We start from the raw sequence: 288,358 nt of genomic DNA on the forward strand, positions 1-288,358 counted from the left end.
GAATTATATTTTCAGCAGCTTCTGGGTGGGTGCCTTGACTTGTTTATAAGTATCTTTATTGCTAGCCAAATAGTGTTGAGTGATTAGTGCTTTTTTAGGTCAATTCGGTTTCGGTTAGATTATAAAAAAATTACTGTTTTCGTTTTTTTTCAACATTAAATGCATTATGAAATAATGACATTACAATGATTTTTAATGGATATTCCGAAGCCAGAAATAGTGAACATTCAATTGCCAAAACATTGAAAATATTCCATTGTCTCTGTCAGGTCCACATTGGGTAGATATCAATAGAAAAATAGGAAATTACTATGAAATAATACAATATTTCAGTTGTTTTATTACTTCGTTGTTATTATATTATTTATTTATTCATTATTATGATTTATTTTCTTTTTATATTAAAACATACAATCTATTTGCAGTGAAGCCGCTCAACATCTATATCACATTCAGTCATCTAACAGACTCCCATCCAGAGCAACCCACAGAAGCAACCAGGGTTGAAATTGAAATTCATTCCAGGTGACTACCTCATGAAGCTGGTTGAGAGAATGCCAAAAGTGTGCAAAGCTGTCATCAAGGCAAAGGGTGGCTACTTTGAAGAATCTAAAATCAAAAATATATTTTGATTTGTTTAACACTTTTTTGGTTACTTCATGATTCCATATGTGTTATTTAATAGTTTTGATGTCTTCACTATTATTCTACAATGTAGAAAATAGTAAAAATAAAGAAAAACCCTTGAATGAGTAGGTGTGTCCAAACTTTTGACTGGTACTGTAGATGCCACCGTGATACAGTCTACTCAATGGGGAGAGCATGAACGGCAACAACACCGGGACACAGTGTATATGTATCTATGTATACTGAACAAAAATATAAAACGCAACATGCAACAATTTCAAAGATTTTACTGAGTTACAGTTCATATAATGAAATCAGTCAATTTAAATAAATTAATTAGGGCTTAATCTATGGATTCCACATGACTGGGAAGGGGTGGCCTTGGAAGGCATAAGCCCACCCACTGGGGAGCCAGGCCCAGCCAATCAGAATGAGTTTTTTCCCACAAAAGGGCTTTATTACAGACAGAAATACTCCTCAGCATCCCCGCCCTCCCCCCTCAGACAATCCCGCAGGTGAAGAAGCCGGATGTGGAGGTCTTGGGCTGGCATGATTACACGTGGTCTGCGGTTCTTAGGCCGGTTGGACGTACTGCCAAATTTTCTAAAACGACGTTGGAGGCAGTTTATGGTAGAGAAATGAACATTAGATTCTCTGGCAACAACTCTGGTGGACATTCCTGCAGTCAGCATGCCAATTGCACGCTCCCTCAAAACTTGAGAAATCTGTGGCAATGTGTTGTGTGACAAAACTGCTCATTTTAGAGTGGCTTGTTATTGTCCCCAGCATAAGGTGGAGCTGTGCAATGATCGTGCTGTTTAATCAGCTTCTTGATATGCCACACCTGTCAGGAGGATGGATTATCTTGGCAAAGCAGAAATGCTCACTAACAAGGATGTAAACAAATTTGTGCACACAATGAGAGAAATAAGCTTTTTGTCGTATGGAAAAGTTCTGGGATTTTTTATTTCAGCTCATGAAACATTTTACACTTTACATGTTGCGTTTATATTTTTGTTCAGTGTATTTTTCATTAACTGTCACAACCCTGACACAGGCTGTGATTCGGTTCACTTGGCTCTCAGCTGCGCGACATAAGTCCCTGAAGATGGGACAAAGCGCATGACAAGGTGGCCCTGAGGAAGCCAGCTGTTCTCAACCTCTTCATTGCTCCATTCTTCCAAGAGTTTGAATGAAGACCTCTAGTAAGGTAAGTACACATACACGACACCAGCTTGATATGTCCCTTGTCACCTATCTTATTACCCACAGAGTAACAGCCCTGGTGCTCTATTGTCTCTCATTCCATTCTTTCTTTTTCTATGCTTGTCCTTGGTGTAGGAAGAGCTGACAAATCAGAACTGAGGAGGATTGTTAATGAGCCCCATGAGGAACACCTGATGCTGCGCTGACTTCTATCTCCTGGATGCTCTCCTTCCCATACTGTCACGTTGTGTTTCAATACCTCTTAACCCCCTTCCCTGAATAGAGTTGTACCCAATCCCAATTCTAACTCAACCTCCCTCTCTTTCTTTGTCTCTCTCCCCCCCTATACCCCACACACACAGGTGCACAATATACTGTAGTTTTAAATTAGTGTTGTAATGATGCTCTCATTTGGTTAAATGTGTTAACTTTTGTTACTTTTATTGTCAATGTTAGTGTTAATGTTGTTACGAATTTGAATAAATGTATTGTATGTACAAATGTATTGTTTTTACATTTAGATTTCAGGGATAAACTGTACATTTACAGTGTTAGCAGCTTAATACTGTAATTTTGCTTTACACCAGAGATACTGTAATATATTTTACAGTACTATTTTTCTTACTGTAAAACATTACATCATCCCTGCTGTAAATGTACACACATGTATATTTAAGAGGTGGGTTTCAGGGTGTGTCTGTGTGTGTTAGGGTGTGTGAGATATGATAATAGAAGCGACGTAGCGGTGAGTGTCAGATCACAGTGTTGCGTTGTTGTCACTAGTTGGCCCTTGTCTCCTTTAAGCATGCATTTACCCAGAGCAACAATTTCAAGCAAATTTCAGCACAAAATAAATAATTTCAGTCAGCAGCTTGATTTTATCCTCCTGTTTCTGTAGCGGGAAAATGGCTACAATTGTGACACATTGCTGAGTTGTAATTTGAGACAAATGGTAGGCCTACAGGCTATTGTTCTGAGTAAGTCAGAGAGGTTTTCTTTAAAGGACGTTTTTTGAACAGCCTGGTCCACTGCTACATGTGTATCCCTGGAGAGAAGCCTGCTGTGCAGCCTGTCAGCTGTTCAATGAATTTAAAATGACATCTCACTCTATTCCTCTCTACCATTGAGACTGTGTGTGTGTGTGTGCGCGTGTGTATACATGTCTATATTAGTGCAGAAACGTGTGTGTCGGTAAGAACAGAGATGTGTGTGTCAGTAGAAAGATATTTAGTTCTCCCACTGAGTCATTCAGACTACAGAGGCAGACTGAGCGCTGGCAGCAGAATCGTCTACAGTATTTATTTTCCTCTCAGCCACTGTCAGCCACATCAAAGGTCTGTTGAGTGGTACAACTACTTCTCAGCCAACGGCAGACGTATGCCATCTATGGAAAAATACATTTCGAACAGTTACATTTGCATAGCAGATCATTTGTAGTGCTGTTAAAGTGAAAGCCATTAGCTGAAAAGATGATCACTCCCACTCCGGAAAGCTCTTCTCCTGTTTAAATCACTCTACATCTTTTTGATTAGAAAGAATGAGAAGTTAACATTCATAAATAGATTCATGGATGGAATTAAATAACTACTAGCGCATGGCTTGCAACAGTAAATTCACACAGTAAATTCATTTTCACTAAACCCCAAAATAATTAATTCATAAAAAATGCAAAAATTAGTTCCTCGAATGTAAAATAAGATTTTGCTTTAATTATAGCAAAAATGTGACTAAAATTTACAGCATCCATGTAAACAAGCCTTTAGCACATCTAACTAGCAGACATACATTTGTCATTTAGCAGACGATCTTATCCAGAGCGACTTACAGTACAGTGCATACATTTTCACTTTCATACTGGTCCCCCGTGGGAATGGAACCCACAATCCTGGCGTTGCAAGCCCCATGCTCTACCAACTGAGCCACACGGGACCTCACACACACACACAGAGTTATCAGTGACTCAGCCTGGTATAGAACATAGCCAGAGAGACAGGATCAATAGGGAGGCTTGTGTTCCAAATATAATCTGGAAGTGTTCCAAGTGGGAACCCTCAGAACAACATTAGGCAGTTCCATGCATGGCATGGCTGGTGATTGTCAAGACAGAAACAGTCAGCTCTGTAGACACACAATGGGAACAGAAATAGGTTTAGTGCGACAAGCAGACAGGCATTATGAACAAATTAGAGAGAGGACTGGGTAGATAGACACCAGACACAGATGGAGGCAGTGAAATACGTTAGATTGAACACAGAAAGGGGAGAATAAGCCTTTAAATATAACTGCATTATCCGTATTCTGTGTGTCATTGTGAGTGTGTCAGTTAGAGATGTGAATGTATGTGTGCATGCTATTCTATACCCCACCAACACACTCATGTCTGAGCAAGCCCTTTATCAGTCCAGATCTGCTTGACTGTGACACACACAGCAGCAGCGTAGCACTGGTCTGTCACTCCCAATCAGCTAATCAACGAGGACGCTCCCACTCAAGGCTATGTGACCCTCTGCCACACTGACAGGCTAACAGAGGCCCAATTCAGAGCAGTATGACTTTGTTAGTGGCTACAAGACACAGCCAATTATTTTCATTTCAGGCTGGTACCACTGGGCACAGACGTCATTTCAACATCTATTCCACGTTGGTTCAGCGTAATTTCATTGAAATAATGTGGAAACAACATTGATCCAACCCGTGTGTTACCAGTGGGGTCCTTGTTAATTTTCAGCAGCAATCAGGCCTCCAAATTGTTTAGTCTTTTTCTAGACTAGAGCTACACTAGTTACAGTACTGCAACATATTTTAGAATGTGTTCCCAGGGGTAGTTATGCAACAGAGTGCAGGTTTCATCTTGACTTGATGAAGTACTTCTCCTCGAAACCCCTTTCGACCTTAAAGTCAGGTCATGTTTTCCCCTAAGGCTCAAGTATTACATTTGACTTATTAATGTAATTGATTGCTTGTCAGGTTGTTTTTTTATGGCCATACTAAACACATTTAAAATAGGAAATTAGACATTAGTGCCAAGTAATTGTTCTTCTATTAAACATCTCACCGCATTCAGGTTTTATTGCTTTCCAGAGACAGCCATTCCAGGATTGTTCAAAGGCGTTCCTCCATCTAATGTTCCAATAGGACATGGAGAAGAATCTTAAAGGGAATCATGGATGCCATGTTGAAGCTGCTTCACAGGACCATTTTCTGGTAATGAAACTCATTAAAGTGAAACTGACAGCGTTTTAGCGACATTAAATCGTATAAAATCTGTTCATATATATTCCCCAGGAAGAATGTATTTCTTTTAGATTTTCTGACAAGCGAGCACTTAATACGGTCATTTTCAAATGTTCTTACTTTCATAGAATGTTTGGGAATTAGGTAGAGTAAGGCATGTGAAAATTCTATAGCAAGATATAGTGGGAATTGTTTGGACAATTAATAGACACTGCAGTAAATGAAATGTAATCTTATCCAGGACCAGACTCTACACAGACCGGTGCGCCACAGCCAATCAGAGCTACAGTAGGCCTATATGCAAATAAACATATTTTTGGCTGTAGCCTATGCCTACAGAAATGAAAAGTTAATCTCGCAAATTGGCCCTTTATAACAGTTTTTAGTCTTAACATCTGGCATATAATAACAGCACAATTGCCAGAAAATAGCCTAGCAATGTTTTCTTTATGTTCATCCAAGTGTTTCTTGCTCAGAGATTTGGAGATCTTCTGTCCAATTTTCATCACTCAAACTCTGTCGGATTTATCTATACAGTGGCTTGCGAAAGTATTCACCCCCCTTGGCATTTTTTCTATTTTGTTGCCTTACAACCTGGGGGTTTGTATCATTTGATTTACAGAACATGCCTACCACTTTGAAGACGCAAAATATTGTTTGTGAAACAAACAAGAAAAAAGACAAAAAAACAAGAAACTTGAGCGTGCATAACTATTCACCCCCCCAAAGTCAATACTTTGTAGAGCCACCTTTTGCAGCAATTACAGCTGCAAGTCTCTTGGGGTATGTCTCTATAAGCTTGGCACATGTAGCCACTGGGATTTTTGCCCATTCTTCAAGGCAAAACTGCTCCAGCTCCTTCAAGTTGGATGGGTTCCGCTGGTGTACAGCAATATTTAAGTCATACCACATATTCTCAGTTGGATTGAGGTCTGGGCTTTGACTAGGCCATTCCAAGACATTTAAATAATGTTTCACCTAAAACCACTCAAGTGTTGCTTTAGCAGTATGCTTCGGGTCATTGTCCTGCTGGAAGGTGAACCTCCGTCCCAGTCTCAAATCTCTGGAAGACTGAAACAGGTTTCCCTCAAGAATTTCCCTGTATTTAGCGCCATCCATCATTCCTTCAATTCTGACCAGTTTCCCAGTCCCTGCCGATGAAAAACATCCCCACAGCATGATGCTGCCACCACCATGCATGGATGGTGTTCTCGGGGTGATGAGAGGTGTTGGGTTTGCGCAAGACATAGCATTTTCCTTGATGGCCAAAAAGCTAAATTTTTGCCTCATCTGACCAGAGTACCTTCTTCCATATGTTTGGGGAGTCTCCCACATGCCTTTTGGCAAACACCAAACGTTATTTTTTTCTTTAAGCAATGGCTTTTTTCTGGCCACCCTTCCATAAAGCCCAGATCTGTGGAGTGTACGGTTTAAAGTGGTCCTATGGACAGATACTCCAATCTCCGCTGTGGAGCTTTGCAGCTCCTTCAGGGTTCTCTCTGATTAATACCCTCCTTGCCTGGTCTGTGAGTTTTGGTGGGCGGCCCTCTCTTGGCAGGTTTGTTGTGGTGCCATATTCGTTCCATTTTTTTATAATGGATTTAATGGTGCTCCGTGGGATGTTCAACGTTTCTGATATTTTTTTATAACCCAACCCTGATCTGTATGTACAGTGGGGAAAAAAAGTATTTAGTCAGCCACCAATTGTGCAAGTTCTCCCACTTAAAAAGATGAGAGAGGCCTGTAATTTTCATCATAGGTACACGTCAACTATGACAGACAAAATCCAGAAAATCACATTGTAGGATTTTTTATGAATTTATTTGCAAATTATGGTGGAAAATAAGTATTTGGTCAATAACAAAAGTTTCTCAATACTTTGTTATATACCCTTTGTTGGCAATGACACAGGTCAAACGTTTTCTGTAAGTCTTCACAAGGTTTTCACACACTGTTGCTGGTATTTTGGCCCATTCCTCCATGCAGATCTCCTTGAGAGCAGTGATGTTTTGGTGCTGTCGCTGGGCAACACAGACTTTCAACTCCCTCCAAATATTTTCTATGGGGTTGAGATCTGGAGACTGGCTAGGCCACTCCAGGACCTTGAAATGCTTCTTACGAAGCCACTCCTTCGTTGCCCTGGCGGTGTGTTTGGGATCATTGTCATGCTGAAAGACCCAGCCACGTTTCATCTTCAATGCCCTTGCTGATGGAAGGAGGTTTTCACTCAAAATCTCACAATACATGATCCCATTCATTCTTTCCTTTACACGGATCAGTCGTCCTGGTCCCTTTGCAGAAAAACAGCCCCAAAGCATGATGTTTCCACCCCCATGCTTCACAGTAGGTATGGTGTTCTTTGGATGCAACTCAGCATTCTTTGTCCTCCAAACACGACGAGTTGAGTTTTTACCAAAAAGTTATATTTTGGTTTCATCTGACCATATGACATTCTCCCAATCCTCTTCTGGATCATCCAAATGCACTCTAGCAAACTTCAGACGGGCCTGGACATGTACTGGCTTAAGCAGGGGGACACGGCTTGCACTGCAGGATTTGAGTCCCTGGCGGCGTAGTGTGTTACTGATGGTAGGCTTTGTTACTTTGGTCCTAGCTCTTTGCAGGTCATTCACTAGGTCCCCCCGTGTGGTTCTGGGATTTTTGCTCACCGTTCTTGTGATCATTTTGACCTAACGGGGTGAGATCTTGCGTGGAGCCCCAGATCGAGGGAGATTATCAGTGGTCTTGTATGTCTTCCATTTCCTAATAATTGCTCCCACAGTTGATTTCTTCAAACCAAGCTGCTTACCTATTGCAGATTCAGTCTTCCCAGCCTGGTGCAGGTCTACAATTTTGTTTCTGGTGTCCTTTGACAGCTCTTTGGTCTTGGCCATAGTGGAGTTTGGAGTGTGACTGTTTGAGGTTGTGGACAGGTGTCTTTTATACTGATAACAAGTTCAAACAGGTGCCATTAATACAGGTAACGAGTGGAGGACAGAGGAGCCTCTTATAGAAGAAGTTACAGGTCTGTGAGAGCCAGAAATCTTGCATGTTTGTAGGTGACCAAATACTTATTTTCCACCATAATTTACAAATAAATTCATAAAAAAATCCTACAATGTGGTTTTCTGGATTTTTTCCCCTCAATTTGTCTGTCATAGTTGACGTGTACCTATGATGAAAATTACAGGCCTCTCTCATCTTTTTAAGTGGGAGAACTTGCACAATTGGTGGCTGACTAAATACATATTTTCCCCACTGTATGTAGGTATGTATTAATGTATGTACAGTGGGGAGAACAAGTATTTGATACACAGCCGCTTTTGAAGGTTTTCCTACTTACAAAGCATGTAGAGGTCTGTAATTTTTATCATAGGTACACTTCAACTGTGAGATACAGAATCTAAAACAAACACACTACGCCGTCATGGATTAAAATCCTGCAGCGCACGCAAGGTCCCCTTGCTCAAGCTAGCGCATGTCCAGGCCCGTCACAAGTTTGCCAATGACCATATGGATGATCCATAGGAGGAATGGGAGAAGCTCATGTGGTCTGATGAGACAAAAATAGAGCTTTTTGGTCTAAACTCCACTCGCCGTGTTTGGAGGAAGAAGAAGGATGAGTACAACCCCAAGAACACCATCCCAACCATGAAGCATGGAGGTGGAAACATCATTCTTTGGGGATGCTTTTCTGCAAAGGGGACAGGACGACTGCACCGTATTGAGGGGAGGATGGATGGGGCCATGTATCGCAAGATCTTGGCCAACAACCTCCTTCCCTCAGTAAGAGTATTGAAGATGGGTCGTGGCTGGGTCTTCCAGCATGACAATGACCCGAAACACACAGCCAGGGCAACTAAGGAGTGGCACCGTAAGAAGCATCTCAAGGTCCTGGAGTGGCCTAGCCAGTCTCCAGACCTGAACCCAATAGAAAATCTTTTGAGGGAGCTGAATGTCCGTATTGCCCAGCGACAGCCCCGAAACCTGAAGGATCTGGAGAAGGTCTGTATGGAGGAGTGGGCCAAAATCCCTGCTGCAGTGTGTGCAAACCTGGTCAAGAGCTACAGGAAACGTATGATCTCTGTAATTGCAAACAAAGGTTTCTGTACCAAATATTAAGTTCTGCTTTTCTGATGTATCAAATACTTATGTCATGCAATAAAATGCAAATTCATTACTTAAAAATCATACAATGTGAAGTGTACCTATGATAAAAATTACAGACCTCTACATGCTTTGTAAGTAGGAAAACCTGCAAAATCGGCAGTGTATCAAATACTTGTTCTCCCCACTGTATGTATGTATGTATTGTGGCAGATCAGGGGGTTGGGTCAAGACATTTACACAGGTCAGACACGGACTGAGTATGAGTAGCTCGGTTTCAAGGGTGTTTATTAATAAATTAATCAAAAGAAAAGGATAGGTCTCCCCCATGAGACTCTCTCCAGCATACTGTCTCCAACTACACGGAAGTTACCTTCCTTCCCCCAGTCCTCTCCTGTGTGCTGCCCTCCTGGCAGCTTTATGGGCCTTGCACAGCTGGTGAGCAATCCGTCCTTAAATTACTCACCAGCTCCCAATCAGCCCCAATTAGTCCTATCCAGGGAGTCATCAGCGTACAATGACACCTTTGTTTTTAAGCCCTGGATTTCTAATCCCTTAATATTATTGTTGGATCTGATTTTAATAGCTAACATTACGATGGCCATTATAAATAGATATGCCGATAGTGGACAACCTTGTTTCACTCCTCTTGACAGTTTAAAACTTTCTGAGAAATTGTCACGGTTTCGGCCGAGGCTGCTCCTTCTCCTTGTTCGGGCAGGCTTCGGCGGTCGTGGTCTCCGGAGTACTAGCTGCCACCGTTCTATGTTTCTATGTTTGATTGGTTTTGTTTATTAGGTGTCCTATTTAGTTCTCTTGAGTTTGGTCAGGTGTTGTGTGTAATTGTTTCCGTGTCACGTTGTGTGCTAGTTCGACATTTTCTGTTCTCTCTGTATTTTGTGTTTTGAGAGAGAGTTCCGCACTTTGTGCGCCTTAGCATACTTTACTGTTGTGCGTAAAGTTCGCCTGTAGCCTGTTGCCGTGTTTGGCTCATTTTGGACTTTACTAAAGACGCTGTTCGTAACCTCTGTGTGTCCTGCGCCTGATTCTACACCACCTCTACACTCAACCCTGACAGAAATAGCCATTCTTTAGTATACATGATTTTAACCCATTTGATAAGAGATTCTCCAAAATTGAAATGCTCCAGGCATTTATATATAAACCCCAGTCATACTTTATCAAATGCCTTTTCTAAGTTTGCTATGAAAAGCAGGCCTGGTTTCCCAGATTTTTCATAGTGTTCTATTGTTTCCAGTACTTGCCTTATATTATCTCCAATGTATCGTCCATTAGAATGAATAATGTCCGACAATACCTTTTTAATTCTATGCGCTACACATTTTGCATCACAACACTGAAGAGTAAGGGGCCTCCAATTTTTTTTAATGGACTGGATCTTTATATTTTCCACTTGTATCCTGTTTCAGTAATAATGAAATCAGACCACCTTCTTGAGTGTCTGATAAAATACAGTTTACTTTACGAATGGTTAAAACATGCTAATAACGGTCATCTGAGTATATCAAAAAAGGTTTGGTATACCTCGACTGGTATGCCATCCAACCCTGGAGTTTTCACGGACTGAAAGTCTTTAATTGCATCCAGAAGTTCCTCCTCTGTATGGCTGTTAATTTTACATTATCAATAGAAAAAAATCTCTACAATTACCTTCAGTTAGAGGAGATGGAGGCGACTGAAACGAAAACATATGCTTAAAGTACTTTGTTTCCTCCTTTAAAATATAATTTGGTGAATCATGGGTGACTGTCATTTGTAACCAGTTTCAGTAAATTATTTTTGGTAAAATTTCTATGTTGAAGATTTAAAAAAGATTTTGGTAGCATACCCCCTTCTGCCTTATTGATTAATTATAGCAGTCAAACGAGTTAAAATGACATCCACTGATGGAAAATGATCTTTCGGGGCAAATTATATTTTCTCTTGCGACATATTCAAATACATTTATTACGTCATGTCATAGCTCGCAATAATTATTATTTTGAGGAAAACCTAATTTTGCTTCTAACGTCGTTACTACAATAATCCTTAATTGGCTCGATAACTTTATGGAAAAAGGGTTTATTGTATCAAATATGGCAACTCCTCTCTTGCTGTAAAAAAATTAATTTGATTAGTTTTCAGGCCTTTTGGGTGGGTTTTGAGTTGCCATTGGACTGGACATTTTAGCTACACCTGGCAACCCTGTTGGCAGTCAAAATTGCATTGAAACTATGGGGAATAGTAAATGGGAACTGCCTGCCCTTCCATTTGATCGATGCCAAATTTGATTGACAACTAAGAGATATGCATGCTAACTGTGGATAACAGTCGTTCAAGTTCAGCATAGCTAGCTAGCAAAGCGATTCACATTTCTTCCTAGCTAACCAAATGACACCTGCATCTCTAGCTGTAGCCACTGAAAAATGATATGAGGGGAAAAAGTCTGTCACCCACTCGTTCATTGACATGACATCCTCCCAGCAGCTAGCTAGCTGAGAAAGTCTTTAGGCTCTGTGTTTTTAGCTTGCTAAATAAATAGCTTCATAAATAGATACGCTAGCCTATTAGCCACATTATGACTGACTTGTGATCATTGCCCTTTGCAGTTTGATTTTATTGACATTCCCAGCCTTAGTTACATTTGTCCGTTTTTGTTCAAAATATTGAGTCATTGAAACTGAAACAGTGCATCCCGAATGGGTGGAGGCAGCAAGCAATGTACCAGGCCAGCTGTGATTTACAAACCGATAGCAATATTTTTTGGACAACCAAGAAATGTATTGGTGAAGTAGAGTTAGTCGGAAGTTTACATACACCTTAGCCAAATACATTTAAATTCAGTTTTTCACAATTCCTGACATTTAATCCAAGTGAAAATTCCCTGTTTTAGGTCAGTTAGGATAACCACTTTATTTAAGAATGTGAAATGTCAGAATAATAGTAGAGAGAAGGATTTATTTCAGCTTTTATTTCTTTCATCACATTCCCAGTGCGTCAGAAGTTTACATACACTCAATTAGTATTTGGTAGCATTGCCTTTAAATTGTTTAACTTGGGTCAAACGTTTAGGGTAGCCTTCCACAAGCTTCCCACAATAAGCTGGGTGAATTTTGGCCCATTCCTCCTGACAGAGCTGGTGTAACTGAGTCAGATTTGTAGGCCTCATTGCTCGCACACGCTTTTTCAGTTCTGCCCACAAATGTTCTATAGGATTGAGGTCAAGGCTTTGTGATGGACACTCAATACCTCGACTTTGTTGTCCTTAAGCCATTTTGCCACAACTTTGGAAGTATGCTTGGGGTCATTGTCCATTTGGAAGACCCATTTGCGACCAAGCTTTAACTTCCTGACTGATGTCTTGAGATGTTGCTTCAATATATCCACATAATTTTCCTTCCTCATGATGCCATCTATTTTGTGAAGTGCACCAGTCCCCCCTGCAGCAAAGCACCACCTCAGCATGATGCTGCCACCCCTGTGCTTCACGGTTGGGACGGTGTTCTTCGGCTTGCAAGCTACCCCCTTTTTCCTCCAAACATAACGATGGTCATTATGGCCAAACAATTCTATTTTTGTTTCATCAGACCAGAGGACATTTCTCCAAAAAGTACGATCTTTGTCCCCATGTGCTGTTGCAAACCGTAGTCTGGCTTTTTTATGACGGTTTTGGAGCTGTGGCTTCTTCCTTGCTGAGCGGCCTTTCAGGTAATGTCGATATAGGACTTGTTTTACTGTGGATATAGATACTTTTGTACCTGTTTCCTCCAGCACCTTCACAAGGTCCTTTGCTGTTGTTCTGGGATTGATTTGCACTTTTCGCACCAAACTAGGAGACAGAACACGTCTCCTTCCTGAGCGGTATGACGGCTGCATGGTCCCATGGTGTTTATACTTGCGTACTATTGTTTGTACAGATGAACGTGGTACCTTCAGGCATTTGGAAATTGCTCCCAAGGATGAACCAGACTGGAGGTCTACAATTTTTTTGCTGAGGTCTTCGCTGATTTCTTTTGATTTTCCCATGATGTCAAGCAAAGAGGCACTGAGTTTGAAGGTAGGCCTTGAAATACATCCACAGGTACACCTCCAATTGACTCAAATTATGTCAATTAGCCTATCATAAGCTTCTAAAGCCATTACATCATTTTCTGGAATTCTCCAAGCTGTTTAAAGGCACAGTCAACTTAGTGTATGTAAACTTCTGACCCACTGGAATTGTGATATAGTGAATTATAAGTGAAATAATCTGTCTGTAAACAATTGTTGGAAAAATTACTTGTGTCATGCACAAAGTAGATGTCCTAACTGACTTGCCAAAACTATAGTTTGTTAACAAGAAATTTGTGGAGTGGTTGAAAAACGAGTTTGAATGACTCCAACCTAAGTGTATGTAAACTTCCGACTTCAACTGTATATTAAATCATCCATTGAACTGCATCCATCTTTTCTGCCAACAATGCCTTACTCTATGTCATCGAATGTTGAGTCAAATATAATCTACTTTTAAAACTTTTTTAAAAAATGTTGGTTTTGTAGCATAAACTGGGAATTTGATATTTTTTACTGATATTATGATAGTCTGTTTGTTTAATATCTGCAACATAGTTAAAACGCTGTCAGTTCCACTTTAAATCCTTCCATTGTCTTTCAACACTATGGCCTGCTATCTATCTATCTATTTCCATCTTCCTCTCCTACGCTCGTCACGACCAACTGCTTCTGAGAAAGTCTTTAAAAACCATTTCATTGAAAGTGAGTGAGGAAGAAAACACTATTAGATTTCTGACCCAAATGGAATACCCAGCTGCAATCACAGAGCAAGGCATGCTCTCCCATATCCAAACCTGTCTCACAGGAGAGACATGGTCATGTTAGTGTGTGTAGGACATGGCTTTGATATTCCCACTCTCATCCCAAAGGCATGGGTGTATGTGATGGGGAGAGGGATAGGGTGTGTGCGCGCGCGCCTGTCCGCTTGTGCATGGCGAAATCTATTCCGAAATCAGTGTATCACATCACGCAAACTCACACACATGCCTCATTGCACAAACATCTAATTTACCGGAGTGGTCCCCAAAGGTGACAGTGGTTTTAAAACCATTCCAGGCAATTACACAGATTAAATCCTGCTCTACTTGTGACCCCGGTCACAAACCTGCTGCCTCTAAATCTTCCAGAGTATCCCCCATACTCCACTTATAACTGCAGCCATCCAACCTAACATCTAAAGAGCATTTAGAGAACGAGTTAACCTATATAACCTTTCTTTACAGCTCAAGAATGTTTACTTACCAGTCAGTGATTTCAAGCAGACATACAGTAACAGTGCATTGTTAGTTAGTTAGCTGATTTACATTTGTCATTTAGCAGATGCTCTTATCCAGAGTGACTTACAGTTAGTGAGTGCATACATTTATTTATTTTCATACTGGGCCCCCGTGGGAATCAAACCCACAACCCTGGCGTTGCAAACGCCATGCTCTACCAACTGAACTACATCCCTGCCGGCCATTCCCTCCCCTACCCTGGACGACGCTGGGCAAATTGTGCGCCGCCCCATGGGTCTCCCGGTCGCGGACAGCTACGACAGAGCTTGGATTTGAATCAGGATCTCTAGTGGCACAGCTAGCACTGCGATGCAGTGCCTTAGACCACTGCGCCACTCGGGAGATTTACCATAGACCATACACCTTTACCCTTTACTCATTGGTCAAAAGATGGAATCTTTCCACATGTACCTGGCAAGACCCAGCTACTGTTTAACTTACCCTCAAACTTTGGAATCAAAGAGGCCAGGTTCCACTCATTCAGCGTATCTTTACAAAGCTGTCCATTCACTGGCCTTGGCCTCTGCATTTAAGTACAAAAATAAAGAAATGTTACAAACATAGCTAGCTATCTAAACTAACTTGGCTACATCAAATTTAAGGTCAACTCTAACGTTAGCTAGCTAACAGACTTGCATCCATCCTCCTCAACTTCACAAGTCTGACTAAAGCTGCCACTGTCAGAAACCATTGAAAACCAGTACAGTAACGCTAGCTAACTCATTCAATCACCATGCAAGCATGAGATAAGCCTGCCAAATAGCTTGGTTAAATTAACCCAGATGGAGAATAAGTAAAATCGAGCTATGGTAACTTAGCTAGCCAGCTAACTTTGTTAGCGATACCTAACGAGTGAAACATTGAGTGTCTGAGACAGTCCAGAAGTGTCAGACTTAGCTAACTAAGGTAGCTAGCTAGCTAACTTTAGCTAGTTACCGTTACAGATACTGACATAGTTAGCTAGCCAAACGTTGACAAAAAACGTACATTTAGTTATATGCGACAACACTTCAGTAAGCTAGCGTCGCGAACATAGTCGCGAGGCTAACGTTAGCTAGCTAGCATTACCACAGTGTTGGGTTCTATTTTTCTCATAATTGGATCTGTATGTGATGAATAACTTAGAAGGAATGCATTAATGATAAGCATAGGTTTGTACTATACTGATATAAATTGTTTCACATAACAGGCTGTGATTCATGTAAGGAACATTAGGGGGTAGGACAGATAAGACTTGTATTTCTTACAGATACGAACACTCTCTTTGTTGTCTGTGAAACCGTCCTTGAACGTAGGTACATAGAGTACAGATTGGAAGGGTGTCTTTTGGGTGCTGACTCTACAGGTTATTATGATAGCAACTTATGCCTGGGAACGGTGGAGCGTCAAGGGGTGGAGCGCCAAGGGGTTGGGACTAACCCGTGCGCCAACGGATTGGCTGAGTAAAGTCTAAACCACACTCAGTCCTTTACTCTGATTGGACAACAGAAGAGGTGGGAACTCTCTGTCAGAGTATTTGAGAAAGAACCTGTAAACAATGGTTTAGTTCTCTGTCTGCCCTGCGTGGTTTTTCAGTGAGCCCGTATACGAACCAACATACTTATCATACATACATTTTGCATATAATAAATGTAGCTTGGATTGAATATCTCTTGATTATGTTTTCTCTTATTCCAATACCAGATTTGAATTACGCAATTTCTAACAACAGCTAGAGATATTAGCAGAGAAAATGGCTAGCTAACGGTTGTTAGCTAGCTAACACTCAAGCTAATGTTAGCTAGCTACCTAATTATGATAGGACAACCCAATTTAACCTGAATGACCATCAAATTCATAATTCGTAACGTTTGTTACTTACTGTTTTCACGGTTTTCAGTCAGCCAAAACATCCCTAGTCTGTCGAAGTAACGTCACTCAGTCACACTAGAACTAGAATACTTGCAAGTATTCTGGTGGACTTCACGCGCTGGTGGCAGGAGAAATAACCCACTGGCTGGGTCAAATACCCATAGCCCAACCTTAATAACCCAGCACCAACAACCCAACTCGTTGTATTTACAGAAAACAACCCAACATTTTTTAGAGTGTAAGTTACATCTCAAAGCCATGCATGCAAGAAGCCTAGACCTGTCTGGTGTACACATATTTCTCTGTCCTCAGTTTGATTGAAGGCCTCAATCTGTCTCTTTGCCTTGTAACTGATTGCTTCTAGAAAGAGAAAAGGAACAATACATGATCATGATGAGCTAGCTACAAGTTTAATGCAATGAAATATCTAATTGTTACAAATAATGAATGTATGGGCTACATTTATGAGAATAATACATGCATTTACTTACCTTATCAATCTTGAAGACCATATACTCATTTATCACTCAAAAAGTGTGATGAGTGCACCACAAAAATATTTCCAGGGTGTTGATGCATCCCCCTCCCAATACAGCCTCTTCCAACACCACGGGTAGGGGAAGGGTATCCATCTGCAAAAGAATACATTAATGATTAAACATAATAGGTTTGTGCTGTACTGATACAGATTGTTTAACATAACAAGTTGTGATTAATGTGAGGAACCATTAGGGGGTAGGCCGAGACAGACTTGTGATTCACATACACACACACTGCCTCTTTGTTAAACCGCTCAAGGACATGTGTACTGCAAAAGTGCTGACTCTCTGGACAAGTTGTAAAACAACTAACACCTGGCAACAGTGAAGCGCCAAGGGGCTGGGACCAGCCTGAGCGCCAACGATAGGCTGGGTAAGTTTAAACCACGCCCAGCCTCTACTCTGATAGGCCTGCTTGGAGCAGGAACTATCTCTGTCAGAGTATTTAAAGACGAACTTGTAACAATGTCTCAGTTCTCTGACTGCCCTGTGTGGTGTTTCAGTGGACCCGTATATACGAACATCATATTTACCATTGAAGTGTTTTGCATTAATTAAAATACTAGTCTATTTTAGAAGACGTGTATTGACCTCTTTTTGTTCCTATACCAGATTTGAATTGACACAACTTAACAATTGGTGACCGCTGACATGATCTGGTAGAGGGTCTTCGCTGGGTATTGTCCGGCCCATTGGACATCGCTGTCGTTGGACGGTGTGTTTCATAAAGAGTCCGGACAATTAAAAACAGGTAAGCAGACACCTATTGTTATATAACTAAAGTTCTGCACATTGGCTTTATCCAAATTAATTTTGTGAAACACCTGTCTGATGTAAATGAACTAAATTATGAATTATTATACGAATTATTATGAGTAGAAAAGCACCATATTGTGACATGCAAACCTGTGGTGAATGTGATGTTAAACCATGGTATTATAGAGTATTGTTCCACCGCCACGTACCAGAGGGCTAGGTACGGCTAGGATTGGGGAAAATTCTGAAATCCCCAGGCTAGGACCACCAGGGGTGGGAACTGTGGGATATAGGGAATCATTGGTCTAAAAGTGTTGCGCTATTGACACGTATCAGAAGGCTAGATACGGCTAGGATCATAGGGACACTTAAATTTTAGTCGACTCCAGGCTAGGATCACCAGTGGTGAGAACTGGAGGTGTAGGGAATTATTGGCTTAATAGTGTTACGCTATTGACACGTATCAGAAGGCTAGATACGGCTAGGATCATAAGGACACTTACATTTTAGTCGACTCCAGGCTAGGATCACCAGTGGTGAGAACTGGAGGCGTAGGGAATTATTGGTTAAAGGTGTTACGCTACTGACACGTATCAGAGGGCTAGATACGGCTAGGATCAGAGGGACACTTACAATTTTAGATAGTGTTGCACTACTGACACGTACCAGAGGGCTAGGTACGGCTAGGATCAGAGGGACACTTTAGAGTATAGGGTGTTGTATGAATGAGAGTGCGAATGATCCCAGTGTAATAAAAGAGTGAATGCGGGTTATTAAAATTAATAAACCTGTATACCTTGATAGAAAACTAATTAGGAGTTAAAGAAGTCTGTAGCTGCTTAAACCATATAACCCGTTAATAATAATTGGGAACATAAAGGTAAAATAATGAATAACTAGTATGACTAAACTGAAACGTTTGAACTGATATAATTGAACTGTAACGTTTGATGTTTGACATAGCATAATACTGGTTTTAAATTATGATGTTGAAGCAATTTGGTTTATTATTTGATTTAACGTTTGATGTTTGACATAGCATAATACTGGTTTTAAATAATTAAGTTGAAGCAATTTGGTTTATTATTTAATTTAACGTTTGATGTTTGACCCTGCAAAAATACTGGTTAAATAATTAGACTGAAATAATTTGGTTTATCGTTGAAATATAAATATGCACCGACTTTAACTAATTAGGTGGGAATAATTTGATTTAAATAATTAAATAACGGACAAATATTACAAATTAAAACGAAAAAAATGACTACCAGTGGAGAAGCGGAAAGAATATTGACGTATGAACTTGCTCACCCGAACGTAGACGTACATCATGAGTGAGAAAGTAGAGAATATTTAAATTTGCATTTTTAGTCATTTAGCAGACGCCCTTGTCCAGAGCGACTTGCAGGAGCAATTGAGGTTGGGTGCCTTGCTCGGGGGCACATCGGCAGATTTTTCGCCTGGTCGGCTCGGGGATTGGAACCGTCGACCTCTCGGTTGCTGGCACGGTGCTCTTGGTTACTGGGCTACCTGCCGCCCCATATGAGTTTAAGGTTGTGCCGTTGTTTGATCATGTGATGGGGTTTGATGGGTGATCGGACCATGACTGGTGTGGTTATGGAAGTAATGTATAAATAGTGGAGAGCCAATAGGGGGTTCCATTGAAATATTATGTTTTGTTGGGCATTTCGGTGGCATGGGGTGGGGTCTGTGTGTATGAGTGAATTCGGCGGCTGGTATGGGTGGTGACCGGATACTACTGAGTATTTGGTTTGTTGATGTTGAATGAAAGATTTGTAGCGTGGTTGGGGTTAAATAGAAAGACTCACTTATTGAATAGGGAATGGGTGAAGGGAGAGAGAGTTTTTGTGTTGCTGAATGAGGTGAGAGCTAGTGCGGTTTTCATTTGGTGACGTCACTTGCTCTATGAACTGGAAGTATTTACTTTGAAAGCATCACAGAATGTGTAGAGTGACTGGCGATGTATGTAGAGGGTCCCGGGTTCGAACCCAGGTAGGAACAGTGGGTAAAGCTTTCGCATTGGGGCTATAGACCTAGATTACTACGTGGATTAAGAAATGTGAAAGGTTGAATTAGATAGCTTAAGTAGAAGTATTCTAGAAAGGTCTATGAAAATATGTTACAAGGTCCCCGCGCCTCCCCCGTTGTGTAGGAAGGAGCAAGGGGAGGGGTGAGAGATAGTTCAAATAATAGGAATATCATTAAATGTATGCTTATCAACGACAGCAAGTATTTGTTTTATTAATTAGGGCCTAATCAGAGAGAACAGTTAAAGAAATTGAATAGCGAACTGAAATGGCGATAGAGCTGTGACAATTGAGTTGAGGACAAAGGAGAATAATCTATGGCTCTGGTTAGCGGGAAGAAAAAAAACAGAGACAGTCCAGCGAGTTAGATTGAGCTGTAAGATTTCAAGTAGAGGTCTAAATACTTGACTGGAAGGCAGTGCTTTAATAAATTCTAATTGTTATTACTTTATTCGATAGGTTGCTTAACACCAGTGGTGTATGCAAATAGTTGGTGAATTCTAGAACTATAATTTATTTTCGTTACGGGGACAAGGGAATGCAAGTAGCTTTAGCTATTATGCTGAGGGAATAGCACCAACCTATAGTGGGTTCTAGATTTGTTAAATAAACAAAAGTATATTTGAAACTAAAGTAATGCAATAGGCTACAATTATAACATTATCAGAAAAAGGCACAATGTAATGTGAAATAGTTATTACAATTATTAGTAATAGTTATTACAGTTATTATCATTGATCCAGTAATGATAGAAGGATAGTAGAGGAAAGGCAAGGGATTAAATCTCATTTAGGGAAAGAAGAAGAGTATGAAGATATATTAGGGAGAAAATACCATTAACTGAGGGATATAAAACGTTTAGCTGAAAAAGACAACAGGAATAATTTACCTTACACCCTAATATAGACATTAGACCACACCAGAAGTAGAGATGGCAGGATCACCAGTAGCAATCACGAAGAGAAGGTTCCCAGACAATAGTGAAGATATTGGTAATATCTCTAACAAATGAGAAAAAGGACCAGAAAGATAGTAACTAAATGGCCAAAGGAGGGAACATTTGATGTAACCGTGATTGTATTGGCTAAAAAATGAAATATGACATTTACAGGGGGGACAGGAACAATAGAAGGGGAGACAGATTTTCCTAGGGGGTTGAACAAATAATTGATAATGGATCATTTGAGATGAGATCACATGTAGCAGATTTAGGGTAATCAATTAAATAATAATTGTATACTCGAGGAATTTTGAGTGGTTTTATGGATTAGTTATGAGGAATTAGATTGATACAAACAATTATTGATGGGTTAGGACTGGGGATATCTGTATCATGTTTTGTGTGTACTACCATCTTTAGATTACTGATGGTAATTGAAGGTTAACAAAATGTATAACCAGGAGAAAGATATTAGCTTATCTCATTGGTATGTTGCCCAGGGCTAGGGGGAGCAGTAGTGAAGTTAGGCAGTATTTAGGTCATAAAAGTGAGCTACCAAATTAAGTGGGGCCTGGCTATTTGTGGTTGTTGTTTTTCAAATTGGGTTTTTCAAATAAAAAACAACACACCTAGTATGATGGTTATAAAGGGTTGTTATGTTAAAAATAGGGGGTAAAAATAAGGGATGGCAATTGGATGATAAATTACCAATATTACCTAAGTGATTGTTTAGGTAGGTGGTAATATTGACACATGAGCAAAACATGTGTCAAAAGGGGGATGGTAGGATTAAATAATAAATATATACGAAGGAGAGGACAAAATTACTGACCGTCAAGGACGAGTGGCCTACAAAATGTATTTCAGCTAGTTAGAATTAGTCACCAGGAACCAAGGATTAAACTGATGTAGGAGGAGTTTTAACAAGAAGGAGAATAGCCCTATTTAGATTGATGCAATTGGGATACCAAGGGGGGTATCGGATGGATACTGAGCTATGAAACAATTAGGGGAAGGGTTTACTACCACGTTCTTTTGGTGGGTGACAATAAACAAAATTGTGAATTGGATTAATTATATCTATTACGACCAACAACGATTTATTGGCTGGACTAGGGATGCAACAGAAGGGATCTTTTGAACAATTATCCGCCATCTCACTCTTGTGACTTAGTAAAAAGAGGTTGGCTCTAGATCAGGCAGAAAGGGGTGGTGTCTATAGAATGGTAAGCCATTGTTGTATGTTTATCCCTAACAATACCAGTCCTGACGGGAGTATCTCTAAAGCCCTAGTTGGTTTAGATAAACTATCAGCTGAAATGAAGAGCATGGCTGGAATGGAGGGAAACGGACAGTTCTCCTGGTTGGGGGAGTGGTTTGGTAAGTTCGCATCATTGGTGGTTACTGGATTTCTGACCCTAGTAGTTGTGTTTCTAATATTAATGTGCTGTGCTGCCTGTGTAATTCCTTGTCTGAGAAAGTCTGTTACAGATGTCGTGCATGCGGCTGGTATGATGCCCCTCCTAGGGGCTCAAGAAGGGGATGTAGACACTGAGTCTAGCTTTCGGAAGAAACTGGGGTTGACAAAAGATGACCCTTGGTTTGCTATTGGTGAGGTGGTGGAGTGACACCCTAGAGGGTGTCTAAAGGGGGCCAAAGTTTACTTCCCTGTTTATGTTTTATGCTTTATTAATCAAGTTAACCATTGTGAATGTTTGTCTTTCCTTATGTGAAGGTTTGAAGTTCCTGGGTGGCTGGTAGCCAACCTAGTACAAGCTGGGTGTAGATGGAAGGACTGAGGGTTTTTATTTTTTATTATCATTATTGCCTATTAATAAAAGTGTGATTATTTTTGTTTGTATTGTATTTTAATGAGTGACACCCTAGTGGGAGTCAAAAGGGGGAATCCTAAATTTCCCTGAAATTTCTTATTTTGGGTTCACACCCAGCGGGTTGTTTAACATAACAAGCTGTGATTAATGTGAGGAACCATTAGGGGGTAGGCCGAGACAGACTTGTGATTCACATACACACACACTGCCTCTTTGTTAAACCGCTCAAGGACATGTGTACTGCAAAAGTGCTGACTCTCTGGACAAGTTGTAAAACAACTAACACCTGGCAACAGTGAAGCGCCAAGGGGCTGGGACCAGCCTGAGCGCCAACGATAGGCTGGGTAAGTTTATACCATGCCCAGCCTCTACTCTGATAGGCCTGCTTGGAGCAGGAACTATCTCTGTCAGAGTATTTAAAGAAGAACTTATAACAATGGCTCAGTTCTCTGACTGCCCTGTGTGGTGTTTCAGTGGACCCGTATATACGAACATCATATTTAACATTGAAGTGTTTTGCATTAATTAAAATACTAGTCTATTTTAGAAGACGTGTATTGACCTCTTTTTGTTCCTATACCAGATTTGAATTGACACAACTTAACACTAGCTAAGCTCTAGCCAGTCAGTCAGTGGCGATGACAGAAACTGGTATGACCAAAATGTGTTTAACTCTATCCCATAAAACGTGACATTGCTAACTAGGCATCATTTAGCTAATGAAATGTTAAAGTTTATTAGGAAGTTTAATTAATAAGTTACTTACCGGACAACTTTGGTAGGTACTGTAGCTAGCTAGATTGTTTGGTTTCCATTTTTCAACAGATGTTTCTAATTCCCTTGATTGGTCATCAACGGTTACTGGTCTTGGAACGCATGTGTTCACCAGAAACGACTTCTGGGAAACTGTTTGCCACTAGTGGCAATAAATATTATTGTTGCCAAAGGTTTGCTGCAGATTCACCACTAGTGGCAAACGTTTGCAAACTTCTAGCAACATTTTGTGGCACACTATTTAGTTTGCAGCACATTTGCCACAAACCTGCAGGACTTTTGCAGCAACAAATTCATTTTTGTACTAGTTGAACTGATTTGAATTTCTTAAGTGAATGTGGTCATAAAATAACTGATAAACCATGAGATTTATCTTGGGAATTACATTTACAGTATATTTTAATTCAGGTCATTAATTTTCGGTGCTGTAAAGCGAGGCTGCAACTATGATTGTGTAATTGCTCCTGTTTTATCGGGCTGCAGTTGATGATGATAATTAATTTCAGCTGCTAGATAAGAGTCATATCATTGGAAAAACAAAGGAAATAGTAGTCACCAGCGGTCTTTAGGCAGATGTAAGTATTAGTTTATAGTGTCCTTTTCTCCTTATCTGGAGAGAGTTGTTAGGGGAAAGGGAGGGGAGAGGGAGCGAGAGATGGAGAGAGATTGATAGAGAGAGAGAGAGGGAGAGAGAGAGAGATTAAGATATATTTTGGAATCACTGTGCGTTATTTCTATTGGCTTACATGCATTATCTGCTAAACAAACATAAATCTGTGGCCAAAGACAGTCTCCAGTGGCAGAAGATTGTTGCGCCCTTATGTTCCACCCGGGATGAAGAGGACTAAGTAAGTAAGTAAACATAAGTCTTACTACAGTAGTGCACAAAAACAGGATGAGTCATTCTCTATTATTGTATTGCCTTACTGTACATCCACCATCCTGACCTACTGATGGAGGAAATTAGCTCTATACTGGACAATGAGAAGGATCGTCATGTGTTGTCTATCACTGATTCATAGGCCCATAACTCAACATCCAGAATTGTCTCACTATCTACTGTATATCATTGAGTCCCCGTTTGAGTGATTAACAGTTTTCACCCATTGTGATTGTAAGTTTCATTTCCCCCTTATCTCCAGTAGAGACAGACATTACCATACATTGCATCAGCTGATAGATAACCTCATTGGTTAATATGTCTCCTGGTCTTACTCTCCCTCTCCCAACCAATCACAGCATACTAATTGCAGCTCTCAAAATTACAATTACAGATTTTGTTTTGCCATCGCTGCATCCATGCATATTGAAACAGGAATCCTCTTTGAGATGTAAAAACAAGGTCATATGTCATACCCACATGCACTCCAAGCTGGCACGTTGAATATGAGCTCCAACTGCAACATGCATACTGAAAAATGCTCTTGTTGCTTGATTAAATTAGACATACAGTATAATCATCTCCTACATTTATAATTGGGTTTTGATTCACAGGTGGAGAAAAGGGCCTTCATCACATCAAGGACCTGTTGGGGCTTTAAATGCCAAACAGGCCTTTTGAGAGAGAGAGAGAGAGAGAGAGAGAGAGAGAGAGAGAGAGAGAGAGAGAGAGAGAGAGAGAGAGAGAGAGAGAGAGAGAGAGAGAGAGAGAGAGAGAGAGAGAGAGAGAGAGAGAGAGAGAGAGAGAGAGAGAGAGAGAGAGAGAGAGAGAGAGAGAGAGAGAGAGAGAGAGAGAGAGAGAGAGAGAGAGAGAGAGAGAGAGAGAGAGAGAGAGAGAGAGAGAGAGAGAGAGAGAAGAGAGAGAGAGAGAGAGAGAGAGAGAGCAAAAGGAAGGGTAGAATTCAGAGGGTGGAAAACAGTTTCTATGGCAGGCATTTGAGCCTCACAGGGCTATTAACCATTGATGATGTTTACCCATTTGTGCTAGCGTTCACTTCTCCATTCAATAGCCATGTTAATGGATTCAGGTTGACTGAATGGTGGGCTACGGGGAGAGGAGGACTTTCTTGGTGAGAAGGTGACAAGGGTATCAATCAACTCAGCAACTTACCTGATAACAGCAATAAATTCATAAGAACAAAACCACTCATACATACACACATTCACACTAACCAGGTTTCCATCCAAACTTTTTATGCGAGTAAAGTACATGTCGGATCAAAAATGTCATGACAGGCCTGATGGAAAGAGAAAATCTTTCGGTAAACTTTTCAAATGTCAACAAAACAAAATACGCTAGACAAGGTGAGATCTTTTTGTGTCTGTAAAATTAATAATGCTACAAATGTCAGTGGAAACACTTTTCTGTGCAAATATTGATATAATAACCATCATATTGAAGTAAACTTGGAGTCATGCGATGACATGTTGTGTGGTCCTCCCACTACGACTTGTCGGGAAAGCATAAAGTTTATTAAGCTACAGATGAAATAAGTTATGATGAACTTCACAGGGTGGTGAAAGTGCAAGGTGGTGAGCTTGATGCTCCTTTCCAATAAATATCTAGGGTCTTATTCTGGTGACATGGTAATCGATGCTTGGCTGCCGTTGAAAAATATAAATAATGTTTTGTCCATATAATCTCATCATGTAGGCTACAGTATGCGTGCGCTGTAGCCAACTGCGCACGGATAGCCAATACCAGAGTTGGCACACTTGCTATATAACGCAACATTTTTGTGAGAAAACCATCAGTAGTGTTGAAAATGCAATGGAAACCTTTTAAAACTTTTTATTCGGTACATGGGATTTTAACAGCAAAATGTATTTGTATGTGCACTACGTCATCACGCACAGCATTTTATCTGCAACAAGTTAATTTGATGAAAACAAATCTCTGGTGGGGAAAATGCACATATTGTTTTTATGCAGATTTTAGAATATTTGCATGAAAATCTGTCTCCAATTGGATGGAAACTTAGCTACTGACACACAAAGAATGTCTGTCGTCTTTCTAGTGTCCAAAAAAGTTGGGCTATATGGGCAAAATATCATATCACAATATTTTTCACATTTATGGCAGTATTTGACGGTATTTTATGTTTTTGAATAATAAAAGTTATAAATATGGCTTATGAGTATTTAATTAACCTAGAGTGGCAACACAAGGTATAAGTGATTTCAATGGAGCTTTTCCATTCTGATTGTTTTATACTGTTTAATCCAACAATTTTCAGCATTTTCATCCATTTCTGCATTTCCTCCACTTTTGTTATAATTTCCACACTGTGCCATGCAGGGCTGCATGTAATGGGCAAAACATCTAGGCCTAGTTAATTGGTGAACTGTTGCAATCATGGAAATAGAATGATGATTCTAATTCTATAGTTGGAATATAGTGGGCAGCACATTGAATACATTGTTGTTTGACATGACAAGAAATTAATAAGCCTGGGAGGAATTATTGCAAGGGTAGGAACCAAAGTGTTGGTCAGTGTTTCCAGGAGAACCTAATTAATGTTACATGTTTTCTTACCTTGTAGTTGGCTAACATATTCATGCTTCGCCCATTCCTCTCTGAATTAGAAGATATCACAAACAAACAACATGCTTATCTAGGCCTACCTACACCAGCACTTGTACCAGGCTGTATACAGTAGATGCGGTAAAGATACACTGTGACGTCGTCATTGGCACACATTCAACAAATCTGATCTAACAAAGTGGATATTCGTCATATCTGTCAGGATTTATTTTACAGGCCGACAATGTGGTTACTAAAGTCCGATTTTGATATATTTGGCTGTTTTCGCTGCATAACATTTAGAAGTTGTCCCCTTTCAGGCTTAGAAGAAGTGACTGCTAAATGCTAACTCCTGTTCGTATGAGCTGGTAGCATAGCTAGCATACAGAAATCGATGGTGGTAGTCAAAGTTGTTTTTAACTGTAATGCAGTTGATTGGTGACGATGAAATGAACATATCTTGGGGTTGACAACCATACAAGCATAATACTCTGATTTCTACCTCAACATTGTGTGAAACACACATATAAACAATAGGCTAAATGTAAGCCCATTTTGCTGGGGGGCAATGAGGAGATTCGGGATCTTTCCCCCACGACATCTTTCCCAAACGCATTTCCATTACATTTCCATTGTTTTGGTCGAGTTCCATTGACCTCTTAACCGCATATATTAGATAGCTATGTTTGCTCTAACTCTTAGTACATTTAGCAATCTAGCTAATCAAATCAAATTGTATTGGTCACATATAAATATTTAGCAGATGTTTTCGCTAAATATTTTGAAGGAGGAAACAAGGTACTTTAAGCATATGTTTTCATCTCATCATGTTTTAACCACTCCTATGTAAATGGTAGATTATCTGACACTCAAGAAGAAGGTCTGATCTCATTATTACTGAAACAGGATACAAGTGGAAAATATAAAGATCCAGTCCATTAAAAAAATTGGAGGCCCCTTACTCTTCAGTGTTGTGATGCAAAATGTGTAGCGCATAGAATTAAAAATGTTTTTTACATGGAAGATACATTGGAGATAATATAAGGCAAGTATTGGAAACAATTGAACATTATGGAAAATCTGAGAAACCAGGCCTGCTATTCATAGCAGACTTCGAAAAGGCATTTGATAAAGTACGACTGGGGTTTATATATAAATGCCTGGATCATTTCAATTTTGGTGAATCTCTTATAAAATGGGTCAAAATCATGTATAGTAACCCTAGGTGTAAAATAGTAAATAATGGCTATTTCTCAGAAAGTTTTAAACTGTCAAGAGGAGTGAAACAAGGTTGTTCACTATCGGCATATCTATTTATTGTGGCCATCGAGATGTTAGCTATTAAAATCAGATCCAACAATAATATCAGGGGATTAGAGATCCAGGGCTTAAAAACAAAGGTGTCATTGTACGCTGATGATTCATGTTTTCTTTTAAATCCACAACTAGAATCACTCCACAGCCTCATAGAGGATCTAGATACATTTTCTAAACTCTCTGGATTACAACCAAATTATGACAAATGTACTATATTACGTATTGGATCAATAAAAAATACAATTTTTACATTGCCATGTAGTTTACCAATAAAATGGTCTGATGGTGATGTGGATATACTCGGAATACATATCCCAAAGGAAATAAATGATCTCACTTCAATAAATTAAAATAGAAAGTTAGCAAAAATAGATAAGATCTTGCTACCATAGAAAGGTGGGTGCCTGTCAATTTGTGGAAAAAACACCCTGATTAACTCTTTAGTATTATCCCAGTTTACCTATTTGCTTATGGTCTTGCCTACGCCTAGCGAACAGTTTTTTAAATTATATGAGAAAAAAATATTCCATTTTATTTGGAACGGCAAGCCAGACAAAATTAAACGGGCTTATTTATATAATGAATATGAATTCGGAGGACAGAAATGATTAAATATTAAAGCATTAGACCTATCACTAAAAGCTTCAGTCATACAAAAGTTATACTTAAATCCGAACTGGTTCTCTAGCAAATTAGTAAGATTGTCTCACCCAATGTTCAAGAATGGCCTTTTTCCCTTTATTCAGATTACAACCACTCACATTCAGTTATTTGAAAAGGAAATAATCTCCCAGATATCACTATTTCTAAAACAAGCCATAGAAAGTTGGTGGCAATTTCAATTGAATCCTCCAGAAACGAGAAATCCTCCAGAAATAATGCAACAAATATTGTGGTTAAACTCAAATATACTAATTGACCAAAAAACTGTTTTTTTTGACAAAATGTTTAAAAAAAGGTATAATCTTTGTAAATGATATCATCGGTAGGACTGGTGGAGTTATGTCGCACATGCAGCTAACAAAAACATATGGATATGTCTGCTCTACCCAAAATTACAACCAAAAAATTGCAGCCTTACCGCAAAAATGGAAGAGGAAAGTGGAGGAAAGTGGAAGGAGGAGAAAGTAAGGAACTTTTCTGTCGGCCTTGCATTAAAGACCATAATTGGTTAAGGAAAACTGTGATAAATAAAAAAGTATATCAGTTTAATTTCAGGACCAAAGGATTGACAGCCGTCCCATATAGATTGCAAAATAGTTTGGAAGAGATTTTTGACGTACCGATCCCATGTCATAGTGTTTATGAACTGATATGCAAAACGCCACCGGATTCAATTCAATCTTTCAATTTAAATTATTATATACAATTCTTGGACAGGAATCTAAAACAAAAATCCAGAAAATCACATTGTATGATTTTTAAGTAATTAATTTGCATTTTATTGCATGACATAAGTATTTGATCACCTACCAACCAGTAAGAATTCCGGCTCTCATAGACCTGTTAGTTTTTCTTTAAGAAGCCCTCCTGTTCTCCACTCATTACCTGTATTAACTGCACCTGTTTGAACACGTTACCTGTATAAAAGACACCTGTCCACACACTCAATCAAACAGACTCCAACCTCTCCACAATGGCCAAGACCAGAGAGCTGTGTAAGGACATCCCTGCACAAGGCTGGGATGGGCTACAGGACAATAGGCAAGCAGCTTGGTGAGAAGGCAACAACTGTTGGCGCAATTATTAGAAAATGGAAGAAGTTCAAGATGACGGTCAATCGCCTCGGTCTGGGGCTCCATGCAAGATCTCACCTCGTGGGGCATCAATGATCATGAGGAAGGTGAGGGATCAGCCCCGAACTACACGGCAGGACCTGGTCAATGACCTGAAGAGAGCTGGGACCACAGTCTCAAAGAAAACCATTAGTAACACACTACGCCGTCATGGATTAAAATCCTGCAACGCACGCAAGGTCCCCCTGCTCAAGCCAGCGCATGTCCAGGCCCGTCTGAAGTTTGCCAATGACCATCTGGATGATCCAGAGGAGGAATGGGAGAAGGTCATGTGGTCTGATGAGACAAAAATAAGCTTTTTGGTCTAAACTCCACTCGCCGTGTTTGGAGGAAGAAGAAGGATGAGTACAACCCCAAGAACACCATCCCAACCGTGAAGCATGGAGGTGGAAACATCATTCTTTGGGGATGCTTTTGGGGAGGATGGATGGGGCCATGTATCGCGAGATCTTGGCCAACAACCTCCTTCCCTCAGTAAGAGCATTGAAGATGGGTCGTGGCTGGGTCTTCCAGCATGACAACGACCCGAAACACACAGCCAGGGCAACTAAGGAGTGGCTCAGTAAGAAGCATCTCAAGGTCCTGGAGTGGCCTAGCCAGTCTCCAGACCTGAACCCAATAGAAAATCTTTGGAGGGAGCTGAAAGTCCGTATTGCCCAGCGACAGCCCCGAAACCTGAAGGATCTGGAGAAGGTCTGTATGGAGGAGTGGGCCAAAATCCCTGCTGCAGTGTGTGCAAACCTTGTCAAGACCTACAGGAAACATATGATCTCTGTAATTGCAAACAAAGGTTTCTGTACCAAATATTAAGTTCTGCTTTTCTGATGTATCAAATACTTATGTCATGCAATAAAATGCAAATTAATTACTTAAAAATCATACAATTTGATTTTCTGGATTTTTGTTTTAGATTCCGTCTCTCACAGTTGAAGTGTACCTATGATAAAAATTACAGACCTCTACATGCTTTGTAAGTAGGAAAACCTGCAAAATCGGCAGTGTATCAAATACTTGTTCTCCCCACTGTAGATAGTGGGTATGGGCTGGAAGTAGAGGCCTAGGAGTTGTTGTTCACTAGTTTACTCCAAGTGGGGAAAAGGTGGCGGGGTTGGAAAGTAATAAAGGGGAATATATATATATTTTTAAAGGATATGTATGTGTATGTATGTATGTATATGTGTCTGTGTGTATGTGTGTATGTGTGTGTGCGTGCGTGTGTGTGTGTGTGTGTGTGTGTATGTATGTATGTATGTATATGTATATATATATATATATATATAAACATGGGGGATTGGAAGTGATGCAGACAATTACAGTGATGGAAGTTACAATCTATCTGCAATATTAAGCTGATCTACCCCCCCCAAAAATAAAAAAATAAAGAAAGAAAAAGTGGGCAAAAGCAAAACAAATATAGGAAATATTTAAATAAAAATAAAAACAATTACACAACATATACCCAATACACACAAAAAAGTAAGGAATGGGATTTAAGAATATATACATATATGGACAAGCAATGACAGAGCGGCATGGACTAAGATACAAAATAATATTATAGAATAGAATGCAGTATATACATATGAGATGAGTAGTGCAAGATATGTAAACATTATTAAAGTGACAAAAACATTATTAAAGTAGAAGTTTGTGAGGGTTTTAGGGGCTAAGATGAATTTCTTCAGCCTCCTGAGGAGGGAGTTCACATCATCACGCAACAGACGTCATCAGAGCGTGCAACAGAACAGGTTTGTGGTTTTTATTAAATCTTTTTCATTAAATCTTTTTTAATCATAGCTAAAGTTTGTATTGATACTGATTCCACGACATGGTCAGCCTTTATGGCTGGGACCGCAAGTTTGTGTCCCGGATTCCTGTTAAGTAGCAGTTAGCTGCTAGCCATCATGAAAATGGAGCAGGCTAACGCTAGCCGTGTTAGCCCACCAGTGTTTTTACCCAAGGCTGGTGTGAGATGATTTCCACACAATCACAAGATGAAGATAAGGTGGAAATGGAAAATGGACAGGGATTTGTCTGCGCTAAATGCACCACTGTCAAGCATCTTAGGGAAGAGATCCTCTGGCTGTTAGCTCGGCTGCAAGAAAAGGATAACCTGCTTTCTAAGTACACCGACCTTGCTGTAACCCAGGCAAACCGAATCTCAGTTTCAAATGCCTCCTATAGCAAAGCTGTTGATGAGACTGGGGCGTTGATCTGTCCCAATTCAACGGACAGATGTTAAGCTCAACTCCGCGGCCCATGGGAGACTGGACACTCGCAAGTCGTAGGAGATTGGGGAGGCAGTCTGGACACCCTTCATCTATCCGAGAAGATCCAATCCAGCCATAAAACAGCTTTGCCCCCGCTTGAGACGGACCTACCAGCCCCGGGAGTCAGCGCGGATCCTGGGTGCCTACCAACAGACGGCGGCTGCCCAGTGGCACCCTCCCCCACGGCCACCACAGTTCAGCAGGTTGCTTCCCCATCAGATTCCATCGCGACCACCATCATTGTGGGCAGTTCGATAGTGAGAGATTTTGGCCTGCCTACGGTCTGTGGACCGACCAAGGTCCACTGTCACCCAGGAGCCAGTGTCCATGACATCAATTCCCTCCTGCCCACGGTTCTGGCCAGCCACCATCGTCACTCACGTAGGCTTTAACTACCTTCGTTTTAGGCGATCTGAGTGTACCCCTCTCACCAAAGGCTCAGATAAATCAATACAATAAGTATGGTGAAAAGAACACTCAATATATAATAAACCTGGTATGACTTAACTCAATAGGGAAAAACCAGAGAGACCAGGGTTCTTACCTACAGATAGTGTTTATATAAAAAATTATGAATGATGAATGATACACTTGCATACAACCTGCAATACACGACACAATATAATTTTAAAACAGCTTAACCTAAACCCAGGTGCTAAACTGAAAATGTTCGTTGGCACCGTTGGAGCTCCAAAAAACATTAGGCTAACCCCACAGTTACTCATGGTTTTGTAGAAAACCCCCTTGAAACCAGCAGTTCCAAGGCCGTTGCCTATTTATAATCCAATTGGCAGAAAGTTCCCTGCATGCATCCAAAAAACTATGTCCAGCGTCAACGAAGCCATCAAATTCCCTCAGACCAAGCTGTCCTCTTCAGCTCCCGATCCGACAAACCCAAGCTAGCTCCCGAAGCGTCTGGAACCTTGTTAATCCAGCCAAGCAGCAAGCGAATTGAGACAACTCTTGCACTAAAATATTAAACTATAAATCTTATTTTGTTAAAGGTGAGTAAAATTAGAGTGCAGTTAAACCCAATTCGGGGAAAAAACTATTTTTAGTACACAAAATGTTTTCCCGCTTCACAAGAGCATCTCTCTCCCATCTTCCTTAACTTTCCTCAGCAACAATGGAAAAAACCTGCGAAGCCCTCCTCACACCACCCATAGTCCATCTTGATTGGCCCAAAATGATCACACACCCTTCACGTGAACAGAAACTGTCCCAACATATTTAAAGTAACAATACATAATAATTTAACCAACATAGGCCCAACGGCGAAGGCTGTAGTAAAACAGAGCTTATGAAAATAAACAAATCTGATTAAATGTATACAAAATATAAATCCACATATTATTATTACTTAAACCATAGTTCTAAATACGTTTTATTTTATGTAATTTTTTTAAATATCCAATTGGTAGTTACAGTCTTGTCCCATCGCTGCAGCTCCTGTACTGACTCGAGAGGCAAAGGTCGAAAGCCATGCGTCCTCCGAAACACGATCCCGCCAAGCCCCACTGCTTCTTGACACACTGCTTGCTTAACCTGGAAGCCAGCCGCACCAAGGAGGAAACCCTGTATAGCTGGCGACCGAAGTCAGCGTGCATGTGCCCGGCCGCCACAAGGAGTCGCTAGAGCGCGATGGGACAAGGACATCCCAGCCAGCCAAGCCCTCCCCTAACCCGGACGATGCTGGGCCATAGGTCTCCCGGTCGCGGCCGGCTGCGACACAGCCCGGGATCGAACCCGGATCTGTAGTGACGCCTCTAGCACTGCGATGCAGTGCCTTAGACCACTGCGCCACTCGGGAGGCCAACCCTGAGGGAGGACTACAAAAATGTTTTCAACACCCTCGCTAGCACAGGGAAGAGAATAATTATCTCTGGCCCCCTCCCGTGCTACCAAAGGGATTCGGAACGTTTTAGCCGACTCTTTGCCCTAAACGATTACCTGAAGAAACTTTGCAACGACAGGAATGTCTCTTTTTGTGACAACTTTTAAAATAGACATAATTCACCCTAACCGCAGGGGTTCCAGAATTATTTCCAGCAACATCACAAACTGTTTTAGAGACTGACAGACAGGGTCTGGTAGTGCTCCAGTTTTCCCTGTCAAAATAAGCAACAGAGGACTTGGAAACCATATCAACCTCTATTCAAATGGCACTATGGTTAATGTGAGTAAACTAATTTATGTTCCTTTAACTCAGCCTTCTAGTGAGGTTATACAAACTGTCATCTCCTACCATTCTGATAGATTGGAGATGGTCAGAAAACGTGGTTGCAACGTTAATAATTTGGTTGGTTACCTCAAGGCAGATGCCCCAGGGGCAGCGTGGCCCACACTCATTGAATATGGCACTTTTAAATGTTAGAGCAATCACTAGTAAAACCGTTTAATGAACGACCTCATTACTGAGTGCAAAGTTGATTGCATGTTTCTCAATGAAACATGGCTTTCTTCAGACTGTAGTGCCGCTCTTATTGAAGCCTCCCCCTGGACTACAGCTTTTCATACTCTATCAGAAAAGGGAAAAAGGGTGGGGGGACAGCCTCTATTTTTACTAATGCTCTCAGCTGTAAGGGCATTTCATTTGGCGACTTTGGGTCTTTTGAGCATCATGCTATACTGTTTAAATGTCAGCCACCAGTGCTGGCCATTACCCTGTATAGGCCACCAGAGCACTGCCCCACTTTCTTTACTGATTTCTCCGAACTATTGTCTATTGTCCTTAAGTACTATGATAAAATCATTGTGTTGGGCGATTTTAATATTCATGTTGACAAAGAGACTGACTCCAAGGCCATTGCATTTATGAATCTTTTGGAGTTCTATGGACTTTATCCAACATGTTACTGGGCCCACCCATAACCACGGCCATACTCTGGACCTGGTTATAACCAAGGGGCTTTCTATTGACATATCCTCTATTGTTGATGTTGCTTTATCTGATCACCACTGTGTATTTTTTACTATTTGTTGCCCATAGCACATGGTAATACAGTCCCCTGTAGCTCAGTTGGTAGAGCATGGCGCTAGCAATGCCAGGGTTGTGGGTTCGTTTCCCACGGGGGGCCAGTATGAAAAATGTATGCACTCACTAACTGTAAGTCGCTCTGGATAAGAGCGTCTGCTAAAATGACTGTCAAAATGTAATACTGAACGCATTATTAAGAAACACTACCCCTAAGTGTATGAACAATACTCCATCACCTATTCTTCCTTCCTCTTGTGATGATTTAGTTAACTTTAATAGCAAGTCAAGGGCAACCATTGATGCCATAGTTCCAGTAAAGTTGAAAAAGACCACATCCAAATGGAGAGCCCCTTGGATGAATGAGAAAATTAATCAATGAAAAAGAAATTGCAGAAAGGCAGAGCGGAAGTGGAAAAAGTCAAAATTGCAGGTCCATTATGATATTCTGAGAGAGCAACTTGGCATATACAGTTTAAGTCGGAAGTTTACATACACCTTAGCCAAAAACATTTAAACTCAGTTTTTCTAATCCTGACATTTAATCCTAGTACAAATTCCTTGTTTTAGGTCAGTTAGGATCACCACTTTATTTTAAGAATGTGAAATGTCAGAATAAGAGTAGAGAGAATGATTTATTTAAGCTTTTATTTATTTCATCACATTCCCAGTGGGTCAGAAGTTTCAACTCAATTAGTATTTGGTAACATTGACTTTAAACTGTTTAACTTGGGTCAAATGTTTCGGGTAGCCTTCCTGACAGAGCTGGTGTAACTGAGTCAGGTTTGTAGGCCTCCTTGCTCGCACACGCTTTTTCAGTTCTGCCCACACATTTTCTATATGATTCAGGTAAGGGCTTTGTGATGGCCACTCCAATCCCTTGACTTTGTTGTCCTTAAGCCATTTTGCCACAACTTTGGAAGTATGCTTGGGGTCATTGTTCATTTGGAAGACCCATTTGCGACCAAGCTTTAACTTCCTGACTGATGTCTTGAGATGTTGATTCAATATATCCACATAATTTTCCTTCCTCATGATGCCATCTATTTTGTGAAGTGCACCAGTCCCTCCTGCAGCAAAGCACCCCCACAGCATGATGCTGCCACCCCCGTGCTTCAGGGTTGGGATGGTGTTCTTCTGCTTGCAAGCCGCCCTCTTTTTCTTCCAAACATAACGATGGACATTATGGCCAAACCGTTCTATTTTTGTTTCATCAGACCAGAGGACATTTCTCCAAAAAGTACGATATTTGTCCCCATGTGCAGTTGCAAACCGTAGACTGGCTTTTTTATGGCGGTTTTGGAGCAGTGTCTTCTTCCTTGCTGAGCGGCCTTTCAGGTTATGTCGATATAGGACTCGTTTTACTGTGGATATAGATACTTTTGTACCTGTTTCCTCCAGCATCTTCACAAGGTCCTTTGCTGTTGTTCTGGGATTGATTTGCACTTTTCGCACCAAAGTACGTTAATCTCTAGGAGACAGAATGTGTCTCCTTCCTGAGCGGTATGACGGCTGCATGGTCCCATGGTGTTTATACTTGCATACTATTGTTTGTACAGATGAACGTGGTACCTTCAGGCATTTGGAAATTGCTCCCAATGATGAACCAGACTTGTGGAGGTCTACAATTGTTTTTCTGAGGTCTTGGCTGATTTCTTTTGATTTTCCCATGATGTCAAGCAAAGAGGCACTGAGTTTGAAGGTAGGCCTTGAAATACATCCACAGGTACACCTCCAATTGACTCAAATTATGTCAATTAGCCTATCAGAAGCTTCTAAAGCCATGACATCATTTTCTGGAATCTTCCAAGCTGTTTAAAGGCACAGTCAACTTAGTGTATGTAAACTTCTGACCCATTGGAATTGTGATACAGTGAATTATAAGTGAAATAACCTGTCTGTAAACCCATTGTTGAAAAAATTACTTCTGTCATGCACAATGTAGATGTCCTAACCGACTTGCCAAAACTATAGTTTGTTAACAAGAAATTTGTGGAGTGGTTGAAAAACAAGTTTTAATGACTCCAACCTAAGTGTATGTAAACTTCCGACTTCAACTGTAGTTCTACAAAGGGTTCTCCGATGGGGACAGCCGAAGAACCCTTTTAGATTCTACATAACACCTATTTTTCTAAGAGTGTAGATATTCCTCTTGTCCAGGGCAGTGTGCAGTGTGATGGCGATTGCACCATCTGTGGGTCTGTTGGGGCGATATGCAAATTGTGGTGGGTCTAGGTGGTTGGGTGGTAAAGTAGAGGTGATATGATCCTTAACTAGCCTCTCAAAGCACTTCATGATGACAGAAGTGAGTGCAATGGGGCGATAGTAATTTAGTTCAGTTACTTTCACTTTCTTGGGTACAGGAACAATGGTGGACATCTTGAAGCAGGTAGGGACACCAAACTGGGATAGGGAAAGATTGAATATGTCCGTAAACACTTCAGCCAGCTGGTCTGCAAATGCTCTGGGGATGCGGCTTGGGATGCTGTCTGGGCCGGCAGCCTTGCGAGGGTTAACACGCTTAAATGTGTTACTCACGTCGGCCACAGAGAATGAGAGCTCACAGTCCTCGTTAACGGTGGTGGCCTGCATCGGCGTCACTGTGTTTTCCTTGAAGTGGGCAAAGAAGGTGTTTACCTTGTCTGGGAGCAAGGCATTGGTGTCTGCGAAGTGGCTGGTTTTCCCTTTATAATCCCTGATTGTCTGGAGTCCCTACCACATACGTCTCATGTCTGAGCCGTTGAATTGCGACTCCACTTTATCTCTGTACTGACGTTTTGCCTTTTTGATTGCCTTACGGAGGGCATAGCTGGACTGTATATACTTGGCCATGTTCCCAGTCACCTTGCCGTGGTTAAATGCAGTGGTTCACGCTTTCAGTTTTGTGCGAATGCTGCCATCTATCCATGGTTTTTGGTTTGGATAAGTTGTAATCGCCAAAGTGGGAACAACTTCCTCTATGCACTTCCTGATGAACTCAGTCACCAAGTCAGTGTATATGTCAATGCTATTCTCAGAGGCAACCCGGAACATAGATTCCGATTGGTCAGACCAACATCGAACAGTCTTTTACACGGGTACTTCCTATTTAAGTTTCTGCCTATAGGAGGGGATGAGCAGAATAGAGGCGTGATCTGATTTGCTGAAGGGAGGGCGGGGAGGGTCTTGTAGCCGTCCCGGAATGAGGAGTCACAATGGTTAAGAGTTCTTGATGAGCGAATTGCGAAGGAGATGTGTTGATAAAACTTTGGTAGCGTTTTTCTCAGATTTGCTTTATTAAAGTCCCAAGCTACAATAAATGCGGCCTCAGGATATGCTGTTTCCAGTTTGCACAAAGCGATTAGTATTAGCGGCTAACAAGAGTTATTTTATTCACAACTTGCTAAGAAAAGACAAACTAGCAGACAGTAGTTTGCAGACAGTAAATGAATAGTGTAAATACAGAATGCTTGTGGAAATCAGCATGTGACCAATATCTTGTTGCATCTATCTGACCATGCAGACTGCAGAACAAGAAACTGCGTGTGACTCCGTGGTCGAGCAACACTGCTGTTTCCTTGAGTGACAGGGGGCTGGGCTTGGTGTGGGAAGCTGCATGCAGCAGGAGGAGTGGGAGAAAGACGAGTCAAGGAGCAAATGGAATAAATGATAAATACGGGCATTACACATGCTGGAGTTGCGTATCACAATTAACAAACCAAACATTGAAATATCGTTATAGAGGGTAAAGTAAAAACCCAAACCGGTCTGTGCATCAATGCCGGTATATAGTAAAATATGCCCTACTACCGTGTGGCTCTAAACACAACACAGCTTGGCTACAGTCACAGTGCTATCAGTAGGTCCCTAAATGGATAAATCTAAATGCAGGGATGTGTTCCCAATTATCCCAAGGCACTGACCCAGATCTTCACACCCATATGCATACGTTCCCCCATAAGAGGCAGGCTGGAGAAGAGCTGTGTGTGTGTGTTTATGCCAATCTAATTTACTTTAATTGGTGTGTTTGTGTCCATGTCTGTCCAAGATCAATTCATCTGTTTATGAGGGTGTCACTGAGTTTGTGTGTGTGTGCATGTCTGTGTGTTTGTGTGTTGTCATGGATACAGCTGTCTTGCACAGAGGGGGATATGAGGGGTATAAGTGGTAGTATACAAGTGTTGAATACAGAGAAGGAGACAGTTAAACCATTTTCATTTTAAATCTGTTCTTGGCTGTGAAAAGCATTTCCCTCTGGAGAACTATGAAGTCTTTCTCTGGCTGTATGTGTGTCTTTCAATCTATCTCTATCTCTCCCTCAAACAATCATCAGAATTCCCTCCCAAATGATCGCTCAGACTATAGTACAGCAGTCCATACATTAATTCCCAGAACCTTCCCATTGTTCTAGGAGGCTCCTCTCCCAGTCTCTGACACACACAGCTAGAAGACCAGACGATGACTGTACAGAAGGCTATGGACATGAGACGTGAGAAACCAACCACTCTAAACATCAGGGCTAATCCACAAAGGTTTAAGATCACAAAAGATGATGTCATGCAGCCATGAGTATCTACCCTGATACCGTACTTAAAACCTGGGGAAAATCTACAGTACAAAAACCCCATCTGTTCTAATCTAAGCACCGGTTTGGGCACTTACGGCATACAGTACCTTGTTAATTGGGTCAGGACTTTAGGTACTGAGAGTGAATGGGAGCTACAGTGAGGGAAAAAAGTATTTGATCCCCTGCTGATTTTGTACGTTTGCCCACTGACAAAGACATGATCAGTCTATAATATTAATGGTAGGTTTATTTGAACAGTGAGAGACAGAATAACAACAACAACATCCAGAAAAATGCATGTCAAAAATGTTATAAATTGATTTGCATTTTAATGAGGGAAATAAGTATTTGACCCCTCTGCAAAACATGACTTAGTACTTGGTGGCAAAACCCTTGTTGGCAATCACAGAGGTCGGACGTTTCTTGTAGTTGGCCACCAGGTTTGCACACATCTCAGGAGGGATTTTGTCCCACTCCTCTTTGCAGATCTTCTCCAAGTCATTAAGGTTTCGAGGCTGACGTTTGGCAACTCGAACCTTCAGCTCCCTCCATCGATTTTCTATGCGATTAAGGTCTGGAGACTGGCTAGGCCACTCCAGGACCTTAATGTGCTTCTTCTTGAGCCACTCCTTTGTTGCCTTGGCCCTGTGTTTTGGGTCATTGTCATGCTGGAATACCCATCCACGACCCATTTTCAATGCCCTGGCTGAGGGAAGGAGGTTCTCACCCAAAATTTGACGGTACATGGCCCCGTCCATCGTCCCTTAGATGTGGTGAAGTTGTCCTGTCCACTTATGTTGCACCCCCAAAGCATAATGTTTCCACCTCCATGTTTGACGGTGGGGATGGTGTTCTCAGGGTCATAGGCAGCATTCCTCCTCCTCCAAACACGGCGAGCTGAGTTGATGGCAAAGAGCTCGATTTTTGTCTCATCTGACCACAACACTTTCACCCAGTTCAGATGTTCATTGGCAAACTTCAGACAGGCCTGTATATGTGCTTTCTTGAGCAGGGGGACCTTGCTGCAGGATTTCAGTCCTTCACGGCGTAGTGTGTTACCAATTGTTTTCTTGGTGACTATGGTCCCAGCTGCCTTGAGATCATTGACAAGATCCTCCCATGTAGTTCTGGGCTGATTCCTCACCGTTCTCATGATCATTGCAACTCCACGAGGTGAGATCTTGCATGGAGCCCCAGGCCGAGGGAGATTGACAGTTCTTTTGTGTTTCTTCCATTTGCGAATAATCGCGCCAACTGTTGTCACCTTCTCACCAAGCTGCTTGGCGATGGTCTTGTAGCCCATTCCAGCCTTGTGTAGGTCTACAATCTTGTCCCTGACATCCTTGGAGAGCTCTTTGGTCATGGCATGGTGGAGAGTTTGGAATCTGATTGATTGATTGCTTCTGTGGACAGATGTCTTTTATACAGGTAACAAGCTGAGATTAGGAGCACTCCCTTTAAGAGTGTGCTCCTAATCTCAGCTCGTTACCTGTATAAAAGACACCTGGGAGCCAGAAATCTTTCTGATTGAGAGTGGGTCAAACACTTATTTCCCTCATTAAAATTCAAATCAATTTATAAAAAAATGTAAATGCGTTTTTCTGGATTTTTTTATTCAGTTTATACAGTTATTCTGTCTCTCACTGTTCAAATAAACCTACCATTAAAATTATAGACTGATCATGTCTTTGTCAGTGGGCAAACGTACAAAATCAGCAGGGGATCAAATACTTTTTTCCCTCACTGTAAGTGTCTCTATCTATAACCGGAACAGAGAGAGAAAAAGAGAGAATCTATGGTGCTGTTTGAAATGTAATGCCCCACTCCTTGAATAGCAGCACTTTGGATCTAAAGCCCAGTTTGTCCATCCTCTCCCTGCCGGTATGTTTTAGTGCTGAGGTAAGCATAATGGCTCTTTACAGTCCATCCCACTGGGAGGAAGGCATTAGTCCATGTGGGAAGAAAGATTTCACACTGGGACTCACACACAGTCATTCATAACACAGTCATTACTCCAGGGGTGCAGTTTAGCCTCGCAGAAAGCTATTCATTACCATAGGTGTTGGTTCATTTGGGATTTTAGTGTGCGTGTGTGTGTGCATGAGTAAGAGAGAGCGAGAGAGAGAGAGAGAGAGAGGAAGGAAGAGAGAGAGAGATATTCCATCATAAAACAGTAATGTGGTGTTGTGCCCATTTTGGAATATATATATATTTTTTGTCATATTAACTGATAGAATTTCCTGATATCACCTGGGCCTATAGAACAACTTTAACCCTTTGACGCGTGCGATCACATATTTGTGATCATTGTTGAGTGTTTCCTGCAGCGTACCATCGCAAATATGTGATTGGAATAGTAGCAACAAATGCGCCTAAATAGCATTGTCTGAAAAGCATCTAAACAATGTTTTGTACTGATGGGAAATAAAGGTCTTCACAACCTTATTCCTCAATTTCATCTTTTATTGTAAAAGATAAATGCGAACTTCATCATCCAAGCATCACAAGGAACACATCCACAGACAAACTCATTCCATAAACCAGTCTAAAAATCAGGTTGCGCTGACAAAAAACAAAACATAAGTTAGCGACCTAACAGCTAGACTTGTTTACAACGTACCACATCTCTGGTGAGCACTGTAATATTGGGAAAAATGTAATATTGTTTAGAAAAGAGATACAGTACGTGTCAGCTAAGCTAACAGCAGCTAAATTCTTTATGATGGCAGCCATGTTTGTTTGTTTGACAAGCGAAAACTTCCTAATCCCAGACTGCCATTCACTATAAGACGCAAACAAAGTCAAAGTCAAAGATAGCTGCGCCCATTGCCCAAAAAATATTAAGTTAGTTTGGCCACTTTTCAGCATATTACAAATCTTCTATGTACTTGTTACAGTGTATATAAGAACCGGAGCACATGACTTGACAAGTCGTTTACAGTTTTTGACAAATCACAAAGCAAATAAAATGTTATCACCTCAGAGATCATCACCCCAAATTCAAGCCTACTGCCTAGCCTAACCGTAGCGCAAAAGCTAAACAGGGTTGCCGGATTTAGGTGAAACCATTTTAGGGGGGTTTGTGGGGGGGGGTTCATTTAATTTGTGGGGGATTTCAAGTCGAGGGGGGTTGAAATGGGAGAAAGTATCGTGGGGGTATATGATGCAGGAAATATTACTATGATGGGGTATTTAGCAATAAATGGGTGGCAAACACAGGAGAAGTTTATAACCTAAATAAAAATAAACCCCCTGGAAAGTGGGGTTTGAGCTGGCAACCCTGAGTAACGATAGTTGCAATCTAAGTTAGTCAAGTGAACCATCCCTTCACCTCATTTTGTTATAACATCTTTGGTATGACAGACGTTTACGTGACAATCAGAATGCATTGTATGATGTCAACAAACATGACACCACACATAGCTGGCATTCAGCTTAGCATTAGCTCATCATAATCAGTACAACCTTCCAAAAAGTATTTAACACACATCATATGTGTCCATACAATAATAGGAATGTATGATTTGTCACCAGTACTTGAAAACGTGAAGAAAACAGTAAATTGATTATGCTCCATACATACATATGGTGTGCTACAGTAGAAACGACAACACAACATACAGAAACTATAATGATAACCTAATAAGGCACTTACTTTGATTGGAACACACACATGTCCAAAGTTATTATTAGTAAGGAAAACAACAATGAAGGCAATAAAGTTTGTCCCGCTCAGTAAAGCCTCAACATTAATTGTCCGCAAAAGTGAAATGGGCTACTTCTATGTGACTGAATGAAGAGGCGGAACACACCTCAATTTAAACTGTTGTTAGAAAATAAAACTTGTTAAAAAAGTTGTTGAAATTGACAAGTTGAAGCCTATAGATAATTAGCAGGCAGTGTGCCTTGGTTTGAGGGCAGCGCGGGTTAACTGTCCTGTTGCAAAGCAATCACATTTTGGAACAGTGTGTGCATTCTGACATTACGGACATAAAAAAACTCACGCTGGGGTGACTGTTAGAGATATGCCCTCGTCTATTTTCCACTCCAAAAATGACTCCTGCACTCAACGTGTCAACTACAAAGCAGGAACACTTTGAGCAAAACTCTCAGTAGTTCGGCTTGGCAAGCACACAAGCACAGGCAGTGAATGTTCAAATGGGACTCAGAGACATACAGTGTATGACTGCCCTCCATATTGTCTTTATTGGGTTACTGGTTACACCCTCACACTACTAAATTAAAAACACATTCACCCTACCTGAAACCTGCTGTACCTCATTATAGTTCTTTATCTACACATCGGAAATCAGAACCTACTTGATCTCCTTCCAATTGTATACCTGATTGTTCTTGACACAACACTCTCTGGTCTTTCTTTGTCCCTTTCCTCTCACCGTATCTGTGATTGTGAATGGTCGGAAACGGAGAGCACCAAAACACCACACAAGTGAAAGGAAAAGTGGCTCCATCAGCCTGCAGTCAAACAATGGGGGCAGCTCACTGTGTTTAACTTCCACTTCCTAACCACACAGACATGGGGCTTACAGAGGAGAGAGAGACTGTATTATGTTGGAGGACAGGGCAGCTATTTGATTGAATACAATTCAGGCAGTTACAAATGATAAGGAAATTTGACCAAAGTGTATAAAATATCATGGACTGGTAACTAGGGGGCAGAATGCGGGAAATTGGTAAATGGACACACATTGTGATAATTTGGTTGGCTGAGCACTTTTTAAAGATGGTCCTCTGTAGTTCAGTCAGAGCATGGCGCTTGCAATGCCAGGATAGTAGGTTCGTTTCCCGGGACCACCCGCACGTAAAATGTATATGCATGCGTCTGATAAAAGCGTCTGCTAAATGGCAAATATTATTATTATTAGTATTATATACTGTATTATCATATTTATTAACCTACGGTATTCTCCATAGTTATCTACTGTATCCTCCACACAGTTGCCAAAGAAACGGCAGCAGTTGCCAACAGTCGTTTAAAATTCCAAGATCTATGGAAATTCCAGAGGTGGAATATTTTTCAACAAGTGCCATGCTCCAAAAACATAAAACAGTTAACCTAGCCTATTTATTTTCCATAACACCTCAATTCTCAAAACCAGCCATTAACCAATTATCATACAGCTAGGCAACCTGACATGACATGCATTTTGTGAGGAGAGGAAAATGAAATGAGGAAGCAGAACTAAGCCTTAACACTTAGTGGTTATGTTTTTATACAGCAGTCTTCTGGTCTTGTTCATCATCTCCTATGTTTGTTCTCCTGTCTCCACAAGCACTTGGCGAGCGGCTGAGTTTGTTTATTCAGTGATTTTATTATCAGACCAAATTGGTGTTGCGGGAGACCAGAGCAATTTTCCTCCCAGACATGTTAATTAGGCACTATGTGCTGCTCAGCCAGAGAGAGGAAATATAAATACTTAATGTACAATACAAACCCTTTTACGACTCCTGTATATCATGGGTTATAGGGCAACAGATGGCTATTTGGTGATGATGGTGGGGATGGTTTGGGGCTGCTAGCAGCCCGAGCTTACCTTGGCTACCCATCCACATTGCTACGGCCAACTGAAATTTCATCTCCTCGATGAGTCTGGATTTGCCTCCCTCCCTGATGATTTCTAGAATGCGAACACATTGAACAAAGTCTGATTGGTCCCAGAAACCGATGGATTGGTCCAGAGCCGGCCTACATAATGACGTTATCAACATTGATACTCTGATTAGTTAGAGACGATCCAATTGCTGATTAATTTGTTTTGTACAACACCCCTTATTTTGAAGTCACGCAAACGACTTCTAGGATGACTGAATGTATGTGTTGTTTGACAGTTGCATAATTAAATTCAGTGTGAGTCGTCAGGCAAAGCCTGAGCTTGGTTAAATAGTTAACCAATAGCTACCCAGACTATCTGCATTGACCCTTTTTGCACTAACTCTTTTGACTCATCACATAAGCTGCTGTTACTGTTTATTATCTATCCTGTTGCCTAGTCACTGTATCCCTACCTACAGTTGAAGTTGGAAGTTTACATGCACCTTAGCCAAATACATTTAAACTCAGTTTTTCACAATTCCTGACATTTAATCCTAGTAAAAAGTCCCTGTCTTAGGTCAGTTAGGATCACCACTTTATTTTAAGAATGTGAAATGTCAGAATAATAGTAGAGGGAATGATTTATTTCAGATTTGATTTCTTTCATCACATTACCAGTGGGTCAGAAGTTTACATACACTCAATTAGTATTTGGGAAAATTGCCTTTAAATTGTTTAACTTGGGTCAAACGTTTCGGGTAGCCTTCTACAAGCTTCCCGCAATAAGTTGGGTGAATTTTGGCCCATTCCTCCAGGATTGTAGGCCTCCTTGCTCGCACACGCTTTTTCAGTTCTGCCCACAAATGTTCTATAGAATTGAGGTCAGGGCTTTGTGATGGCCACTCCAATACCTTGACTTTGTTGTCCTTAAGCCATTTTGCCACAACTTTGGAAGTATGCTTGGGGTCGTTGTCTATTTGGAAGACCCATTTGTGACCAAGCTTTAACTTCCTGACTGATGTCTTGAGATGTTGCTTCAATATATCCACATAATTTTCCTTCCTCATGATGCCATCTATGCACTTTGTGAAGCGCACCAGTCCCGCCTGCAGCAAAGCACCCCCACAGCATGATGCTGCCACCCCCGTGCTTCACGGTTGGGATGGTGTTCTTCGGCTTGCAAGCGACCCCTTTTTTCCTCCTTACTTAACGATGGTCATTATGGCCAAACCGTTCTATTTTTGTTTCATCAGACCAGAGGACATTTCTCCAAAAAGTACGATATTTGTCCCCATGTGCAGTTGCAAACCGTAGGCTGGCTTTTTTATGGCGGTTTTGGAGCAGTGGCTTCTTCCTTGCTGAGCGGCCTTTCAGGTTATGTCGATATAGGACTCGTTTTACTGTGGATATAGATACTTTTGTACCTGTTTCCTCCAGCATCTTCACAAGGTCCTTTGCTGTTGTTCTGGGATTGTTTTGCACTTTTTACGTTAATTCTCTAGGAGAATTGTGGTACCTTCAGGCGTTTGGAAAGGATGAACCAGACTTGTGGAGGTCTACCATTTTTCTTCTGAGGTCTTGGCTGATTTCTTTTGATTTTTCCATGATATCAAGCAAAGAGGCACTGAGTTTGAAGGTAGGCCTTGAAATACATCCACAGGTACACCTCCAATTGACTCAAATGATGTCAATTAGCCTATCAGAAGATTCTAAAGCCATGACATCATTTTCTGGAATTTTACAAGCTGTTTAAAGGCACAGTCAACTTAGTGTATGTAAACTTCTGATCCACGGTGATTGTAATACAGTGAGTTATAAGTGAAATAATCTGTCTGTAAACAATTATTGGAAAAATTACATGTGTCATGCAGAAAGTAGATGTCCTAACCTTGCCAAAACTGTAGTTTGTTAATAAGACATTTGTGGAGTGGTTGAAAAACAAGTTTTAATGACTCCAACCTAAGTGTATGTAAACTTCCGATTTCAACTGTATATGTGCATATCTACCTCTATTACCTTGTACCCCTGCACATTGACTCGGTACTGCTACCCTGTGTATATAGCCAAGTTTTCATCCCTCATTGTGTATTTATTCCTTGTGTTATTATTTGTCTATTTTTCTATTATTTCTCTTTTTCTCTCTGCATTGTTGGGAAGGGCCCTTAAGTACAGTGAGGGAAAATAGTATTTGATCCCCTGCTGATTTTGTACGTTTGCCCACTGACAAAGAAATGATCAGTCTATAATTTAAATGGTAGGTTTATTTGAACAGTGAGAGACAGAATAACAACAAAAATATCCAGAAAAACACATGTCAAAAATGTTATAAATTTATTTGCATTTTAATGAGGGAAATAAGTATTTGACCCATCTGCAAAACATGACTCAGTACTTGGTGGCAAAACCCTTGTTGGCAATCACAGAGGTCAGACGTTTCTTGTAGTTGGCCACCAGGTTTGCACACATCTCAGGAGGGATTTTGTCCCACTCCTTTGCAGATCTTCTCCAAGTCATTAAGGTTTCGAGGCTGACGTTTGGCAACTCGAACCTTCAGCTCCCTCCACCGATTTTCTATGGGATTAAGGTCTGGAGACTGGCTAGGCCTCTCCAGGACCTTAATGTGCTTTTTCTTGAATCATTCAGATGTTCTCCACAGATGTTCTCCATTCATTCAGTTCTCCACTGAATCATTCAGATGTTCATTCATTCAAACTTCAGACGGGCATGTATATGTGCTTTCTTGAGCGGGGGACCTTGCGGGCGCTGCAGGATTTCAGTGGTTCACGGCGTAGTGTGTTACCAATTGTTTTCTTGGTGACTATGGTCCCAGCTGCATTGAGATCATTGACAAGATCCTCCCATGTAGTTCTGGGCTGATTCCTCACCGTTCTCATGATCATTGCAACTCCACGAGGTGAGATCTTGCATGGAGCCCCAGGCCGAGGGAGATTGACAGTTATTTTGTGTTTCTTCCATTTGCGAATAATCGCACCAACTGTTGTCACCTTCTCACCAAGCTGCTTGGCGATGGTCTTGTAGCCCATTCCAGCCTTGTTTCGGTCTACAATCTTGTCCCTGACATCCTTGGAGAGCTCTTTGGTCTTGGCCATGGTGGAGTTTGGAATCTGATTGATTGATTGCTTCTGTGGACAGGTGTCTTTTTTACAGGTAACAAACTGAGATTAGGAGCACTCCCTTTAAGAGTGTGCTCCTAATCTCAGCTCGTTACCTGTATGAAAGACACATAGGAGCCAGAAATCTTTCTGATTGAGAGGGGGTCAAATACTTATTTCCCTCATTAAAATGCAAATCAATTTATAACATTTTTGACATGCGTTTTTCTGGATTTTTTTGTTGTTATTCTGTCTCTCACTGTTCAAATAAACCTACCATAAAAATTAAAGACTGATCATTTCTTTGTCAGTGGGCAAACGTACAAAATCAGCAGGGATCAAATACTTTTTTCCCTCACTGTAAGCATTTTACCATTAGTCTACACCTGTTGTTTACAAAGCATGTGACAAAAAACATTTTATTGATTGAGCGGGATGGACTGGGCTTTCACCATGGTTCAAAATAGATAGGTTCAGAAATTGGAGAAGGCGCAGCGCTTACTCATGGATTTGGACTTCATCTTTTCTTCAAGCAAAACGTTAATTGTTTATTTAAACAATTAACTTTTAATTTACGAGTGAGTGCATGTCAAGTCTTGCACTTCCTGGACTTCTGGGCTTTCGCCATGCCTACAATAGCATGTCCTGGAGAAACCCCAAACACAAGAGGACTCAAAAACTAAAAGAGGTGGATTATGTCCCACCCAGGTTCTTTTGGACAAATTAGTCCAGTGACATTTTAATGGGCGCAGAGTGAGGCCGAATCCAGAGGACTGGGGACAGGTAAACCTAACCTCTCCAAAAGTTGTGGTAATGGTAACCCAAGGACTCCACTGTAGCCCCATCTTCCATAACTCTACTGTAAAATCTCTGGCTTAAACCAAACCCCTTCACATAATCAATTTCAGGCAGTCCAGCACATTAATGTACTAAATTGAGCGTCCATGCTTTTAAATGTCTCCCCTCGCCCCCTGGCTCTACCCTACTGTAGCTCTAACAGGGATAAAATGTCATCCAGCCCTCCCTAAAGCGTAGTAAATGGCCCCAGATAACTCCCCTACATTTCATTTAATAAAAACAGAAGGTTGTGTGTAAATCACAGTTATTCTCCTCTTCTCTCTACACACACACACACACAACCACAACCACGCACACACACACACACACACACACACACACACACACAAACACACACACACACAACATTCTGCTGCCCCTGAATCTTTCATGGAGGCCATGTTACAGCACATCAGCCCTGGAAAGTATTGCCATCTTTTTAAAGGACATCGCTCAGACTCCCCAACTCAGGATGAAGACAGTGCATCCAATACAGACATGCAAACAATGTTACTACCACTAGAGATTTTGCTAAATGTATTATTTTAGGACACACAGATACATTTGAAATGTTCACTGATTTAAAGGCTTTATTTAAAGTAAATTGTTGTGCCAACAAAAACAAAACAGTTCAGTTCAAGAGAAAATTACTTCAAAGGACAAAAGCACACAGAAGTTGTTTGTGGATCTAAACAGATGGGAGGGTTTGCAATTTGAATGTGGAGAATGTAAGAGGAATGTACAAAGTCCATCACTGAGATCCCTCTGTATGCATACAGCTTGAATATGTAATAGACATTACCCCCTCCCTCCCTCCTCTCCTTGTGTCTCCTCAGCCTCCATGCTCTGAAATGGCAACAGTGTCACCACATCACAGCTGGTTAGAGGAGGACAGTTGCAATATGACATGTTGGAATCTAGATCACTTGTTCATTATATTGTGGTTGTGGATAAACATTATTTATGATACTATTGTAAAGTCAAACAAGGACGTCAATGGAGGGCTCAAATTGCTATTAGGTAGCTGTATACTGAGTGGACAAAACATTATGAACTGCTCTCTCCATGACATAAACTGACCAGGTGAATTCAGGTGAAATCTATGATCCCTTATTGATCAGAGGGTGAATGGGCAAGACAAAATATTGAAGTGCCTTTGAACGAGGTATGGTAGTAGGTGCCAGGTGCACCGGTTTGTAGCAAATAAAAAATGCCCAAGCTGAAGACTTTCTATATCGGTCCTCTAATACAGGACTAGTAAAGGCCCAGTGCACTACTTTTGTGAAAAAAATTTAAACTAAATGTATTGAAGTGTTTATCAGCATTTGTAACTTCTGATAGTCTGATAGTTATCGGTAGAAAACAGTTAATCTGATAATACTTGTGGAATATAAAAATACTTGTTTGATATATGTTTTCCAGTTTCTTGAAATACTTTGCAAACGCAACTTATTTCTATGCGAAAACTGAAATGTTCTATTAATTCCTTTTCAGTAGACACTCTTATTCAGAGCAACTTACAGTAGAGTGCATTCATTTTCATACTGGTCCCTCGTGGGAATCGAACCCACAACCCTAGTAGTGCAAGCATCATGTTCTACCAACTGAGCCACATTATCACATCACATCATCACCAACCACTTGATGTCTCAATGTACTCAATTACTGTATTGTGCATTGTTTTTCTTCATGGTGATGGAAAGTCTACAGGTACAAACCTAGATGACCAGCCTATATACAATACAGTAATTTGCATTAAGTGGTAAATTAATACTGCACAAAAAGTGGTTGTTTTCCATGTTATTTGATCAAGAAAAATATTTAATTTGATGTGGATGTTTTGTGTCTTTGCCCATAACTTTACACCTTTTGATGTAAATGTTTGAGGACAGGGTTTTGTTCTTTCTGGATTCCATTCTAATGACAATAGCAGAGAAAGGGGCAACAACTCTTACAATTCCAACTATTGAATCCTGCAAGATACTGTTCTTAAATATACAACTACCTTTTTTTGCCAAAGCTGAGATGCAGATTTCTTTTTTGCCTGCGCTACAGAGGTCTATATCGGTCTGCTAATAATAGTAAAGGCCCAGTGCACTACTTTTGTGAGAAACATTTTTTTATCCCAAAAACAAATATTTATATTTTCTATTCTCATTTTTCAGGGGGTGCTGCAGCACCCTCAGCATCCCTACTTCCCACGGCTATGGATGAGTCTGTTTACATCTAGAAGCAATGATAACTTGTCTCTTTCTCCCAGACAAGAGCTTCCTGTGGTCTAGCTAAGGATCATTGGTATTTATGTCTCTCAGTACATTCTTAGAAAAAAGGGTTCCAAAAGGGTTCTTCAGGTGTTCCAATAGAAGAAACCTTTTCGGTTCCAGGTAGAACCCTTTAAGGTTCTAGACAGCACCTTTTTGTAAAGTCCCTGTAGCCTCACAAGGATGTGGAATTTCAACGACACTTTAGAGGATATCTATGCCAAGAGTAAACAACATTAGCAATGCTCTTTGTGGGCTCAAATATCAGGGAGATAGGGTGTTATATGACTATTTCCTGTGCTATGGAAAATTATAATTATGGCAACAAAGGTAATAAAACTCAGCCTACACAGTAGCATTAGCCTATATAGCAAAGAAACAGCATGTCTTGTTTATCTTCTGTAAATATGTACTGTGCCTTCTAATTAATAAATGGGAACAAATGTTAGAAATGATCTGTTTGCATGATCAAATATACTGTACATCAAACGGACAGACTTGAATCACAGGGTAGTAGGATATACTCTTTCTGTTGGCGCCTGGGTGTAATACCTGCGTGCCTACCAAATCAAATCAAATCACATTTTATTTGTCCATATGCACCGAACACAACTAGACCTTACCGTGAAATGCTTACTTACAAGCCCTTACCCAAAAATGCAGTTAAGAAAATATTTAATAAATAAACCAAAGTTTAAAAAAGTAACACAATAAAATAACAATAACAAGGCTATATACAGGGGGTACCGGTACCGAGTCAATGTGCAGGGGTACAGGTTAGTCGAGGTAATTGAGGTAATATGTACATGTAGGTAGGGGTAAAGTGACTATGCATAGATAATAAACAACGAGTAGCAGCAGAGTTAAAAAAGGAGGGGGGTCAATGCAAATTGTCCCTGTTTATCTTTCCATATGGGAGCTCCACTACAGCCCCGTCGATGTGAATTGGGGCGTGCTCGGCCCTCCTTTTCCTGTAGTAACACAGTGGTTCATTAAGCACAGAAGTGTGTGTGTGTGTGTGTGTGTGTGTGTGTGTGTGTGTGTGTGTGTGTGTTCTTCAGTTATAAAAGACCATCCCTGTTTATCTTTCCATATGGAGGCAGACACAAAAAGAGACCAGGCAGGCACAACAGGATGCTAGTGCTCTGGTGGACCTACGTGCTCTTATAAACAGGAAATCAAGATTAATTAACATTAACACAATAAATAAATGCAGTGGTACATTCATAATACGCTGTACTGCAGCCAGAATGAGGGGAGCAAAATGTTCAAAGTTCCCTAAGTGGCATTATGGGCTAATATAACAGTGCAGTAGAACTGTTCCTTGCAGTGAAACTGGCTCATGTGCGACAGTACATTACATGGTGGCTTTAAAAAATGCCTATTAAAGTTGTATCTCTTTTATGCTAAAACAAGACATGCCATGCATAATCAAACGCAGACTATTCTGGAGAAGAAAGGGGCATCTTTTAAAAAGCATTTTGACAAGCAAGATGTTCAGGGGATTCACGTAAAGGAGAAAACAAATCATTCCACAAATGGGGAAAGTGGCTTTTCTCTCTGAGCCATAGTAGCAGACAGACAGACAGACAGACAAGGGAGCTTCCCAGGTCCACTAGGATGAATACATGAAACCTTCTCATCTGCCATTAATGCAGTGATGTAAAGTACTTGAAAGTACTCCTTCAGTAGTTTTTGGGGGTATCTGTACTTTACTTCACTATTTATATTTTTGACAACTTTATACTTTTACTTTACTACATTCCTAAAGAAAATGATGTACTTTTTACTCCATAAATTTTCCCTGACACCCAACAGTACTAGGTACATTTCGAATGCTTAGCAGGACAGGAACATGGTCTAATTCACACACTTATCAAAATAACTTCCCTGGTCATTCCTACTGCCTCTGATCTGGCGGACTCACTAAACACATGCTTCGTTTGTAAATTATGTCTGAGGGTTGGAGCGTGCCCCTGGCTATCCATAAATTAAAAAAGCAAGAAAATGTTGCCGTCTGATTCGCTTAATATAAGGAATTTGAAATTATTTGTACTTTTACTTTTTACTTTTGATACTTAAGAATATTTTAGCATTTACATTTACTTTTGATAGTTAAGTATGTTTAAAACCAAATCCTTTTAGACTTTTATTCAAGTAGGATTTTACTGGTTGACTTTGACTTTTACTTGAGTCATTTTCTATTAAGGTATCTTTACTTTTACTCAAATATAACAATTGGGTACTTTTTCCACCACCGCATTAATGATGCAGTATGCCCACGTCTGACTCAACTCCACTAAAGGTCAGGAAGGATGGTGATAAACAACAAGTGGACGTTATATGAAAACACGTACAGCTCTCTCCCATCCAGGGTTTTAACCAGCTCTGCTTAGCTTTGATATTTGTCACTGACTGCTACGAATGTGCTATAGTGAGAATGATTATAGAGACCTTTTAATGACTAAATATGTTCGCTGTCGGATCGAAGTCATTCCAAAGGGTAGGTTTTACAGAGCAAATTAAATGTAACCATACTTTATAAGTCATATATAATCAACGATACTTTGCAAAGTCATCAACAGCTTTTGTTTCAATTCAACCAAGGGTTCTACTAAAAATTAATTTAAAACATTTAGGCCTAGGGTTTCAAGCTTTGGTTGATTTCACATTTAATCTTCAAGTTAATCATTAATATGTTGGATTCACGTCTCCATCTCAACCAAAAATCTAAGTTAAATAATAGGACTAAATCAAATCAAACTTTATTTAAGTGCATTAAAGTTGGATTAAATTAGATTTAGTACTATTTTTTAACTTAGATTTTTGGTTGAGATGGAGACGTGAATCAAACATATCAATAATTAATTTGTAGCCAAACTGGATATTAAATTGTGTTTGGTTGTCAAAGTAACCAAATATAAACATTGGAAGGAGATGTATCTTCTACTTGGATAGTTCCATCTGTGCCACTGACTTAGTCTGGCTTTAATATGTTGGATTCACGTCTCCATATCCCCAAAAAGCTAAGTTAAACAATAGGACTAAATCAAATCAAACTTTAAATTAACTTTAAATAACATTTGATTTGATTTAGTCCTATTCTTTAACTTTTATTATTGGTTGAGATGGAGACGTGAATCCAAGATGTCAATGTTTTATTTGTAGTCAAGCTGGAATTGAATCCAGACATGTCAGTGGCACAAAATAAACATCTCCTTCAAATGTTGATATTTGGCTGCGTTGACAACCAAACACAATTCAATATCACTTTTGCAATACAGTAAATTGCCTATTAACTTGTCGACACATTAACAAAAGATATGTTGGATTCACCTCTCCAACTTTGAGGTTAGCCTACTGTAACTATACATTTCTCCTTATGTAATCATAAAAAGCGTGCACGTTCAAGATAGCGTGCAAAGGTCACAGGTCTGTGGAAATCTTCACACTTGCTATAAAAATCTGAGCAGATTCTCGAACCGCATAGATCACTTGTACTATGTCGGCTACTTTTAATGTAATCCCAACTGCAATCCAGGTAATTTGCTATTAGATGAAGAACAGTAAAACACATTAAGTTGTATAAATACAAAATATCTGACATTGTATTCCCATTCCCATTCCCTGCCCTCAGAACAGCCTCAATTTGTCAGGGCATGGACTCTACAAGGTGTCAAGTGTTCGACAGGGATGCTGGCCCATGTTGACTCCAATGCATCCCACAGTTGTGCCAAGTTGGCTGGATGGCTTGATGGATGTCAGTCTATATCATGGAAAGAGCAGGTCTTCTTAATGTTTTGTACACTCAGTGTATGTATTTTAATGAGCCTTGACCAAAACCTGCACTTCTGTCTTTTCACTAGCTCAGATCAGCATGTTTTCTAATTGGACTCCATCTCTAGAATCTAGACTGTACAAGGTGTACTGTGGAATAGTGGATATACTGTAGACCGGTGAATATTCACAGTATTAATGTTCTTGTTACGAAGGGAGAATCCTTTGTCTTTCAAGATGATTTCATCAACGCAAACATTCTAAACAATTATTTCACCATTGTGGCAGAGCCAGCAATCAAACATCATCCATATGCATCCTTATTCCTTATTCATCTCCTTCCAGGCCAGAGCAGAGAACGTCAGACTTTCCTCTTCTTATACAATCTGCCAAGAGACAACAACCAACATGACATCACCCTATGACCTCACTACATCAACAGTCGCACATCTTGTTAGCTGCTCATCATCTCTGTCAGCCCTTCCCATTGGTGGTTTACTACTAGAGCTGTGAACTCATCAAATCAAATCAAACTTTATTTGTCACATGCGCCGAATACAAGCCCTTAACCAACAATGCAGTTCAAGAAAGAGTTAAGAAAATATTTACCAAATAAACTAAAGTAAAAAATAATAAAAAGTAACACAATAAAATAACAATAACGAGGCTATATACAGGGGGCACCGGTACCGAGTCAATGTGCGGCGGCACAGGCCAGTCGAGGCAATTTGTACATGTAGGTAGGGGTAAAGTGACTATGCATAGATAATAGACAATGGGTAGCAGCAGTGTGGGATGGGGGGGGATCAATGTAAATAGTCTGGGTGGCCACCCGATTAATTGTTCAGCAGTCTTATGGCTTAGGGGTAGAAGCTGTTAAGGAGCCCTTCGGTCCTAGACTTGGCGCTCCGGTACCGCTTTCCGTGCGGAAGCAGAGAGAACAGTCTATGACTTGGGTGACTGGAGTCCCCGACAACTCCCTGGCCTTTCCTCTGACACCGCCTACCATATAGGCCCTGGACGGCAGGAAGCTTGGCCCCAGTGATGCACTGGGCCATACGCACTACCCTCTGTAGCGCCTTACAGTCAGATGCCGAGCAGTTGCCATACCAGGCGGTGATGCAACCGGTCAGGATGCTCTCGATGGTGCAGCTGTATAACTTTTTGAGGATCTGGGGACCCATGCCAAATCTTTTCAGTCTCCTGAGGGGGAAAAGGTGTTGTCGTGCCCTCTTCACGACTGTCTTGGTGTGTTTGGACCATTTGTATTTGTATTTATTAGGGATCACCATTGGGGGTCCAAACATATTAAAGCACTTACATTATATATAAAACAAAAGATAAAACAGTACATCATATAATACCATACAACAATATCACAATGTGTGCGTATGTATGTGTCTGTACCTTTGTGTGTGTCTCTTCACAGCTACATAAGGTCTATTTTTACGTGTTTAAAAAAAATCTGATTCTACTGCTTGCATCAGTTACCTAATGTGGAATAGAGTTCTATGTAGTCATGGCTCTATGTACAGTATCTCACAAAAGTGAGTACACCCCTCACATTTTTTGTAAATATTTGAGTATATCTTTTCATGTGACAACACTGAAGAAATGACACTTTGCTACAATGTAAAGTTGTGAGTGTACAGCATGTATAACAGTGTAAATTTGCTGTCCCTTCAAAATAACTCAACACACAGCCATTAATGTCTAAACCGCTGGCAACAAAAGTGAGTACACCCCTAAGTGAAAATGTCCAAATTGGGCCCAAAGTGTCAATGGGCATGGCAATATCATCCGCTATTATCTTCAGTAAATTTCCATCCAGATTGTCAGACCCCGGTGGCTTGTCATTGTTGATAGATAACAATACTTTTTTCACCTCTTCCAAACTGAATTTACGGAATTCAAAAGTAAAATCCTTGTGTTTCAGAATTTGGTCAGATATACTTGGATGTGTAGTGTCAGCGTTTGTTGCTGGCATGTCATACCTAAGTTTGCTTATCTTGCCAATGAAGAAGTCATTAAAGTAGTTGGCAATATCAGTGGATTTTGTGATGAATGAGCCATCTGATTCAATGAATGATGGAGCCGAGCTTGCCCTTTTCCACAAAATGTCATTTAAGTTGCTCCAAAGCTTTTTACTATCATTCTTTTTTTTCTTTTTTTTCTTTTTGGCAGTAGATCAGCTTAATATTGCAGATAGATTGCAACTTCCATCAGTGTAATTATCTGCATCACTTCCAATCCCCCATGTTTATATATAGGTATGTATATATATATATACACATATACATACACACATACATACATACATACACACATACATACACATATACAATTAAATACACACATACATACATACATACATACAAACCTACATATACATTTTAAGTCGGAAGTTTACATACATTTAGGTTGGTATCATTAAAACTTGTTTTCAACCACTCCACAAATGTATTGTTAACAAACTATAGTTTTGGCAAGTCGGTTAGGACATCTACTTTGTGCATGACACAAGTAATTTTTACAACAATTGTTTACAGACAGATTATTTCACTTATAATTCACTGTATCACAATTCCAGTGGGTCAGAAGTTTACATACACTAAGTTGACTGAGCCTTTAAACAGCTTGGAAAATTCCAGAAAATGATGTCATGGCTTTAGAAGCTTCTGATAAGCTAATTGACATAATTTGAGTCAATTGGAGGTGTACCTGTGGGTGTTTTTCAAGGCCTACCTTCAAACTCAGTGCCTCTTTGCTTGACATCATGGGAAAATCCAAATAAATCAGCGAAGACCTCAGAAAAACAATTGTAGACCTCCACAAGTCTGGTTCATCCTTGGGAGCAATTTCCAAACGCCTGAAGGTACCACATTAATCTGTACAAACAATAGTACGCAAGTATAAACACCATGGGACCACGCAGCCGTCATACTGCTCAGGAAGGAGACGCGTTCTGTCTCCTAGTGACGAACGTACTTTGGTGCGAAAAGTGCAAATCAATCCCAGAACAACAGCAAAGGACCTTGTGAAGATGCTGGAGAAAACAGGTCAAAAGTATCTATATCCACAGTAAAACCAGTCCTATATCGACATAACTTGAAAGGCCGCTCAGCAAGGAAGAAGCCACTGCTCCAAACCGCCATAAAAAAGCCAGCCTACGGTTTGCAACTGCACATGGGGACAAAGATGGTACTTTTTGGAGAAATGTCCTCTGGTCTGATGAAACAAAAATATAACTGTTTGGCCATAATCGTTATGTTTGGAGGAAAAAGGGGGTCGCTTGCAAGCCGAAGAACACCATCCCAACTGTGAAGCACGGGTTGTGGCAGCATCATGCTGTGGGGGTGCTTTGTTGCAGGAGGAACTGGTGCACTTCACAAAATAGATGGCATCATGAGGAAGGAAAATTATGTGGATATATTGAAGCAACATCTCAAGACATCAGTCAGGAAGTTAAAGCTTGGTCGCAAATGGGTCTTCCAAATGGACAATGACCCCAAGCATACTTCCAAAGTTGTGGCAAAATGGCTTAAGGACAACAAAGTCAAGGTATTGGAGTGGCCATCACAAAGCCCTGACCTCAATCCTACAGAAGATTTGTGGGCAGAACTGAAAAAGCGTGTGCGAGCAAGGAGGCCTACAAACCTGACTCAGTTACACCAGCTCTGTCAGGAGGAATGGGCCAAACTTCCGACTTCAAATGTACATACATACACATACATATCCTTTAAAAAATATATATTCCCCTTAATTACTTTCCAACCCCACCACCCTTTCCCTAATTGGAGTAAACTAGTGAACAACAATTCTTAGGCCTCTACTTCCAGCTTATACTTACTATATACATTTTATGGACACAGTCAATTTTACAATAATTATATTTTGTTAGTTTTTTCTCCTGAACTTCTTCTACTCTCAACCTCTCCGATCATTTTCATGATTTCCATCCGGTTTGCTTCTATATGCCATATCTTTCTAACTGTGCTCTTTCATAAAAGCTCCCAACCTACAACCTACAGTGGGAAAAAAAAGTATTTAGTCAGCCACCAATTGTGCAAGTTCTCCCATTTAAAAAGATGAGAGAGGCCTGTAATTTTCATCATAGGTACACGTCAACTATGACAGACAAATATAGATTTTTTTTCTCCAGAAAATCACATTGTAGGATTGTTAATGATTTTATTTGCAAATTATGGTGGAAAATAAGTATTTGGTCACCTACAAACAAGCAAGATTTCTGGCTCTCACAGACCTGTAACTTCTTCTTTAAGAGGCTCCTCTGTCCTCCACTCGTTACCTGTATTAATGGCACCTGTTTGAACTTGTTATCAGTATAAAAGTCCCCCTGCTTAAGCCAGTACATGTCCAGGCCCGTCTGAAGTTTGCTAGAGTGCATTTGGATGATCCAGAAGAGGATTGGGAGAATGTCATATGGTCAGATGAAACCAAAATAGAACTTTTTGGTAAAAACTCAACTCGTCGTGTTTGGAGGACAAAGAATGCTGAGTTGCATCCAAAGAACACCATACCTACTGTGAAGCATGGGGGTGGAAACATCATGCTTTGGGGCTGTTTTTCTGCAAAGGGACCAGGACGACTGATCCGTGTAAAGGAAAGAATGAATGGGGCCATGTATCGTGAGATTTTGAGTGAAAACCTCCTTCCATCAGCAAGGGCATTGAAGATGAAACATGGCTAGGTCTTTCAGCATGACAATGATCCCAAACACACCGCCCGGGCAACGAAGGAGTGGCTTCATAAGAAGCATTTCAAGGTCCTGGAGTGGCCTAGCCAGTCTCCAGATCTCAACCCCATAGAAAATCTTTGGAGGGAGTTGAAAGTCCGTGTTGCCCAGCGACAGCCCCAAAACATCACTGCTCTAGAGGAGATCTGCATGGAGGAATGGGCCAAAATACCAGCAACAGTGTGTGAAAACCTTGTGAAGACTTACAGAAAACATTTGACCTGTGTCATTGCCAACAAAGGGTATCTAACAAAGTATTGAGAAACTTTTGTTATTGACCAAATACTTATTTTCCACCATAATTTGCAAATAAATTCATTAAAAATCCTACAATGTGATTTTCTGGATTTTTTTCTCATTTTGTCTGTCATAGTTGACGTGTACCTATGATGAAAATTACAGGCCTCTCTCATCTTTTTAAGTGGGAGAACTTGCACAATTGGTGGCTGACTAAATACTTTTTTCCCCCACTGTATATACTTATTATGGACACAGTATGCTTACATTATTAGTTATCTTGTTATTAGTTGTTGTTAGTTGCTATCATTCTTTATATCATTTATTTTTGTTTCATAGTATAGTTCATTTTTATTTATATTCAGTATAGTCACATTATTTCTTAATTTGCAGTACCTTTGCCAATCAGTTGGGCTAACAGACTTATTTACCATACCTTTTGCCTCATCCCTCTCAACCATAAAATTGTTCAATTCCTCATCAATCCAAGGGGATTTAACAGTTTTTACAGTCATTTTCTTAATGAGTGCATGCTTATTAGTAACTGTAATAAGCAATTTCATAAATGTGTCAAGTGCAGCGTCTGGTTGCTTTTCATTACACACCACAGACTAGCAAATATGCTTTACATCATCAACATATGAATCACTACAAAACTGATTGTATGACCTCTTATACACTATATTAGGCCCAGACTTTGGAACCTAGATATGGCTACTATATTGTGATCACTACATCCTATAGATTTGGATAATGTTGATGATTTAATTCCTGTGCTGTTTGTAAATACCCTGGTGGTTGACAGACAACCTGAACCAGGTTGCAGGCACTGGTTACAGTTTGATGTTTTTTCTTGAGTGGGCAGCTTAATGAGAGCCAGTCAATATTTAAATCACCCAGAAAATATACTTCTCTGTTGATATCACATACATCATCAAGCATTTCACACATATTATCCAGATACTGACTGTTAGCACTTGGTGGTCTATAGCAGCTTCCCACTAGAATGGGCTTTAGGTGAGGCAGATGAACCTGTAGCCATATTACTTCAACAGTATTTAACATGAGATCGTCTCTAATCTTTTCGGTAGATGTTATAACCATCCATTGCTACCACTGTATCATGAAAGGTATTATCTAAGTGAGTTTCAGAGATAGTCAGAATATGAATGTCATCTGTTACAAGCAAGTTATTGACTTCATGGACCTTGTTTCTCAGGCTGCATATGTTAATATGGACTATTTTTAGCACTTTTCTGGGTTGCTTGATTGTTTTTAATGCTTTACTGGGAAGCTAATCAGAAGTAGACTTGCTCATGTTATTTATATTGGAGCTAATAGTGCAGGGTGAGCTGCACACAATGGTATTCCTACTAGGGCACACCGCCTCAGTGCTAACAGTGTAACTCTGGTTCATAGGCTCATGATTACTGCATACAATATCTGTAGGATCAACAGAGGTATTCAGGGAAATTAGGGGGACAAACATTAAGTTACTTACATTGTGTCTGCCAATGCCCCTAGGATAATGTACATTTGATGCTGCATTATGACGACTCATTGTCACAATGGTAGGGAGCTGGCCTTGGGTCATTGATAAGTCATTGTTTCAATGCAGCCTTGAAATGCGTGGACAGAGTCCAGGAGCCAAGATGATTTGGATGGATGCCGTCATTCCTGTAGAGTATCTTCTGTTTCCAGAAGGTGTCAAAGTTATCTATAAAAGTGATTCCAGCAGAGCTACAGTAATCTTTTAGGCAGATGTGTAATGCCAGTAGCCTGCTGAATCTTTCACACCGCGGCCCAATGATGGTCCTGGACCTGAAATGATTGGCTGTTTTCTGGAGTCTTTTAATGCTAAAATCAGTTCTTTAAAATCAATTTTCAGATGTTCCGAGCTAGCCCCCCTGATGTCATTTGACCCCACATGGACTATGACAGCGTCAGCTACCGGTATCTGTCGTAGAACAGTCGGAAGCAGCCTTGTAATGTCCTGTACTCGTGCTCCTGGGTAGCACAGGGTTTTTGCACTGGGAACCAAGATGTTTCTCACCATAGAGCTGCCGATGATGACAGCTGGTGATGTTGAATGGGCCGGTCTCTCAGGCAGCCTCACGGTCTGATGAGGGTGGGAGCTCTGAGGATCTGAATCAGAGGTAGAAGCCAACAGAGAGGGAGACAGAACAGAGGACGAAGGCGCTGGTACCTCCGGATCTGATCTTTAATGGAAAGCCCCTAAGGAAGAAGGCGCCGGAACGTCTGGATCCAGGGCGGCAAAGCTGTTTCTGGTCTTGTGTCAGGTCCGCGCTTAGTTTGTTGGTGATGTGGACACCAAGGACCTTGAAACTCTCAACCCACTACACTACAGCCCCGTCGATGTGAATGGGGGCCTGTTCGTCCCGCATTTTCCTGTAGTCCACGGTCAGCTCCTTTGTCTTGCTCACATTGAGGGAGAGGCTGTTGTCCTGGCACCACACTGCCAAGTCTCTCACCTCCTCCCTATAGGCTGTCTCATCGTTGTCGGTGATCAGGCCTACCACTGTTGTGTCGTCAGCAAACTTAATGATGGTGTTGGAGTCGTGTTTGGCCACGCAGTCGTGGGTGAACAGGGAGCACCCCTGAGGGGCCCCAGTGTTGAGGATCAGTGTAGCAGACGTGTTGTTGCCTACCCTTACCACCTGGGGATGGCCCGTCAGGAAGGCCAGGATCCAGTTGCAGAGGGAGGTGTTTAGTCCCAGGGTCCTTAGCTTAGAGATGAGCTTTGAGGGCACTATGGTGTTGAACGCTGCGCTGTAGTCAATAAACAGCATTCTCACATAGGTGTTCCTTTTGTCCAGGTGGGAAAGGGCAGTGTGGGGTGTGATTGAGATTGCGTCATCTGTGGATCTGTTTGGGCGATATGCAAATTGGAGTGGGTCTAGGGTATCTGGGATGATGCTGTTGCTGTGAGCCATAACCAGCCTTTCAAAGCACTTCATGGCTACTGATGTGAGTGCTACGGGGCGGTAATCATTTAGGCAGGTTACCTTCGCTGCCTTGGGCACAGGGACTATGGTGGTCTGCTTGAAACATGTAGGTATTACAGACTCGGTCAGGGAGAGGTTGAAAATGTCAGTGAAGACACTTGCCAGTTGGTCCGCGCATGCTTTGAGTACACGTCCTGGTAATCTGTTCGCGGCTTTGTGAATGTTGACATGTTTAAAGGTCTTGCTCACATCGGCTACTGAGAGCGTTATCACACAGTCGTCCGGAACAGCTGATGCTCTCATGCATGCTTCAGTGTCGCTTGCCTCGAAGCGAGCATAAAAGGCATTGAGCTCGTCTGGTAGGCTCGCGTCTCTGGGCAGCTCTTGGCTGGGTTTCCCTCTGTAGTCCGTAATAGTTTTCAAGCCCTGCCACATCCGACGAGCGTCAGAGCCTGTGTAGTAGGATTCAATATTAATCCTGTATTGACGCTTTGCCTGTTTGATTGTTTGTCTGAGGGCGTAGCGGGATTTCTTATAAGCATCCAGATTAGTGTCCCGCTCCCTGGAAGCGGCAGCTCTAGCCTTTAGCTCGATGCGGATGTTGCCTGTAATCCATGGCCTCTGGTTGGGATATGTACGTACGCTCACTGTGGGGACGATGTCGTCGATGCACTTATTGATGAAGCCGATGACTGAGGTGGTATCCCGGAACATCAAATCAAATCAAATCAAATCAAATTTTATTGGTCACATGCGCCGAATACAACAGGTGCAGACATTACAGTGAAATGCTTACTTACAGCCCTTAACCAACAGTGCATTTATTTTAAACAAAAAAGTAAGAATAAAACAACAACAAAAAAAAGTGTTGAGAAAAAAAGAGCAGAAGTAAAAATAAAGTGACAGTAGGGAGGCTATATATACAATAGAATAAAGTGACAGTAGGGAGGCTATATATACAGGGGGGTACCGTTGCATAGTCAATGTGCGGGGGCACCGGCTAGTTGAGGTAGTTGAGGTAATATGTACATGTGGGTAGAGTTAAAGTGACTATGCATAAATACTTAACAGAGTAGCAGCAGCGTAAAAAGTATGGGGTGGGGGGGCAGTGCAAATAGTCCGGGTAGCCATGATTAGCTGTTCAGGAGTCTTATGGCTTGGGGGTAGAAGCTGTTGAGAAGTCTTTTGGACCTAGACTTGGCACTCCGGTACCGCTTGCCGTGCGGTAGCAGAGAGAACAGTCTATGACTAGGGTGACTGGAGTCTGTGCTAGCAAAACAGTCCTGTAGCGTAGCATCCGCGTCATCTGAGTGAAGTCAACTGTCACCATTTCATCTAGATTTTATATTTCACATTTGATATATAGTCTACTGAGACCTGATTCAAGTCATATGGGTGAAAGGGCATTTTGCATAGCATTCTAATGAGGGAAACTGGACTGGCCGCTCACCTGTATCTAGGGAACAGTAGGCTACAGTGAGGATGCATCTGAAATGGCACCCTGCTATTCCCTACATAGTGCAATACTTTTGACCAGAGCCCTATGAGCCCTGATCCAGAATAATGCATATAGTTGGGGATTCTGACCCAAACTGCAATATGTAACTTTTTGGGTGACCTGACCAAATTCACATAGAAATATCAGTTACAGATCTGTCATTCTCATTGAAAGTAATTCTAAGAAGCGGTAGATATGTTCTTTGTGTGCTATTTCTATGCTTCACGTTCTTACGTTTCATTTTTGCGTCTTTTACTTTCAATGTTGTACACCAGCTTCAAACAGTTGAAAATACAATATTTCTGGTTATGGAAAATATATTTCACAGCAGTTTAGATTTTACAATGATTCTCTACACTATATGTGATTGTTTTGTCACATAAACTGAAATTAGGCAAACTATTAGCTTTTATTAACCAGGAAATGGCAGAGCAATTTCTGCATAGTGCAGCTTTAGTCACGCGTAAATGCAACAAATGAAAAGAGAGCTGAAGGTGAGGAGATAATGTTATCCACCCATCACTACACTCTTAATTGTGTTGTTTCAGGCTCCATAGGAAAGACTGTCACACATCTGCATTTCAGGATAAACAACATTTAACAGTGAGGTGCAATTCAGTATCTACAGATCAAAGAATAATCATTTAAACATCATGGGGAAACCTATTAACTTCACACAGTACAGGAAGAACCTGTTAACCTCACACAGTACAGGAAGCCAAAACACACCCTGTCTGGTCGAAAAACAAACAGATGTTTGTCTCCTGCCATTGAGTGATGCTTTAAATGCCACTAAATAATAACCTGTCATAGGCCTGGATAAGACTGATCTCTCTTTTCTTTTCCTTTTATATTTTTCCCTCGCTCCTCATGACACACGGATTCCCTGCTGTGCAGACATGGTGGGGTCATTCATGCTCCGGGTCGCCTTGGCAACCACTCACATTGACATGTCATCTACTGAGCCGGGCAGCTTTGACCGTGTCTGTGTGAGTGTGTGTGTGTGTGTGTGTGTGTGTGTGTGTGTGTGTGTACGCGTGCATGTCCTACCCTGTGAACAGGCCAATAGGTCAGGAGAGAATGCAACATCAACAGTTAGCTCTACTCAATGAACATGGCAACAGTCAGGCAAATTGAACAAAGCAACACCCCTCTCCTCCTCCTCTGCTCCTCCTCCCCTCTCACTCACCCCTCTACCTCACCCAACAACGTAATTCTGCACAACCACATATATCCTTATGCTTGATGAAAAACACTTGTATGCACCACCTAATCAAATTAAGACCTACATTTGGTGGATAATTTTGTTTTGGTAAATAAAGCATTAGCAGCACTAGACGCCCTGTAGTCTACCACACCTCACAGGCACACGTAATGTGTAGGGTACAGTACATAGACTCACATTGGGTACAGTACACAGACTCACATTGTACACATGCACATACAGACATGCACAAACACATAAGTATACACGCCAGCACACAGACAGAAACAGAGACAGACAGAGACAGAGAAAGGGGAGATGCTCCTCTCTCCACTCTAAACTGTCATTTTATTTGTGTTCCTGCCAAACGTGCACATCCCAAACCGTCCATGAAAAGGATTATGTTTTTCTTCACCAAAATAATTTGTGATTTATGAGTCTGTAAGGAAAGCTGTATTGGCTGTTAGTTAAATTGATCATAGAATAACTGCCTTGCCCTTTCCACAGGGAAAAAGAGGAATTGAATCACTAATAGAGAGTGGGGAAATCCCCCAATGAAAAATCACACTGCTTTTCCTTTAATTACTTAGACACAGTTAAATGGAATTTTGTGTTAGCAACCTTCAATGTAGGTTCAGGAAGTCTGCGCCCACCTACAAAATAATATAGGGGAAACACTGGAACCCCATAAACAGAGAGGCCTTGCTACACTCTAATGCTAGTTCTTAACCACCATCTAGCCCTGGGGCCTGGGAGTAGAGGACACTAGACAGGTGAGGTCAGTGTGAATGAACAATAATCAGGTTGTAAATCGCCACCCTCTACAGGAAATTAGAGACTGATTGAAGGCTCCTCCTCTTCCTGCACATCATCGATTCACAGCAGCCGTCACCACAGCAACACTAACTCAGACCTCCCCAGGGTGCAACCTGTTCTTAGGACAATATGTAGGATGTGTTATGTATATTTATTCCATCCATCCATCCATCCTTTACGTTAGGTTACATTATGAATGGAATAGCGGTTGTACAATATCATACGAGTTAGACGACTTAGAGTATCATAAGTCGTACCCGGTCGTACAATAGCATACAAATTGGGTGACGTAACTTATCATAACTCTTGGAGGGTGTATAGTATTATAAGTCTTTCTCTGAGACCAGATTGCTTGTTTCGTTACAACAACAGGAGAATTATAGGGAGAATTGACACTGTAAACCCCAAGGCATGTTTAACTCAAATACCTCTAGTTGAACTCAAAGTCAATGAAAAGTCATTATTACTTCAAATGTTTATGTGGTACTGACTCAAAACTAAATCAGAAGTCAAATCAACTCTATTTCTTAAAGTTATGATAACAAATTAACTTTTTCCCCAGCATGCTCTACTGCAGGTATATTTTACAGTTTTTTACGATTGTTTACACACTAAAATAAAAATTTCCACACAATTAGCAAAATTGGACTCCAATGAGCAAAACACCTCCACAGATTTGCACAACATTACACACAATGTCCGCCTCACCCTTTTTGCAAAACATTACACACAGTGATTTGTAAAACTCTACACACATTTTCACACCTTAGACACAGATAAGGATCGTGAGGTTACTTCCTTGTAATTACAAAGCACCGGATTGCCAATTACCACACTAATGAACGAATTGGATAAACACATCTACCAGGTGTGGAAGCACACATGTGCTGATTTGAAAACGCAGCACTCAGGTGTGCTATAAAAGGCAGCAGGTGAGTTCCCCTGTCTTCAACAAAAATGGAAGGAGTTAGAAGAAGAAGAAGAGTGAGAATGAGAGGGGGAGCTCAAAGAGGAGATGAAGGCGGTAGAGGAAGAGGAGAAGGAGGTAGAGGAAGAGGCATAGGTAGAGGAGAAGAAGGTAGAGGAAGAGAAGGAGGTAGAGGAAGACACCTAGGTAGAGGAAGAGGTAGAGAAGGACTTGAAGAGTTGATAGAACCTGAACAAAGAAGACGAGGACCAAATTTGACTCGAGAAATCCGTGCAACACTTATTGACCATGTTATCAACCATGGACTGACACTGATGGAAGCTGGACAAAGAGTTCAACCAAATCTCAGCAGAAATACTGTTGCGTCAGTAATTCGGACATTTCATCGAGAAAACAGGTAAGCTAACCACACAGTATACATTGAAACTGAAGCTTGTATAATCAATATTGTTTACTGTGAAATTTGACAGTAGGCTGCATATATATATATATATATATATATATATATATATATATATATATATATATATATATATATATATATTATTTATTTATTTTTATCTTATTTTGTTTTTACATAGGATTGAGGGTCGAGGACACCAATCTAGGAATTTTGCTAATTGATTGTGGTGTTTGGATAATTGTGATTATATTTTGACAAAAAGAACTCTGTTTTCAAAATCGCGTGTAAACAATTGAAAAAAACTGTAAAAAAATGTTTTTAATATCTGTGTTTTTGCATGTACATTGAGTGATTGATTGATTCATCTTATGCCATAAAGATAAATCACATACATTTGTCTAAACTAATCCAATCATTTAGTTAGATTTTCTGCACCATTACTGAAATGGTTGTTCTAGTTTAAATGCCTTAGGTAGTCTCCTCACACTGTTTCTAAACCGGGCAGTTATTATGAATGCAGTTGGCGGGTGAATAAAAACAAACTGTTGGATATCCTAACTCTGGCTGGATTCCAATAGGAATTACACATCGCTTTGCAAGCCTGCATAATGTGACATGCAGGTAGGGTTGCAAAATGTGGATAATTTTCCCACGTTTAACAGAAATCCTGGTTGGAAGATTGATGTAAATCCTTCAACCAGGATATATTTTTTTCATCTGGGAAATTTTGGGGGGCCTGAAAACCACAAGTTTCAGGCAACAGTGTTAGGGCAAAACAAGGCCTCAAACTAAGGCCTTATGAGATATATAGTCATAAAGAGTTGAGTTATAATGGCAACATTCGCTTAAGACCGTAAAGGCCACAGGACTGAAGTTGAAAGGATTCAACAACTATGTCTCTGTCACTAACAAATACAGTCATGGGTGGTAACACAACAATTCACTCTAAAAGGCAAGGCACACTGGGAAAGTATATCGGAGGCATGGCTTCGTGGGTGCATTACTCAACTTTTTCAAGCTGATATTACCCCATAAAGGGTCACAGTGACTCTATCGGTTTGAGCTATGACTACAAAATCACTTTAAGTAACTGTACTCAGATACAGTTGAAGTCGGAAGTTTACATACACCTTAGCCAAATACATTTAAACTCAGTTTTTCACAATTCCTGACATTTAATCCATGTATACATTCCATGTCTTAGGTCAGTTAGGATCACCACTTTATTTTAAGAATGTGAAATGTCAGAATAAGAGTAGAGAGAATTATTTCTTTCAGATTTTATTTCTTTCATCAAATTCCCAGTGGGTCAGAAGTTTACATACACTCAATTAGTATTTGGTAGCATTGCCTTTAAAATGTTTAACTTGGGTCAAACGTTTCGGGAAGCCTTCCACAAGCTTCCCATAATAAGTTATATATTATGAATTTTGGCCCAAGGTGAATTTTGGCCCATTCCTCCTGACAGAGCTGGTGTAACTGAGTCAGGTTTGTAGGCCTCCTTGCTCGCACACGTTTTTTCAGTTCTGCCCACACATTTTCTATAGGATTGAGGTCAGGGATTTGTGATGGCCACTCCAATAGCTTGACTTTGTTGTCCTTAAGCCATTTTGCCACAACTTTGGAAGTTTGCTTGGGGTCATTGTCCATTTGGAAGACCCATTTGCGACCAAGCTTTAACTTCCTGACTGATGTCTTGAGATGTTGCTTCAATATATCCACATAATTTTCCTTCCTCATGATGCAATCTATTTTGTGAAGTGCACCAGTCCCTCCTGCAGCAAAGCACCCCCACAGCATGATGCTGCCACCACCGTGCTTCACGGTTGGGATGGTGTTCTTCGGCTTGCAAGCGACCCCATTTTTCCTCCAAACATAACGATGGTCATTATGGCCAAACAGTTATATTTTTGTTTCATCAGACCAGAGGACATTTCTCCAAAAAGTACGATCTTTGTCCCCATGTGCAGTTGCAAACCGTAGTCTGGCTTTTTTATGGCGGTTTTGGAGCAGTGGCTTCTTCCTTGCTGAGCGGCCTTTCAGGTTATGTCGATATAGGAGTGGTTTTACTGTTGATATAGATACTTTTGTACCTGTTTCCTCCAGCATCTTCACAAGGTCCTTTGCTGTTGTTCTGGGATTGATTTGCACTTTTCGCACCAAAGTATGTTCATCTCTAGGAGACCGAACATGTCTCCTTCCTGAGCGGTATGATGGCTGCGTGGTCCAATGGTGTTTATACTTGCGTACTATTGTTTGTACAGATTAATGTGGTACCTTCAGGCGTTTGGAAATTGCTCCCAAGGATGAACCAGACTTGTGGAGGTCTACAATTTTTTCTCTGAGGTTTATTTTGATTTTCCCTTGATGTCAAGCAAGAGGCACTGAGTTTGAAGGTATGCCTTGAAATACATCCACAGGTACACCTCCAATTGACTCAAATGATGTCAATTAGCCTATCATAAGCTTCTAAAGCCATGACATCATTTTCTGGAATTTTCCAAGCTGTTTAAAGGCACAGTCAACTTAGTGTATGTAAACTTCTGACCCACTGGAATTGTGATACAGTGAATTATAAGTTAAATAATCTGTCTGTAAACAATTGTTGGAAAAATTACTTGTCAAAACTATAGTTTGTTAACAAGAAATTTGTGGAGTGGTTGAAAAACGAGTTTTAATGACCCCAACCTAAGTGTATGTAAACTTCTGACTTCAACTGTATATTAAGTGTAACGGGTTTCCTCAAACGTTTTGATTAATGACAGCACATTGGGCTTTCTCTTTACTGACTTTAACCCTAATCAAGCTCTTCAGCTTCAGTTTGGGGTAAATCACCAACTCCCTTCGGTTGCCAAACGTCAGGTTCCTTTGCGAGCCCAGATACGCGCCCCCGTTCCTCCCTACCCAGTCACTGTTCGGTTCGGTCCAAGACTTTGACCCTTGGAGTTTGGAATCGTAATGGTCCAACAGGTGGCTGTTGGGGGGTGTGGTGGGCATCAGCTGAAGTGTGAAGTAAATCCCGGCGGCTGCCTCATCCTCATCTTTCAGCCTTTGCACCGCATCGTGGATCCTTCGCCGGTGGTGCGGTATGTAGACACCGATAGCACCAGGTTGGGGTCCCCAATATGTTTGCAAACTTCCAGATCATCATAGCCGTTATCCACGAAGGACTCCACATACTGAGAGAGCTGGAGGGTTTTCAGCCACTCAAACACGATGCTAGGTCCACCGGTGGTCATTTTGGTGGGCAAGCAAGGAGAACAGATGCGAAGGAAAAAGGTTCACAGCAGTTCACTGTTTTCCCTCAACGTAATGATTCAGTCAATCAGAAAAACACTAGTCATTCTGCTTTATGCTATTGAAAATCCTGACTGATGTAGCATGCTCATCCTCTCCTCTTCTCCATGTATCCCATATACCGCCGTGCCCGCTATGCATAGAGACAGTGTTTGCCAGCTACAGGACAGTCCCCACTACGCAGTATCCCCACTACTATGGATAGTCCCCAGCACCAGTGGCGATATTAGCATGTAAATATTGATGGGGCAAAAAATAATAATTGTGGGATGCATGCCAGCAAAGCCACTACACAACACAACACTAAACAATACATTAACTGCACTATAACGGTGACAAACGGTGCCCACAAACTGTTAGGGCCCACATGAAGCTGTCCAAACAGCAGAGTCCCAACAGCAGTCCCAACACCTTACCACTGCTACACCTGGCTATCAGCGGAGCCTTGTCTCGCAGAGAAACAACAGTTAATTCAGCCTCATTTACTAACTTTTAAAAAACATAAAGTAGCTGATATGGCTGACTTGCTTAAACAAATCCGTAATTTCGATTAAGACATTAATGAGCGAGCCAGGACAGACATAGTCAATATAACTATTTGTTCAGCACTTTTGAAATGTACAATGACAGAATTCAGAACATGGGCCGTTCTTACAGTGTTCTCCCTGTACACAAAGTCAGAACTGTAGGATAAATAAAGGGGGCATAAAAGCAGACAATGAAATCTCTTACAATATTCGATGATTACATTTCTCAAAAACAGGTTATAGGCTACATGTGCACCACCGAGTCAGAACAGTAGACGAAATTAAGAGGTGAAAATAGACCAAATTATTAGGGTGAGGCTACTAACAGCTTACTACACAACATACACTTAGTATTACTTTCTTAGCTACAGTATACATATCTCCCTGGCATATTACATCATTTATGCAGCAGCATATGAGACATTTTTGGACTCACCTTGTTGTGATGTGCTCACATTTACAATGCCGAGTTGGATGACGTTCAAAACGTATTTTCCCAGTCTGAGCTTGTTTATTCCTGACTCCCCAGTTGCAATGCTTGCAGTTAGCCGTTGTCACCGATTCCTTCCAAACCACTCATTGTTGAATTTGCAATTTCCAACTTGTTGTGTAATGTTTATGTCCAATGGCCGATGAGCACCGATACATTTTATCTATAATTTCTCTTCATTATTTCTCTTCATATGACAAGGATTAAAAAAGGATTTGGCAGTAGATTGTCGACTTGATTCATGATGATAACTAATAGCTAAGATTTTGAAAGTAAGATGTTGACATGATCAGTCCAATCAAAGCTACTGTACATATAACGTCATTCTATCTGTGGCCAATGACCTTGAGCCTTCTTGGAAGGGCAATTCTAATGTAACTCTATGTCAGGACCCAAAGGGCTTGAATTTTCAATGTCTACCCTTACTAAGGACATGGACTTGGCAGTGACGTAGTGTCCCCATGAGTGACAGAACACTGAGCCAATCACGGCGCAGCGCTCCTATTTTCTGCTGGTTTGCCCCACCACCACAGAAAGAGCTAGGCTGAAGCACCTGCATTTTGGAGCTGCCTTACTCAAGAAAACAAAAAAGAGACCATGTTTGTACGCGGCTTTATTAACTCAATGATATATATATTTTTTACATTGTTAGCAACCTGATATGTGACACAGGTGGGGCAGAATGACGGGTCGCCATTGCCCAGGACCATCCCAATGCACTGGTGCCCTGCCTGGATTCAAATGACTAGAACTGATTCGTGAGTGTTTGCTGCCATCTAGTGGGAAGTTATTTATTTGTCCGTAAATGTGCCTCTGAGTGGACCAAAGAAGGACATGGATAGGCTCTGGGACTTGACCATGATGAGACTGTCCTGATTCTCAGCTTTTAGCCTCAAACTTCATGATACTGTTTGAGGCACCCACTTTTAGACATAGCTGCGGGAAGTCAAATAAACCCCCACCTCAATTCATTTAAAAAAAAATATATTTTGAATGATGAAATAGCCCAGTGTAGCTGCCTTAGCTTCACAAGTAATCAGGTGTGTAGTGCTGGGGAAGTGCGAGGGAGCAGCGCTCCCTAACTTTTTTCAATTTGAGAATACACTGAAAATGTATTCTGATTAATTCTAAAAAAACTATATTGAATTACCACAAAAATTCCATGAAAAACGATAGAATGACAAACCAAACAAATATGTAGGCTACAGCAGCCTAGAGGTAGGTAAATGGTGGTTTCTTCCCTGTCTTCTCTCTGGCGAATGATGAAGAACTGTAGGCTACATGTGTGCACTGCAGAGGCCCATTGGAGGCTTGACAACTTCAGAACGTTGGTCCACCAACCTGCTCTTGTGCAGTGGAACCCAGAACGATATGTGACCACTTGGTTACAGCGACACAGTTCTGCCGAGGACATCCAAACCAGAGTGGCCACCATAAAGCCCAAGAGCCTGACTATCTCTGGAAGTTGCTGTAACCCTGCTTGGGATCTTTAGCCTATATTGACTATTGGTTGAGACGCAGGACCCGTTAGAGTAGGCTATGTCATGGTGGGAAATTGGAAATGTGAATTGGGCCAAGTTAGAGGTAATATAATGCATTTAGGTTATAGTTTATTGAGATGCATGAATACACCACAGCAAAAGCTTTACTTTATGGCTGTTTTAAAATGAATTTCTTGCAATTATACGTAGTAATGATTTATGTTCACTACTTGGTCAATTGATTTGGTGATTCATAAAAAAAATATATATAATATTTTTATTCACAATGAATGAAAGATAACATTTCTACACTTTTCCCCTTTTTGTCCCCCTTCGACCTCCCTCATCGGGTCCCAGGTGGAAAATAATGAGTTGGTTGACCCTCGAATGGTATACTTACATTTTTTCAAATTTTAGGAACAGCATCAGATCTTTGAGCCAAAGAGAGGCTAAGGGAGGATTGATAGATTTCCAATCCAACAAAATCCTTCTGCGGGCTAACAGGGAGGCAAAGGCAATGACATCCAGCTGTCCATTGGTCAGAGAAGGATAGTTGTTTGGTACTCCAAAAATGGAAATTTCTGCACTAGGCAACAACTTTATTTCAAATGCTTCAGAAAGGGTTTTAAATATAGTGGACCAATAATCTGCCAGACAGGGACAGGACCAGAACATGTGGGTCAAGTCCGCCAAGGAGCCTTTACACCTGTCACATGTACCATCAATATTTGGGTAGAATTTGGACAATCTGGCCTTACTGAAATGGATACGGTGAAGTACCTTAAACTGTATAAGGATGAGCCGGGCACAAGAGGAGCTTCCATTTACCCTTAGTAAGGTAGCATTCCAGACTTCATCAGAGATCTCTCCACCAAGTTCCCTTTCCCACTCAGATCGGAATTATTGAGTGACGGGTTATCAAGGGACATCATTATCTAAAAAATACGGGATATGAGTCCCTTTAGTTGAAAAGGTGTTTTCAAAAGGGCATCCAAACCCGATCCGGGGGATATAATTGGAAAGGTTGGGCTTTGAGTGTGAATAAACTTGCGGATTTGGAAATACCTAAATAACCTTGAATGGGGTAGATTACATTTCATAGCGAGGTCTTCGAAATTGGCAAAGGTGCCATCAATACAAAGGTCATTAAACTTAGTAAGGCCATTCCTCTGCCACAGCCTGAAAGCTGATTCCAGTTTGCCTGGAAGGAAGAGGTGATTATTACATATACGACCTTGAATAGAGAAATCACCGAATTTAAAATGTTGACGGAATTGATTACACATTTTAAGAGTATTGACAACAATTGAATTGGATGTGTAGCGCGAAGCTGAAAGAGGGAGATTGGAGGTGACTAAAGCTGACAAAGAGGAGGAGAAACAGGAGTTGGCTTCTGTTTGACATTAGTCCGTTTCTGGGGTGTGAAGCCAGTAAACAATATTTTGTATATTTGTTGCCCAGTAATAATACATAAAGTTAGGAAGGGCTAGTCCTCCGTGTGTTCTATCTCTCTGGAGGAATACTTTACGTATTCTTGGATTTCCACCGCCCCATAAAAAAAAGATATAAGCTTATCCACTGAAGTGAAAAAATACTTTGGTAAAAAAAAAAAGAGGTAGACATTGGAACAAATACAGAAATCTGGGCAACACATTCATCTTGATACAATTCACTTTACCAGCTAAAGTAAAATGGAGAATACTCCATCTCTGAAAGTCCACATTAAGTTTGCTAATCAGGGGAGTAAAGTTCTCATCATGGAGGGAAGACAAGGTACGGGTGATATTGATCCATAAATATTTAAAGCCAGACTTGGACATATGAAATGGAATAGTATCCCGTGGAATTTGTAATGCTAATTAATTAATAGGAAAATATTCACTTTTTGAGAAATTCCATTTATAACCCGAAAACACACCAAACCTATGCAGTAAGTCCACTACCTCAGGGACACACGCTTCAGGGTCTGAGATATATAAAAGCAAATAATCTGCATAAAAGGAAACTTTGTGTTCCAGTCCCCATCTGTAGATACCATGTATTGAGGGTGTGGCCTTTAGCATAATAGAAAGGGGTTCTATCGCCAGGACAAATAACAGAGGGGACATTGGACATCCCTGGCATGTGGCCCTTGATAATGGGAAATACTGTGAATGAAGTCTGTTTGTAAGTTCTGAAGCCTTGGGTGATGAGTGCAACGGTCAGACCAAGGAAATGAAGTTTGCACCAAAGCCACATTTTCCCAGTACAGAGAATAAATATTCCCATTCTACACTGTCAAATGCCTTCTCCGCATCTAAAGAGATAACTACTTCAGGAACGTCCGAAGATGCAGGAGAGTGTATGACATTAAGCAGACGACGAATGTTAGAAAAGGAGTGGTGACCCTTAATAAACACTGTCTGTTCAGTCGATATGATGTCTGTCATAGTGGATTCTATTTGAGAGGCAAGCAATTTCGCTAATATTTTTACATCTGCATTTAAAAGTGAGATCGGTCTGTATGAGCCACACTCAGGTGCATCTTTGTTTTAACAAACGCCCTGGATACCCTGGTCCAGGGCATTTTCAAACATTTCAAGCAGGAGTGGGGCCAATTTGGCAGAAAACTTATTGTAGAATTTGATTGGGTAGCCATCTGGGCCAGGGGATTTCCCACTTTGCAATGCTGTAATTGAATTAATATTCTCCAGTAACTGCAAAGGTTGATGCATTTCCTCTCTCTTCTCTGTACTAATGATAGGAGTTTCCATGTTGTCAAGAAAATAATTCATAATTGAATTGTCTTCAGGTGATTCTGACGTGTAAATATCTGAATACAAAAATTTGAAAGTATTATTGATTTCAGTGGGACTAACTGTTAAGACACCTGAGGTGTTGTGAATTTGAGGGATCAGCTGTGAGACAGATTTGCACTTGAGTTGATGAGCTAGAAGTCGATCAGCCTTTTCTCCATGTTCGTAAACAAAACTGTGTGCGTGGCGTAGCTGCTGCAAAGCCTTATTTGTGGATAGTAAATTGTACTGAGTTTGAAGACTCAGCCTTTCTTTGTAAAGTTCTGGTGATGGAGAGGTGGAGTATTGTTGGTCTAATTTCAGAATTGCGTTGATCAACTGTTGTTGTTTAATTTTCCGTTGTTTATTGAGAAGAGAGGAATAGGAAATTATTTCGACCTCTAAGAACAACTTTAAGTGTTTCCCAAAGTGTAGATGGAGAGATCGATTCTGTTTTATTTGTCTCAATAAAGACATCAATTGCATTCGATAGAATGGTGCAGAATGAATTGTTTGAAAGTAAAGATGAGTTAAGTCTCCATGGGGGGCGATCTGTATAGTTCAATGAAAATGAGAGGTTGAGCGACAGAGGAGCATGGTTACTAAAAACAATGGCAGAGTATTCTACTTTCTTAACAGAGGGGAGAAGGGCTTTATCTACGAAAAAGTAGTCTATTCTAGAACAGGAGTGGTGCACATGTGAAAAGAAAGACAATTATTTGTTACTGGGAAAAAGGAATCTCCATGGATCTACACATCCTGCCTGGCTCATGAATGCAGACAAAGCCCTGGACATTTTTGAGGGAGATAATGATCTAGAGTATGAGCGGTCCAAGACTGGGTGGATCACACAATTGAAGTCGCCTCATAAAATTAAATAGTGTGAGTTGAGATTGGGCAGCAAAGAAATACATTTGTTAATAAACTCAAAATAATCCCAATTGGGAGAATACACATTTACAAGCAAAACAGAGGTGTGAAAGAGAGAACCAGATGCCACAATAAAACGCCCCTGTGGATCTGATATTTTTTTCACCTTTATATAACCAGGTAAGCCAGTTGAAAACAAGTTCTCATTTACAACTGCGACCTGGCCAAGATAAAGCAAAGCAGTGCGATAAAAACAACAACATGGAGTTACATATGGGGTAAACAAAACATAAAGTCAAAAATACTACGGAAAATATATATACAGTGTGTGCGAATGTAGTAAATTAAGGCAATAAATAGGCCATAGTGCAAAATAATTACAATTTCGTATTAACACTGGAATGATAGATGTGCAAAAGGTGATGTGCAAATAGAGATACTGGCGTGCAAATTAGCAAAATAAATAACAATATGGGGATGAGGTAGTTGGATGGGCTAATTACAGATGGGCTGTGTACAGGTGCAGTGATCGGTAAGCTGCTCTGACAACTGACGCCTAAAGTTAGAGAGGGAGATAAGAGTCTCCAGCTTCAGAGATTTTTGCAGTTCGTTCCAGTCATTGGCAGCAGAGATCTGGAAGGAATGGTGGCCAAAGGAGGTGTTGGCTTTGGGGATGACCAGTGAGATATACCTGCTGGAGCGCAGACAACAGGTGGGTGTTGCTATGGCAACCAGTGAGCTAAGATAAAACAGGGATTTGCCTAGCAGTGATTTATAGATGACCTGGAGCCAGTGGGTTTGGCGACGAATATGTAGTGAGGGCCAGCCAACAAGAGTGTGTAGGTCACAAAGGTGGGTAGTATATGGGGCTTTTGCTGAGTAGAGTGTTGGAGGCTATTTTGTAAATGACATCGCCGAAGTCAAGGATCGGTAGGATAGTCAGTTTTACGAGGGCATGTTTGGCAGCATGAGTGAAGGAGGCTTTGTTGCGAAATAGGAAGCCGATTCTAGATCTAACTTTTGATTGGAGATGCTTAATGTGAGTCTGGAAGGAGAGTTTACAGTCTAACCAGACACCTAGGTATTTGTAGTTGTCCACATACTTTAGGTCAGACCCGCCGAGAGTAGTGATTCTAGTCGGGTGGGCGGGTGCAAGCAGCATTTGCTTGAAGAGCATGCATTTAGTTTTACTAGTGTTTAAGAGCAGTTGGAGGCTACAGAAGGAGTGTTGTATGGCGTTGAAGTTCGTTTGGAAGTTTGTTAACACAGTGTCCAATGAAGGGCCAGATGTATACAAAATGGTGTTGTCCGCATAGAGGTGGATCCGAGCGTCACCAGCAGCAAGAGCTTATGAATAAGTATTGCTGTTCACCTTGCCTTAGCATTGAATTTTGAATGGAATATTTGTCCTACCCAAGCTTTACGGAGTCTACCATGATCTGCTGTACACAGATGTGTTTCTTGTAAGAATGCTATATCGGTTTTTAAATTCTTAAGATGAGCAAATACTCTAGCCCGTTTAACCGGACCATTCATGGCCTTGACGTTCCAGCTTGTAAACCTAATAGCTGACCCTCCACCTCCCACCCTAATATCTGAATTGTCAGTCATTAACGGTTGAGATTACTAAATTTTAACTGGAATAGAGATGAAAACCCAGTATAAGACCACCAATCATATCCCGTGTCAAAATAAAAAGCATGTACCGAAAAGTTAGGCAAAATACTGTTGAAGTAGAATGTGTAACAATCAAATGGTTAATGAAGGCAAACAACGTCCCCCCACCCCCCCCTAACATAAAACCCTAAAAATAACACAACAAAATAAACACAGTACATAATAACACTGTCCTATGCTCGCCTCTAGGGTGGACTGCAGGCTTCCCCAAATAGGGTCAAACTCCCGGTTAACCATCTACCACTTAACTTACCCTACACAAGAGGGCTTCCAATTATTAACATAATTATTTACAACGCCAGTTTTAAATTGTTTAAACTCAAATATTAACAGTGTCACTCAATAGTCGATCAGTTACATCCTCCATTGGCTTTAACAAACGCAAATAGCCAAATAAAATGCTTCTGTTAGTCAAGACTTCGCACATGGGTTGTGTTAGGGGCACGCTCCACGCCACGTTCCCACAGCCGCACCGCGCAACTGTGTCCACAACCACAAGGTGTAAAATATGATACTCAGGCGCAGCGCAACCACAAAGACCACAGCAGGGAACACACCCCACAAACACAAATGCCAAAATATTCCAACGTCAATTAACCTCCGTAGAGGCAAAAGCTAAATATATCCAAACACCCACTCAATCAAACAAAGGCATTACAGTCACATGAAAGCAAATGCAAACAAGAAAGTAACCCAAGTCAAACCCTAAGATTGTAGCATTAGTAAATAGTCTTTAGAGAGGTAACGTTAAATGACTAGCTAATGCTAACTTAGTAGTTCAAACAAAAACAAACTCACGTTGGATATTTAACATGTTACTAGTGCCAGCTAAGCTAGTCAGCCAGGCAATATTACTTACATGGATACAGGTCTTCGTTCAGTTGATTCTAGATGTAGCTAGCTAGGTAGTTGTCTATACGTCAAGCTATATCAAATCAAGTCAAATCAAATGTTATTTGTTACATACACGTGTTTAGCAGATGTTATTGCGGGTGTAGCGAAATGCTTGTGCTTCTAGCTCCGACAGTGCAGTAATATCTAACAAGTATTATCTAACAATGTCACAACATATACCCAATACACACAAATCTAAGGAATGGAATTTACATATATGGACAAGCAATGACAGAGCGGCATGGACTAAGATACAATATAATATTATAGAATACAGTATATACATATGAGATGAGTAGTGCAAGATATGTAAACATTATTAAAGTGACTAGTGTTCCATTTCTTAAAGTGGCCAGTGACTATCAATAGGCAGCAGCAGCCTATAATGTACTAGTGATGGCTATTTAACAGTCTGATGGCTTTGAGATAGAAGCTGTTTTTCAGTCTCTCGGTCCCAGCTTTGATGTACCTGTACTGACCTCGCCTTCTGGATGATAGCGGGTTCCGGGCGGTGCAGTTGCCGTACCAGGCGGTGACTCTTACATAGGTATTCCTCTTGTCCAGATGGGATAGGGCAGTGTGCAGTGTGATGGCGATTGGGTCTAGGATGACAGGTAAGGTAGAGGTGATATGATCCTTGACTAGTCTCTCAACGCACTTCATGATGACAGAGGTGAGTGCTACGGGGCGATAGTCATTTAGTTCAGTTACCTTTGCTTTCTTGGGTACAGGAACAATGGTGGCCATCTTGAAGCATGTGGGGACAGTAGACTGGGAAAGGGAGAGATTGAATATGTCCGTAAACACACCAGCCAGCTGGTCTGCGCATGCTCTGAGGACGCGGCTAGGGATGCCGTCTGGGCCGGCAGCCTTGCGGGGGTTAACATGCTTAAATGTCTTACTCATGTCGGCCACAGAGAAGGAGAGGCCACAGTTCTTGGTAGTGGGCCTCGTCAGTGGCACTGTGTTATCCTCAAAGCGGGTGAAGAAGGTGTTTAGCTTGTCTGGAAGCGAGACGTCGGTGCTGGCGACGTGGCTGATTTTCCTTTTGTAGTCCATGATCGTCTGTAGACCCTGCCACATACGTCTCGTGTCTGAATTGTGACTCCACTTTGTCTCTATACTGATGTTTTGCCAGTTTAATTGCCTTGCATAGTGAGTAGCTACACTGTTTGTATTCTGCCATATTCCCAGTCACCTTGCCATGGTTAAATGCGATGGTTCCCTATTTCAGTTTTGCGTGAATGCTGCCATCTATCCACGGTTTCTGGTTAGGGTAGGTTTTAATAGTCACAGTGGGCACAACATCACCTATACACTTCCTGATAAACTCAGACACTGTTTCAGTGTATTCGTCAAAATTATTTTTCGCAAGCTACCCGGAACATATCCCAGTCTGCGTGATTCTGATTGGTCAGACCAGCGTTGAATAGTCCTTAGCACGGGTACTTCCTTTGAGTTTCTGCCTATAGGAAGGGAGGAGCAAAATTGAATTGTGGTCAGATTTGCCGAAAGGAGGGCGGGGGAGGGCCTTATAACCATCCCGGAAGTTCGAATAGCAATGGTTGAGGATTTTAGCAGCCCGAGTACAACAGTCGATATGTTGATAGAACTTCGGCAGCCTAGTCCTCAAATTTGCTTTGTTAAAATCCCCGGCAACAATAAATGCAGCCTCAGGATATGTGGTTTCCAGTTTGCATGAAGTCCAGGGAAGTTCTTTGAGGGCCGTTGTGGTATCGGCTTGAGGGGGGATATACATGGCCGTGACTATAACCGAAGAAAATTATCTTGGGATATAATACGGTCGACATTTGATTGTGAGGTATTCTAGGTCGGATGAACAAAAGGACTTGAGTTCCTGTATGTTACTACAATTACACCATGCGTCGTTAATCATGAAACACACACCTCCGCCCTTCTGCTTCCCGGAGAGATATTTATTTCTGTCTGCGCGATGAACTGAGAACCCATCTGGCTGGACCGATTTCGACAGAATATCCCCAGAGAGCCATGTTTCCGTGAAACAAAGTATGTTACAGGCCTTGATGTCTCTCTGGAAAGAAATCCTTGCCCTGAGCTCGTCAATCTTGTTATCCAAAGACTGAACATTAGCGAGTAGTATACTTGGAAGCGGTGGGTGGTGTGCTTACTTCCTAAGTCGAACCAGCAGGCCGCTCCGAGTGCCTCTCCTCCACCGGCAATGTTTTGGGTCAGCCGCTGGAATCAGTTCAATTGCCCTAGGAAGAGCAAACAAAGGATCTGCTCTGGGAAAGTCATATTCCTGGTCGTAATGCTGGTGAGTTACCGCCGCTCTGATATCCAATAGTTTTTCCCGGCTGTATGTAATAATACAAAACACTTTCTGAGCTAATAATGTAAAAAATAATACATAAAAAAACAAAATACCGCAAAGTTTCCTAAGAGCTAGTCTCAGCTAGCTAGCAGCTAGAAATGGTGGAGAAGTGCTTAGCTAAATCCACCGCCACATTCAAATAGCCCAGTCAGTCCTTGAGCACTCCGGTTTTTGTTGTGCGTAGCTAGCCATACTAGCAAGTCAGCCCAATGTTCCTGTTTTCTGAAATCTTCTCAGCCAAGTATAGACGTAATAAAGATATCCCTGGGTGCTCCTGGAGTTAAGCATTCATCTTGTTGCCATGTAAAAATATATTAAAACATTTAAAATAATGTGGCGCTAGCTAGCTAGCCAGATAGCAAACAGTCAAGTGTGTCCAACCAGCTCCCGCTATCCAGCCAATTTGATTGTGATGTATTAGCTAACGTTGCCACTAATCTCAGTCAAATGAAACTAAATAAAATAAAGATGTAATCGGGTGCTCCCGGAATGAGAAAAAAACCAACATTGCTTTCATGTGAAAAGTAATATCCAAGTGGCTGTCATGAAAATCAGTCCGTTGCCAGCTAGCAAAGTAGCCAGCCACATATTCCTCCCGCCATGGCTAGTCAGCTGGGCTGCTTCCTTTACTCTATGCGACGGACAGAGAACGCTTTAGCCTCGGCCAGTGTGTGAAAAATGTGGATCTCTCCCTCATAAAAGACACGAAGACGGGTAGGGTGTAGGAGCTGAAACGTTATCCCCTTCTTATAGAGACAGGTTTTGATGTCCTTGAACTCAGCTATTTTCTTCACGAGATTGGCACTCAGGTCTGGGTAGAATCGTATATCTTGGCCACGAAATATTGGTTGATGCTCCCTTGCCCAGCGCATTGCACGTTCCCTTGTCTTGGAAATTATGAAAGCGGGCTATGATTGCCCTAGGCTGCTCCCCTGAGTTGGGTTTGGGGGTGAGGGATCTGTGCGCTCGGTCGAGCTCCGGCGGCTTGTCAAAGACACCGTTACCCATCACTTCCACCAGAATGTCGGAGACAAATTCCACAGGGTTGACTCCAGTCTCAATTCCCTCCATGACGCCAACGATCCGGATGTTTTCCCTTCTGGTATAATTCTCCAACGAATCTACCTTGGAAAGTAGAGTTGTGTTGGCCGTTTTCATATGAGAGACGGCTGCCTCTAGCTCTGCAATCCGCTCGGTGTTGTCAGTAGAGAAACCTTCTAGTGTAGAGAGGCGTCGCCCAAATGTGTTGACTGATTCTGGAAATGCGTCAATGGAAGTTTGGAGAGGTGCCAGTGAAGTGCTTTTAGAACCACGAAGGGCTCTCCAATCGTTTAAAACTCATCAAGATCTGTTGCCTACGCCTAATAGTCCTACTCATCACTTATTATGATTATTATTATTACAAATAGAAGATTTGCACCTCTCACAATGGTGCTTGTTTAATAAAGATAGAGCAAAGCTGAATCAATGTCTTGCAAGATCACATAACGATTAATTAGTATTTTATATAACAAAACCAAACAGCATAGCAGGCCTATAACATTACTGTTACACCAAAAACACATAATTTATAATTATATTTTAGGATGGTTAGCTGAAGGTGAATAGTCCAAGAAACATATCATGCGCAGTGGCGCCCCATCATTTAGGGCAGTTTTGAGCCCCACCTGTTTTGTTGCATGTTTTGCATGTTATTTTGGCATTAATACTTGTCACATATCAGTTTGCAAACAATGTAAAACAAAACAACAACATTGAGTTAATAACGCCGCATACAAACATTGTCTATTTTTTGCTTTCTTGAGTAAGGCAGCTCCAAAATGCAGGTGTTTCAGCCTAGCTCAGTGTAGGGGTTGGTAATGTTCTCTAGTTGCGCTGTGATTGGCTCAGTGTTCTGTCACTCATGGGGACACTACATCACTGCAAAATCGACGGGGAGAGCTCGAAAATTCAAGCCCCTTTGGTGCTGCCATAGAGTTACATTAGAAGTGCCCATCCAAGAAGGCTCAAGGTCATTGGCCACAGATAAAATGACGTCAAATCACGTTATATCTACCGTAGCTTTGATTGGACTAATCATGTCAACATCATACTTTCTAAATCTTAGCTAGCAAGTTAGACAAGCAGTCATCATCATGAATCACATCGACAATCTACTGCCAAATCATTTTCAATCCTTGTCATGTGAAGATAAATTATAGAAACAACATATTGGTGCTCATCGGCCATTGGAAATAAACATTACACAACAAGGTGGAAATTGCAAATTCAACAATGAGTGGTTTGGAAGGAATAAGTGGCTAACTGCAAGCATTGCAAAGCAATCACTAGCCTGCTATTCAGCTGTGTGGGTGTGTGGTCCAAGTCTGGGTTTAAGGGTCTCTTTTCTTAAAAGGATAAACATTCAACACCATGGGCCAGAAAAGGTTGAATACATTTGCTATGCTATCAATACAGCATGACTTCTGCTGCATTCAAAACAACTGGAAACTCGGAAAGAAATTAGCTCCGACTGGGAAAATAAGTTTTGAACGGTCATCCAACTCGGAATTCCAAGTCGGGAACTCGGGCCTCTTTCTAGAGCTCCGACCTTGTAACGAAGACGCTGGGAGTCAGGAAGCAGGGGGTGAGTTTAATAATCATAAAGAACATTGAGCGATACAAAACAAGAGAAGCGTCTTGACATGAACACAAAACCAATACTGCCTGAAGAGTGATGCTAGGGAGTGCTAGATAAAGGGGGAGTAATCAGGGTAGTGATGGAGTCCAGGTATGCCTCATGATGGGGCGCAGGTGTGTGCAATGTGGGTTCCCAGGTGAACGTAATGATGGGTTGCCAGGACCGGTGGTTTGTATACCGGTGACATCGAGCGCCAGAGCGGGGGAGCGTGAGTAGACGTGACAGACATGAAGATCACTGACGTCATGATTCAACCTTGTTTTGTTCCGAGTTCCCAGTTGTCTTGAAAGCACCATAAATCCAGAGAATGTCAGATTTTGATGACAAAGCTTGATTTGTCCACAAGGACCGACGCGCCACCTTCCTGTTCAAGTGAGCACAGCACAAAAAGGTGAGTCCAAAAATGTATTGTATCCTGCTGCATAAATGATGTAATATTCCAGGGAGATATGTATACTGTAGCCAAGAAAGTAATACTAAGTGTATGTTGTGTAGTAAGCTGTTAGTAGCCCATGTGCCTAGCTTACTGTTCTGACTTGGTGGTGCACATGTAGCCTATAGCCTGTTTTAGAGAAATGTAATCATCAAATATTGTAAGAGCTTTCATTGTTCGCTTATATGCCCTTTTTATTTATCTAACTTGGTGTACAGGGAGAATATTGTAAGAACGGCCCATGATCTGAATTCTGTCGCTGTGCATTTCAAAAGTGCTGAACAAATTGTTATATTGATTACGTCCGTCCTAGCTTGCTCATTAATGTCTTAATCGAAACTACGGATTGCCTCTTATCCGCTCGTCGTCCCCTTATGCTTTATGTTTTTTTTAAAGGCAGTAAATGAGGCTGAATGAACTGTTTCGCTGCCAGACAAGGCTCCGCTGATAGCCAGGTGTAGCAGTGGTAAGGATTCACTCCATGTTGCTGAAAAGAAAGCTCTGCTCTTGGGACAGCTTTATGTATATTTATTGTATATATATTTTCTGTTGTATTTCTGACTTTATGTTTTTTACCCCATATGTAACTCTGTGTTGTTGTTTTTTATTGCACTACTATGCTTTATCTTGGCCAGGTCGCAGTTGTAAATGAGAACCTGTTCTCAACTGGCTTATCTGGTTAAATAAAGGTGAAATAAAAAAAAAAAAAAAAAAATAATGTAGGCCCTAACAGTTTGTGGGCACTGTTTGTCACCGTTACAGTGCAATTAATGTATTGTTTAGTGTTGTGTTGTGTACTGGCTTTGCTGGCATGTATCCTCCAACATTTTGGGGAGTTTACCCCACCATGATTTACATGCTAAAACACATGCCAAAACTCAGAGTCACAATGCAGGATATATGCTTTGATTGATACAAAATACAGGAAAGGATAATAGTTTGTTAACATCATCTGCTCTAATTCGCTCATAAAATGAATACAAATGGGGTTGGACTGAAACCCTACTGGACGGTAGCACTCCAGGAACAGGGTTGGAGAGCCATGAAAGGCTATTCAAAAAGCTACATCTGTCGGTACAAACTATGATTGAGGAAATTATGATGTCATTTACATATTTTTTGCGCTCCCTCATCTAAAAGTGATACACCACTGCAAGTGAGATCTGTGGCAGTTCTGTAGCCGGTGGTGTCTGTGTGCTGCATGTGTTCCCCGCTGGCTTCATCCATCTGAGCAGAAGCCAAAATGCAACCGTCCCATGCTCATTACGAACACAGTAAAAAAAGGACCTTGAATGACAGCACCATGGACAACTCCTCCGTTCACCCGGAGACTTCGTGTCACTATTTTGATCTGCCGCTGAACATGTTTTAGCCTTCTCCTCCATTTACATTGTGTCATAGCCTACACTTGGATTAGCCTAGTCTGTAATTAATTAAACTGGACTGGATTATTTTACCGCACCAGCATTGCAATCCAATGCATGCACGATTTATGCAATAAACTGAGATATATTGCGGCACTGTAATTTTTTTTGGCTATATCGGTCCTCTAATACAGGACTAGTAAAGGCCCAGTACACTACTTTTGTGAAAAAATATTTTCAACAAATATATACAGTATATTTTTTTCTTAACCCTTTGACACGGACCAACAAACAGGTGTGATCATTCTACAGTGGTCCCTGCAGCGTACGCTCAAACCAGTGTGATTAGAATGCTTATTTAGAATGTCCAGTTTTGATTGACGCAACAGTCAGCGTTTGAGCTGGCCATACTGTTTTTCAACAGAAACATTTTGCACTAACACAGTCCTTACAAACTTATGTCCTGAATGTGACCAGTTTATTTTTGGATGCAATGTTCAGACATTCACAGACGTAGCGACAGCATAACACAATCATCCAAACTGGAAAATGTAGGCTACATTAGTCCTAGCGCTAACTGAGGAAAGATTGACGTAACACAAGCGGTCATATTTACCTAACTCTCGGCTGTCAGAAACCACAATATGAATTAGCTAATAGCAATTACTATGTACAATTCATCACATCATGGGTGAGCTCACCATTGATCAAAATAATTGAGTAAAACACTTTCTAAAAATCGAAAGTAATCCGACGATGGGTAGTTTGTGACGCCACCATGTTTGTTTTTTCACGTCAACCAAAGATAATAAGAGGAGACAAGATGAGTTTGGTCTGTTCACAGTATGCATTTTGAAGGGGGCGTGTCATCTACGATCATTCACTTCCCTTCATTCACTTCCGGAAGTTTACTCGTTACACCTCATTTTGTTATAACATCTTTGGTCTAACAAACGTTGACACCCAGAATCCATTGTATAATGTCAACAATGGTGCCACACATAGCTGTAAATAGCTTAGCATTAGCTCATCATAATCAGTACAACCTTCAAAAAAGTATTTTACACACATCATAGGTGTCCATTACAATCTATGCATTAATTGGAATGCATGATTTGTCACCAGTACTTGAAAACATGTGAATAAAACTGTAAATACATTATGCTCCATACATACTACAGTAAAAACGACAACAGAAAATAAGGCATTTACTTTGATAGGAGCGCACACATGTCCAAAGTTATTATTTGTAAGGAAAACAACAATGAAGGCAATGCGAGCACCAGCCAGAAAATGTGCCACAGGGAAAATTTTTATGCAAGACTGCGCAAATATCTGCTTACCTGATCTGTGGAAACACTGGGGAAGTGCTTGGGCTCTCCTCGAAGAGAGAAGTTTGTGCAGCTCAGTAAAGCCTCAAACATAAATTGTCTGCAGCAGTGAAATGGGCTACTTCTTTGCGAATTAATGAGGAGGCAGAACCCACCTCAATTCAAACTGTTGTTAGAAAATAAAACTTGTTCGAAAATAATTTGAAAACTGAAACATAGCCTATAGATAATTAGCAGGCAGCGTGTCTTGGTTTGTGGACAACGTGGGTTAACTGTCCTGTTGCTTAACAATCACATTTTGGAACAGTGAGCGCATTCTGACATCAAGTGCATAAAAAAACTCACACCGTTAGAGATGTTTGGAAGGTTAATATTAGTTTTTAATTCCGATTTTTCAGTGGGCGCTGCAGCACCCTCAGCACCCCTACTTTCTGCGGCTATTCTTTTAGATACCCCAGATGGCATATTAATGCTGTAAGACGATGGCTTTGGCCTTCTCAAATGAGTACTCAAACAAATTCCTCTGCGTTAATATACTTATTTGAGCAATAACCGTATGAAAGAAGCAGCACTACCCTGCAAAATATGACATATTATCTTAGGCTTCATGATGGACATGGAGAATAAACCACCACCAAAGGTCTGCATTTTTTTCCACTTTTATTTTCCATTGCACAGTCATTTCTATCTACATAATTTCTAAATTGTTTGTGGCAGCAGATAAAGTCATAAACATCCATGTGAAATTTGCATAAAACTGTACAAGAAAATTGGCTACAATGAGAAAATACTGCAACCCACTGATAACTGTTAAATCCAGGACAGACATTGCATTATGGCAGACAGACTCCCTCTTGTAAATTAGTATGAATCATACCAGGTAAGAAGAATACTGCATACTGAGTGTGGACAAGAAACAACTCACTCACAGACAACAAAAAACACAGAAAATCTAACAGAAAAAGAAAAGACAGCTAGAAGGGAAGGGAAGGACCTCAATCATAGACTAGTTTTTTTCCTGAAGTATTTTTTTATCCTTGGACGATTGAAGCAGGGCTACCTACCGACATCCACACAACAATGCATACTAGAACACAGAGAAGGAGACCAAACCTGTTAGTTAGTATCACCAAAATTAGCCACTTGGAAGTTTAACCAGAGTAGGAGAATGCATTAGAAGATGAGCGCGAGAGAGCTGAAGCATGATGTATGCAGAATGAGACACTGAACATGCGAGGCCGGTCTATGATGGAGCCACATTACACAGAGGTTACATCATCCTGCTGATGCAGACATCCTCTAGTTACCGTGGTTACTGAGTTGTTTCTTTTTTCTTTTTTTTTCTTTTTTCTTGGTGATTTCCCACAATTGATTGGACACAGATTGCTTGGTCATGGAAATCAAGTATTTCAGACAAGAAAGACATTGTCGATCATATAGCACAAAAAATGTCAAAGAACAATGTACAACTAAAAATAGGAAAGGAAAAGACCACAAAGTTGAAAATTTAAAGTAGACTCAGCGATATGACATAGACGCAGAAAGTAAACGGCATAGTGGGTCAATTTCCGCAACAACTAAGAGCGTTGAAGCACGATGCTCAACTTCTCCGCTATTTTGGCACCCTGGCTACCACGCTGTAACAGTGTGAAGCGAACCCACGCACATGCGCTGATACTGTGTGATTGTGTGAGAGCGAAGTCTTGCATCTCGCTCATCTCAATATCTGCTGTGCTGCTCATGGCAACGTCTACCTTTTAAAGATACTGTGCTGGTCAAAGGCTGTTTTAGAAGTTAGCCAAATACCACTTTAAAACTTTTATGAAGGGCACAATGTTGTGAATACAATAGTTGTGTTCCATTCTGAAAACTTGCTACCATCACTAGTGGCCTCACAGTTGAGTTACTGTCATCTTGCTCCAACCTAACCAGCCATCTCCTATCAGGAAGAGTCGAAAAGGTCTTAGGGAAGGAAGAATGTCTTCAGAATGGAACCTAGCCCAGTGACTGAGTCAGAATGCACAGTTCCCAAGGCCCTGTATAGACACACCTAGGCCTATTGTATTTCAATTAGTGAAACACCTGGAATGCCAAGTTGAGTAATAGAACAATGAAACGGAAGCTAAAGTAACTCTTTGGCGTCAGAAAAAATATGGCAGCTGTCCTTGTGTCGCTTGCTTGAGCAACGTCAAACACTTTTCAATTGGTTTTAGATTGTCAAACTATTTACCTATTTACAACAGAATGGTAGAGAAGCCTGGCAGAACATTGAAGGAGACACAAATGAGAGTTTTCACCAATGAAATGGGGACAGAAACAGATCTCTAAACAAAGGACGGTTCCGACACACCACACATATAGCAGCGTCTCTTACACTTCAATCAATAAAATGTGAATTAATAGACCACTCACAAAGTTATTTTATGGACAATTCTCAAAAAAACAGGTTTCTGTCTTCAAAAACGTATGACTTTGCCTGAATGTACATATACAGTCCTGCATAAATGAACACACACAAATAGGTTTTATTCCCATGTGTATATACTGTAGTAATCTCCAAGTTTACGTGCACTTCAGGATCACGTCCATACAGTATTACTCCTGAAAACCAATTCAATAGGTCTGGATACACCAGCAGTGTATAGGCCTACTGTAACACTGACATAATTCACACAGAGTCACTATTAAACCCAAACTGTAGTAGATGTTAATGGCATGAAGAGGTCAGTGAGGAAGGTACCATTTACATGTCAAATTAAACACTTCAGGGTGAGGAGACACTGACAGTCTTGCTTGTAGAGTTCTGATCTTGCTTCTAGATTTCTGATGTGTGTGTGTGTGTGTGTGTGTGTGTGTGACACCTGATATGACAAATTATTGATGGTGACGTGTACTGATCTGAATGATAAATCTATGTCTTTTGTATCCATGCCCTCTTTTTGAATCCAGCCCTTTTTATAAGGATAAATGAATGGGAGTTTGACAAAGCCACAAAACATACTGGCAACATGACCAAATAAAAATATATCATAATTCACAACGTTCACGACAATTAAGAAAAAATTAAAATAGATTTCAAGTAAAACAGACTGAGCATAAAACAAACGATAAACAAGAGGAAAGATAAATTAATACATGTATAATACAGTTGGGAACAATACAAAAACTGTGAATCCATATGATGAGGAGAGTCTAGTTGGATCAAGGAGAGAGGATCCAGTGTACATTGGAATGACTTGCTTTTTTTTTATCCTGCAACTCTCTGCATAGAGGCGGCTGTCACTATGACATCACATCCTGTGACTTTGAGTAGAGCTTCTTTTGCCCACCACCAGTTTCGCTTCACCTGTGAAGTTGTCCTCTTGTTGTTTTGCACTTGACAGTTGGAAGTGAATACAGTGTTGATCATTTATATAGATTTATGTATATATAATTATGTATATATTTTATTTTTCCTCTTTTTCCATTTTGAGATTTTTTTTGTAGTCGTTGTTTCTTCATTGTTAATTTTTTTTCTCTCAGTTGTGTCTGTTTTTGTCTTTAGTATACTGGTCCCAGATTGGTTGGAGCAGAGATGACGGCACAGAACATTTTGGCGAATGAGGATGAGGGAACCCCAGAGCTCCAGCCAACTGGCAGGCCACAGAGGGGAAAACAAACAAACAAAAGACAACAATAAAGAGGACACCTTTTTTTCTCAGTTTGTCCTTCTCTCCAGTCCGTTCCTCAGTTGAAATCTTATGACTGAGGTAAATACAGTATACAACCTTGTGCTAGGGAAGAGTATCCCACGTGTCCAGCGAAGGAAGGACAGATGGAAGGAGAGATGGATGGAGAGATGGAGGAGGGGGGCATGTAGAGTCCGGATGAAGCTGTGTCCATTTGGCTCTGCTCCCCTCTTTCAGATCAGAACTGGTACCACTTCTTGTCTTTGCACTTCAGCATCATCTGTGGAAAGACGGGAAAATGGAAAGCTAGTGTTACAGAAAACTCCCCTTTGTCTCCCTCTAGGGGCTATACATGACACTTTTGTGTTACTAGGCCTACAAGCAGTATCTTCTAGGAGTACAGGATGAAGTTGCTCCTAGATACTGATCTAAGATCAGTTTAATTTTTTGTCTCACAATGTAACGTCTCTCTTTCTTACGTCGTGGGCGTGTTTGCCAAAGGAGTCGGCGCTGGCCAGCATGGCGGCCGTCCTCTCGTCCAGCTCGCCCAATTTCTGCCCTCTCTCGTCCAGCGCTATCCGGGCACGCGCCAGGTCCGCCACCACGCCCGAGGCTGCCCCCTTCATTCCCTCCAGGCCCTGAGGACCCGGGATGTGCTGGGCAAGGCCACGGGACGCTTTACCCGCCTGCGTCTCACCAACTGAAAAGAAAAAAAAATCCAGAAAATCACATTGTAGGATTTTTAATGAATTTATTTGCAAATGATGGTGGAAAATAAGTATTTGGTCAATAACAAAAGTTTCTCAATACTTTTTTATATACCCTTTGTTGGCAATGACACAGGTCAAACGTTTTCTGTAAGTCTTCACAAGGTTTTTAACACACTGTTGCTGGTATTTTGGCCCATTCCTCCATGCAGATCTCCTCTAGAGCAGTGATGTTTTGGGGCTGTCGCTGGGCAACACAGACTTTCAACTCCCTCCAAAGATTTTCTATGGGGTTGAGATTTGGAGACTGGCTAGGGCACTCCAGGACCTTGAAATGCTTCTTACGAAGCCACTCCTTCATTGCCCGGGCGGTGTGTTTGGGATCATTGTCATGCTGAAAGACCCAGCCACGTTTCATCTTCAATGCCCTTGCTGATGGAAGGACCACTCAAAATCTCACGATACATGGCCCCATTCATTCTTTCCTTTACACGGATCAGTCGTCCTGGTCCCTTTGCACAAAAACAGCCCCAAAGCATGATGTTTCCACCCCCATGCTTCACAGTAGGTATGGTGTTCTTTGGATGCAACTCAGCATTCTTTGTCCTCCAAACACGACGAGTTGAGTTTTTACCAAAAAGTTCTATTTTGGTTTCATCTGACCATATGACATTCTCCCAATCCTCTTCTGGATCATCCAAATGCACTCTAGCAAACTTCAGACGGGCCTGGACATGTACTGGCTTAAGCAGGGGGACACGTCTGGCACTGCAGGATTTGAGTCCCTGGCGGCGTAGTGTGTTACTGATGGTAGGCTTTGTTACTTTGTTCCCAGCTCTCTGCAGGTCATTCACTAGGTCCCCCCGTGTGGTTCTGGGATTTTTGCTCACCGTTCTTGTGATCATTTTGACCCCACGGGTGAGATCTTGTGTGGAGCCCCAGATCGAGGGAGATTATCAGTGGTCTTGTATGTCTTCCATTTCCTAATAATTGCTCCCACAGTTGATTTCTTCAAACCAAGCTGCTTACCTATTGCAGATTCAGTCTTCCCAGCCTGGTGCAGGTCTACAATTGTGTTTCTGGTGTCCTTTGACAGCTCTTTGGTCTTGGCCATAGTGGAGTTTGGAGTGTGACTGTTTGAGGTTGTGGACAGGTGTCTTTTATACTGATAACAAGTTCAAACAGGTGCCATTAATACAGGTAACGAGTGGAGGACAGAGGAGCCTCTTAAAGAAGAAGTTACAGGTCTGTGAGAGCCAGAAATCTTGCTTGTTTGTAGGTGACCAAATACTTATTTTCTACCATAATTTGCAAATAAATTCATTAAAAATCCTACAATGTGATTTTCTGGATTTTTTCTCCTCAATTTGTCTGTCATAGTTGACGTGTACCTATGATGAAAATTACAGGCCTCTCTCATCTTTTTAAGTGGGAGAACTTGCACAATTGGTGGCTGACTAAATACTTTTTTCCTCCACTGTATGTACATTCTGTGTATGTGTCACTCACATAGTTCCTCTCTGTCCAGGGAAGTTGCTCCTCCCCCAAAAAGGCCCTTGAAGAATCCTCGGTTGGGAGCCTCCGGGGTCTCCACTGGTGTGAACAATTCTCCCAGCATCTCCTGAAACACGCACATACACACGTAAATACACGTATGTTGATTGTATGTGTGTGTTTGCGTGCATGCGTGCGCGCCTGAGTTCTTGTGTGGGCGTATTTGTGTGGTCCTGACCTGCAGGTTCTCGCAGGTCTCCTGGCTGTATGTGATCCTCTGTATCTCAGTGGGGGAGGTGAGGTACATGGCCTGGCCCAGGTTGGTGAAGCAGAAGGTCCGGGCTATCCGCATGTCTGTCAGCGGCAGGTAGTTTACATCCAGCAACGGTCTGAGCCCCGGCAGACTGCAGACAAAGAGGGAGACCACATACAACACAGTGTTACTCAAACACAACAACATTCTACTGGGCGTGTCTAGAAAAGGAACGTTTCATCTAGAAACGTTCAGTCTAACCTTAGTATTCGATAAGCTATTGTAATATAGGTATTATCAATTAGCTTTAGTGTATGTAGCTCTCTGACCTGTGTGTGTTTGTATGGCTCACTGACTCACCTGAGGGTCATGATGTGTCCGTTAGCACAGAAGCAAGCCACACAGTTCCCTATGTTCATCTGGACCACGTCAGCCCTCAGGACGAACGATGTCTCTGTGATGCTGTGTTTGAATATGCAGTTCTGGGAGGGCAGTGCTATGACCTTAGCCTGTTTCTCAGAGCACACCACCGCATACTGGCTCTCCTGCAGCTCCTGGGAGGTGGAGGGCGACACAGAGACCGGGCGGCGTTTACGGCCTTTGTCTCGCTCCTCACTGTCGGCGCCCACAGCGTTGGGCTCGTACCACGGCTCGAAGGCAGGGGGGAGGAAGGTGCCCGTGTTGTCCAGGAAGGCCATCCTCAGGATACTGCCCTTCAGACGCCCCAGGGTACCTGGACAGATAGGGGGGATTGAGATGTTGGTGCGTTGAAAATATATCTACGTATTATCAAACTTTTGGTATGTAGATTATGTGTAGAGCGGGATGTAATGTGTGTACAGAAACATGCAAACATATAGCAAAGAGTTGTTAGCATGCCTTACGTATTCATTTGCATACTCACACAATCACACTCCCACTCATCCATTTACACATAACCCAGACACCCACCGCTAGGCAAGACGATGACGGGCTGCAGTAGTCTCTGTTCCCCAGCAGGGGGCAGGTTGAGGGCCACAGCCAGCACTGTGCCCAGGGAGGTGCCCACGTACAGGCAAGGTGTGATGGTGCTGTCCCCCTTCCGGGCGAACGTCTCACAGAAGTGGAAGGAGGTGATGGCCTCGCGTGCCTCCTTGTCAATGGAGGTGACGGAGGAGGAGCGTGAACGGCTGAAGGAGTTGTCCCGGTGGTCTAGTGGGTTGGCACCCCGTGGAGGACATACAGACAGGAGGACAGTAGAGGAGAGGGCACAGAGAGGTAAAGCACCCACACACACAGAGAGAGAATACACACAATACACAAACATACAGTACCTGAATACTGTAAACAACAGCTGTATGGTTGGTAGACTGCAGTTGGAATCTGACAAACAACATTGCGGTTAAAACATTATTGTATCACTAAGCTAAAATAGCAATTACACTCGGGAGCAGCAAACAGTGAGCAGACGTTCATTTTATACAGGTCTAAAACAGCTTTTGAAATGTAGTAAAATAGCTGTAAAATAACTTTATCAGTTGATGACAAGATGTACTGTTTTTTTTTTTTTAAGTAGAAAAAACTGTGGGGAAAACCTTTTTCCTTACGTGGCAAACTTAGAGTTTGAGGTCCAGATGGGTAAGAATGAATATAAAACTTTTATCTGTGGAGCAGATGGAACTCATAAAATTAAGAGTCGGCACATAGAGAACATTTGGCATGTAGGAAAGAGACCCATGGGAAGATTTCACTGAAACTTTACAACTTTGTACTTGTCTTATTTTATTTATCAGTTAAAAACAACTCACCCATCATCAAAATCTTAAACGAGGTGTCAATATAATACGCTAATACAGTCTTATTAGTCTTAATAACTACTTGTGAGTTGCTAATGATTAAGTTAATAAGAATTAATGGGATGATGAATTAACAAAATTTTATAAATAATGTATAAACACTTAGTTAGTGTGTTATATGTCGACACCTCAAATTTTTTTTTACCAGTCTATCATATCCCTGCATCAGACAGATTTGGCATATTCGATAAGGTGCTGACCCAATACCCCTCTCTTTCCCATCTAAGGGTTTCTGCCATTTGGGCATCCTAGGAAGGTAATTGTGCTTTTCGATTTGGGTAAACTGTTCAGATAAAAACAAAATTAAAGAAGGACGTTTTGTTCTGTCGTTGCATCTGTCGGTCACCTATAAGAAAACGTTTGATCTTTTGGAAAGGACTAATCACAAAAGAAACAAGTAGAGATACAGAAAAGGGGAAGAGAAAGCTGAACACACACACATACACAGAAAGCTCTATTGCAACAGTGTGCTGGTTAGTTTAGCGTAGCAATTTGTAAAATATCCAACCAAAAAGTGCTGTAGTAGAACTTTTGGTAAGCTCTCTACAAAAAAAGGTGCTGTATGTCTGTCCTCTCCCCCTCTTATCTCCAGGTTTATCTCAAGAAGTAGCAGATAGACTGCCAAATGATGATTGTTAGTTAGTCTGAATATGGAAATCCATAGGACACATCTATCCTTTTGGTAGTCATGAGTCCATCAACAGGGCTTTTTGCCAACCCTAGTGCAATATACAGTGGGGAGAACAAGTATTTGATACACTGCCGATTTTTCAGGTTTTCCTACTTACAAAGCATGTAGAGGTCTGTAATTTTTTATCATAGGTACACTTCAACTGTGAGAGACGGAATCTAAAACAAAAATCCAGAAAATCACATTGTAAGATTTTTAAGTAATTAATTTGCATTTTATTGCATGACATAAGTATTTGATACATCAGAAAAGCAGAACTTAATATTTGGTACAGAAACCTTTGTTTGCAATTACAGAGATCATACGTTTCCTGTAGGTCTTGACCAGGTTTGCACACACTGCAGCAGGGATTTTGGCCCACTCCTCCATACAGACCTTCTCCAGATCCTTCAGGTTTCGGGGCTGTCGCTGGGCAATACGGACTTTCAGCTCCCTCCAAAGATTTTCTATTGGGTTCAGGTCTGGAGACTGGCTAGGCCACTCCAGGACCTTGAGATGCTTCTTACGGAGCCACTCCTTAGTTGCCCTGGCTGTGTGTTTCGGGTCGTTGTCATGCTGGAAGACCCAGCCACGACCCATCTTCAATGCTCTTACTGAGGGAAGGAGGTTGTTGGCCAAGATCTCGCGATACATGGCCCCATCCATCCTCCCCTCAATACGGTACAGTTGTCCTGTCCCCTTTGCAGAAAAGCATCCCCAAAGAATGATGTTTCCACCTCCATGCTTCACGGTTGGGATGGTGTTCTTGGGGTTGTACTCATCCTTCTTCTTCCTCCAAACACGGCGAGTGGAGTTTAGACCAAAAAGCTCTATTTTTGTCTCACCAGACCACATGACCTCCCATTCCTCCTCTGGATCATCCAGATGGTCATTGGCAAACTTCAGACGGGCCTGGACATGCGCTGGCTTGAGCAGGGGGACCTTGCGTGCGCTGCAGGATTTTAATCCATGACAGCGTAGTGTGTTACTAATGGTTTTCTTTGAGACTGTGGTCCCAGCTCTCTTCAGGTCATTGACCAGGTCCTGCCGTGTAGTTCTGGGCTGATCCCTCACCTTCCTCATGATCATTGATGCCCCACGAGGTGAGATCTTGCATGGAGCCCCAGACCGAGGGTGATTGACCGTCATCTTGAACTTCTTCCATTTTCTAATAATTGCGCCAACAGTTGTTGCCTTCTCACCAAGCTGCTTGCTTATTGTCCTGTAGCCCATCCCAGCCTTGTGCAGGTCTACAATTTTATCCCTGATGTCCTTACACAGCTCTCTGGTCTTGGCCATTGTGGCGAGGTTGGAGTCTGTTTGATTGAGTGTGTGGACAGGTGTCTTTTATACAGGTAACGAGTTCAAACAGGTGCAGTTAATACAGGTAATGAGTGGAGAACAGGAGGGCTTCTTAAAGAAAAACTAACAGGTCTGTGAGAGCCGGAATTCTTACTGGTTGGTAGGTGATCAAATACTTATGTCATGCAATAAAATGCAAATTAATTACTTAAAAATCATACAATGTGATTTTATGGATTTTTGTTTTAGATTCCGTCTCTCACAGTTGAAGTGTACCTATGATAAAAATTACAGACCTCTACATGCTTTGTAAGTAGGAAAACCTGCAAAATCGGCAGTGTATCAAATACTTGTTCTCCCCACTGTATGTATACAAACTACATAAGGTTATATTCATGGATAGTAACCTAAATATGGAACTCATATTATTCCCTTGAGATGCTCATATCGTGAGACCATTTGGACTTGAGGATACAGTGAAGTCCAGTTTTTCTAAAAAAATAATTAAGAAAAGAAAAATTGTAAACACGAAGTTAAGGCTTACCCAAGTCTGGCTTTAGCTCAGTAGGCAAGCTTAATTTCCGAGACATCTTTGCTGGAAAAAAGAGAACATCCCTCTTTACAAACACACCTAAGCTAACACGACAGGCCATGCAAAGCTAGCTAGGAGCTAGGAGTTGGGAGCTAGCAGCTAGGACTGGGCTGTGGTTGTGCTTATAGCGTTACTATACATACACATAAGCTTAGACAAAAGCTTTGGCTTTGGTATAACTGTTGGGCATTGCTTCATTGTGCTTCAGGGGAGGCAAAATGCTTTAGAATGAAATAGGAAGGAAGCATTAGAGCATCAGAGGAAGACAACTCTGTTGAATCAAAGATGAATGCTGGAACGGACAAAATAACAACAAGGAAGTAAGCTGTCATATGTCGCACACACAGTGCCCTGGAAGAGAGGAATCATAAGAAGATACACATTCATTCAGAACCCCTCACCACAGGAGCATGCACCGAGGACAGGAAGGAAACAGGAAACAGGAAGTGAGCAGGAAGTGAGCATGATGGAAGAAGGCAGTGGAAGGACAGTACAGTACAATCAGAGAAGGTGTATCTCTGGTGGGGCCTACAAGGCACTGTTAGCTAGGTAGTCAGAACTACGTTAACTTTTGGAGCCTCCTGAGCTTATTACAGTCCATTTATATTCCTTATTAACTAATGTTAGAGACACCTTGCACACAGAATTTGTCTTGTAAGCAAAGACAGCACTTCTTAAACTGATAATGTCCCCTAAATCTATGAGGTAGAGAATGATAGTGAATTTAAACCTTGCTGCAAAGTCAACGGTGTTGGACAGACAGAAGACAGAGTTGGACAAGAACAGATTGACTACAAATAGACTGCTGTGATGTCATAACTACAGACAGACAGACAGCCAATCAGGAGCGGGGGTGAAGGTGGAACAATCGTTGAGGCTGATAAGGACATTTGCCACAGGCACATTTCACGACGTGACATTCGTGCTACAAACATGTAGCATGCAATGGAGGTCTAGGGTATACCGTTCTAAGTGTGTCTCTGTGTGGGTGTGTGCATGTTATTTTAGTTTTATTCTAAGTCAAACAGTGATTCAGTGCCACTGAGGTGACTATGAAACAGAGACAGAGACAGGTTGCTAGAAGAAAACAGGGGCGGACACCTTATTTTATACAGTGTACTATCCCTGACCAAACTACTCCAGGGTTGAAGTCTTTGGCCACTCTTACCTCCTCTACCCCCACCTCCATTGTAGAATTGCTGATGGTTTGACGCCAACACTTTTGAGAGGAAGTAGATAAACGTGAAGTTAGAAACATCCTGGTACTTTACCATACCGCCTACCAGTCACTGTTCCCGAAATGTGTCCATTCGTGGAAGGACTGTTTTTCGTCTTGTTATCATTGTAACACGTAAACCAATTGGTAGCAGTTTTCCTCAATCTTCAGTTTCAACAATACCTGGGTGCATGCAGAATATTTGTTGACATAGTGTACATTTTTGCTCAGACTACTTATTTTCTTAGCGGCACAAATCTATAAAGCCTTGTTGACTCTCCCGACGACTCTATAATCTTAATTAGGAGGAGACATATGCTCAAGGCAAGACTGGATATCAGATATGCCATCCTCATAAATAGCAGGTGAACTGAGGCAGTGTCTAGCTAGCAACACCAGATGTTGGGGGTTGGCGTAGTTGACTGAACACCTGGAACATTGCTAGAAGTAGGACTTCAGTCTTGGGACAACTTATTTTTTTCTGTGTGACCTTTTAAAAATCAGCTCAGCTCTGTGTTTTAGCCCCAATGTCTGTGTGTTAATGTCAAGCTCCCAGTAATAAGATGGAACTGGGTTGTTCTCTCATTAGCATGCCTCGTCACCTCAAATGCTAATTTAGCAAACCGAGAATAATCATCCAGGGCAGGGCATCGAGGAAGCACCTTGTCTTGACAGTAACTGTGGAGGGGACTAGAACGATTTGTTTGTGCAAATCTAACAAAGGGCAGATGTTTGAAAAGTGTTGTTTGTTGTTGACCTGTGTATGACCATGTTCCATATACTTTAGATAATAAATACAGATGTAGTTTGTCAACAATCTATAATTGAATCTGCATCTCCTAGCTACATGATCAGATCTCACCTGGAACTCACAGGAAGGTTTTCAGTTTCATTTAATTTCTAGATCTGAAAATGCCACAGCATTATATGAATAAAACCAACTGGCAAGGAAACTACTACATCAGGTCCTATAAACGTCCAAACGAAATATGAGGTCTGGAAGACACAGACAAAATCCTAGATAGAAAAAAAATGTATCTTGGCAAATCGTAGAATGGTAGAAAAAGCATTTTTCTCATTTTAATGGGATTATTGAGGTTGTCCAAGATTGTGAAGGTCCATATAAACTAACCCTCCTTATAAACTAATATCCTATTTGGTAGGAATCAATACATTTCTATCTTGGACTGACCTCAGAGTACTTATTCACTAATTCAGTGAGTTTTATGGTCCTTAACTGTCTAGGCAATTCAGAATCATAGCGGCCACTCCACAGTTTACTGCTTATGTCCCAGGTTTTGATAAAACATCTTAAAACTGCCAAAATCAATCAAATTAATTTTTTATGCTTATTTCTATTTTATTGAAAGTATGAAGTGTCAGTACACAACTGAGACCTGTAAAAAAAGAATTATTTAAACCCAAAAACCTCCAGTTGTAACTTCACCCTTCAATAAAGTCTGCCTGAAATCAAACTTTCAGTCAGAGAATTGTAACACTTTTGGTTTTATAGAAAAGGTTCCCACATCCAAAGGTGTGAGTGTGACATCTCAGAGAGAACCATATTTACCAATAGCAGCCAAATCTCGCTCATGCATTCTAATAGAATTACATGCAAATACACTATATACACTACCATTCAAAAGTTTGGGGTCACATAGAAATGTCCTTGTTTTCGAAAGAAAAACATTTTTTTTGTCCATTACAATAACATCAAATTGATCAGAAATACAGTGTAGACATTGTTAATGTTGTAAATGGCTATTGTAGCTGGAAACTGCAGATTTTTTATGGGATATCTACATAGGCGTACAGAGGCCCATTATCAGCAACCATCAGTCCTGTGTTCCAATGGCACGTTGTGTTTGCTAATCCAAGTTTATCAATTGAAAAGGCTAATTGATCATTAGAAAACCCTTTTGCGATTATGTTAGCACAGCTGAAAACTGTTGTGCTGATTAAAGAAGCAATACAACTGGCTTTCTTGAGACTACATTACATTTACATTTTAGTCATTTAGCAGACGCTGTTATCCAGAGCGACTTACAGTTAGTGAGACCATACATTATAATTTTTTTTAATTTTTTTATACTGGCCCCCTGTGGGAATCGAACCCACAACCCTGGCGTTGCAAACGCCATGCTCTACCAACTGAGCTACATCCCTGCCGGCCATTCCCTCCCCTACCCTGGACGACGCTGGGCCAATTGTGAGCCGCCTCATGGGTCTCCCGGTCACGGCCGGCTACGACAGAGCCTGGATTCGAATCAGGATCTCTAGTGGCACAGCTAGCACTGTGATGCAGTGCCTTAGACCACTGCGCCACTCGGGAGACTAGATGAGTATCTGGAGCATCAGCAATTGTGGGTTCGATTACAGGCTCAAAATGGCCAGAAACAAATAACTTTCTTCTGAAACTCATCAGTCTATTCTTGTTCTGAGAAATGAAGGCTATTCCATGCGAGAAATTGCCAAGAAACTGAAGATCTTGTACAACGCTGTGTACTACTCCCTTCACAGAACAGCGCAAACTGGCTCTAACCAGGAATAGAGTGGGAGGCCCCGGTGCACAACTGCGCAAGAGGACAAATACATTAGTGTCTAGTTTGAGAAACAGACGCCTCACAGGTCCTCAGCTGGCAGCTTCATTAAATAGTACCTCCGGGATACTGATCTTCTAGCCAGAGTTGCAAAGAAAAAGCCATATCTCAGACTAGCCAATAAAAAGAAAAGATTAAGATGGACAGTCTGAGATATGGCTTTTTCTTTGCAACTCTGCCTAGAAAATCAGTATCCCGGAGTCGCCTCTTCACTGTTGACATTGAGACTGGTGTTTTGCGGGTACTATTTAATGAAGCTGCCAGTTTCTCGCATGGAATAGCCTTCATTTCTCAGAACAAGAATAGACTGACGAGTTTCAGAAGAAAGTTATTTGTTTCTGGCCATTTTGAGCCTGTAATCGAACCCACAATTGCTGATGCTCAAGAAACTCAACTAGTGTCAAGAAGGCCAGTTTTATTGCTTCTTTAATCAGCACAACAGTTTTTAGCTGTGCTAACATAATTGCAAAAGGGATTTCTAATGATCAATTAGCCTTTTAAAATGATAAACTTGGATTAGCAAACACAACGTGCCATTGGAACACTGGACTTATGGTTGCTGATAATGGGCCTCTGTACGCCTATGTAGATCTGCCATTACAAATCAGCCATTTCCAGCTACAATCGCCATTTACAACGTTAACAATGTCTCCACTGTATTTCTTTTTTTTTCAACAAGGACATTTCTAAGTGACCCCAAAATGTTGAACGGTAGTGTATATACAAAAATATGTGGACACCCCTTCAAATTAGTGGATTTTTTGGGGGCCAGGCCTAATCTTCCAACATCAGTGCCCGACCTCACTAATACTCTTGTGGCTGAATGGAAGCAAGTCCCCGCAGCAATGTTCCAACATCGAGTGGAAAGCCTTCCCAGAAGGCTGTTATAGCAGCAAAGGGGGGACCAACTCCATATTAATGCCCATCGACGAGCAGGTGTCCACATCCTTTTGGTCATGTAGTGTATGTACTACCTGTTGTTTACACTGAATTCATAATTTTCAGGTTAGGTCAATATACAGTCTTCAAGTGAATCATGCTTATTATCCACAACCCACCTGTTACTAAACAATGGGTTGTGGGTAAAGTCAGTAGGTGTTGTAACTGATGTGGGTACCAGTGTAACGCTAACTCTAATATGCTGAAAGACAGTTTACCTGAAGTGGGGGATTTGCAGCGGTCCTCCGAGGCAGAACTCTCGTTGATGTCACACAGACCTGTTGCAGAAGAGACAGACATTGCACAACATTAGATATCATTATCATCAAACAACAGATTACATGTACTCTGTCCCTTTCTGTTTGATAAGGATGTCATGATATGTAGGTTTAATTTGAGTATAGCGCCATTTTCTCTGTCTGCCAAAGAGACCAGAGCTGAAACAGACTAAACAGACTGCTATCCAAGCCATTGCCCTTGTGCTGTGCCATTGCCCCAGCCTTCCTGTACATAGAGCCAGAAGGCCTAGTCCCAGACAGACAGACAGACCCAAGCCAGACTCTAATCCTGTGGGTAGGACAGACAGAACAGCTGGAGAAGTCATTACTGCTAAGACCCCACACTCTGACAGGTGCCAGCCCACTGCTAACCAAAGTCAATTACACCAGATGCTGCACACACACACACACACACACACACATACTTCTAATTTCCTCACCAAGCTGTTGCTAAGCCACGCAGGTTACAGAGTCAGTACACCACAGTGGTTATTGGCATTGATTTGGTGATGCTGGAGACTGTAGTACCATCACTGAACAAAAGGTGGCAGTATGTCATAATGCAGTCAGTGATGCTGCTGTCTGTCAATAACACCACAGCGCTGCACTGACAGGGTGTGTGTAGGAGGGATGGGGCGTTTATGTGTCTGAGTGTGTGTGTGCCAGCCAGGCACTACAGAGAGAAGATGATGTACTGAATCATCAAAAGAACAATTTAGATACCATTCAAAATCCTATCAAGGATTTGCAAAGATACAGAGACGGAGGAGAGGAGACAGAGAACATCATACAACATCGTCACCACCACCATTGCTATTTTTTGACTGCCTACATGTGCATGTGATACAGCCTGAACAGTCGTTAAGCACATCTACCAAGTATACCTTTCATCCTTGTAACATCGTATAAGACTGCATCAGCCTATATCTACATAACTATAAGTAATAGTATAATTAAGATGACATAAACCATATCTAGTATTAGACTACAAAAGACTGTACTGTAAGGCCATATATAGTACAAGCCTACATAAAGCTATCTGCTTGGTGGTAAATCAGTGAACTGGTAACAGTCTTTACCATTACCTCCGGAAGGCTGGCGTGTCTTGCGTGGAGAGCGAGGCTGTCTCTGATAGGGATCGTTAGACCCATACAGCTCCACTGTCCCCAGGTTCAACAACACTGTCTTCTGGAGGTAGTCCACCACCGCCAGACCATTACTGTTCCCAAACACAATCCTGTTGGAGAGAAGAAGGGGAGGGGGAGAGAGAGTGAGAGAGGAGAGAGAGAGTAGGGGTAGAGGAGAGAAGGAGACGTAGAGAGAGGGAGATATAAAAACAGATATGAGATTGGGGTTCAGATGAGATGTACAGTGGGGAAAAAAAGTATTTAGTCAGCCACCAATTGTGCAAGTTCTCCCACTTAAAAAGATGAGAGAGGCCTGTAATTTTCATCATATGTACATGTCAACTATGACAGAGAAATTGAGGAAAAAAAATCCAGAAAATCACATTGTAGGATTTTTAATGAATTTATTTGCAAATTATGGTGGAAAATAAGTATTTGGTCAATAACAAAAGTTTCTCAATACTTTGTTATATACCCTTTGTTGGCAATGACACAGGTCAAACGTTTTTTGTAAGTCTTCACAAGGTTTTCACACACTGTTGCTGGTATTTTGGCCCATTCCTCCATGCAGATCTCCTCTAGAGCAGTGATGTTTTGGGGCTGTCGCTGGGCAACACGGACTTTCAACTCCCTCCAAAGATTTTCTATGGGGTTGAGATCTGGAGACTGGCTAGGCCACTCCAGGACCTTGAAATGCTTCTTACGAAGCCACTCCTTCGTTGCCCGGGCGGTGTGTTTGGGATCATTGTCATGCTGAAAGACCTAGCCACGTTTCATCTTCAATGCCCTTGCTGATGGAAGGAGGTTTTCACTCAAAATCTCACAATACATGGCCCCATTCATTCTTTCCTTTACACGGATCAGTCGTCCTGGTCCCTTTGCAGAAAAAGCCCCAAAGCATGATGTTTCCACCCCCATGCTTCACAGTAGGTATGGTGTTCTTTGGATGCAACTCAGCATTCTTTGTCCTCCAAACACGACGAGTTGAGTTTTTACCAAAAAGTTATATTTTGGTTTCATCTGACATTCTCCCAATCCTCTTCTGGATCATCCAAATGCACTCTAGCAAACTTCAGACGGGCCTGGACATGTACTGGCTTAAGTAGGGGGACACGTCTGGCACTGCAGGATTTGAGTCCCTGGCGGCGTAGCGTGTTACTGATGGTAGGCTTTGTTACTTTGGTCCCAGCTCTCTGCAGGTCATTCACTAGGTCCCCCCGTGTGGTTCTGGGATTTTTGCTCACCGTTCTTGTGATCATTTTGACCCCACGGGGTGAGATCTTGCGTGGAGCCCCAGATCGAGAGAGATTATCAGTGGTCTTGTATGTCTTCCATTTCCTAATAATTGCTCCCACAGTTGATTTCTTCAAACCAAGCTGCTTACCTATTGCAGATTCAGTCTTCCCAGCCTGGTGCAGGTCTACAATTTTGTTTCTGGTGTCCTTTGACCCTCTTTGGTCTTGGCCATAGTGGAGTTTGGAGTGTGACTGTTTGAGGTTGTGGACAGGTGTCTTTTATACTGATAACAAGTTCAAACAGGTGCCATTAATACAGGTAACGAGTGGAGGACAGAGGAGCCTCTTAAAGAAGAAGTTACAGGTCTGTGAGAGCCAGAAATCTTGCTTGTTTGTAGGTGACCAAATACTTATTTTCCACCATAATTTGCAAATAAATTCATAAAAAATCCTACAATGTGATTTTCTGGATTTTTTTTTCTCAATTTGTCTGTCATAGTTGGCGTGTACCTATGATGAAAATTACAGGCCTCATCTTTTTAAGTGGGAGAACTTGCACAATTGGTGGCTGACTAAATACTTTTTTTCCCCACTGTAGCTAGATCTACCAGAAAGCAAAGCAGCAGAAGTCTCAGTCTGAATTTCCCAGCGGACATAACTTGTGTTGACACGGCTTGATTCCATTCAGCTGTACGAGGGAAATCATATCAAACAGGCCCAAATCTAGGGCTCACAACCACATTTTGACTCTTTGAATTGAGGACTTGTTACTCAAGCTGAGATATAGACCACTCCTTGAAACTTATCTTACTTTTACAGTGTCCTTGGTTGGTTTGCACACAGCTCCATATTTAAGTGCCATATTGGGTCGTTTCATTAGGGTGTACAGTAAATCTCATATAGATACACTGTCTATCACCTTATACTTACAGGCCGTAGGAGGAGTTGAGGGCCAGGCTGGTGATCTGTTGGGGGGGCTCTCCACTCACCCACACCAGCTGCACCACCAACTCTACCTGGTACCCTGGAGACTGCTTCAGAGGGGTACTACGCACCCTACAGATAGAGAGAGAAGGAGAGGAAGAGAAAGAAAGAGAGAGAGGGGGGGGGGGGGGGGGGGTGAGAGAATGAGACCGTTCTTGTATTGGATAGTCTGTGGGTGGGTAGCTAAGTTGTGCGTCCCAATGCCACACTTTGTTGCAGAGAGGGAATGTGTGTGTATGATATGTACTGTATGTGACGCTGTGGTGGTGCAGGGTGCATACTTAAGGCAGGGTACGTTGTCTCGGACCCCGTCAGAGGAGTTGCTGCTGGTGGAGGGGTGTGTCGGGGGTCCGGTGGTCTGGGGGCTGGGTGAGGCTGCTCCGGGGGTGGGCAGGTCACGGTCCCCCCCGCCTCCCCCCTCTGGAGGGGACTCCATGTCATTCACCTCGTACTGCAAACGCACCTCCAACAGCTTGGGAACACACACATACACACACATTCCACAAACTCAATTATGAAAGTTCAGTAGCCATTACTTCAGTATGACTAAAACACCTTCTGAGCAGGGACTCTTCATCTATAATGACACCTACAAATGGTCTCAGCACGTCAATCTGGTGAGTGGCTTTGCCTCTCTGGTGTGTGTGTGTGTGTGTGTGTGTGTGTGCTCACGGGGGTGATTGCAGGGTCAAGGAGGTGCTCTGAAGCAGAGCTATCCCAGGGTTTTCTTCTAAGTCCTCCTTCAGGCTACTGGACTCCCACACACCCACCCACACACACACTCCACCCGCTACAGAGTTAAGACCCTGCATGTCAGATCACCTTCCCCCCCAACCCCCCACACACACAACCAATCACCAGTGCACCCACAGGCCTCGAAGCAGTGCATGATGGGAGTCTAATTAGCCCTATTGGAATGTGTATGTGATGCTGATCTGTGCCCTCTTCTCTCTCTCTCTCTCTCTCTCTCTCTCTCTCTCTCCCTTCATCTCTCTGTATCTGGGGTTGGGGGTAAAGATTGCCCTGTGAGAAGAGAAGCTCCTCTCCTAATTATAAGATTCACTTCGGCTTAAACTCTGCTCTCAATCTCTCCACAGCTCACATACTTGACACAGACAGACACACACACACACACACACACACAGACAGACACAGACACACACCCCAGACCCAAGGCATCATTGCTAACCAAATGCATACCCACTGACATAATGCTGATAAGGCTGCATTAGCTTCATATCATTATCTGCATTCCAACAACTCACATCACTTCACTTCTCATAGCTGCCACAAAATGAAAAATGTATGCACTCACTAACTGTAAGTCGCTCTGTATAAGAGCGTCTGCTAAATGACTAAAATGTAAAAAATGTAAATGTAAAATAATGATACACTGGTTAGGTTGTTTACCGTGTGTCTGTTGTCATGGCAACCGTATTGTGTTCTTACTGGCTGGAGACTCATCTAATAGGGCATTGGGAGGTAATCACTGTCTCTAGGAACAGCCTTCAGGACACGAGATACATCACTTAACCACTAATGACGCTGCTCAGTAAGGGAGAATCTAGCTGTATACAGGTGGCTATATTTACCACTACACTATTTGTATGTTGTCATGGCATCCATACTGCCAGGCTATAAGCATAAAGAATAAATGGGTATGTTTCTCAGTTTACACTATCCAACAATTCCATATGGTAAGTACAGAGAAATGGTGAACACACACACGCGCACACACACACACACACACACACTGACCCACCTGTACAACCTCGGTGGTGATCTCCTGCTTGCTGAAGCGGTATATGATGAGGTTGGCAGACACCCCGGCCACACACAGCATCCTGCTCTCAGGACACCAGGCCATGATCTGGATGGCAAACGGGTCCTCATCCACAATCTCTGTGTTCTGCTTGTCCTCCTTATTATTCCTGCTCTTCTCAAACACCTTGGCCGTCTTCAGCTTGTACAGTACCTGGAGCATTACTGGGAAAAGATAGGAGAGAGCTCAGTTACACACCAGAGACATTGGTAGACCGTACAGAGTTGGGAAACTGTGCTCCATGTTGACTCCATGTTGACAATCACTCTTTAAGGCCATCTAGGCCAAGATATTACACATAAGGAAGGCCATGTAAAGGCACTTACTTGCAGAAGCATCCCAAAACTTCACAGTCCCATCAGCATGCCTGTGAATCGTAAAGAAAAAGAGAGGAAAAGGGCGAAGAAAGGAGAGGGGGCAGAGAAACAGAGAGGGAATAATTAAGACTTCAGCTTTCTGCACACACACCCACAGCTCTAATGATTCAGCTTGGCTTTACCTCTGATTATATTCTAGATTCACCTCTACAGAAGAATACATCGACATGAGAGGAGAGACAATCACCCTGTCTCTCAATGGTGCAATGCATTCTGGAATTGTCCTGTATAGTCTGCACTCGGTGTCACTGGCACTTGGTGTCACTCGGAGTCCTCCAATCTCTCTTTTTTTATTTTTGCCATTTCAGCTGAACAGAGAGTTGGAGACAGAGAGAGTGGTACATTCTTAGAATCCGTTTCTGGTTTCTAGTAGAGCCCTTTTTGGTTCAAGGTAGAACTATTTTGGGTTCCATGTAGAACCCTCTGTGGAAAGGGTTCTACATTGAACCCAAAAGGGTTCTACCTGGAACAAAAGGGTTCTACCTACAACCAAAAAGGGTTCTTCAAAGGGTTCTTCTTTGGGAGCAGCCAAAGAACCCTTTTTGGTTCTAGATAGCACCTTTTTTTTCTAAGAGTGTACTTTGTTTTGGTTCCAGGTGGAACCCTTTTGATTCCAGATATAAAACTTTTGGGTTCCATGTAGAACCCTTTCCACAGAGGGTTCTACATGGAACCCCAAAAGTGTTCTACCTGGAACCAAAAAGGGTTATTGTATGGGGACAGCTGAATAACCATTTTGGAACCCTTTTTTCTAAGAGTGTAAAAGGCTTCTTCTCCTTGTCTCTGAGTTTTTTTCCATCATGACTGCTAGGCAGGATGGGGAAAGGCAAAATGGTTAAATAGAGTTGGTCTCCTACCCAGTGATGATGATCTCAGGGTAGCTCTGTGTGCCAAGGCCCCAGTTACCACCACTGATGGGCCACTCCTGCACAACACAATACAGCAAACAAGACAACACAATAAATTGTCATTATTGAGATTGATACATTCTGTATGTATAAGGAATCAGTAATAAGATAATTTCAGATACAATCTAGCTATCCTACACAAACAGTATAAAAGATGATGAGAGCATTGGAATGAGACAGGAGGGAATCAAGAGGAGGGAGACAAATGCCTTCTCTTAGCCACTGGACTCCAGGCTGGGCTGATGGGACGTCATTTGTCTGAGAGATAGAGGGAGAGGGAACCTTTACAATGGTGACAGACACAGTCGAGGAAAGGGATGAGTAATGCTTAGGTCAGTGTGAGTGAGTGAGTGAGTGAGTGAGTGAGTGAGTGAGTGAGTGAGTGAGTGAGTGAGTGAGTGAGTGAGTGAGTGAGTGAGTGTGTGTGTGTGTGTGCGTGTGCACGTGCATGCACGTGTGCGTGTGTGTGTATGTGTCTGAGAGAGTGTGAATGTGTTTTTTAGGTTGTGTTAAATGCAGTAGCACATACAAAGGTCAGTGGTATGACTCAACATTGATCTTTCAGTAAGAACACTTCCCACAACTACCCCTTACTTAACAAACAGCAGAAAGAAACAGGGAAGGAGAGAAAGGGATGGAGGGAGGAGAGGGTCAGGACATGGTGACATTTCCAACAGCGGGGGAGAATATAACAAGAATACAATGACATAAAAAGGGGCAGAACAGAGATACTGTAGGATAAATGAAAGGATAAATGTATACATTTGAAAAGAAAAAACATTCAGGAGATAGGATCTGGAACAGGGTGGGGATTGGAATGTAGAATATAATGGGATAGATTATATACTGTATAAAATTCAACGTAAACAATGATGGGATATGATGGTATAGCACATAGCACAGTACTGAATATTACGTACTGGGCCGGCCCTGGGCATAAGTGACATAAGCGGGTGCTTAAGGCCACCGGCTGCATGGGGGCCCCCAACCCAATTATATATTTTTTAAATGTGGAACTCAGCAGGGGTCTCAATTTACTGGTGAGTGTTAGATAGTAGAAATGTTAGTTGTGCATCAGCAGTTTCTCTTGTAATGTCAGTCACTGACAGTCACTCAATTAGCCCATGTCAGCTAAAATAAATGTAATTGGTAAGTTAGTCTAGCCAGCTATCTACACCTTGTAGTAATCATGGCTGAATTACTGACCAGGCACGCAGGGCATGTGCCAAGGGGCGCTGACCTCCAGGGGGCCCCCATTGATTTTGTTAGCCACTCGCACTCAGCTATCATATGAGCATAAGTCATCGCAGAATGTGTAGAATTGCAGGAAATGTGCTTTAAAACTGCACATTTTCTCTTCACCCGATGGCAACATTTGTAGAACTGCAGGAAATTAGCTTTGAAACTGCAAAATGTTCTGTCCGCCCCATGGCACAATGAGTAGAATTGCATGAAATGAGTTTTAAAACTGCAAAAGCAAATCTCCACCCCATGGCAAAATGTGTAGAATGGCCAAAAATGTGCTTTAAAACCACAGCATTTTCTCTTCGCCTCATGGCAAAACGTGTACAATTGCAGGAAATTAACTGTTTGAAACGTCTCTCCGTCGTCAAGAGGGGGACCACTAAAATGTTTTACACGCGAGGTAAAACCCAAAAAAACTAATCTTGCTTAGGGCGCCCAAAAAGCTAAGTAGCCGAGAAGGTGTAGTATAGAGATGTGTTTTCCCGTACCTTTTTGCTGTAGCCCTGTCGTTTCTGTCTGGAGCCAACAGAGTAAAGTGCGGGTATGAGGTCCACAGGGCAGTCAGCAAAGTACTCACAGCAGGTCACAGGAGACTCGTGGATGGTCAGTGGATAGGGGTTCTCGAATATGGGGTAACTGGGAGAGGGGAAATGTTGACACAAGAGTTTTGTTCAGGACAAAGTTATATTTAGCTCTCAGTTTAAGTCCCTATAATGCTAGGCCATGTACAAATCATAGAAACTGTAAGAGATGCATGCAACATAATGAAAATGAATGAAAGTACAGAATCAAAGCTAAATCTACAGCGACAACAAGTATACTACCTGTTTGTGACATAGTTATAACAGCATGTAGGCAGTAATAACTGTTGTATTTTAAATGAAGAGGAGCATTCAGGAAGTCAGAATAATACAGTAGCTACAGTACATCCTTTATGTTAATACAGCATGTTCAGTTTGTTAACAGACATACCCATTTTGTGCAAGGTCGATCACCACTAAATCCTTTTCTAGAAGGACCACTACAGCATAAGGTTCCTGAAAATCTGAACAGAAAACAAACAACAAAAAGTCAGATGGAGGTCATTCCTCAACACAATACACTATGTAGGGTATATTCACTGTAAATCTTCTCCTCTGATATCTACAATTCTCAAAGGACATCATGAGTGCCTTCAAGATGTTGACAAAATAAATTAGCTTGAGGCTTTGTACATTAGAATATATAGTAACATTTAAAGTGCATATCAATATTAAACTGAATATGAGTTTACATGTTTGATTATGGAACATAATTTTGCTAAATAAAGCTTTGGATGAAAATGAACTGAGCTGTAGGAATATGAGAGAATACATCAGACCTGAAATGCCTATACTGTACATAAGGCAGAACAATAGCAGTATGCTGTTGGAGGTGGTAGGAAGAAAATGCAGTGTTCTTTTGTTGGCATCTGAGGCAGCAAGAGGACGATGTGTGTGTTTGTGTGTTAGTGTGTGTTTATGTGTGTATGTGTGTGGGTGGGTGCATGCATGCATGTGTGCATGTGTGTGTGGGTGCATACGTGCGTGTGCGTGAGGTGTGTGCAGAGAGAACAGTGTGTGAGCTAGAAGCCTTGAACATGTATTCAGTGTCTTCACTTCCAAGTCAGTGCAGCTACAGGCTGTAACTCCCCATTGAAACACATTGTATACCAGGGCAGCCACAATCAATGTCCCTCTCTCACCAACTCCCTCTTGCCTTCTCTCACTATCTCCTTTTGTCTGTTAGAATGTTCCAGACATTCTCTAAGTGTTTCTCATTCTTTGGTGTCTGTCGCTATGTCTGTCAGTCCATCTACGTCCAGCTGTCTGTGCTGCCTGCCTGCCTGCCAATATCTGTTAGTTTGTATATCTCTCTGTCATTGATCTGTCTCTGATCTTTCCATATGACCACACAAAAAGCCTACATTCCATAATAAAAATATAAAATGATCATGTTCCATAACATCATCCCCCTCCTCCCTGTCTCTCACAGTAACAGCAGATTGAGCCAGTGGTGGAGTAATCAGCCCAGTATTGTCTCCATAACGAGATGAAATCAAAGCATCCCAACATCAGGTCGTTCGCCATGGTCACCATTACGTAACCATCGTCAGATCGTCTGCTAAACCATTTCCTCGAGCCCCCACGTCATCCCCAAACACAACACACACACTTCAAGCTACACACACACACACACACACACACACACACTTCAAGCTACAGCACACACACTTTTTGAATGAGCTACATCCACATGACTTAGCCCCCATTTGCTGCGGTTAAGATGCACTCTCATCCTCTTTACACCCATTCACACATGCATATCGACAGTAAACTGCCTAAGGATATTCATCATTGTTTATGAGGGTCTAAGGAGGATTATGTCATGACAGAGATTTCATAGTTTCGTGAATTGCTTTTACATAGCATGATTTAATCCAAGGATTAAGTTATTCCTTTTAACATCATTGACACACTTTTCATTATCTATCGTCTGAATACAGTACAGTTGAAGTCGGAGGTTTACATACACCTTAGCCAAATAAATTTAAACTCAGTTTTTCACAATTCCTGACATTTAATCCTAGTAAAAATTCCCTGTTTTAGATCAGTTAGGATCACCACTGTATTTTAAGAATGTGAAATGTCAGACTAATAGTAGAAAGAATGATTTATTTCAGCTTTTATTTATTTCATCACATTCCCAGTGGGTCTGACGTTTACATACACTCAATTAGTATTTGGTAGCATTGCCTTTAAATTGTTTAACTTGGGTCAAACATTTCGGGTAGCCTTCCACAAGCTTCCCACAATAAGTTGGGTGAATTTTGGCCCATTCCTCCTGACAGAACTGGTGTAACTGAGTCAGGTTTGTAGGCCTCCTTGCTCACACACGCTTTTTCAGTTCTGCCCACACATTTTCTATAGGATTGAAAATCAGGGCTTTGTGATGGCCACTCCAATACCTTGACGTTGTTGTCCTTAAGCCATTTTGCCAAAACTTTGGAAGTATGCTTGGGGTTATTGTCCATTTGGAAGACCCATTTGCGACCAAGCTTTAACTTCCTGACTGATGTCTTGAGATGTTGCTTCAATATATCCACATAATTTTCCTTCTTCATGATGCCATCTATTTTGTGAAGTGCACCAGTCCCTCCTGCAGCAAAGCACCCCCACAGCATGATGCTGCCACCCTCGTGCTTCACGGTTGGGATGATGTTCTTCGGCTTGCAAGTGACCCCCTTTTTCCTCCAAACATAACGATTATGGCCAAATAGTTATATTTTTGTTTCGTCAGACCAGAGGACATTTCTCCAAAAAGTATGATCTTTGTCCCCATGTGCAGTTGCAAACCATGGTCTGGCTTTTTTATGGCGGTTTTGGAGCAGTGGCTTCTTCCTTGCTGAGCAGCCTTTCAGGTTATGTCGATATAGGACTCGTTTAACTGTGGATATATATACTTTTGTACCTGTTTCGTCCAGCATCTTCACAAGGTCCTTTGCTGTTGTTCTGGGATTGCACTTTTCGACCAAAGTACATTCATCTCTAGGAGACAGAACGCGTCTCCTTCCTGAGCGGTATGACGGCTGCATGGTCCCATGGTGTTTATACTTGCGTACTATTGTTTGTACAGATGAACGTGGTACCTTCAGGCGTTTGGAAATTGCTCCCAAGGATTAACCAGAATTGTGGAGAACTACAATTTTTTTTCTGAGGTCTTGGCTGATTTCTTTTGATTTTCCCATGATGTCAAGCAAAGAGGCACTGAGTTTGAAGGTAGGCCTTGAAATACTCAAATTATGTCAATTAGCCTATCGGAAGCTTCTAAAGCCATTACATCATTTTATGGAATTCTCCAAGCTGTTCAAAGGCACAGTCAACTTAGTGTATGTAAACTTCTGACCCACTGGAATTGTGATACAGTGAATTATAGGTGAAATAATCTGTCTGTAAACAATTGTTGGGAAAAAGTACTTGTGTCATGCACAAAGTAGATGTCCTAACCGACTTGCCAAAACTATAGTTTGTTAACAAGAAATTTGTGGAGTGGTTGAAAAACAAGTTTTAATGACTCCAACCTAAGCGTATGTAAACTTCCGACTTCAACTGTATGTAAAACCTTGATCAAGCATCATCCTAAAATCCAAGATTAGCCTACTGTACCATTTGAACCAGCAACCGACTGGAACATCAATCTTTTCCATCAACCCAAAACAACAAGCATTAAACCATGATATAAATTATAACATCAAACCAATGAATAAATTATAGTTTGTTGTGAGAGACAACATGGTAGCTATTTCCACTGTAGTACACATTTTTTACATGTTCATCATTTAGCAGACGCTCTTATCTAGCACGACCTACAGGAGAAATTAGGGTTAAGTGCCTTGCTCAAGGGCATATCAACAGATTTTTCACCTAATCGTCCCAGGGATTCAAACCAGCGACCTTTAGGTTACTGGCCCAACACTCTTAACCGCTAGGCTACCTGCCACCCCACACACTGCTTCTCCCCCTTGAAGGACAATTTTGCTGATACTACCCCTTAATCTGGGGCTAACTGATTTACAATAAGCGCATTTAAATAAGGAAGCTGAAACCTCCATCCAACCTTAACCTGATTAATTTCTCAGGCTTTAATCAGAGGCTACCTGGAGGTATTGCGCAGGTAATAATAACAGAAGTGAGGAGGGGAGCGTACTCTTTTGTCTGTTCTACACCCAGCTCCTCTCCTCTCCGGCCCAGACAACCAGACATTTCGGTACAAGATGTAAAACGCCATTCGATTGAATAAGGTCTATTCCCACCTCCACTCAAAGGTGTCCCAATTAAACACACACATCTTTACTAGCAAACAAAACCAAAACAAGACAACAAAGTCAACACCTCTGTCATTTCATAATGATCTAGAGAACACAACATCCCAAATCATCACCATCAATGAAAACCTTTTCCCAAGGGATGTCATCTCACAAATGACAGGCCATTGATGTAATAATGTAATAATGCAATAAGGTCAGACAGCTATTGTGAACAAGGGAGACAATACAAACATAACATTCATTGTACTGTATATTGAGTGCAGAGCATAAACCTCCCCTGGGATATTTCATATATACACACACACACACACACACACACATACACACACTCACTCTTCGTTTGGAGTACAAATGGAAATTCAACAGAAAGGTCAAATGTCAACGTTGAGAAGGGCTAGGACACAATGTATTATTAGTCCAACTGGAAACACAACAACAAAGTCATCAGTGTACTTGCTAATTAAATTGATTCCACTCATAAACACACTGGCATACTGGGATATTTGTAGATAATGATATAGCAAGCATACAAACAAACACACACACACACACAAGTACGCGTGCACAGGATGACTGACCGTTAGGGTATGGCGTCTCACAGAGCGTGAGGAAGTCTACGATGGGGTAATCCATTTCCAGCACGGCTGTACTCTTCCCATGCATCACCGTCAGACATGGCCGCCGACCCACCGTGTCATAAGACAGACCTCCAGACAGGATCATGAATGGGTCTCTGTATAACACACATAGACACACACACACACATGAACAGACACATGAGACACATGAACACATGGAAGGCCATATTCCTTCTCCTCTTCTAGCATGGTAGGCCTGTGTGCGTGTGTGTGCCCTTACCCCAGTCTAGTGGTCTTGTACTCCACTTTGAGAATGGGTTTGCAAGGCTCTGGCTTCTTTCCATCCTTGGGCTGTTTTCCTGAAATAGGAAAACACTTTAGTTCCCTTTTTTATTCGCCTCCTGCTCTCTACTTCCTTCCCTCTCTCCTCTTTTCCCTTGCTCTCGCTCCTCTCCTCTCCTCTACTTCCTTTCCTCTCCACTCTCTTTCATTTTCTTCCAACCTTTTTCCCTGACGCTGCAGTAATACCCAGTGCAAGGCGGTGTGTGTGTACCAGACAGTGACTCAGGTCTATCCATCAGAGAGAGGGAAAGAGAGATACATTTGTGAATAAATGCTAGCTATGTGCACAAAGACCAAATAAATTAAACCTAGGAGTTGTCAAATAAGTCTACACTACAGAGGAATAATTTAATCATAAATGATTTATAGTTGTTACCTAGCCTGAATTAAATTGCTTAAAGGGAGCCTTTTTTAATTTCACATAAACCTGACACACACGTTTTCATAATTGTTCATTAAATACTAAACTGATTATGCATGCAGCAGTGGGAGAAACAACTAATTAAAAACAGTTCCAATGGAATCCTTTCCCTATTACACCATACTCAACAGCAATGAAACTGTACTTTTAGAAAGGGGTTCAAAGAGGTTTCCATTGCTTTCTCTCGCTCCCTTTCTCTTGGTTATCTCTCTTCTATCTCTCACTATGCTTTCTCTCTCTCTCTCGCTTTATTTGCTTATGTTGTGTGGGGACAGACATCTAAGCGAAGGAAACATTTAACCAAGGAGTAAATTAAACCCTTGATCACTGACAAAGGAGAAATGGTTGAAAACCTGAGAAAAGTTATAAAGACAGGTTGCAAATTGTTATAAAATTGAGGGTGAAAAGTGACAGCATGGTGTGAATGTGTGCGTATGTTCAACCTCACCGTGTGGGGTGATTGTCTGAAATGGCTTGCCCTGGCCCTTAATGTTCCATATGGTGAGCGTTCCGTCTGAGTGACTACAGATGAACTGCTTGCCCTCATGGTGCCAGGCAACCGAGTGGATCGCCTAGGAGACCACAGGAAGCAGGAAGTGAGGGACAGGAAGCAGGGTGTCACTTAATCACAGTGGGACACCATTTGTACCAGTACCAGGTATAGTTGTACCTTTCACACACACACATATATATAGGGTTACTCCTATTACACCTATCCCTTAGTTTGGATTACACTCTGTTCAGCAGATGGCTATTGTTGAATAAGAGTAGGGAAGAGCGGCAAGGAAGAGTTTATACATGGTTACATCATGTACATCCCAGCTACATGATAACATTTTCTATCAACCACCTGTGTAGCATGCATTATAAATTAATTGTCCTTCATGGTGCATTATACACCTACATTATAAGCATTCATAACAGATCATGTCTAAGTGCCTATATACAATCACAACACACAAAGGTGGTTCAAAGGTGGTTCAAAGGTGTAACCATTGACAGCGACAGTGTTATCCCCATTGAAGAGAGAGAAAAAGAGCAAGGTCAAGAGAGATGAAAGGAACAAGACATAGGTTGACACTAGAAAGAAGAGGGGAGAAGAGACGTGGGAGAGAGAGAGAGAAAGATACAGAGAAAGAGATACAGAGAGAAGAGACACAGAGAGAAAGAAACAGAAAGAGATACAGAGACACAAATAGAGAGAGAGAGAGATACAGAGAGAGAGGGAGAGAGAGTTACAGAGATAAGAGCGGAAAACAGACAGATAGGTGTGGGGATGGGGGTAGAGTGGAATTATGATGTGGTGGGTTGAAATTGAAGTTGCAATTAAGAATGCTCTTCCTCTGCTTTGCATAATCCAAACAACTTTGTTTCTATTTTGGGAAGGCAGGAAGTGATTTAGCGACCGACAACAAATCAATGAAATGGCTGCTACATCATTATAAGGCACTCCGGAAAGGTCAGACCGGCTTACTTCTGTCTTACTGCTCATTATTAAAACACACACACACACACACACACAACGCACACACACACACAAACAGACAGACAGACGCACACACACAGACACGCACCAATATTTAAATATTCATAAAACATTTCTCAGCTCAAGCATTTTATGGTGAATGTCTCAAAAGGACATCTAACCAGACGCAGTGAGTCACTTCAACAGGCTATGGAAATATATAAGTGCATTGTTCAGTTTGACAGTCCCACAAAGCAGAGACAATACGCTGTGGTTAATTTGACAATAAGCAGGTAATTGAAACACATGGCAGTCATCATATCAAACAATAATAATTAAAAATACTAATTTCATGATTGATTACATTATGCTCCTTTCAGAGAATGGTATTTTGGGATGAGACAGTGAGACACATATTGTCACGCCCTGGCTCTGGGGACTCTGAAATGTTGAGCCAGGGTGTGTAGTTTCTGTGTTATATTTTCTATGTTGATGTTCTAGATCGTTTAGATCTATGTTGGCCAGGGTGGTTCCCAATCAGAGGCAGCTGTATCTCGTTGTCTCTGATTGGGGACCATACTTAGGCAGCCTGTTTGCACTAGTCAGTGTGGGATCTTGTTCCGTAAAGGTTTGTTTTGTGTAACCTAGGACTTCACGTATCGTTTGTTTGTTGTTTTGTGTCGTGTTAAGTACTTAATAAAATGTACGCTTATCACGCTGCGCCTTGGTCCGTATCTTCCGTTAACGATCGTGACACATATACCCGCACCCACACAAACACACTAAAATCTTCAAAAACACCACAGTAAATACTGTAGCATTTACTGTAGTATAATATACTATTTACAGTTAACTAAAGTACAAATACTGTTGTAAAAGAAAACTGTAGTATATACTATACTAATTAATATAGTGATATTGCGGGTGTAGTATACTTAAGCAATAAGGCCAGAGGGGGTGTGGTATATGGCTAATATACAAAGGCTAAGGGCTGTTCTTATGCACGACGCAACGAGGAGTGCGTGGACACAGCCCTTAGCCATGTTATATTGGCCATATGTCACAAACCCCCGAGGTGCCTTATTGCTATAGTAAACAGGTTACCAACGTAATTAGAGCAGTAAAAATAAATGTTCTGTCAAACCGGTGGTATACCACGGCTGTCAGCCAATCAGCATTCAGGGCTCGAACCACCCAGTTTATAATGTAGTATTTACTGTAGTGTTCTTGCGGACTTTAGTATACTGTAGTATTTACTGTAGTGTTTTTGCAGACATTACTGTAGTATTTGCCATAGTTTTTTGTTTTGTTTTATTATCTTTGACATACAGTAGAAGCTAATTTTCCATAACCTGTAGGTAGGTAGGTAGGTAGGTAGGTAGGTAGGTAGGTAGGTAGGTAGGTAGGTAGGTACAGTGAGGGAGAAAAGTATTTGATCCCCTGCTGATTTTGTACGTTTGCCCACTGACAAAGACATGATCAGTGTATAATTTTAATGGTAGGTTTATTTGAACAGTGAGAGACAGAATAACAACAAAAGAATCCAGAAAAACACATGTCAAAAATGTTAAATAAATTGCTTTGCATTTTGATGAGGGAAATAAGTATTTCACCCCTCTGCAAAACATGACTTAGTACTTGGTGGCAAAACCCTTGTTGGCAATCACAGAGGTCAGACGTTTCTTGTAGTTGGCCACCAGGTTTGCACACATCTCAGGAGGGATTTTGTCCCACTCCTCTTTGCAGATCTTCTCCAAGTCATTAAGGTTTCGAGGCTGACGTTTGGCAACTCAAACATTCAGCTCCCTCCACAGATTTTCTATGGGGTTAAGGTCTGGAGACTGGCTAGGCCACTCCAGGACCTTAATGTGCTTCTTCTTGAGCCACTCCTTTGTTGCCTTGGCCGTGTGTTTTGGGTCATTGTCATGCTGGAATACCCATCCACGACCCATTTTCAATGCCCTGGCTGAGGGAAGGAGGTTCTCACCCAAGATTTGACGGTACATGGCCCCGTCCATCGTCCCTTTGATGCGGTGAAGTTGTCCTGTCCCCTTAGCAGAAAAACACCCCCAAAGCATAATGTTTCCACCTCCATGTTTGACGGTGGGGATGGTGTTCTTGGGGTCATAGGCAGCATTCCTCCTCCTCCAAACACGGCGAGTTGAGTTGATGCCAAAGAGCTCCATTTTGGTCTCATCTGACCACAACACTTTCACCCAGTTCTCCTCTGAATCATTCAGATGTTCATTGGTAAACTTCAGACGGGCCTGTATATGTGCTTTCTTGAGCAGGGGGACCTTGCGGGCGCTGCAGGATTTCAGTCCTTCACGGCATAGTGTGTTACCAATTGTTTTCTTGGTGACTATGGTCCCAGCTGCCTTGAGATCATTGACGAGATCCTCCCGTGTAGTTCTGGGCTGATTCCTCACCGTTCTCATGATCATTGCAACTCCACGAGGTGAGATCTTGCATGGAGCCCCAGGCCGAGGGAGATTGACAGTTATTTTGTGTTTCTTCCATTTGCGAATATTCGCACCAACTGTTGTCACCTTCTCACCAAGCTGCTTGGCGATGGTCTTGTAGCCCATTCCAGCCTTGTGTAGCTCTACAATCTTTGCCCTGACATCCTTGGAGAGCTCTTTGGTCTTGGCCATGGTGGAGAGTTTGGAATCTGATTGATTGCTTCTGTGGACAGGTGTCTTTTATACAGGTAACAAGCTGAGATTAGGAGCACTCCCTTTAAGAGTGTGCTCCTATTCTCAGCTGGGGATCAAATACTTTTTTCCCTCACTGTAGGTAGGTAGGTAGGTAGGTAGGTAGGTAGGTAGGTAGGTAGGTAGGTAGGTAGGTCTGGGGTTTGAACGGATAGTTCAGCACTTCTGATCTTTTCTATAGCCTGTATAAAACACAATATGGTCTATACTTGGCATGTAGGTTTCTCACTTATGGGTGGCACAAATCGGGATTTGGGGGAAGGGAATGGGCAGGGTATATACTGTAGTATTTAATATAGTTAAAAAAGTGTAGTGTTTTTGCGGACTTTAGTGTTTACTACAGAATTCTACAACATTCTATAGTAAGTACTACACATGATCGAGTGCCTGACGTGCGAATTGCGGGGGGGCCAGGGGTGTCTCAGACCCCATGAATGAGACAAAGTCAAGCGTTGGGGAGGGTCTCTAAATAATGCAAATTTAACCATTCTCCTATTTGTTTAAAATGCTATTTGTACTGTGGTAAATATTAAAATAAAATCTTATTCCAAATTAAACAAACACCCCTACCTCTGTGTCATTGTTTAAACAATTTCTTTCTCCTAGTGGCTGCACTTGTCATGCCGGACAATCCCATATCTCAGCCCCTTTTCAGGTGTCCCAACTTTTCTTTCTACAGAAAAGGTCATTTTGTTAGCAAGACAAATCATTTAATTCAGGCTACAAGAGTGTAGACCCAATTACAATCGCTGAGTGTCATTACACTTTTGGGTGTTTTGTAACATCAAATGGCGCGAGTGCACAGTGCACTGTTTGGATGCTGGAATTATTTTGGAGTGGACGAACATGCGCTGATTTTTTTGATAATAAGATGAAAACATCATAACTGGTTGTGTTCATGCCAAATTAAAAGGTAATTAAAAAAAATACTGTAAACACTAGAACCGCTAAAGCACTCATATATGACATTTTTACTATTAGGTCCATAAGAGGTCCTGATAAGATGAAAGGTGACCTATATACTGAGGGGTTGGCGGGACTTTTAGATATATTACTGCAATGATGACTAGGTCAGTTGGAGGAAATAAAAGTACAAGCTTTGTCGCAAAAAGTTGGCGAGATGCTGAAGTTGACAGAAAAACATCTTAGTTTGAAAGGCCTTGCATTAAAGAACATAATTGGTTAAGGAAAACTGTGATAAATAAAAAGGTATATCAGTTTCATTTAAGGACCAAAGGATTGACAGCCGTCCCATATAGATTGCAAAATAGTTGGGAAGAGATTTTTGACGTACTGATCCCATGGCATAGTGTTTATGAACTGATACGCAAAACGACACCGGATTCAAAATTTAGAATCTTTCAATTTAAATTATTATATAAAATTCTTGCTACCAATAGAATGTTATTTATATGGGGGATACAATCTTCCCAGCTCTGCAGATTTTGCTGCGAAGAGACAGAATCATTAGATCATTTGTTTTGGTATTGTCCATTTGTAGCTTGTTTTTGGACACAGGTCCAGGAATGGCTAAAGGATTGCAATATTTACCTGGAGCTAACCCTGCAGATGGCACTACTGGGTGATCTGAAAAGTCATAGTCAATCGATCAATAACATAATAATACTATTAGCAAAAATGTTTATGTTCAATTCACAATCTGTAGAAACAATGAGAATAGAAAGGTTCAGAACTTTTGTAAGACATCACAGTACAGTTGAAATATATAAGGCAAATAGAAATCCTATATGGATGGTGTTAAAAAATTGATGGGAGGTGTTGAATGGAATTGAAGGATGGGACTAATAACAAATAACAACAAACAATAACAAGATAACTAATAATGTAGGCACGCTGTGTCCATAAAAAGTGTATGGGTTGTAGGTTGGGAGCTTTTGTGAAGGAGCACAGTTAGAAAGATATGGCATATAGAAGCAAACCGGATGGACATCATGAAAATGATCGGAGAGGTTGAGAGTAGAAGAAGTTCAGGAGAAAGAACAAACAAAATGTAATTACTGTAAAATTGACTGTGTCCATAAAATGTAGATAGTGGGTATGGGCTGGAAGTAGAGGCCTAGGCGTTGTTGTTCACTAGTTTACTCCAAGTGGGGAAAGGGTGGCGGGGTTGGAAAGTAATAAAGGGGAATATATATCTTTTTTTAAAGGATATGTATGTGTATGTATGTATGTACAGTGGGGAGAACAAGTATTTGATACACTGAAGCTGAAAGTCCGTATTGCCCAGCGACAGCCCCGAAACCTGAAGGATCTGGAGAAGGTCTGTATGGAGGAGTGGGCCAAAATCCCTGCTGCAGTGTGTGCAAACCTGGTCAAGACCTACAGGAAACGTATGATCTCTGTAATTGCAAACAAAGGTTACTGTACCAAATATTAAGTTCTGCTTTTCTGATGTATCAAATACTTATGTCATGCAATAAAATGCAAATGAATTACTTAAAAATCATACAATGTGATTTTCTGGATTTTTGTTTTAGATTCCGTCTCTCACAGTGGAAGTGTACCTATGATAAAAATTACAGACCTCTACATGCTTTGTAAGTAGGAAAACCTGCAAAATCGGCAGTGTATCAAATACTTGTTCTCCCCACTGTATGTGTGTGTGTTTGTGTGTATATGTGTATGTATGTGTATGTATATATATATATATATATATATATATATATATACACTGCTCAAAAAAATAAAGGGAACACTTAAACAACACAATGTAACTCCAAGTCAATCACACTTCTGTGAAATCAAACTGTCCACTTAGGAAGCAACACTGATTGACAATAAATGTCACATGCTGTTGTGCAAATGGAATAGACAACAGGTGGAAATTATAGGCAATTAGCAAGACACCCCCCAATAAAGGACTGGTTTTGCAGGTGGTGACCACAGACCACTTCTCAGTTCCTATGCTTCCTGGCTGATGTTTTGGTCACCTTTGAATGCTGGCGGTGCTTTCACTCTAGTGGTAGCATGAGACGGAGTCTACAACCCACACAAGTGGCTCAGGTAGTGCAGCTCATCCAGGATGGCACATCAATGCGAGCTGTGGCATGAAGGTTTGCTGTGTCTGTCAGCGTAGTGTCCAGAGCATGGGGGCGCTACCAGGAGACAGGCCAGTACATCAGGAGACGTGGAGGAGGCCGTAGGAGGGCAACAACCCAGCAGCAGGACTGCTACCTCCGCCTTTGTGCAAGGAGGAGCAGGAGGAGCACTGCCAGAGCCCTACAAAATGACCTCCAGCAGGCCACAAATGTCCATATGTCTGCTCAAATGGTCAGAAACAGACTCCATGAGGGTGGTATGAGGGCCCGACGTCCACAGGTGGGGGTTGTGCTTACAGCCCAACACCGTGCAGGACGTTTGGCATTTGCCAGAGAATGCCAAGATTGGCAAATTCGCCACTGGCGCCCTGTGCTCTTCACAGATGAAAGCAGGTTCACACTGAGCATGTGACAGACGTGACAGAGTCTGGAGACGCCGTGGAGAACGTTCTGCTGCCTGCAACATCCTCCAGCATGACCGGTTTGGCGGTGGGTCAGTCATGGTGTGGGGTGGCATTTCTTTGGGGGGCCGCACAGACCTCCATGTGCTCGCCAGAGGTAGCCTGACTGCCATTAGGTACCGAGATGAGATCCTCAGACCCCTTGTGAGACCATATGCTGGTGCGGTTGGCCCTGGGTTCCTCCTAATGCAAGACAATGCTAGACCTCATGTGGCTGGAGTGTGTCAGCAGTTCCTGCAAGAGGAAGGCATTGATGCTATGGACCGCCCGTTCCCCAGACCTGAATCCAATTGAGCACATCTGGGACATCATGTCTCGTTCCATCCACCAACGCCACGTTGCACCACAGACTGTCCAGGAGTTGGCGGATGCTTTAGTCCAGGTCTGGGAGGAGATCCCTCACATGGAATTTGACTGCCTTCAAGACTCGTGACAGCCGGTGTGGCGGTAATACGGTCACCGCAACAGCCCTAATCTCAATCAATCAACATCCATCTAACAACACTGATCCTCATCTTGAGAGGTCTAAGAACCTATCCCATTCCATTGACTATACAGTATACTACAGTACCAGCCCATCCCATTGTAAAGCGTTAGAGTATGCCTCAGTATACATGGACTTTCCTATTGCTAATGGAGATTTTTATTTTATTTTTATTTAACCTTTATTTTATCAGGGAGTCATACTGAGACCAAGGTCTCTTTACAGATGAGCCCTGAATTACATAAATTACAGAAAATACACACATCAATATGAATAGAAAATGCAAGTAGAAAGAACAACATGGTCATAAAAAACAAACACATTCATCACATTCAACAAACACAAAACAAACACATTCATAAAGTCCTCAGTCAGCCTTCTGAATTGCCCTAGAGGCACCAACACATCCATTTTAAGAACACTTTGAAGATTGTTTCACAAATAAGGTGTAAGAAAACTAAAAACTGATCTCCCTAACTCAGTAGAGGCCAAAGGAATTTCCAGAGTTAACCATCCCTGAGACCGGGTGTGGTAACTCGTATGTCTAAAGTTTAGTAAAGATGTTAGTTACAGTGGGACTATTTGTAAAAGGGCTTTATATATGAAAACATAGCAATGTATTAACCTGCGTGACATCAAAGAGCGCCAACCAACTTTCTGGTAGAGAATGCAGTGATGAGTACTAAAATTGTCGCCGTAATAAAGCGCAGTGCGCTATGATAAACTGCATCTAACGGCTTTAATGAAGTGGCAGTTGCGTTCATATACAGTGCATTCTGAAAGTATTCAGACCCCTTGACTTTTCACATTTTGTTAGGTTACAGCCTTATTCTAAAACAGACTAAATAAATGTTTTCCCTCATCAATCTACACACAATACCCCATCATGATGAAGTGAAAACAGTTTATTTTTATTTTTTTGTGCAAAATTATTAGAAATAAAAACAGAAAAGCCTTATTTACATAAGTATTCAGACCCTTTGCTATGAGACTCGAGACCCGGCCAAACTGAGCAATCGGGGGAGAAGGGCCTTAGTCAGGGAGGTGACCAAGAACCCGATGGTCACTCTGAAAGAGCTCCAGAGTTCCTCTGTGCAGATGGGAGAACCTTCCAGAAGGACAACCATCTCTGCACCACTCCACCAATCAGGCCTTTACGTTAGAGTGGCCAGACGGAAGTCACTCCTCAGTAAAATGCACATCACAGCCCACTTGGAGTTTTCCAAAAGGCACCTAAAGGACTCTCAGACCATGAGAAACAAGATTCTCTGATCTGATGAAACCAAGATTGAACTCTTTGGCCTGAATGCCAAGCGTCACGTCTGGAGGAAACCTGGCACCATCCCTAGAATGAAGCACGATGGTGGCACCATTATATTGTGGGGATGTTTTTCAGCGGCAGGAACTGGGAGACGATTGGCGCAAAGTACAGAGACATCCTTGATGAAAACCTGTTCCAAAGCGCTCAGGACCTCCGACTGGGGCGAAGGTTCACCTTCCAACAGGACAACGACATAGCCAAGACAATGCAGGAGTCGGGATAAGTCTCTGAATGTCCTCGAGTGGCCCAGCCAGAGCCAGGTCTTTAACCCGATCGAACATGTCTGGAGAGACCTGAAAATAGCTGTGCAGCGATGCTCCACATCCAACCTGACAGAGCTTGAGAGGATCTGCAGAGAAGAATGGGAGAAACTCCCCAAATACAGGTGTGCCAAGCTTGTAGCGTCATACCCAAGAAGACTTGAGGCTGTAATTGCTGCCAAAGGTGCTTCAACAAAGTACTGCGTAAAGAGTCTGAATACTGATGTAAATTAAATGTTTTATACATTAGCAAAAAATTATAAAAACCTGGTTTTGCTTTGTAATTATGGGGTATTGTGTGTAGATTGATGAGTGAAAAAAATAATTTAATCAATTTTAGAATAAGGCTGCAACGTAACAAAATGTGGAAAAAGTAGAGGGGTCTGAATACTTTCCGAATGCACTGTAGATGATGTCGCCATAGTCTAGGACCGATAGGAACATTGACCGAATAATCTGCTTTCTACTATTTAGCGAGAGACAGGACCTATTTCTATAGAAGAAGGCCATTTTTATTCTCAGCTTCTTAACTAACTCATCAATATGCTTTTTAAAAGACAGCTTTTCATCTATCCAGATGCCCAGATATTTGTAAGCAGGGAAATCAATATGGACACCATCCAAAGTACATATGCTTAAATCATCAGAGTTCTTTTTATGTGCTCTAGAGAACAACATATACTTAGATTTACCTGCATTCAATACTAATTTCAGGTCAATAAAGATTTTCTGTAATACAATGAAGGCAGACTGTAGTTCAGATATAGCCTGGTCAACTGTCGGGGCAATAGCATACACAACAGAATCATCGGAATACAAGTGCAGGTTAAAGTTTTTTACAGTTTTTTACAGTCGATATTGTTAATGTAAACAGTAAAAAGTACAGGACCCAGAATCGACCCCTGTGGGATACCTTTCGTAATATCCAGGAAACCTGTTTTAACACCATCAGTAGATACACATTGATTTCTATCTGTCAAGTAAATTTTAAACCAGTTACATGCAGCCTGGTCTAGGCCAAATGAGGAAAGTCTCTGAATTAGCAGTGAGTGATCAACAGTATCGAAAGTCTTTGACAGGTCAATGAAGAGGGCAGCACAATTTTGCCTTTTATCCATACAGTTAACCAAATCATTTATAACTAGGGATGCAGCAGAGATAGTGCTATGACCTGGTTTAAAACCTGACTGATGTACATTTAGAATACATTTCAAAGATAAGAAAGATCTTAGCTGAAAATCAATCAAGGATTCTAATATTTTAGCTAGGCATGAACGTTTAGAAATAGGGCGATAATTATTTAGGTCACAAGGGTCACCACCTTTGTGAAGGGGGAGTACATGGGCCGCCTTCTAAACCTTGGGGATAGTACCAGATATAATCGTCAGGTAAAAAATATGGATTAATGGTTCAGCAATCAGGGGGGCAGAAAGCTGCAGCAGAAATGGATGAAGCATATCAGCCTCAGTGGATTTTTTTTACATCATCTTAAGCAAGGCATCTGGCACATCACAGATAGTAAATTGTTTAAATGAAAACAACGATTCACTACAAGTTGACTGGTTAACCGTTGAGTCAGCTAGAGGCTGGCAGAGGGAAGAGCAGTCGATTGACTGTCCAGGGTCAATTAAACCACCGTTTCTATTTTTAAAAAGCCTGCAGAGATACAAAATATGATTAAAAGCATCACTTATTCTATTCTTCTTCAGTTATGATGACAGAACTTGCTTAGATAGGGAAGAAGAGGAATTTCGATGCTTCAGTGCTTTTACTGTTTTCCAACATTTTGAAGGATCACCAGCAGAGTCAGAGATAGAGCTTAAAAAGTAGCTTGATTTAGCTTTCTTAATTGAGATAGTACATCTGTTTCTCAATTGTCTGAAAGATTGCCAGTCCACTACAGAGTCAGTTGTCCTTGCTTTGGCACAGGCCTGATTTCTCATCTGAATGAGCTCAGATAGCTCAGAAGAAAACCAAGGGTTAGATCTATCTTTGACTCTGAATTGTTTAAAAGGGGCGTGTTTATCTGCCAGAGGAATAAATATGGAGGAGAAATGTTCGAGAGCCAACTCAGGGTCAGAAATACAGGAGATGGTGGCTAAATCAGAGTAGAGCATGTCATGTAAAAACCCTTGAGGAGAAAACTTTATCTTCTTAATAAAACGAGGATTAGTATTTTACTGTTTCGTATCTCTAATACATACTATGGGACAATGATCACTGAGATCATATGCAAATACTCCACTAGACAAATATTTATGGCGTTATTAGTAAGAATTAAATAAATCATTGAGGAGTTAACAGGGTTTTTTACATTTAGCCGTGTGGGTTTTGAGATCAATGGAGTCAGATTAAAATCAATGCATATACATTTACATTTACATTTTAGTCATTTAGCAGACGCTCTTATCCAGAGCGACTTACAGGAGCAATTAGGGTTAAGTGCCTTGCTCAAGGGCACATTAACGTCATTTAGCAGACGCTCTTAGCCAGAGCGACTCACAAATTGGTGCGTTCACCCTATAGCCAGTGGGATAACCACTTTACAATTGGGGGGGGGGGGGGGGGGGGGGTAGAAGGATTCCTTTATCCTATCCCAGGTATTCCTTAAAGAGGTGTACTCTTAAATTGATCTGAGGCCGGGGACAGCCAATCCAGATTCAAATCCCCATAAATGACCAACTGAGGACAAAAAAGGTGTTAAACACTCAGATATAGCACCAATAGCATCCGCCATGGCAAACAGGGGGGCGATAAATCACAGCAACAAATAAATGTGTATTCTGGTTTATGGACACATCTACATCTGGTCTGATGAAAATAAGATTGAACTCTTTGGCCTGAATGCCAAGCGTCACGTCTGGAGCTACAACCAGGAGCTAAAATGTATTGGGAACAGAAATATTTAAAGTTTGAAAGGTCATGAAATTAGATTTGACATTTATGGCCACTCCTCCCCTTTTCTGTAATCTGTCACATCTAAATACATTATAATCATTTACTTCAATGTCTTTATCAGATACAGAACCATTTAACCATGTTTCCGAGAGAACCAGAATGTCAGGACACGAGTCCTGTACCCAAATGTCAATTGTGTCTATTTTTTAAACCAAGCCCCCTATGAGATTTAAAGTCAGAGGGGGTATTCAGCTCATTCCCATAAGAGCTAACAGGCATCGGGTCATCTGCAGCTATTTGTTGAGTGAGCTGAGACTTTGCCAAGGTCCCTGGCCAACCATGTGAGAGCAGAGTAGACTGAGCATTTGACAGACCTCCCTCAGGTCGCTGGATGCAGGGGCTGAGGCGGGAACTGGGAGAGCAGTTAATACCACATCTGCCAAGTGTCCCATTAGCACAATGAATTGCAGAGCAAATTTATGGTGTCTGGCTACTAGAAATAGCTTAAGCTTTTTAGATGCCCCAGGGTATGCCATTTAATAGGAGCAATTTGAATTGTGTATAGTTTAGGTTTCAAGCCTTGATAATCACTATCTGGAAAGTCATCACATTGGCTTGAGTATGAGAGCGTGTTTTGGTTTTCTTTTGAGTGTACACATACGCACATACACAGGGCACTGAGGGGTTGGTTTATTTACACAAAACCCGAGTGATCTCTATCACCTCCAATCCCACTGCTGTAAGAGCCTTTCAAGTGTGTGTGTATGTGTGCGTGTGCACGCACACGAATGTGTGTGTTTATATCCTCACACCTGCTTGTATTTGTTCAGCTAGCGGGAGAGTGAGGGATGAAGGATGCAGCGTGAGGAAAACAATGAGAGCAGCAGCAGCAGGCAGAGGAGGAGAGATACAGTGGGGGAAAAAAGTATTTAGTCAGCCACCAATTGTGCAAGTTCTCTCACTTAAAAAGATGAGAGAGGCCTGTAATTTTCATCATAGGTACATGTCAACTATGACAGACATATTGAGATTTTTTTTCTCCAGAAAATCACATTGTAGGATTTGTAATGAATTTATTTGCAAATTATGGTGGAAAATAAGTATTTGGTCACCTACAAACAAGCAAGATTTCTGGCTCTCACAGACCTGTAACTTCTTCTTTAAGAGGCTCCTCTGTCCTCCACTCGTTACCTGTATTAATGGCACCTGTTTGAACTTGTTATCAGTATAAAAGACACCTGTCCACAACCTCAAACAGTCACACTCCAAACTCCACTATGGCCAAGACCAAAGAGCTGTCAAAGGACACCAGAAACAAAATTGTAGACCTGCACCAGGCTGGGAAGACTGAATCTGCAATAGGTAAGCAGCTTGGTTTGAAGAAATCAACTGTGGGAGCAATTATTAGGAAATGGAAGACATACAAGACCACTGATAATCTCCCTCGATCTGGGGCTCCACGCAAGATCTCACCCTGTGGGGTCAAAATTATCACAAGAACAGTGAGCAAAAGTCAACGAAGGAGTGGCTTCGTAAGAAGCATTTCAAGGTCCTGGAGTGGCCTAGCCAGTCTCCAGATCTCAACCCCATAGAAAATCTTTGGAGGGAGTTGAAAGTCCGTGTTGCCCAGCGACAGCCCCAAAACATCACTGCTCTAGAGGAGATCTGCATGGAGGAATGGGCCAAAATACCAGCAACAGTGTGTGAAAACCTTGTGAAGACTTACAGAAAACGTTTGACCTGTGTCATTGCCAACAAAGGGTATATAACAAAGTATTGAGAAACTTTTGTTATTGACCAAATACTTATTTTCCACCATAATTTGCAAATAAATTCATAAAAAATCCTACAATGTGATTTTCTGGATTTCTTTTCCATATTTTGTCTGTCATAGTTGACGTGTACCTATGATGAAAATTACAGGCCTCTCTCATCTTTTTAAGTGGGAGAACATGCACAATTGGTGGCTGACTAAATACTTTTTTTCCCCACTGTATCCTACTGACTCTGCTGCCCACCCTGCTGCCTGGGCTCCTTGGAACCATGGACCTGTCCATCTACCTCAGAGAGGAGAGAGAGACAGAGAGAGAGAGAGAGAGAGAGAGAGAGAGAATGAGATATGGAGAAAAGAGAGAGAGGGGGAAAGAGGGAGAGCGATAGAGAGAATGACAAAATGAGAAAAGGAGCGAAAAAGATGGGGAGCATGATAGAGAAAGAGAGGGATATAGAAATCAGAGGCAGGCTCCAGCGTAGGCAGGCTATTCATCAGGCTAAGGCATTTAGTCAGACAGAGCAGGGCTGAGGTGACTGATGCTCTCTCCATCTCCATCTTCTCTCTGGTGTTCACAATCACTGCACCCCCAGAGATAGCACTGAGCCATGACCAGGAAAAAGACTGGAAGAGAGACGCAAGAGAAGGAAGAATGCTCTCTCAGCTGTTTGGGGGTGTTGAAATTCCTATACATACACACTGTGGTTAGGTGTGACAAAGATGGAGAGAGTTTACTGTAATTAGTGAGGTTATATAAGATGTCCTCACACGACTAGAGAAACGTAAGGACTCGGCTACATCCAATGTCCTCTACCCTCTACCCTATGCTCCAAGCTTTATTCCCTACGTCCTTTACTCTATTACCCATGTCCTATACTTAGGGCCATGCTTTTTTGGTGTGGAAATAGAGACTGTGTGCTTTTACCGTTATTACCAGCATTATCCACCAGTATTGCTACAGGTAGAAAACCCTAGGAAATGTTCTGTAATTGACACAAGCTGTCTCCATTCAATCAATCATTGTCTGGTTGCGCATGTATGTTTGGCAGGGGAGATGTAGCTCTGCAAATCGCACAAAACCTTTTATTTGGCAGGAAATATTATTTGTCGATCCAGGAACCCAGCGCTATCATCCGACTCACAATATATTAATCAGAACTACATCTCACCATAGTCTATTCTACAGTACAAAAACTGATCCAAGGGCAGCTTTAATGTTCAGCTCTTAATACCTAGGGTTCAGACTGACGAACATAGATCTGACCCTGAATTAGTCATCAGCAGCAGGCGATGACAGGAGCACATTAGCTGTAATGCCACAGCATGGCAGTGATGTGAATACTGTGATTTTTTCCCAAGTGTTAATGAGCCCCAGAGTACTGAGTTAGCAGCTGTAGAGCAGTCAGCCTCTGGGGAGGGGTTACTACAGGGTTGGAGAGGAGATACACAACTGCTCCCAGGAGAAAACAACATGGCTGCCAAGGAGGATCACTACGTAAGCCTTAGGACCAGGGAGAGGAAACAGCGATATCATCTCACCCAGGGGATTGGGAAGGAGGGGGGAGGGAGAGAGAGAGAGAGAGAGACTGACAGAACAACAGAGAGAGAGAGAGAGAGAGAGAGAGAGAGAGAGAGAGAGAGAGAGAGAGAGAGAGAGAGAGAGAGAGAGAGAGAGAGAGAGCGTGAGAGCGAGAGCGAGAGCGAGAGAGAGAGAGAAAGACAGAAGCAGAAGCAGAAGCAGAGAACTGAGACAGAATGCACAAGAAAAGGGGAGCATTCGATTCAGCAGGGAGAGTCAACACAGGGCCATGTTGTGCTTGTGGAGTCTTTTTATTGTAGAGGGCTTACAGTGCCACACCACTGTCAATGAGGTGAACAGTAGCATGGGTGTTAACATAAACTCATTACTGTAAGCCTGACTCTGTGTGTGTCTTTGTAAAACCACTCAATCCGCTTAAACTTCTACTGCAAGTTTGGGCACCAGGGTTTCTGATGCATTCTTAACTTGAGTATTATGAGGCAGGGGATGAGATACAACCAAGACATTATATTGTTTGTTTGTTTGTTAGAAAAGGATGTTGCCTTGGAGAAATAAGTAAAAAATACTTTACTACCTCCCAAAAAAAAATCACAAATGGCCGACCCTCTATAATACAAAATGAGGGCCATAGGAGAGACAGCAGGACGTCTGTGGCTCAAAAAGAGACTACACACTGTGTGCAGCCTACTGTAGTATTGGGTTCCCATCTCTTGTAACTCAGTATGGGTACAAGTACAGACAAACACCAAACAATCCTGTTCTCTTCCTTCTTCAATATCGGCTGACAAAACCCAATATAACCATCATGCAGACTCAGAATTTTCTATGCCAAGAATCCCTATAGTATATCCCACAGTGATGTGAGACAGAGACGTCCTATTCCATTTCCTAAATTGAGCCTGCGGTGTACAAGCCTTCTCTGCTCTCCAGCGCTGAGCGGCTTAGATCACTGATGAACATGTCACATCAGACCCACACAACAACACAGACATCTGAGACGAGTGTTGGTGTATGTCGAGTAGTGTATGTCGTGTGTGTTTGTGTGTGTACCCCTGTGGGTGTAGAGTAGGTATCAGAGTAGGTACATGCCTCCACTACATCTTTAGTCCTCCACAGACTCTAAGGCCCTTTGATGTAATCTCTCAAAGGCAAACAATGTATATGTCATACAAGCACACAGTACACACACAGTATGCACACAATACACACACAGTACACCCACCCACACACAAATACTGTATATACAGTACACACATCTATTTATACAAAGCAGTTTATTAATATTTGATTCCTCTTTTAGTATTTCCATGCATTCCCCAGATCACGGGAAGAGAGGCACTGAAAGGCATTGTGGGAGATGGTGCATACCTCGTCATAAGTGTAGCGGTAGTCTGCCTTCTTTGATTTCAGATCCCACAGGACCACGATCCCAGACTCATATCCAATTATAAGCTGGAATGGAAAAGTGACAGGCAGCCAGTGAGATTTGGCCCGGTGAGAAGATGACAGAGGATAGACAGAGGATAGACACACGTCAGAGAAGGAATCATATGCTCAACATTCACACGGCAGGCTGTGGTGGGGTGGGGTGGGATGGGATGGGGGGGGGGGATCAACACAGGATACACAGCTTATAGGAGTTGCCTTTTGACCTTGGTTCTAAACCAACAAGAAAAATAAGTGCATTTTGTTTAATATTTTAATGTTAAACCATGCTCCCCCCCCACCCCACCCCACTCCTAAAGTTGATATTATCAACATATTCCAAACAATGGACTCTTTTCAATGATTTTTTTGTCTCTTTTTTTAATGTTATTCTTTAGAACTTAGCCCCTCTTGCACCATGAGTCCTGAAACACTGATAATTGATAGATAAACATGTGAACAACTGTGGCTCACAAGTCATTCATCTATCAAAAGCAATTATCTGTGTTCAAATAAAATATAAATAATGATCCAGCTAGCTTTAATGTTTTAGAAAGGCTAAACCTACAGTACGTGCAGAGAGTGGTGGAGGGAGGGAAGAAGGAAGGAAGAGAGAGAGAGAGATAAAGGTAAAAGTAAAGTGTGTGTGAAGTAAGGTCTTTGAGTAGGCTGTATTTAAAAAGGCTTTGTGTGGCCTGTTTGAATAAGCCATCAAGGTCTCATTCATCACCCACATGACTGTCTGTCTGTCTGCAGACTCATCGAGGATGGGGGGCATGGCACACTCTTCAACATTAACAACAAGGAAAGATACACACGTGTAAATGTAATGTACACAATATGTGGGCAGAGAGCCACGCTATACCTTTCCCTCATCCATGGGGTTGTCACTTATGTGGACCACAGGACCTGGGTGGGCCTTGGAGGATCTGAGAGAGCGGAAGAGAAAGAAAGAGAGAGAGCAAATAAGAAAAGTGAGAGGTGATTCATTCATTCATTCATTCATTCATTCATTCACCTCAGCAGCATCAAATGGAGGTCATATACATCAGATATGTGAGGTACTATCACACATCATATAGATAGCCTTGGCATATAGTGATAGCAGAGGATAAACACTCAGCTTAGAGCATCTAAAGGAACTCAGTCCCTTTGAAACAGAGCAGTGGGAAGGACAGGGCTAACTGCTGAAGCCCTGAGAGTCCGACGGGAGAGATGGATGGCTGTCAGTCCCCTCTGAGTGTGTACTATAGTGTGTGTTGTGGCAGCCTAGGGGAGTTAGAGGTGAAACTCACAATAAAATAAGACAGCGGGAGACTGCTTTGCGGTGCTCAAACCAAAGTTGTTCTTTAATAAAGGTTGGGGGAAATGGGGAGGGGAGAAATACAACGGAAAGGCCTCTCAGGTAACAGGTGGGTCACTCTGTGTCCAGCGTGGCGTCTCCTCGGACCGCCTGTGTTAATGAACAAAAGAGAGAGAGAGCGATGAGTTTTGCCTGTCTGCCCGAGTGACTGCACCTCCACTTATACCCATTTGGGGTAACGAGGGACAGGTGGGACCAATTCCAGGTGCCAATTGGTTGCAGCACCTGGACTGGGTAATATTGGTGTTGAATCACTAGCCCCAGTTGGTGCCTGTAGAGCTGTCCATGGTGCTGACTCACCTTGGCCTCTCTAGCCCTCTCCTTCCTTTGTAGCTCCCTGCTGGCCCCCGGGTTGCCACATACCCCCCCCCCCCCCCTTAAGCTCATAGCCGGCTGGCAGGCTGTCGATCAACCAGAATGCGTCCCTCATGGACAGGGCATCGGCATTCCCATGGGATTTCCCGGACCTGTGCTCCATGATAAAGTTAAAGGCTTGCAACTCCAAAAAACATCTAGTGACCCGGGCATTGCTATCTTTGGCCGTGGCCATCCATTTGAGGGGGGAATTATCTGTCACTAAGGTACATTTCCTCCCCAGTACTTGAGCTTCATTATGGCCCATTTTATAGCCAGACCTTTTTCTAGGGTCGAATAGTTTCTCATGTTTGAGAAACTTACGGTTGATGTATGTCACAGGATGCTCCTCGCCCCCTCGAATCTGAGACAGCACAGTGCCAAGGCCCACCTCTGAGGCATCGGTATGGACCACAAAGGGCTCCTGGAAGTTGGGGGTGATGAGTACCGGTTCCACACACAGAGCATGATGCAGGGTGGAGAAAGCCTGGTCCGCCTCTTTCGTCCAAGTGACGTGGTGGGGCAGGTGTTGTCTGGTCATGTCATGGAGTGGGGCAGCAGTCGTGGCAAACTGGGGAATAAACCATTGATAATACCCTACCAAGCCAAGGAAAGTTTTTACCTGCTGCTTTGTGATAGCCTCCACCTTTCGCTGCTGAGGTTTGACGCTCCCCCGGCCAATCGTGCAGCTCAGATATTCAGCCTCCTCTGGGCCAAGCCTGCATTTTCTGGGGTTGGCCATCAGGCCGGCCTCTCGTAGGGCCCTCAAGACTGCGTGCAGCTGTGCTAGATGGGTGGTCCATTATGAATTATGAATGATTATGTAATCCAGGTAGGCTGCTGCATACTCACGGTGGGGGTCGCAGGATCCGGTCCATCATGCGTTGGAAGTTGGCCGGAGCTCCGTGGACCTGTGGGATTCTTCAATAATGGCAAGTTCTAACATCTTCCTCACCTCCTCTCGGATGATCTTTCTCTTAGCCTATGGGATGCGGTATGGCCTTAATCTCACCTTCTTTCCAGGTTCCGTGACAATGTCGTGCTGGACCACTGTGGTTCTTTACGGTATCCCTGAGAAGACATCTAGTTGTTGGCTAATCAGCTCCTGGAGATCCTGTCGTTGGCTGGGGCCAAGCTGGGGACCCAGCGGCAACTCTGGGAGCCTTGGGGAGGGGGGTACACCAGATGGGGCAGTCACTCTCTCCCGGGGACGGGCATGCCACTGCTTTAGCAGGTTCACGTGATATAACTGGGTGGGTTTGCGTCTCCCTAGTTGCTTTACATTGTAATTCACTGCATTCGTTCATTCTACTATCTCATACGGGCCCTGCCACTTGGCCAGGAATTTGCAGTCAGAGGTGGGGATGAGTACTAAGACCAGTTCTCCTGGAGTGAATTCACGAAGACGGGCCCCACTGTTGTAGACCCGGGCTTGGGCCTGCTGAGCCTGGAGCATGTGTTCCCACATCAGAGGCCAGACTCTCACCATGCGGTGGCGCATCTCCTCCACGTATTCAATAACTGACCAGTGAGGGGAGGGTTGTTGCTCCCAGGCCTCCTTTGCCAGGTCCAGCATGCCCCGGGGCCATCTGCCATACAGGAGCTCAAAGGGTGAGAATCCTGTGGATGTCTGTGGGACCTCTCTGATGGAGTACAGAACAAAGGGTATTAGCTGGTCCCAATTTTTTCCTTCTGCGTCAATGGCTCTCCTTAATATTTGATTCATGGTTTTGTTCAATCGTTCCACAAGCCCATCGGTTTGGGGATGGTACACAAAGTACGGATTTGGCTCACCTTTAACATCCTGCACATTTCTTTCATTACCCGGGACATGAAGCACGATCCTTCATCGGTCAGGACTTCTTCTGCAATCTTCACCCGACTGAAGAGAAGGAACAGTTCCAGTGTTCCCGTGCCACAGCACAGGCGCTGGCGGCATGTAGTGGGATGGCCTCAGGGTAGCGGGTGGCGTAGTCCATGATTACCAAGATGTACAGTGCATTCGGAAAGTATTCAGACCCCTTGACCTTTTCCACATTTTGTTACGTAACAGCCTTATTCTAAACTGGATTAAATTGTTTTTCCCCCTCATCAAATCTACACACAATACCCCTTAATGACGAAGCAAAAATGGGTTTTTAGAAATGTTTTCAAATTTACTAAAAACAAAATACTGAAATATCACATTTACTTAAATATTCAGACCCTTTACTCAGTACTATGTTGAAGCACCTTTGGCAGTGATTACAGCCTCGAGTCATCTTGGGTATGACACTACAAGCATGGCACACCTGTATTTGAGGAGTTTCTCCCATTCTTCTCGGCAGATCCTCTCAAGCTCTGTCAGGTTGGATGGGGAGCGTCGCTGCACAGCTATTTTCGGGTCGCTCAAGAGATGTTCGATCGGGTTCAAGTCCGGGCTCTGGCTGGGCCACTCAAGGACATTCAGAATCTTGTCCCGAAGCCACTCCTGCGTTGTCTTGGTTGTGTGCTTAGGGTCATTGTCCTGTTGGAAGGTGAACCTTTGCCCCAATCTGAGGTCCTGAGCGCTCTGGAGCAGGTTTTCAACAAGAATCTCTCTGTACTTTGCTCCATTAATCTTTCCCTCGATCCTGACTAGTCTCCCAGTCCCTGCCGCTGAAAGATATTCCCACAACATGATGCTGCCATCACCATGCTTCACAGTAGGGATGGTGCCAGGTTTCCTCCAGACGTGACGCTTGGCATTCAGGCCAAAGAGTTCAATCTTGGTTTCATCAGACCAGAGAATCTTGTTTTGCATGGTCTGAGAGTTCTTTAGGTGCCTTTTGGCAAACTCCAAACTGGCTGTGATGTGCATTTTACTGAGGAGTGGCTTCCGTCTGGCCACTACAATAAAGGCCTGATTGGTGGAGTGTGCAGAGATGGTTGTCCTTCTGGAAGGTTCTCCCATCTCCACAGAGGAACTCGGGAGCTCTGTCAGAGTAACCATCAGGTTCCAACATGCACTGTCAACTGTGGGACCTTATATAGAAAGGTGTGTGCCTTTCCAAATCATGTCCAATCAATTTAATTTACCACAGGTGGACTCCAATCAAGTTGTAGAAACATCTCAAAGATGATCAATGGAAACAGGAAGCACCTGAGCTCAAATTCGAGTCTCATAGCTAAGGGTCTGAATACTTATGTAAATAAGGTATTTCTGTTTTAAATTTTGTATACATTTGCAAAAATTTCTTAAAACCTGTTTTCGCTTTATCATTATCGGGTATTGTGTGTAGATTGATTAGGATTTATTTTTATTTAATGCATTTCAGAATAAGGCTGTAACGTAACAAAAGTGGTTTGAATACTTTCCGATTGTCCTCGATTGGACTTGGGCAGGGGTCCCACTATGTCCATGGCTATCCTCTGAAAAGGGGTATTGATTATTGGTAAAGGGATTAAGGGATTTTTGTAGGTTACCTTTAGGCCTGTTTTCTGACAGTCCTCGCACTGCCGGCAGTAATCCTGGACAGGCCTCTTCACTCCGGGCCAGTAGAACCGAGCCAGGATCTGATCATAGGGTTTCTGCACTCCTAGGTGTGCTCCGAGGAAATGTGAGTGTGCTAGGTATAGGACTTTGGAGATGTAACATTTGGGCACTAAGAGTTGTTCTACCATTTCGTCTCCCACTTTCACAACCCGATAAAATAGATTATTTTTGACAGCAAAATGTGGAAAGGAACGATCACTCACCCTCTCTACTGGTTTTCCACCGACAGCTTCCACACTCGTCCTCGCCTGCTTCAGGTTGGGATCAGTGAGTTGGCCAGTGCTGAACTGTCCCGGGAGGTTCTCTTTCCCACCTCCGCAAAGGGAAACTCTGAAAACATTTTTCCAGGGGAGTTCTCCTCCCCAGGGTTCTCTTCATCTCGGTCGATGCCGGGGGGAGCCAAGGGGGGATCGGCTGGGGCCTCTACAGAGTCTGAGGAGGTGGGCGGGAAAGCAGCGACACAGGCTGGTATGACGCTTCTACGTCAGGGAACCGTTCTCCTTTTCCCCAAAGCTGTTCTCCTAGGGGCTGTGGCCCCTCTGCTCCAAAATCTCTGGAAAATCGGGCAGTCCCAGCCCAGTAGGACATCTACTGGCAATTTCTCTACTACGCCAGCTATAATCACAAACTACCTTGAGGGGTTTGCACTTCCACGCGGCAGGTGGGGTAACTTTTCGTATCTCCATGTATACAAGCCACTGTTATGGGCGGCCCTAAGGTATCGGCGGCAAATTGAGACTTGATGAGAGTGACCATACTGCCTGTGTCCAACAAGGCGGACGCATCCTGACTGCCTATTTTGACGGAGATCTGGGGGGCTGCAGTGGCTTAGTGGGCCCAGCAGGTTGTGAGGTAGTCGCACCTTCTGGTGGTCTTCTCTGCGGGACTGGCAGTCGGTAGGGACTCGTCGTTTCCCGGGCACCTCCAGTCCAGGTGTCCCTCCTGGCCACAGGTGTAACACCTTCTCTGGTCCCCGCTAACTAGCGGCCGCCACCTCGGGGGTGATCTGGGTTGCATGGTGCTATGCGTCGGTGGGCAGGCCCCGGATACATTTGTCCATTACCAGTCGATCTATTGCTGATGGCCCGTCCCCCCGTGGTAAGCCAACGTCTAGTTAGTCTAACTAGGTCGGCTATTTGAGGTCTTACCGGGGCATGGCCATCATAAGCCCAGGAGTGGAACCGTTGGGCCCAGGTTGGTAGGTTTTGCCCATAATGGGCCAAGATAGCAGTTTTCAGAGCAGCATAGTTGTCGACGTCCGCCAGTGCCAAGTCCCTACAGGCCCTCTGGGCTTCTTCAGTCAGAAAGGGGGCCACTTTGCCAGCTCAGTTCTCCTTGTGCCATCGCTCTCTCTCTCTCTGCAGTGCGCTCAAATACCTGTCATCTTCAGCAGTTATCTTGTTGAGGACCTTGCCTGGTTCCGTCATTCAGTCCAGCCGGACCACGGCTTGGCTAAGCTGTGTGACAGCCTCCTGAAGGGCAAGGAGGCTTTGGGCTTGCTGCGTTTGGGCTTCCCCAGCTGAGTTACAGCATTTTCCATGATGACCACCGGCTTCTTATTTTATTGTGAGTTCAGAGCATGGGAGGGTTGTGCCCGCATTCTCCACCAACTATGGCAGCCCAGGGGAGTCAGCGGTGAAACTCACAATAAAATAAGACAGCGGGAGATCGTTTTGCGGTGCTCAAACCACAGTTCTTTAATAAAGGTTGGGGGGAACGGGGAGGGTAACATAGAGGATGAAGACGGTGTTGACTGGGGTCATGAAGGAGAGGAGAGGAAGCTATGGCTAGGAGAATAAGGACATAGCCCATGGTTGCCGGGGTCTATATTTATCAGTGTTAACCAGACAGTGTTACTGCAGCTGGAGTTTATATATCTAATCCCCCTCGCCACTGTCTCAATGTTACTTAAAAACCAGCCCATTCTCTGCTGCACACACACACATGCACATGTACGCGCACGCTTGCACACAAACATACACACAGGAGATGGCTAGGTTTTGGAGAAGGGATCACCATGGCAACAGAGGCAGGATGGGCAGAGTGCAGACAGACTCCCAAAAACATGCAGCACCCACACAGAGGCAAACACACACACACACACACACACACACACACACACACACACACACACACACACTACTGATGTGTGGGTTGACTCATAACCCGCAGTCCCTGCGGTTATATCCGCGGGATGGATGGGTTTAGGGTCGAGTGGGTTGAATAAAAAAATCCATAAATGTATCATTCTTGTGCAATTTATATCTATAGGCTACTTTAGGTTATTCTTTCATTATTTTAGGCTATCTGGCATTAGTGCGTAAACCTAGAACCGGGAATGAAAGTGATCCATATACTGTTCCGCAACAGAACCATTATTTTAAAAGCATGGGAACCATTTAATAATGTTATTTTACGTTCCAGGCATTTTTTTATAGTCCCACAAAAAAATGCAACTAAGCGCCTATGCAAAGCCCACACTGTGTCACTCAGAAACGTATGCCAGTGTCTGCCTGCAAGCTGAAACTCTTTGCCAGTGTGTGTGCGTGTTTAGGCTAGCTACCCCTCCACCCTCCGAAGCATAGGCTACTGTACTGATGTTACCAGCGTGATTCAGAAGATAGGGAGAGAGATGTTTAATTAGCTTGAGAAGAATGGATTCACTTTTTCAATGCTAGTTAAGGATACTATAGGCCTAGTTATCACGTTTCACATTGGATTTATTAACGACAAAAAGGTAAAAAGTGTTTTTTATTCTGGTGCCGCTCTGCACACACAAGTTTGTTAGCTTGCTAGCTTAAGCTTGTTAGCTAGCTAGCTCAAGGTTGTTAGCTAGCTAGCTCAAAGGATATTCAAAGTTCCTTCATAGAAGCCGCTCCTCCCAGGTATAATTATGTGGACCTCATTCAGATAAAGCATGTCATTACAAGATGTCCTGCTCTTCAAGCCTCCTCCTCAACCCTCTCTCGCTTTCTCCCCACTTGCAAAATTTCAGTCGCATCTTATGCCATAGGCTACACTCTGTCCATCACGCATGTAAACAACTAGCTTGCCTGTTCTATCCGCACTGATTGGTGAAGTAATTGAATGAGCTAAATGTAAAAAATGGTTGATTTCAAAGGTTAAAAAAATAACAGAAAGGAACGATATAAACTGGTACTTTTTGGGGGTTCGAACCGGTTCAGAACTTTATTTTGCTGGTCGGAACAGTGTAACGGAACAAAAAAAATAGTGATTCTGTTCAAAACAAAACGATTGGAAAATAATTTAGGTTCCAACCCCTGCTTACAAGTAAACTAATCATTTTCTTTATTCTGTCAAACTTGATAATTGAAAATAAATATAAACAGAGGTTTTATAAGTAACATTGAGTTGATGTAGAATACTTGCCCTGGAGTAGGTGCGTCTCACCTATTCTGTAAGGTCTAAAGAGGCAGGGGTTACTAGGTAGGTTCCTCAGTTCTGCTAGTACACACACTATCTCACTTCAGGTTGTCACTGTGATAGCAAAACATTCTGAAGCCTTCCTCACTAGATCTAGTCAAGTGTACAGAATATATTAAGAGGCAAGTTGTGTTGGGAGCAGGGACCAAGATTCCTTTACTATCTCACCCGTCCAGGGCAAATCAAATCAAACGTATTTGTCACATGCTTCATAAACAACAGTTGTAGGCTAACAGTTAAATGCTTACTTACGGGTCAATTTTCCAACAATGCAGAGTCCTTTGTCCCTTTACTTGGTCGACAATAGAGTATTGAGAGGAACCCCTACAAGGCTCTACATCTGTACCTGTGCAAGAGTGTGAAAATGAATGACAAGATGTAGAGGCCTGAATTCCACACCCCATACTTCTCTCATAATGGAAAGCACCTGCTGTGGAATCTGACTTCTATATGGATGGCATTCACTTTAGCCCATATCATTTTGCATCCATCACATTCACACACACACATATTCAATACACACACACAATTTTTACGCCATCAAACCCAATGTCCCATAGCGGATATCATACACACAAACACCATCAACCACCTGTGGTGTGTATCACAAATGATAGTATCAGCACACACACACACACACACACACATGCATACACACACACACACACACACACCAGAGCATGTGAGCTGATTTGAGGGGTTGGGAATCCCGCTCCTAAAACCGCTCTGTGCTCTCAGGGAAAAAAACGGACGCTCCAAATTCGCTCCATTCATTAAAATCACAATTTAACCAACACCCATTTATTTTTGTGACAACCTGGACCTACCATTTGGTTTTAAAGTATTGAAACCAAAGCATGTGGATTTTAATGAAAAGTATTTGAATAAACATGAAAAGGTGAATGTAAGAAGCGCACATAATTTCAAATAAGCTACATGTCATATTAAACAGCATATAAATACTCTAAATAGGTCAGGATCCAGACAGGAGGTCGAAAATGAATTATTTAGTCTATTTAATTTCAAATATTTCAAGGCTATAGCCTACAAAGAAATACACTGTGAAGCATTTGCGAGTGTGACACAATAGGCTGGTAGGGACAAAAAGCGCTCAGCATTTAAACAACATTTCGTTGTGTTAAATCATTATAGTCTATAAATTGCACATATAGGCTGTGACTTACTTAGAATTAAATACAAATTTAACTAAAAATGATTTATTAGTGCCTTTGAATTCATTTTTAGAAACACGACTTTGGCCATTCTGTGGCTTCAGGCTCATGCGATGGTGCCTGGAGAGCAGGCCAGCAGCGGAGAATATCCTCTCCTCACTTGCAGAGCCACTGGGGATGCTAAATACCCTTTTGGCCACTCTTGCCAGGCTGGGCAGATATGCAGAGTTTAACAAAAATGTATATAGGTAGGCCTAAAGGTTTTTAAGAAACATAACCCAATCAAAACAGAATGATCCTTGAACATGGGAATATGCCAGGTCTATTGGGCCAAAATCAATTATAGCTATTGTATAGATCCGGGTTCCCCAACTGGCAGGCCACAGGCCAAATCTGTCCCACCAACAATATTATTTGGCCCCCCAAAGCCCCCAGAGGAGGGGAAGGAGGGAACTGGTGGGGGGTTGACACCTCACGCCCTGTTGTAAATCAAGGAGAGAAGATTCAGGTCTCCCTCTCCAATGTTCACCAGAGGAATGTGCCTTTGTGTCCACAGACTTTTCCCGCCGAAACTCTAACATGTTCTAAAGCGAATACTGGAACAATATTTCTAACATAGAACGTGGAGAATGGTCAGAAGTGATCTATAGAACTAATGTCAATTGGGTTGTTATTTTGTGATGTCATTAAAAATGTTATAAAGGAAATACTGTAACTTGGAAAGTATACCCAGTACATGTACGAAGTGTCCATCCTATATGTTGTGCATATAATATGAAAAATTATGCAAGTATTTTTGTTAAGAGGATGTGATTTGAGAACGCTATAAGAGATAATTGTTTTCCATAAGCTTTGCACAGTAAGTAGTTGTGAGGTCAGAGAGCGTGTCAGCCTGATGGAACCGGCCCTTTCGAGCAGAGTGTATAAAAGGATGGTCCTGTTTGTGTAATACTGAAGCATAAGTAAGCCTCTGTTTTTTTTCTGTTTTTTAATCTTTTTTGGGGGGGGGTAGATTGTAACTTCCATCAATGTAATTGTCTGCATCACTTCCAATTCCCCATGTTTTTTTTATTTTTTATATATATACAGTGGGGAGAACAAGTATTTGATCCACTGCCGATTTTGCAGGTTTTCCTACTTACAAAGCATGTAGAGGTCTGTAATTTTTTATCATAGGTACACTCCAACTATGAGAGACGGAATCTAAAACAAAAATCCAGAAAATCACATTGTATGATTTTTAAGTAATTAATTTGCATTTTATTGCATGACATAAGTATTTGATCACCTACCAACCAGTAAGAGTTCCGGCTCTCACAGACCTGTTAGTTTTTCTTTAAGAAGCCCTCCTGTTCTCCACTCATTACCTGTATTAACTGCACCTGTTTGAACTCGTTACCTGTATAAAAGACACCTGTCCACACACTCAATCAAACAGACTCCAACCTCTCCACAATGGCTAAGACCAGAGAGCTGTATAAGGACATAAGGGATACAATTGTAGACCTGCACAAGGCTGGGATGGGCTACAGGACAATAGGCAAGCAGCTTGGTGAGAAGGCAACAACTGTTGGCACAATTATTAGAAAATGGAAGAAGTTCAAGATGACGGTCAATCACCCTCAGTCTGGGGCTCCATGCAAGATCTCACGTCGTGGGGCATCAATGATCATGAGGAAGGTGAGGGATCAGCCCAGAACTACACGGCAGGACCTGGTCAATGACCTGAAGAGAGCTGGGACCACAGTCTCAAAGAAAACCATTAGTAACACACTACGCCGTCATGGATTAAAATCCTGCAGCGCACGCAAGGTCCCCCTGCTCAAGCCAGCGCATGTCCAGGCCCGTCTGAAGTTTGCCAATGACCATCTGGATGATCCAGAGGAGGAATGGGAGAAGGTCATGTGGTCTGGTGAGACAAAAATAGAGCTTTTTGGTCTAAACTCCACTCGCCGTGTTTGGAGGAAGAAGAAGGATGAGTACAACCCCAAGAACACCATCCCAACCGTGAAGCATGGAGGTGGAAACATCACTTTTTGGGGATGCTTTTCTGCAAAGGGGACAGGACGACTGCACCGTATTGAGGGGAGGATGGATGGGGCCATGTATCGCGAGATCTTGTAAGAGATCAGTAAGAGCATTGAAGATGGGTCGTGGCTGGGTCTTCCAGCATGACAACGACCCGAAACACACAGCCAGAGCAACTAAGGAGTGGCTCCGTAAGATGCATCTCAAGGTCCTGGAGTGGCCTAGCCAGTCTCCAGACCTGAACCCAATAGAAAATCTTTGGAGGGAGCTGAAAGTCCGTATTGCCCAGCGACAGCCCCGAAAACTGAAGGATCTGGAGAAGGTCTGTATGGAGGAGTGGGCCAAAATCCCTGCTGCAGTGTGTGCAAACCTGGTCAAGACCTACAGGAAACGTATGATCTCTGTAATTGCAAACAAAGGTTTCTGTACCAAATATTAAGTTCTGCTTTTCTGATGTATCAAATACTTATGTCATGCAATAAAATGCAAATTAATTACTTAAAAATCATACAATGTGATTTTCTGGATTTTTGTTTTAGATTCCGTCTCTCATAGTTGGAGTGTACCTATGATAAAAAATTACAGACCTCTACATGCTTTGTAAGTAGGAAAACCTGCAAAATCGGCAGTGTATCAAATACTTGTTCTCCCCACTGTATATATATACATATATACACACATACATATATATATATACACATACACAAATACATATACATATACACACATACACACCCACATGCATACATACATACACATACATATCCTTTAAAAAATATATATATATTCCCCTTTATTACTTTCCAACCCGCCACCCTTTCCCCACTTGGAGTAATCAAGTGAACAACAAGGCCTAGGCCTCTACTTCCAGCCCATACCCACTATCTACATTTTATGGACCAGTCCATAATTTTAAAATAATTACATTTTGTTTGTTCTTTCTCCTGAACTTCTTCTAGTTTTAACCTCTCCGATCATTTTCATGATGTCCATCCGGTTTGCTTCTATATGCCATATCTTTCTAACTATGCTCCTTCAGAAAAGCTCCCCAATGTTATTGATCAATTGACTATGACTTTTCAGATCACCCAGTAGTGCTATCTGCAGGGTTAGCTCCAGGTAAATATTGCAATCCTTTAGCCATTCCTGGACCTGTGTCCAAAAACAAGCTACAAATGGACAGTACCAAAACAAATGATCTAATGATTCTCTCTTCGCAGCAAAATCTGCAGAGCTGGGAAGATTGTATCCCCCATATAAATAACATTCTATTGGTAGCAATAATTTTATATAATAATTTAAATTGAAAGATTCTAAGTTTTGAATGCGGTGTCGTTTTGCGTATCAGTTCATAAACACTATGCCATGGGATCGGTACGTCAAAAATCTCTTCCCAACTATTTTGCAATCTATATGGGACGGCTGTCAATCCTTTGGTCCTGAAATGAAACTCATATACTTTTTTATTTATCACAGTTTTCCTTAACCAATTATGTTATTTGATGCAAGGCCGACAGACAAGTTCCTTACTTTCTCCTTCCACTTTCCTCTTCCATTTTTGCGGTAAGGCTGCAATTATTTGGTTGTGATTTTGGGTAGAGCAGACATTTCCATATGTTTTTGTTAGCTGCATGTGCGACATAACTCCACCAGTCCTACCGATGATATAATTTACAAAGATTATACATTTTTTAAACATTTTGTCAAAAAAATGAAGGTTTTTTGTCAATTAGTATATTTGAGTTTAAACACAATATTTGTTGCATTATTTGTTCTGTCGTTTCTGGAGGATTAAATTGAAATTGCAACCAACTTTATATGGCTTGTTTTAGAAATAGTGATATCTGGGAGATGATTTCCTTTTCAAATAACTGAAAGTGAGTGGTTGTAATCTGAATAAAGGGAAAAAGGCCATTCTTGAACATTGGGTGAGACAATCTTACTAATTTGCTAGAGAACCAATTCGGATTTAAGTATAACTTTTGTATGACTGAAGCTTTAGTGATAGGTCTAATGCTTTAATGTTTAATAATTTCTGTCCTCCGAATTCATATTCATTATATAAATAGGCCCGTTTAATTTTGACTGGCTTGCCGTTCCAAATAAAATGGAATATTTTTTTCTCATATAATTTAAAAAACTGTTCGCTAGGCATAGGCAAGACCATAAGCAAATAGGTAAACTGGGATAATACTAAAGAGTTAATCAGGGTGATTTTTCCACAAATTGACAGGCACCCACCTTTCCATGGTAGCAAGATCTTATCTATTTTTGCTAACTTTCTATTATAATTTATTGAAGTGAGATCATTTATTTCCGAGTATATCCACATCACCATCAGACCATTTTATTGGTAAACTACATGGCAATGTAAAAATTGTATTTTTTATTGATCCAATACGTAATATAGTACATTTGTCATAATTTGGTTGTAATCCAGAGAGGTTAGAAAATGTATATTGATCCTCTATGAGGCTCTGGAGTGATTCTAGTTGTGGATTTAAAAGAAAACATGAATCATCAGCGTACAATGACACCTTTGTTTTTAAGCCCTGTATTTCTAATCCCCTGAAATTATTGTTGGATCTGATTTTAATAGCTAACATCTCGATGGCCACAATAAATAGATATGCCGATAGTGGACAACCTTGTTTCACTCCTCTTGACAGTTTAAAACTTTCTGAGAAATAGCCATTATTTACTATTTTACACCTAGGGTTACTATACATGTTTTTGACCCATTTTATAAGAGATTCACCAAAATTGAAATGCTCCAGGCATTTATATATAAACCCCAGTCGTTCTTTATCAAATGCCTTTTCGAAGTCTGCTATGAATAGCAGGCCTGGTTTCTCAGATTTTCCATAATGTTCTATTGTTTCCAATACTTGCCTTATATTATCTCCAATGTATCTTCCATGTAAAAAACATGTCTGATTAGAATGAATAATATCCGACAATACCTTTTTCATTCTATGCGCTATACATTTTGCTAGAATTTTTGCATCACAACACTGAAGTGTAAGGGGCCTCCAATGTTTTAAATGGACTGGATCTTTATATTTTCCACTTGTATTCTGTTTCAGTAATAATGAGATCAGACCTTCTTCTTGAATGTCAGATAATCTACCATTTACTTAGGAGTGGTTAAAACATGCTAATAACGGTCCTCTTAGTTTATCAAAAAAGGTTTGGTATACTTTGACTGGTATGCCATCCAACCCTGGAGTTTTCCCGGACTTAAAGTCTTTATTTGCATCCAGAAGTTCCTCCTCTGTAATTTCACCTTCACATGAGTCTTTCTGTTTGGCTGTTAATTTTACATTATCAATAGAAAAAAATCTCTACAATTAGCTTCAGTTAGAGGAGATGGAGGCGACTGAAACGAAAACATATGCTTAAAGTACCTTGTTTCCTCCTTCAAAATATCATTTGGTGAATCATGGGTTACTCCGTCAATTGTAACCAGTTTCATAACATTATTTTTGGTAGCATTCCTATGTTGAAGATTAAAAAATAATTTGGTGCATTTTTCCCCATATTCCATCCAGTTTGCTTTATTTTTATAATATATTACACTTGATCTTTCTTGAATAAGTTTCTCCATTTATTTTTGTTTTTCATCAAATTTATTCTGAGCCTCTATGTTACAGTTTTTATTGCCATATATCTGTTCTGTTAGACTTTCTATTTCCTTTGTTAGTATAAACTCCTTTGACCAAAATTGTTTTTGTTTTCGAGATGAGTACTGAATTGCATGGCCTCTAAAGGCACATTTAAAGGTGTTCCATACAATAAGGGGATTTGCTGTACCTATGTTATGTCAGAAAAAGTCAGTTATAAATTCCTTTGTCCTAGTTAAAAATAAATTATCATCCAATAGGCTTTGATTAAATTTCCAATATCCTCGCCCACGTGGAAATTCAGTAAGAGTAATGTATATGCCAATTATATGATGGTACGACCGCATTTTGTCCCCTATTAACACTTTTTAAACTTTTGGTGCCAACAAGAATGAGATAAGAAAGAAGTCAAGACGACTAGCTTGATTGAGTCTCCGCCATGTATATCTCACTAGATCAGGATATTTAAGCCTCCATATATCTACTAGTTCTAATGTATCCATGACATTCACGGTTTCTAATCCTAATTAGTTAATTGTTACATTATTAATTTAATCGGGTAACAATTAAACATAGTTAGTTAATTAGAGATATCAGTCTTCAGATTGATGTTAAAGTCACGTCACGACAGACGTTACCCTACCTAAATAATGCAAAAGTTACATTTTAACTTCATTCATGTAGCTCAGTTGGTAGAGCATGGTGTTTGCAATGCCAGGGTTGTGGGTTCGATTCCCACGGGGGGCCAGTATGAAAATGTATGCACTCATTAACTGTATGTCGCTCTGGATAAGAGCGTCTGCTAAATGACTAAAATTTTAAACATTTAAAATGAGACAGTCAACTAATAAAGCAGGCAGCGGACCAATTTGTGGTGCTGAAACGTAAAGTTGAAACTGCTGTGCAATCAATGGGAGGTGCAAAAAGCCTGGTGCTGAAAATATAGCTAACTTGTTATGCAAGTGGCGCACAGCAACAGATGGAGAAAAACTACAACAGTTGAGTATTTAATTTCAACAATAATCTTCATTTTAATTTGACTTTACAAACAACAACAGGGCTTAATTGGAGTCTATTTCTTCCAAACCTAGGCCTATATAAAATAACTTAACTCACTGGAGTAAGCTATGAGGCTTAACAGCATCTTTCACAATAAAAAAATATATGGCCTAATATATATATACTTACAATTGCAACTGGCCAAAAATGTAGCATCCTACATAAAACAATCATTTAAAGAAAAAATGACAATGTCTGTGTCTGAATGTCTGTATCGGGAGTCTCGGGATAGCCTGCTCCTGTAACGACAGAACAAACAGAAAATACTGTCAGCTTGAGCCCTAAATAGCCCTGGATAAGAACTCACAATAATGTTAGTATTTACTAAATACACTCATATAGGCCACTAAGTTATTTACTCGGACACGATCTTGTGGATGTCGGGTGAGATGGATGTGATTTTAATACGCAGGCAGTCTGACTTATGTGAAAGCCGGTTCCTGTCATGAGTCTATATTGCATTCATAGAGGAAAATGAGGACTCGCAGGTGTAAGTAGATCTAAACGTTGTTAGCACATAAAACACAAGTTTCTTTATTGTGCTGTATTCCACTGAGAATGCCACCCAAAACGCACACAAGAACTCGGCACTCCTGAGCGCATCCCTGATTTGGCTCGATGTCTGGAATTCAATCAGCTCAGTTTGAATTGCAGCCTCATTCAGCGAAGGTATCGTTTTCTTAGCAAGGGAGGATAATTCTCCACCTGGGCGGACTGTGAGACGATCACGTACAAACGCAATTATATCCTTGGGCATGCTGTAGTTTCAAATCTGGTGGAGAAGTTGTCCCTCAGCTGTTTGATGAAATCTTCCATCACCTTTGTGACAATGCTGTGGCCTGGTCCCTCTGTCTGTAACTTATTCAGTGTCCTGAAGTGCACTAGCCTTCCAGATGACAAGTCCAAAGTACATGGTTTTTCCACCATGTACACAACTGTTTTCCCTCTTCCTTGTAACTGCAGATTCAACCCGTTTAAGTGACAGAATATGTCAGCCAAAAAAGCAGTGTGTGTAGCTTGTAGTTAACGCTTCAATGTTTCTGCGTTGGGCCTTTGTCTGGGACGGGATGGCCACTTTGAAAGTTCCATGCTTAGATTCATAATGACGTCTGAGATTGAATTATTTGCAAGCAGCGACATCTTAATTGCAAATAATACACACTGACTTGGCATTGGGAAAAGATGTTAAGTTGAACGCATATCTTCCCTGAAATGTCGATTTTCATTATCCACCTTTCTTTTGATACTTTTTGAGAGCGACATTTTCTCTTGCTATCAAGCTAATTGTTCTGAACAAATGTTGACGTTAAAAAAGTAGTGTAGCCTACAGTAGGCTACGTAGACCTGTTTTTCCCCACAAATCAACACACAGAGAAATAGACAAAAGTAATAATTTAATAGAGACATTGGTGATTTTATGAGTGTAATCAGATCGAAATGATGATGTTATTGTCACTGAATGTATTATGTATTAATCAGATATGTTAAAAATGTTGTTCAATTAGTAGTGTAGGCCAATTAATTGTGCTAATATTATATGCTAAATATGTTCTGGCTCCCCAACTATTAGCTCAGAAATAATTGGCACGAGGCCAAACCTAGTTGAAGAACCCTGGATTAGATAATAGAACAACTAAACGTTTAAGAGCTCTGATTTTTTGTTTATAAACACTTTGCTACAATGACACACTTAGTTATCTACCCACCTCTTTCCTTTCTTTTAGCATGTGCACGTAGTAAGTACACCATCATGCTTTCGGGATACGTGTCTTTTCAGATTCCACAATGATTCTTTAGTTGTGTACCCTACATCACCACACTCCCTCTCTTGCTCTTGGTCCTCATTTAGCACCTGTGTGTTCTATAAGTTTCTTTATGAAAATATTTAGCGAACTCCATTACAGTAGCTAAAGCAAAGGGCTATAGCAGCACACAAGTAGGCTACAAATGCATGCTGGGCCGGGCATGCCCTGAGCCGGTGAAGTGAGCGCTACTGGAGCGAAATTGGAACGGGTGAGAAGGCCGACGCTCCAGCCTTTGAGAATCTCGCTCTGCGCTCCAGTCAAATTGGGCACGCTCCGCTCCAGCTCCGCTCCGCTCACATACTCTAACACACACACAGACAGACACACAAACACACACACACACACACAGCTCAGAACACCTGGTATATCTGCAGGCAACACAAGCATCCAAGCACTGAAACAGGCGAAAATACAGTCACCCTGACCTATGGCAAAATGGCATTAACACCCCTAGCAACATGCCACCATCAAACAATATGTTTTGACTACCTGTTTACAGTATGTGTATTCGGGGAAGTGGTATATTGTAGGTGCAGTTATCACAATGCGCTAACAAAAAAGAGGAGTCAGAGAGAGATTTTGTCAGAGAGGGGGAGTGGAAAGAAAGAAAGAAAGAAAGAAAGAAAGAAAGAAAGAAAGAAAGAAAGAAAGAAAGAAAGAAAGAAAGAAAGAAAGAAAGAAAGAAAGAAAGAAAGAAAGAAAGAAAGAAAGAAAGAAAGAAAGAAAGAAAGAAAGGAAGAAAGAGCGATGGCGGAAGAGGAAAGACGAATGGTAGGCGGGTAACATTCATCAGAGAGGGTAACATTCATCCCAAGGCTTTCATTCTTTCTTGCAGCCTGTAATTGTCAGCCAATTGCAGCCGACCTCTGTGGTGAAGTGGAGTGGAGTGTGAGGACTAGTGGGTCAGCTTTGCTACCGTCTGGTTCCCCTGGAGGATTGGCTGATTAGATCACTGTCTCCCCACCGGAGAAGTCACAGAGCTGGGTCTATCCCTGGAGCACCACTCCCTACAGGCCTGGAGGTCTGGATGGTACAGTAGGGGCTGATGTGGGAGAGAAGTTTCCAGAGCCCTGGGCCTGGGGAGACTGGGGAGGGTGTGGGGGTTAGATATCTGGGTCTAGGGAGGTCCAGGGAGGTCTGGATGGGGATCAGAAGTCCTGTCTCTGGGGTTCTGTCTGTGTGACAGGGACAGTCTGCTGGTGCCAGCTGGGGCTGGGCTCCCTCTGTGTCAGGGCCACGTCGGAAAACCCTGACTGCATGGGACTCTCTCACACACACACACATACTCACTCACGATGCAGGGTAATGGGTAAGTAATGACTGAATTATGCATTTTCATACACACACACACCAGTGGAGGCTGCTGAGGGGAGGACGGCTCATAATAATCACTGGAACGGAGTGAATGGAATGGCTTTAAACACTTGGAAACCATGTATTTGATCCCGTTCAACCTATTCCACTCCAGCCATTCCCACGAGGCCATCCTACCCAATTAAGGTGCCACCAACTTCCTGTGACACACACGGACACAGAGAGGCAGCAAAATACAGGAATAAAGCAGAGGAAGGGGAAAGAGGGAGAGAGAACACCCTCTGGTGTTAACATGAACTGTGTGTCATAGTGGACCCTTACTCCTGTTATAGTTTTCCCTTGACCACATCCCTGACTATGACTCATAACACACACACACTTTAATTGCATGTTCTCATTCACACATGACCTGGCCTCCTCGCCTTTGGTGATGGCGGTACAAGAGGAGGGGAGTAAGTCACACACACAGTGTAGTTCCAGGCTAGGCCCAGAGCCAGAGGTATGGTTACTAAATGCAGTCTTTAAATAGCATTGGCCTGGCCTAGGGATGTTTACCATACACTGAAGCACAGAACAGAATCTAGCTAGCCATTGTTGCTATACTCTCTACACAGATATATAGAGAGAGGGAGGATAGCTAATAGGCACACTGTACTAGCCTCACCCACACCTGATTCTGACCTGGGATACTGAGCTGGGCTATGATGACTGGTTTATGTGATGACTACAGGGATGGTGATGACTGGCTTTGTAATGTCCCACTATTGCCACTGCTGTATGTCACATACTCTTTGGTCAAGTAAACTGGTGGCACTGTTCTTCACTATGCCTAGTCTAATCTAGAACACAACTACAGTGTATACCATACTGTTACCTAGAAGTACTTGGTGTACTAAACTAGAACAGAACTGAACTGCAGTGTTCTGCTCTAGTATTGAGTGCTGCAGTATTTCCTAGTAATCTGCTTGACAGTGTTTGGTTCCCCTCTGTAATGTTGGGTGCTCTGATCTTGTGTATTTTTCTCTATGTAGTGCAATACTGAGGTGGTGCAATATGGAGAGCGCCGTTTTCATTGTTCCCTCAGCCGCCCACTCCACTGTCCCTCCCTGATGACAGCATCAAAAGAGGACAATAGGAGAAGATAAAGGCAGTCGAGGTATCTACCATTCATTCCAGCAGCCCAGAATAAAATGAGAGAGAAAGCGAGAAGGAGAGAGAGGACGGAGCGAGAGAAGGAGAGAGAAAGTGCCATCTGAAGCACTCTCAGATATTCCCTTATCAAAAAGCCTTTGTGTGCAGATATACTGTTGTCATCAGAACTGAATATGGGCCACACACCCACATATACAGTGCCTTCAGAAAGTATTCACACCCCTTGACTTTTTCCACATTTTGTTGTGTTACAACCTGAATTTAAAATAGATTAAATTAAGATTTTGTGTCACTAGCCTACACACTAGTGATGCACAGGTTGACTCATAACCCGAAATCCCCACAGTTATATCCGCAGGGTGGACGGGTTTAGGGTCATTAAATATTGGGTGGATGAAGGGCGGGTGGGTGGCAGGCGGGTTGAATAAAGAGATAACCTACACGCCAATCGACAAATGCTTTTGGGAACAGGCAGAAAAAGTTTATGTCAATTCACGGAGGCAAAAAGGACAATGTCGGAGTTTAATTCAATAACAGAAAAGATGCGAAATGGAGAGTTGATAATAAAGAGAAGGGAGGGCCAGCAAACTAATGTTTGGAACATATTTGGTGAAATGGTAAAAGAGGATGATAGCAGTACCGGCTATGTTATGTTTGAGGATTGTGAGGCGCTATACAAATTCGACAGTCACAAAACGTGGACTTCAAATAGGCCTATGGCACGTCAAGGGAACTGTAGTCTACTGTTTACTGTTCAGATGGGTTAAATGGAAACTGAAATTTGGACATTGACGGTAGGTCTATAACGTCTCACACATAGCCTTAATATTAACTCCTGCCGAATTAAGCATTTCTTGCAGTAAAATTATACACTAAATGTAGGCAAAATTTGGACCCGGGAACTGGAGTGGAGAAAAATTATTTATTTATTTCAACATCTTGAGAGAATGCGAATGCTCAGTTAGATACCGTCTTTAGCAGTGGAGGCTCCTCAGAAGAGGAAGGGGAGGACGATCCTCCTCAGCAAATTTCATAAAAATAAAAATAGTGAAACATTAAAAAAGTTATCCTATTTAGATAAAACTATACTAAATATATCAACATGTCACCAAATAATTGATTAAACCACACTGTTTTGCAATGAAGGTCTACGGTAGCCTCAGATGCACTCTGTAGGGTAGCACCATGGTGTAGCCGGAGGACAGCTAGATACTGTCCTCCGCTGGGTATATTGACTTCAAAACAAAACATAGGAGGCTCATGGTTCTCACCCTCTTCCATAGACTGTAATTTTGACAACTTCCGGAGGACGTGCTCCAACCTATCAGAGCTCTTACAGCATGAACTGGCATGTTGTCTACCCAATCAAAAGAGAGAGAATGAATCTAGTACTGAAAGCATAAGCTACTGCTAGCTAGCACTGCAGTAAATTAAATGTGGTGAGTGGTTGACTCAAAGGGAGAGAAAGACATTAGTTGAAAAGTGTTGAACAAATTTATTTATTCCAGAATTAAGGAGATGCAAGAGAGAGAAAGAGCGAGAGAGAGAGAGATAGCTTTTTCCACATTTTTACGTTACAGCCTTATTCTAAAATTGATTAAAAAATTAAAAAATCCTCATCAATCTACACACAATACCCCATAATGATGAAGCAAAAACAAGTTATTAGACATTTTAGCAAATTTATTAAAAATATAAAACTGAAATATTACATTTACATACGTTTTCAGACCCTTTACTCAGTACTTTGTTGAAGCACCTTTGGCAGCGATTACAGCATCGAGTCTTCTTGGGTATGACGCTACAAGCTTGGCACACCTGAATTTGGGGAGTTTCTCCCATTATTCTCTGCAGATCCTCTCAAGCTCTGTCAGGTTGGATGGGGAGAGTTGCTGCACAGCTATTCTCAGGTCTCTCCAGAGATGTTCGATCAGGTTCAAGTCCGGGCTCTGGCTGGGCCACTCAAGGACATTCAGAGACTTGTCCCGAAGCCACTCCTGTTTTGTCTTGGCTGTGTGTTTAGGGTCATTGTAATGTTGGAAGGTGAACCTTCACCCCAGTCTGAGGTCCTGAGCGCTCTGAAGCAGGTTTTCATCAAGGATCTCTCTGTACTTTGCTCCGATCATTTTTCCCTCGATCCTGACTAGTCTCCCAGTCCCTGCCTCTGAAAAATATGCCCACAGCATGATGCTGCCACCACCATGATTCACCGTAGGGATGGTGCCAGGTTTCCTCCAGACGTGAAGCTTGGCATTCAGGCCAAAGAGTTCAATCTTGTTTTCATCAGACCAGATAATCTTGTTTCTCATGGTCTGAGAGTCTTTAGGTGCCTTCTGGCAAACTCCAAGCGGGCTGTGATGTGCCTTTTACTGAGGAGTGGCTTCCGTCTGGCCACTCTACCATAAAGGCCTGATTGGTGGAGTGCTGCAGAGATGGTTGTCCTTCTGGAAAGTTCTCCCATCTCCACAGAGGAACTCTAGAGCTCTGTCAGAGTGACCATCGGGTTCTTGGTCACCTCCCTGACCAAGGCCCTTCTTCCCCGATTACTCAGTTTGGCCGGGCGGCCAGCTCTAGGAAGAGTCTTGGTGTTTCCAAACTTCTTCCATTTAAGAATGATGGAGGCCATTGTGTTCTTGGGGATTTTTATTTATTTAATCCATTTTAGAATAAGGCTGTAACGTAACAAAATGTGGAAAAAGTCAAGGGGTGTGAAAACTTTCTGAAGGTACTGTATATACAACGAGCAAAGTGATCATGCTGTTTTTATGTGGCTGCTATGAAAGTGAACTGTGTTTGCATGTGATCAAGGGTGCATTCATTCCACCGATTCTGTTGAAAAACATTTCTTAAACGGAAGCAAACTGAACGGAATGGGGATAAACATACTGGAATTTATCCAATAAAAACTCACATTTGGAACTGTTGGACTAATGATTACACCCTATATCAGGTAGATGCAGGCAAAAGTGTGCAAGGTGGTATAGAATGCATCACTGTCTGCCCCCTTGATTACAAAAAAATCTCTCAACCTGTGCACCTACGTTGTAAACTTTCATTCATGCTGTAGGCTAGGTTGTAGCAAACAAAAAATTTGAGTATCGTGTAGTAGCCTAAACCTATCGATTTTACATTGAGCTGGGTGAATGGAATATCAATGACAGTAATTCAATATGCTGTAATGGAAACAATAATAATAAAACAATTATCATCCTCCCTCATGATAAATGGCACGGACCACCACTGGTCTGTAGAGGTGCTATCTTTATCAGCATAATAAAAGCTGATAGTATTTCAACCACATAAAATATGCATCCAAGCCGAACTGAAATCTTATCATAAACATGTTGGGTCATTTTCAGAGCTTTCTATTTCAGGGTCAAACTCACGTCATTTGGAAATGGTGCACAGAAAATCATTCAGTTTTTTTTGTTATTGCATTTTCTCCCCAGTCCCTAAACGTCTTTGCTCCGCATTCTATGGATTTATGACACTATTCTGGTGAGCAAGGGTTTCTTTAGTCTTGTAGGGCAACATATAATGACAGAAGAGAAGCTGCATGTATATAACTATAGACAAGTTGACTAACAAATAGCCTACCAAAATGTCAGAAATTATATGCAGAAACATATCTAAATCAGGCAAAAAAAAATACTGTACCCCCTGTCAAAAAATCGTTCCGCCATCTATGACTGTAGCCTACAGCGCATTTTCTATATTAGCGGGTTAGGGTTGGGTGCGGGCCTGAGATTTTCACTTTATCACATGTACAGTGGGGGGAAAAAGTATTTAGTCAGCCACCAATTGTGCAAGTTCTCCCACTTAAAAAGACGAGAGAGGCCTGTAAATAACAGCCGGTCTCAAGGTAATTGGCCTTTCATGAAAATAAACACATTTAGCATCTCCTGGCTTCCACGCATAGCCTACAAGCCACTGATCCAGACCTTTGGAACATCTACATTTAAAAAAGTATAATAAATCCATTTAATATAGCCTACACCATCACAATAAATCCATTATTTATTTTAGACAGGTCTAAAGAAAAACATGATATGAAGAAAATGTAATCTATTTCAGAAGAACAGAATAGCATAGTCTGAGTTTTCCTTATGTTAGGCCCTGATCTGGCTATGCCATTTGGCTGTGGGCTACACTAGTTCATTTAGCAGACAAGATTTGCTTAGAATTCCGTGACATTATTTTATACTATTTCATAGTATGAAGAATATAATTGAACATAGCTGAATAAAATAGAAAGGATGATTTCAAACGATTTCTGAGGGAGTGCGCACATGCGGCTATTCCGTCTTGAGCTGTTAACAAAGAAACAGGTCCTCATATATGCTTAATTTAGAGTTAATTATGTGATACAAACATTGGGCTATATGTTTAGATTTTTAATACATTCTATGGCTGCATGATGTGACTCTAATGTTGATTTGAAAAAAGTTGCATGGAAGGCATGAGCTCTGCTTTGTTTCTTGAACAGGCTGCACACACATCATCAGTCTCTCATTCACAATTTGACAAGCACTTGATAATGCCTCGAATTTCCTGGCGTCATCTACCTAGTGTGGCCATAATGCCCCCTAAAAACATCCATGCCTTTTGCGGCCAGTGGCCGTTGTGCCCTTCGGCTGAATACATTGATGTCAGAGTGATTAAAGGGACAATAGAGTAATGAGTACCAGGCAGTTAGCAAGTTTGGAAGGCTACTAATGACCATCAGCAGCATCAGAGCTTGGAGAAGCCTAGTTACCATGACTAAATGGTCACATGGAATTTGACTGCGGTCATGATTCGTGACTGCCAGTGTGGCGGTAATACGGTCACCGTAACAGCCCTAGATCCACGCACCACTACTACACACAATACCGCATAATGTCAAAGTGGAATTATGTTTTTAGACATTTTTACTAATTAATTAAAAATGAAAAGATGAAATGTCTTGAGTCAATAAGTATTCAACCCCTTTGTTATGGCAAGCCTAAATAAGTAGTAAAAAGGAGTCAACATTTGCTTAACAAGTCACATAATAAATTGCATGGACTCAATCTGTGTGCAATAATAGTGTTTAACATGATTTTTGAATGACTACCTCATGTCTATACCCCACACATAGTTATCTGTAAGGTCCCTCAGTCGAGCAGTGAATTTCAAACACAGATTAAATCACAAAGACCAGGGAGGTTTTCCAATGCCTCTTAAAGAAGGGCACCTATTGGTAGATGGGTAAAAAAAAGCAGACATTGAATATCCCTTTGAGCATGGTGAAGTTATTAATTACACTTTTGATGGTGTATCAATACACTCAGTCACTACAAAGATACAGGCATCCTTCCTAACTCAATTGCCAGAGAGGAAGGAAACCACTCAGGGATTTCACCATGAAGCCAATGTTGACTTCAAAACAGTTACAGAGTTTAATGGCTGTAAAAGGAGAAAACTGAGGATGGATCAACAACATTGTAGTTACTCCACAACACTAACCAAAATGATAGAGTGAAAAGAAGGAAGCCTGTACAGAATAACAAATATTCCAAAACACGCATCCTGATTGCAATAAGGCATTAAAGTAAAACTGCAAAAAAATGTGGCAATTAAATTAACTTTACAGTATGTCCTGAATGCAAAGTCTTATGTTTGGGGCAAATCCAACACAACACACCACTGAGTACGACTCTTCATATTTTCAATCATGGTGGTGGCTGCATCATGTTATGGGAATGCTTGTCATTGTCAAGGACTAGGGAGTTTTTTGGGGGGGATAAAAAGAAACAGACTAGAGCTAAGCACAGGCAATATCTTAGAGGAAAACCTGGTTCAGTCTGCTTTCCAACAGACACTTGGAGACAAATTCACCTTTCAACGGGACAATAACCTGGAGTTGCTTACCAAGATGACATTGAATATTCGTAAGTGGCCTAGTTACAGTTAAAGACTTACAGTGGCTTGAAAATATATGGCAAGACTTGAAAATGCCTATTTTAGCAATAATCAAAAATCAACTTGACAGAGCTTGAAGAATTTTACCCAGAAACACTCACAGCTGTAATCGTGATTCTAACATGTATTGAAATTAGTGTTTCATTTTTCATTATTTGTTTTGACAAATGTTAGAATTTTTCTTCCACTTTGACATTACAAAGTATTTTGTGTAGATCGCTGACAAAAAAGGACAATGAAGTACATTTTTATCCCACCTTGTAACACAACAAAATGTGGAAAAAGTCAAGGGGTGTGAAAACGTTCTGAAGGCACTGTACACACACTCACACAGACACACACACACGCCCACACAAACACATGTTTTTCAAAGCGTGTATGGGTTAAGGTGTTTGAGATTTTGAGTTCAGTTTTTTTGGAAACAGAGAGAGTGAAAGTGAGAGAAGCAGGGGATAGGATAAGGAGGGGAGAGGAGGACACACTGTGTTCAGTAGAGCATGTATAAGAGTGTGTTGACGTGTCCCTTTAGTCGGGGAACACCATGGCAGCTCCAGGACTGTCAGGCACTACTCCTCAGAGACCCATACTGTCACCCGTTCCTCTCCTCCACCTCTCTTGTTCCTCTACCCCAAACCGCCTTCCCTTTCTCTACCCACTCTTTCCTTCCTCTTGTCTATCCTCTCACCTCTCCTTCTCTCCTATCCCCCCACCCTCCTTTATCAACTCCTCTCCTCTCTCCACGAGCATACCAGACAAGCTAAATTACTTCTATGCTCGCTTTGAGGCAAGTAACACTGAAACATGCATGAGAGCATCAGCTGTTCCAGACGACTGTGTGATCACGCTCTCTGTAGCCGATGTGAGTAAGACCTTTAAACAGGCCGCAGGGCCAGACGGATTACCAGGATGTGTACTCCAGGCACACGCTGACCAACTGGCAAGTGTCTTCACTGACATTTTCAACCTCTCCCTGTCTGAGACAGTAATACCAACATGTTTCAAGCAGACCACCATAGTCCCTGTGCCCAAGAACACTAAGGTAACCTGCCTAAATGACTACCGACCCGTAGCACTCACGTCTGTAGCCATGAAGTGCTTTGAAAGGCTGGTCATGGCTCACATCAACATCATTATCCCAGAAACCCTAGACCCACTCCAATTTGCATACCGCCCCAACAGATCTACAGATGATGCAATCTCTATTGCGCTCCACACTGCCCTTTTCCACCTGGACAAAAGGAACACCTACGTGAGAATGCTATTCATTGACCACAGCTCAGCGTTCAACACCATAGTGCCCTCAAAGCTCATCACTAAGCTAAGGAACCTGGAACTAAACACCTTCCTCTGCAACTGGATCCTGGACTTCCTGACGGGCCGTTCCCAGGTGGTAAGGGTAGGTAACAACACATCCGCCACGCTGATCCTCAACACGGGGGACCCTCAAGGGGTGCGTACTCAGTCCCCTCCTGTACTCCCTGTTCCCTCATGACTGCATGGCCAGGTACAACTCTAACACCATCATTAAGTTTGCAGATGACACAACAGTGGTAGGCCTGATCACTGACAACGACGAGACAGCCTATAGGGAGGAGGTCAGAGACCTGGCCGTGTGGTGCCAGGACAACGACAGGTTGTAGTGGAGCAGGTTGAGAGCTTCAAGAACAAACGAATATGGTCCAAGCACACCAAGACAGTTGTGAAGAGGGCACGACAAAACTATTCCCCCTAAGGAGACTGAAAGGATTTGGCATGGGTCCTCAGATCCTCAAAAGGTTATACAGCTGCACCATCGAGAGCATTCTGACTGGTTGCATCACTGACTGGTATGGCAACTGCTCAGCCTCCGACCGCAAGGTCCAGTACATCACTGGGGCAAAGCTTCCTGCCATCCAGGACCTCTATACCAGGCGGTGTCAGAGGAAGGCCCTAAAAATTGTCAAAGACTACAGCACAGCGCCAAGTCTAGGTCCAAGAGGCTTCTAAAAGCTTCTACCCCCAAGCCATAAGACTCCTGAACATCTAATCAAATGTCTACCCAGACTATTTGCATTGCCCTCCCCCCCCCCCCCCCCCTCCACTTTTACGCTGCTGCTACTCTCTGTTTATTATCTATGCATAGTCACTTTAATAACTCTACCTACATGTACATATTACCTCAATTACCTCAACTAACCGGTACCCCCGCACCTTGACTCAGTAACAGTACCCCCTGCAATTGTTATTTTACTGCTGCTCTTTAATTATTTGTTACCTTTCATTCTTATTTTTGTAGGTATTCTTTCTTAAAACTGCATTATTGGTTAAGGGCTTGTAAGCATTTCACTGTAAGGTCTACACCTGTTGTATTCAGCGCATGTGACAAATACAATTTGATTTGATTTGATTTATCCTCTATTCCCCTTCTGTCTTTGTCGCTCCCTCTCATCTCCCCCTCTCCTCTCCTCTCCTCCTCCCTTTCCTCTCAGCACTGTTGAGACAGGATGTCTGTACATGCCCAACACTGATCTTAACAGACATCTGTTCCGCCCCTCACTATGAGACAGGAAGAGACAGGATTGAGAAAATGCTACAAAACTCAAGAGTGAATTATGCAAGCTCTAGAGCAGAAACAAAATGGAGGATGTCAACAGCAAAACAAAAACCCATGAAATAGCACAGTATCTTACAAATACTTTAACCCCATGCTGAAGAGGCCTCCTAAATAAGAGTCAGATAGTGATTCACATCCTTTCTCCTTCACACCTGCAGTTACTGAAGCCACCAGGTGTGTATGAAGCCTAGAGGTGACTAAGAGGCTCTTTGATAGCTATGTCCATTCCACCACAAGCCCTTGTGACAGTGTGACGAGGCGAAGTGGATGGTGTTGACACTCACAGTTCGATGGCTTTGTTCCACATAATGACGTAGCCTGAGAGTGTGAAGGACTCCACGTTGACGATGTGGATGTTTCCTTTCTCTGTGCCGATGTACAGCCATTTACTCTGGAAGGGCAGGTGGACGAACGTGATCCTGGAAGACAGGGAGAGAAAAGAGAGAGTTTATGTAGGAGTTAAGAGACACAGGGAAATAGAGACACAGAGAGGTAGTAAAAGTAGTAGCATTAGACAAAGAGAGAGAAAAGAGAAAGGTATTGCTGGTGATATCCTATTTGCATTTTACAACACAGAAACTGTGCAGTTTAAGACTTGTTTTCTACAGTGAGCTTAATAATACTGAGCTGAGACCAAGGTGACGGTGGAGGTGTTTAAAACTCTATTGGGCACCTAATTACCGGACTGATACGAGAGAAGAGGACTGGACCAGAACACGTTACCCTTCCTTCCCTACTCTCCGTTTCATCTTCATTCTTTCATCAATTTGTCCAATACTTCCACTTGTCCTTCAACCATCAATCAATCCATCCATCCATCCATCCATCCATCCATCCATCCATCCATCCATCCATCCATCCATCCATCCATCCATCCATCCATCCATCCATCCATCTAGGTGAAGTTTAATGAATGGTCAAAAGCCTTTGAAAGCTACATCAGTCTCTACCTGAGTCAGCTTCTACCCCCAAGCCATAAGACTCCTAAATACTTATGACCGCTAAATAGTTAATCAATGTTTACCCGGACTATCTGCACTGAACCTATCTTGCACTGACTCTATACACAATCACAAGACTACACACTACTATATACATATTCACACACACTGCACTGACACTCTCACACAAAACCCACACGCATTCACATATACTACATACACACACGCACACATAACACAGACACGCATACCGACAACACAAACCCACATACACACACATGCACACACATACCAACACAACACAAACACACATACACACACACACTTTTACACTCATCATATGCTGCTGCTACTTCTTTATTTTACTATCCTGATGCCTAGTCACTTTATCCTGCCTTCATGTACCTCATACCCCTGCACATTGATCTGGTACTGGTACTCCCTGTATATAGCTCCATTCTTGTGTATTGTATTCCTTTTTTAACTCTGCAAAGTTTCACCCGTTGTATTCGGCGCATGTGACAAATACAATTTCATTAGATTTTACCTATAACCCAATGGTCATCTAACCCTACTAGTTATTTTGACCTGGAATCAGCACTATCTTTATAACAAGCCCTTCTCAAGTCCTCCTAATGGTGCATGAATAAAACAGGACCAACGTAGGTCGAACCGGTCATCCAACCAGGTCTGATATACCTGAACCAAGCACTTCTGACCAGAACCACACTCTCTCAGGGAAGGAGGGAGAAAAAAGAGGAGAGAAATGAAGAGGGGGAGGGAGGAAGAAGACTAGCGTAATTGTAGAGTTAGCTGAGTGTAGCCAATCCAAGTAGCTAGGTAGCTAGCTCACTTTTGTATGCAAGTCAATGAGAACAAGATGGCTTTTTTTTATTTTTTTTTATTTTTTACAAACGAGGACTCATATTGAGTGTATTTACATATGTGCATATGAACCACGCTCATGATATGTATTTTAGAAAGTTACTTTTTATGACATTTGTATTTAATTGTTAACCGCTAGCTATCTTAGTGATAGGCGATAGCTAGCCTTGCATTTCGTCTTAGCTAGCTATTTATGGATTCTGTTATTGTTAGCTGTCTATTGGTTTTTGTTACATTTAATACACATGCCTAAAATGGATTTTAATGTATTTGAAAATGAGTGAATGTGTTTGCTATTGGAATGAATGTAAGCAAATACTTTTACATAATCTATACAGCTAAAAACGACAGTTGACATTGAGGTTAAAGAAACTATGCTTTGTCAATTTACCAGATTTTGCTAACCATTACTTTGGACAAAATCAGACGAAAATATTATTGTAACACTTTCTATATAAAAATCTAAAATAACAGCTCAATTTGAGCAAATTCTGAATTTGTGATTAATCGTGATTAATCACAGCAAATCCTGCGATTCACTCGATTAAATATTTAAACGTTTGACAGCCCTATTTTGAATTGAACAGTCAATATGCTGAGATTGAGAGAAATTGATAATACATTTAGTTGGAAGAGAAACCCAGTGTTATTCCTCTTGGTCTAATGTTCAAGACATTGGCTGCTCCCATGGGAGACCCAGGTTCTAATCCCGCCGGTTATAAAAGCACACGTGAAATGTAGAATATCACATGTGAAATGTTGGGAAACCATGTGTGAAAAATGTCAGAAACAAATAACATCTTCTTCACTTGACATTTGTTCACGTGATTTGTCCCCGAGTTCTGCTCTGTTGGCTACAGAGATGGGTATAAGAGCCCCTAAAGCAATCCTGTCCCATAGGCTCTGCTCATCCCTGTCTTTCCCTGACTAGTCCCCAATGACGTATGACACACAACTCAAGAACACATCATCATCTGGTTCTGTGGACTGGACACACACATGCACGCACCCATACACACACCTCTCACACATGCACACAGCTGTACACACAGCTCTCCCTCTCCCTTTCCTCCTCTCTCTCTCTTCCTGTGTCCATCTTTCGGATTCTCCTCCCTCTCCTTTTTCCCCAAACCCAATCCCCCTCCTCCCCTTCTCTCCTTCTCTTTCTCTATGTGTTTTTCTCCCTCAGTCTGTCTCTCAGTATCTTTCTGGCTGAAAGGCAATAGTGAGAAGCAGTGCATACTGTCAGACTGTACACACACACACACACACACAAGCACACACACACATATACCTGAGTAGAGCTGGTGCCTGTCTCTGCTCCACTGCTCTGCAGTACCATGAATATATTCATGGAGTTCAGGAGATGAGTCAGGCTGCTTGACATGCATCACATACACACACAAACACACAATCACAAAGCATGAGAACTCTCGCGCACACCAATATACTTACATACCAAAACGCAATCGCTCATTCATGCATACACACTTGTTCACACACACACAACAGATTCACACATGCATATCTAGTCATGACAGCTAGTGGCGTTATCATATTGCCAGTAGGTGGGAGGTAATTGATTTCATGTGTTGTGCCATAGACCCATCTGCACTATCATATGTGTGTGTGTGATGTTTTTGCATACATAGCATACTGTATGTGTGTGTATGTGTGTGTGTGTACGTGTGTGTGAGTGTGTGTGTGTGTGTGTACGTGCGTGCGTACGTGTGTGTGAGATAACTAATCAAGTATTCCCCTGGCACACACTTAGCGCCCATAGGAGACATCCTCAGGGTTGATTGGAAAGGAAAAGTAAGGAACATAATTGCACATGAGTTTGTCTAAGTGCTTTTACATCTCACAAGAGCCTATCATATCTATAAAAGAAGATGCTTCTCCTAGAATTTCTCAGAATTTCTCCCCTATGTGAAAGCTAGGTGAATTGCAACAGCACTAGGCTGCATTCAAAACAAATCTCCCCCCTCCCCATTTCCCCGTAACATGGCGGAGACTTTCGGCTTTGGTCCACCAGCTTCAAACAGCTGTAAAATCAATATATTTTGTTTAAAAATATATATATTTCACACCAATTTAGATGGTACATTGATTCCCTTCACTATTCAGTGCTTGTTTTCTCACATAAAATGAAATTGAGCAAACAGTGTAGAATTATAGCAACCAGGAAATTACAGAGCGATTTCTACTAGATAACACAGACACAAAGTCAAAACAGCTTTCCCATTTTGACAACAGATGCCACTCCGGCAGGAGGAATCAATAGGCGAGTATCACAGCCAATCACAACACTGTGGGTAAGTAATACTGTGAAACACCATCATTCCACTATTAATGCAGTTATATTATGGACATTTTCAGAAATTATAATGCAAAAATGCAAAAAAATCCTATGTGGTCACAACACATGTAACAAGCATAGAGGCTGCATGCCGAACACATTTCCTCAGCAATGATAATCTACAGTACCAAGCTGATAGATTTGCTATTAACTATATAAAAAAAGATGAAACATGATCTGATCTGACACATTCTATGGTTGAACATAAATGTGTATTACTCCCTGTGTCACTGATTACCTACTGTATGATGTCATTTCCTGTGATGAAACAAAGGTAGGGGAATCAGTTTTGATTATTATTTTATTTTTTCATAATGGCAAAAACTTAACTTAAACTTAAATTGGTTAAAATTGTGATATATTACTAAATATATTTCTAAATAGTTCTAATTGATTACATTTTGTTTGCAAAAGCAATGTCCCCTTGGTGTGACACAATTCTGTGATTAGGAGGGTTCTCTTGCAATGAGGAAGTACAGAAGACATTGCCGTAGCACATGACAGTTATTTGCATTAGGCCTATTTGTATCCTGTTGCAATTTTTATATTTTTAAGTGGTTCTGAGTGCAATTATTACATATTCATTCTCCCACGCCTGGTTTCTCATTCTCGGGCAGGTGATCATTGATTACTCTGGCGACCTCTGGGTCTGTCTCTGCCACCTGGGGAGGGTCTGGTTCTTTTACCTGGCCCTAGTCAATCAATCAATCAAATGTATTTATAGAGCCCTTGTCACAAAGTGCTTATACAGAAACCGAGCCTAAAACCCCAGAGAGCAAGCAATGCAGATGTAGAGGCTTGTTGGCTAGGAAAAACTCCCTAGAAAGGCAGGAACCTAGTGATGGTGCAGGCAGCTAATGGGGACTGGATGTGGTGCTCCCATTCCTGGTCTCACTCCCTGCATTAGACCTCTCTGTCTGTCCTATCAGTTTCTCTCATCCTGACCGATTGGCATACGTGATCCACCTTGGGAGGGCCCCATCAGTGGTGCCTCTTTTGGAGACTGTTCACTCTGCCTCCAATACGACCGGCCAGTCTCACTTCGAGCAAGAACCAGTCAACCCATATGTCTCAGTGGTCAGTTTCTCAAACCCCGTCGTTGGCTAAGTTGTGTGGTATACTCCAAAAACCCTCCAAAGGAACACCTCTTGAGCGGCACCTTGTCTCCCGGCTGTGGATAGGTTGTGGCCTCCCACTGGGTGCGCACGAGTGTGCATGGGTATCCTCCATCACTGGAGGACTGTGCCCCTGTGCCTCGCTGCATGCCCAGGTAAACCTCAATGTTGTGGGGGGCTACCTGGTTGATCCTACCAGTAGCATATTCTTGTCCCAAAGATTAAGCCATGCAAGTCTTAGTACACACGGTCGATACAGTGAAACTGTGAATGGCTCATTAAATCAGGTATGGCTCCAACGTTACTTGGATAACTGTGGCAATTCCTGACCTTCAGGATGCGTGTATTTATCAGACCAAAAACCCATGCGTGGTGCTCTCGGGCGCCCCGGCCGCTTTTGGTGACGCTTCGTGGTTCTGACGTCTAATTTGCCTGCCCTATCAACTTTCAATGGTACTTTCTGTGCCTACCATGGTGACGGAGAGGGAGCCTAAGAATTGGCTGCCAAATCCAAGGAAGGCAGCAGGCCCGCAAATTATCCACTCCCGACTCGGGGAGGTAGTGACGAAAAATAACAATACAAAATGCTTTTGAGTCCCTGTCTTTGGAATGAGTACACTTTAAATCCCTTTCATGAGGATCCATTATTGGTGTTTAGAACTGGTGGTTGGAAGCCTTTTCACAGTGGTAAGAAACTTCTGAAAGTGTCATTATTTATGTTTGATTAACCGTACAATCTGACTGCCTATTGTGTATTGTCCATCAGTGTGACATAATGTCCTACGGTGTGACACTGATAAATGAAAGGAAAAAAAACGTGTTGTCTTGGACAAAATGTACAAATAATTGTTAGCATGAGGCAGGTAACATTATCATAATACATAAGTAAACTTGCTTTTTGTCTAGGTTTAGTAACATTACTGTGAATCTTACCCAAAATGTAATGGCGAGACACTTGGGTATCATCATTGTACAAGGAAATTGTGTTTTTCAATTAAAATGCCAGAATATGAATATGAAAGATAGAAGTAACTACTACTGAGTAAAAATATTTTTCTTGCCTATTTGGGAATCATTCAACCTTTATAGTAACATTAATTATAATGTCCCAACAGAGGACAAATTCAAAGCACTAATGCATTAAATAGTTCATTAAATTGGATATAAACTTAACATTTAAGGTGGCCATATACGTTTATTACTTAGACATAGTTTATTGCAACTACAGTACATTCGGAAAGTATTCAGACTCCTTAACTTTTTCCACATTTTGTTATGTTACAGCCTTATTTGTTTCCCCCTCATCAATCTACACACAATACTCCATAATGGCAAAGCAAAAACAGTTTATTAGTTTTTTGTGTGCAAATTTAAAAATAAATACATATTGAAATATTACATTTACATAAGTATTCAGACCCTTTACTGAGTACTTTGTTGAATCACCTTTGGCAGCGATTACAGCCTCAAGTCTTCTTGGGTATGAAGCTACAAGCTTGGCACACCTGTATTTGAGGAGTTTCTCCCATTCTTCTCTGCAGATCCTCTCAAGCTCTGTCAGGTTGGATGGGGAGCGTCGCTGAACAACTATTTTCAGGTCTCTCCAGAGATGTTAGATCGGGTTCACGTCCGGGCTCTGGCAGGGCACTCAAGGACATTCAGACACTTGTCCCGAAGCCACTCCTGCGTTGTCTTGGCTGTGTGCTTAGGGTCGTTGTCCTGTTGGAAGTTGAACCTTCACCCCAGTCTGAGGTCCTGAGTGCTCTGGAGAAAGTTTTCATCAAGGATCTCTCTGTACTTTTCTCCGATCATCTTTCCCTCGAACCTGACTAGTCTCCCAGTCCCTGCCGCTGAAAAACCTCCCCACAGCATGATGCTGCCACCTCCATGCTTCACCGTAGGGATGGTGCCAGGTTTCCTCCAGACGTGATGCTTGGCATTCAGGCCAAAGAGTTCAATCTTGGTTTTATCAGACCAGAGAATCTTGTTTCTCATGGTCTGAGAGTCCTTTAGTTGCCTTTTGGCAAAGTCCAAGCGGGCTGTCATGTGCCTTTTACTGAGGAGTGGCTTCCGTCTCTGAGGAGGCCCTTCTCCCCCGATTGCTCAGTTTGGCCGGGCAGCTAGTTGGTGGTTCCAAACTTCTTCCATTTAAGAATGATGGAGGCCACTGTGTTCTTGGGGACCTTCAATGCTGCAGACATATTTTGGTACCCTTCCCCACATCTGTGCCTCGACACAATCCTGCCTCGGAGCTCTACGGACAATTAGATATGTTTTTTTACTTTAAAGCTGGAATCCTTAATAGTGAAACAGCCACGTCCGTTTGTGATATTACAACAACAAAGAAGTTACTGCATATAATGAACACTGTTTTTTCCCCTCGGAGCACGATATGTACTGCATTTCCTCAGCTCGGCAACAAAAACAATAACAACGGTGGTGGTGCGGCCAGTGGCGCTGTTTCGCCCTACTGCGGATTCATCTTTAATTTTAGAATGTTTAAAAAAAAAAATACTTTTGATTTGGCCAAATGGCAACTACCCCAATACACATACAAAAAAAGATCTGTGTCCCCAGTCCTCCTTTTATATAACTCACTCAGCCCAGCGTCCCTCACTTCATCTCCTCCTCCTGTGAAAGAAGGGGTGAAAATAGTAATGAAATGAGAGGCAACGTTATAGCCACTTGACAGAGCTCCAGTGTGTAAGTGAAGTGTGTGAGTGGTGGGAGTGTGCACACAGTGTGTGTGTGTGTGGGCTGTGTTATTAAAAAGTAGCTGGCCAATTAAGTCCTCTGTCCCCACTCTCTTTAAAAGCTTACCCTTTAATTGGCTGTGCTGTCAGATCAGCGTTGACTTGGAGCCTAAATAAGAGTTCTGGGTAGAGAACTAACCGGCCCAGCACACACAGAACCAGTCCCAGACCAAACACATGTGGTTCTCCACTCCCTTATAGTAACCCAGTGCAACAGATTTTTAATGAACTATGTTGTGGATTTGTTCCCCCAGTATGCAGTATATATTGTGGTTGGGGTTCTGTTTGTGGAGACTGTATCAAATCAGCTTCATCTAACTCGGCCAGTAAAAAAAAAAAAAAAACGCTGAAAGCCTGCATCTGCAGCCAGGAGGCGACAGAGTCCCCACAGCCACAATGACTAGGCAAAACTCTTCTCCTCACCTCTCTTCTCCTCTCCTTTCATCTCCTCTCATCCCCTCTCATCTCCTCTCCAATCCTCTCTTTTCCTTTTGTTTCCTTTCCTCTCCACTCCTTTCCTGTTCTCTTATTTTCTCTCCTCCCCTCCTCTTCTTTCCTCCAGCCCCTCTCACCAACCCACTGACTCAGCCACTACTCTGTGAATGGAACACAGTGTTCCAACAAGACTTTCTCTGTCCTCATCTCCACTTATCTGATGGGACTGGATCAGTTATAGTTGTGGATAGGAGGGATTTCTGCAACACAAACTATTTTCTGATCAGCGTGGTGAAGGAGAGGAGACAAGGAGATGGCGAAGGAAATGACAAGGAAGGGGGAGCACACGGTTGAGAGTTTGGGGACATGATCTTTCTCTAATCATGAAGAGTAGTTTGTCGTAGTTCAACATTGGGTGAGGCTAAGCTGATCTTAGATCTGTGGAAACCAAAAACGTTGCTACTACCTGGAGTGTTATTATCCGTGACTGTGTCCCTCAGCCAAGCAGGCTCCACTTTACTAATGTTTTTCACCCCAAAACCCTACAGAGGTCAACAACATAAAGTAACCTCTTTAGTCACTGCTATGGCTGTCTTCATACGCCCTACACACATTCTGTTATGATGTTGCTTCAAAATTGTTACTTCAACACCATTTATCAGTGTCACTTAGAGGTGTGATAAGTAGACTCGGTCGGCTGTGGCTGTTTGAAAAACATCCCAAGCCGTGTGAGAGCATTTCAGTCACACAGAATATCAAGGAAGGGAGGGGATAATCATGTGGGTTCAGTGTACAGGACTGTTGAGTTCACTCCTGTTGCTCAGGGAGGCAGGCAGGCTGTGTTCGAGAGCCACACTCACTAAATGTCACACACAGTCACAGACTCGGCAGGAACACATTCAGCCTATAAAGACGCTGCTGGGCACCTGTCCGTCACATCAGCAGCGTTAGCTCTAACGATTAACCCCTTCCCCTATAAGGCTGAGGGATCATGGAAGGAACACCATTATTTGCTCTGATAGTTAAGCCTTGCGTCTGTCATTGGAGCAGAAAGTTGACCCCTCCCACTTGAAGTGAGGTGATTCTGCACTCCAGTAACTTGCTATTTGACTTCAAACTTATTGAGTCAAAATGTAGTAAAATAAAAAAACTACTGATGCTTTCTAATAATTTTATGAATGACCAATTATACTAAGATTACATAATTCAGCATTGTGTCACCTAACAGCTTGTAAATACTCAAAGAACAGTGTGTGTGTGTGTGTGTGTGTGTGTGTGTGTGTGTGTGTGTGTGTGTGTGTGTGTGTGTGTGAGTGTGTGTGTGTGTGTGTGTGTGAGTGTGTGTGTGTGTGGTCACATCTGCAGTAGGCTGGGTAGGAGCGATTGATCGGAATAATGTAGTTGCTGGGTTGGAAAGAAGGAGAGGGGGAGGAGGATAAAAGAGGGACATCAGGTGCACTTGCCACCTTTATCCTGGGGCGGGACAGGACTGACAGATACCCTTTATACATAAGCCTTAGTTTATATAGAGAAGAACGATTGCCAGTGAACAGACAGGAGCACGCGACACGCTACTAAACACACTACTAAACACAAGACCTCTTCCATTCCTGTCATTATTGAAAGAGATTGTAATAGGACTCCTTAATGCTAGATCCCTCACTTCATAGTCAATGAAGCCCCAAAATTGCCTACCCTGGAAGCCTGTGTTTCAGACATAAGGAAGTGGATGGCGGCAAATGTTTTACATTTAAACTCGCACAAAAAAGAAATGCTAGTTCTAGGTCCCAAGAAACAAAGAGATCTGCTGTTTGATCTGACAATTAATCTTGATGGTTGTACAGTCGTCTCAAATAAAACTGTGAAGGACCTCGACTTTACTCTGGACCCTGATCTCTCTTTTGACGAACATATCAAGAATATTTCAAGGGCAGCTTTTTTCCACCTTCGTAACACTAAATACAGCTGCTAGAATCTTGACTAGAACAAAAATATTTCATCATATTACACCAGTGCTATTACATTGGCTTCCTGTTAAGGCTAGGGCTGATTTCAAGGTTTTACTGCTAATCTACAAAGCATTACATGGACTTGCTCCTACGTACCTCTCCGGTTTAGTCCTGCCATACATACCTACACGTACGCTACGGTCACAAGACGCAGGCCTCCTTATTTTCCATAGAATTTCTAAGCAAACAGCTGGAGGCAGGGCTTTCCTATAGAGCTCAATTTTTATGGAATGGTCTGCCTATCCATATGAGAGACGCAGACTCTGTCTCAACCTTAAAGTCTATACTGAAGACTCATCTCTTCAGTAGGTCATATGATTGAGTGTAGTCTGCCTGGCCGGCTCCCCTCTCTCCACTGGGATTCTCTGCCTCTGACCCTATTATGGGGGCTGAGTCACTGGCTTACTTGTGCTTTTCCATGCCGTCCCTAGGTGGCATCACATCGTGCCAGGCTTTTTTTGCTATACTCAACTTGAGTGGGTTGAGTCATTGACGTAATCTTTCTGTCCGGTCTTGCACCCCCTCAGGCTCGTGCGGTATAGGAGACATTCGTGGGCTATACTCATCCTGTCTAAGGTTAGTAAGTTGGTGGTCTGTTGATATCCCTTAAGTGGTGTGGGCTGTGCTTTGGCAAAGTGGTTGGCCCTGTCCGGGGGTATCGTCTCAGCCTCCAGTATCTATGCTGCAATAGTCTACGTGTCCTGGGGGCTAGGATCAGTCTGTCCTATAGTCTGAATTTAAGTATGCTCCCTCTAATTCTCCCATCTCTCTCCCTCTCTCTCTCCCCCATCTCTCTCTCTCTCCCTCGCTCTTGCTCTCTCTCTCCCTCGCTCCAGGGGCCTGAGCCGTAGGACCATGCCTCAGGACTACCTGGCCTGATGACTCCTGGCTGTCCCCAGTCCACCTTGTTGTGCTGCTGATCTAGTTTCTGCTGTTTTGCCTGTGGCTATGGAACCCTGACCTGTTCACCAGACGTGCTACCTTGTCGTGCTGCTGCTCCAGTTTTTCAACTGTTCTGCCTGCGGCTATTCACCGGAAGTGCCACCTTGTTCCGGATCTGCTGTTTTAGACCCTATCTCTCACTGTCTTTCTCTCACTGTCTCTCTCTCACTGTCTCTCTCTCTCTCTCTCTCTCTCTCTCTCTCTCTCTCTCTCTCTCTCTCTCTCTCTCTCTCTCTCTCTCTCTCTCTCTCTCTCTCTCTCTCTCTCTCTCTCTCTCTCTCTCTCTCTCTCTCTCTCTCTCTCTCTCTCTCTCTCTCTCTCTCTCTCTCTCTCTCTCTCTCTCTCTCTCTCTCTCTCTCTCTCTCTCTCTCTCTCTCTCTCTCTCTCTCTCTCTCTCTCTCTCTCACCTGCTGTCTCGACCTCTGAATGCTCGGCTATGAAAAGCCAACTGACATTTACTCCTGAGGTACTGACCTGTTGCACCCTCTACATCCACTGTGATTATTATTTGACCCTGCTGGTCATCTATGAACATTTGAAAATCTTGAAGAACGATCTGGCCTTAATGGCCATGTACTCTTATAATCTACACCTGGCACAGCCAGAAGAGGACTGGCCACCCCTCAGAGCCTGGTTCCTCTCTAGGTTTTTATCTAGGTTACTGCCTTTCTAAGGAGCCACCATGCTTCTACATCTGCATTGATTGCTGTTTGGGGTTTTAAGCTGGGTTTCTGTATAAGCACTATGTGACATCTGCTGATGTATGCTGCACTAAAAGCAGAAATTGAGAGGGACAGAATACGGGGGCGAGAGACAGGGAGTGAGAGACATAGAGGGAGTGAGAGACATAGAGGGAGTGAGAGACATAGAGAGAGAGAGAGAGAGAGAGGGAGAGGAACCTAGGAGGTTCCAGGTTTCTTACCTCTCTCTGTTGAACTTGAGTGAGTGGAGGATGGCGGGCCTCTTCTGCCTCAGGTTCCAGAGGTGCACGCTGTCGTCTGCCAGAGCACTCACCAGCGCCCCCTGTGGTAGGGATGGAGAAGAAAGCATTTACACACAGTTAAACAGCAGTATACAATGCACACACAAGCTTGCAATGGCGTTCTCAATCTCCTGGTGAAAGAGGCTGAATTTCAAGCAGACAGGGAAAGAGCTCCCACAGGGTCTACTGCAGCTGCTGAGTCACAAAGACACGCACACACACACACACACACACACACACACACACACACACACACACACATGCACGCACACATATCTATAGAGATACAAGAGTGTTGGAGATGTTTTGGAGTGGAGAAGAAAGGAGATAGAAAGGGGTTCGGAGGTGTAGAGAGCGAGAGAGAGACAGTGTCAGTAGAAGAGGTCTGGTGTTGGATGAGGTGTGTGTTCCTGTCCTCATCACTCACCTCGTTGATGAGAAACTGCAGCGAGATGACAGCGGCTCCACTCTCATGTTGACAGTAGCACTCAACACCTGGACGACCAAACCTGATAGACTCTCCGTCAAGGAATTAACCAATGGAGAAGAAGGTGGGAGAGATAAGAAAGGAGATAGAACCACACAATATTGACAGTTTAATCTATTCTTTATCTGTCATTATTCACTTGATATGGACAGATAGAAGTCAACAAAGAAATGTCAAGGTCACAGCCATCCAGCATACCAGCCGGCTGACCCGCAGTGAACAATGTGGAGATTCTTTGTTTGCTATAGGTTTCAGTACTTACATGGGCTTTTGGAGCCTATGTCTTGCTCTGCTTTTCTGTCATGACCAAGCATTGGACAGGTGAGAGCCATTCGACAGTCCACCCACAGTAAACACCAAAGTACATTTCAGTTGTTTATCTACACTATGTATACAAAAGTATGTGGACACCTCTTCAAATTAGTGGATTCGGCTATTTCAGCCACACCCGTTGCTGACAGGTTTATAAAATCGAGCATACAGACATGCAATCTCTTTTGACAAACATTGGCAGTATGATGGCCTTCCTGAAGAGCTCAGTGACTTTCAACAGCCTATGTCTTGCTCTGCTTTTCTGTCATGACCAAGCGTTGGACAGGTGAGCACCATTCGACATTCAACATGGCACCTTCAAAGGATGCCACCTTTCCAACAATTCAGTTCATAAAATGTCTGCCCTGCTAGAGCTGCCCCGGGTCAACTGTAAGTGCTGTTATTGTGAAGTGGAAACGTCTAGGAGCAACAACGGCTCAGCCGTGACGTGGTAGGCCACACAAGCTCACAGAGCTAAAAATCGTCTGTCCTCGGTTGCAACATTCATTACCGAGTTCCAAACTGCCTCTGGAAGCAACGTCAGCACAATAACTGTTCGTCGGGAGCTTCATAAAATGGGTTTCCATGGCCGAGCAGCCGTACACAAGCCTAAGATCACCAGGCGCAACGCCAAGCGTAGGCTGGAGTGGTGTAAAGCTCGCCGCCATTGGACTCTGGAGCAGTGGAAACGCGTTCTCTGGAGTGATGAGTCATGCTTCACCATCTGGCAGTCCAATGGACTAATCTGGGTTTGGCGGATGCCAGGAGAACCCTACCTGCCCGAATGCATAGTGCCAACTGTAAAGTTTGGTGGAGGAGGAATAATGGTCTGGGGCTGTTTTTCATGGTTCGGGCTAGGCCCTTTAGTTCCAGTGAAGAGAAATCTTAACGCTACAGCATATAATGACATTGTAGACGATTCTGTGCTTCCAACTTTGTGGCAACAGTTTGGGGAAGGCCCTTTCTTGTTTCAGTATGACAATGCCCCTGTGCGCAAAGCCATGTCCATACAGAAAATGGTTTGTCGAGATCGGTGTGGAAGAACTTGACTGACCTGCACAGAGTCCTGACCTCAACCCCATCGAACACCTTTGGGATGAATTGGAACGCCGACTGTGAGCCAGGCCTAATCACCCAACATCAGTCCCCGACCTCACTAATGCTCTTGTGGCTGAATGGAAGCAAGTCCCCACAGCAATGTTCCAACTTCTAGCGGAAAGCCTTCCCAGAAAAGTGGAGGCTGTTATAGCAGCAAAGGAGGGACCAACTCCATATTAATGCCCATGATTTTGGAATGAGATATTCGACGAGCAGGTGTCCACATACTTTTGGTCACAGAGATAAGACACAATTATACATTTACTTAAAAATAAACAAATATACACTCAGTGGCCCGTTCATGAAAATGGTTAGCTCCTACAGACAGTGAGTCATGTAGCCGTGGCTTGCTATATAAAGCAGGCAGACAGGCATCGAGGCATTCAGCTACTGTTCGATTGAATGTTGGAATGGGCTAAACGAGTGACCTAAGCGACTTTGAGCGTGGTATGATTGTCGTGCCAGACGTGCCGGTTCCAGTATCTCAGAAACGGCCGGCCTCCTGGGTTTTTCACGCACGACAGTGTCTAGGGTCTACCGAGAACGATGTGACAAACAAAAAACATCCAGTCAGCGGCAGTCCTGCGGGCAAAAAACAGCTTGTTGATGAGAGGTTGAAGGAGAATGACAAGAATCGTGCAAGCTAACAGGCAGGCCACAAACAGGCAAATAACAGCATAGTACAACAGTGGTGTGCAGAACGGCATCTCGGAACGCACAACTCATCAGTCCTTGTCACAGATACCGGATTCCACTCCTATCAGCTAAAAACAAGAAGAACCGGCTCCAGTGGGCACGCAATCACCAACCCTGGACAATTGAGGAGTGGAAAAACATCTCTTGGTACAACGAATCTTGGTTCCTGTTGCGTAATGCTGATGTCAGAGTCAGGATTTGGCGTAAGCTGCATGAGTCCATGGCCCCAGCCTGCCTGGTGTCAACGGTACAGGCTGGTGGCGGTGGTGTGGGGAAGGTTTTCCTGGCACACGTTAGGTCCCTTGATACCAATTGAGCAACGTTTCCATGCGCTGAAGAATTCAGGCTGTTCTGGAGGAAAAGGGGAGTACGACCCGGTAGTAGATGGGTGTACCTAATAAGCTGGGCACTGAGTGTATAAATAAATGGCAGAGGAAGATCATCTGGAGCTGCAGAGAATCAAACAACACAACATAATTACATATTGCTCCAACCTTAATCCTGAGGTCACAACAGCAGAGAGAGAGAGAGAGAGAGAGGAGAGAGAGAGAGAGAGAGAGAGAGAGAGAGAGAGAGAGAGAGGGAGAGAGAGAGAGAGAGAGAGAGAGAGAGAGAGAGGAGAGAGAGAGAGAGAGAGGGAGAGGAGAGAGAGAGAGAGAGAGAGAGAGAGAGGGGAGAGGGAAGAGAGAGAGAGAGGAGAGAGAGAGAGAGAGAGAGAGAGAGAGAGAGAGAGAGAGAGAGAGAGAGAGAGGAAATAATGAAGAGTGGGGGAGAAGAGAAAGAGGGGGAGAGAGAGGGGGAGAGAGTGCTCTCACACACATTCTCGAACGAGAGAGAGTGGGACCCCCCCGCAGTGTAGTCGGAAGAATGATCTAGATGCTTTAGTCAAAGATGGGAACTGGAAGTGACTTAAATTGAAAACTCATTCCAGAGGTTGCCTGGCAACGAAATCTTTCGGGCCCGAAAAAAAATGCAGGACTTATGGTTTTAAACTGTTCTCTTCGCCTTTCTCTAAAAAGGCAGGCAGGCGTCCAAAAAGCATATTATCGAAAAGCACACAGACAGACTGCCTCGGGAAAACAGTTGGCCTGTACAATGACATGAAACCATGGTATACAGTATATAGCATTTAGCAGACACTTTTATCCAACGTGCATACATTTTATGTATGGGTGGTCCCGTGAATATAGTGAACATTTATCAGACTGAACTCTCATCTTAAATAAACAATTATTGACAATATGCTGAATGTTTCAGGTCTGAGAAAGGTAAATGCTGTCCTCCAAAAGCATCTAAAGAGTATGCCCTCGGAATGTGCCATTTATCTTTTGGGGGGTTGTGCTCCTGTCTCAAAATAAGGACAAAACCATATACAGATAGTATTGGAGTATCAAATCATTGTCTATAAAATATAAACCTTAATGGCATGCCTCATGGCATCACAAGGACTATTCTCTGTTTGATTAAAGACAAAGCCCAAGATGTTTAGCCTGGGATGACCCCTATGACACTTGAGGTTGAACTAGTACCTAAACTCCAGGCACATGATCCTTTGTGTTATCTTTCCACAGTATGACACTGTCCCTGTCACCACCAATGCCACTCACATAATGGACAGATTGACTGGAGTGAAGAATAGAGGGAGACAGTAGAGAGAGAAAGAAAGAGGAAGGGAGAGAGGGAAGGAAGGAAAACCGGGCCAATTCCTCATCTTGTCAAGGCAGATGAAACTTTAAAAATCTATTTCGGCCCCTCAAAGTCAACTTATCTGCTTTTTCATGGGTGCTCATAGTCCCCACGCTTAGTGTTGGAAGCCGGAAGGGACTCTTCTCTTTGCATCAAACAAAGTGAACTTGTCAGGAGAGCTACAACTAGGGACGCTTATGGAGACAATACAACCCAGGGATAGCACTTGGTTGGTCCTTGTGGATGTAATCAAATTGCTGTGAGTGGACTCTTCACCTGACAGAACCTGTTTTGTACACATTGCACTACAGGGAGTGACAGTGTGCGTGTGTGTGTGTGTGTGTGTGTGTGTGTGTGTGTGTGTGTGTGTGTGTGTGTGTGTGTGTGTGTGTGAGGCTATGCCAATGGTTAGTGATAGACTGATCGAGAAAGACTGAGCAAAGGGAGGGAGAGAATGAGGAAAAGAGGGAGAGTATGAGAGTACCAAATAGAAAGATCTAGAGAGGGAAATGGAAAAACAGCGAGAGAGCGAGAACAGAGTAGGAGAATGAAAGCCAGAGAGAGATAAAACGAGAGAGGGATAGCGAGAGACAGATAGAAAAATGATAGAGAGAGCCAGCAGAAGAAAGAACGAGAAAAAGAGAAAGGCCGCCAGTGAGAGAAGGAAAAAAGGCTGTGAGTGTGGATGTCTGTGACGTCGGGCCAAGACTGACGTCAAACATGCCCAGTCATACATCACCCTGCCAGGGAGGGGTCGGGACAGAGTCTGCTGGTCTGCTGCCTGCTCCCACAGCTCAGAGAGACAAAGATGGAGAGAGAGAGGGAGGCAGGGAGATAGAGGCAAGGAGGCAAAGAGAGAGAGAGAGAGAGAGAGAGAGAGAGAGAGAGAGAAGAGAGAGAGAGAGAGAGAGAGAGAGAGAGAGAGAGAGAGAGAGAGAGAGAGAGAGAGAGAGAGAGAGAGAGAGAGAGAGAGAGAGAGAGAATCTACCAGGGCATCTAACCATCTACTGCAACAGTGCACAGCCAGTCTTCCACAGTGAGAGCGAGAGAACAGCTTCTTATCACAGCCCGATGACAGAGAGCGCTATAGGGCACATAATGCCCTCTTAAATAAACAAACACATACACACACACATACACAAACTCATGCACAAACTCAAGCATCTGAGTTTATGCACATTTCATGTGCACAAACTCACGCACACACACACACTCACAGTCACACACACACACATTCAGAGCGGTAATGAATTTGTCTAATATGGCCCCAGTATGAATAATCTCCCATGACACATTTTATTTATTATGCATTCAAACAATTAAATCCCACATACAGTAGAGTAAAGTACAGGGCTGCTGGCTGTTTGTTACTGCCACAATTACACCTAAACCACACTCTCACCTTCACTTGAGCCAAGTAACAGTAAATCAGTGTACCACAGCTACACCACCCTCTCACCTTGAGCTGTGCTCATGACAGTGAGTATACCCAGGAACAACAGCTGAAAGCTCCATATATTACACCCTCCTCAAACAGATCCATCTATTTGGCAACGGCTATTTGCTGAGGTGCACAGTTTAACACCCTGGTAATCCACTACAGCCAAACAATGCTGAGGCTGTTTGGCTGTTCCAGAGAGCTACTAGAGGGAAGCTATGTGTCTGGGGGAGGTATTTCTGTAAGTACTGTGTCAAATATTTTGATTAGTTACTTATGAAACAATGAGTAATCATAACACTTGTTAAAATGTATAATTCTATAGTAATTATCACACTGTAAAGTAAAGTGTTGCTGCTTTATGAATTCATTTGAATGTCCGAGACCATAAGAAATGTACACATGAAGCAGTGTTCCAGTAACTATGTGAAGGAGTGTTCAAAAGGCCTGTAGTTGAAGATATACAGTGCATTCGGAAAGTATTCAGACCCCTTGCTTTCCACATTTTGTCATGTTACAGCCTTATTCTAAAATTTATAAAATCGTTTTTTTCCCCCTCATCAATCTACACACAATACCCCATAATGACAAAAAGCAAAAAATATGTTTTTTTTTTAAATATACAATTTTCAAAAAATACAAATAAAACAGAAATATTACATTTACATAAGTATTCAGAATTTTAGAACAAGGCTGTAACATAAAAAAATGTGGAACAAGGGAAGGGGTCTGAATACTTTCCGAATGCACTGTATACTGTAATGTCCCACTCCCAAATCCATCCCTATCCCCTTGCTATCAGGGATACTTGGGACGTCCATACCCCATTGAAGTTTAAATTTAAAATGGTTAAGGTAAGGGTTAAGGTTAGGGTTAGGTAAGGGTTATGGCTAGGGTAGGGGTTAAGCTTAGGGTTAGGGTTTAGGGTAGGCACGTCCGAAGGGAACCGGATAGCACTAACCGTCCCCTACCCATAGGCCCTTACTGGTTCCCTTTACAGTCCTGGAAGCTGTGGACAGCCATAGGCAATATGGTTACACGCAGTAGATCAACAATGACCTAGCGGTATGGGCAAGGGATTGGTTTGGGATTGGGCCAGGTTGAGCAAGGCACGCATGCATGGTGCGCAGTAATAAGTCTCCCCCAGTGCTGCAACATCGCAGTGTATTTGGTTCCTGGCAAGTAGTAGAGTGTTAATAACCTCAACATTTGTCTAATTTTAGCGGGACAATCCAGCTCGCAGTTACAGCAGGCCTGCTTTGGAAAAATTAAACATTGATAAAGGGAGGTGGATAGAGAAAAGGGGAGAGAGAGAGAGATGGAGAGCGGGGAGAGAGCGAGAGAAAGAGCGAGGGAAGAGAAAAGGGTGAAACGGCGAATCAGCAGAATCTCTTGAGGTTGAACCCAGTCAAAAAGAAAGTGCGATGCATAGAAAAAAGGCGGGGGGAAAAGAGAGAAAGAGAGAGAAAAGGAAACGAAAGGAAGAGGGAAGGGAGAGATATGGAGAGACACTGACTAAAAGTGAGAGGGGGGAGAAATAGAGCCGAAGACAGAGTAAAATATGGAGAACATGCAGTTGGTCCACTCTAGACTCATAGGAGGGTTTAGTATCCATTAAAGGCCCAGTGCAGTCAACATTCTGTTTTTCCTGTGTTGTGTATCATATTTTACAACAGCTGATGAAACTAACACTTTAAAAGTGTGAACAAATGTGATTAGAGTTATTTCCTGATAGTTGCTGGTTGAAAATACAATATACACAGTACCTTCTAATCAGCAGGTTTTGTATGGGTGGAGTTTCGGCTTGCCTGGTGGTAAATTAGTTAATAGACCAATAACAAAGAGAGTTCAAAACCAAGTTTTTTATGGAAAACTATTGCAGTAAGGTATTTCATTGTTACCCAGAAATTATTTGATAATAATATAAAAATGGCTGCATTGGGACTTTAACTATAGGATGAGGCTTGGCGCTTTACATATTGTACCAGGGCGGTACCATCCGCACTACAGTGGTACACTCAGACCCTTCTGACCAATAAGAGCATGATTTCTAAACCTGTTCAAATATCACACCGTCACTATAAAACCTGTCCTTTGTGTTTTAAAGCTCAGCTGTTATCCTAAGCTTGGTAGAGTTAGTCTGCACATACAATTTTACCAGTCGAATCCATAGACAATACATTATGTTATGGTATAGTACACCTATGGTCACTATGGTTGCCACTAATAGGCAATGAACCCTAATAGCTATCGCTAACATTCTAGCTAGTTCCTCTTTCTATACTGTATGCTATAGCAGTAATGCCTCTGCACACATATCTACAGTAGAGCAACCGGATCCTCTGCAGTCTCCCCTACATGCTTACTCTCTGCCTCCCTCAGGTGCTCTCATTGGATTTCCCATATTGAATGGACTCACTTTGAACAAATAAACACGGTCGATCAGAAATCCAACCAGGCCAGCTATCAGATAGAATAAAGCGATATGATACCTACTTATCCAGCTCTAAAAGCTGAAGGGACCAGCAGAGGAGTGCACGCTAAACTCTTCTGAACATTGGATCGATCCCAATATTGAAACACACTGGAGAGGGGCCAAGTGTAAACTGACAGTCCCAACAAAATGCATACTGTATTGAGATGCAACCCTCTTATATCATCTCCATTTGTATACTGTCTGATGGAGAGAGAAAGAGGAGGGTGGGATGATGAAGGCTTGACAGAACAAGAGTGAGCTAGAAAGAAAGGGAGTTAAAGAGAAAAACAGACAATGAGAGGTAGAAGAATACAAAAACGACGTGTAGAGAAAGAGAAAAGGAGAGATGGAGACAAAGAAAGATACAGGCCTCTGTTTGACTAAACGAATGTGACTGGCTCCCTGCCTGGCTGCTAAATAATGGATGCGGCAAACGGGGAAACAGCACATGCATTTAGCTGGGTTAATATTTAACACTATTAAACAGGAGGAGGAGGAGGAGGAGGGAGAGGAAAGCCTTTTATTAGGGTTGGATGATGCCACGGGACAACCTCCTCCTACTCTAACCATTTCCACCATAATCCCATCCAGAACATCAGCTAAAACAAGATGCATAAGCAGTGAGTAGTTCAGGACACTGTCCCTATACCATGTCACATTACACCCCTGTCCCCCAAAAGTGGGAATCAAAGAAAGAGAGAAAGGTTGCTGGCATATGAAGTAAGTCCACCACAAAGAGCCGACAGCAGGTCCATGCCTTCTCTCTCCTCCTCTCCTCCCTCCCTCAATCGATCAATAATATAATAATACTTTTAGCAAAAATGTTTATTTTCAATTTACAATCTGTAGAAACGACGAGAATAGAAAGGTTCAGAGCTTTTGTAAAACATCACAGTACAGTTGAAAAATATATGGCAAATAGAAATCCAATATGGATGGTGTTAAGTGTCACGCCCTGGCTCTGGGGACTCTGAAATGTTGAGCCAGGGTGTGTAGTTTTTGTGTTATATTTTCTATGTTGATGTTCTAGATTGTTTAGATCTATGTTGGCCAGGGTGGTTCCCAATCAGAGGCAGCTGTATCTCGTTGTCTCTGATTGGGGACCATACTTAGGCAGCCTGTTTGGCACTAGTCGGGGTGAGATCTTGTTCCGTTAAGGTTTGTTTTGTGTAACCTAGGACTTCACGTATCGTTTGTTTGTTGTTTTGTGTCGTGTTGTGTACTTTAATAAAATGTACGCTTATCACGCTGCGCCTTGGTTCCACGAGTCTTTAAACGATCGTGACATTAAAAGATAGATGGGTGGTGTTGAATGGAGTTGAAGGATGGGACAAATAACAACTAACAACAACTAATAACAACAAGATAACTAATAATGTAAGTATACTGTGTCCATAATAAGTATGTAGGTTATATGTTGAGAGCTTTTGTGAAAGAGCACTGTTAGAAAGATATGGCATATAGAAGCAAACAGATGGACATCATGAAAATGATCGGAGAGGTTGAGGGTAGAGGAAGTTCAGGAGTAAAAACAAACAAAATAGATCTATTGTAAAATTGACTGTGTCCATAAAATGAATATAGTATGTATAAGCTGGAAGTAGAGGCCTAAGCATTGTTGTTCACTAGTTTACTCCAATTAGGGAAGGGGTATTGGGTTTGGAAAGTAATAAAGGGAAATATATTTTTAAAAAGGATATGTATATGTATGTGTATATATGTATGTGTATGTTTGTGTATATATATATATACTTGCGAGAAAAAAAAACATGGGGGATTGGAAGTGATGCAGACAATTACATTGATGGAAGTTACAATCTATCTGCAATATTAAAGCTGATCTACCCCCTTACAACTATAAGAAAAAATTAAAAATCAAGACCCGACAGCAGGTCCGTGCCTTCTCTCTCCTCCTCTCCTCCCTCCCTCTCTCCCTTCCCTCTCTCTGGCCTCGGTATCAAACGCTTCCTTCCACAGGTAGCGCTACAGGAGGGGGCAGCCGCTGACCCATAATCCCTTACAGCACTCTGTCCAACACAACACAAGGCCTGTTTCAAGGACAGACAGACAGAGAGAGAGAGAGAGAGAGAGAGAGAGAGAGAGAGAGAGAGAGAGAGAGAGAGAGCACCTGGCTGTGGTGAGCTAGGGGCAGCATGACTCAGCTAACGACTAGCGCCAGACCTGCTAAAGCAACACCTCACTGAGACGAGGTGAGAAACGCTTCAAGAATGTTCTATTAACACTACGAATGCTATAAATATTATTCAAAAATGCTATCTGAACACTATAAACACTCTGCAAACGCTCAAGGGTGCGCAGAGTTGACACTTTTGGTACTATTCCATTCGTTCCATTGTACCAGGCAATTCAACGCTCATCCCCTTATAAAAGCATCCAACAAATAGACAGATAGATCGAATACAAAGACAACAGCTGTCTACCACTGCACAGTGATACTTATCAGCCATTTAATAGAGTGAGCAATCAACATGTGTGTATTTGTGTGTGAGAAAGTATGTGTGTGTTTTATCAGACAAGCACACCTTGAAACCCCTTTGTCACACAGAAAGGGATTGCTCTCCCCTCTGCTCTCTCTAATCACCCCCACCCACCCACACACACACACATTCCCATGCACAGATCAAACGTTGCACTACAGGCAGACAATTCTCAGAAGCCCTGCCTTTCATACAAACATACATTCACACATATTCCCTAAACCAACCCCCTCCCTTCTTCCCTTGGTTCCCTTGTATGTGTATGTCCAGGCTGGTCACTAGAAATAGACGGCGAATTCAGACATTTGAAAAGGTCCTGAGTACGTCGATATATGCCTTCCTCGGGGCTCACAAAACAAAAATTGAAAAACAATCACCCAGCACTGGGCACGAACTCATGAGGATCTGAGCTGGAGCACGCTGCTTAAACCACTGCGCTACGGCAGTTCACAATGCTCTAGTAAGCCGTGAGAATACTATGAATACTGATGATACCTAGCATGTCGTTTTTATTTATTTTGTTTTAAGCCTTCCCCAAACCATCGCCCTAACCTTAACCACTCAGAATTAATGCCTAAACTGTTAACCTTTTTTGTTTCTGTTTAAACCCTGTAAGCATGTGGAATTAACCTTGTAAAAATAATCCATAATACGTTGAATTTCGAAGGGAAACTATGAGATTTTGTTGGTATGTCAGTGGAGCAGACACTAAGAACCAGAGAGAGAGAGAGAGAGAGAGAGTGTGTGTTTGTGTGTCTGTGTGTGTGTGTGTGTGGGTGGGTGTTGATTAACTCAGGTGATGCATTAGATTGATTTAAGTGATTCAGTCCTCTGGAGAGGAAGTCATTCTCCCTGAATGGGAGCACACACACCTAGAGACAAATGCACACGCATGCACGCTTACATAGACACAAAAGCCTCGCCAGTTTCCATTAAACGAGAACAACAGTATAACACGCATGTCCATCTGTCATCCACAAGTGTATGTGGTGTGTGTGTGTGTGTAGGAGCTAGGGTTAGTTTTAGGGTCAGGGTTAGGAGCTAGGGTTAGGTTTAGGGTTAGGTTTTTGGATTAAGGTTAGGGTTAGGGTAAGGGTAAGAGTACGGGTTAGGGTTAGGGGCCTCCCAAGTGGCGCAGCGGTCTATGGCACTGCATCACAGTGCTTGAGGCGTCACTACAGTCCCGGGTTCAATCCCGGGCTGTGTCGCAGCAGGCCGCGACCGGGAGACCCATGAGGCGGCACACAATTGGCCCAGCTTCGTCCGGGTTAGGGGAGGGTTTGGCCAGCCGGGATGTCCTTGTCCCATCGCGCTCTAGCGACTCCTGTGGCGGGCCGTGCGCATGCACGATGACACGGTCGCCAGTTGTACGGTGTTTCCTCCGACACATTGGTGCGGCTGGCTTCTGGGTTATGCGAGCAGTGTGACAAGAAGCAGTGCGGCTTGGCAGGGTCGTGTTTCGGAGGACGCATGGCTCTCGACCTTCGCCTCTCCCGAGTCCATACGGGAGTTGCAGCGATAGGAAAAGACTGTAACTATCACGAAAACAAGACTGTAACTATCACGAAATTGGGGAGAAAAAGGGGTAAAAAAAATATATATAAAAAATAAAGGGTTAGGGAAAATAGGATTTTGAATGGGACTGAATTGTGTGTCCCCACAAGGTTAGCTGTACAAGACTGTGTGTGTGTGTAGCTTAGATCATTTACATACAGTGTGTAGACTATATGATCTGTCTGCTATGAGACATTAGATCACATGGAATTAGAGACAGGGTCTTAGTTCATGCTTGTAACGTATCAGTATGACACACACGACATACGCAAGAGGGGAGGAGGGAGAGAGTGATGAGGAAAGGAAAAGAGAGTGGGATAGATAGAGCATGAAAAACAAAAGAGTAAAAGAGATAGAGGAAGGGATAGAGGAAGAGATAGAGGAAGACATAGAGGAAGAGATAGCGGAAGAGATAGCAGAAGAGATAGAGGAAGAGATAGAGGAAGAGATAGAGGAAGGTAAGAAATATAAGAGATAAAGTAAAGTAGGGCCAGATGGGGAGAAAGAGAGAAGTACAAAAGCTGAAGAACATACGCACATCCAGATGCCTGATGAAGACCTAAGGGTCGAAACTTTGTTATAAATAAATATCACCTGGGAGCATGAGCAGCAGTGTGCTGCGTTTTCCTTTCTGTTTTTTCGAGAGAAGGAAATAAAAATAGTGTGTTGTGAGTGTCGTGAGATATGATGTCATATGTGGAAAAGCATAGGTGAAAAATCCCACCCAAATCCGCATGCATCGCCACAGTCACTACCATGCAGTACTAACACAGATGCTTCACTAACATGGGGCACAAAGACTCTTGACATTACACATGCACTGTACACAAACAGAGATATGGCCACACCCCTCCTAGACAACAGCACGAAGACACCCCTGGCCCTGCCACACACAGCATCATCGGAGGGAGTAGTATGCACATCCTTCATTGTGGTTATATAAGAGGATTGCTCCTGTCTTGTTCCTCTGTCTGTCTGTGTATGTGTGTGTGTTTGTGTGTGTGTGTGTGTGTGTGTCTGTGTCTGTGTGTGTGTGTCGTGTGAGGAGTGGCTATAAGCCATGGGTAAATCAGCCCCACTCTGACAGGCCAGCAGCCAATGCCCAGCACACAGACCTAACCCCCGTTAGCTCCGTCTGTTGCTAATCCCACCCCCTCTCTCTCTCTCTCTCCATCACTCTCTCTCTCTCTCTCCCTGTATTGTCAGCCATCTGACCCTGTCATAGAGTTACCACTTCTTCCCAAGTCAAGTCTGCCACAAAGGATTACTACTCACATTCGTGTGTGTGTGTGTGTGTGCTTGCTTGCATTTGTGAGTGAGTGTGTGCATGTGTGCGTGCATGCATGCATTCAGTATTTAGCCCTCCCTTCCTGCTCAATCCCACAATCCTCCTTCCTTCTTCTACCCTGGTTTGCACGCAGAAAAGTCCATCCTGACGGTTTGATTGGCCAGCTGTTGTAGGAGGAGGCGGAGTGACAGGGGGACAAAACTCTCTACTTTGCTGTTCCCGTAGGAACAGAAGATGCCTGTGGGAGGGAACGGTCCAGAGGTAGCAGCTTATTCTACATGATTCACAGAGTGTGTCCACTGCCCAAGCCTTCACATCACATCACTGTTACCAGAGTGGTAGGCAGGGGCACGGATATGTACGCTAAACCGGGGAAGAGGAAGCCGTCTGAGGGAGAGTCCAAAACAAACAACTTGTTCACTTCCACATCACTTATTCAAAGATGGAGTAGTTAATAACAAAGTACTAGACGCACCCAGGTTGAAATTAGTAACTTTGAGGATAGTGGACTATCCTATAGACTTAAACTCTATAGTACACATTGGATCAGTGGGTTAGGCATACATGCACACAAATATATTCAATATACACACATACATACACATACTGTATATAACAACACAGCAGGGTGTAAGATCATACGTCTGTACACTGCATAATCAGGCTGGCAGAGAGAGAGAGAGAGCCTCACCCTACTAGAATCTGAAGTCAAATGTCTTCTGTTTGCTGATGATCTGGTGCTTCTGTCACCAACCAAGGAGGGCCTACAGCAGCACCTAGATCTTCTGCACAGATTCTGTCAGACCCGGGCCCTGACAGTAAATCTCAGTAAGACAAAAATAATGGTGTTCCAAAAAAGGTCCAGTTGCCAGGACCACAAATACAAATTCCATCTAGACACCGTTGCCCTAGAGCACACAAAAAACTATACATACCTCGGCCTAAACATCAGCGCCACAGGTAACTTCCACAAAGCTGTGAACGATCTGAGAGACAAGGCAAGAAGGGCCATCTATGCCATCAAAAGGAACATAAAATTTGACATACCAATTAGGATCTGGCTAAAAATACTTGAATCAGTTATAGAACCCATTGCCCTTTATGGTTCTGAGGTCTGGGGTCCGCTCACCAACCAAGAATTCACAAAATGGGACAAACACCAAATTGAGACTCTGCATGCAGAATTCTGCAAAAACATACTCGGTGTACAACGTAAAACACCAAATAATGCATGCAGAGCAGAATTAGGCCAATACCCGCTAATTATCAAAATCCAGAAAAGAGCCGTTAAATTCTATAACCACTTAAAAGGAAGCGATTCCCAAACCTTCCATAACAAAGCCATCACCTACAGAGAGATGAACTTGGAGAAGAGTCCCCTAAGTAAGCTTGTCCTGGGGCTCTGTTCACAAACACAAACAGACACCACACAGCCCCAGGACAACAACAACAACAACAACACAACTAGACCCAACCAAATCACGAGAAAACAAAAAGAGAATTACTTGACACATTGGAAAGAACAAACAAAAAAACTGAGCAAACTAGAATGCTATTTGGCCCTAAACAGAGAGTACACAGTGGCAGAATACCTGACCACTGTGACTGACCCAAACTTAAGGAAAGCTTTGACTATGTACAGACTCAGTGAGCATAGCCTTGCTATTGAGAAAGGCCACCGTAGGCAGACCTGGCTCTCAAGAGAAGACAGGCTATGTGCACACTGCCCACAAAATGAGGTGGAAACTGAGCTGCACTTCCTAACCTCCTGCCAAATGTATGACCATATTAGAGACACATATTTCCCTCAGATTACAGCGATCCACAAAGAAATCGAAAACAAACCCAATTTTGATAAACTCCCTTAAACTCCCTGGGTGAAAAACCACAGTGTGCCATCACAGCTGCTAGATTTGTGACCTGTTGCCACAAGAAAAGGGCAACCAGTGAAGAACAAACACCATTGTAAATACAACCCATATTTATGTTTATTTATTTTCCCATTTGTACTTTAACTATTTGCACATTGTTACAACACTGTATATATACATAATATGACATTTGAAATGTCTTTATTCTTTTGAAACTTCTGAGTGTAATGTTTACTGTTAATATTTATTTCACTTTTGTTTACTATCTACTTCACTTGCTTTGGCAATGTTAACATACGTTTCCCATGCCAATAAAGCCCTTAAATTGAATTGAATTGAGAGAGAGAGGAGAGAGAGAGGAGAGAGAGAGAGAGAGAGAGAGAGAGAGAGAGAGAGAGAGAGAGAGAGAGAGAGAGAGAGAGAGAGAGAGAGAGAGAGAGAGAGAGAGAGAGAGAGAGAGAGAGAGAGAAAGAGAATAGAGAAGAGAGAGACAGAAAGAAAGAGTGAGAGAGTTCTTATCAGTTGACTCCTCCCCTCTGTACACAGGTGCTGCTGCACTGCAACCAACCACACAGGGTTCCACATGTTAATCAAACAAACACACACACACACACATACGTCTATTCTAAAAAGAGCGAGCTCCTTGGGTAAGAGATCAGAAAGCACAGAAAGAGAATTGAACATCACTAGTGTAGCAACATTCTTAAACATAATTGAGCTATTTCTCTTTTCTCCTGTCTCTGACACACACGCGCACACACAGCACAGCCCCTTACAATGGCCTTCCCCATTAAAAATGCATGGCACTGCAGCAACAGTTTCTAAATATGAGCACCAGAGCCCAGCCATTGATCGTTCCACGGAGAACTGCCTGCTGAGAGACAGAAAGACACACAATCAGAGAGAGAGAGAGAGAGGATAGAACAGAGAGATAGAGGCAATCTTTGTCAAAGGGAAGCATTAACTTATTGATCTCACATAGATACATCCTCAGCAGCAGCACCATCATCATCATCAAAATATATCCGCAGTGGTTCTCCATCTATAGAAATATCAAGATATCAATATCATTTTTCCATGTCAATGTATAGAAAATGGGAATATAATATCCTTTGAATATATAGATCCTATATAGATCCTTTGTTGATCCTTTGAATCTCCTGTATCTCATTTACAGTACAGCTAAACCATTCTGCTAGATGAACAAATCTACCTAGCAACGGATGACCTTGAAATGGAGTTCCACACGTTCTATAGCAGCCGGCCAATACTGAAAGGGTTAAATATGTCCGACCAGGCAGAAAGTGTTGAGGTAACGTTGTAAGGTCCCTGGCAGAGGCTGTATAGGACTGTGCAGGTTAATGCATTCGATGTTTCGGGCCGATCCGTGTTATCAGCAATCGTTTCCACTGTTCTTAATGTGAAAGTGAAAATGTTGCCAAGCGCTAGACAGGAAGAGGAATCAGGGCAATATACCCCGAATGAGCGCTAATGGCAGCCTCGCGGCTAGCTGAGCCTTTTCATCATTCACCCGGTGGGAAGCCTGACCAGACTGTTTTGTGGATATACATGGTTCTTATCTCACAATGGAAATGAGAAAGAACTTAGATTAACGTCATCAGAGTTGGAGTAGCCTAGCCAGCATTGTGTTGAAAAGATACCATCTTATGTCTAAAAAAATGTTGCAAATAATGTTATTTTTCATATACAGTGCAGTGCCAATCGTTCCTATTGAAAATAACTTCAAAATCAGATAATCTTCAAATTGGTACAGAAAGGCTTCCATCAAGTGTGATTTGTCCATATTGTACTGTTAATATGCCTTCCTTTGCATATCTATCTTTAGTCCCTCTATTCTCAAGGCATATGGTGGAGGGGAGGTGAGAGGGACTGTGTGAGAGCCCTGCTGCCCCACTGCGGTGCATTCTGAGGCAGATAAACGCTGGTGGGCGTCCTCCCTGCAGCCCCAGGGACAGAAGGACCTCCACCCCCACTGAGAGAGGACCCTGTGGGGGCACTGAACCACCATATGGGGGCTGTGATTTAACCGACCCCAGTTGGAACGTGGGCGGACAGCCAATAGTATGCCTGCCAAAATACGAAATCCCACCCACGCAACACCAGGGCTCTATCTCAGATAGTGTGACTCAATCGGCCTGCTGGCTTCTCTCCATGTTTAGAGACTCCTCCTTTACTGTGCCTGACCCTCCGTCTCTTCCTCTTCATCTATCCTTCCCTCTCCATCGCTCCAGCCCTGGACACCAGGCCTCAGAGGATGGCAAGAGTAAGGGAGGAAAGAGAGAAGGGGGGATACACAGCCAGTCCATAGCGGTAAGATGGGGAGAAAGTGCACATAGCCATGGACCATGCTATGGGTCCTGTACAATATGGCATCAGTCTCCCTCACAGCCCAGACAAAGATCAGCACACTGTTGATTCTAATCTACTGTAGACTGTAGATGTGGCTTTGACTCTGGCCTCTGTTCTCTCACTGTCTCACGGTTCCTGAATGATGTGACACGTCCTGGAGTACTACTGTTCTATTCTACTGCTATATGTAATTGGCTATTCTGTTCTGGAATGCTGGAACTATTCTCTGTCTGTCTGACTGATTGCAGTAGTTGTGTTTTAGAACAGTGTGTTTCTCTCCTGCTGTTTCCCCTGACTCCCACTCAGAGGATGATACTAAGGCAAACAGACACAATGTCCCACCACCCCCTGCTTCTAGACACACACTAGTAAATGTTTCCCTTGATGCCCTCCCTCCATCCCTCTCTTTGCCCCTCCCCCATTCATACATTGACATCACAACAAAAATCTGCATTCTAGCTCAATCAGACGAAAAAGCACAAACATCCCTGTGGCCATTCACGTTGCTAACACACACAGACACACACACACACACACACATTAACACAGGTCCTCAGCGATGGGGGGGTTGGGCGGTTATCATGACAGCCATGTGGCTAGGCATTAAAGCCTGAGTCATCCCATGTGCGTGCGAACGTGTGCGTGTGTCTTCCCCATAGGGAGTGACACTCACTGTGATGACACTGTCATCAGCTGCCTATGGAGGAGCAACAGGACAGGAGGACAGTGGCTGGGAGTAAATACCATCACATCTACATGACATAATAATATGATATATATGTTTATACGATAGCCCTCAACACATTGCAGCACACTGTTGTTCTCCTAGATTTAGCGCTATGGAAACGCGAGCCCCTGATGGGCAATCAGTTGAGTATCGGCTGATGTGATTGGCAGATCTTGGGGCTGGGCTGTGATCAAATTAAGTTTGGCGTTCAGTCAGAGTAATGCTGATCATTCATCATCACTGAGGGAATAGAGAGAAGTGATAGAGAGGAGATACTCAGTCAGAGAGAGCGAAAGAGAGAGGGAGAGAGACAGGGGAAAGAAAGAAAGAAAGAAAGAAAGAGAGAAAAAGTGAGACTGACAGAGAGAAGAAGATAAGGAGAGTGTGAAAGAGATAAAGCGAGAGAAGCGCGGGACTGATAGAGAGGGAGGGAGAGAGAAGTGAGAAAGAGAAAGAGAGCATAAAAGGATTGAGTGCAGTGTAGACTCAGTATTCGACACGCGCCGTGATGCTTTCACAGCTTCAAACACCAGGGGAAAGAGTTGCAGGTTCAGCCATATATCAAAGATATCTCCCAAAGACTCACAGTCAAACCCAGACTAAACCCCTTTACCACGTCTAAGCCCTACGTTCCAACACACTACACACCTTTACCATGCTTAAACCCTACTTTCAAACACACTATTTCCAACCAAGTATCAAACCGCTAATTTGTGAGGCTCAAGACTGTCTTAACCCACTGAGCTAAAGCCTGGCATTCTTAGCAAGAACACTGATAACAAATACTTTTACTGTCGGCTGCATTTTTATAACGGTGATTACAGCACTGCACTGAAATAGTTTATAGCCTTTGTGCTCAATTCAAAATAATGTGATTGTTATTAGAACATGAGGGTAGAATCCATATTTCTCTGACAAATACTGTACTTATACTTGGGGCCTGCAAGGATAAGAAAGAGAACATGTTTTATGATAAAAGTGTTGTATTTTTAGCAGATTTGTTACATAAGGGGAACTCAGCTCTTGGCCTTCGGTTGGCAGAGAGCTGCACAGAAACAATATAGCTAGAGTAGGAATAGGCTATAAAGGCTTTGTCTAGCTAGCAAGGGTGGCTAGTGCCATTATTGGGCTAACTAGTCCTCTTGTGAGGCTATATCTGTTAATTTAGCAGCCAGAGTAAACAAGCCACTGTAGTACTAGCAAGCATACAGTAACTAGCTACAGTAGATTATGTAGCTAACTGGCCGAATATAGCTAACCAGTTGGTTATCAGTTGGTTAGCAGGTGATTGACACGTGCAGGGTAGCAAAGCATCCTTGCTTGCAGACGATCTCCACATTGGTATCACTAACAGGCTATCCCCCAAGGTCTGGAGACACTTTAAAAAGTAACAAGGCCCTGGTGTGTGTGTGCGTGTGGGTGTGTGTCAGACCTGGGTTCAAATATCTCAATTACTTTCACATACTGTACATTTAAAGTAAGTATTCATATATATTTTATTTAAAAAGACAAGTAGTTGAATATTTAATGTTTTTGGAAATACACTTGGAAAGTATTTGAAAATACTACAATACACTGACTTAAATACACTCCCATGCATTTAACCCAGGTATTTGAAAATAGTATTTGAAATTAGTATTTGAAAATACTTTGCAATATAATTTGGTAGACTATTTGGTTTTTACAAATAACCATAAAAAAAAAAAATTGTAAAATTGTAACTTGAGGACCAAAATGTTAACTTACCACGGTGCCATACAGGTTGCTAAATAGTTGTGCCGAATCCGTGGCACATGATCTATGAACTGATACGCAAAACAACACTTGATTCAAACTAATACTTTTTCAATTTAAATGATTATACACAATTCTTGCCACAAGCAGAATGGGCATACAACCATCTCAGCTTTCCAGATTTTGCTACGAAGAGACAGAATCATTAGATCACTTATTTTGGTATTGCCCCTATGTAGCTTGTTCAGGTTCAGGAATGGCTGAAAAATCACAACATATATCTCAATTTACGGAGATAGGTGGGATGGACTGAGAGTAGCTGAGGGGTGGGTTTAAAAGCTCATGTTCTATAATTGCTATGACTGAAAACACTATTTATAATGTATAAGTACTAATTTATATTTATCTAGATGTAATTTATATAAAAAATATCAAATTACTTGTAACTACTGTAAAAAAAAAAAAAAAAGCCATGTGTATAGAATGTACATGTAACAACAAAATAAAAATCTGTAAAAACAACGTTTATTTTTGTCCTCCGAAGAGGGGTGGGGGGAGGCGGGGTGATGGATGGGCCCCAAAAATAGATAATAAAAAAATAACCATTCTAATACTCAAATAAAATTACATGTTTTGGCTGAGTATAAAAAAAAAAAAAGGAAAATACAGAGAAAAAAGTATTTTAAATACCAGATACTCAAATACACATGTATTTGAACCCAAGTCCTGGGGGGGTTGGTGGTTGTGTTGTGTGTGTCAGAGGCGGGACCAAGTCACTATTATTCGCGTCACAAGCAAGTCTCAAGTCACAAGGTCAGAGTCTCAAGTCGAGTCCCAAGTAGAGCGGGTCGAGTCTCGAGTCAAGTCCAAGCAGTGCATTCTAAGAGCAAGTCAAGTCGAGTCGAGTCACAAGTCTGAAGTAAATGACTTGTTCAACTACAAATCTTTGTCTATTTATTGAGGCTACGAGACAGCCCTTTTAATTATTTTGTCTACAACACATTTTGATTATGTAATTGTAAAATAGGGCACGAGTGTTGGGTCAGTAACCGAAAGGTCTCTGGTTCAAATCCCAGACCTGACTAGTCGAAAAATCTGTCGATATGCCCTTGAGCAAGGCAATTGACCCTAACTGCCCCTGTAAGTCACACTGTATAAGAACGCCTGGTTAAAATGTAAACACTGTGCTGATGCTGTTACACTAATAACATTTTAGTGTTAGGCAATAACACCTCATATAGTATTTTTAACACTAGAAAGTGCATGTAATTTACACCAATGGTGTTATGCAATAACACCTCATATAGTATTTTTCTCCTGTTGGATTAAGGACATTACAACAATATTTACATTGACTTCTCGGACTGGCAGCAGACATGCTCAAACTTAAAATAACATCACCATAAACTACTTAAACTGGTAAAACACTTACACTCACGGGTGGCCAAAAGCAACAAATAGAAAGCCACGCTCCCACTAAGCCACGGCTCCAATGTACTTTCCCCATTGTGCTTGCCTTTTCGAGTGAATTGTAGAGTTACCACCCATGACTGTATTTGTTAGTGACAGAGACATGATTGTTGAATTCGTTCATTTTCACTCCTGTGCACTTCACCAAGTGATTTCCTGCTGGAGGCTAATGTTATTATTACAATGAAACTCTTCAGGACAATACATTAAATATATCATAAGGCCTTAATTTGACAGCCAAGTTTTACCCTATCATAGTGGTGTTAGTAACATCCTGGTTTACAGGCCACATCAAGCCTGCAAGTCACATTATGCAGGCTTGTAAAGTGACGTGTAATTCCTATTGGAATCCAGCCAGACATCAAACAATTTGAATTTTTATTCACCCTTAACCTGAATTCAGAATGACTGTCAGGGTTAGGAACATTGTGAGGAGACTAACTAAACCATTTAAAATGGAAAACCATTCAAGAAACAGGTGCAATAAATCGAACTAACTAATTGGATTACTTTAGAAAAATGTATGTTATTTATCTTTGTGTAGCATAATATTAATCAATCAATCAATCAATTGATATATTAAAAACAATCCTAAAAATATTAATTTAACCCTGAAGTAACACTAGAAATGTTACACAGACAAATCAACACTAGGTAACTTTGGCAAATTTTCTGTGTAGTCTGGACAGTCTACTTCCATGGCTGTTCTTCCAACCGGCCTTACAGTGCGGTAAACCCAGTTATACCCAAGCCAGTATCCAGTTGCCATAGCCTCTATCTGTCTGTAGTTTTCCATAGCAGCTGAGTATCCTGGGGGAGGGGACTCCTAGATTACACTATAGCAGGACTGGGGAGGTGGGAGTGGGGATGTGCTATGTCACGTGTCAAACTCATTCCACGGAGGGCTGAGTGTCTGCAGGTTTTCGCTACACCCTTGTACTTGATTGATGAATTAAGGTCACTAATTAGTAAGGAACTTCCCTCACCTGGTTGGCTAGGTCTTAATTGAAAGGAAAAACCAAAAACCTGCAGACACTCGGCCCTCCGTGGAATGAGTTTGACACCCCTATGCTATGTGATGTGCTATGTGATGCATATAGGGCAGGGTTGTTCAATCTTGGTCCTGGAGGGCCAAAACACTTCTGGTTTTCATCCTCTCCTTCTAATAAGGTACTAATTCCAACCTGGGACACCATGCGAGTGCAATTAACTACCAGGTAAAAAGAAAAACAAAAGTGCTACTGTACTGTAAGCAGTAGGCACTCTGACTGACTGCTGGCTTTCCAGGAGCAGCAGGCTAGATATAACCAGTGTGGGTGGGGGGCTGGCATCACATGTTCAAACTGCAACCCCCCCCCCCTCCACACACATATGCACACACATTTACACATGCATAGCCTCTGGCCTTGTCAACCTCTGGATCTTTTTATACAGCACTTCAGAGAGAATGACAGAATAATAAAAAAAAAAGAAGATAAAAAACGAAAGACATAACAAGAATGTGGAAAAGAGTGGAAGAGGAAGAGAGAGAGAGTGAGAGATGCTTTTAGCGCTGAGGGCCCGAAGAGAGCTAAAGGTCAGATGAAGGGCACTGCATTAGGTGTGGGAACAAAACCCCTGTAGTTAACAACAACATCCCTTGTGCCAATCCCCTCACAGCCAACACTGACAGGGTCAGGGGGTCAGGGCCCATGTCATCACATCACTCTCAGAGATGGAGCCTACCAATGCAACCCGCATGCTACTATCTCAACCTGCACATGATTGATGTTCTAGCATTTCAGACAGATCCAAGACTCTAACTGCCACTCTAAAGCCGCTTGTTGGTGCTTTGTCATGTCATCACATTACTCTCAGGGATGGAGACAGCCAGGGATGTAGCGGTAGAGAAACAGGAGACAACGGGCTGTGAGACAGAGGTTTAATCCTAGACACATGAAAAGTGGGATGTGAAGGGTGCGGGGCAACAGAAGACGAACAGCAGAGGGGCTAATAATCTTAGAGATGGGGAAAGGGCAGATGAAACAGGGAAAGTTTGCGGGACTCTTATTCTGAGCACACAGTGCAGGCAGCGACGAACGCGGAGACGTCAGGAACCATGGTGGGCCACCAAAAATGTTGTCGTACAAAGGCCGGCGTCCGACGGGAGCCAGGATGGCAGGCAAGTCTGGAGGAATGAGCCCATTCCAGGACCGGAGAACGGGAAGAGTCAGGGACAAACATCCGGGGTCTGGCTGGGAACGCTGCGCCTCACGGACATGGTTCTCTAAACCCCAGATGAGTGCAGCCGCTAGACAAGAGGTAGGGAGGATGGTCTCGGGGTCCGACAGTGTAGCAGCCAGGCTATAGCGGCGTGAGAGCGCATCCGGCTTCACATTCTTGGATCCCGGGCGGTATGAGATGGTAAAGTTGAACCGAATGTATAGCAGGGCCCATCGAGCTTGCCTAGAGTTGAGGCGCTTGGCGATGTGGAGCTATTCCAAGTTCTTGTGATCAGTCCACACTACGGATGGATGTTCCGCCCCCTCTAACCAGTGCCTCCACTCCTCCAACGCAATCTTCACCGCAAGTAGTTCTCGATTTCCCACATCATAATTCCTCTCAGTGGTGTTAAGACGATGGGAAAGGAAAGCGCAGGGATGCAGCTTTTGGTCCTTGGCAGAAACGCTGGGACAGCCCCCACTCCGATGTCCGAGGCATCGACCTCCACCCACGAACTGACGGGACAGATCCGGATTGATTAAGTTGGGAGCTGTAGTGAAATGATGCTTGAGGTCCGAGAACGCCCGGTCAGCAGCTGGAGACCACGTGAACGGGACCTTGGGAGAGGTGAGTGCTGAAAGGGGGGAAGCCAGGGTGCTGTAACCCCGGATGAAACGGCGATAGACATTAGCAAACTCCAGGAAGCATTGCAGCTGCACTCTGGATGTGGGTTGAGGCCAATCCACCACAGCTCTCACCTAGCCAGGATTTGCATATTACCTGCAGCGATGATGTATCCTAGGAAGGAGATGGTGGAGCGATGGAATTCACATTTCCCAGCTTTAACAAAAAGCTGGTTCTCCAGGAGACGCTGGAGGACTTGTCAGACGTGGAGGACATGTTCTTGAGCTGAGCGGGAAAAAAAGAGGATGTCATCGATGTAGATGAACACGAACCAGTTCAACATGTCATGGAGAACATTGTTAACCAGGGCCTGGAAAACTGCAGGAGTGTTGGTCAGTCCAAATGGCATCACCAGGTATTCGTAGTGCCCGCTAGCCATGTTAAGGCTAGGCTGTATTCCACTCATCTCCTTCCCATATCCGCACCAGATGGTAGGCATTCCGAAGGTCCAGCTTTGAGAAGATCGTAGTCCCCTGGAGAGGCTCGAAAGCCGAGGCGATGAGTGGTAGCGGGTAACGTTTTTTAACCGTGATGTCATTAAGGCCCCGGTAGTCAATACACGGGCGCAGGGTTTTGTCCTTCTTCTCCACAAAGAGGCAGAAGGACCGAGGCAGAAGGACGGATACACCATGCAGCCAGGGAGTCCTCAATGTACCTTTCCATCGCCTTGGTCTCCGGACCCGACAGGGAATAAAGCCGCCCCCGAGGTGGTGTAGTGCCCAGGAGAAGGTTAATGACGCAGTCATAGGGCCGATGCGGAGGAAGCGATGTGGCGGTAAAGGCGGAGAGGTCCGAGGCTTTTTCCAAGCCCGCAAAAAGACGTCCCGGGGCAAGCTGCGCCGACTTCAGGCAATGAGCGTGGCAGAACAGGCTCCAATCCTTGATAGAACAAACAGTCCAGTTGATAAGGGGATTGTGCCTCTGGAGCCATGAAAACCCCAACACCACGGGTACCTGAGGAGATTCGATGAGAAGAAATTGCATTGACTCACTGTGGTTACCTGACACTCGCAGGTTGATAGGAACCGTATTGTAGGTAACTCTGCCCATAGAGCGCCTATCTAGCGTTCTGACGTCCATGGGAATGGAGAGGGGTTGAGTGGGGATTCCCAGCTCTGACACCAGGGTAGTGTCCGTAAAACTCTCGTCGGCCCCAGAGTCAATGAATACCCGGAGAGATTTAGACCTGTCACCCCACAGCAGGATGGCATGGAGAGGGGTACGAGTAGTGGGAGATTGAAATTCTTTGTATGGCCCACCAGCGTACTCAAACCTACTGATGGGCCTGGTCTTTTAATGGACAGGTAGAAATGTAATGACCTGTAGTCCCACAATACAGACAGCTCTTGGTGTTCAGTCTGCATACATGTTCGACAGGAGACAATCTAGCTCTGCCAAGTTGCATAGGCTCCAGAGGAGGCGGGTCGGTAGACCTCGGTGATTCCCAGGGGAACTCGGGTAACCTCTGATTCTCTAGGTAATGTAGACGCCGGGGACTCCCACCTCGGAGGCAAGGTGGGATCCTTGGACGAGCGAGTGTGACTGGGAACAGACCCCCTCTCCCTCCAACGTTCCCGTAGTCGCCCATCGATCCATATGGTCAAGGCAATGAGAGAGTTGAGATCCATGGGCAGCTCCCGGGCTGCGAGCTCATCTTTAACCTCCTACGATATTTCGTGAAGGAAAATGTCAAACAGGGATTCCGGGTTCCAGGCACTCTCGGCGGCCAACGTGCGGAAATCGACCGCATTGTCTGCCACACTATGGGAGTCTTGACGTAGTAGGAGTAGCTTCCGAGCAGCCTCTCTCCCGGACAACGGAGAATCAAACACCTTTTTCACCTCCGCCATGATCTCCTCCAGACTGAAGCACACGGTGGATTGTTTGCCCTCACACTGCCGTAGCCCAGGCGAGAGCCCTCCCGGACATCAGCGTTATAAGGTACGCTATCTTCGAGCGGTCCGAGGGAAAAGAAGAGGGCTGTAAGCGGTAAGCGGGGTTCTAGGGTTGGCGGGGTGGGCTGGGAGACGCCCTACTGACAGTGGAGAGGCTGGGAGGTTACTGTAGTGGCTGGCTGCCTAATAGACAATCCGCGGAATTGCTCCAGCAATGTATTGAAAGTGCGGTCGTGGCGTTCCGCCAAGGTCTGGAATCTTTCCATAAGATAAGATTTTTAAGTAACTCCTTGTGTCTTCCAATGATGGCTCCTTGGGAGGAGACGGCGTTGCGGAGCTGGTCAAAGTCTGCTGGGTCAGTCATGGCCAGTTTGTACTAACACGGCTCAGGATAAGACCCAGATGTAGACACAGGAGGCAGGCAGTTCAAATCTCAGATGTTTATTACAAAATAGGTGGCAGGCAAATGGCAGGTCAAGGGCAGGCAGAGGTCAGTAATCCAAGGCAGCATCAATCAGAGACAGAACGGCATGCAGGCTCAGGGTCAGGGCAGGCAGAATGGTCAGAACCGGGAGGACTAGAAAACAGAAACTATAGATACTGGAAAATGGGAAAAACACACTGGTAAAACTTGACAAGACAAGATTAACTGGCAACAGACAAACAGAAAACGCAGGTATAAATACACAGGGGATAATGGGGAAAATGGGAGACACCTGGTGGGGGGTGGAGACAAGCACAAAACTGGTGAAACAGATCAGGGTGTGACAATCCCACATTGTAAATATGGTACCAGAACTGATTGACCCTGTGTTTTTGTTCTACCTTATACAGTTGAAGTCGGAAGTTTACATACACCTTAGCCAAATACATTTAAACTCAGTTTTTCACATTCCTGACATTTATTCCTAGTAAGAATTCCCTATATTAGGTCAGTTAGGATCACCACTTTATTTTAAGGATGTGAAATGTCAGAATAATAGTAGAGATTATTTTCACCCAGTGGGTCAGAAGTTTACCTACACTCAATTAGTATTTGGTAGCATTGCCTTTAAATTGTTTAACTTGGGTCAAACATTTCGGGTTGCCTTCCACAAGCTTCCCACAATACGTTGGGTGAATTTTGTGTCAGGTTTTGGCCATGACTGTTCGGGTTTTGGTCACTAGATGTCCCCATTGCACCTTTTTTGTACCTTTTGTTTTTTCTTGATCTAATTATTGTTTGCACCTGTAGGTCATTCCCCTGTTAGTATTTAAACCCTGTGTGTTCCTCAGTTCCTTGCTCAGTGTTTGTAAGTTAGCACCCAGCCCCAGCCCCAGCCTTGTGTTATATGGATATTTCTCTGGTGGGAATTTTACCACTTTGTGGAGTTTCTTTGTTTTTTGGAGGTTTTCCTCTTTGTGCCTCTTGGCTTTATTTTTGGACATTGTGGATTTAGTTTCTTTGCCAAAGGATTTTTGTTCTTTATTAAACCACCATCTCTAGTACTGCTGTGTCTGCCTCATCTTCTGGGTTCTGACAATTATTAGTGACTGTTTCTCGCACCGGGTCCTGACAGAAACACTGAGCCCTTATTATGAACCCAGAGGCAGCCAGTACCCAGGATTTTTTTTCCATGCTGTCCCACCATGAGGGGACTGTCCAACGCCACGAAGCTGCTCTGGTTCAGCAAGAGGCCTTAATGGCTAGACATTCTCAACTTCTGTCAGAGATGCTGACTTCCATAAAGCAGATTTCGGATCGACTTTCCCCGGCAACCGCTTCTGCTCCAGTTCATCCGATTCAAGGGCTCCTGGCAGTTAATCCCCTGGCGGAACCTCGTCTGCCGCCTCCTCAACGGTTCTCAGGGGACCCAAGTGTTTGTAAGGGGTTTTTCACCCAATGTTCTCTCTCCTTTGAGCTGCAACCATCGTCGTTTCCCACCGACCGGTCCAAGATAGCATATATCATCACCCTGCTGTCGGAAAAGGCTCTAGCCTGGGCTACTGCTGTGTGGGAGGCCCAAAGTCCCTGCTGTGCCAGCTACTCTACCTTTGCTGAAGAATTCAAGCGAGTGTTTCAAGGTCCTACCAACGGCCCTGACTCAGCCAAACAGCTCCTGACTCTCCGCCAAGGTCGGCGCAGCGTGACGGACTATGCCATCCAGTTCCGCACTGTGGCAGCAGCAAGTGGCTGGAACGACGAGGCGCTCACAGTGTGTTTTTTGAAGGGTCTTTCTGACACCATCCAAGATGAACTGGCCACTCGGGAACCACCGGACAACCTCGAGTCCCTTATCAAGTTGGCTTCACGCATAGACCAGCGTCTGAGAGAGAGAGAACAAAACCATAGACCGCTCACCCTAGTTCCTATCGGTTCCAACTCCGAGTCTCCACCTTTATCCTCGCTGGCTCCACCAGAACCCATGCAGGTTGGACGCATCTCCCAGGCTGAGAGAGACCGCCGAATGAGGGAGCGATGCTGTCTATATTGCGGCAAACCGGGCCATTTCCGCTCCACGTGTCCCGGGCTCCAGGGAAACGCACTCTCCCGTGCAGGCCTGGGAGGACTGTAACGGGAAACATAACCTCCTCCCATCTATCCAACTCCCGCCTGCTCATTCCTGTTACCCTTTCCTGGGACGACCACGAGGTTTCTCTTCAAGCCTTGGTAGACTCTGGAGCCGCAGGTAACTTCATGGATGGGATCTGGGCGAAGGAGAATGGCGTTCCTTCTGAACCTCTAAGTGACCCCATAAGGGTTGCTACGTTGGATGGAAGTCCTTTGGGATCTGGACTTGTCACTCGTGCCACTACCCCCTTACGACTTTCAGTTTCCCAACACAAGGAAGTGATGAACTTTCATCTGATCGCCTGTTCCGAGTTTCCTCTCGTCCTTGGCTATCCCTGGCTTCACAGCCATAACCCTCACATCGACTGGTCTGTGGGCACTATCAAGCAGTGGGGTCCCACGTGCCAAGCCACTTGTATCTTCCCGAGTTCCCAGAGTTCTCCTTCCGAGTCTCTAGAATCCATCGACTTGTCCCGAGTTCCCGAGTGTTACCATGACCTCAAACTGGTATTTAGCAAACAGAGGGCCACCAAACTACCACCCCATAGACCTTACGATTGCACCATCGACCTGTTGCCAGGGACCTGCCCTCCCAGGGGTCGGATCTTTTCCCTTTCTCCTCCCGAACGAGCTGCTATGGATACCTACATCAAGGACGCTCTGACAGCAGGCCTCATGCGTCCATCTACCTCGCCGGCGGGAGCAGGGTTTTTCTTTGTGGCCAAGAAAGACGGCGGATTACGACCTTGCATCGACTACCGGGGACTCAATGCCATAACCGTCCGTAACCGCTACCCGCTACCTCTTATGGCCACAGCCTTTGAGCTGCTCCAGGAAGCAGTTGTCTTCACTAAGCTTGACCTGCGGAACGCATACCATCTTGTGCGGATCAAACCCGGGGACGAGTGGAAGACCGCTTTCAACACGCCTACTGGTCACTACGAATACTCGGTGATGCCCTTCGGCCTGACCAACGCTCCGGCTGTGTTCCAAGCGCTCATAAACGATGTGCTTAGGGATATGCTTAACATCTTCGTGTTTGTGTACTTGGATGACATCCTCATCTTTTCGAGCTCCCTTCAAGAACACACTAAGCATGTCAGACAAGTGCTCAAACGCCTCCTAGACAGCCATTTGTACGTTAAGCCGGAGAAGTGTGAATTCCATTCCTCTCGAGTACAATTCCTGGGATTTATAGTGGAACCCGGACGAGTCCAGATGGACCCCAAGAAGGTAGAGGCGGTAGCGGATTGGTCCACCCCCAAGTCCGTTAAGGAAGTTCAACGTTTCCTGGGCTTCACCAACTTTTACCGCAAGTTCATCAAGAACTTCAGCTCGGTGGCAGCCCCTCTCTCGGCGGTAACCAAGGGTGGCAACACAAGGTTTCTGTGGGGAAGAGAAGCTGAGACGGCCTTCCAAGGACTCAAGCAGCGCATCCTCTCTGCTCCCATCCTGACACTACCAACGGCGGAGGAACCTTTTGTGGTGGAGGTAGACGCATCAGAGGTTGGGGTTGGAGCTGTCCTGTCTCAGAGGGGTGAAGACAAGAAGCTTCATCCTTGCGCCTTCTTCTCTCACCGGCTTACCCCGGCCGAGAGGAATTACGATGTGGGGGACCGTGAACTCCTAGCGGTTAAGATGGCATTGAAGGAATGGAGACACTGGCTCGAGGGGGCTTCTCAACCGTTTCAAGTGCTTACGGACCACAAGAATCTGGAGTATATCCAGCAGGCGAAGCGGTTGAACGCCAGACAAGCTCGATGGTCTCTTTTCTTCAGCCGATTTCAGTTTATCCTCACCTATAGACCCGGGTCGAAGAATCTCAAACCGGACGCCTTGTCACGAATCTACTCTCCTGCCATTCGAGAAGATACTGACATGACTGTCCTTCCGGCCGCTAAGATCGTGGCTCCGATCTCGTGGCAAGTGGAGGATACCGTGAAACAAGCTCAAGCCATCGAACCGGGCCCTGGTGGAGGTCCTGCTAATCGGTTGTTTGTTCCCAAGGCAGCAAGGTCCCAAGTCCTTCGGTGGGGGCACTCCTCTCGCCTCACCTGTCACCCGGGCATAGGCCGCACCTTGGAGTTCATCCAGCGTAAGTTCTGGTGGCCCACCATGAAGGAAGACGTTGCCACTTTCATCAAGGCCTGTTCCGTGTGCTGCCAGGGCAAATCTTCTCACCTTCGCCCTCAAGGACTCCTTCACCCTCTATCTATTCCCCACCGACCCTGGTCCCATATCTCATTGGACTTTATTACTGGCCTTCCTCCGTCCCATGGTAATACTACGATCCTAGTCATCATCGACAGGTTTTCTAAGGCGGCCAGGTTTGTTCCTTTGACCAAATTACCTTCTGCCAAGGAAACAGCTGAGTTGGTGATTAACCATGTGTTCCGAGTCTTTGGGATCCCGCAAGATATGGTTTCCGACAGAGGTCCCCAGTTCGCCTCAAGGTTTTGGAAGGCCTTCTGCCAACTCATAGGGGCCACGGCCAGTTTATCTTCCGGGTACCATCCGGAGTCCAATGGCCAAACTGAGAGGATGAATCAGGAGCTGGAAACCACCCTCAGATGCATGGTTTCCAACAACCCGTCCACTTGGTCATCCTTCATTGTTTGGGCCGAGTACGCGCACAACACCTTGTGCTCCTCCTCCACTGGTATGTCCCCGCATGAGTGTCAGTTTGGCTATGCACCTCTATTGTTCCCGGACCAGGAGGCAGAAGTCAGAGTGCCTTCAGCCTCGAGGTTCATCAGACGCTGTCGGCTTACGTGGAAGAAGGCACGTCTTAATCTTCTGCGTTCCTCTCAGCAGTACCAACGACAAGCCAACAGAGGTCGCCGTCCCGGTCCTACCCTGTACCCCGGCCAGAGAGTATGGCTCTCAACTAAGAACCTACCGCTACGGGTGGAGTCTCGCAAGCTGTCCCAGAGGTTCATCGGTCCCTTTAAGATTGCCAGGAGAGTCAATCCCGTTACTTTTCGCCTGCACTTACCCAGATCCCTTAAGATCAATCCAACATTTCACATTTCTTTATTAAAACCTGTTGTTTTTTCTCCCCTTATTCCGGCAGGCAGACCTCCCCCTCCGCCCCGTGTCATCGGTGGCCAGTCGGCTTATACCGTCCACCGGATACTGGATTCCCGCCGGGTGCAGCGGTCCTGGCAGTATCTGGTGGACTGGGAAGGCTACGGTCCCGAGGAGCACTCCTGGGTTCCTGCCAAGGACATACTGGACCCTGACCTCATTCGTCAGTTCAGGGCCCTCCACCCTGAGAAGGCTGGTAGGAACGTCAGGAGCCGTTCCTAGGAGGGGGATTCTGTCAGGTTTTGGCCATGACTGTTCGGGTTTTGGTCACTAGATGTCCCCATTGCACCTTTTTTGTACCTTTTGTTTTTTCTTGATCTAATTATTGTTTGCACCTGTAGGTCATTCCCCTGTTAGTATTTAAACCCTGTGTGTTCCTCAGTTCCTTGCTCAGTGTTTGTAAGTTAGCACCCAGCCCCAGCCCAAGCCTTGTGTTATATGGATATTTCTCTGGTGGGAATTTTACCACTTTGTGGAGTTTCTTTGTTTTTTGGAGGTTTTCCTCTTTGTGCCTCTTGGCTTTATTTTTGGACATTGTGGATTTAGTTTCTTTGCCAAAGGATTTTTGTTCTTTATTAAACCACCATCTCTAGTACTGCTGTGTCTGCCTCATCTTCTGGGTTCTGACAATTATTAGTGACTGTTTCTCGCACCGGGTCCTGACATTTTGGCCCATTCCTCCTGACAGAGCTGGTGTAACTGAGTCAGCTTTGTAGGCCTCTTTGCTCGCACACGCTTTTTCAGTTCTGCCCACACATTTTCCATAGGCTTGAGGTCAAGGCTTTGTGATGGCCACTCCAATACCTTTACTTTGTTGTCCTTAAGCCATTTTGCCACAACTTTGGAAGTATGCTTGGGGTCATTGTCCATTTGGAAGACCCATTTGCAACCAAGCTTTAACTTCCTGACTGATGTCTTGAGATGTTGCTTCAATATTTCCACATAATTTTCCTTCCTCATGATGCCATCTATTTGGTGAAGTGCACCAGTCCCTCCTGCAGCAAAGCACCCCCAGAGCATGATGCTGCCATCCCCGTGCTTCACGGTTGAGATGGTGTTCTTCGGCTTGCAAGCATCCCCCTTTTCCTCCAAACACACCGATGGTCATTATGGCCAAACAGTTCTATTTTTGTTTCATCAGACCTGAGGACATTTCTCCAAAAAGTACGATCTTTGTCCCCATGTGCAGTTGCAAACCGTAGTCTGGCTTTTTTTTTGCGGTTTTGGAGCAGTGGCTTCTTCCTTGCTGAGCGGCCTTTCAGGTTATGTCGATATAGGACTCGTTTTACTGTGGATATAGATACTTTTGTACCTGTTCCCTCCAGCATCTTCACAAGGTCCTTTGCTGTTGTTCTGGGATTGATTTGCACTTTTTCGCACCAAAGTACGTTCATCTCTAGGAGACAGAACGCGTCTCCTTCCTGAGCGGTAGTATGGCTGCATGGTCCCATGGTGTTTATAGTTGTGTACTATTGTTTGTACAGATGAACGTGGTACCTTCAGGCGTTTGGAAATTGCTCCCAAGGATGAACCAGACTTGTGGAGGTCTACCTTTTTTTTCTGAGGTCTTGGCTGATTTCTTTTGATTTTCCCATGATGTCAATCAAAGAGGCACTGAGTTTGAAGGTAGGCCTTGAAATACATCCACAGGTACACCTCCAATTGACTCAAATGATGTCAATTAGCCTATCAGAAGCTTCTAAAGCCATGACATCATTTTCTAGAATCTTCCAAGCTGTTTAAAGGCACAGTCAACTTAGTGTATGTAAACGTCTGACCCACTGGAATTGTGACACAGTGAATTATAAGTGAAATAATCTGTCTGTAAACAATTGTTGGAAGAATTACTTGTGTCATGCACAAAGTAGATGTCCTAACCGACTTGCCAAAACTATAGTTTGTTAACAAGAAATGTGTGGAGTGGTTGAAAAACAAGTTTTAATGACTCCAATCTAAGTGTATGTAAACTTCCGACTTCAACTGTAATACAACTATTGCATTATGATTAAGGATGCTTATCGTGGATTCCAAATCTGCCATGGGGGTTTTACAATATACGAGTCACGCAAACACTCTTTAATAGGAAAATATATTGGTAAATTGAACACTGACCCTAATAAAGAAAAACTGGATTGTTTCCTAATGAGCACTCTTTCTCCCCTCCACTTGAATACTTTTTTTAAAAAGGAAGGAACAATCACAAATACAAGGGAGGGGAGAGGGGTGTCAGTACACACACTGGCTCTGCCTTTCACTCATCAAGCTCATATTAGCCCATCATAATGACACTCCCTCCCCTCCCTTTCTCTGGCATTAGCTATTCCCCTCCACCATGGAGGCCGGAGGTAATTGGAGGGAGAGAGGGAGAGATCCTCAGATATGTGCCCACTAAGGTTGCCTCGCCGGGGGCATCCATCGACTGTAGCAGGCAGCCCTGGAAGGCTTTCTTTGAAGCGTGGGGCCGATGAGATGGATCAATGGGCCCTGGACGGCCTTTGATGGAAAGACCCACTGGCTGAATGATAGACACTCTGTCAGCCTCTCTGCAGCCTCCAGCCTCCCGCCGGTCTGTCACCCCCTTAATGTAATGAAGTGTATGTGTGTATGTGTGTGTGTGTGTGTATGAGTCTCTGCATTGCTCGTTTCTGTGTGTGTGCCTGCCTCCATGTGTTCTACCTGTGTGGGTGTGTGTGTGCGCGTGTGTTTGCAGTATGTACCTGTATCTCTCCCCTCTCTGTGTCCAAATGAGGCCTGTATTTACAGTGAGGAGCCAGTCAAGTGTGTGCTGCCGTCTGTTGACTGTAATTAGTGCACAGATAGGTGACCTCGCTGGCACCAGGTAGCCTGGCCTGGCCTGCACTGGGACACAGCAGAGCACACAGCCCAGTCTGGTTTCTACCTCACCTGGCCAACACACACACACAACCAACACCCAAACACTACCATATGCAGTGCCAAGGCGAAGGAGAGAGGTGTTCATCAAAAGCTAGTAGAGTAGAGGAGGGAGGGAGAGAGAGAGAGAGAGAGAGAGAGAGAGAGAGAGAGAGAGAGAGAGAGAGAGAGAGAGAGAGAGAGAGAGAGAGAGAGAGAGAGAGAGAGAGAGAGAGAGAGAGAGAGAGAGAGAGAGAGAGAGAGAGAGAGAGAGAGAGAGAGAGAAAAGACAATATTGAATCTCTCGGTAAAACTTTTCCATTAGCAAACCGGTGAATCACGTGCCCTTCTTCCTGAACAGAATAACACAAACACACACATGCGCATGCAGACATACACACACACACACACACACACAGAGACAAAGACAAAGACACACACACACAGCCATCAATCTAGGCAGGACAGGGGCTCAGCAGCAGAGAGATAAGGGATAGATGGTTGGGGAGGCAGCAGGAGCCAGGATAGTTATAGGAAGAGGTAATTGTACAGTACATTATTTAATAGGATCTGGAATGATGTCACACACTGATGATTTCTATGACATCCTATTTTATCGTTCAAAAGCCATCCTGAAATATACACTGTCCAATTGGACAGGGATGGTGACCACATCCACTGTCAAGTGTAATCTAGTGAGATTACAAAAGGGTACAGCAGCTTTATAGATGTTAAAAAAAGCACTTCAGTACATTGAATGAATTGATTGTATGCACAATCCTTCCTAATATTGAGTTGCACCTGTTGAGAAAACTGTTGAGCGAGAAAAACCCAGCAGTGTTGCAGTTCTTGACACAAACTGGTCCGCCTGGCATCTACTACCATACCCCCGTTCAAAGACACAAATATTTTGTCTTGCCCATTCACCCTCTGAATGGCACACATACACAATCCATGTCTCATTTGTCTCAAGGCTTAAAAATCATACTTTAAGGTATCTCCTACCCTTCATCTACACTGATTGAAGTGGATTTAACAAGTGACATCAATAAGGGATCATAGCTTTCACCTGGATTAACCTGGTCAGTCTATGTCATGGAAAGAGCAGGTGTCCTTAATGTTTTGTACACTCAGTGTAGATACTGTTTAGCAAAAATGTTGTGAAAAGTTTAGTATTTGGTCCCATATTACTAGCACACAATGATTAAGTCAAGCTTGTGACTCTACAAACTCATTGGATGCATTTGCAGTTTGTTTTGGTTGTGTTTCAGACAGGGTTGGATAGGTTACTTTTTAAATGTAATCCGTTATAGTTACCTGTCCAAAATTGTAATCAGTAAACATTTTTGGATTACCCAAACTCAGTAACATAATCTGATTAATTTCAGTTACTTCTAGATTACATTCCCTTTAAGAGGCATTAGAAGAAGACCAAAATGAATATTACCAATTGAACAACGTCTATTGCAGGATAAATCAATGTTAGAGTTTACATAGCTGGCCAATAATGGATGTTGCATTTTACTTTATCGGTTGGTTATGTAGGCTTCCTATAACCCATTGCTTTCTACTACAACTTTTTTTCTTTCTTTCTTTTTTAAATGTATTTTTCTTAAACTGCATTGTGGGTTAAGGGCTTGTAAGTAAGCTGTAATGTCTACACCTGTTGTATTCAGCGCATGTGGCAAATACAATTTGATTTAATTTGATTTGATATGATCAGGCTATATCTTTACATTACAGATACAGTCAGATTACCAGTCATTCCAATTAATTTAATATCCCTTGATCCTCAAGAATATGACTTGAAAATATGGAAACATAGATTAGTATGAAAATGTATGCACTCACTAAGTGTAAGTCGCTCTGGATAAGAGCGTCTGCTAAATGACTCAAATGTAAAATGAAATAAGCCAAACTGTTTTACCTGAGCATAACTGTTTTGTTGTTGAACTCAGTCGGGGTCTCAATTTACTGTTGAGAGTTAGAATAGTTGGATACACAAGGTGCAATTTAGAAATGTGGTTGTGCATCAGCAGTGTCTCTCTTGTTATGTCAGTCACTGACAGTCACTCAATTAGCCATGTCAGCTAACAATTTTTTGATTGCTAAATTTAGTCTAGCCAGCTATCTAAACTTGTATTAAACATGACCGAATACAAACCGGACACGTGCCCAGGGGCCCTGACCTCCATGGGGTCCCCATTGATTTTGTTAGTCACTCTCAGTCAGATATCAGTAACATGGTATAACTCATGGCAAAATGTGTAGAATTGCAGGTAATTAGCTTTAAAACTGCAACATTTTCTCTATGCCCCATGGCAAAATGTGTAGAATTGCAGGAAATTTTCTCTCTGCCATCAACAGGTGGGCGACTAAAGTGTTTTGCCCGCGAGGTGGTGGGGCCCCCCATCCAAATCTCGCTTAGGGCCCCCAAAAGGCTAGGGCCAGCCCTAAAGCAGTTACCCAACGAAGGCTGGGTCCCCCAGTTACCCATGTGGGCCCCCTACCTCCTCTCCTCCCACCAATCTGATGATTAGCAGAGCGGCAGCAGGTTATGTACATTCATTGAGAGCGGGCTCCTGTGGTTGGCGGTTGAAGTAACAAAATATATAATAATATATATATATATACATATTTCCATTTCCATCAAGGGCCCCCTACGGGCTACTGCAGAAGATGATGTGCAAATAGAGATACTGGGGTGCAAATGAGCAAAATAAATAACAATGTAAATAACAATATGGGGATGAGGTAGTTGGGTGGGCTAATTACAGATGGGCTGTGTACAGGTGCAGTGATCGGTAAGCTGCTCTGACAACTGATGCTTAAAGTTAGTGAGGGAGATAAGTGTCTCCAGCTTCAGAGATATTTGCAGTTCGTTCCAGTCATTTGCAGCAGAGAATGTCTCCTGAGTGGCGCAGTGGTCTAAGACACTGCATCGCAGTGCTAACTGTGCCACTAGAGATCCTGGTTCGAATCCAGGCTCTGTCGCAGCCGGCCGCGACCGGGAGACTCATGGGCGGCACACAATTGGCCCAGCGTCGTCCAGGGTAGGGGAGGGAATGGCCGGCAGGGATGTAGCTCAGTTGATAGAGCATGGCGTTTGCAACGCCAGGGTTGTGGGTTCGTTTCCCACGGGGGGCCAGTATAAAAATAAAATAAAAATATGTATTCACTAACTGTAAGTCGCTCTGGATAAGAGCGTCTGCTAAATGACTAAAATGTAAATGTAAACTGGAAGGAATGGCGGCCAAAAGAGGTGTTGCCTTTGGGGATGACCAGTGAGAGATACCTGCTGGAACGCAGACAACGGGTGGGTGTTGCTATGGTGACCAATGATCTAAGATAAGGCGGGGATTCGCCTAGAAGTGATTTATAGATGAACTGGAGCCAGTGGGTTTGGCGACGAATATGTAGTGAGGGCCAGTCAACGACAGCGTACAGGTCACAATGGTGGGTAGTATATGGGGCTTTGGTGACAAAACGGATGGCACTGTGATAGACTACATCCAATTTGCTGAGTAGAGTTTTGTAAGCTATTTTGTAAATGACATCGCCGAAGTCAAGGATCGGTAGGAGAGTCAGTTTTACGAGGGCATGTTTGGCAGCATGAGTGAAGGAGGCTTTGTTGCGAAATAGGAAGCCGATTCTAGATTTAACTTTGGATTGGAGATGCTTAATGTGAGTCTGGAAGGAGAGTTTACGGTCTAACCAGACACCTAGGTATTTGTAGTTGTCCACATATTCTAAGTCAGACCCGTCGAGAGTAGTGATTCTAGTCGGGCGGGCGGGTGCAAGCAGCGTTCGATTGAAGAGCATGCATTTAGTTTTACTTGTGTTTAAGAGCAGTTGGAGGCTATGGAAGGAGTGTTGTATGGCATTGATTGGCAGGTTGCAGCGGAGGGTGCAGAGCTGGTTGCCGGGGTAGGGGTAGGGGTAGCCAGGTGGAAAGCATGGCCAGCCGTAGCAAAATGCTTATTGAAATTCTCGATTATCGTAGATTTATCAGTGGTGACAGTGTTTCCTAGCCTCAGTGCAGTGGGCAGCTGGGAGGAGGTGCTCTTATTCTTATCTGCACTATGCAGCTGTTGTGAGAGCACATTTCTCACTGGCTGTCCACTGGTCGCAAAAACAATGATTGATTATATACATTTGTGAACAGCCATACACAACAACCACAAAGCTAAAGGAGACAGTAGCAGTGTGATTCACATCAATGCGCTATGTAGATATCAATAATAAGTGATATCCGTATCGCCCGTAGGCTAACCCACTGCTGTCGTCCTCCAAGTGTTTATTCAAGTTGGCTAATCTTTGGATGCCGACAGCAGTCACACCATTGGAAGACATAACTTGGACTGTAACCTATAAAAGCCTATTCCTGCTCTTTTCCTGCGATCCATCAAACGCATTTGGTGTGTCATCATAGCGGTCTCTGACTTGTGGTCAGACTCGCTCAGGCGGAACAAACTTAAACGTGCACCTTTTTTCAATGCCGATTTAAATGTAATTGAGAAAACAGAAAGGTGTCAAAGATTTATTTTGCAAACATCCTTTATGAATTTAAAAGTAATCTTAGAAGTAATCATCTAGTTTTTTTAAAAGTATATGTAATCTGATTACAATATTTTTGCTGTTAACGTAATGTATTACAGTTACAGTTTTATTGTAATCCGTTACGTGTTCGGTGGGAGGGGGAGTTGATATGTATGCCTCTGTAACTTTCTCACTCATCATTATTCATGATTCATTCATGATTTCCCATAATCATGGTAGCATCCACCCTGCAAACAAAAAGGAGTAGTTAGGACGTCCCCGGAATGTAACAAACCGGGAACTAGACAAAACCTCCAGGGGAACATGACGCAACATCCTGACTACTTCAGGTGATCATTTTGTGACGTTATGGGGACGTCTTAACGACATTAAAGTCCTGAGAACGTCCTAAAAAGGTCCTGGCATGGTCCTCAGTGACTTACAGGGACTAAAACAAGAGAACGTTTCCTTGTGGTCATTGAATGTCCCATGGATAATGTTCTATCAGAACCAAATAGGAACCTTTTCGTAATGTTCCAAAATGGACATCAAAATACCTTATTACAGCGTAATACTGCGAACAAACCGGGACTTGTATTGAACGTCCTCTTATGGTCCTGAGGTTAACGGTATGTTTTAATCTTCCTAGAACGTTCTCAGAACGTCAGTGGGATAACATCTCACCGAAACCCTTAAAGGGACCTAATAGGAACGTTGCCTAATGTCATTAGGATGTCCCCTGTTCGCTGGGAACATAAATGTAGAAGTGTTCAGAAACATATTATATATTTATTTACAATAAAAGTGACATTCATTTCCACACATTAAAACAGATATGGATGAAAATACCCTAAAATAAAATGTGACATTCTGTTTTGTCGTCTTATATAAAACATTTGATTTCAAATCCAAAATGCTGGTTTTAGCTTCACTGTCCAAAAAAATATGTGTGGGAGTGTGCATAGGCTACGTTTACACTAATTGGTATTTTGACCAATCACATCAGACCTTTTCACATCAGATCTTTTTCAGATCTGATTGGTCAAAAGACCAATTAGTGAAACATTTATCAGAATTGGGCTGCCTGTGTGAACGCAGCCATATATGCACACACACATGGTGAGATTGTAATATACACATACACACACATGCTAATTTCACTCACACACACACAGCAGCCAAGCTACTTTGAAAAGCCTCGCTGTTGCTGTCTCATTCAGCCTTCCCTTCCCTGAGCTCCAGCATGTTATGTAAATACTGACACACACGCACTTGCACACACACACACACACACACACACACAAACACACACACACACACACACTGACACACACACAACCCCAGGCCTGGTCTGTACTGTGGAGTGCCATCTAAAATGGTTAGCTCATGACGAGAGACGCCAGACCAGCGAAGGGAATGGTAAGACAAAAAATGATATACAAAAATCTGATAAAACTACAAATAGATAAATAAATAAATGCACAGTGGCTTTTGACCTGGAAAATGCAACATCTCTGCTCTGTGAGGCTGGCTGGCCTATGCTGTTTAATTAGAGTCTCTCTCCCAATCCAGCATCACTGTTAGCTGCTCTACTCTCACTATATATAATAATAATAATAATAATAATAATAATAATAATAATAATAATAATAATAATATACATGTAAGCCACTTAGCAGACACTTTTATTCACAGCAACTTACAGTCATGCGTGCATACATTTTATGTATGGGTGGTCCCAGTGGGAATCGAACCCACTACCCTTGGCATTGCAAGTGCCATGCTCTACCGACTGAGCCAAACAGGACCACTCTGTGAGAAGCTAAGTCTCTACATCAGATTTCTACAGCTAGATTTACATTTACATTTACGTCATTTAGCAGATGCTCTTATCCAGAGCGACTTACAAATTGGATCTCTACAACAGATCTCTATAGCCAGATCTCTACAGCAGGGGAGGGGTAAGCCAGATAGACATTCTAGTCACATTGTAATACCAATACTATGGACCAATAAGGCATTCAACAATCAACAGGCAACATGGATGGAAACGGAGTGTATAACACTGCAATCACAATGCAATAACTAACATGTGATGTTACAACAAGATACTATGATAGGTAAAACAATGCATACAGGAGCTACATTATGATTGAATGCTGTGTGTGTGTGTGTGTGTGTGTGTGTGTGTGTGTGTGTGTGTGTGTGGGGGGGGGTGCGTGCGTGCATGCATGTGTACGCGTGTGCGTATCTGAATGTGTGCCTGAGCATTCATCTGTGTGTGTGTGTGTGTATACCTGTGCAGTCATGTGTGTATCTCTGTGTGTGATTTCTCCAACACCCTCGGCCCCGGTGATGAGATAATCTGTCGGTGTGTGGAGCGACAATTTGACCCATTGATCTGTGTCTGGCCAGCTGGGGAAGAGGAGAGGTGCAGAGCGGTGCTGAGTTATAGGACTGCCATTTTCCCTGCTCACCCGCCCTGGGTGTGAAGGAGTCATCTCTCTAAAGTCGCCAGGCACTGCTGCATAGAATCACCCACAGGCCACCCAAAACACACACACAGATTACGGACTTGGTTCAATACTGTAGAAACACTTTCCTTCCTGGAAGCCATCACTGATCTAGTGCTGTATGCCAGATGGATATATGAAAGTATGGAAACCACTGAAAAAATTTCACTGATCTGGTCATGTTAGATCAGTGGTTACTTGAAGGAGGGAAGTACCCTTGGGCTTTACCACATATCTCATCTGTAATATGGTCATTCTGCAGTCTGTATTAGTAACACAGTCCTTTCTCTCTCCCTATCCTTCAATGAGCAGATCATTTAATATAGCGAAACTGCTGGTGCAACCAGACATCTTTCAATTGCTCCCTACATATTTTGAGACAAAGAAAATATTGCTGCAGAGATATGCCTATGAGGCAGATTGATCCCAAACAATTGAGATGGGTGTGTGTGTGTGTGTGTGTGTGTGTGTGTGCGTGTGTGTGTGTGTGTGCGTGTGTGTGTGTGTGTGTGTGTGTAGTAAGGCACATTACAACACACAGATCAATACAATTTTCATGCTTGTGCAAAAGCGCAGGAGCTGCATGGGTCTAACCTTAGCTGAGCAGCTAGGTGGCGCATGACATCAAGAGACAGACAGACCGAATAATTTTCTCTCTCTCCTTCTCCCCTCCTCCCTTCTCCTCTATCTCTCTGTGTTTTTGTTCTGTGTCTCTCTCCCTCTCTCTCTCTTTGTGTCTCTCTCTGTGTTTCTATGTGTGTGTGTACGTGGGTGTGCATGCATGCGTGTGTGCGTCTCTCTCTCTCTTTCTCTCTCTCCCTCTCTTCACCCAGCCGCTCTCTTTCAGTCAGACATTACCAAAGGGACAGTAAACACATCGTCCTAACCCTGGCCAACATCACAAACGGGACAGTTTTTAGGATCACAGGCCATTCACTTAGGCTGGCAGATCTGGGCACCCTCTCCTGCCCTCTCCTCTTCCCCTGCCTTAGTTATCCAGCCCGCTAAGCTCCACCCACTGCCAGGCTCAGGCCCTTGATCTGCCACATCCTGTTACCCTCCATGGGAGGAAAGGAGAGGAGAGCACCACCAACAGCCTCGCCACAGACACACTGATAACAGCTAGCCTAGCAGGCAATCACAGCATAGAGCTACAGGACAGAGATAGAGCGACAGGACATTCCGTAGAGCTACAGAACAAACATAGAGCTACAGGACAGCGATAGAGCGACAGGACATTCCGTAGAGCTACAGAACAAACGTAGAGCTACAGGACAGAGATGGAGTTACAGGACAGACATAGAGCTGCAGGACAGACATAAAGCTACAGGATAGCGATAGAGCTACTGGATAGACATAGAGCTGCAGGACAGACATAAAGCTACAGGATAGAGATAGAGCTACAGGACAGACATAGAGCTACAGGACAGACATAAAGCTACAGGATAGAGATAGAGCTACAGGACAGACATAGAGCTACAGGACAGACATAAAGCTACAGGAAAGAGATAGAGCTACAGGACAGACATAGAGCTACAGGGCAGACATAGAGCTACAGGACAGACATCGTACAACAAGGCCCTAAGGCTATAGTATACAGCCACACGACAGACAATGAGCTAGAGCTGCAAGGATTGCTACAGAACATAGTTACAAGCATTGCGAGCAAAGAGTCCTATAAGGCTAATACAATCAGGCTCAGCGCCACAGAGACAAATCTAGTGCTACAGCATGAAGCTATAGACATACTGCAAACATAGGGCTACACAACTACAGCTATAACAAATGCCTACAACTTGACCTTGAGCCAAATCATCTTCATCAAAGGACAAATAAAAAAAGGACCAATAAGAGCATCTCTTTTGTATCAGGCATCATCATTATCAGATTAGGCAAGAGCGGGCCGAGTCGTCATCTAGAGCACTGATCGAAGAAGGAAAAAGCGCAGGCAGTTGCATGACTCCCCATTCACCTTCCTCTCCCAGAGATAAGAACCTATCTCTGTCTGTTCCACATCACTCAAAGAGCTGACTGAAGTCAAGACGTTTTTCTATTCTCTCAAATTCAAAGCTACCAACATCAGTGAGGAGGAAGAATTGTCAAACCCTGAACCATTCACTGACGTTTCAACTTCAACTGAAGTGGTCAAAGAAAGCACATGTTGCATCAACTGACCAGCATAGCCAGCATATCAACAACTCTATGGTTACATCTTGATTGACACCAATCTAAAATCAATGCAAATAGTATGCTAAACTGACCTTAAATCAACATCGCCATCCTGCACCTATAGAACTGGGATTTTATTTTGCCTCACCTTTTCATTCAGATATAAGTAGACATGAAGCCCACTTGTACAAGACAGCAGGCAGGAACAAAGAAAGACAGCAAGGAGAGACAGAAAGACAAACAGCAGGCAGGAACAAAGAAAGACAGCAAGGAGAGACAGAAAGACAAACAGCAGGGAGGGACAAAAAGACAGAGACAGACAGGCAGAGAGACAGAGGGATGTTGCCGCCCGCCTGTCCACCCCTTAATCACACCTTAATGAGTTGTTTTTCAGCGAGAACACACGCTGGAACAGTAAAGGGGCCTGACGCAGGCAGAGAGGCAGGCAGGAGGCGAGCTAGTGGGTGGGTGCTCTCTGTAGCTATGGCTCCCTGTGGTGCCATTCCACTGCTTTGTGTTGTGAAGCACAGCAAGCTGTTGTCCCTGTAAACAGGCTGCTAGCTCTATATCAGGATTTTTTATTTTTACAATGTAACATGCAATTATACTGTAATATGTGTTATTACATATGGATAGACTGAGTATACATAAACACACATGAGCTCAGCCTGTTCTTCCCAGGACATTCTGATTGTCTTTCTATCCAATCCATTCATTCATCCATCTATCCAAACATTCATCAATCCACCCATCCATCCATACATCCACCTACCTGCTGCTGGTCTGGGCTGAGAGTTGCCCCATGCAGGGCCTCCCCCAAGAACCCAGGGAACAAAGCACAAAGAGATCAATGGAGTTAAACACAGCTCCACACAGAGCAGAAAGGATACAGTCTGAGGGCCCCACTCTGGGTCCCAATGGCCAGGATCTTCTGGACTGGGTCATGGGCCATGGACGACGGCTGATAGGGGAAGCCATGACGGACAGTCTGGGCGTCCAATTAGAGGGCAGCAAAGCAGGGCGATGAGGAAACAACAGGTAAATCAGGCTTAGAGGGAATTTTCATATTCGTTCTCACAATGGAGTAACGTTAGTTTTGTGTCCACATACAGTGCATTCAGAAAGTATTCAGACCCCTTGACTTTTTTTTAGAAATGTTTGCCAATTTACAAAAAAATAAAAAAACAGAAATAACTTATTTACATAAGTATTCAGACCTTTTGCTATGAGACTCAAAATTGAGCTCAGGTGCATCCTGTTTCCATTGATCATCCATGAGATGTTTCTACAACTTGATTGGAGTCCACCTGTGGTAAATTCAATTGATTGAACATGATTTGGAAAGTCTATATAAGGTCCCACAGTTGACAGTGCATGTCAGAGCAAAAACCAAGCCATGAGGTTGAAGGAATTGTCCGTAGAGCTCCGAGACAGGATTGTGTCAAGGCACAGATCTGGGGGAAGGGTCCCCAAGAACACAGTGGCCTCCATCTTTCTTAAATGGAAGAAGTTTGAAACCACCAAGACTCTTCCTAGAGCTGGCCGCCCGGCCAAACTGAGCAATCGGGGGAGAAGGGCCTTGGTCAGGGAGGTGACCAAGAACCCGATGGTCACTCTGACAGACCTCCAGAGTTCCTCTGTGGAGATGGGAAAACCATCCAGAAGGACAACCATCTCTGCAGCACTCCACCAATCAGGCATTTATGGTAGAGTGGACAGACGGAAGCCACTCCTCAGTAAAAGGCACATGAAGTCCCGCTTGGAGTTTGCCAAAAGGCACCTAAAGACTCTCTGACCATGAGAAACAAGATTATCTGGTCTGATGAAACCAAGATTGAACTCTTTGGCCTGAATGCCAAGCGTCATGTCTGGAGGAAACCTGGCACCATCCCTACTGTGAAGCATGGTGGTGGCAGCATCATGCTGTGGGGATGTTTTTCAGCAGCAGGGACTGGGAGACTAGTCAGGATCGAGGGAAAGATGAATGGAGCAAAGTACAGAGTGATCCTTGATGAAAACCTGCTCCATAGCGCTCAGGACCTCAGACTGGGGCGAAGGTTCACCTTCCAACAGGACAGAGACCCTAAGCACACAGCCAAGACAACGCAGGAGTGGCTTCGGGACAAGTCTCTGAAAGTCCTTGAGTGGCCCAGTCAGAGCCCGGACTTGAACCCGATCGAACATCTCTGGAGAGAACTGAAAATATCTGTGCAGCAACGCACCCCATCCAACCTGACAGAGCTTGAGAGGATCTGCAGAGAAGAATGGGAGAAACTACCAAAATACAGATGTGCCAAGCTTGTAGCGTCATACCCAAGAAGAGTCAAGGCTGTAATTGCTGCCAAAGGTGATTCAACAATGTACTGAGTAAAGGGTCTGAATACTTATGTAAATGTGATATTTCAGTTTTTTTATTTTTTATAAATTTGCAACAATTTCTAAAAACCAGTTTTTGCTTCGTCATTATGGGGTGTTGTGTGTAGTTTGATGAGGGGAAAAAAACTATTTAATCAATTTTAGAATAAGGCTGTAACGTAACAAAATGTGAAAAATGTCAAGGGGTCTGAATACTTACTCAAACCGCAATTTGAAGTCTGTGAAAGGAACGAAAATATACAGCACAACAGTGAGCACAATAGCAATGACCGTAGAAAAAACTAGCAATTTAACTGGGATTTTTTGTTGTTGTTGTATCAGTTAGGTTCCATCATATTGTGTCTGCATAGGCCCGTTTTCAGATACTAGCAACAACACCATCTCTTTTGATGGCGTCTCCCACATAGCAGCTAGTCATGATGACATTCCTACTGTAGAAATAAAACACAGCAATAAAACTCATCACTTTGGGGCGTGACAGGTCTACCACAATATGCTGCAGCTGCTGGAGCCTATTGCATCAGCCAGTAAGTCAGTCGGGGGGGTTTTGTAGCCTATTTGTTTGCTTAAAGCCAGAGCAGAGCAGAGTGCTAAAGCATATTATGTAAGAGCCGCTCCACTGTAGCAGACACCTGCCCTAGTGCAGGCAGCAGCGGCACCACAGGCCGGGCTTTGGATGATTTCCCTCGACCATATGCGCCTGGAGCGCCAACCCAATTATGACACTCCAGGACCAGGCTCGATCAAAACCGCAAAACCTATTTTTTTTGTATTTTCACCAAAATAATTGGCGACATGTAGCTTATGCTGTTCTAGCCAACCATTCCAGATATTAGGCCTACACGGGTCTAGCCATGCGCAAATGTTGAAACCCTTGTGCACTCTTGCGACGGAGAGAAACACGTCACCAATAGGCCTGCGTTTTCAATTACATAAGCTACCACAAATCATTTACATTATCTAGGCCTAACGATATGAATCTTTCCCAAGAGCATTCACTAATATTCATGTTAAAGCGTGCAAAACTGTGCCACGTAGAAATGAGAGGCATTACTCAACGCTGGGCTGCCATTGCCCCAAGGGATAAAAAAACTGTATGTAGGCCTAATGTCATGTCAACTCCACAGAGTTGAGGGCAGACTAGAGTTTTTAAATGAACCTCTGCCTCCTTCGAGTCGCTATGCGGTCGATACTTCAAAAATGTAAATTCTTAAACCCTTACCGTGTACCTATGTTTGTCCTCTGTTGTTGTGTGCCTCTGTTTGCTGAAATCCATACTTTTTAATAAAACTTCAATTCATCCAATAGAATCCAGAGAGAGTGTTCTTCAATGAAAGCTTTTCTAACATCAGATATGTACAGTGTGGTGTCCCTCAGGGCAGTTCCTTGGGCCGTTACTCTTCTCTATTTCTACAAATGATTTGCCACTGGTCTTACACAAAGCTAGAATGACTATGTATGTGGATGATTCTACACATTACATGTCAGCACCCAAAGCCAGTGAGCTCACTGAAATTCTAAATAAGGAGTTACAGTCAGTATCAGAATGGGTGATTAATAATAAACTGGTCTTAAAGGTGCAATATGCAGAAATTGCTCTGCCATTTCCTGGTTGCTAAAATTCTAAAAGTTCGCCTAATTTGAGTTTATGTGACAAAACAAGCAATGTATAGTGTAGGGAATCATTGTACCATCTAAAACGCAGTGAAATATATTTTCAATAACCAACAATATTGTATTTTCAGCTGTTTGAAGCTGGTGTACAAAATGCAAAAAGCATAGAAATAGCGCACATAGAACAAATCCACTGCTTCTTAGACTTGTTTCAATGAGAATGATAGATCTATAATTCACATTTCGCTCCTCCAGGTCCGTTCCCTTCAGCAGCCCCGCAGCAGATTAAAAGCTATGGGTGACAGGGCTTTCAGTTGCATGCCTCCACGGCCGTGGAACGCACTTCCAGACACTATTAGGGCTGCAGAGTCTCTGTCCTCTAAGGCACAGCTCAAGACCATTCTGTTCAGAAAAGCTTTCAAGGACCTCTGCTAATTCTGTTCTCATGTCCTCCGGATCTGACGACACCTGTATATAGCTTTGATTGTTATCTGTGTTCTATGTTCTGTGTTTTGGATTGTTTTTATTATTATTTTTGTATCTTTTTTTAGCGCCTTGGGTGTGAGAAAAGCACTTTACAAATTAAATGAATTATTATTATTATTATTATTATTAAATTGCAGCTTTAAATACATCTAAAACTAAAAGCATTGTATTTGTTTCAAAACATTCTCGAAGACATAAACCTCATCTGGAGTTGTGCATAAAGGGTGTGACCATTGAGCAAGTTGAGGAAGCTAAACTCCTAAGTATAACATTGGATGTCAATTATCATGGTAAAGTCATATTGACAAAGTTGTTATGAAGATGGGGAGGGGTATGTCTGTTATAAAAATATGTTCTGCATTTTTTACACAAAAATCAACTGTACTAGTTGTTCAGGCTCTGGTCTTGTCCCATCTTGATTACTTTCCGGTAATATGGTCAAGTGCAGCAAAGAAAGACCTAGCAAGGCTGCAGCTTGTTCAAAACAGAGCAGGACGCCTTGCCCTTAACTGCACATACAGAACTAACATCGACAACATGCATGTCAGTCTTTACTGGTTGAGGGTTGACAAGAGATTAACTGCTTCTCTTCTAGTTTTTATGATAAATATTACTGTGATAAAAATTCCAGATTGTCTACATAATCAAATAACATTCAGCTCAGACACCAATACGTACCCCACAACACATGTCACCAGGGGTATCTTCACTGTCCCCAAGTCCAAAACAAATTCACGGCAACGCACAGTATTATACAGAGCCATGATCACATGGAACATCCTTCCATCTCCAATTACTCAAGTAAACAGCAAAATTACCTTTAAAAAACATATTGGTATTTGACATTTTATTAGAATCCCCATTAGCTGTTGCGAAAGCAGCAGCTACTCTTCCTGGGGTCCACACAAAACATGAAACATGACATAACACAGAACATGAATAGACAAGAACAATCTATTAAACAACATCTCATGAAACGGCGTGGACTGTGATGGGACACACACAAACACACAGACACACTAACACAAACATGTTTTTTTCTTGTTGTATTGTTTGTATAGATATTATTTGGTATTTTACATTTGTGTGACTGTCCTTGTCTATCAGTGTATCAGTGTTTTGTTACTTGTCATGTTTTGTGTTTTTTGTGGACCCCAGGAAGAGTAGCTGGTGCTTCTGCAAAAGCTAATGGGGATCCAAATTAACAAATAAATACAATCACCAACTGTTTCCTCATTGCTGTTGCTTTAAGATGGCAACTCAATGAGGAAATAGTCTGTGGTTGTAGCCCACTGGGCACAGATGTCAGTTCAATGTCTAGTTTTGATTTACATTTGGTTGAGTTGTCAACTAACATGAATTCAATGTTTTGAAAAAAGTCAAAATGCCATTACTTTAATTCCTTTTTGCAAATCCAATCAGTTTTCCATGTTGATTCAACTTCATCATATAGATTTGGGGTGTTGAAATAAAGTGGAAACAACGTTGACTCAACCAGTTTTTGCCCAGTGGAATTTGACTAACGATTTATTAAAAAGTATGGATTTCATTTCAAAAAGTCTGCGCTCAACTCCGCGGAGGGGTTGAAGTCTTGGATAGTCAAGGGGCTACATCGCCGTGAACTTGAAGCTGTGGCTGCATGAGCATTACCATGTGAAATAAAATTGCCCTTATGCAGGTGTTGAATTCAATATCGTGTTTAGGTCATCTTAGCCTGGCCCAAACATAACAATTGAATTACACATAAATAACATGCGCGCACACGCGTGTGCAGCACCATAATAAGGTGAGAAATCGGCGACAATTCAAGGGGTTGTCCATTTGACTAGAAAGCAAAGTATCCTATGTATCAACTATAACATACATTTGCTGTGGCGTCCCAAGGATGGGCTACATTCGTTCCAGCTGTTTTGCAGGCAGTGTGTGCATGTAAATCGAATGTGATCTCTTATTAACCCCATCCATTCTTCTGTCGTGTCTTATTCAATGAATAAGGGAAGCCAGTGCATGATAAAACGGGTCTAAATTTCAGACGCAGCCTTCCTCTATGGATCAATGAGTGGATCGGGTGTGGGAACTGGAAGGTAGGTGTTGGTGGGAGACTGATAGCCACTGTATCAACCGGCCAGGGACCCAGCGATTGACATGTTAATCCAAGCCGATCTGATTATGCAAGAAACGGGTTGTTTTATCCCAATCCCTCTGTATGACAGTTCATTCGAAGTGCACATGACATGAGCGATGAAGCCAGTCTATTTGAACGGAAGGGAGGATATATGTAGGCCTATGCATTTATTAGATTGTTATAAAGGTCTGCCTATATAGTCTAATGCTGGGATGTATATAAACAAACGCTAAATTATGATGGAAAGCCTATTCTATCTTGGTAGATCTCTAAACGCATTCGCCATATGCGCATTTTACAGGCTGGGTTAACAAACCCTGGGAATGGACAGAGGGTGTTGCCTATGAAGCAATATATATTATCATTATTATAATACCTTTTCATAACAGATGTTAACGAAAAAGACCAGGCAAACGCAGGTGGTCGCCTATAGTAGCCAAACCGTTCATCAGATGATAACGGTAACATTGTAGGCTATCAATAATATAGGTGGCGGCGCGTTAAGTAGCCTATCAACATTGAGAGAAGCGGCAGCCAATATGCAGTGAGAAAATAGAAACATACACTCGCAAACAGCAACATTAATTTACAGACTGTTATGTTTGATACAGCTGCATAATAAAATGCATCTGACTCGCCCACCTTGCAGAGTTGAAAATTCTCGGACTGAAGGGTCTCCTGCATCAAATTGTTCTCCTGGGTGCCCGACTGGCCAGACGAAGCCGAGGAAGACGCCTGCTCCTTTAGGCCGTCCAGTACCTTCCTGATGTTAAACTTCTTCATTTTACCCCAGAAACACTGCGACGACGACAGAGCACAAAATTGAGATCACCAGCTCAAGATAAGGTGCTAAAGCCACTCTCTCGCTCTCTTCTGATTGCCTTCGTAAATCTCACATTTTAGATTGTGTTTTTACCGCAGTCTCCATGGTGAAAAGGGTTTCGGTCTCACACCGCTCGAGTCGGGCTCGCAGACGCGCAATTTCGAGTCGATTCTCTATGTATGTGTTGTGTGGCTGTAGTGCGTCGGTGTAGTCTTCACTGACTCAGTGTCCCACTGCGTCTACGCTACTCGCTCTCTCTCTCCGTTTTTCCTCCCCTCCCCTCCCCTCCCCTCCCCTCCCCTCCCCTCCCCTCCCCTCTCTCGGCTCAGTCAACGCGGAAACGCAGCTGCAGCGGTGCTTCTGCGCAATTCAGCACCCGGATATTTGATTGAAGCGCAACCGCTGCCGCTCGCGTATACATCTCCACCTCTGCCTTTGAAACGGAGGCAGGATCTCTAGGTCTTTCGCTCTCACGCTCTCTGCTTTTCTTTTTCTACCTTATTCTCTCTCCCACCTCTCTCTATGTGTCTCTCTCATTTTATTTCAAACACAAACACGCACACACACGCACACACACACTCACACTGAGGGCAGGGTGAACAGCACCGGGTGATATTTGGATGCAGCAGCATTAGGGCAGACAGTCAGGGCAGGCAGTCAGGGCAGGGTGAGATAGCAGGCCAGGGTGAGACAGACATGCTGAGACAGACAGACATACAGACAGACAGACAGACAGACAGGGAGTGCCTGCCAGCCAGGCAAACCTATTCACCTTGACAAGGCTTCGATGTACGACCCACATCAATATTAAAACACCACACTAACTAGCTCATTCATTATTCATGGTGATCACTGTGATGATTTGATTTGAACCCTGTTTGACTATACACAGTGCATGTAATCAAACACGTTAATTTCTCATGAGAATAGATCAATCCCTAAAGGATGCTAAGCTTTGTGGGTCGCTCTCATGCCTGAATGACATATAGCGTGGGCACCTGTGGACTGTCTGTTGGCTGAAGTAGACACTGAATGGTGGGCAGCAGACAGACAAACAGAAGCACAGTGGTGGAAGTAATGGTTGTGTTTACACTCCCGAGCTCCACACCTGATACCCCCTGGTCTGCTCTGGTCTATGCTGGGGAGCTCAATCTCTCTCTCTACCTCTGTCTCTGATACCTCCCTTCTTGTCTTCTCCCCCTTTCCTCTCCCTCTCCCTCTGTCCTCCTCTATTCTCCCTCTCCCGTCCTCATTGTTTGGCTTAACCACTACAGCCTTCCCAAGCACCAGATAGATCATTATTACATACAGTGGCAGTGCACCTGACTGGCCTTACTACACAGCAAAATCAATGGTGTACATTTAACTCTGAAAGTGTAAACTGTACACTATTTTCAGTGAACATACGAGTCCCACTGTACTGGAATTCAAATAACACTTTTGAAAGTGTTAAAGATTTAACTCTGTTGCGGTGTTCCCCATTTTACTCTTAAAGTGTTCAAAGGAACTCAATTGTGGTGTTTGCATAGCTCTACTATAGAGTAATACGCAACACCTACATTTTAAACCATAAAACTTGATTTATACTGAACACAAACATAAACGCAACATGTAAAGTGTTGGTCCCATGTTTCATGAGCTAAAACAAAATATCCCATAATTTTTCCATATGCACATAAGTATTTCTCTCAAATTTTGTGCACACATTTGTTTAAATCCCTGTTAGTGAACATTTCTCCTTTGCCAAGATAATCCATCCACCTGACAGGTGTGGTATATCAAGAAGCTGATTAAATAGCATGATCATTACACAGGTGCACCTTGTGCTGGGGACAATAGAAGGCCACTCTAAAATATGCAGTTTTGTCACACAACACAATGCCACTGATGTCTCGTTTTGAGGGAGCGTGCAATTGGCATGCTGACTGCAGGAATGTCCACCAGAGCTGTTGCCTGAGAATTGAACGTTCATTTCTCTACCATAAGCCACCTCCAACGTCATTTTAGAGAATTTGGCAGTATGTCCAACCGGCCTCACAACAGCAGACCACGTGTAACCACGCTAGCCCAGGACCCCCACATCCGGCTACTTCACCTGCGGGATCGTCTGAGACGAGCCACCCGGACAGCTGATGAAACTGAGGAGAATGTCTGTCTGTAATAAATACCTTTTGTGGGGAAAAACTCATTTTTGATTGCCTGGCTCCCAAGTGGGTGGGCCTATGCCCTCCCAGGCCCACCCAATGCTGTCCAGTCATGAAATCCACAGATGTTTTTTTATTCATCTAATTTATTTATTTCAATTTACTGATTTCCTTACATGAACTGTAACTCAGTAAAATAGTTGAAATTGTTGTTGTTTATACAGTGGGGAGAACAAGTATTTGATACACTGCCGATTTTGCAGGTTTTCCTACTTACAAAGCATGTAGAGGTCTGTAGTTTTTATCATAGGTACACTTCAACTGTGAGAGACGGAATCTAAAACAAAAATCCAGAAAATCACATTGTATGATTTTTAAGTAATTAATTTGCATTTTATTGCATGACATAAGTATTTGATCACCTACCAACCAGTAAGAATTCCGGCTCTCACAGACCTGTTAGTTTTTCTTTAAGAAGCCCTCCTGTTCTCCACTCATTACCTGTATTAACTGCACCTGTTTGAACTCGTTACCAGTATAAAAGACACCTGTCCACACACTCAATCAAACAGACTCCAACCTCTCCACAATGGCCATGACCAGAGAGCTGTGTAAGGACATCAGGGATAAAATTGTAGACCTGCACAAGGCTGGGATGGGCTACAGGACAATAGGCAAGCAGCTTGGTGAGAAGGCAACAACTGTTGGCGCAATTATTAGAAAATGGTGACGGTCAATCACCCTCGGTCTGGGGCTCCATGCAAGATCTCACCTCGTGGGGCATCAATGATCATGAGGAAGGTGAGGGATCAGCCCAGAACTACACGGCAGGACCTGGTCAATGACCTGAAGAGAGCTGGGACCACAGTCTCAAAGAAAACCATTAGTAACACACTACGCCGTCATGGATTAAAATCCTTCAGCGCACACAAGGTCCCACTGATCAAGCCAGCGCATGTCCAGGCCCGTCTGAAGTTTGCCAATGACCATCTGGATGATCCAGAGGAGGAATGGGAGAAAGTCATGTGGTCTGATGAGACAAAAATAGAGCTTTTTGGTCTAAACTCCACTCGCCGTGTTTGGAGGAAGAAGAAGGATGAGTACAACCCCAAGAACACCATCCCAACCGTGAAGCATGGAGGTGGAAACATCATTCTTTGGGGATGCTTTTTTGCAAAGGGGACAGGACGATTGCACTGTATTGAGGGGAGGATGGATGGGGCCATGTATCGTGAGATCTTGGCCAACAACCTCCTTCCCTCAGTAAGAGCATTGAAGATGGGTCGTGGCTGAGTCTTCCAGCATGACAACGACCCGAAACACACAGCCAGGGCAACTAAGGAGTGGCTCCGTAAGAAGCATCTCAATGTCCTGGAGTGGCCTAGCCAGTCTCCAGACCTGAACCCAATAGAAAATCTTTGGAGGGAGCTGAAAGTCCGTATTGCCCAGCGACAGCCCCGAAACCTGAAGGATCTGGAGAAGGTCTGTATGGAGGAGTGGGCCAAAATCCCTGCTGCAGTGTGTGCAAACCTGGTCAAGACCTACAGGAAACGTATGATCTCTGTAATTGCAAACAAAGGTTTCTGTACCAAATATTAAGTTCTGCTTTTCTGATGTATCAAATACTTATGTCATGCAATAAAATGCAAATTAATTACTTAAAAATCATACAATGTGATTTTCTGGATTTTTGTTTTAGATTCCGTCTCTCACAGTTGAAGTGTACCTATGGTAAAAACTACAGACCTCTACATGCTTTGTAAGTAGGAAAACCTGCAAAATCGGCAGTGTATCAAATACTTGTTCTCCCCACTGTATATATTTTCAAATAGATCAAACTGGACTCACTTTTCTTAGTGCTGACGCTGTTTCCCTTCTCTCAGTGTTAAAAAAAAATCTATGACAATTCATTACATATATCATAAGGCCTTCATTATTGGCCTAGTTATAAACCTGGCGCCGACGAAGATGGCGGCCTCGCGACTCGCTCTTAGGTAACTTTGCAGCATCTTTTTTTATGTATAATTTTTTACATTATTAGCTCAGAAAGTGTTTTGCATCATTACATACAGCCGGGAAAAACTATTGGATATCAGAGTGGCGGTAACTCACCAGCATTACGACCAGGAATACGACTTTCCCGAAGCAAATCCTTTGTTTGCTCTCCCTAGGGCAACTGAACTGATTCCAGCGGCTGACCCAAAACATCGCCGGCAGAGGAGAGGCACTCGGAGTGGCCTGCTGGTCCCACTTAGGAGGCGCGCAAACCACCCACCGCTTCCAATTATTATACTCGCTAATGTTCAATCTTTGGTTAACAAAGTTGACGAACTACGGGCAAGGATTTCTTTCCAGAGAAACATCAAGGCCTGTAACATACTCTGTTTCACAGAAACATGGCTCTCTTGGGATATTCTGTCGAAATCGGTCCAGCCAGATGGGTTCTCAGTTCATCGCGCAGACAGGAATAAATATCTCTCTGGGAAGCAGAAGGGCGGAGGTGTGTGTTTCATGATTAACGACTCATGGTGTAATTGTAGCAACATAGAGGAACTCGAGTCCTTCTGTTCACCCAACCTAGAATTTCTCACAATCAAATGCCGATCGTATTATCTCCCAAGAGAATTATCTTCGGTTATAGTCACGGCCGTGTATATCCCCCCTCAAGCAAATACCACGACGGCCCTCAAAGAACTTCACTGGACCTTATGCAAACTGGAAACCACATATCCTGAGGCTGCATTTATTGTAGCCAGGGATTTTAACAAAGCAAATTTGAGGACTAGGCTGCCAAAGTTCTATCAACATATCGACTGTTGTACTCGCGCTGCTAAAATCCTTGACCATTGCTATTCAAACTTCCGGGATGGTTATAAGGCCCTGCCCCGCCCTCCTTTCGGAAAATCTGACCACGACTCCATTTTGCTTCTCACTTCCTATAGGCAGAAACTCAAACAGGAAGTACCCGTGCTAAGGACTATTCAACACTGGTCTGACCAATCGGAATCCAAGCTTCAAGATTGTTTTGATCACGCGGACTGGGATATGTTCCGGGTAGCTTCCGAAAATAATTGAGACATATACACTGAAACGGTGACGGAGTTTATCAGTAAGTGTATAGGTGATGTTGTGCCCACTGTGACTATTAAAACCTACCCTAACCAGAAACCGTGGATAGACGGCAGCATTTGCGCAAATCTGAAAGTGCGAACCATCGCATTCAACCATGGCAAGGTGACTGGGAATATGGCAGAATACAAACAGTGTAGCTACTCACTCCGCAAGGCAATTAAACTGGCAAAACATCAGTATAGAGACAAAGTGGAGTCGCAATTCAACAGTTCAGACACGAGACGTATGTGGCAGGGTCTACAGACAATCACAGACTACAAAAAGAAAACCAGCCACGTCACCGACACCACGTCTCGCTTCCAGACAAGCTAAACACCTTCTTTGCCCGCTTTGAGCATAACACAGTGCCACTGACGAGGCCCACTACCAAGGACTGTGGCCTCTCCTTCTCCATGGCCGACGTGATTAAGACATTTAATCATGTTAACCCCTGCAAGACTGCCGGCCCATCCCTAGCCACGTCCTCAGAGCATGCGCAGACCAGCTGGCTGGTGTGTTCATGGACATATTCAATCTCTCCCTTTCCCAGTCTGTTGTTCCCACATGCTTCATGATGGCCACCATTGTTCCTGTACCCAAGAAAGCAAAGGTAACTGAACTAAATGACTATCGCCCTGTAGCACTCACCTCTGTCATCATGAAGTGCTTTGAGAGACTAGTCAAGGATCATATCACCTCTACCTTACCTGTCACCCTAGACCCACTTCAATTTGCTTACCGCCCCAATAGATCCACAGACGATGCAATTGCCATCACACTGCACACTGCCCTATCCCATCTGGACAAGAGGAATAAAGTGAGGGAAAATAGTATTTGATCCCCTGATTTTGTACGTTCACCCACTGACAAAGAAATGATCAGTCTATAATTTTTATGGTAGGTTTATTTGAACAGTGAGAGACAGAATAACAACAACAAAAATCCAGAAAAACGCATGACAAAAATGTTATCAATTGATTTGCATTTTAATGAGGGAAATAAGTATTTGACCCCCTCTCAATCAGAAAGATTTCTGGCTCCCAGGTGTCTTTTATACAGGTAACGAGCTGAGATTAGGAGCACACTCTTAAAGGGAGTGCTCCTAATCTCAGCTTGTTACCTGTATAAAAGACACCTGTCCACAGAAGCAATCAATCAATCAGACTCCAAACTCTCCACCATGGCCAAGACCAAAGAGCTCTCCAAGGATGTCAGGGACAAGATTGTAGACCTACACAAGGCTGGAATGGGCTACAAGACCATCGCCAAGCAGCTTGGTGAGAAGGTGACAACAGTTGGTGAGATTATTCGCAAATGGAAGAAACACAAAACACCGGTCAATCTCCCTCGGCCTAGGGCTCCATGCAAGATCTCACCTCGTGGCCCAGAACTACACGGGAGGATCTTGTCAATGATCTCAAGGCAGCTGGGACCATAGTCACGAAGAAAACAATTGGTAACACACTACGCTGTGAAGGACTGAAATCCTGCAGCGCCCGCAAGGTCCCCCTGCTCAAGAAACCACATATACAGGCCCGTCTGAAGTTTGCCAATGAACATCTGAAGGATTCAGAGGAGAACTGGGTGAAAGTGTTGTGGTCAGATGAGACCAAAATGGAGCTCTTTGGCATCAACTCAACTTGCCGTGTTTGGAGGAGGAGGAATGCTGCCTATGACCCCAAGAACACCATCCCCACCGTCAAATATGGAGTTGGAAACATTATGCTTTGGGGGTGTTTTTCTGCTAAGGAGACAGGACAACTTCACCGCATCAAAGGGACGATGGACGGGGCCATGTACCGTCAAATCTTGGGTGAGAACCTCCTTCCCTCAGCCAGGGCATTGAAAATGGGTCGTGGATGGGTATTCCAGCATGACAATGACCCAAAACACACGGCCAAGTTAACAAAGGAGTGGCTCAAGAAGAAGCACATTAAGGTCCTGGAGTGGCCTAGCCAGTCTCCAGACCTTAATCCCATAGACAATCTGTGGAGGGAGCTGAAGGTTCAAGTTGCCAGAAATCAGCCTCAAAACCTTAATGACTTGGAGAAGATCTGAAAAGAGGAGTGGGACAAAATCCCTCCTGAGATGTATGCAAACCTGGTGGCCAACTACAAGAAACATCTGACCTCTGTGATTGCCAACAAGGGTTTTGCCACCAAGTACTAAGTCATGTTTTGCAGAGGGGTCAAATACTTATTTCCCTCATTAAAATGCAAATCAATTTATAACATTTTTGACATGCGTTTTTCTGGATTTTTTTGTTGTTATTCTGTCTCTCACTGTTCAAATAAACCTACCATTAAAATTATAGACTGATCATTTCTTTGTCAGTGGGCAAACGTACAAAATCATCAGGGGATCAAATACTTTTTTCCCTCACTGTACCTATGTAAGAATGCTGTTCATTGACTATAGCTCAGCATTCAACACCAGAGTACCCTCCAAGCTCATCATTAAGCTCGAGGCCCTGGGTCTGAACCCCACCCTGTGCAACTGGGTCCTGGACTTCCTGACGGGCCACCCCCAGGTGGTGAAAGTAGGAAACAACATCTCCACTTCGCTGATCCTCAACACTGGGGCCCCACAAGGGTGCGTGCTCAGCCCCCTCCTGTACTCCCTGTTCACCCATGACTGCGTGGCCAACCACGCCTCCAACTCAATCATCAAGTTTGCAGACGACACAACAGTAGTAGGCTTGATTACCAACAATGACGAGACCGCCTACAGGGAGGAGGTGAGGGCTCTGGGAGTGTGATGCCAGGAAAATAACCTCTCACTCAACATCAACAAAACAAAGGAGAGGATCGTGGACTTCAGGAAACAGCAGAGGGTGCACCCCCCTATCCACATTGACGGGACGAGAAGGTGGAAAGCTTCAAGTTCCTTGGCGTACACATCACCAACAAACTGAAATGGTCCACCCACGCAGACAGTGTGGTGAAGAAGGCGTAACAGAGCCTCTTCAACCTCAGGAGGCTGAAGAAATGTGGCTTATCACCTAAAACCCTCACAAACTTTTACAGATGTACAATTGAGAGCATCCTGTCAGGCTGTATCACCGCCTGGTACGGCAACTGCACCGCTCACAACCGCAGGGCTCTCCAGAGGCCGAACGCATTACCGGGGGCAAACTACCCGCCCTCCAAGACACATACAGCACCCGTGTCACAGGAAGGCCAAAAAGATAATCAAGGACATCAACCACACGAGCCACTGCCTGTTCACCCCGCTATCATCCAGAAGGCGAGGTCAGTACAGGTGCATCAAAGCTGGGACCGAGAGAATGAAAAACAGCTTCTATCTCAAGGCCATCAGACTGTTAAATAGCCATCACTAGCACATTAGAGGCTGCTGCTGCCTATTGAAATCACTGGCCACTTTAATAATGTTTACATATCTTGCACTACTCATCTCATATGTATATACTGCATTCTATTCTATAATATTCTTCTGTATCTTAGTACATGCCGCTCTGTCATTGCTTGTCCATATATGTATATGTTCTTAAATCCCATTCCTTACTTTTTTGTGTGTATTGGGTATATGTTGTGTAATTGTTAGATATTACTACACTGTCGGAGCTAGAAGCACAAGCATTTCGCTACACCCGCTATAACATCTGCTAAACACGTGTATGTGAAACATTTAATTTGATTTGATTTAGTTGATGGCCTAGTTTTACCCTAACAAAGTGGTGTTAGGAAACTCCTGGTTTACAGGCCACATCTGCAAGTCACATTATTCTGGCTTGCAAAGTGATGTGTAATTCCTATTGGAATCCAGCCAGAGTTAGGATATCCAACAGTTGGAATTTTTATTCATTCGCAACCTGCATTCAGAATGACTTTCAGGAGTAGGAGACTTCATAAAAAACACTACCTAAACCATTTAACTGGAACAACCATTTCAGTAAAGGGTGCAATAAATCTAACTAATTGATTGGATTAGTTTAGAAAAATGTGTTATTCATCCTTGTGTAGCATAAGATTAATCAATCAATCAATGTACATGCAAAACACAGACATTATAAACAATCCTAAAAGAACTCAACCTACAGTAGAGCATGCTGGAAAATATGATAATGATCTGTGTGGTTTTGATGAAACTGTTTTACTCTCCACAGAGTAAACTATATCAAGGTAGTCCTGTTGTTGTGAATTATATTTGCATAATGAACTCATATTGACCCGCTCCCAACCCAGCCTAATAATATCCTTATGTTTCAGAATATATTTATAGAGCAAAGAAAACAGGAGCTTATTAGGTATTCAATTCCCAGTGTGTGTGTGTGTGTGTGTGAGAGAAATGAGATACCGCCCACACACATGCAAGGCCACAGCGTGGGATGGGAGGGCCTTTGGTGACTGTTTCATTAGTGATTTAATTTACCACCATTGTGTCATGGCCATTCATCTGGCTGCTGCTGGAGGTGTGTGTGTGTGTGTGTGTGTGTGTTTGCCTGTTGTATTTAGAATCAGATTGCTGTGTTTCTGTGCTTTGATAAACCCTTCCATTGACCCAGCGCTGCATTGTTCTCTTTGAGACTGGCAAAGTGCAGAGAGAGGGAAAGAGAAAGAGAGGGTGAGAAATAAAGAAAGGGGGATGGGGAAACTGACAGAGGTGTACATTCTGTTTTCAGTCAAGGTGTGTTATTTTTAGAACCTCAATCAATATTTGATTATTGTTCAAGGTCATCTAATGTTACTAACTTGCCTTTTTGCATCTTGATACCTGATTAATGTGACAGTCCCACTCATAAACAAAGCAACTCATCACGTCTCGGATCTGATTGGCCGACTGTGATTAAACCCAAGGACCGGCTTTTATGACATTGCAGGACCTGTATGGACCAATCATATCGCAATACATCATCCTGGCCCTGGAGCACCCCAGACGGTCATCTATCATCAGTTCGCATAGTAACCGTGGGAAATATACAAATACACAGGGATCTGATTGGACTGTCGGTGTTTATGAACAAAATAGTGTATGGGTAATCTAGTGGTAATCCAAGGCCAGAGGTTAGGATGAACCATAGACATGTATACATCATTGGGGTGAAAAGGGCAGATGCTTTAGTACTGCAGCACTATACATTAAAACCTTCAACTCCGCCATCATAACACCATCATGTTGGTCATTTGTGTAACAGATGACTTGATACTTGATACTTATCTGTGGTAGCATCATGTACAGGCTTTTATTCTGATAAATCTCTCTAACATTATGTAAACTCAGTAACAAGCAGTATAAGACACAATAGGACGTATATACAAGGACGAGTAAGCACCAACCTAGGCAAAACACATTGGCTTTCATACATAATTTCAACATAAAATACTAGCCTAGCGCGTAGCCATAAGGACAAAGACTACACTTTAAAAAAAAATTGGTAACGTACTGGCAGTCAGTTACCTGTAAGTTACTGTAAAAAAAGGTACAGTATGTTACCATGAATTCCAAATAAACTTTGGTTTAACAGTACATTACTGTAAAGCGTCTATTTGTCATACACTGAGACATAACATATTACACTAGAGAGAGGAGGTATGAATTACCTTTCTACCTTAAATGACAGGTGTAGTTAATCTAGCTGATCACAACACACCTGAGTAAAGAGGCTTATGACCTCACCATCCCACCGGCACACTGCCATCATCCCACAATGGATAGCAACGGACCCTAACGAGGGAGAGGACACCTCGCTCAGATACACATATGCACTCATACACACACACACACACACACACACACACACACACACACACACACACACACACACACACACTGAGCCTCAGAGGATTTACAGGGTAGCCCTTTACAGTTGTACCCGTATACGGGTTGAAAATGGCAGATTTGGGCACTGATAAGCTAAATTGGAATGCAGTGGCTGTACAGTAACATGCTATACATGACATCAGAGCTTCACAGCGCAGAGCCTGAGGGCTTTGACTGACACCCTTTCTGAACTTGAGCACCGCACGTGACAAGAAATTGGCCCCTCCCTCCCGCTAATTGGATATAATTGGACAATTGGTCTTGAGTGAGGGAAATGCTGTAATTTAAGTGGACTTGATGTATTTTGAAAGATGAGACGTTGAGGATTATAATAAATACCGATGTCATACAAGCAAGGCAAACACCCGTGAGTCCAAATGTGCACTTCACATTTCCATATCATAAAATTCATGTCATACAGCGTCAACATTTATGTTCACTATGTTTGATGTACAGTTACAAGATGACATGGTATCATTCCCTGGGTTTTTCTGAACAGAATGAACCTATCTGCTCAAAAAAATAAAGGGAACACTTAAACAACACAATGTACAGTGGGGAGAACAAGTGTTTGATACACTGCCGATTTTGCAGGTTTTCCTACTTACAAAGCATGTAGAGGTCTGTAAAATCACATTGTATGATTTTTAAGTAATTAATTTGCATTTTATTGCATGACATAAGTATTTGATCACCTACCAACCAGTAAGAATTCCGGCTCTCACAGACGTGTTAGTTTTTCTTTAAGAAGCCCTCCTGTTCTCCACTCTTTACCTGTATTAACTGCACCTGTTTGAACTCGTTACCTGTATAAAAGCCACCTGTCCACACACTCAATCGAACAGACTCCAACCTCTCCACAATGGCCAAGACCAGAGCGCTGTGTAAGGACATCAGGGTTAAAATTGTAGACCTGCACAAGGCTGGGATGGGCTACAGGACAATAGGCAAGCAGCTTGGAGAGAAGGCAACAACTGAACCATCTGGATGATCCAGAGGAGGAATGGGAGAAGGACATGTGGTCTGATGAGACAAAAATAGAGCTTTTTGGTCTAAACTCCACTCGCCGTGTTTGGAGGAAGAAGAAGGATGAGTACAACCCCAAGAACACCATCCCAACCTTGAAGCATGGAGGTGGAAAAATCATTCTTTGGGGATGATTTTCTGCAAAGGGGAGAGGACGACTGCACCGTATTGAGGGGAAGATGGATGGGGCCATGTATCGCGAGATCTTGACCAACAACCTCCTTCCCTCAGTAAGAGCATTGAAGATGGGTCGTGGCTGGGTCTTCCAGCATGACAACGACCCGAAACACACAGCCAGGGCAACTAAGGAGTGGCTCCGTAAGAAGCATCTCAAGGTCCTGGAGTGGCCTAGCCAGTCTCCAGACCTGAACCCAATAGAAAATCTTTGGAGGGAGCTGAAAGTCCGTATTGCCCAGCGACAGCCCCGAAACCTGAAGGATCTGGAGAAGGTCTGTATGGAGGAGTCTCTCACAGTTGAAGTGTACCTATGATAAAAACTACAGACCTCTACATGCTTTGTAAGTAGGAAAACCTGCAAAATCGGCAGTGTATCAAATACTTGTTCTCCCCACTGTAACTCCAAGTCAATCACACTTCTGTGAAATCAAACTGTCCACTTAGGAAGCAACACTGATTGACAATAAATTTCACATGCTGTTGTGCAAATGGAATAGACAACAGGTGGAAATTATAGGCAATTAGCAAGACACCCCCAATAAAGGACTGGTTTTGCAGGTGGTGACCACAGACCACTTCTCAGTTCCTATGCTTCCTGGCTGATGTTTTGGTCACTTTTGAATGCTGGCAGTGCTTTCACTCTAGTGGTAGCATGAGACGGAGTCTACAACCCACACAAGTGGCTCAGGTAGTGCAGCTCATCCAGGATGGCACATCAATGCGAGCTGTGGCTAGAAGGTTTGCTGTGTCTGTCAGCATAGTGTCCAGAGCATGGAGGCGCTACCAGGAGACAGGCCAATACATCAGGAGACGTGGAGGAGGCCGTAGGAGAGCAACAACCCAGCAGCAGGACTGCTACCTCCGCCTTTGTGCAAGGAGGAGCAGGAGGAGCACTGCCAGAGCCCTGCAAAATGACCTCCAGCAGGCCACAAATGTGCATGTGTCTGCTCAAACGGTCCGAAACAGACTCCATGAGGGTGGTATGAGGGCCCGACGTCCACAGGTGGGGGCTGTGCTTACAGCCCAACACCGTGCAGGATGTTTGGCATTTGCCAGAGAACACCAAGATTTGCAAATTCGCCACTGGCGCCCTGTGCTCTTCACAGATGAAATCAGGTTCACACTGAGCACATGTGACAGACGTGACAGAGTCTGGAGACGCCGTGGAGAATGTTCTGCTGCCTGTAATATCCTCCAGCATGACCGGTTTGGCGGTGGGTCAGTCATGGTGTGGGGTGGCATTACTTTGGGGGGCCGCACAGCCCTCCATGTGCTCGCCAGAGGTAGCCTGACTGCCATTAGGTACCGAGATGAGATCCTCAGACCCCTTGTGAGACCATATGCTGGTGCGGTTGGCCCTGGGTTCCTCCTAATGCAAGACAATGCTAGACCTCATGTGGCTGGAGTGTGTCAGCAGTTCCTGCAAGAGGAAGGCATTGATGCTATGGACTGGCCCGCCCGTTCCCCAGACCTGAATCCAATTGAGCACATCTGGGACATCATGTCTCGCTCCATCCACCAACGCCACGTTGCACCACAGACTGTCCAGGAGTTGGCGGATGCTTTAGTCCAGGTCTGGGAGGAGATCCCTCAGGAGACCATCCGCCACCTCATCAGGAGCATGCCCAGGCGTTGTAGAGAGGTCATACAGGCACACGGAGGCCACACACACTACTGAGCCTCATTTTGACTTGTTTTAAGGACATTACATCAAAGTTGGATCAACCTGTAGTGTGGTTTTCCACTTTAATTTTGAGGGTGAATTTGATTTCCATTGTTAATTTTTGTGTGATTTTGTTGTCAGCACATTCAACTATGTAAAGAAAAAAGTATTTAATAAGATTATTTCATTCATTCAGATCTAGGATGTGTTATTTTAGTGTTCCCTTTGTTTTTTTGAGCAGTGTATGTTTGTCTATTGTGAAGAACATTCACTGCGGAACACGCACCTGACTCTTTTCTATGCGCACAAAAATTACGATCTGTTTCTCTGAATTGCCTTGTGAAAGCCTAACAATGTATGATCATATTTTATAACTTAGCTAGTCATGCTGGCAACATAACAAGTTTTCAAATGATGCTCACCTGACCCAGATTGCGATTTAAAATGGGCATTTTTTGGATTGTTTAAACAACAGAAATTGTGTGATGGTGGGGATGCAGGGTTGTGTTCCAAACAAAACAACAACAAGTGTACTTTTCCCTCAATGGCACAGCTAGGAGAGCTCAGAAAAGCACCTTATAGTTGAAGACTTCTTTGAGTCATAAAAGTGCATTGAAATGACTTAGGAACTGTGCACACTTTGGAGAGGTATGTGGCCACTTGGAGACACCAGTTAGTCCTCTCACTCAAATCCTTTTTTTGTTTTATGTTGCACCTACCCCACATTTTTTGGGGAATATTCTTATCCTCCCACAGGGCACAGATGTCAATTCAACGTCTATTCCACGTTGATTCAACCAGTGTGTGCCCAGTGGAATGTTACTGAATGTATCCAGAGTATTTTCAGATTTCGTTATCAACAAATGCGGCGAAAAGTATTAGGAACACCTGCTCTTTCCATGACATAGACTGACCAGGTGAATCCAGAGGAGGAGGAGGAGACAGGTTAAAGAAGGTTTTTAAGCCTTGAGACAATTGAGACATGGATTGTGTGTGTGTGCTATTCAGAGGGTGAATGGACAAGACAAAATATTTAAGTGCCTTTGAACGGGGTATGGTAGTAGGTGCCAGGTGCAAGAACAGCAAGAACTGCAACGCAGCTGCATTTTTCATGCTCAAGAGTTTCCCGTGTGTATCAAGAATGATCCACCACCCAAAGGACAACCAGCCAACATAACATAACTGTGGGAAGCATTGGAGTCATCCCTGTGGAATGCTTTCGACTCCCCGACAAAGTGAGGCTGTTATGAGGGCATAAAGGGGTGCAACTAAATATTAGGAAGGTGTTTCTAATGTTTTGTACATTGTGTAAAATGCACATAAAATCAACAGTGTAATGTTTGGATTCATTCGTGTCAGGTGAACTGTTGTGTCCTCAACACAAGTGTAAAGGGTTAATGAGTCGCTGTCCTTGAGGGAGCGCTTAATGTCTGTGTGTGGTTAAATAGGGGGATGTTTCCAATGTCATTCGCGCTCTGTGTGTGTGTGTGTGTAAATGTGTGTGTCACACAGTATGGGAGATATCTGAGTAAATTACACCCCCTATGGTCACGCAGAACCAGTGGTGGAGTGATGCCTGGAGAAGTGGCCAGCCCCGCGAAGGAAAGGCGACCTGTGTGAAAAATTATATGACAAACAGTGAGATACACTCTGAATGACCTAAAATGATCAATCTCATATTGATCTTTCACAGTCAGGCCAACCCAAGCTGTACTGTGAAAGTAACCTAATAGTAGCCCTACTATTGAAACAGATAAATGAGTCTGTCAACTGAGTAAGAAATTCACAGGTTTCTGATTTGTTTCCTTTTATTTCAGGTTTCTGCTCTCAAAGTCAAAAAAATTTAATAGGAAAACAACCACATTTTATGTTATAAGTGCATAACAATGCTTAAAACCACAACATGAGACCACCTTTGAGGTCTGGGAAAAAATAGGACACATGTTTATTTGAGTGTAGTTACCGTTTAATTCAAGTGCACAGGCACCTAGCACTGTTTGGTTAGCGGTGTTTCTGTAGCACATGAGATGGAGTTTGCAAAACATATGGCCACTGGATTGACACAAATAGGCCAGGTAGGCATTGGTTACTTTGTAGCTAGTTAACATGTAATTGAGAAGGTTATTGGGAAAGCCTTTCACATCTACCAGAGTACAGTTAGGCCTATCATTAGCATCGCTATGTTTTTCGTGTTCCTTAATTGTTTGAAACCTGGACATTTTACTTCATATTATGAGGCATGTCTTACCTTGCTTCAATGTGGCCTATAGCCAAAATCCCACCATAGAAACATATTTTCTAAAGACTTCCTCATATGCTTTCTCCTGTTCTATTGGTTTTCTTTATTAAATTGTCTAGCAGCCAAAGGCACTATCCTAGTCATATTAGCAACCCATGATAGTTGTTGCATCTCCCCACTTTCAACATTTCTAACGGATATTTCCATGTATGTCCATGAAACCGTTCGGATGTCCAGTGTGCATTTTAGAAAGGCATTATCCCGCAAATTGCATTTTGGAACATTCACGCATAGGCCTACCGCGGTGTACACATTGCTGCACCTAAAATGTGAAGAATTTATAGTTGAACAACATTTTAAGCTAAATATTCTGATGTGTTCCATCAGCCTTATTAATTGATATGGTGTATGCCTCCACTACACTACTTTAATACGCTGAAAAATATGTGGTTATAAGGCTTATACATGCGTATATCCTCTACTACACCACTGCACAGAACCTCATAAATATTGATAAGTGATAAAGGAGATTCACGGATGGAGGCATAGATATTAAAAACATCATAAAGCCTTCATTAAAACCATGGCACTTTTAATGACACCCAGCCTAAATAACCAGCACAATAATGACTGATGCCTGTTTGAAGTTTCACTGACAGGGAGAGGAGGGTGGGAGGAGAGGAGGATAATATTTACCTCCACCAGAGAGGAGCGATACATGGAGTCAGAGGACTCTTTGATGCTGACCTTGTAAAAAGGTGAGTGCTTGTTTAACCAGGATAGGTCCAATCAGATGAAAATGGATGATTGCAAAAGGTCAGTGAAATATGCAGCTGTGAACAGTAGCAACCAAGAGATGATGGCGATACGGAGACAGGTACAGACTGTGCATACGTGGGAGTGTGTGTATGAGAGTGAGATAGAGAGAGAGAGAGAGAGGGGTGTTTGGGTGTGTGTGTGTAGGTAGGGGCTTGGATTGGATTGTGTGTGCATCTCTGCATATGTGTGGTGTGTGTGTGTGTGTGAGCGTCTCTGCGTGTGTGTGTGCATGCGTGCATCGGCGTGTGCAGTGGAGCAGCAAGGCTCGGGGGATGGACGTGATGCGACACTGGCTGGCTAGTCTGCTCTACACTTAGGGCATCACAGCTGGTATCAGTGCCAATAATCAGCCAAGGCAATAAGACTCCCATCAACATACAACTCACTGGGAGGAGACAGACGATATGATTAAACTAAAGGGCACCGGTAATGTCACTAATGCAGTGACACAGGGGTTTCAGCGGAGAACATTCACACTGAGAAACTGCAGTCAAAGGAGCCAAGATGGAGGAGGGTTCTGAGGTAAAAACACAATCAGAAAGCGCAACGATCCCGAGTGCACTGTTGAGGGATGACCGTCGCATAGGAGTGATGCCACCTGTCGGAAGACAATGCATCAAGAGCTGTATTAAAGAACCAAGATGCAGACAGGTGAGCTGATGTCCTCTGTCATTCATTGACTTTGAATTGTTCATTTGCTACAGATGAAGGGGTTTACAAAAATGGGTTCCTTTCCATTGTTATCTCAGGCAGTAGAAGACATGAACTGGAAATTGATTGCATTGATTGAACACTGCCCATGATTTTTATTGAATTGACAGGAATTAGTATGACATTGACCACCAAATGTGTTGACAACTCAGCAGGATTTGTTTTCTGTCCCAGTGGCACACACAACAGGCAGATAAAGGAGATGGAGGAGGAGAGGAGGGGGTGGAAAAATATGATGCTCGCCGCATGCCTCGTTGGTCCTTCACACCCTGTTATCTCTGTCCCTGGCCATCGATAATGATTATCAATAGATGACGGTTTGGCATTCGACCGTCACTCCTCTGGGAAACTGGCCCGTTCTCCACAGGGTTCAAAAGCACTGATCAATAAATTTACATTTACATTTTTTGTCATTTAGCAGACGCTCTTCTACATTTTCATACTAAATAAGTTCAGTAATCTCTGACCATGACCGAAGCGTGTGTGTGTGCCCCGAGACATAAACAATATTCCTGGCTGTGGAAATTGGAACAGGTGCCTACAGTGAATTGACCTCCATGGCTAGTTTGGATGGTTTTCCTCATGTCATTTACAGACACTTTGAGTGATTGGGATTTCTAGTATGTAAAGTGGCTGGGGAAGAGAGAGAGGGTTGGGGATTACAAAGAAAGAGAGGGGCCAAAGGATTACATTCAAGTAAGTCATTTAGCAGATGCTCTAATAAGGAGCGACTTATGATAAGCACATTCTAATAAGAAGACTGAAACAACCTCATGATTCCAGCATGTAATGTAAATATACATGTAATTACATCTTCAGAAAACAATTTAGGGGGAGAGAGAGTATTCCAAGCTCCCTTCAATTTACATTCATAAACCAAATCTCATACTTCACACTGAAGCCTACGTGTCAATAATACAACTCTAATATCTTCCAGATATGGAGAGATATGAAGTAATCTTCCAAAGGCATACAGTAGAGAGATGTATGAATTTGGAAACACAACACCTGAAGATACTAAAACAACCATCCCCAGAGATGCAGAGAGTGTTCTGAAAGTGAGATCTCTTCTTACCGAGGCCCTATCTCTATCTATAGTGACTCTTAGGGCCTCTAGTGGTAAATGAGGGGCTTAATTGTAGCCAGTGATGGGTTTTCATAATGGTTCCTCCGGCTCACGGAACCTTGCAACGCTTTATTGGCAACCTGACACCTCTCAGCTCAAGTGTAAAATAAGCATGTCTGTTGCCAGTCAAACGCATTCACCACTAACGAGAAACAATGATGTTATGATATAAATGGCCTGCCCCTCTGAAATTATTTAATGAAAAATGTGTCCATCATCTGTCTGTCCGTTCATCCATTAATCTGTCAAGGCCTGATGTTACTTTGAACAAACGCATGCACGCACGCACACACACACACACACACACACACACGCACGCTGAAAAACCACATCTGACCATTATTGACACAGCAACATCTAACTCAACAATTTCCTAAAATACACACGATAATCACATCTATCGACAGACCAAGATGAAAAGCTTTTGAAGATTACTTTCTATTGACCTACTCCTACTCTCTGAGACAAATAGAGGAGAGGATTGGGCAGTGTCAGTACACAGAGTATCAATAATATTCAACATAACTGTCAGGGGAACCAGACAGCCGATGACTGAGGAAACACACACGCACACGATTAAACTATCCTTGTGCAGACCAAACAATTAATTCCCAATCAAATCACATTTTATTGGTCACATACACGCGTTTAGCAGATGTTATTGTGGGTGTAGCGAAATGCTTGTGTTCCTAGCTCCAACAGTGATGTAATATATAACAATACACAACAATACACACAAATCTAAAAGTAAAATAATCTAATGAAGAAATATAGAAATATTAGGACGAGCAATGTCGCAGTCCGGAGTATAAATATATATATATACAGTGGGGAAAAAAAGTATTTAGTCAGCCACCAATTGTGCAAGTTCTCCCACTTAAAAAGATGAGAGAGAACTTGAATTTTCATCATAGGTACACGTCAACTATGACAGAAAATTGAGAAAAAAAAATCCAGAAAATCACATTGTAGGATTTTTTATGAATTTATTTGCAAATTATGGTGGAAAATAAGTATTTGGTCACCTACAAACAAGCAAGATTTCTGGCTCTCACAGACCTGTAACTTCTTCTTTAAGAGGCTCCTCTGTCCTCCACTCGTTACCTGTATTAATGGCACCTGTTTGAACTTGTTACCAGTATAAAAGACACCTGTCCACAACCTCAAACAGTCACACTCCAAACTCCACTATGGCCAAGACCAAAGAGCTGTCAAAGGACACCAGAAACAAAATTGTAGACCTCCACCAGGCTGGGAAGACTGAATCTGCAATAGGTAAGCAGCTTGGTTTGAAGAAATCAACTGTGGGAGCAATTATTAGGAAATGGAAGACATACAAGACCACTGATAATCTCCCTCGATCTGGGGCTCCACGCAAGATCTCACCCCGTGGGGTCAAAATGATCACAAGAACGGTGAGCAAAAATCCCAGAACCACACGGGGGGACCTAGTGAATGACCTGCAGAGAGCTGGGACCAAAGTAACAAAGCCTACCATCAGTAACACACTACGCCGCCAGGGACTCAAATCCTGCAGTACAAGACGTGTCCCCCTGCTTAAGCCAGTACATGTCCAGGCCCGTCTGAAGTTTGCTAGAGTGCATTTGGATGATCCAGAAGAGGATTGGGAGAATGTCATATGAAACCAAAATATAACTTTTTGGTAAAAACTCAACTCGTCGTGTTTGGAGGACAAAGAATGCTGAGTTGCATCCAAAGAACACCATACCTACTGTGAAGCATGGGGGTGGAAACATCATGCTTTGGGGCTGTTTTTCTGCAAAGGGACCAGGACGACTGATCCGTGTAAAGGAAAGAATGAATGGGGCCATGTATCGTGAGATTTTGAGTGAAAACCTCCTTCTGTCAGCAAGGGCATTGAAGATGAAACGTGGCTGGGTCTTTCAGCATGACAATGATCCCAAACACACTGCCCGGGCAACGAAGGAGTGGCTTCGTACGAAGCATTTCAAGGTCCTGGAGTGGCCTAGCCAGTCTCCAGATCTCAACCCCATAGAAAATCTTTGGAGGGAGTTGAAAGTCTGTGTTGCCCAGCGACAGCCCCAAAACATCACTGCTCTAGAGGAGATCTGCATGGAGGAATGGGCCAAAATACCAGCAACAGTGTGTGACAACCTTGTGAAGACTTACAGAAAACGTTTGACCTGTGTCATTGCCAACAAAGGGTATATAACAAAGTATTGAGAAACTTTTGTTATTGACCAAATACTTATTTTCCACCATAATTTGCAAATAAATTTATAAAAAATCCTACAATGTGATTTTCTGGATTTTTTTCCTCATTTTGTCTGTCCTAGTTGACTTGTACCTATGATGAGAATTACAGGCCTCTCTCATCTTTTTAAGTGGGAGAACTTGCACAATTGGTGGCTGACTAAATACTTTTTTCCCCCACTGTAACACTTGATCTTTCTTGAATACGTTTCTCCATTTCTTTTTGTTTTTCCTCTAATTTATTCTGAGCCTCTATGTTACAGTTTTTATTGCCATCTATCTGTTCTGTTAGACTTTCTATTTCCTTTCTTAGTATAAACTCTTTTGACCTAAATTGCTTTTGTTTTCGAGATGAGTACTGAATTGCATGGCCTCTAAAGGCACATTTAAAGGTGTCCCATACAATAAGGGGATTCGCTGTACCTATATTATGTTGGAAAAAGTCAGTTATAAATTCCTTTGTTCTAATTATAAATAAATTATCATCCAATAGGCTTTGATTAAATTTCCAATATCCTCGCCCACGTGGAAATTCAGTAAGAGTAATGTATATGCCTATTATATGATGGTCCGACCGCATTCTGTCCCCTATCAACACTTTTTTTTTTACTTTTGGTGCCAACGAGAATGAGATAAGAAAGAAGTCAAGACGACTAGCTTGATTCAGTCTCCGCCATGTATATCTCACTAGATCAGTATATTTAAGCCTCCATATATCTACTAGTTCTAATGTATCCATGACATTCACAATTTCCTTAAGAGCATGTGGGTGATTGTTTGTGGTGTGATTTCCTTTACGGTCCATTGAGCTATTTAAAACAGTATTATAATCCCCCACCATAATAATATTGTCTTGAGTTGCTTGCAGGCTTGATAATTTATTATATATATTGTCAAAGAATTGTGGATCATCATTATTTGGTCCGTAAAGGTTAATGAGCCATATCTGTTTATGGTCCACTCGTCGTGTTTGGAGGAAGAAGAAGGATGAGTACAACCCCAAGAACACCATCCCAACCGTGAAGCATGGAGGTGGAAACATCATTCTTTGGGGATGCTTTTCTGCAAAGGGGACAGGACGACTGCACCGTATTGAGGGGAAGTTGGATGGGGCCATGTATCGCGAGATCTTGGCCAACAACCTCCTTCCCTCAGTAAGAGCATTGAAGATGGGTCGTGGCTGGGTCTTCCACCATGACAACGACCCGAAACGCACAGCCAGGGCAACTAAGGAGTGGCTCCGTAAGAAGCATCTCAAGGTCCTGGAGTGGCCTAGCCAGTCTCCAGACCTGAACCCAATAGAACATCTTTGGAGGGAGCTGAAAGTCCGTATTGCCCAGCGACAGCCCCGAAACCTGAAGGATCTGGAGAAGGTCTGTATGGAGGAGTGGGCCAAAATCCCAGCTGCAGTGTGTGCAAACTTGGTCAAGACCTACAGGAAACATATGATCTCTGTAATTGCAAACAAAGGTTTCTGTACCAAATATTAAGTTCTGCTTTTCTGATGTATCAAATACTTATGTCAGGCAATAAAATGCAAATTAATTACTTAAAAATCATACAATGTGATTTTCTGGATTTTTGTTTTAGATTCCGTCTCTCACAGTTGAAGTGTACCTATGATAAAAATTACAGACCTCTACATGCTTTGTAAGTAGGGAAACCTGCAAAATCGGCAGTGTATCAAATACTTGTTCTCCCCACTGTAGGTATTCCTTTTGTCCAGATGGGATAGGGCAGTGTGCAGTGCGATGGCATCATCCATGGCACTATTGGGGCGGTATGCGAATTGCAGTGGGTCTAGGGTGTCGGTTAAGGTGGAGGTGATATGATCCATAACTAGCCTCTCAAAGCACCTCAAAGAAATAGCCTCTGAAAGCACATAGTCATTTAGTTCAGTTACCTTCACTTTCTTGACCAATGGTGGACATTTTGAAGCAAGTGTGGACAGCAGACTGGGATAGGGAGAGATTGAATATGTCCGTAAACACTCAGCCAGTTGGTCTGCGCATGCTCTGAGGATGCGGACAGGGATGCCGTCTGGGCCGGCAGCCTTGCGAGGGTTAACACGCTTAAATGTCTTACTCACATCGGCCACTGAGAATGAGAGCTTACAGTCCTCAGGATCGGCGGCCCTATGTTATCCTCAAAGCGGGTGAAGAAGGTGTTTAGCTTGTCCGGGAGCAAGACGTCGGTGTGCACGACGTGGCTGGTTTTCCCTTTATAATCCATGATTGTCTGGAGTCCCAGCCACATACGTATCGTGTCTGAGCCGTTGAATTGCGACTCCACTTTGTTTCTGTACTGACGTTCTGCCTGTTTGATTGCCTTACGAAGGGCATTACTGGACAGTTTGTATTCGATCATATTCCCAGTCACCTTGCCATGGTTAAATGCGGTGGTTCGTGCTTTCAGTTTTGTGCAAATGCTGCCATCTGTCCACGTTTTTTGATTTGGATAGGTTTTAATCGTCACAGTGGGAACAACATCCCCTATACACTTCCTGATGAACTCAGTCACTGTGTCAGTGTATATGTCAATGTTATTCTCAGAGGCAACCCGGAACACGTCCCAGTCCGCGTGATCAAAACTGTCTTGAAGCATGGGTTCCGATTGGCCAGACCAGAGTTTAATAGACCTTAGCACGGATACTTCCTGTCGTGATCTGATTTGCTGAAGGGAGGGAGAGTAACAATGGTTGAGCGTTTTTCAAGAGGGAGTATTGCAGGCAATGTGTTGATAGAACTTCGGTAGTGTTTTCCTCAGATTGCTTTAATAAAGTCTCCAGCTATAATAAATGCGGCCTCAGGATATGCAGTTTCCAGTTTGCACAAGGTCCAGCATAATTCCTTGAGAGCTGTCGTGGTATCGGCTTGCGAGGGAATATACACAGCTGTGATGAAAACCGAAGAACATTCTCTAGGGAGGTATTGCGGTCGGCATTTGATTGTGAGGTAAACTAGGTCAGCTGAACAAAAGGACTTCAGTTTGTGTACATTACCACAATCACACCATGAGTAGTTAATCATGAAACCTACTCCTCCGCCTTTCTTCTCCCGTAGAGTTCTTTATTTCTATCCGCACTATGTATTGAAACCCCAGCTGGCTGTATGGACAGGGACAGTATATCCGGAGAGAGCCATGATTCTGTGAAACAGAGTATGTTACAGTTCCTGATGTCTCTCTGGAAGGAGATCCTCGCCCTGAGCTATCTACTTTATTGTCCAGGGACTGAAGCGGTGGATGGTGTGCACGCCTCCTGAGTCGGACTAAATGTCCACTGCGAATACCTCTTCTCCGCCGGCGGCATCTTGGAGCAGCCTCTGGGATAAGTTCAATCGCCTTGAAAGGTACGAACAAAGGATCCAATTCAGGGAAGTCGTATTGCTGGTCAAAACGCTGGTGAGTTACCGCCTCTCTGTTATCCAAATGTTCTTTCTGGCTGTATGTAATAACGCAAAGAATGTTCTGGGCTAATAATGTGAGAAATAGCATAATTTTTTTATTAAATGCTGCAAATTTGCTTAGGCGCCTGGAACAAGGCGGCCATGTCTATCGGCGCCATCTTACATTCAAAATCCTATTTTCCTCAACCCTAACCCTTCACCTATCCATAACCCCAAATCTATACTAGATGGCGCCGGAGAAGAAGGCTGCCGTTTTACAGCCCTCTAACCAATTGTACTATTATGTGTGTTTTTTCGCGTTATTTGTAATTTATTCTGTACATAATGTTTCTGCCATCGTCTATTATAACCAAAAAGAGCTTCAGGATATCAGGACAGCGATTACTCACCTCGTATTGGACGAAGATTTTTTCAAGGCCCAAATCCCCGTCATTCGCAGGAGAAAGAGATGGAGATATCGTGGACGTAGGTCGGGGTGCCTTGTAAAGATCCGATGGCGAGCGAGTAAACTGCCTCTTCCATCAATCCTATTAGCCAATGTTCAATCATTTGAAAATAAATGAGATGACCTAAGATTACGGTTATCCTACCAACGGGACATTAAAAACTGTAATATCTTATGTTTCACGGAGTCGTGGCTGAACGACGACATGGACAACATACAGCTGACGGGATATACGCTACATCGGCAGGATAACTCCGGTAAGACAAGGGGTGGCGGTCTGTGTATATTTGTAAACAACAGCTGGTGCACAAAATCAAAAACTATGGAAGTCTCGAGGTTTTGCGCGCCTGAGGTAGAGTATCTTATGATAAGCTGTAGACCACACTATTTACCAAGAGAGTTTTCATCTTTATTTTTCATAGCTGTCTATTTACCACCACAAACCAATGCTGGCATTAAGATTGCACTCAATGAGCTGTATAAGGCCATAAGTAAACAGGAAAACGCTCATCCAGAGGCAGCGCTCATAGTGGCCGGGGACTTTAATGTAGGGAAACTTAAATCCGTTCTACCTAATGTCTACCAGCATGTTAAATGTGCAACCAGAGGAAAATAAACTCTAGACAACATTTACTCCACACACAGAGACACATACAAAGCTCTCCCTCGCCCTCCATTTGGCATATCTGACCATAACTCTTTCCTCCTGATTCCTGCTTATAAGCCAAAACTAAAGCAGGAAGCACCAGTGACTCGGTTAATTAAAAAGTGGTGAGAGGACGCAGATGCTAAGCTACAGGACTGTTTTACTAGCACAGACTGGAACATGTTCCGGGATTATTCAGATAGCATTGAGGAGTACACCACATCAGTCACTGGCTTCATCAATAAGTGCATCGATGACGTCGTCCCCACACTGACCGTTCATACATACCCCAACCAGAAGCAATGGATTACAGGCAACATCCGCACTGAGCTAAAGGGTAGAGCTGCTGCTTTCAATGAGAGGGACTCTAACCCGGACGCTTATAAGAAATCCCGCTATGCCCTCCGACGAACCATCAAACAGGCAAAGAGTCAATACAGGACTAAGATTGAATCGTACTACACCGGCTCTGACGCTCGTCGGATGTGGCAGGGCTTGAAAACTATTACAGACTACAAAGGGAAGCACAGCCGCGAGCTGCCCAGTGACACAAGCCTACCAGACGAGCTAAACCACTTCTATGCTCGCTTCGAGGCAAGCAACACTGAAGCATGCATGAGAGTACCAGCTGTTCCGGATGACTATGTGATCACGTTCTCCGTAGCCGATGTGAGTAAGACTTTTAAGCAGGTCAACATTCACAAGGCCGCAGGGCCAGACGGATTACCAGGACATGTACTCCGAGCATGTGCTGACCAACTGACAAGTGTCTTCACTGACATTTTCAACATGTCCCTGACTGAGTCTGTAATACCAACATGTTTCAAGCAGACCACCATAGTCCCCGTGCCCAAGGACACTAAGATAACCTGCCTAAATGACTACCGACCCGTAGCACTGACGTCTGTAGCCATGAAGTGCTTTGAAAGGCTGGTCATGGCTCACATCATCACCATTATCCCAGAAACCCTAGACCCACTCCAATTTGCATACCGCCCCAACAGATCAACAGATGATGCAATCTCTATTGCACTCCACACTGCCCTTTCCCACCTGGACAAGAGGAACACCTACGTGAGAATGCTATTCATTGACTACAGCTCAGTGTTCAACACCATAGTGCCCTCAAAGCTCATCACTAAGCTAAGGATCCTGGGACTAAACACCTCCCTCTGCAACTGGATCCTGGACTTCCTGATGGGCCGAACCCAGGTGGTAAGGGTAGGTAACAATACATCTGCCACGCTGATCCTCAACACAGGGGCCCCTCAGGGGTGCGTGCTCAGTCCCCTCCTGTACTCCCTGTTCACCCATGACTGCATGGCCAGGCACGACTCCAACACCATCATTAAGTTTGCCGACGACACAACAGTGGTAGGCCTGATCACCAACAACGATGAGACAGCCTATAGGGAGGAGGTCAAAGACCTAGCCGTGTGGTGCCAGGATAACAACCTCTCCCTCAACGTGACCAAGACAAAGGAGATGATTGTGGACTACAGGAAAAAAAAAGAGGACTGAGTACGCCCCCATTCTCATCGACGGGGCTGTAGTGGAACAGGTTGAGAGCTTCAAGTTCCTTGGTGTCCACATCACCAATGAACTATCATGGTTCAAACACACCAAGACAGTCGTGAAGAGGGCACGACAAAGCCAATTCCCCCTCAGATCATCAAAAAAGTTATACAGCTGCACCATCGAGAGCATCCTGACTGGTTGCATCACCGCCTGGTATGGCAACTGCTCGGCCTCCGACCGCAAGGCACTACAGAGGGTAGTGCGTATGGCCCAGTACATCACTGGGGCCAAGCTTCCTGCCACCCAGGACCTCTATACCAGGTGGTGTCAGAGGAAGGCCCTCAAAATTGTCAAAGACTCCAGCCACCCTAGTCATAGACTGTTTTCTCTGCTACTGCACGGCAAGCGGTACCGGAGCGCCAAGTCTAGGTCCAAAAGGCTTCTCAACAGCTTCTACCCCCAAGCCATAAGACTCCTGAACAGCTAATCATGGCTACCGGGACTACTTGCATTGCCCCCCCACCCCCACCCCATCTTTTTACGCTGCTGCTACTCTTTGTTGTTGTTGTTTTATTTAACTTTTTTTATTAAAAAATAAATGCATTGTTGGTTAAGGGCTGTAAGTATGCATTCCACGGTAATGTCTACCCCTGTTGTATTCGGCGCATGTGGCAAATAAAATTTGATTTGATTTGATTTGAAATCTAACCCTAAACCCTAAAAAAGCATTTTTCCTTCTGGTCCTCACAAGGATAGTAAAAAAAAGTCCCTAAAGTAATGTTTGATCTCCTGAGTGACAGACAGCTGCCAATCCCACCCCAGGTGTGAGTGAAAGTCTTCCTCTCTCTCCTGTCTCTTCCTGTTCTACCCCAGGAAGCAGCTGGACGATCGATGGTCAGAACACAGAGATTCACCACAACGTGTCTCCACTCCACTATCCATCCATTGACCCCCCCCCAGGGTGGTTGCACTTGTTGTTGGGGGTTAACTGCCTTGCTCAAGGGCAGAACGGCAGATTACACCTTGCCGGCTCAGGGATTCGAAACAAAGATATTTCGGATACTGGCCCAATGCTCTTAACCACTAGGCTAGCGGTGGATATCCAGCATCCATTTTGTATGATATGTTACGAATTACAATTTGTATGATCTGTTACGAATTGCACTTTGTACAATATGTTACGAATTTGCAAAACGTATGATATGTTACAAATAATGCTAGCTAGGCTAGAGGTTAATGTTAGGAGTTAGGTTAAAGGGTTAGGTTAGGGTTAGGGGAAGCTAACATGCTAAGTAGTTGCAAAGTTGCTAATTAGCTAAAATGCAACAGTTGTCCATGATGAGATTTGAACACGCAACCTTTGGGTTCCTAGACGTTCACCCATCCAGGCTGACCAACCACCCTACTTTCGTTTTTGCTATAAGTAACCTTCTGTCTAACCATACCAAATGTACCATATCATACTAATTTGAGTGTCCCGGATTTACATTTACTATGTTACGTCTAGTCTAGAAGACCAGGCTGGGAGGTCCAATGGGAATCATATCTGCAAAAAGAGATACCAAAGGATTGTCATAGCATTAACAGAGTTAGATTTTTAAAACACATTCTGATGAGGATGTGTTTGCTTGTCTGTTTGCAGCACCATTATGTATTTTCCTCAGCAGTGACCTTGTTGTTGTGTTCTCTCTCCTCCTGTATTTCTGACATTCAGGTATGTTCTTTTCCCTCTGTTTCTCACCCTCATTTCTTTTACATCTTGCTGTGCTATCACTCCTGTGTGTCCTGAACCCTGCTCCTTGACTGAGCATCAGGGGGAGGTGGGGGGGGGGGGTAACAGGGAAGTTAGAGCAGAGCACGATTACTGAGGTGAAGCTGTATCCAGGTCAGCATTTCTTTGCTGCTAGTCTGGGGTGCTGTCCAGCTTTCATCATCTTGGCGACGCCAAAGATGTGTGTGCGTGTGATAGTGAGTGTTTGTCTGCGAGAGTGTGTTAGGAGGTATCAGATTACTGCAGTAAAACCTCGCCCTCAATCCTGGAAGCCTACCTTCTCCTGTCTATGGTGCGATCGCTCCATCTACATCAAGGCTCTGGCACCCTGCCTCACCCTCCTCATCAAACAGGACTGAGAAGCAGTCCTCTCTCTCTCTCTGGTGACCAAAGACTGTACCCCCTGGATGATTTCAATTCCCAGAGGGCCATGCTGCAGCACAATGTGGAACCAGCGATCCAAATGACCCTCTCTCACCTCACTGAGCCCACAGATGAGTCAACCAACCAAATACATAAAATACAATGTAAAGAAAATGCTTCGAGATCTTGTTAAAAGTAAAGAAGATTCAGTACTTCATGTGTAAGTGTGTGACTCAGTAAATGTGTGAATGGGTCAGGAAGTATGGAGTCAGAGTGTATGGATATATTGACAGGTTGAATGAGTCATCCCTTTGTTATTCTCTCCCTGTCTGTTTCAAAGACTAGCAAGTATGAGAGAATACCCTCCGACAGGCCGATCCATGTCCTTCTGCATGTAGATGGATGACTCAACGATTCCTATTTGTCATGGTGCTCAGCAGGGAGGGAAAGGGGTTCCAAAGCACACACGTCACTCAAGGACTGCTCTGTCTGTGTGTGTGTTGCTCCTGTTTCACCTGATTTCATAATCCCTTTCTCCACGCCTCCAATTAAGCCCCACACAGATTCTCTCGTTACACACCGACACACGTTTAGTCAGACACACACACACACACACACGACTAGGCTAGACTAAACCTCCCTTCTGCTCAAGGTTGTTCCGTAGTTATCCTTCCCTCACAACATATTTATATCAAACCATAAACACAACAGCTGCCGACTAACAGACGGCTTTACAATTAACACACACGTCAACGGCAATTACACTGTTAGAGAATTTCATAATGAGGACAGGTTTGCCATCGTGCTTTTCATTGAAAGAAGGTAAACAAGCTACTGCATCTTGAGAGAGACACACACTCAACATGCAGGAGTCTGCCAAGCACACAAGGTTTTCCTGCACCTCAGTGGAAAGGGAAACAAACAAGAGAAAAACTGAAAATAACAATGATGATATGAAAAGGAGAAATGAAAAGCGAGGGAGAGCAGAGGAGAGCGAAGGGGGGAATGCTCTGTGCCTGGAACAGGGCTTAGTGGATTAGCTCCGTCATGCGGCTACGGGGTTGTGTTGGCTGGATGAGGCCTGACTGCCAGGCTGAACACACACACACACACGCATGCATGCATGCATGCACACACGTACACACACGTAGAAACACACACACAAACAGACTCACACACGTACACACAGATAGTCTGGACAGCACAGGGGTGTGTGAGTACACTCTCTTATTACTGTCTAACACTGTCTACCGCTAGGTAGAAGACACACTGACTCACATGATACATACATACATATGTAAGACTATTGTCACACAATGTAGAGGTCTGTGGTGACCTTGCCTACATTAACGACACGGTCATATAGTGTTGTTGTAGGCCATAGAAAATGCCAGAATTCTCCATAAGGATGCGTGAGGTGAGCCATCTACAACCAAACAATGGAATCGCTTTGTACAACCTTGCACTGCTGGCTCAACCTGCAACACACACACACATACATTTGCATGCATGAACATGTGCACTCACACGATCATTTCTTCTGAGCGCAGTGGCACAAAATTGAACTATTCATTATTGTCAACCTTGAGAATTCTATAGCATTTAGAAGGTGTATAGATTAGAGCGCTGATGAGGATTTATTAAGCATTAACACCAGTAGATGGCACCATTGTCCCTTTCATTTTCAATTTGCTTTCCCATTCTTCAGCAGACAGTCACCTGACCTGGACAACACTGACTGGGCTCTCCTCTCCTCAGGAGCCTGTTTGAATACTTTAGAAATGCATCCTTCCTTCCTACCTTACTTGAAGTCATCATGAATCTGAGTTGATTGGATTGGTGGAAGCAATACGGCAGCAGTTTGCTTTCACCTATCCAGTCACTTCTAGATCTGTGCTTAACTCAAGAGAACAAGGAAGGATGCATCTCTGAAGTATTGGACCAGGGCCATGGTCTACCTGTGAGAAGCTGTCCCACAGGTGTTGTTAAGATTGTTGATACAGGCGTTGACTGTGCTGTACCACTGTCTCTAACTCAGGGCATCAGAGCTGTGTCTGTCTATGATCAACAGATGATACTCGTAGTTCAAACATATTTCTCTGTTCCCTTCTACTTTCACAAAAGCTGGTTTGCCTGCCATCAACACTACCACACTACCATTGATCAGCAAAGTGGCTCATTGGGAATGAACCAAACCAGGCCGTAACACGATTGGTGCAGGGCAGTCTTAACCAACCAATCAGTCAGTCAGTCAGCCCACGGAGGTTTGGTTGCGCCCAAGACTTGTGGCTTCCATTGATCTGGTGATCCAGTCAATACTGTGACCTTCAAAACGGCTAATGAATATAAAAGTAAAAACAACAATGTGTAGGTGTTAAAGATGTCACTGACGTTCTCTAGAGGGAAGTGATCAATAGTTGAGGAAATGACTGGCGACTGGGTTCTGTGCATTTGCCATTTCTGTCATTTTGATGTTTGTGATATGTTTTCTTGCAATGGGCAATATGTTTCACTGTATAGGAGTTACAAGTAAGCAACCTGAGGTTTGAGTCCTCCAGATAGCTGACACATTGTTTTAATGACAGACAGAAAGAACAGACAACATTGCAACACTATCAGAATCAGACTGGAATAACAAATACATGTGAATAGCATTTAATGAAGCACTATTTGCAATAATAAATAATATTTTCTAAACACTGAAGCAAAAACACTTTAGGTGAATATTGCTCTCTATAAATATTGCTCCATATCATAATGACTGACTCAGATTGGCTGACAGTCAAGGAGGAGTAAGGGACAGTGATGGCGTACCCAATGGGATCACTTCTTCTTGCCGGCACTCTTGGCCTGCTTGCTGGGTTGCTGGGCGGCGTTCTTCTCTAGCTCCACCTGCCTGGCGGCCTCCAGAGCCACCTCCTCCTTCTCCTGACGACGAAGCTCTGCCTCCAGTAGCCGGTTTCGGAACACCTCCCGGGCCGCCAGCACATTCTGACGCTGTGCTCCCAACGCCACCTGGATAGAGAGAGGGGGAAGGGGACAAAGAAGGTGGAAGAGACAGAAGGACAGAGAGAAAGAGAGACGGTCAACTGATATCCTAGCCTCGCGAGCCTCCTGATCTCGCAAGCTTACATGAATGGCGACCCATTCATGTAAGCTCGCGTGATCAAGCAGCTCGCAAGACTACTGATATCACGTCCTGTCCCTTTTCCTCTCAAAGTCATAACAGTATGAATCATCGTTTTCTACAGTTTGTGTAGTTATTCTGTTTTCTGTGTTGTGTGTGTGTGTGTATGCGTGCGCAAGTACGTGTGCGTTATATGTACAACCCTATTAACCCTGTGCTGACCTGCAGGCCGTCGTACATCTCCAGCTGACGTCTCTTGAGCTCCTTCCTGTTAGCCTGCTCCTGCCTGCGGTGTTCCAGCACAGTGTCTCTCACCAACCTGAAGCCCTGGATTTGCTCTAAGCGCTCCCTCCGCTGGGCCTCCTCCATCACCTGGTCCTTCAGAACAGGAACCTTCCGCTGCCTCCTACACAGCAGAGCACAGCACACAGGGCAACATGCTTAGTTAGGTAGAATATCTGGGGCCATATGTATCAAGTGTCTCAGAGTAGGAGTGCTCAGTTAGGCTCAGTTTCACCTATTAGATCACAATGAAAAAGATGACATGGACAGGGGGGACCTGATCCTAGATCAGCACTCCTATTCTGAGATGCTTCGTACATACAGCCTCAAAATGGTCTATATAAAACAGAAGACATTGAAACAGAGAACATTTCCTTATCATAAGCTTTTATCTGAAGTAAGACTATGACACAATTTGAATAGAAAAAAGTAGAGGGAGCAAGAAGCCCAATGAGACAAATAGAAACGGGAACGCAAGGATAAGGCGAGGGAGTTCAAGAATGATCAAAATGATAATCCGCTGGAGTACACATTCCCCTCCCCTCCATAGGTGAACTCATGAACTGCATATCATTGGCCTTTCCTTATCTCCTATCCCAGATCCTACACCACCTTCCAACACACACACACACACACACACACACACACAGGCACCCTCTGTCCCTCCCTCTCTCTGAGATGCCCATCTATCCTCATATGGAAGGATAGATTACGCACTTGGCTGGTGTATGATGAGATGTCAGAAATAGACTGTAGGATAGTGCTGCAGAGTCGAGGTAACCGGTCAGGGCCAGGTATGACTGAGTGTAATATGTCCCCTGAGGCCTGGGGAGGAGGGGTGAGGTACTTAAAGGTAGATTAGAAAAGGCTAAATATGGCTGTCTATTTCCCATACACTGACCTTGATTAAAGAGGGGGGGCGGGGGGGCTAATGGACTTAGGATAGTTAATGAACATCGCCCTCTCTTCCCTCTGAGTATGTCTGAGTATGTCTGTGTGTCTGGAAGAGTGTGTGTCTAGAAGTGTGTGGGTGTCTGCAATTGTGTGTTTGCAGGTGTGTGTGAATCAGGGTGGGTGTCATCAGCCATTAACCAGAGGAGCAGACGGCGGCACACACACACACACACATTGGGACAAAGGGGGTGGGCTGGGGAGGGGTGAAGAGAGGGGCATGTCTCACAGGAGTGGCGGGCTCATTGGAACCCCAAAATAGCTCCCTAATTAATAAACCCAAATATCATCCCATTTATCATGTTGTGGTCAAAAGTTTTGAGAATGACACAAGTATTGGTCTTCACAAAGTTAGCTGCTTCAGTGTTTTTAGATATTTTTGTCAGATGTTACTATGGTATACTGAAGTATAATTACAAGCATCCCATAAGTGTCAAAGGCTTTTATTGACAATTACATTAAGTTTATGCAAAGAGTCTTTTTCAAGACCTCTGCAATCCGCCCTGGCATGCTGTCAATTAACTTCTGGGCCACATTCTGACTGATGGCAGCCCATTCTTGCATAATCAATGCTTGGAGTTTGTCAGAATTTGTGAGGTTTTGTTTGTCCACCCGCCTCTTGAGGATTGACCACAAGTTCTCAATGGGATTAAGGTCTGGGGAGTTTCATGGCCATGGACCCAACATTTCAATGTTTTGTTCCCCGAGCCACTTAGGTATCACTTTTGCCTTATGGCAAGGTGCTCCATCATGCTGGAAAAGGCATTATTCGTCACCAAACTGTTATTGGATGGTTGGGAGAAGTTGCTCTCGGAGGATGTGTTGGTACCATTCTTTATTCATGGCTGTGTTCTTAGGCAAAATTGTTAGTGAGCCCACTCCCTTGGCTGAGAAGCAACCCCACATGAATGGTCTCAGGATTCTTTACTGTTGGCATAACACAGGACTGATGGTAGCGCTCACCTTGTCTTCTCCGGACAAGGTGTTTTCCGGATGCCCCAAACAATCGGAAAGGGATTCATCAGAGAAAATGACTTTACCCCAGTCCTCAGCAGTCCAATCCCTGTACCTTTTGCAGAATATCAGTCTGTCCCTGATGTTTTTCCTGGAGAGAAGTGGCTTCCTCGCTGCCCTTCTTGACACCAAGCCATCCTCCAAAAGTATTCGCCTCACTGTGCACGCAGATGCACTCACACCTGCCTGCTGCCATTCCTGAGCAAGCTCTACACTGGTGGTGCCCCGATGAATCAACTTTAGGAGACGGTCCTGGCGCTTGCTGGACTTTCTTGGGCGCCCTGTGAAGCCTTCTTCACAACAATTGAACCTCTCTCCTTGAAGTTCATGATGATCCGATAAATGGTTGATTTAGGTGCAATCTTACTAGCAGCATTATCCTTGCCTGTGAAGCCCTTTTTGTGCAAAGCAATGATGACGGCACGTGTTTCCTCGCAGGTAACCATGGTTAACAGGAAGAACAATGATTTCAAGCACCACCCTCCTTTTAAAGCTTCCAGTCTGTTATTTTAACTCAATCAGCATGACAGAGTGATCTCCAGTCTTGTGTCTCTCTCCACACTCTCTGTGTTAACGAGAGAATCACTGACATGATGTCAGCTGGTCCTTTTGTGGCAGGGCTGAAATGCTGTGGAAATGTTTTTTGGGGATTAACTTCATTTTCATGGTTTTGCAAATAATTGCATTTCATCTGATCACTCTTCATAACATTCTGGAGTATATGCAAATTGCCATCATAAAAACTGAGGCAGCAAAACTTTTGACCACGACTGTATATATTTGTGTGTGTACGTAAAAAGGTCTGTCACACTAACGACCAGATTAGCCCTCCTCCCATCCCTGTTGGTCGCCCACGAAAACCAAAGCTAATTGTTTTTAATTAAGCCTGGGGCGCTAAGCCCACTGATATTTAGCAAGGCAGCTTCTAGAGCAGACAGACATACATACACAAAGGGCAGCTTCAGGGCAGACAGACAGACAGACACTCAAGAGAAGCAACCGTATTCACTATGGTCCATTCTCTGTGTGTGAACTGAAGAGATATTTGTGTCATTCTCAAAACTTTTGACCACGACTGTAGAACCAGCAGAGAGAGGAGAGGAGAGTGGGAGAGAGAAGAGGATAGAGGAGAGGAGATGAGAGAGGGTGAGAGAGGAGAGGAGAGAGGAGAGAGGAAAAAGGAGAGATGAGAGTGGGAGAGAGATGAGAGGAGAGAGGGGAGTGGGAGGGAGAGGAGATGAGAGGAGAGGAGACATTGGGGTGAACTCTAGAGGGAGCTCTGCTCGTACTTACTGCATTCACAACGTTGCCTGAAATCACTCACCCATCTCTACCAATGTGAACGTTCAACATCAGCATCAGCATCCTGCCCTTGTGTAGCTTCTGTAGCTGAGCGGTTGGGTGTACAGTCATGCCCTAGTGTAGCTACTTCCTTCAGTGTGTGTGTGTGTGTGTGTGTGTTTATATAATGGGTGGTAATCCTGAATGCTGATTGGTTAAAACCGCATTCCAGCAGGTGTCTATTCCACAAATTAGCACCGGCTATGACGTTAAAATGTCTATTTACTCTGTTCCATATGACTGCGCAATCCACTGTCTCATCAGCCCAGCCAGGCAATTTATAAACTTGAAATAAAAATGCAAACTATAAAATGCATCTAGACATTATCTCACATTTCTTTTAGACTAACATTTCGTTTTTCAACAGCGGAGATTTGTATAAACCTTGCTGTCTGTCTCTCCGACATTTGCAACATTGTTTCAATATTAACATTTGATCATGCCAGGTGAAATCTCGCCTCATTACTTCATTGTTATGGATGTATCCAAATAAATGTCACTAGAAAACAGCTTAAACAAATGCAAATGCAGCTACTTTACTGTTATTCTGGCTGCACTGTTAGCCGTAGTTGACTAGCTAGCAAGCAAGGGATAAGAAAGTTTCCAGCCAGCATGGCACCATAGATACAGAACAAAAAGACTGAACGACTGGGTTGCGTCTCTGGCAACCGAACCAATAGAATGAACGACCAGCCGGCTTGGATAGCAACCCTAGATTTGTGTCGGGACTATATCTCGTGGAAGGATGAAATTAATACATTAATAAAAATAATGCTTTTAATGAAAATATGTAAAGCATTATTTGAATATGTTGATAACCAGTTGTATAAAAGTGATAATGCCCTCAAAGCCTGTGTTTGGAGGATATACAGTGCATTCGGAAAGTATTCAGAGCCGTTGACTTTTTCAACATGTTGTTCCGTTACAGCCTTATTTTAAAATTGATTAAATTGTTTTTTACCCTCATCAATCTACACACAATACCCAATAATCACAAAGCAAAAACTGTTTTTATGACATTTTTGCAAATGTATTACAAATAACAACTGAAATATCACGTTTACATAAGTATTCAGACCAGTACTCAGTACTTTGTCGAAGTACCTTTGGCAGTGATTACAGACTCAAGTCTTCTTGGGTATGACGCTACAAGCTTGGCAGACCTGTATTTGGGGAGTTCAGGCCAAAGAGTTCAATCTTGGTTTCATCAGACCAGAGAATCTTGTTTCTCATGGTCTGAGAGTCCTTTAGGTGCCTTTTGGCAAACTCCAAGCTGCCTGTCATGTGCCTTTTACTGAGGATTGGCTTCCGTCTGGTCACTCTACCATAAATGCCTGATTGGTGGAGTACTGCAGAGATGGTTGTCCTTCTGGAAGTTTCTCCCATCTCGACAGAAGAACTCTATCAGAGTGACCATCGGGTTGGTATTGGTATTTTATTAGGATCCCCATTAGCTGTTGCAAAAGCAGCAGCTACTCTCCCTGGGGTCCACACAAAACATGATACATAATACATAACATTAATAGACAAGAACAGATCAAGGACAGAACTACATACATGTAGGGACACGTAGCCTACATATCAATACATACACACGAACTATTTAGGTCAAAAAGGGGAGAGGCATTGTGCCGTGAGGTGTTGCTTTATCAGTTTTTTTAAACCAGGTTTGCTGTTTATTTGAGCAATATGAGATGGAACGGAGTTCCATGCAATAATGGCTCTATATAATACTGTACGCTTTACTGAATTTGTTCTGGATTTGGGGACTGTGAAAAGACCCCTGGTGGCATGTCTGGTGGGGTAAGTGTGTGTGTCAGAGCTGTGTGTAAATTGACTATGCAAAAAATTTGGAATTTTCAACACATTAATGTTTCTTATAAAAAGAAGAAGTGATGCAGTCAGTCTCTCCTCAACTCTTAGCCAAGAGAGACTGGCATGCGTAGCATTTATATCAGCCCTCTGATTACAATGAAGAGCAAGACGTGCCGCTCTGTTTTGGGCCAGCTGCAGCTTAACTAGGTCTTTCCTTGCAGCACTGGACCATTGTGGTCCTCTGTAGCTCAGCTGGTAGAGCACGGCGCTTGTAACGCCAAGGTAGTGGGTTCGATCCCCGGGACCACCCATACAAAAAAAAAAAAATAATAATAATAATGTATGCACGCATGACTGTAAGTCGCTTTGGATAAAAGCGTCTGCTAAATGGCATATTATATTATTACAACTGGACAATAATCCAGATTAGACAAAACTAGAGCCTGCAGAACTTGCTTTTTGGAGTGTGGTGTCCAAAAAGCAGAGCATCTCTTTATTACGGACAGACCTTTCCCCATCTTTACAACCATTGAATCTATATGTTTTGACCATGATAGTTTACAATCTAAGGTAACGCCAAGTAATTTAGTCTCCTCAACTTGTTCAACAGCCACACCATTCATTACCAGATTCATCTGAGGTCTAGAACTTGAATGATTCGTACCAAATACAATGCTCTTAGTTTTAGAGATGTTCAGCACCAGTTTATTAGTGGCCACCCATTCCAAAACAGACTGCAACTCTTTGTAAAGGGTTTCGGTGACTTCATTAGCTGTGGTTGCTGATGCGTATATGGTTGAATCATCAGCATACATGGACACACATGCTTTGTTTAATGCCAGTGGCAGGTCATTAGTAAAAATAGAAAAGAGCAGAGGGCCTAGAGAGCTGTCCTGTGGTACACCACACTTTACATTTTTGACATTAGAGAAGCTTCCATTAAATAAAACTCTGAGTTCTATTAGATAGATATCTTTGAATCCACGATATGGCAGAGGTTGAAAAGCCATAACACATACGTTTTTTCAACAACAGGTTATGATCAATAATATCAAAGGCTGCACTGAAATCTAACAGTATAGCTCCCACAATCTTCTTATTATCAATTTATTTCAACCAATCATCAGTCATTTGTGTCAGTGCAGTACATGTTGAGTGCCCTTCCCTATAAGCATGTTGAAAGACTCTTGTTAATTTGTTTACAGAGAAATAGCAATGTATTTGGTCAACACACAACAGTTTGCTAAGAGCTGGCAGCAAGCTTATAGGTCTACTGTTAGAACCAGTAAAGGCCGCTTTACCATTCTTGGGTAACAGTTCTTGGTCACCTCCCTGACCAAGGCCCTTCTCCCCAGATTGCTCAGTTTGGCCGGGCGGTCAGCTCTAGGAAGAGTCTTGGTGGTTCCAAACTTCTTCCATTTTAGATTGATGGAGGCCACTGTGTTCTTAGGGACCTTCAATGCTGGCAACATTTTTGGGTACCCTTCCCCAGATCTGTGCCTCGACACAATCCTGTCTCTACGGACAATTCCTTCCACCTCATGGCTTGGTTTTTGCTCTGACATGCATTGTCAACTGTGGGACCTTATATAGACAGGTGTGTGCCTTTAAAAATAAGTCCAATCAATTGAATTGACCACAGTTGGACTCCAATCAAGTTGCAGAAATATCTCAAGGATGATCAATGGAAACAGGATGCACCTGAGCTCAATTTCGAGTCTCATAGCAAAGGGTCTGAATACTAACGTAAATAAGGTATTTTCAAAAATGTCTAAAAACCTGTTTTCGCTTTGTCATTAAGGTGTATTGTGTCTAGATTGATGAGGATTTTATTTTACTTAATAAGGCTGTAACAAAACAAAATGTGGAAAAACCAATGGGGTCTGAATACTTTCCGAATGCATTGTACTGGCAAGGGTGTTGTTAGGCACGAGACGAAGTCGAGGGCCGGCAAACCGTGCCAATATATCCTCCAAACATTGGCATCTTGTCATGCTGCTGTTTACAGCTCTAATGGATGCTGGGGTCGCGACCCCAGAGAGGACCAGAAAGAAAAGCTAGCGAGGCTAAACCTGCTGATGTATGGAGACCGGGAGGGCTGCTGAGTAGGCACGCACGCAAGCACACACACACACTCTGAAGGAAGGAGACAGTAGACGTTCTATCCACTATTACCTTCAGCAGAGGAAAATTAAACAGTGTCTTCAACAAAAACACTGAGTAATAGTGTACAGATCTCAGCTAGAGATTGGAATTCTCCTCCTCTCGCCTTCTACCCCTGTGACTCCAGGTCGGTGAAATGTGTTTCTCTATACACAACACAGAGTCCACAGACCAGCTGTATTAAAACTCCACAGATTATAACCCACTACCTTTGTCGAGGAAGGATAACATGTGAGGGTGCATTATCCATTCCTCGCACGCACGCACAACAGAGAGCCATGGTGCAGATGAAAACAGCTTGTCCAGTGACAGCAGGAAATGAGCCAGACCAGGCTGTGTATCACCTCCCGACCCTGCAAAGAGGGACCTGTACGATGGGCTAGTCTGGGCTGGTGAGGGGAAACATCTCATTACTGTGGGTTACTGAGAGAGGAAACTAGGGGACTGGAGGGGACTGGAGAGGAGAGGGCAGGACAGCTGGTTAAAGGGCTTCAGTGGATTGTACTCTATGGGCCAGGGAGACCACTCTTCCTCTTACCAAACTGGAAAAACTTATCACCAAAAGCCGTAATGTAGAGGAGTGAAAGAGAGAGAAAGAGAAAGAGAGTGAGGGGAAGGGAGGAATGAAGGAGAGTGCATTGTACTGAGAGAGTGAGATACCTGATGAAGGGGGTGTAGTCCATGGGTAAGTAGGGCTGGGAGGGATCTGGTTGGCTGAGGAGAGCCAGCTCCTGATTGGACGGACTAATATGAGCATCAGGAGACTGGGAGTGGATAGCTGCAGGAGAACCAGAAATGGACACATCACTAAACCTATTGTTCATAACAGGTGAACATTCCTTTCATCAACTGTTCTACAAAATACTGTATAAAATGAAATACTCAGGTCACGTGTGCGTAGGTGAGTTTGCAGAGTGTGGTACCTGGATCTCCACTCTCTGTCCTATCAGTGGGTGTGTCTGCATTGGCCCCACATAGGAGTTTGTTAATGAACTGTAGTCTGGACTGTAGGGCCTGAAACACATTACAACATCCTCAATACTGTTACACATCTATTACTATTGATTAATACTCAATCACCATATAATGAGAGAGAGAGAGAAGAGAGAGAGAGAGAGAGAGAAGAGAGAGAGAGAGAAAGAGAGAGAAACAAAAAAGGAGAGAGAGACTATAGAGTTTGTTCTACCTTGATACACCTGCCAGGCTCAGCGGTCTCCCAGGCCTGTTTCATAGCTCTGATCTCATCCAGTCTCTCTGTGTCCTTCCTCACCTCGATGACCTCCGCATCACACTGGTCACTCACCACACGCAGTGTCCAGTAAGGCTTCGACTGGTCCAGGCTCTACACACACACAGACGGATGTGAACACACACCCAAACACACACACGCTCACACACGCACACACATTGCCTTCATAAGCTTCAGAGGGAGGTTTCAGATATCTCCTGATATCTCTTTCTTATGGTGCTATAGACAGCCCTTCTTGCATAAAGAGAGAAGAGAGACAGCTCCAAGTCATGATGTTTTCACCTGTCTATCTCATCCATGCACATAATGGAGGATCATTTCTCAGCTCATCTATTCACAAATCATATCCTCTCTCTCTCTCTTTCAGCTCGCGCTTCATCAACGGTGCAGCAAAACAACGGCAACGTCAACATTTACATTTTGTCAAGGAGAGCGGTTTTAGAGAAATCTGCCTTGCAAATCGCATTGTCTTCAGTGTTTGTGACAAAGAGGCAGTGGAGAAAAGCAATTATGAAGGGAGCAGAGCATGGTCAGAGCTGTAGTTAGATCTATTAAATCAATACAGGCATGCCTCCTGAGTGGCGCAGCGGTCTAAGGCACTGCATCGCAGTGCTAGAGGCATCACTACAGACCCGGGTTCGATCCCAGGCTGTGTCACAGCGTCTTCCGGGTTAGGGGAGGGTTTGGCCGGCCGGGATGTCCTTGTCCCATTGCGCTCTAGCGAGTCCTTGTGGCGGGCCAGGCGCATGCACGCTGACTTCGGTTGCCAGTTGTACGGTGTTTCCTCAGACACATTGGTGCGGCTGGCTTCCGGGTTAAGCGAGCAGTGTGTCAAGATGAGTCCGTACGGGAGTTGCAGCGATGGGACAAGACTGTAACTACCAATTGGATTTCATGAAAATTGGGGAGAAAAATTGGTTAAAAAATTCAATAAATAAAAATAAATATATACAGGGATGACAGGATCACTGGTCTGCTCTGTCATGAGATAATATAATACACTTATTAGGTTAGTCAGAGGCTTTTATCCAAAGCTACATGTAACAAAACCATTTAGTAGATGCACAACTAATACTTTGAATCCCAAAGAAACGAAGGAACAACTACTAAGTTATTATCAAGTAATGCCCATATTTTGCTTTATATTGTCTATGTAAACAGCGTAGGGTATAATAATCAGTGGTGGTCAGCTGTCAGTTTGCAGTGTTACCTACCGTTTCCATCCTGGAGCCAGGCTTGGCTGGGGGTTTGTCCTTGTCGCCTTTGCCCTTGCGACTGCCCTTGGGGGTGGATGACTTCTGGCCCTCGCTGCTCTGGGCGTCACCACTGACCGGAGTTGTCGGGTCTTCGTGCTTCTCCCCGTGCACTATGACCAAGGACCAATGAGAAAAGAGGTCAACGATCAGATGGTCAGTAGCAGGACAGGTACACGCACTGAACCTATCAATCAAATGTATTTGTATAGCTCTCATTACATTACAAATATATACAGTATGTCAAAAAAGCACTTAGCAATCCAAGCCTTATAGATACATTGGTATTCTAATAACTTCTTAGTCTTGATTATATTTTATATTTTAGTCACTTAGCAGACGCTCTTATCCAGAGCGACTTACAGGAGCAATTAGGGTTAAGTGCCTTACTTAAGGGCACATCGACAGATTTTTCACCTAGTCGGCTCGGGGATTAGAACCAGCGACTTTTCGGTTACTGGCACAACGCTCTTACCCACTAAGCTACATGCCGCATAGAGATTATGTGAGAGTATTCTGTGCATTATTCTGTGATAGTATTCTGTGCATTGTTCTGTGAGAGTAATCTGTGCATTGTGTATCTGACTTGTTTAGGTCTATATTCCTGTCAAGGTCTGATGCCTTCCTGCTGTTTATACAGTGGAATCACGACACATGGCAATGATCAAGCCATTCCAAACAACATTTCCACAAGGGAACGCCATTTGTGCAATACCATCATTGCTTAGAAAAACAACTGACATGCATTACCATTACTGCATGAAAGGGCAATAAATGACAAGCAATTCTCCAGCCATTAAAATTAAGCAAAATTGTGTTTTTAATCCAAAAGTATTATGACCAACGTAGTCATTCTCATTAGTCCGTTCACACTCAATTGAGTAAAGATTAAGCGTACAACACAACACCTGTCAGCGTGTGTAGGAGACAGAGTGTGTGCTAGATGGCACTGTTGCACTGTGTTTGCAACTACTACTGTAAATCAATGCAACACTACCACTGCTATTCTCCAAGTCCCCCTATTCCAATAGAAATGCTTGATAATCCCTCATTTTAACTGACAACCTGTAACATGTACTGAAGGGGTTGATAACTACAGAGCATGATGCTCACCTCACCAAGCCATTGTGATCACAACTCACCACTACCAATAACATTCTTGTCTAGTAAAAAATGCTGTTTTCACATTTAATAGAAGTCACTGTCTTGTCCACATCACAGACAATAATATCAAGGAAGTGAAACCATGGCAACGGCTAGCAGTGCTGCGCCACAGACCTAGCTTGGAAATCGCCCTGTACTACAGCGCATTCGGAAAGTATTCAGACCCCTTGACTTCTTCCACATTTTGTTACGTTACAGCCTTATTTTAAAATTGATTAAATTGTTTTTTTTTCATCAATCTACACAGAATACCCCATAATGACAAAGCAAAAACAGGTTTTTAAAAACATTTGCAAATTTATAAATAAAAAAATAAGTATTCAGACCCTTTACTCAGTACTTTGTTGAAGCACCTTTGGCAGCGATTAAAGCATTGAGTCTTCTTGGGTATGACGCTACAAGCTTGGCACACCGGTATTTGAGGAGTTTCTCCCATTCTTCTCTTAAGATCCTCTCAAGCTCTGTCAGATTGGATGGGGAGCGTCGCTGCACAGCTATTCTCAGGTCTCTCCAGAGATGTGCGATCGAGTTCAAGTCCGGGCTCTGGCTGGGCCACTCAAGGACATTCAGAGACTTGTCCCGAAGCCACTCCTGCGTTGTCTTGGCTGTGTGCTTAGGGTCGTTGTCCTGTTGGAAGGTGAACCTTCACCCCCAGTCTGAGGTCCAGAGCACTCTGGAGCAGGTTTTCATCAAGGATCTCTCTGTACTTTGCTTCGTTCATCTTTCCCTCGATCCTGACTAGTCTCCCAGTCCCTGGCACTGAAAAACATGCCCACAGCATGATGCTGCCACCACCATGCTTCACTGTAGGGATGGTGCCAGGTTTCCTCCAGACGTGACGCTTGGCATTCAGGCCAAAGAGTTCAATCTTGGTTTCATCAGACCAGAGAATCTTGTTTCTCGTGGTCTGAGAGTCTTTTAGGTGCCTTTGGCAAACTCCAAGCGGGCTGTCATGTGCCTTTTACTGAGGAGTGGCTTCCGTCTGGCCATTCTACCATAAAGACCTGATTGGTGGAGTGCTGCAGAGATGGTTGTCCTTCTGGAAGGTTCTCCCATCTCCACAGAGGAACTCTGGAGTTCTGTCAGAGTGACCATCCGGTACTTGGTCACCTCCCTGACCAAGGCCCTTCTCCCCCGATGGCTCAGTTTGGACGGACGGCCAGCTCTAGGAAGAGTCTTGGTGGTTCCAAACGTATTTCAGTTTTTTATTTTTAATATATTTGCAAAAAAATTCTATAAACCTGTTTTCGCTTTGTCATTATGGGGGATTTTATTTGATCAATTTTAGAATAAGGCTGTAACGTAACAAAATGTGGAAAAAGGGAAAGGGTCTGAACACTTTCCGAATGCAGTATGGAAGATTTATTTTTGTCTTTGGTATGTACACTTATATCTAACCTATATCCTAAAGAGACTATAAACCTTGCCCTCCTATAACTAAACATCAAGCAGCCCAGTTCCTAGTCATTTAACCAGGACCAAGTAAATGAAGAACCTGCTCAGTGTATTGAGGGCATGGCTGAGAGGCTTGAAAGGCCAGTAGCAGCTACATAGAGCTGTAACCATGATCTGTTCCCACACCACTGAGACACAGAGTTAAACTGGGCGAAATTAATTCACTTTCCTTCTGTCAATATATTTTTTACACTAACGACCAGCACTTTAAAACATTCTGTCATATCTAATAGACAAATAGGACTCTCTTTTCCTTTAGAATCAATACACACATACCGATAGGCATGAGAATTCAAGACTGCCTCAATGGACACTGACACACACGCACATATGTACAGAGAGAACCTTTATTCCGATTTTCTGCTGTGCAAACTGAATGGGTATAGGAGTTATTTTCCAGATTGCAAGATTGAGAAGACAAAAGGAATTCTAATATTATTAGGCAAGCAATTATCTTCAGGCAATCATGCAAATCTGACTGCACTCGCCTAGTCCCACCTCCCCCTCACCCCACCAATATCCATCCCTCAATTAATTTATCCCCTAAGAATTTTTTGCTTTTCTGAGTTTTAGTCAATTTTCTGTTTCTTCCCTTGCCCGTCTAATTTGTGCAGCATCCAAAGCCATCTGAGAGGCAGTAGCAATGACACGGGGTTATTGCCTCAATCAGAGGGGCCACAGGGCCTCCCAAATCACATCTAGTGATCTGCTAAAGCAGCTATATTCATCTGCCTTTCATTAGGGATGTGAATACAGCCCCATGGCTAGTCACAGGGCGAACAGACAGAGACCTGCCTGCCTGCTGCATATCTGGCACATTTCAGATGCAACATGCAAAACAATAAGCTCGGAAAACAAACACAGGGATGCGACATCCGATCAGGATTCAGAGGAGAACATTGGGGGCATCTGAAATGCAATATGCAATATGGAAATGTGATTACTAACCTCATGCATATTGGGGACATTATCTGAATTGCAATATGAATGAATTATGTGATTCCAACCCAAATATTCAGTATATTTTAAAGTGAAGTTGAAACCTGACCCAAAATAACCCCAATATCTCTTTGGGATAATAGCCTATTGCTTCAGACTGCAGAGTAGTGTACCTGACCACTGATTGGGTGAAGTGAGGTGACCAGAGTGGACAAAGTGTGTCACTGGCTAGTGAGTAACTGTCCGAGACAGAAGAGAGGAGTCAAACTTTTTTTGGGGGTCTGAGACTAAATTCAAGAACTCAGTACATGTCATATCCCCCTTCATGTCATTCACTCGCGCAGATTACAAACAAATTTGTCGGTTGGGACTTGTGAATCATCGGATGGCCTTTCTGAATGTCTGTGCAGAAGATAATATTATAATTCTGAGCCTCTTATTGGCAGCTGGGCTCACTCTTTGGCAGGATTGTGGGTATTGTGCATTTGTGATTTGTTGGTGTGTTCTCTAGGGGTCCGGCTGAAGGGGATTGTGCGTCTATGATTGGCTGGTGTGAGTACCTTTCATCTCGTTCCTCTCCAGGTCCCTGAGCGTACGGACAAAGGCCATCTGAGAGTTGTCGAGAGCCCAGCTCTTATGCAACACCTCCGCCACCACTATGTACTTATGGCCCTGAGAGAACGAGAGACAACAGTCAACAACAACAAAAACAACAACACACACACAAACAAGTACACCTCTGCCTGCCCTGCACTATATACATGACCTTCAAATTCAGGCAATACAGTCAACAATAACAGTAATAGCATTTCCGTCTGAGATGAGAGAGAAATAGAGAAAAACATCATAACAACAACACAACCACCACAGAGAAATATCAGCAGCACCTAAGCCACTGTCAGTGATACAGTATGTACTGAACGACCCTAAGAGAGACAGTCAAAGAGATACAGACACAGTAAACATCACATTTAGTTAGTTGTTCCTTTGTGATCATTTAGATACATGTATAATATAGTTCTAACAGTATGCTGTTTAGAGTGGTGTAAAAGCAGTTTGCCAGTGAGCATCAATATGTTGGTGTAGGGGCAAGCAGCATCTTGATCATTGACTGGGGCACCAAGCCACTATAATACTGATCGATACCTCTTCATTCTGATCTGTCGCACCTGAACATCACTACATCAGATCAGAGGTTCGCTAATAGCTCATTACCATTGATGCTACAGGGTTGTTTTTGTTGTTGTTGTTTGATGTAACAGAGTTGAGAGAATGCTCAATAATCTGCCTCTGAAGAGAGGTTTCACCCAAAGACAGCGATGTCCATTGGAAGGGTACAATGTGACTCAGATAACCAGTAACTGAGTGTGTGAACCAAACTATCCCATACTGTCTGTTTGACTGTAACATGGGAGCCTGTGAGGTCTGGCGGCAAACTCAGTAGCAACTCATAAATCATGTGGAAATCAGAGCCTCCCTTATAGGTAGAGCGATACGAGAGCAAAAGATAACAAAACAACTCGCCAATTCTTCTGTATCTTCACTCCTCATCAAACTCTTTCCTTCTTCCTTCCCCTCCTCCATAGTGTGTGTGTGTGTGTGTGACAGCATAATCTATCATATAGGCGATGGTTGAAAGGTGAGCTGTCAGCGTTGATACCATAGTCTCCATGGGTGGCTGGGTCTGGGTGTGAGGCTGGTTCTGGGTCTGGTCGGTCAGGGGGGGAGTCTCCGTGGCCATGCCCTCCTGGCCCCCTCCTCCCTGGGTAGAGCCTGTCACTCTGGCCTCTTCCTGGCTCTGCTTTCCATCTGCCTGGGGGGGTCCGCAGGAGGCGGCTGTGACACGCAAAACACAATATGGATTTTCATAGAAGTTCCAATTCCAAAAAACTAAATAAGAATAAAAATAAAAATGTCAGAAAAATGCTTTAGACCTTTCAGACAGATGAACGTAAGTGGAAACATAGATTGAGAGAGCAGTCTTGGAGTGTCAGGGTTTTTGCCTGTCTGTGTGTCAGAGTATTTTAGTGACAATGACAATCGGTCAAACCAGCCAAAATGCTTATCTTAGTCTCAAATCTTGACACATCTACCTTTGAGGGGAGTCGACCTGGTTATTTCACAGCATTATACACTGTAACGGAAAACTGTCATGTATACGGTAATTTGGGGTATTCTTCACAGTAAAAATTGTACTCTGAAATGTTTTACTGCAGTATACTGTAAATGATGGTGCATTGTGTGAAAATGTTGTGGACAGGGAAAGCATTGCTGTATTTCGAATGGTACTGTAATTCCACCCCACAGAATACAGTACCGTACCGTACTTTTGGAGCGCCAAAAACCTTTTGACCACTAGTAGGTGCATGGTATTGTTGTTTCTGGCTCATTAACATATGTGGAGGCGTGCTTTGTAAGAGGCTATATTAGTTACACGAATGAGTGAGGTTGCTGTAACAATTGAACTTACAATTTAACATGTAAAGGGGACAGATTGGAGTGGCTGCAAGTCTTGAACCTTCAATGGTTGAGCATTTTGCCATGTGCCTTTTGGTCTGTTTTGCCCTGTAGTCACAGTTTGGATGACTTTCTTATGGCCTCTAGAAGTGCAAGTGATATAAAACACAAAATATTCATGCTGTATTGTGTAAAAACTTTACCTAGCATCCAACCTGTTTTACCAATCCCTTGTAATTACAGTAAAATACATCCATTCATCCATCTATTCAATAATTAATTCCGATTATCGTAGCATTTACTTTTTTACAGTATAATACAGTCAATTTTACGGTATTGTACTGTGTGTCATTACACAGTACTTGATGCCGTATGTATATTACAGTATGAAATACAGAATTTTCCTTTCCACTGAGCATGCCTGTTACTGTCAAATTCACGGCAACCCCTTTACAGCGAACATACTCAAATGTTTATATGCAGGTTAGATGGAATATCTAGTCCTCAGTTTTACTTCTCTATCATTTGTCCCCAAGCCAACTCACTAATAACGAATTACGCAACTCTGAGAGACTCTTAGCCCCTTGCCCAACCCTACAGGGGACATTCACCCTAAATGGTTGTTTACTCTCCCCTCACTATAGTTTAAGTAGCAGAAAACAGCATTGCATGATAAATGTTGTGCCTTCCGGACTGGATCTGATTGCGATTGACAGGTTGGCTGCAGGCCTGGCTGATAGACTATTCATTGATTCAGGGCATGTTTAAAGGCTGACAGACAGACAGGCAGACAGGCAGACAGGCGGACAGACAGACGGACATCACCATGGCGTGATGCTGCTGCTGTGTTCACAGTGTGGCAGAGAGAGAGAGAGAAAGGCTGGCACTGCAGAATATGAGCAGTCACCATTACACTGAAAACAAATGGGTAATGTCATAGACTCGCAAAAACAGAATACCTTACCCTCCCCTACGTATGTATTTGGACAGTGATGCTAAAATGTTAAATGTGTCTCTATACTCCAGCATTTTGGATTCAAGATCAATTGTTTCATATGAGGTGACAGTACAGAATGTCACCTTTTACTTGAGGGTATTTCCATACATATTTTATATACAGTTTAGAAATGAAAGCACTTTATAGATCTAGTCCCCCCCATTTGAAGATGTCATAAGATGTATTTGGACAAATGTCACTTATAGTGTACCAAAGTAGTCAAAAGTTTAGTAGTTGGTCCCATATTCCTAGCACGCAATGACTACATTAAGCTTGTGACGCTACAAACTCATTGGATGCATTTGTTTTAGTTGTGTTTTGGGTTGATGACTGGAGTAATTTTCTTTCTAAGTGAGTAGATGAGATGTTTCTGAAAGTTACAGAGGCTACAACAAAGCATGCTAACCTCTACTTACTTTGTCCTTCTGTAACTTTCTCACTCATCATCATTCATGATTCATTCATGATTATCCATAATCATGGTAGCATCCACATTCATGTAGAAATGTACCCAAACATCTTCTATTATTTTAACATTAAAAGTGACTCCAAAATGACACAATACATTATTCACAATTCACTTCTTATTGGACAAAACATAATCCGAAACACAACCAACACAAGCTGTAAATGCCTCCAACAAGTTTGTAGAGTCACAAGCTTCATGTAGTCATTGTGTGCAAGGAATATGGGACCAAATACTACACTTTTGACTACTTTAACCCTCATCCTAACAACATATTTTACATACATGGATCACCAACTGGTGTCATTTTGACCCCAAGAAGAAACTATTGGAAAAGCAACAATCATAGCAAAATATGATTGTTGCTTAATTCTTAATTCTTATCAAAACATCATAAGACATATAAATAATGTTTTCTGAAATACAAACTACCAAAACAGCCTGGTATTTTAGCAAAATTACTGTTAATTTGCATATAAATATAAATGTGTCTCTTAAATAACGTGCAGCTTTTTTTTTACAAAGTACAACCAACGTAAGTACTAAAAAGCAGATTTACCATCACTTGACTGTAGTATCATTTCGTTTTTAGAATTTTTAAGTGTCATATTGATGTGGTAAATACGACTGTCATTTAAAGGGGCGGTACACAATGACCAAGAATATAGCTTAGTTTTTGTTATTTACTTACCCCACAACCAGCATTAGCATCACTGCTAGTGAAACAATGGGAGTGATAGGGCTTATGGCAGTATGCTTTAATAAGCATACTCATATCCTCAAAATCACTTCAAACCAAATGTTATAGCAACCCAAATACCATTACATGTTGCACATTTAGAATATTGGAGGATATTATAGGAATTCTGGTTTTTACAATGTACAATTCTGGAATACACATCAATATGTGAACATTTAGAGGGTAGCTGGTTTCTGTACTACAGTTCTACCAAGTATTCATACCACTGGCAAGCTTTTATGAACTGTTTTGACTGCAACTAAGCATCTATGTAAAGTAATTTAGATTTTCTACACGGTCATACCTAGTTATAAACAGTTACAACCATAGGTGAGTACATAAGGTGCTCCATCTTTACAGGTGATCTGTCTATCTGGTTAAAATCACTGATACAGGTCCCCCTCCACCCTCTGAGGATATGTACTGTATATCTTATAAGTTAAGAGAAACCTGGATTCAAATAAACACTTTTTTAGATTTGCCCTAGAATAACTACCTTCGGAGAATGCACACCAATACAGCTTTCAGAGTGTATCTGAGTTCTGTACTGCAGTTCTATTAAGTATGTATACCATTGGCAGATTTCTTTATGCACAAAAATAAGGTACTTTTTTTTTTTTTTTTACACAGTCATACAATACGTGGTATAGAAAAGTACAATCTTAGGAGAGTATATGGGGTGCTATATCTTGGCAGACGATCTGTCTATATGGCCAAAATCGCTGATACAGGTCCCCCTCCACCCTCTGGTGGTATGGATAACTTGTAATTATGTCTCCAGAGAAAACTAGATTAAAATAAAGGTCCTATTTATCAAATTACTATAGGCGGAATTAGGTGTTTTTGGCTGGGGTCAAATCTTTATAATTTTTTTGTCGCACAGTTCTCTCAAAATAAAAGTACTGGTCGCACAGCATTTGGTCGCACTTTAGAGCCCTGGGTCTAAATTACCCCAAAGTCCATAATGATACAGAAACACGAAACAATTATTTATATTTGTTAAGAACAAGTTGATAGACAGAGTCATGAAAAATAGGAAGAATTGAATAAACCACATTTGGGCTATGATAACAAATATACCTCTGGGTCAAAATGACCCCAGTCAGTAGTATGAGGTTTTTCTATTATTTCACTTTTTCTTCTCTGCATTGTTGGGAAGAGCCCGTAAGTAAGCATTTCACTGTTAGTCTACACCTGTTGTTTACGAAGCATGTGACAAATAAAATGTGATTTGATGAGGGTTAAAATGCTATAAGTGAAATGTGTCCAAATACTTCAATCTTCAAATGGGGGTCTAGATACAGTATATGAAGTGCTTTCATTTATATTTGGTAAATCAGATATGTATTTTAAAAAATACTGTATATACAGCCAAATTTACAATTTTAGCATCACTGTCCAAATACATACAGTGCATTCGGAAAGTATTCAGACCCCTTGACTTTTTCCACATTTTGTTACGTTAATGCCTTATTCTAAAATTGATACAATAATTTTTTTCCTCATCAATCTACACACAACACCCCATAATGACTGTTTTTTAGAAATTGTAAAAATAAAACACGGAAATATCACATTTACATAAGTATTCAGACCCTTTACTCAGTACTTTGTTGAGGCACCTTTGGCAGCGATTACAGCCTTGAGTCTTCTTGGGTATGACGCTACAAGCTTGTGGAGTTTCTGCCATTCTTCTCTGCAGATCCTCTCAAGCTCTGTCAGGTTGGATGGGGAGCATCGCTGCACAGCTATTTTCAGGTCTCTCCAGAGATGATCGATCGGGTTCAAGTCCGGGCTCTGGCTCGGCCACTCAAGGACATTCAGAGACTTGTCCCGAAGCCACTCCTGCATTGTCATGGCTGTGTGCTTAGGGTCATTGTCCTGTTGGAAGCTGAACCTTCGCCCCAGTCTGAGATCCAGAGTAGGTTTTCATCAAGGATCTCTCTGTACTTTGCTCCGTTCATCTTTCCCTCGATTCTGACTAGTCTCCCTGCCACTGAAAAACATAACTATAATAATAATAAACATCCCCACAGCATGATGCTGCCACCACCATGCTTCACCGTAGGGATGGTGCTAGGTTTCCTCCAGATGTGACGCTTGGAATTCAGGCCAACGAGTTCAATCTTGGTGTCATCAGACCAGAGAATCTTTTTTCTCATGGTCTGAGAGTCCTTTAGGTGCCTTTGGCAAACTCCAAGCAGGCAGTCATGTTCATTTTACTGAGGAGTGGCTTCCGTCTGGCCACTCTACCATAAAGGCCTGATTGGTGGAGTGCTGCAGAGATGGTTGTCCTTCTGGAAGGTTCTCCCATCTCTACAGATGAACTCTGGAGCTCTGTCAGAGTTACCATCGGGTTCTTGGTCACCTCCCTGACCAAGGCCCTTCCCCCCCCGATTGCTCAGTTTGGCTGGGCGGCCAGCTGTAGGAAGAGTCTTGGTGGTTCCAAACTTCTTTCATTTCAGAATGATGGAGGCCACGGTGGTCTTGGGGACCTTCAATGCTGCAGACATTTTTTGGTACCCTTCCCCAGATCTGTGCCTCGACACTATCCTGTCTCGGAGCACTACGGACAATTCCTTCGACCTCATGGCTTGGTTTTTGCTCTGACATGCAGTGTCAACTGTGGGACCTTATATAGACCAGTGTGTACCTTTCCAAATCATGTCCAATCAATTGAATTTACCACAGGTGGACTCCAATTAAGTTGTAGAAACAGCTCAAGGATGATCAATGGAAACAGGATGCACCTGAGCTCAACTTCGAGTCTCATAGCAAAGGGTGCAAATACTTATATAAATAAGGTATTTTGGTTATTTATTTGTAAAATAAAAAAATGTAATGAATTTTAGAATAAGGCTGTAACGTAACAAAATGTGGAAAAAGTAAAGGGGTCTGAATACATTCCGAATGCATTGTATGTAGACGGGAGTGTATATCGTCATCTACAGTATCTGCAACAAACATGGCAGTATCGGCGTGTGTGTGTGTTTGTGTGTGTGTGTGCGCAAGGGAGGGAGGCTGGCCCTGGCCATCAGAAAGTCACTACTCTAGGGTGACACTTGCCTGGTGTGAGGCTAGGGACAGCACGATTCAGACTGTGACCATGATGTACTGTACACACTGTGTATAAGGTTGGCTGTGAGAGCTGGCAGATATCTCTTTAAAACGATAGGTACATCACAGTATATGGGTCTTTCTATAAACTAGGGTACCAGTGAGGATTTCCTACACTGGACAACTTGTTACAGCTGTTGATAAATCATTGATAATCTGCAAAATACAAATCATGTCACTAAATTAAGGTATAAGGGGGGATCATAGCTACTGTATATTCAATAAAATGCACAAGTTGATTTAAAACCTATGTTTAAACCTTTATCATGGTTGGCGTTTTGACGGATTGGTTCAAAATTGTGTGACATCAAATATTACTTTTCTGTCCTTGCATTTATGGCACTTGAACCCTGTAAAAATCCTGAATCTATCTGTCTGACAGTTTTTTGTATAGAGATCTCAGAAATGCAGTGTAACTACATAACATTTTGTGTCTCCATATGTTACGGGGTGAAAACAGTTTTCATGGGCACACAAATCCAAAATGATGTATGCGATTGCGAAATCGAATGCTTCTAACCGAAAGAGTCACCTTGATACTTAAAACCTAAATCGATACTATCATTAACGTGGTTCTTCAATAATTATGCATAATACATGTTGGATGAGCATTTGGTGTCTAGCTGATTAGTTATGGTGAGACATTTTCACACATCATCATCTGATCCAGGAAGGAATTTTCCGAATGACAGTCAAGTGATGAACAGCTGTTGTGCAACAAAAGCCCAAGTGCTGGAAAAAAGGTGTTCGCAAAGAATATTTTGGTGTCTCATTTGTTACGCCGGTTAAGACAGTTGTGCCTGGATCCACATAGTGAATTGATGTTGACCATCGGTTGTTGTCTGCTTGATTTACAGAAGGGTGCGTTAGATTTAACAGAGAAAGCATCAAGGTAATGAGTTCATGTTTTCATGGTTTTGTGCCTCGGATTGGACACAGAGTCTACTGTGCGCAATTGTGTAGGACAGACTATTGCGCAACACCCAACACTATTCCTGTTCATTATTCTGGATATAATGACAACAAATGACATAGCCTAGTGGGCTTATTCACATTATGATCTGGTAATGAAATAACATGACAAATACATTTTGTTTTCCATGTTACAACTGCAATTTTAAACAATACAAGGGTAGTCCCGTGTAGCTCAGTTGGTAGAGCATGGTGCTTGCAACGCCAGGGATGTGGGTTCGATTCCCACGGGGGACAAGTATGAAAATGTATGCACTCACTAACTGTAAGTCGCTCTGGATAAGAGCGTCTGCTAAATTATTTAAATGTAAATGCTTGAAGTAGCCTACTTGAATATGAAAATCTATGTAATTATTGTAGCCAATTTATAAGTTCTCCTGCTCCCTTATAATTATCTGAGATTTCATTTTTGATCTGTTTTTGTGAGAGATGTGGCTACTTTTGTTTGTTTCCCGCCGTTTCAATTGAAGAGTGTTGCGCTACTCTGCTACGGTAAAACCACATGCGGTTATTATGATGATGACAATATCTAACGTTGGCTTCAACTTGGCTTTCCATACAAATCCTTCCATTAAAAAAGGAACCTGGTTTTCGGTCACTGAAAGTCCTTGAATTTGACTTGCCAATGTCTGTATGAACCCTGCTTAAAGGATGTACACTACCAGTCAAAAGTTTGGACACACCTACTCAGTGAAGTGTTTTTCTTTATTTTTTTAAACTATTTTCTACATTGTAGAATAATAGTGAAGACATCAAAACTATGAAATAACACATATGGAATCATGTAGTAACCAAAAAAGGGTTAAACAAATCAAAATATATTTTATATTTGAGATTCTTCAAATAGCCACCCTTTACCTTGATGACAGCTTTGCACACTCTTGGCATTCTCTCAACCAACTTCATGAGGTAGTCACCTGAAAACACAATGACTCCTCTAAGAAGCACTTTTTGTATTTTCTTCCATCCGACCTTAAAACATTGTTACTCACAGTTGTTAGGATGGAACTGGAATACCGGGATGAGCACATGGCCTTTCCCAGTGTTACTGGCCACCACTTCCTCATGGTCCAGGACGGAGAGGCGGATGTGAACATCCGGTTTGGACGTCTGGAACTGGACCGTACCGGCGTGGTCCGCGGTCACCTTCACAGAATACCTGTCGTAATATACAGAGTTTATTATTGGTAGTGCCAGGAGGTTTTCCTAACCATGTGATCTGACCAGGAACGACTAAGCCCTCAATCAATTATATGTGATCAATTATGAATTCCTGATTAATCATATAACTGATTACAATTAAATGAGGCACCTTCCAACCTAAGTACGTATGTTTTACCCTGTCATTATTCCGTTATGCTACCTGCAGATGACGTTCCTGTCATTGGGAATGTAGTAATCCTGGAATTCCTTCACAGAGAAGTTGTTGAGAGGAGTCTCTCGTGCCAGACAAGGAAGTGGATCATGTGAGCCAATCAGACGCATCCTCCACTTGGCACCCACAAGGGGTGTGTCAGGTGTGTGGGCCTCCGCCACAAAGGTGTATCCATGCTACAGGGAGGTGGTTATGAGGCATGAGGGTCAGTTTCTCACACACACACAAATACATGCACACCCACACACATATACTGTACCTACCTATCACACAATAACACAATCATAGAGCCACATTCCCACACTGTAAATCACAAAAACCTGATTAGTTTTTTATATACACATACATATTAAGTTTACATACACCTTAGACAAATACATTTAAACTCCATATTTCACAATTCCTGACATATAATCCTAGTAAAAATTCCCTGTCTTCTGTCAGTTAGGATCACCACTTTATTTTAAGAATGTGAAATGTCAGAATAATAGTAGAGAGAATGATTTATTTCAGCTTTTATTTCTTTCATCACATTCCCATTGGGTAAGAAGTTTACATACACTCAATTAGTATGTGGTAGCATTGCCTTTAAATTGTTTAACTTGGGTCAAACGTTTCGGGTAGCCTTCCACAAACTTCCCACAATAAATTGGGTGAATTTTGGCCCATTCCTCCTGACAGAGCTGGTGTAACTGAGTCAAGTTTGTAGGCCTCCTTACTCGCACATGCTTTTTCAGTTCTGCCAACAAATTTTCTATAGGGTTGAGGTCAGGGCTTTGTGATGGCCACTCCAATACCTTGACATTGTTGTCCTTAAGCCATTTTGCCACAACTTTGGAAGTATGCTTGGGGTCATTGTCCATTTGGAAGACCATTTGCGACCAAGCTTTAACTTCCTGACTGATGTCTTGAGATGTTGCTTCAATATATCCACATAATTTTCCTTCCTCATGATGCCATCTATTTTGTGAAGTGCACCAGTCCCTCCTGCAGCAAGGCACCCCCACAGCATGATGTAACCCCCTTTTTCCTCCAAACATAACAATGGTCATTATGGCCAAACAGTTCTATTTTTGTTTCATCAGACCAGAGGACATTTCTCCAAAAAGTACAATCTTTGTCCCCATGTGCAGTTGCAAACCGTAGTCTGGCTTTTTTATGGCGGTTTTGGAGCAGTGGCTTCTTCCTTGCTGAGCGGCCTTTCAGGTTATGTCGATATAGGACTTGCTTTACTGTGGATATAGATACTTTTCTACCCGTTTCCTCCAGCATCTTCACAAGGTCCTTTGCTGTTGTTCTGGGATTGATTTGCACTTTTCACACCAAAGTACGTTCATCTCTAGGAGACAGAACGCGTCTCCTTCCTGAGCGGTATGATGGCTGCGTGGTCCCATGGTATTTATAGCTGCATACTATTGTTTGTACAGATGAACGTGGTACAGTGGCGCAGTGGTCTAAGGCACTGTGCCACTAGAGATCCTGGTTCGAATCCAGGCTCTGCTGTAGCCGGCCGCAACCGGGAGACCAATGGGGCGGCGCACAATTGGCCCAGCGTCGTCCAGGGAAGGGAAGGGAATGGCCGGCAGGGAGGTAGCTCAGTTGGTAGAGCATGGCGTTTGCAACGCCAGGGTTGTGGGTTCGATTCCTATGGGATATGAAAATAAAAAAGAATAATGTATGCACTAACTGTAAGTCGCTCTGGATAAGAGCGTCTGCTAAATGATGTAAAATGTAAAAAATGTACCTTCAGGCGTTTGGAAATTGCTCCCAAGGATGAACCACACTTGTAGAGGTCTACATCTTTTTTTCTGAGGTCTTGGCTGATTTCTTTTCATTTTCCCATGATGTCAAGCAAAGAGGCACTGAGTTTGAAGGTAGGCCTTGAAATACATCCACAGGTACACCTCCAATTATATAATAATAATATAATATGCCATTTAGCAGACGCTTTTATCCAAAGCGACTTACAGTCATGCGTGCATACATTTTCTTTTATGTATGGGTGGTCCCAAATTATGTCAATTAGCCTATCAGAAGCTTCTAAAGCCATGACATCATTTTCTGGAGTTTTCCAAGCTGTTTAAAGGCACAGTCAACTTAGTGTATGTAAACATCTGACCCACTGGAATTGTGATACAGTGAATTATAAGTGAAATAATCTGTCTGTAAACAATTGTTGGAAAAATTACTTGTGTAATGCACAAAGTAGATGTCCTAACCGACTTGCCAAAACTATAGTTTGTTAACAAGACATTTGTAGAGTGTTTGAAAAACTAGTTTTAATGACTCCAACCTAAGTGTATGAAAACTTCCGACTTCAACTGTATATACTGTATTCTATACTATTCTACTGTATCTTGGTCTTTGCCGCTCTGACATTGCTCATCCATATATTTATTTATATATTCTTAATTCCATTGCTTTACTTAGATTTGTGTGTATTGGGTATATGTTGTGAAATTGTTAGATATTACTTGTTAGATATTACTGCACTGTCGGAGCTAGAAACACAAGCATTTCGCTACACCCACAGTAACATCTCCTAAACACGTGTATGTGACCAATAAATGTGATTTGATTTGAATGCTTGGTAAGACATTTGTGGAGTGGTTGAAAAACGAGTTTTAATGACTCCAACCTAGGTGTATGTAAACTTCTGACTTCAACTGTATATGCGTTTCTATGTACAGTATAATATACAGTATGTGTTTGTTTTAGTGAGAGGTTCTAGTTTGTTAAACGTTGAGACCTGGTTGTGTTTGTAGACGTGGGGCTCTACTCTCTGGAAGACCCTGGGTAGCTCCTCTCCTGTGTTGTTGTCTATGACGTGGAGCAGACAGGAGGAGACTGGGGAGTAGACCTTAGCCACCAGCAGCATGTCTTTAGGCACCACGAACACCTCTCTGGAACACACACACAGTACTCACAATGAAGCTTTACTATCACATACAAAACACTAACAATGGAGGATCATGGAGAGTGTTAGCAAAACATTTTACATTCATGTATGACATGATTCAGTGCTTTATCCGTGTGTTGTGTGTGTATGTGTGTGTGTTTTCTACCTGAAGACCAGTAGCCAGGAGTTGGCCAGTTCAGGCAGAGGGACAGAGTAGTCAGTGTATGTGATTCTGGTCCACTCATCCTCCTGACAGGGGTACAGTTCAGCTGTCCTCTCATCGTTACTGAAGATGTACCTAGACAATAGAGATACAACAACCATGACTATCAGGAAAAAGAGATGCTGCATATGGGGGTCCACTCCAATACTGCATGAACAAAGGACGAGATCAGGGGCCGGATGTATGAAGCATCTCAGAATAGGAGTGCTGATCTAGGATCAGGTCCCCCCCCTGTCCATCTTATCTTATTCAGTGTAATCTAAAAAGTGAAACTGATCCTAAATCACCAGTCCTACTCTGAGACACTTGATACATGCTGCCCTAAAACTCCTGAGAGGGCTGAGAGTTACTGTATGACACTGTAACCTCACTTTGTCAACTTCACTCAAAGAGTTTGGAGTTGACAAAGATAGGGTTTATCTGTGTTTGGTGAGACGAGCACACAGGAGGCTATGAGTGAGTAAGAGTTACAAGGTGTGGACACGGACACACATCATGTTAGAAGTGGAGGATGATTATTGATTTGTACCAGGGCGACCCAGTGCCTTCAGACTGTACATTCCCTATCTGGATCCTGTCACTGGGCTCAACAGACTGGGGAAAAAATCACAGAGAGAGGGACACACAGAGAATGAGGGGTTAAACAGAATGAGGCAGATACATTTGGCCAGAATTCCCTCAGATATGACACTGAACTAACAGGCATAATCAATGTGTGAAAGAGGTCATGTGCGTAATCAGTTCCTTATGAGCTCTCTAGAAGAATACAGTTACATTTATTAGTT

The 288,358-nt window shown here is 42.9% G+C and overlaps 2 protein-coding genes across 3 annotated transcripts in view; both read right to left on the reverse strand.

The window, feature by feature from the left end:
* Positions 1–92,037: 92,037 nt before the first annotated feature.
* On the reverse strand, positions 92,038–228,353 carry LOC311108719 (syntaxin-binding protein 5-like; the record flags this gene model as incomplete). 2 transcript variants are annotated; one of them, XM_084151440.1, is made up of 27 exons in its annotated part: positions 92,038–92,079; positions 92,279–92,499; positions 94,016–94,127; positions 94,239–94,404; positions 94,614–94,986; positions 95,205–95,444; positions 98,605–98,655; positions 99,821–99,871; positions 103,626–103,685; positions 104,771–104,922; positions 106,978–107,103; positions 107,313–107,503; positions 108,794–109,017; positions 109,180–109,220; positions 110,088–110,155; positions 111,872–112,019; positions 112,356–112,428; positions 116,808–116,962; positions 117,088–117,166; positions 118,019–118,142; positions 134,912–134,995; positions 135,834–135,897; positions 164,617–164,751; positions 176,694–176,794; positions 177,181–177,262; positions 221,860–221,957; positions 228,213–228,353. In XM_084151440.1, 27 exons carry the CDS (start codon positions 228,351–228,353, stop codon positions 92,038–92,040), a joined length of 3,402 nt encoding a protein of 1,133 aa, XP_084007566.1. The 2 variants fall into 2 exon arrangements, with proteins under 2 accessions (XP_084007566.1, XP_084007567.1); XM_084151441.1 differs by lacking the exon at positions 99,821–99,871.
* Positions 228,354–260,398: 32,045 nt separating this feature from the next.
* Positions 260,399–288,358, reverse strand: part of adgb (androglobin) — a gene marked incomplete at both ends in the record, with an annotated part of 103,495 nt that continues 75,535 nt past the window's right edge. The window contains 12 exons of the mRNA XM_084151415.1: positions 260,399–260,590; positions 260,925–261,108; positions 268,929–269,046; positions 269,192–269,282; positions 269,455–269,610; positions 270,732–270,883; positions 274,889–275,000; positions 275,989–276,164; positions 284,069–284,235; positions 284,440–284,627; positions 287,201–287,354; positions 287,517–287,648. Of these exons, the coding sequence (XP_084007541.1) occupies positions 260,399–260,590; positions 260,925–261,108; positions 268,929–269,046; positions 269,192–269,282; positions 269,455–269,610; positions 270,732–270,883; positions 274,889–275,000; positions 275,989–276,164; positions 284,069–284,235; positions 284,440–284,627; positions 287,201–287,354; positions 287,517–287,648 (1,822 nt within the window). The remainder of the gene's footprint in view (positions 260,591–260,924; positions 261,109–268,928; positions 269,047–269,191; positions 269,283–269,454; positions 269,611–270,731; positions 270,884–274,888; positions 275,001–275,988; positions 276,165–284,068; positions 284,236–284,439; positions 284,628–287,200; positions 287,355–287,516; positions 287,649–288,358) is intronic.

Source organism: Coregonus lavaretus (genome assembly GCF_964263955.1).
Source record: "Coregonus lavaretus genome assembly, chromosome: 33".
In the NCBI taxonomy this organism is placed as follows: domain Eukaryota; kingdom Metazoa; phylum Chordata; class Actinopteri; order Salmoniformes; family Salmonidae; genus Coregonus; species Coregonus lavaretus.